The sequence below is a fragment of the Vulpes lagopus genome, chromosome 11 (assembly GCF_018345385.1).
Source record: "Vulpes lagopus strain Blue_001 chromosome 11, ASM1834538v1, whole genome shotgun sequence".
NCBI lineage: Eukaryota > Metazoa > Chordata > Mammalia > Carnivora > Canidae > Vulpes > Vulpes lagopus.
Window position 1 is genome coordinate 89,226,356 of NC_054834.1, and position 246,135 is coordinate 89,472,490.

The 246,135-nt window shown below is 37.4% G+C and overlaps 1 protein-coding gene, 1 long non-coding RNA gene and 1 pseudogene across 14 annotated transcripts; 2 read left to right on the forward strand and 1 right to left on the reverse strand.

Annotated features, from left to right (window-relative positions):
* Positions 1–33,804: 33,804 nt before the first annotated feature.
* COBLL1 (cordon-bleu WH2 repeat protein like 1) lies at positions 33,805–191,621 on the reverse strand. Of its 13 annotated transcripts, none has more exons than XM_041774034.1 (16): positions 191,412–191,621; positions 190,077–190,167; positions 94,119–94,304; positions 81,286–81,487; positions 78,791–79,019; positions 77,967–78,005; positions 72,276–72,373; positions 71,928–72,164; positions 55,083–55,236; positions 54,572–54,646; positions 53,296–53,433; positions 48,218–48,452; positions 47,107–47,201; positions 41,529–43,105; positions 39,289–39,465; positions 33,805–35,102 (listed from the first exon to the last, which is right to left on the reverse strand). In XM_041774034.1, exons 1-16 carry the CDS (start codon positions 191,458–191,460, stop codon positions 35,016–35,018), a joined length of 3,669 nt encoding a protein of 1,222 aa, XP_041629968.1. In that variant the 5' UTR covers positions 191,461–191,621; the 3' UTR covers positions 33,805–35,015. The 13 variants fall into 13 exon arrangements, with proteins under 13 accessions (XP_041629968.1, XP_041629970.1, XP_041629969.1 ...); XM_041774036.1 differs by having other exon boundaries at positions 53,296–53,415; positions 191,412–191,620; XM_041774035.1 differs by having other exon boundaries at positions 41,529–43,102; positions 191,412–191,620.
* LOC121501719 lies at positions 189,396–197,345 on the forward strand. Its single transcript, XR_005990669.1, has 3 exons — positions 189,396–189,748; positions 191,226–191,407; positions 195,932–197,345. It is a non-coding gene; the product is annotated as an uncharacterized LOC121501719 (long non-coding RNA).
* Positions 197,346–202,129: 4,784 nt separating this feature from the next.
* On the forward strand, positions 202,130–204,541 carry LOC121471691 (annotated as a pseudogene).
* Positions 204,542–246,135: the final 41,594 nt, after the last annotated feature.

Here is a 246,135-nt window from a genome sequence, read left to right on the forward strand (position 1 = left end):
CATTTAGTCTTCACATCTGGTGTATGTTCTAGATACTGTTATTACTCCCGATTTTATAGGAAATGAAACTGAGGCACAGACACTGAAAGTACTTTACCAAAGTTGCACAGTTGGGCAGTAATGGAACTGGGCTCCTAAAGGTAATGAGAGGGGACATGATGTAATTTTTGTTTTGTAAAGACCATTCTGGCTCAAGTGTGAAGATAGGATTTGAGAAGATATTTCAGCAATCCAAGTCAGATAAGCTGAAGACTTGAGCTAAGTTGAACCAATGGGGGAAGGAAAGAAATAGATAAGTAGAGGGATGCTTAGGGGCATAGTAGGGCTCGGTGATGGGTCAATAAGATGTAAGACCAAGAATGTGACCAAATGGGCTTCTCCAAATAGAGCACGAGTACCAGATTTTAGGACATATACAATCAAATATGCATTTCCTATGACCATATTTGTAATTAAAATGACTAAAATAAATATCAACTAATGTCCAGCTGATGACACAGAATTTAATTTGAATAGTGGCATAATTTAAATGAAGAAAGTGAAAGACCTAGGTTTCACTTTATTAAAAAATACTATGTCATCTAACCGGGGTGTTATTTCATTCTTTGGTTACTTATAGTACAGCTCTCTCCCTTTCTGTCTTTTGTTTTCCTGCCAATTCTAATCACCTAGCAGGAGAACCTCATCTATGTGTTCTCTTAATGTTGACAGGAACTCAGAATTCAGGGAATTTCGCTGCATCTTTTAGACCCTTCTTGATAACTCAGATTCCAGGTTATGAGTATCTTCTTTGATCCGTTTCTCTGATTATCCTGCTTTGTATACCAATATCTGCACTTGGGTCTTGCTCCCTGTAATTACCTGCCATTCACGAATCTTTATACCCTGGCCTCTCTAGCTCAGGATCCCTATTACTAGATGCCAAACCTATCTATTAGTTCATTAACTTGTTCATATTTAATGGTCTCTTCTCTTCTGCAATTTTTTTTGGGTAATATTGGTAATTTTATGATACAACTAACATCTTTCAAATACTGATGCTTACGACTCTTACCCATAATCTGTATTAAAATGTCAACCAATTAGGATTATTCAGCTGTGTCCAATGGTCTAGTTCATCTTTGAAAAGACATTTTTGAACTTTTTAAACTTTTGTCCCTTATTTTCATGATGCACCTTTCCTTTTTCCTTGGCTGTAGAGCCAAACTTTGAACTCTCTTTCAATCTTATATCCCCATTTCCTTCTCTTTAAAACAACTATCCTGTGTGTTCATATTTCAGGTCTTCACCCAATTTATAGTCCTGCCTGCACTTTTGGTTCCAATCATCCAAATTCTGTTCATTTCCACTAGGGCCAGTGTTCAGGGCCAATGTAATTAAGAGCCATTAATCCCCATTTTATATTAAACTATTATTAGAACAGCCAAAAACATGAGAATACATAGTCATGTTTTAAAGATAATCTATAAGGCAGCCCCGGTTGCCCAGCAGTTTAGCGCCATCTTCAGCCCCGGGTGTGATCCTGGAGACCCAGGATCGAGTCCCATGTCGGGCTCCCTGCAGGGAGCCTGCTTCTCCCTCTGCCTGTGTCTCTGCCTCTCTCTCTGTGTGTGTGTCTATCATGAATAAATACATTAAAAATCTTTTTTAAAAAAAATAAAGATAATCTGTAAGTTAAGGGAAAGGTGAGGGAAAAAACTTTTCTATTGCTGAAAGGACAGAGGAATACAAACTGCATTTATAAAAACCTTAGAAACATAGAAAATGATCAGGGCAAGAATAAAGAAGAAGCTAACCTATTCTTTGTTTTCATTTATCTCCCTGTATAAGTAGTATCTGTTATCATTTATTTCTTTAGTATAAATAACAAAAATATAGCAAATCAAAGCAAGGTTTGAATAATACAGGATTGGGGCAAAATGGCCAGTTGACAATAACAAAAGATACTGGATTTGGAATACATTATAAGTGCAGGAGTAGTAACAAAAGAAATGTGAATTATCTGTTCAAGATAAAAATTCCCAGGAAAGATAAAAAGTAGAAGTAAATTAGAATGATTAAAATGCCCCTATCTAAAAAAAATAAAAAATAAATAAAATGTCCCTATCTTTCTTTGTCATTAACATCGTAGGAAATCATTCCATTGGTAAACTTTTGTTGTTTAATCTACATCTGATTTCACAGTTTACTGCAGGGGTCAGCAAACTATAGCCAGCAGGCCCACCAGCTAAGAATGCTTTTATATTTTTAGATGATTGAAAAAAATCATAAAAATAACATTTCATGTGTACCTGGGTGGCTTAGTCAGTTGGGTGTCTGCCTTTGGCTCAGGTCATGATCCCAGGGTCCTGGGATCGAGCCCCACATTGGGCTCCTTGATCAGTGGGGAGCCTGCTTCTCCCTCTCCCTCTGCCTGCTGCTTGCCGGTGCTTGTGCTGTCTGTCAAATAAATAAAATCTTAAAAAAAAAATAACATTTCATGACATAGAAAAATTAAATGGAATTTAAAATTCAGTGACCACAACGTCTTATGGAAAAATAGCCATGTTATTTGTTAACGTGTTGTCTGTGGCCGCTTTTGTGCTCTAATGGCAGAGCCGAGTAGTTGCCACAGAGACCATATGGCCAGGAAAGACTGAAGTATTTACTATCTGGCCATGTACAGATGAAGTCTGCCAATCCCTAATTTCATGACTCAAATTTAAGTCTCCTCTCATTTGATAAAGACCTTTTAACCAACATATTTTGTAAGTATTCATTCCCAAACCAATGGATGCCTATATAATGACATAATTTGGAAGTGAACAAAACAAGCCATTTCCTATACAGATTATCATGTTACTTAATTACCAGTTGTACAAAAACAGTTATTTTATGGCATATGTAACAGCTGAGCAATCTAAAAAAGTTATCTAAGATATTTTATTGCTGTTTTTGACTCCTATGTACTTCTCTGGAAAATTCTTTTTAAAGAAAACGAGGTTGATTTGGACATACAATGAGAAATCCTTAGAAATCCTAAAAGGAACAGAGAATAGTGACAAATGAATAAAGGGAAGTAAAAAAATGTCATTTTTATAGCACATAAGCATATCCCTTCAGCAATTAATAGGACCCTTAAAAATGACATGTGTTTTTGGAGCAAGTTTACCATACTAGATTGTACTTGACCCCCTATATGTAAAGGCCACTAAAACAGAAAATCTGTTGTATTTTCCTACGTCATCAGTGTACTCAATAACTTCATTTCAAAAAATGTAAGAGTTTTTAAAATAAATAAATAATAAACAAGCAAATAAATAAATAAATAAATAAAACAAGAGCTTTAGTTTTTGTTAACATATTCATAAATTTGGGAATTAAGACAACTACACAGTATATATAGCACAGGTAAACACATATATAAACAATTATCACAAAGCAGGTCATGTCTATATCAACCAACAGATTTTATTAAAGTTTAGGAAGAATGAACTTATATACTGATTCAGTTTGATAAACTGAATTTTAGACACTAATATAATAGATTAATAAAATTATATAGGAATGAAGGAGAGTTTATAAACTAGTATTCCAAGAAGATATTCTATCCTTTATGGGTTTAATATATTTATTTTGTAAAGAATATATACTTATTCAGCCTGCATCCATCCCAGCCAGTACTGTGGTTAAGCACACAGGCTGTGATCTATAAAGACTTGAGTTTAAACCTCAACCTCATCTAACCAGCCAGATGTTCTGAGACAATGTAACTCCCTTGGATTCCTGTGTCTCAGTTTCTCTCCCTCTAAAGTAGCAGTAATATGCATGTCATAAAGTTAACTAATATAAACCTTAGTTCATTGTTACCATTTTATAGGGGGCTTTATATGCTGGGCTCTATGTGAAGAATTTTTACATAATAGGAGTATGAATATTTACTATCTTCTTGATTTTTCCTTCCATCAGTTTATTAAGTAGATCATTATTCCTGGTCTCTTCAGCTATGATTTTTTTCTATTAATCTTAGTGCATTATGAGAAAATGTAACTGTTTCCAACAACTCTATGTTGTTTTTGAAATTTACCCATCATATGTCCATATTAAGTCTTCAACCAGTCCCACTAGGGCCAGTGTTCAGGGCCAATGTAATTAAGAGCCATTAATCCCCATTTTATATTAAATTATTATTAGAACAGCCAAAAACATGAGAGTACACAGCCATGTTTTAAAGATAATCTGTAAGTCTTAAGGGAAAGGGGAGGGAAGAAACTTTTCTATTGCTGAAAGGACAGAGGAACACAAACTGCATTTATAAAAACCTTAGAAACATAGAAAATGATCAGGGCAAGAATAAAGAAGAAGCTAACCTATTCTTTGTTTTCATTTATTTCCCTGTATAAGTAGTATCTATTATTATTTATTTCTTGAGTATAAATAACAAAAATATAGCAAATCAAAGCAAGGTTTGAATAATACAACATTGGGGCAAAATGGTAATCTTTAGTCATATCTATGTGATAAGTAATAAAATACAACCGTCATTGACTGCCATAATATGGGGTTTTAAGGTTGCTCATCAAAAAGCAAATGCCTGCTCTGTGAACTACCCTGTAACCATGGAGGCAGTCCTAGTGTAAGCTTCACTGAATGAGGTCCTGTTTTGGTCTGGTGTTGGCTTGAGGAGATTGGAGCACACCCAGTTGGTCACATCCAGGACCTCATTGGGAATTTCCCTTTAACATGAGCATGACTCAGGTCTGGTAAATAAAACCAAACATTCCTAAGAATGGGAATTTTATGTTTCTGGATGAATAGCCATTTCTGAATGCCTATTCCAATTGTCTGATTTCTCTGTTATACCACTGCTTGGAAACTTGGATCCATTCTATAGTAAACTGCATAGCAAATCATGCAGAATTTTGGCAAATTATCTTTTTGTTCAGAAGGCATACATACCTCTCTGAATTAATAAGACATTGGTCTAGTTGGAAAGTGTCATGCCATTCACGAATAGGAGGACTAGGGGAGCAAGTGAAATCTTTCCTGAAGATTTGGTCTTGGTTTGGTTTGATTTGGGCTGCCAAAAGATGCATCTAGGGGGATTCCTTGTACGTTTAAGAAACTCCTTAATAATAAATACACTGTGAAAGGGGAAGCCAGATAACTCTGGAGCACCATCAAAAATACTTGGGATCTTTCCCAAAGGGGAGAGAGTAGATTCTGTATTGTCTTAAAAAGGTTGGATCATTCTCAGAGGTGACATTGAGGCCACTGAAGGAATGACTCAGATGAGGTGAATTAAATGGAAAGTCCCCAAGTTTCCTCATAAAGAACCTTGGAACCAAATCTTTCATGAAAAGATTTCTGTACCAAGAACCCACACTCTCTTGGGAAGGGTGTTTCCTGAGTTTGCCATTCTCCAGGCTATAGGCTATCTCCAGACAATCAAGCTGTGTTGGAGTTCAGAAAATAAAATGAGACTATGTCTGAAAACTCCCCACATTTCTGCATGCAAAATGGAAAATTTGATGGGTAATCATTCAATTTAACCAACTTCAGTCAATAATCTTTCATATACAACATAAAAATAATCCATTGTAATTTCAAAAGTTAGCTAGTTTGGTTCACTAAGAGTTTCTTTAATGTTATAAAACTAGGGCAATAGGTACTGCCAAGTCCTAGGCATATGGCTCCACCATGTGGATGAGCCTCTGCAAATAACACTCACAATTTTTAAAAAGGAGAAGTTAGTTATAATGAAAATTGGAGATCATAGGTCAAACCCTCACTTTATGTAAGAGAGAGACCTAGAGAGGTCAAATTATTTACCTAGTTATGCACCACTACCAAAACTAGAATTTGGCGGCTCTGTTTATTAAAGTAGTTGCTTGAACTAATTAAACTTTACTGTTAATGCACTCATTCATTTTAATTATTAAATAATCAGATGATCATGTTCAATGGGTATTTGCTTTATTTCTGTCTGCCCATAATCCAAGCTCATTTCTTATTGGGCAGGGACTCTGTTGTGTAAATGTGGTGAGGCGAAGCCCCACTTCCCTCAAAGGAACTGGAAGAGCTTTCATCCCCTCTTCTCATCCCCACCGCTAAGTAAGATGCCAGCTTGTCACTTAGGTGTGCCAGCAGGAAGGTCTGTGTAGGAATATTGGCTATGGAGGAAGTAACCGAATCAACGTAGTTGGGAGTTGTTCTGGAGGCAACAGAGGCAACAGAGCAGTTAAGTCAAGTCTCAGTGGTAGTGGCTGTTCATGTCAGCAGCAACAGCACAGGCCAATGGCAGTACTGCTGGAGGCAACGTTGCTTCCAGGCTGATCATGAGATATAAGCTTAGCTACATTCTGTACTTCCTAGTGCCTAATTCGGACCCACTTTCTGAGCTTGGTTCTTCAGCTACCTAACTGAAGAACTACCTAACCTGCTCCATCTGCTTCCACCAGAGCCCTTTTCTGCTTAGTAGAACCAGAGCCAGTTTTTATTATGAAACCAAGACCCCAATTTTAAAAAAGTTGTTACGGGTAGGGCATTGCAGCACAGAACCTCAGTGAAACTGGCAAAACCCAGCACTTTCATCTGGCCTGGTTGAGGAATTTAAAATCCTAGTCATTTTAGGAATGGAATTTTTATCTGTCTGATCCTAACATGCAAAAGTGAAATATCTAATTAAATTATTTTCTGTGATCACCAGGGAACAAATCCTACTACCCAGTGGCATCATGCTGTTTATTTGCCAAGAGAGCCCACATGTAAGTGCTCCAGTCACCAGTCCCGGTCCCTGAGTTAGCCTAGTCTAGCTCATAGCCCTTGAGTCATCCCCAGGCTTTAAGACTCCTCTCCAAGGCAGCAGACATCACTAGTAGGGAAAAGCCATCTCCTTGGCTCTACTGAGCCCCTTATCTGCAGAATTCATGATCATAATAAAATAATTGTCCTAAGCTACTAAGTTGGGTTAATTTTTTTTTATGCAGCGAAGATAACCAGAACAGGAACCTACACCAATTCAATGACTAACGGACTAGTTGGATGACGAGGAGATTGGAAAAGCAGGACTGGAGGGTTGTGCAGGAGTTTGGAGAAAGGTTATGTTGAATGGATATGACCTCTGAGAATGAGCTGTGAGTGTATTTCTCAGGAAGCTGTATGTCCCCCACGAGGCCTCTAGTATGGATAAGATGACCCACTCAGTAGATATAGGTCAGCCTCCCTTCTCATCAAGGCCAGTGGATTTACAAACCAGGTGTCCATTGTGGAGGGAATGAAGATTATGTATGGCAATGTCCACCTGGCTACAGCTTTGATGACTGCTCTGTTCTCTGTTATTGGTAACTGATCATGAACTCTTGAAAAGCATGATACCTAGTGGAACCAAAGGACTATTTGGTGTTAGTTTGTCTGTGTGGGATACTATCCTATTATCTTTGGGGCAATGCAGAATGGGGAACAGTTTTTTCCTTGTTGCAGTAGATTATTTAGTTTGATTCATTTTGCTGTCCCTGGTCATTTCTCTTTGTCATTACATGATCCATAGATTAATTGGTTGCCTTATACAAGGCCATGATATCCCAAGCAAAATTTCTTCAGTTTAAAGGAGCTAATTTTTAAAAGATGCAAGGCAAAAGGCTAATGTTCAAGGAATTCATTGGTATTATTACATGCTCCATTACTCAGAAGAAACGAATCCTTGCAGATTCAGATGTACTTTATCCAAGAGTCAACACCTCATGAGTCTGATGTGCTGTTCTACAGGGTGTGGTTTATATTCTGCACAAATGACCATCACATGGAGTTCTTTTTCCCATTGGCCAGAATATAGAGGTCTGGGATTCTGGGGTTCAAAATTGTGATGGAGGCTCTTAGGATTATATTTACTGATTCTTTTGCCAATTGTCTGCTTTCTATCCTTTTGATTTGGGATTCTAATAGCACCATGAGTATAGGGGTTCCACTGAATTGGAAGCTAGGTCTGAACCTACTTAATTTGGTTCTTCATGCCCTATGTAAGCAAGCAAAAACAAAAATCAAAAGAGAAAAGATGGTTAGTGTTGTCACTGTATTACTGTGTTTGTTCCCCTTGAGGGAAAGTAGAGCTACTGCTGCTCTTGTGGGTAGGAAGGAAATGTCAGTGTACAGCCTTATTTGAGCAAAGCCACCAGGGGCTTGTATCCTCACCATACTGGGTCAAGAATCGTGACCCACTGAGTTTCAAGCTGAAGGCAAAGGAAAGTGTAGTGGAGGAGGAGAGTCATAAAATTCAGTTAATCTCTCAGCTGCAATACAGAGCAACCCCACTTAGTCCTCATACTCCCTTTTTGCTGAATCATGTTGCTTTGTTTTTGCTCCTGCAAATAAATTTGCTACCAAGAATTCTGACTGGACATGCTCTCCTAATTTGTCATGAACTCATTTTCTGGAAAATGATACAAAAGGCCATGGATGGTTATGAGTTTATATCTATTGGAATAAGATAAATTTGTAACTTTTTAAATTAAATTATATTACTTAAAGGAATTATCGCTGTAAGAAGAAATATTTCAAGTAAATAGACAGAAAAATTTCAAAATAGAGCTTATGACTTAAATGTTTCATCAGGTGGTTATTTAAGGCCAGAGAGTTTCTCATTTCTGGATTTTATAGTTGTGGAGATGGTACTTAGGAAGTTATTGGTTTTTAGATGATTTTTTAATCATAAAAATGTTTATTTCTCAACTTCACATAAAATTTTTCCTGTGCTAATCATAAGGGTGATATTTCAACTAGTCTCTACCATGAAATTGAACAGCTTTCCTAACCTATTCTTGATAATATAGTAATCGAGTCTAGAAACAGAGACTTACTGCTTTAGTATATTGAATTAAGTAGCTTTTTATTGGGAAGAAGAATGTCAAATTTTAACTCTAAGCATTTTTCATATTGGAGAGACTACAGTTCATGATGATATTTAATATATTAAAATATCAAAAATATTTTGGGTTTTAAAAAGTGATTGCCAACTATGGGATGGAAGTAAGCATTTTATAAATGTTTGAATTATTTGCTACCAGATAGTAAAATAAGTTCCTGAAGGATGCAAGTTTTTGCATCATACAAAGGGAATAATGTAATGATTTGACGGTGTTAGAACCTTTCAGAATAAATTGGTAGTTATGTCAGAATATTATTTCAGTATTAAGAGTATTTTATCACAGAAAAATACTCAATTAAGATCCCAAAATGATTTACCACAGACATTTTAAGCATATCCAAACATTTCCACATAAATTAAACATGATGTAATTGAGTGTTACATTAAGCAATACACCACTGTTGATTCATGTGGAAATCACAGAAGTTTCACTGATTATTATCCTTTCAGTGTGTACTAATGGAGATGACATAGGTATTTTCATGAGAATCATGCTGTAAATCAACTCTGATACACCATTTGTAAAGATTGAGGTAGAGTTGTCAAAATGTCATAGTCTATTCATGCAGATTCATATGTTGTTTAGAGCTTAATTTATAAATAAGCACTGTTAGGGTTACTTTAAATAAAACCATATATTTAACCAGCTCTTTGCGTTTACCAACACAAGTTACTGTCTATTAAAAAGTGACTTTTTATGGTTTATTTTCTGTTTTAGCATAAAGAAAATAAAGGCAATAGGCTCTTTCGTCATTCTGGTCTTTTGCATTTCCCAATGATCACAAAAATGATTTGATCCCTATTTACTTACATCCACATGCACCAAAAACAATTTAGGGCAGATTACTGAGATTTGTTTTTCATATAGAAAGATTTAAAGAAAAATTAAAAATAAATAAATAGACTTGGATGAAAAAAATATTTTGAAATTTTAAAAATTAAGTGTTTTAAACATGGTAACGAAAGTTAAGAATGAAAAAGTTAAATGGACCAGGAGTGAGGTTAATATCTAAAAAACATACACTTGCTACTAAAGAGCCACAAATTTGGCTCCAAGCTCTCCAGCAGCCAGATATTCCTTAAATAGCTTGGGGCTGTCTTCCTACAAGAAGCCAACAACCAGTCTGAATGACCTTGAGGCTACTCAGCCTTGCTTAGTGTGGTATAAGAAGATTGCAAGTAGACTGTGCTTTACACAATATATTTGTTACTGAGAAACTGCAGAAATGGAAACTTTGCACATGGATCATTTTATAAATGTACTAGTGAAAGGATTGTAAATAGTCCCTTTTAAAGAAAATCTAAAAAATGACTCCCTGTGTAACATGGTACCAATACACCTACTTCTCTTATGCACTTGGAATGTTCATGATTGATTTTCTGAAATCAATGTATAATATTCTGGGACCATTCTTTTATCTCAGTATCATGGTAGTAGAAATATTCAATAGATGCTCTGAATTTTCCAATGACTTTACCCTACTTGAGAAAACCTCTAATGTCTGCTTTGCTATATTGTGTTGTGTTAGTCATGTTTCATTGCCTTGCTCAAGTTTCTGAGGGCACAAAGCAGCCTCCACATTTAAATTTTTTTGTGCAATACACCAGTATTTGAAAATACAAATACACACATATATAGCTATATTCAGAGATACCCCAACAGTCTCCAGTTAGTATGTACCATGTTACTGTCTACCAAACTCTAAATATTGAACCAGGCATCACTTAAAATATATTTATCTTTTAAAAAAAGTTTTGTTTGTGCAGAAATGTGTCTCCTGTGATTCTTGAAATAAAAACAACTAGATTTAGTAGAGACTTTATATTTAAAAGGGACCTTATAGATGAATTATGTTTCCCATTTTGCAGGTGAAGAGCACAGGATGCAGAGAAGGTAAGATTTGCTTCCTGTTGTCACCCAGGGCCCTGCACTGAGCCTAACACATAGTAGGTTCTTAGTGAGTACTGTAAAATGAAGGCTGAGTGCTTATTATTCCATGATGGCACTGCACCAGCATTCATCTGTGATGGTTCATTAGGCCTCAGAAGTGCACTGACATGTCACCTATGAAAGCAGAGAAATCGCACTGTGGTGTTATATTCCCATTTGAGAAGCATAACTTTCTGTACTAATACCTGGCATTTTCAAGTGCTAAAAGATCTAAGTCAAAAAATAGAGTCAAATTAGAATCCTTGCCCAATTAAGTCATTAAGACTCATGACCAATAAAAAGCCCAATTTATACTTATATTTATTAAGTTGAAAAGTGCTTTAGGGCAATGATCCACTTGGAAAAAAATGTTTCAATGTGGATGACTCAGAAAATAAATCCGTAGCAACATAAAATGAGGGTATAATCACTGCAGACAGACTAAATCTGTAGATGTCTAGCTAGTTTACCTCAGCATGAATGAAAAATAGATATACTAATCAACTATACAACAAACTATATAACCTAAGTGACAGAAACTATTTTAATAATTAGTAAAAAATTAAAAAAGAGCCGTTAATTTCCCCGCACAGCATCTATTTATACTGAATAAATGTAAAGAAATTGAAAGCAGTTCCTCTGTTTGCAACAGAGAATTGAAATAAAAGACAGGAATAATTGGATATTCTTAGTGACATAATGTCACTATCATTTAGTTCTTCTGAGAAATATTTAACTAAATACAGTGCTATTTAAGACCTAAAGCTGTCCACTACCAACAGCTAGTCAGCCAGGGTGTCTTTTAAAAGAGACACAAAACAGGTTAAGAGTGAATAAAAGGGGCAGCCCGGTTGGCCCAGCGGTTTAGCGCCGCCTTCAGCCCAGGGCGTGATCCTGGGGACCTGGAATCGAGTCCCACGTCAGGCTCCCTGCATGGAGCCTGCTTCTCCCTCTGCCTGTGTCTCTGCCTCTCTCTCTGTCTCTCATGAATAAATAAATAAAATCTTTTTAAAAAGAAGAATGAATAAAAGAATATTGGAGAATCAACTATGCATACCAAATAGAAATTAAAGGCAAAATAGTCGTACCAAGATTGAAGGTAAAAAAAAGAAAATGAATAGGCACAAAAAAGGGAGATTTAAAGCCACATTGATGATTATGAGAAGCATTTTTTATTTTGCAAATCTCAAGCAACATTTAAAGAAATTTAAGAAGAAAAACTTGCACAGTTCTTATTTCTATTTTCACTGCCTCCATTATTCACTGCTACCTTCTTGTTTATTTACATCATACGATATAATCAAACTATACACATCACTTAGTGCTCTGCTTTTCTACTTTTTGTTTTTCTGTGTTATTATATAGCCCATGTTTATAATTATTTGAGGGAACAAGATATTCCATGGATGTTTACTTATCTGTTTGTCTATTGTTGAACAATCAGTTTGCTCCTTAGGTTTTATTTATAATTAACACTGCATTTGAATTCTCTCTACTTTTGTTTTTTTTTTTTTTTTTTATTTTTAATTATTGCCTTACGATAAATTCCCAGGAATAGGGGGAACTGCGCCAAATGGGATGAACATTTTACCGTACACTCCATAAGTGTTGCCAAATTGTTTTTTAAAAGAAATATTCTTTTAAAAAAATATTCTAGTTTACACTTTCATCAGCAGTATCTGAATGTATCAATTTTACCCAAAAGTTGACAGCAGTTTTGCTTTATCATTTGACCATACATGTGCTTTGGGATGCTTTTACTTTTCTTTCTTACCCCACTATCCCAAAGGGATGAGTAGATGAGCTTGGAGAGCACGGAATTTTTACTCAGGTTGGATAACCAAGGAACCTTGTTTATATTCAGCAGCCATTGTTACATCTACTCAATAGAATACTATTCAGGAATAAATAAGGATAAACAGAAATGCTAATAGTGGCATAAAAAACACATTCTGGAATTCAATTCAGAGGATAAGGAAGACTTAAAAGGTTTGGCTTGTCCACTTATGTTTCCAAATCCACACCATCTGAGAGACAACTGTGTATACCCTTGTTTTATGCCAAAGACTTTCTTGCAACACAGTCTGTTTCCAAGGGTAATACAAATCTATTTTTCCAAGAACATTGCTTGCTGCCTAACCATTTCTAGCTACCTACAAAGTTCAGAAGAAATGGATCGAATGTGAGGTCCTGCAATTTTGTTGGACAGGCATAAGGGGCCAATTGGGAACGTTGCAAAATATGCTATCTAAAAGAATAGGGCATCTAATTTCTTTTCTTGGTATTTATCTCTCTCGTCCTTTTCTAATTAATTGAAAATCATGTGCTTTTTAGAATGTTTGACTTAAACTGTAATATTTACAAAAATACCTGCTCGATATTAAACTCCTCTATATTTGTTTACAAGAATGGACTCTGGAACTAGATTGATTGCATTCAAATGCCAGCTTTGCCACTCAGCTGTGAGACTTTGCATGTTACTAACCTGTCTGATTCATTTTGCCCACTTGTAAAATGGAGGTAGTAATAATAATAATGATAATACCACCTGTCTCATAGGACTGTTGTGAGGATTAAATGAACTGTGATTATCATCATGTCTGGAACCAGATAGTAAAACGTTCAATGAATTATCTGCTATGTTGATATGTGAAAAATCTGATTTTATGCACTGCACAGACTCCAAAAATCCACATTGCAGTAGCTTATTAGTGACCTTCATTTCTCCTCTCCTTGAATTGTCATTTTTCCATTTAATATATAATACATAACAAAAATCCTAATAACACTAGCTAACAGAACTGAATGCTTACTATGTACCATACATGTTTCATACACATTATTATCTCACTATCATCAATTTTTCTTTGAAACTGATGTTGGTTTTCAGACGCAGTGACAAATGCTTAGAGAAACTAAAAAACTTCACTAAGTCCGACTAGTAAGTGGCAGAACTTGAACTTGAAAACACTCCTGCTCATCAGAATATGTGCAGAAAAAGAGAGAAAATGTATCCAAATATTGCTAATGGTTTTCTCTGGATCATAAAATTAGAAGTGATGTTATAAAATGTCTCTATATTTATCTCTGTTTTATGTAATAAGAACATATTACTTTGATAATGTTATTTAAATCTCTTTCAAACTGTGTAGATATTAGCATTTCTACTTCAAAATGAATAATAGTTGCTTTATTGCTCACTCCTGTGAACTAAAAAGTAGTCTATCTTTGAATCAGTCTTTTTATCCTTTGGACAAAGCAGTTCTATTACAGCTTTCTAAAAATGAATATAGTGTTTTAGAATTTGAATTTCATCTGCTTGTTCTTAGCACAAATGTAACACACACAGATCCTTTAAAAATTCAAGTTAAAATCCAGCGTTAGTCTTAACTTGGCATCATAAAGTTTCCTTGCTCTTACCCTTTATGTCTCTGAGGGAAATGCCCTCATGAGTTCACTTGGGGATCAGCAACTGAGAAGAAGGCCGAATGGAAGCAGAAACAGTCTAGTGACACTCAGAGGAGGCTGGTTTGTCCCTCTGTCACTTCTCAGAACTTATAAGGAATGGAGAAGAGGAAAGTAGGTAGTGTGTGACAGATCAGATCCATGGCCAACTAACATTGGCACATTGGCACATTCTGGTGCCTACTAGATCCGAGATGCTTTTATCTCATTCTGTTTTCCAAGACCAGTGTGAAGTAAGTCTTCTAGTCCGACCTTACACGTCAGGGCAATAAAGCTCAGAGATCAAGCAGCTTAAATACCATGCAGTTGATAAGTAGTAGAAAAGGGATTTGAAACCTGGTCTTAACCCTACTCTTTTCCTCTATATAATGCTGCCAACACATTCATCATTCATAATGCCCAGAAGTTAAAAAAAAAGACAGTAATTTGTTATTTAGCATTATATGTAAAAAAGTATCCATAAATTGGAATACTGTAACACAATAGAATTAGAAAAAGAAGTATGGGTCTGTGTGCACATCAGCTCTGTAGCTCTGTACTTCCTTTGCTTTTTTACAGAAGAACCTATTCTTTGATTACATGCTTCAGCTCAGGATAGTGTTTAGTAGATCTATAGTCCTCGCTATAAAGTACAAGGCAAATTTTCATTTAGTGATTTGTAGTACATAGATCCTACTTATAAAAACAAAGAGTTGGACCCATAATGCTACTGTAACTAGAACCACAATCCACAGACCTGCTAATTATTTTCTCCTCTGAGGTCTCTGGAAAGGTGATGATAACGAATCCTGTGACCCATCTCTAAGGCTTTCATCATCTTTGACGTTTCTGTCAATTTATTATTCTATACATCTGTCAACATGGAGATTAAGCAGAGAAGAGTGTGGGCTTAGATTGCTTTTAGAACTTTATGAGGATAAGGACATTTAGACAATGGAATATGTTACTGAAGCACGTTAGGAAGATTTTCTTTTTCTTTTCTTTTCTTTTCTTTTCTTTTCTTTTCTTTTCTTTTCTTTTCTTTTCTTTCTTTTCTTTTCTTTTCTTTTTTTTCTCTTTCTTTCTTTCTTTTTTTTTTTTCCAAGAGTCTGAGCTGTCATTTGCCTGGAATGGTTCAGGACAGTTCTGCCTGGAGGCAGGACTATGGACTCATTAACCTCCTAGCCCTGCAACTCTGTCAATCTCAATTCTCTCCACGGTTTCAATCAGATACAGCTGCCTCCAGTTTCATTCTGGTTGGTTTCGTGTGGCTGTGAGCTCTTGCAATTTTCTGTATTTCAGGGAAAAAAAAGCATCTTCAATATGTGTCTGTAGCTGCGCATGAGGCGGTGTGTATGGTGTATCTTTCCTCACCGAAAGGCTCAGCATAAAATGTATTAATAGATGAGTGCACTGGTATATAGAAAAGCTCCATGTGCCAAATATAGACGATTCTTATTATTTCTCTTTGCATATAGATGAATACACAGCTGTGGTGCTCTCAGGAGGCCTAGGAGTCGACTTGGTCCAAAGGAATGACTGTGCTATTTTTGCTCTTTCCCTCACATTATTTCTCAAGGCTTAAGGGAATTTAAATGTGACTTACTTGGCAATGACAAGTCTCTGCCCCCTCGGTGCCTCCCGAATGAGATCATTTACACAAGTCACTTCACCATATCCCATTCTGTTTCTTCATACAGAAACAATAGATAGAATCTAGATTTCAACAAAGGACAGGTTCTTCTCCTGTCTGCACCCCCCACCCCACCCCACCCCCGCAACGCCACTGCCCAAATGGCTACTTTAAATCATGTTACTATTATATTCACAGTACTGGTGTGAAAATTCATTAAAACATATGTTTTCTAGAAGAGACAAAGGGTCATTCCATAGAACCTTAGTATTACTAATGGAGAAACTGGGACTCAGAAGTTAAGTGGCTTGGATAGGCTCTCCCAGTGAATTAGTGGCATTACAGAGATTGGGACCCCGCTCTCTGCTGTTCTGGCCCAGCACGCAGACCTCACTGCCTTACTCAAGACCCTTTGCACTCCCGAACAAAACGGACTTTAGCAAAAGCAGTAAAATCTCTCCTGAAATGTTACTTCAATTTTATCATGAAGTAGAATTTTGGAACAAATACATTTATTAACACACCTGTTATTCCTTGTAATTCTTAAAGAATTCTATTATCTGCAAAACAGCGAAATTTGTTCCTTTGTGGAAACCTGTTAAAATGGAGACAAGCTATAGTCAAGTCAAACTTAAAATACACAGTGAACACAAATTTAGAGACGGTGAGCATTCAGTTATTCTACTCTGCAGAAGGAATAATAAAGGCCTTGGGGAAAAGTGGGGAAATGATTAGATGCCATAGCACTTTACAGAGTGGGCACTTAATGAATGTTTTTAAATTCGATAAATGAATTCACTTACAGGAATTTCTGAGTTTGCAAGCCATTATTACAAGTACTTTGAAAGATTCTGTGCCTTCTAATCTGCTTATATGCATTTATGGCAAAATATGTTTAAAAGTGGAAATCATGTCAACTTTGAGCAAATTTAATCTAAATAACCACAATTTCCTTGGTGTCTCTTTTGAATTTGAGGAAATCCTGCAATAGCTGAATCGAGATCGAAGCTTGGCCATTGTCATAGTATTGTACCGACATTACTATTGCCTCCCACTATTTCCTAACAACATTTGTAGGGAGGTGGATCAATATTTCCAATGAGAGAGTAGAAGAAAAAAAAATAAATGATCTATTTCTCAGGCAATCTAAAAAAAAGTAATTTACTGAATTGCTCATTCATTCTTTCAACAAACATTTATATCTCGTGCCTAATGTGACAGACAATCTGGAAGAATGAAGACTCTGGACTCAGCGTACCTAGGCTGTGTTCTGGTTTTCTGTTTGTTAGATATGTGATCTTGGAGAGTTTGTTCCTCAGTTTCCTCATTTGTAAGGTGGAGGTAATAATACCTATTGTTGTTATAGGTTAAGTGATTTAACATCGATAAAGCATTTAGAAGAGCATATGGTAAGAACAAATTGATGCTAGCCTCTAGCAACAAATTGTTGCTAGTATTATGCATTACGGACTACAGACGGAGGATAAACATAATAGATATGGTTCTGTCCTCATGGAGAATAAAGGTTAGTAGGGGGAAAATAGTCATGAAGTAACTAACTGAACAACTTCATCACTTTATACTACATTTACATTAAGTGCTAAGGGCAATATAGTGCGAATAATATAACACAGATGTAACATCTCTCTGAATAAATGTTCATGTGTCATTTCTTCTATTGCAACCAAGTGAAACCACACTTCACTTTGATATTCCACACCCTGGTGACTGAGTTTCAACATCTTTGCTATTTCTAGGGTAAATCTTACCCTTTCAAGTGAGCAGCAAGCAGAATTTCACATCAGGATCATTGTGTTGGACAGATACCCTTGAAATATAGTAGTTTTCCATTTTTCTTCTCATTTCTTTATGACCACTTAGCATTTTTTTTAAAGATTTTATTTATTTATTCATGAGAGACACACAGAGAGGCAGAGACATAGATAGAGGGAGAAGCAGGCTCCTCGCAGAGAGCCTGATGTGGGACCCGATCCCCAGAACCAGGATCAGGCCCTGAGCTGAAGGCAGATGCTCAACCACTGAGCCACCCAGGCATCCCACCACTTGAAGTTTTAAGAAAGCATTCCTAATTTCAGTTTTGCTACATTCCTTAAAGCAAAAATCTCTGTGATGCTCCAGAGACCTTTGTCCTGATAAAGACAAGTACTTCTGGGAAGAAATGAAAAGACCAACTGCCAGTGTTTGTTGAAGGGGAACTCAGTTGTTCCTCACATTATGCAACAGATGGCATTGACAGCCTGATGGCGGAGACGGAGGAAACATACATTCCCGTTCACCCAACCACCGCTAGCTCGCTCCACGACACCGTGGCATACTTACATATTCTTTTCTTCTTCACATCCCACTGTTCAGCCTTCTAGAAGTGAGCTCATTCAGATAACCTGCATGACTATTAGCCATATATCCCTTAAATGCACTTGGCATCTCGGCCCCTACTCAGATATCAAAGATGTTTGAGGCAGATTTTAAATTCATATTTAAATGAATGTCAGCTTGTTCCAGAGACAGCTCATCTAGACAAGGATTTTAAAAAGAAAAGAAAGCTGTCAAAGCATCTTCAAGAAGTCAAGCTTGTTTGTCTGATTTCCTTTTCTTAAGAAATTAAACAACACAATTCTCACATTAGGATTCCCAAAACCAAGACTGGACAAAGAGTGAGCCAAAAGTCCCAGAATTACTAAAAATTGTTCATGTTACCTTCAATACTTGTATTAATGACTTCTCTTATTTTTTAGACAAGGTTTTTGAGGTCTCTTCTAAGATACAGGGGTGGTCAAAATATTTTATTGCCTTTTTCCCCCCTTATAACAACAGGGATATTCCTTATGAGAGGGGAATAGGAAACTTTGGACTCACCCTCTAAAGTGGAAGACACAGATAACAAACGCACGGGCGGCCTGCAGTGTGGGGGGGTGCAGTCCAGGACTGCCCTGGGGTAGAGAGTGAAGTGTTAAAGCCATTCCGCTGTGTGGTGCTTGAGTGCACTAAAAATAGGTAACCCTGAACTATCCTGCAGTTGAAGGACAAGATAAAAATAGGAAATAAACTTGAAAAATAATCGTATAAATAGAGTGCTGGGATTAACAACTCAACCCACAGGATCGAATTCACTAATAAGATTTGTTATTTTTATTGAATGCAAAAGATCGAGCGCCATTTAGATATTTAAGAGAAATGATGCTTATAGAAGAATATTCTGAATTTAAAATGACTGACATTCAGGCAGTGATAACTTACACTATTATTTGGGACAGGGTTTCTTTAACCTTTTTAACTGGGATGTCTCTTTATATCTTTTAGTGATACTCTTCCCGCTTTTATAGAAACAAATAGAAAAAAAAGAAACTTGGATATTGTCCATCAGATAGATAGATAAAACTGATCTTGCAGATGTAGCTAAAACCCAGCAGTGATTTGGAGCGTCACAGCTTTGCTCTTGTATTCAGTTCCCAGTAAACAGTAAGGACTGGGAAGAGCCTAAGACGTGGAAGCATTCAGTACTCATTTAGCTACTACAGAGACAATATCAAATGATTTAAGATTCTTCCTATCTGCCTAAAAGACGATATTTAGGGATCCCTGGGTGGCGCAGTGGTTTGGCGCTTGTCTTTGGCCCAGGGCGCGATCCTGGAGACCCGGGATCGAATCCCACATCAGGCTCCCGGTGCATGGAGCCTGCTTCTCCCTCTGCCTGTGTCTCTGCCTCTCTCTCTCTCTCTCTCTCTGTGACTATCATAAATAAATAAAAATAAAAAAAAAATTAAAAGACGATATTTAAAATTCACAAATTCTGTTTTGGAAGAATCTATCCTGGATTATTAACTCTTGGCCCATGTTTCAGCCCTCTCCTGTTGTTGCCTTCTGTGTTTCCACCAAAAATACTCTCAATTCTTAGCCCCGCCTCTCTTTCCTCCCTGTTCTCTTCCAGTGCCACTGCCATGATTCTAGGGCCAGAACTCTATCAGTCCACACTTGGATTTTAGCAAAAGATACTTAGCTTTTGAATTTCTGCTTTTGTCCACTTCTAGCAGGTTAACTTAAATGTATAATTATGTCCTCTTTCTGCTCAAAAACTTCAGGAGATTATATAGAGAATGAACTTTAAAATCTTAGCCTGGAACTCCAGATTTTCTAAACCTGCTACTCATTTTTAAAAGTAATTAAGTATCCATTTGTTTTTACTTACCACTTTATTAATTTTAACCCCAGAGTCCTCTGTCCCAGTTCATAGCATAGAATAATAAAATGTTACCAGTAATTTACCCTGTGCTCCTTGCTACTCTTAATCCCTTCTACCTTCCTCTTGGAGATAACGAATGTTCTAAACTTGATATTTTTCATGCCTCACTTCTCAAAAGTTTTAGCGCATATATATGTACAAATAAATTATAGATCTTTGGGGTGCCTGGGTGGCTCAGTTGGTTGAGCATCCGACTCTTGATCTCAGCTCAGGTCTTCATCTCAGGGTTGTGAGTTCAAGCCCCATGTTGGGCTCCATCCTGGGTGTGAAGCTGACTTTAAAACAAATAATAAAAATAAATAATCTTTAATTTTATAAAAAAGATTATCATTCTATATAAGTCCTTCTTTGGCTTGCTTCAATTTTTTCCTTAACATTTTGTTATTAGGATTCATTTGTGTTGTTACATGTAGCTATAGTTAATTAATTTTCACTTTTGTATGATGCTTTATTGGGCAAATATATCTCAACTGGCTTTGGGCTCATTACCTTTTTTTTTTTTTTTTTAATTACCAAAGTGTGCAAAGTGTATTGCAGACATTCTTGAACATGTCTCCTGGAAAGCGTTCCTGCTCCAGTTTCTCTTGGGTGTATGCCTGACAGTGAAATTGTTGAGTTTTAGGCTGTACCAGTAAAGATCCTGGCAGGAACAAGATCAAATTGTGTAATTGAGGAAAGTTTAAGAAAGGAGCTATTACAGGATGATGAAGCACCCTAGGACTAGCAAGGGCAGGGAGTCATAACAATCTCTATCCTTGAAGAGGCAAGGGGAGGAAGTGATTATTCAAGCCTAAAGGGGGTAGCTGCAGCTGTAGCAGAGGATTACCCAACAGAGGTCTCTGGTTTTTTTCAGCCAAACAACAGCTTGGCAGAAAGGAAGCTGATCTCACTGAAAACCCTGACCTCACTCTCTACCCTTCTCTCCAAGGTTTTGCCAGGATCTCTCATTGGCTGAACCCAACGAGAAGCCGGAACGCAAGAGAACCCACTGATGAAGTCTACAGAGGTCAGCTTCTAAGAATACAGAGCAGGGTGGAGATAGCTGGACACTGGATCTAGAGAAGTAAAAGAATATATGCAAATGTTAAATATTACAGAATTCCATCCTATTTTCCAAAGTGTTTATACCAATTTACACTCTCAATGGCAGTGTAGAAGCGATTCTGTTGATCTATCCTTTCCAAAACTTAGTATTCTTAAACTTCTGAATTTTTGTCAATAGGTTCAAATGGTATCTCCTTATGGTTCTGAGGTGTATTCCCTCAATTACTTATGAAGCTGACCTATTCTTTTATTTATTAATAATAAATATTAGCTAGACACATCAACTCTTCTATAAAACTCCCATGCATGTATTGTGGAATTTAACACGTTCATTCTAAAATTTAAATAGAAAAGCAAAGACTCAAAAATGGCCAGGATGTTCTTGAAGGAGAAGAAAAGGGAGTGACTTCTCAATATATGAAGGCTTGTTATAAAGCTGTAGTAATGAAGAGAGGTACAGGAGTACACATCCTAAAGCAACTCATTAATTAAGAGAACTTCAGAAATGGTAAAGATGGTATGTCAGGTCTCTGGAGGAAGGCATGCTTATTTAACAAATAGAGTTGAAAATATGAACTCTTCATATAGAAGGCAAAAGAGAAAATAGATTACTTTCTCACACCATACAAAAAATGAACTTCAAATGCATGCAGACTTTAATAACTTCAGTGTTTTCAGAAAAAATTCCAATGAATACTCTTTTCTGAAATTCCTTAAGGTAGGGAAGGATTTCTTAACTATGATACAAAAAAAAAAAAAAAAAAAAAAATCCTAACCATAAAACAAAATACTAATATACTCAATTAACTTTAAAGGATTTTTTTTTCATTAAAAATGCAAAGAATAGGAAACAGGGGTGCCTTGTGGCTCAGCCAGTTAAGTGGCCAACACTTGATTTCAGCTCAGGTTATGATCTCAGGGTCATGAGATTGAGCCTCAAGTCTGGCTCCATTCTGGGTTTGGAGCCTAATGAAGATTCTCTCTTTCTACTTGCCCCTCCACACCCCTCTCTCTCCCTCTCAAAAGGAAACAATAAGCTACAAACGTGAAAAAAGACGTTTGTAGTGCATTTAAGGAACAATGACTAGTCTCAAAAATATATAAAAATTTCTCAAAAATCAAAAAGAAAAGGACAAACGACCTAGTGGAAAAAGAGGCAACATAATTTTCTAGCACCCTTTTTTTATGACCATGTTTCATGAACTCTTCTAGTTTATAATTCTTAGAGGACTGTAATTGTGTCTTGTTATCTTTGTTTCATTATCACTCTGCTCAGTGCCTGGTAGAAAGAAAATGGTCAACAAATGCTCATCGAATCAATGAACAGACTTGCCACTCTAGAATGATGTAAGCTCTACTAACAAGATAGCATATGCACACTGCTTTCAGAGCCTGTGCTCTCATTTGCAGTTTGGACACCTTTGTTCCTGTGTTTACCAAGAGGAACCAAAGGAGCATTGTTTACCAAAGGAACATTACCAACTCCTGTATGTCTTTGGAGTCCAGATCATGAGTCCTCTTTGCATCATAAAGCCTTCACTGCCTCTTCCATCTACCAGATGTCCTTTTGGGACATCTCCTGCACTGTTGAATTGCATTACTCCAGATTTCTACCTCTGTGCCACTTCTCCCTCTTAGATTCGAAACTCTGTGAGGGCAAGGGCCATTCTCTTCTAAAGTACCTCTCACCGTTCTATAGGTACTCAATTAATATTTAGTGAGGGTGTGTCACAAGATCTAGTACAAATTAATAGCCATCTGTCATGTTTCAAAATTGCAGAATAACTGTTCTCAGAGAAATATTGGTCACTCCATTTTGATTTTTCCCAGTTTCACGTACTAGCGATCAGTTTACAAAGGCTAGGGATATACTCTACCAGTGATAGCTTATTGCAAAAAACAAACAAACAAAACCCAAAACTTGGCAGTGATTAATCATTCCAGTGCAAATATGTGACTGGAAAAAAGGCAGAAGCAGGGCATAGTACAAAAAATGAGGGCCATGGAATCAGATATCTGTCTTTAACCTCAGCTGTACCCTAAGTGAGGGCGTTCATAGCTGCTCTAAGCTCATGTATAAAATGGGATGATAAAACTCACCTCAAAGATCACCTAGCATATTGGTGGTGCGTAGATGGTACTTAACACATTTCATTATCCTTAGTTCTATCCTCCCTCTTACAAATGATACTATGTTCAATCAGATCTTGTAGCGTTATGTTTTTTCGTTAACACTTAACTATCAAATCCTTCAATAAACTTTGCTACCAGCAAGTTGCTCTTGTCAAATGAACACTTGCATTATATCAGATCCCCTGACTTGCCTAAAATTCTTAATTGGTGAAAGGGAAACAATGACCAAAAAGTAAATCTCCCCCTCCCCACATGTGTATAGTACACCTGGTTGCTATAATAGGTAAGTACCTCAGTAATTGACTTCCCAACTTTACTATTAATAATTTCATACTTTCAGGAAAAGTGAAAATCACGTATAATTATAATCCATATACCTCCCACCTAGATTTAACAGTTGTTCTAATAATTATCATAATAATAATGCTGAGGTTAATGAGGGCATTAGAAGAATTTCTTATATATATTATTTCTTGGTGATTTGAAGGTATCTAACTCCCGCCAAGAGAAGTCACCTAATGGGTTTCTTCACTGTGAACTCTTCAATGAACCTTTCCCTATTCATTACAGGAGCAATTTCCAGACTGTGAACTACCAAAAAGAACAAAGTTCGGGCTACTCTTCCAAAATTCCACTTCCTGGTTTCTTGACTTAGCTGCACCTGGGCCTGCTCTTTCTCTTTTCCTATGTGGGGAAAAGAGAAAGAGCTTCCATTTACTCCCCCCAAATGTTCATGAAATAGTAGGCTTGCCAGATTTAGCAAAAAAACCAACAACAACATATAAGACACCCAGTTAAATGGGATGCTTGGGTGGTCCAGTTGGTTAAAGCATCCAACTCTTGATTTCAGCTCAGGTCATGATCTTAGGATCCTGGGATGAAGCCCCACATCAGGCTCTGTGCTCATCAGGGAGTCTGTTTGGGATTTTCCCTCTCTGTCTCTTTCTCTCTCTCTCTGACCTTCTCTGCTCTTTAAAATATATAAATAAATCTTTAAAAATTTTTGAATTTCAGATAAGTGATTAATTTTTTTAGCATACATATAATCCAAATATTGCATGGGACATACTTATACTGAAAAGTAATTAGCTGTTATCTGAAATTCAAATTTCACTGGGAAATCTGTATCTTATCTGGCAACCTCATGAAATAAATGAGTCCAAGGAGGTTTGATGGGGCTGTAGATCTCTGATATTTGGGCTCTCATGCTCACAAGTCTGAAGATAAAATGAGACAGAAAGATAAAGGGAGAAAAATTTCTGTACCACAATAATAAGGGAATGATTAAGTTGGAATTGTTTTGATCTAATTGGGAGTTAGAGTGTCTGAGGTATAGTTGTGTTGGACTTAGTAAATAAAATAGTCTGTGGGATTCTGGGGAAAATAGGGTATGTGGACCTGAACAGACTGAATGAATTTATGATTAGGGTTAAAGCCATATGTGTATGAGTTTAAGAGCATGTATTGCATCTACTGCCACATCAATTCTGTATACCCACCAATCATGAAACCTCAGAGGCATAACTAGAGGGTTGCATTTATGGCTCCCACATCGGCGTCAGTGAGGGGGTGGCCATGTGACCCTGCTGGTCTTGGCTGAAGTTGCTCAGGTCAGGGGATCTAACTATTGAAAGCTCTAGGGTAGCCTCAGTTGGGACTCTCTCCATGTATCTCTCATTCTTTTCTGAGGACCATCCAGCTAGCTCAGAGATGTCTTTCGCACAGCAACATTCTGGGCAGGGAGAGCATGCAAATGCATGAAAATTTTTGAGGCCTAGTCTCCCAACTGGTGCAGTCATTTCCACCTCATTCTATTAGTCACAAAACCTACATCTAGGGGTGGGGAAAGGGCTTTGTGTCTTTAGTGAGAGAAAGACAAGAGCAAATGGCAAGAGGTGTGGATACAAGTGAGGTAGAGAATAGGGGCCACCACGATGGTCTACCCCAAGGAACGAGGATGGCTAGGAACATGAGAATAAATTGGAAAGTAAAGAAGTTGCTTGTTTTGAAAACTATAAGTTTGGAATGTAGCACTTTTCTTTCTCCAAGATGAGTAATTTGCAAGACTTCCAAATGAATTTCTCCAGTTTGTGAAGCAGAAATGCCAACAGCTCTACACAAATTACCAGAATGTTTCACAATTCCTCTCGAAATACCTGTCAGGAAAGTTCTTCTGAGGGAGCACATGGTGGCATTTTTCTTGCCATAAACAAAATATATCCATCCATATGAAGAGTCTGAGGTGTTAAAAATGAAAACTTACAAGAAAGTGGTAACACTGAAGAGAAAAGGAAGACCAACTAAAGTTCCAGAATAAGTAGATTACTGTGTTGGTGTCCCTTGAGATATAACACGCTTTAGTTCATTTGCAAAGGTCAGCAATTGGAGAGAGCACACTGAAAAGGAGTTGTGAGAATCTATCACTTGTCTGCTTATGTGACCTTTGTAAAGCAGCAATCTCTGTGTACTTTTTTGCTCCACATGTAGGTCAAATAATATGAAAATCATGTGTAAACTCTAAAGCACCAAATAAATGAGCTATTTTTACATCAAAAATAATCTAAGACAAAAGCATTCTGCCCATGGAAATCTTCATTGTGATCTCTAACTGCAAATTTTTTTTTTCAAATCATTTATCAGAATCAATAGATGGTAAAAATGATGAGTTTGAGTCTTTGATTTTTTTACATTTACTGTTTCTCCTGGTGGTAGGTAGAAAATGAACGGGCACTAGACAAATAATTGTATCAGTTGGGACTCTTGGTTTCAAATACAAGCAACTTCCTGTTTCAGGAAAAAGATTGGTCTCGCTTGAGGAGTTGGATCAGGTGGCAGTAGGGATCCTGCTGGTGGACAAGGCCAGACCAGGCTGTAGAGTGGGAGGGAGCGTCCTTCTTCAGAGGGACGGGGAACATGTTAGGTAAATAATACCTGTTCATTAATAGCAGTGTTAGAAATAGCTTTAGGGGCGCCTGGGTGGCTCAGTCGGCTGAGTGTCTGATTCTTGGTTTCCGTTCAGGTCACGATCTCATGGGTCATGAGAGCAAGTCCCAGCTGGAGCCCCACGTCAGGTCTGTGCTCAGTGGGGACTCTGCCTGCCTGAAGATTCTCTCCCTCTGCTCCTCCCTCCACTCACATGCTGTCTCTCTAAAGTCTTTAAAAAATATTTTTAAAAAATGAATTGTGTGTCAGACTCTCTTAAAATTCATTTAATCCTTACAACCGATCTCATGAGGAAGATGTATTATTTTATTTTTTAAAGATTTATTTATTTTAGAGAGTGAGCACATTTGTGCAAGCATGAAGAGGGGCAGGGGGACAGGGAGAGAGAGACTCTCAAGCAGACTCCTGGCTGGTTGTGGAGCCGGATGCAGGGCTCGATCCCAGGACCCTGAGATCATGACCTGAGCTGAGATCAAGAGCTGGCTGCTTTCACCCACTGAGCCACCCAGGAGCTCCAGGAAGGTGGTATTCTTCAGGCAGTTTTTCAGAGGTTAAAATGAGGCCCAGAGAAAATAAGTCATTTGCCCAGGATCCCATGTCTTGTAAGAGGCTTATCCAGGACTCAAGCCCAGGTATTTTGACTTTAGGTATAACCGTGTACCACGGCAAGAGACAAATAGAAGAACTATGAATGGAAATATGATAGAGTAAGTCTCTATATGCAAAAAGTTTTTCCAGAACATTGCTGGTGTAAAAGGCAACTTCCTAAATGATATTAGGGTTGTTAACATTTTTAATGTTAAAAACAGTAACAACTATAAGAAAAAACAAAATACAAGAACACAATATAAATATATATATTGGGTATAAATATATTGTTTTGGATATAAATATATCTACATAGGGATTTATTTCAAAACATTAACAGTGCTTGGGGCCCCTGGGTGGCTCAGTTGGTTAAGCATCTGACTCTTGGTTTGGCTCAGGTCATGATCTCAGGGTTGTGGGATTGAGCTTGGAGTTGGGCTCTGCTTTCAGCATGGAGTCTGCTGGAGAGTCTCTCTCCGTCTCCCTCTGCTCCTCAGCTCCTCCCACCCCCACACCCCGCCTGCGTGCTCTCATGCACTCTCTCTTGCTCTGAAATAAATAAAATCTTTAAAAACAAAAACAGTGGTTATCTCTGGAGAGGGGAGTGGGATGCTGGAGACAGAGAAGAGTATTTCACTTCATTTCTCATTCCCTATAATTTATATAGAATCTGGATCACTTAAAAATATGTCTTATAAAGAAATAAACTGATTGGGGGGAGAGGAAAAGAAAAATGCCTATATGCAAAAAATTAAATAGGAAAATTGGTTTTAAATAATTTCTGTATCTTCTTTAAAAAAAAAATTTTTTTTTATTTACTTGAGAGAGAGCACGAGTGAGTGGAGAGTGAGGAGCAGAGGTAGAGGGAAAAGCACACTCCACCCTGAGCTGAGTCTGATGTGGGGCTCAATCTCACCACTCTGAGATGGCAACCTGAGCCGGAATCAAGTCAGATGCTTAACCGACTGAACCATCCAAGGGGCCCCCTCTATCTTAATTCTGCTATTATTTGAGAATATGGCTGGTGAAAACCACTTGTCTCAAATTTCTTTCCCAATTGAGTAGGAAGGTTAACACATGTTCTCCTCCTAAAGCAGTGTGGATAAAGTAATCATTTCAGAATGTATGTGTATGTGCTCTTTAAAAAATATTTTAATTAGGGCAGCCCGGGTGGCTCAGTGGTTTAGCGCCGCCTTTGGCCCAAGGCCTGATCCTGGAGACCTGGGATCGAGTCCCACGTTGGGCTCCCTGCATGGAGCCTGCTTCTCCCTCTGCCTGTGTCTCTCAAGAATAAATAAAATCCTAAAAAAATGTATTTTAATTATAAACTACTTCAAGGATGCTAAAATCTGGAGTAATACGAGTACACTTGATCCTTGAACAAATGGGTTTGAACCATTTGGGTCCACCTATATGTGGATTTCCATTGGTATGATAGTGTTAAATGTATTCTCTTCCTTATGATTTTCCTAACATTTTTTCTTTGGCTTTATTGTAAAATTGCAGTATATAATACATGTAACATACAACATGTGTTCATCAGCTAGTCATGTCATCAATAAGGCTTCCAGTCAACAGAAGGCTATTATGGTTTGAGGGAGTCAAAAGTTATATATGGATTTTCGATTGTGCAGGGGATCGGCACGCTGAATCTCCACATTATTGCAGGGTCTAAAGTACTTGTTTTCCAACTGCAGTTTATAAAATAAAATACTACAAACAAAATTGATGACACCTGTAAATTTCCCCAGTCCAGTCTTCATGTCTTGGTACCCACTAGCAAACCTGTGTATTTTTTCTATGGATACAGCCATAATATTTGGTATTGTTTTGCATATCTTATATCACGTGTCATAAAATATGCAGTGTTCCACAACTTGCTTTTCTTGCTCATTTTTGAGCTATATCCATGTTGACATGCATAACCTTGGTTGTTCATTTTGACTGTCGTACAGAAGTCTGTCATATGAATGTACTGCTAATGTTGAGTGCTGGATAGGACTCTTTTCTACTGTTATACACAATGCTGCCGTGACTTTTTTTTTTTTTTTTAAGTCATCTCTACACCCAGCATGGGGCCTAAACTCACAACCAGATCACGGTCGCATGTACGACCCATTGAGCCACCCGGGGCCCCACTTTTTTTTTTTTATTACTTTTTAATTTATTTATGATAGTCAGAGAGGGCGGGGGGGCAGAGACAGGCAGAGGAAGAAGCAGGCTCCATGCACCGGGAGCCCGATGTGGGATTCGATCCCGGGTCTCCAGGATTGCGCCCCGGGCCAAAGGCAGGCGCCAAACCGCTGCGCCACCCAGGGATCCCCCGGGGCCCCACTCTTAATGTCTCCATATGCACAGGCATAAGTACTTTTCTAATAAAGATTTATTAGCATGTTACTAGCAAATTTGATGGTTGTGCCCTATATTTTCCCACCAATAGTGAAAGAGTTCCATTGCTTTGTTTTCCTTGACAACACTTGCTATTTTGAAACTTACATTGTTGCGAATTTGATGGTTGTGATGTATTTTTCTTGTTTTAACCAGCATTTCCTTATTAGTGAACAGAATTCTTCCCATGTCTGCTGACTTTTCAGATTTACTCTTATATTTTTTTTCAGTGTGCACATTTCTATGGGGTAGTCTTTCATGAGTTTCAGGAATTTTATATTTTTACACATATATATTGAAAACATTCTTGTGGCTTACTTTTTCACTTCTATAGTATTTAATGTACATGCCTTAAATTTTAATATATTTAAATTATACCTTTTATGAATGTCCCTTTGTGTCTTAATTTTTCCTATGCTGATACATGAATATATTCGACAATTTTCAGGTAAGTTTTAAAATGTTACTTTAAAAAGTTGTATTTAGGGGCCCCGGGGGCATAGTTGGTTAAGCATGCAACTCTTGGTTTTGGCTCAGGTCGTGATCTCAGGGTCATCAGATCAAGCCTCACATTAGGCTCCGTGCTGAGTACAAAGTCTGCTTGAGTTTCTCTCTGCCCCTACCGCCCCCGCCCCCTGCCACTTTCTCACTCAAATAAATCTTTAAATAAAAGTTGTCTTTAATCCAACTCAGATGTATTTATGGTTTGAAGTAGGGATCGAAATTTACTTTTTTTCCATGTGGATAATCAATCATAATTTTACACAAGTCACTCCTTTCGCTATTGGTTTACGATAACAGAACTTAAGTTTCCATATATGAGGGTCTCTTCAAGTCTGATTTAAGGAAATAGCAACATTTAACAGTGTGCACCTGACATGCATCAGGAACTATGCTAAGCATTTGATATGCTTAGATCACGCACTTTGGAGCTGAATGGGCTACATGTATACCAGAGAGCCCTGATGAATGATGGGCCTTACTATGACTTATTTGTTCACTGGTTCATAGAGATAGATTGATGAAATTCATAAGTATGCTGCTTGACACAAACCAAATATATAACTTGCTTTTATTAAACAGAGGAGGGAAAAATCAACACATTTTCCAAAGAGGCAGATACCCCAAGAGCTTTAGTGAAAACCAACATAACACCAACTTGTTTGACCAAGCTTTTAGAATAAATGAGCTATTAGATTCTTAAAGTAGGACTAGAACATGAATGAGTTCTAGACCCCAGTACAGTTATAAACCAACAAATTAGGCATGGTTTTGCTTAACAGTTTTAGCTTTAATGTAAATATATATTACTTAGAACATTAGCATCTGAACTACATAATGACTTTATCATTTTAATTAAAACCAGAATTTCTGGAACCTCCAAATAGCCTTTGAAGTTTTCCAGTATGGACCTGGACTAACCCCTATTCCTCACTAAATATCAAAAGTGAAATAAATTGTCCCAATAGATCAACATTTTCATAAGGTGATTTCTAAGGCTTCTGGCAGATAAATGTGTAATATCTGTGTGACGACAAATGTCACGATTATATACAAAAAAATATTTAAAATGTTTTGTGTGCAATTTAAGTTCTAAAGATTAAAAAAACAAATGTTCCATGTTAATAAAATATTAAAATACTATGAGCTTCCCATAAATTTGACATTGATTTTGTAATTACATGAAGAACACACAAGATTAGACTTGCACACTAAGTGATTCATCATTTTAATTAACTGTTGAACCGAATATACTTGTTTGATATTAGTTCTCTAGATCATACTTTCAGCCAAGAGACTTTAATATAACTTATAAACATTTCCAATTAAACTGTAACATTGAGGCAGTAAATGTTAGATCTACATTTGCTATGTGTCACACAAATATAAGTCTACGAATCTCCATGTATCCTTTTGTTATCCTTTTGTCGAAGTCACCATTGTAGAGAATGTGTCAGTAAGTGAAATCAACAAAAGGTGACTATTTCTCATTTGAAAAAAAAAATGAAAGTCATTAACACCTTGTCTTAAAGTTCTAAAGCAGCATATTCAGCTTTTAAGGCAAAAAAAAAAAAAAAAAAAAAAGGCCAAAAAATATCATAACTTATAAATTCTGTAATTCTTCTTTTGGCATTAAAAGCCACAGCACAAATTCTTACACTTTGACAATATATTAGTGTACATCTGAATATACATTTGCCAACATTCTCCATTAGTATGAAGTTGTTCTGTGAAGCAGAGGTGAAGTGTGCATTGTAACAGGGCAACATTTAGTGGCCATCCTGGGCATCAGAGGACATGGAATGGCTGAGTTTTGACCTTCCGTTCACGGATATTGTATTTGATGGAACAGTAACCTAAGAGAAAGAAACACATTTTGAACCCATCAATTTAAAATGAGAAAGCAATCTAATTTTCAATTTTCAACAATTACCGCATTTTAACTTCTGCTTAATTGTAAATAATATTTAGCATTTAGTATTCAATAAATCACAAATAATCAAGAATAAATGTTCACTCTACCATAAAATTAAAAACGAGAGTTGTTATTTCCACAACAAACAAGTTAAATAATCCATTAACACATCTTAGTCTTTACAAAATTACCAAATCAACTCAAAGGACAAGAGCACAAACAGACTGCAGGCCAAGCTGTTGAAGAGCATTTTTTGCTAAATTAATTCTGGCTCCCCAAAAGTGCCGTGGAGAATGTAGAAAAATAAAGTGAATTCCACAAAGCAAAGAATTTTACGCTTTTTGTATCGATGTTACATAGTAGCCTGAAGTTCCCCTTCCAGGTACCCCGTATTTATAAGAAAATACAGCTTTGGCTTTTAAAATACTTTCATATAGGGGAACCTGGGTGGCTCAGTTGGTTAAGCGTCTGCCTTGGGCTCAGGTCATGATCTTGGGGTCCTGGGATCGAGCCCCACGCTGGGCTCCCTGCTCAGTGGGGAGCCTGCTTCTCTCCCTCCCCCAGCTTGTGCTAATAAAATCTTTTAAAAAAATAAAAGTTTCCATATAAAGGACTAGGGGATTCCTGGGTTGCTCAGCAGTTTGGTGCCTGCCTTCAGCCCAGGGCATGACCTGGAGTCCCAGGATCGAGTCTCATATCCGGCTTCCTGGGTGGAGCCTGCTTCTCCCTCTGCCTGTGTCTCTGGGGCCTAAACTCACAACCAGATCACGGTCGCATGTACGACCCATTGAGCCACCCGGGGCCCCACTTTTTTTTTTTATTATTTTTTAATTTATTTATGATAGTCAGAGAGAGAGAGAGGGCGGGGGGGCAGAGACAGGCAGAGGAAGAAGCAGGCTCCATGCACCGGGAGCCCGATGTGGGATTCGATCCCGGGTCTCCAGGATTGCGCCCGGGCCAAAGGCAGGCGCCAAACCGCTGCGCCACCCAGGGATCCCCCGGGGCCCCACTCTTAATGTCTCCATATGCACAGGCATAAGTACTTTTCTAATAAAGATTTATTAGCATGTTACTAGCAAATTTGATGGTTGTGCCCTATATTTTCCCACCAATAGTGAAAGAGTTCCATTGCTTTGTTTTCCTTGACAACACTTGCTATTTTGAAACTTACATTGTTGCGAATTTGATGGTTGTGATGTATTTTTCTTGTTTTAACCAGCATTTCCTTATTAGTGAACAGAATTCTTCCCATGTCTGCTGACTTTTCAGATTTACTCTTATATTTTTTTTTCAGTGTGCACATTTCTATGGGGTAGTCTTTCATGAGTTTCAGGAATTTTATATTTTTACACATATATATTGAAAACATTCTTGTGGCTTACTTTTTCACTTCTATAGTATTTAATGTACATGCCTTAAATTTTAATATATTTAAATTATACCTTTTATGAATGTCCCTTTGTGTCTTAATTTTTCCTATGCTGATACATGAATATATTCGACAATTTTCAGGTAAGTTTTAAAATGTTACTTTAAAAAGTTGTATTTAGGGGCCCCGGGGGCATAGTTGGTTAAGCATGCAACTCTTGGTTTTGGCTCAGGTCGTGATCTCAGGGTCATCAGATCAAGCCTCACATTAGGCTCCGTGCTGAGTACAAAGTCTGCTTGAGTTTCTCTCTGCCCCTACCGCCCCCGCCCCCTGCCACTTTCTCACTCAAATAAATCTTTAAATAAAAGTTGTCTTTAATCCAACTCAGATGTATTTATGGTTTGAAGTAGGGATCGAAATTTACTTTTTTTCCATGTGGATAATCAATCATAATTTTACACAAGTCACTCCTTTCGCTATTGGTTTACGATAACAGAACTTAAGTTTCCATATATGAGGGTCTCTTCAAGTCTGATTTAAGGAAATAGCAACATTTAACAGTGTGCACCTGACATGCATCAGGAACTATGCTAAGCATTTGATATGCTTAGATCACGCACTTTGGAGCTGAATGGGCTACATGTATACCAGAGAGCCCTGATGAATGATGGGCCTTACTATGACTTATTTGTTCACTGGTTCATAGAGATAGATTGATGAAATTCATAAGTATGCTGCTTGACACAAACCAAATATATAACTTGCTTTTATTAAACAGAGGAGGGAAAAATCAACACATTTTCCAAAGAGGCAGATACCCCAAGAGCTTTAGTGAAAACCAACATAACACCAACTTGTTTGACCAAGCTTTTAGAATAAATGAGCTATTAGATTCTTAAAGTAGGACTAGAACATGAATGAGTTCTAGACCCCAGTACAGTTATAAACCAACAAATTAGGCATGGTTTTGCTTAACAGTTTTAGCTTTAATGTAAATATATATTACTTAGAACATTAGCATCTGAACTACATAATGACTTTATCATTTTAATTAAAACCAGAATTTCTGGAACCTCCAAATAGCCTTTGAAGTTTTCCAGTATGGACCTGGACTAACCCCTATTCCTCACTAAATATCAAAAGTGAAATAAATTGTCCCAATAGATCAACATTTTCATAAGGTGATTTCTAAGGCTTCTGGCAGATAAATGTGTAATATCTGTGTGACGACAAATGTCACGATTATATACAAAAAAATATTTAAAATGTTTTGTGTGCAATTTAAGTTCTAAAGATTAAAAAAACAAATGTTCCATGTTAATAAAATATTAAAATACTATGAGCTTCCCATAAATTTGACATTGATTTTGTAATTACATGAAGAACACACAAGATTAGACTTGCACACTAAGTGATTCATCATTTTAATTAACTGTTGAACCGAATATACTTGTTTGATATTAGTTCTCTAGATCATACTTTCAGCCAAGAGACTTTAATATAACTTATAAACATTTCCAATTAAACTGTAACATTGAGGCAGTAAATGTTAGATCTACATTTGCTATGTGTCACACAAATATAAGTCTACGAATCTCCATGTATCCTTTTGTTATCCTTTTGTCGAAGTCACCATTGTAGAGAATGTGTCAGTAAGTGAAATCAACAAAAGGTGACTATTTCTCATTTGAAAAAAAAAATGAAAGTCATTAACACCTTGTCTTAAAGTTCTAAAGCAGCATATTCAGCTTTTAAGGCAAAAAAAAAAAAAAAAAAAAAGGCCAAAAAATATCATAACTTATAAATTCTGTAATTCTTCTTTTGGCATTAAAAGCCACAGCACAAATTCTTACACTTTGACAATATATTAGTGTACATCTGAATATACATTTGCCAACATTCTCCATTAGTATGAAGTTGTTCTGTGAAGCAGAGGTGAAGTGTGCATTGTAACAGGGCAACATTTAGTGGCCATCCTGGGCATCAGAGGACATGGAATGGCTGAGTTTTGACCTTCCGTTCACGGATATTGTATTTGATGGAACAGTAACCTAAGAGAAAGAAACACATTTTGAACCCATCAATTTAAAATGAGAAAGCAATCTAATTTTCAATTTTCAACAATTACCGCATTTTAACTTCTGCTTAATTGTAAATAATATTTAGCATTTAGTATTCAATAAATCACAAATAATCAAGAATAAATGTTCACTCTACCATAAAATTAAAAACGAGAGTTGTTATTTCCACAACAAACAAGTTAAATAATCCATTAACACATCTTAGTCTTTACAAAATTACCAAATCAACTCAAAGGACAAGAGCACAAACAGACTGCAGGCCAAGCTGTTGAAGAGCATTTTTTGCTAAATTAATTCTGGCTCCCCAAAAGTGCCGTGGAGAATGTAGAAAAATAAAGTGAATTCCACAAAGCAAAGAATTTTACGCTTTTTGTATCGATGTTACATAGTAGCCTGAAGTTCCCCTTCCAGGTACCCCGTATTTATAAGAAAATACAGCTTTGGCTTTTAAAATACTTTCATATAGGGGAACCTGGGTGGCTCAGTTGGTTAAGCGTCTGCCTTGGGCTCAGGTCATGATCTTGGGGTCCTGGGATCGAGCCCCACGCTGGGCTCCCTGCTCAGTGGGGAGCCTGCTTCTCTCCCTCCCCCAGCTTGTGCTAATAAAATCTTTTAAAAAAATAAAAGTTTCCATATAAAGGACTAGGGGATCCCTGGGTTGCTCAGCAGTTTGGTGCCTGCCTTCGGCCCAGGGCATGACCCTGGAGTCCCAGGATCGAGTCTCATATCCGGCTTCCTGGGTGGAGCCTGCTTCTCCCTCTGCCTGTGTCTCTGCCTCTCCCTCTGGGTCTCTCATGAATAAATAAAATCTTCTTTAAAAAAAAAAAAAAAAAAAAAAAAAGGACTAAAAAAAGTCAAATCTATGACTGCTATGCCAAAACAGCTACAGAATGAAAGGTACTTTTTCTCCCAATAACCTCAATTCCAAAATTCTATGGCAAAGTCTCCTCCTATTTACAAGTGGTAAGTGAATGAAATACACAAAGAATTTCATAAATTCCAAGTTATTTAGAACGATTTTTAAAAGTCATTTGCATTCTGGAGAGTAAATAGGTATAATATTTTGAAATAATCATACATAAAATGACAGTATTCTAAGAAAAATGGTTAATCTCTAGATTACAATTTGACTCATTTAGACTCTTAGATAACCAAATGTTATCATCTTCTCACAGGAAGAGACCTGAAGTACAAATTCCAGTGGTTCTGCCAGCAACAAAGTCAGTGGAAAGGAAAATACAGTGGACAAATTTAGTTTGGATTGGGTTTTTTCATTCATTGCCTTTTACTAAACAAAGACTGCTCATCTACACTAATCAGCTTGTTTGGCTCTCTATGAATCCGGGATACATAGAGTGTTGCCACCATCCACCTGAAATAAAAACACTAAAAGATGCCACCTGGGTGACTCAGGTGGTTAAGCTGCCTTCAGCTCAGGTCACGATCCCAGGATCCCTGGATCCAGCTTGCTTCTCACTCTCTCTCCTCTGTCAAATAAAATCTTAAAAAAATAAAAGCTAAAAGAAATGTTGCCACCAGGAGAAGGAAATTCATCTGCATTTTGTTTAGTATTCCTGTGGGATTCCTTTCCAAGATGGTCAACAGACAGCAGACAGGTAGTGACTTTTCATTATGTAACTTGGGCCCAAAGTTTCAGTGTTAGGGATTATTTTTGTGACTACTACCAAAATTGCAGTTTTCATAATTCTTTGTAAAGTAAAGAAATTTTAAGCATTTATTTATTTTTATTTTATTTTATTTATTTATTTTGTTTTAAGCATTTAAAAAACACACCAATGACTCGAATACAAGTAAGAGATGTTTATTGAGGTACCATTTATGGAATGGAAAAACTAGTATCCAGTTAAATGTCCATCAGTAAGGAACAAATAAACCATGGCTCATTCATAGAGTCAAATACTATGTAGTCTTAAAAGAATTGGTGTGTGTGTGTGTGTGTATACATAAGACAGAAAATTTCAAAGAGATATTTATGAATCTTTATGAATCTCTTTTACAGGATTCTATTTTTGTATGTATTTAAATATGTTTGTATACTACTAAAGTGGTCTGGAAGGTTTCACTGTAATCCATCACGAGCAGTTACTTTGCGGGGAGAATGGTATTTTGTTTGATATTTAAAATTTTGTACACTAAACTTTCAAGCATGAGAAGACATCATTATAGACTAGCCCATAAATTCTGGGAGGCCAGAAGCCTTGTCTAATGTAATGCCACGATATACGCATGTTTATTTTAGTGCCTGGCACAGTGAAGATCAATGAATATTTCTTGAACGGAATATGGTAACTTTTTGTAAGCATTTATAAAGTACTGCTTGAATTTTTTTAATAATGAACATGACACAATAAAGACATGTTTTTAAAGTAAAGAATTTACTGTTGAGAGCATCTGCTAGTTGACTGTGTATCCTTTAAAGAGTTTTCAAGAATATTCAACGTAGCTTTCTCATTCTTGTGAGAAGCATTAACTATGAAACCATCATTTATTTTTAATTTAAAAATATATGGCAAGAACTGCCGGCCTGAAGCCTTTGGACTGTTGAAATTCCAATCGAGGAAATATGAATCAAAAGCAGAGCAATTCAATGAATAAACCAAGCCAGCAAGATTCTGGGTGACTTAGCTAGTTTTTCTTCCTTCTAAGGTTTCGATGTAGCCAAAGATAAATTTTACATTCTGAGGAAATGGTTAATATCATCAACTACCGAATGCCATTCATCAGTTTATTTTCAGACTTTATTTTTACAAATGTATATTCTACTTGTAATAGTGTGATGACTTTTAGTGACTGAAACATCAGTAAGAATCAAGAGCAGCCAAAGTCGTTCTTGCATCAACACAAGTCAATGACAATAGGTTACCTAATCTCTTATTCTCTGAAAGCAATTTGCTGATTCACACATAAATCTTAACACCAACCACATTTTATGAAATATTGAATAAGATTTATTAAAACCTTAGAAGAAGACAGATCTCCGTGACTACACTGGGGTCAAATAGGGGTAAGGTGTGGAAAACAAAAAATCTTAAGAAATATGAAAAAAAAACAGGGCATGTTCATGACCACATTTACACTAGAGCAGTCAACTAGATAATTGTTCTAATGCGAACCAATTATTATAATGAGGGTTAATTACGTGAGTATGAACCAGAGCCATAAGGCAGGTTGGTACCTGGAGTTAAATTGAACATTTGGGTGCCAAAATATAGGCAAACCTGGAGCCAACTTTCTGATGAACAATCTAAACCTACTGTCAAAATCACTGAAGATTTTATTTGGCACCCGAACTGTTGTTCTATAAAAGAAATGTTAGAATTTAAAACAAACCGGGAGGAATGTTCAGTACAGGACAGAAATATGGGGCTTAAGCAAAGATCACAGGGAATTAGAGCCTTGTGTCTATATCTACTGCCTTTTGCAATATAATATTTTTTTGAAATATAACACGTGTACAGAAAAGTGCACTGAACTTACCTAAGCAACCAAATGAAAACAAACACAAACATATATGCATATATAATCCACCACCAGGCCAGGAAAAGAATAGCTCCCCGCTCCACCCGCCCCCGCTTGTCTTCACTTAAAATGTTGACATTTTCTCTGTTATTAGAGGTCTATCATTTACACATTTACAAAATATTGCATAAGATCATTATTTATCTTGATCACTTAAGATTTTGGGGTCCCTCTTCAGTTGTGTGCCTGTCTTGCTCCCACAGGCCCCCAGCAACCCCCTTCCTTTCCCTGTGGAAGTAACCCTAGTGTGATCTGTATAATTACTTCCTCGCTTTTAAAAATAATTGCCACCTACACATCTGCCAGACTTACACATACAGATTTCTACAGGTCTTTACACGGGTGCGTGTGGCTGCATTTTGCCCAGTGTATCCTGTCTGATGGTCCACTCTGAACACGGTGCTTCTCTTCTTTTCGGGTATTAAGGTCCTGTGTACTTGGGGCTATTACAAGCAGGATTTCCCGAGGGTGCTTCGAGCCCAGTCCTGGCCGACCTCAAGGCCCTGCAAGCACCCGGGCTGTCGCAGCTTCTACTTCAGAAGCGACCCCCGCACAGAAGGGGGCACCTGGGCCTCCCTAGCCGCCCCCCACCCCCGGCAGGGGTCAGACGACTCACCCTTTTCAGCCTGGCCGCGGCCTCCCCCGAGCGGATGGCGGTCAGCAAGCTCTGTCGGGCCTGCTCCGGGTCAGGGCCCTGCAAGGTCAAGGAACTTTGCCTCCTAAGAATGAAGGCCGGGCAGTCCGTTGGAGATGGTGTCTGGGAATTCTGCTCATGATGTGCCGAGTTATTCCCCTATAAAAATAAATGCAAAATATTCATGTGAATACCAGACGAAGAACGGGCCATTAAAAAAAAAAAAAGAAAAAAAAGATCCATCACCAGTATTCCTGAAGATGCCCATTTGCCAGGCCACGCCCTCGCCCACGCGGTCCTGGGTCCGGGCTCAGCTGGAAGGCGAGGGCACCCCTTGCCCTCCCTCAACCAGGAGGCTAAGTGAGACAAGGGGCACTGCTCTTCGCTGTATGAAACAGCAGTAATTTTACCGTCCCTGGGTCAGACGGTGCTGATTTTGCCAGTGGAGTTGGCGAGAAGAGCCAAATTAATAATGATAAAAATTCCACAGACTAAAAAAATGCCACATTTTTATAGTTACGACATACTAGGTTGTGAAATTATTGTTTTTGACAGTACAAAATGGACAGATGGACGATTTTATTATTGGTTGAACCTAACGCATTTTCATATAAAGGAGTATTAATGACTATGCTACGTGTAACTGCTGTATTTTGTGGCCCTGGAAGTCACAGGGGCTAAGTGATGACCATGTCTTATTTTTCCTTTTATTTTTTACTTTAATGGACTAAAAGTAGGTATTAGCAATTTCCAAATTTAAGAATCAAAAATTTAATTAGACTTCTTAGGAAAGAATATTTATGATTTAACTGGAAACTATTATCAAATGATCTTAAAAATGTCTTTTGTTAAACCGCCAAACGTCTTCACCAAAGATGAGCTAAACAGAGCCCAGGCAGTGACTCAAAAACTGTATTATCTAAATCAAACTTCTGTTGTTTGGGAATGGCATTCCATCCTAAGAAGAAACACAGGCTTTGTTCCCAAGAAAAGAATTAATCTCTAGATCATACATCTCTTCCTGACATTATATCCAAGCTAAGAAACATAAATGTGAAATATATAAAGAAATATTCCTCGAGATGACTATTGCTTTGAGATTGTGGAAAAATCTTTATTTGGCAATATCGTTAATGTTCTGTTACTCTAGGAATGTTTGATAAAGTCGTATAAAATACCTCTGGAACTGTCACACAGTTCCAGAAAGTAATCTTTAAACACTATCAGAGTAAAGGTACACAAAATATTTTTAAAAAACTGCACGGGGATTATTGTAATGCATACTCTAAATTTCATCCTTTCCTCTGACTATCCTGTTTGAATCTAGCAAATTATACTACTCAGTTGACCAAACACTAAGTCAGCAAATGACCCTTTTGATGTAAGTTACTAAAGTTAGACAGTGGCTAAATGACATTCTAGTCAACATACCAATAACTGGAAAAGTTGACACTGCATTAAGAAAAATGGGAAATTAAGAAAATTACCTATTTAATCTCTGGCTTCGGTTTAAATTATTTATATGTGTCGATGTTTAGGAATTCTGGTTGAGTGTATGTGATGGAAAATGCACAGCTGAGAAATGTTTGGTTATTTTATCTAGTCCTTAAATACTGCTTATGTTTCTATATAATTAAAACTATTTATTTTGCTATTATGTAGAATCGGAGAAGAAAATAAGCCAGAACGTCCAGAGAAGTGGTAAACAAACTGAGATAAGCAAAACAGGAAAGCAGAGAGTCAGAACCAGAAACCAGTACACGGCGCAAATGCACGAGCAAAGAAACTGTAATACCTGCTAATGACCATCCTAGAGCGATGACCTTACAGTAGCGCCCAATCACGTTACATGAATTAGAAGAACTGAGAGTTAACAATCAGATTTTATGCGTTGCTACTCTTTTCTCCCTGTGGTAGCTTGCTACTAGGTTAACAGGAATTCGGGGGGCAGCTCGGGTGGCCCAGCAGGTTAGCGTCGCCTTCAGCCCAGGGCGTGATCCTGGGGTCCCCAGATCGAGTCCCACATGGGGCTCCCTGCGTGGAGCCTGCTTCTCCCTCTGCCTGTGTCTCTGCCTCTCTATGTCTCTCATGAATAAATAAAATCTTTAAAAAAAAATAGGAATTCGGAGCTAAGTAACACACAAACATACCAACATGCCTGTCAAGCCCCACTTAAACCATGTTGTTATGATGAGCCCTTGTTTTTAAAAGGGTGACATTACCTTATCACTCAGGCATAGCTGGGGGATGCCCGCGAGCTGATTTACAGACGGAGCCTGCCCTTCTGTGTCGGGTGGAGGTGGGGTGGCTGCACCGTCCCCGCCCGCCCCCCTGCGCACCTTGCTGAGGGACTGTGACCGTTTCACTACGGCGAGGGCGAAGGGTGAGGGAGCAGAGCTCGCGTAAGGTCTCGGGGCACCGAAGGTTTTCAAAGTCTTCAGGTTCAGCGCTGCTGACTGACTCGCAGGGAGAGGAGCAGGGGAGCTGGGAGGAGGAGAGGCTTCCATAGGCTTCTCCTTGCTGAGGTCACCGAGGTCACCGACGGGGTCTCTAACAGGGGGCTGTGGGAGGGATGGAGCTGCTTGGCTTAAGGGAGAAAGAGTTTGCTCCGGAGGAGGTATCGCATCCCTCTCCTCCTCTTTCTTTACTAGTTCTTTTGGAGCGGGGTTGGGGGCCACTTGGACACTCTTGGCAGCCGCAGATGTCACATAGTGACCTGAAACTCTTTTTTGCATCTGCAGGAAAAAAGAACTTGGTTTGGTCTGGGGATTTGAAACCCGAGATTTAAGTTTTGACTCCAAAATATGGTTTATGTCTTCCAAATTAGGCACGAAAGGAGCTGTGCCAGTGTCTTTTGTCATTCTGGGAGTAGCTTTCACGGGCTTCCCCACGGCGATGTGGGGGACGTGGGGTGAGCTCTCCACGCTGGGCACCTGATGCTCTGTTCCCACGGTAGGTTTCAGTTTAAGGTCCACCTGTGGCTCCTTCGGGCTTTCAGAAATAACAAGTTCGGTTTGCATGGCAGTTTCTTTCACATTTTCGTGAATGTGCTTTTTTCCTAAAGTATGTATCTCCTGATCATCCTTATTACCAGGGGTTTCTGATTCCCAATTTTTCAGTATCTCCAAGGATTTGGGAGGCACTATTTTATAAGTAGTCATTCCAATTTTAGGTATGTACTCTCTTGTGATTTCATTTGAAGGTTTTGGCTTGGGATCGTAGCCTTGTCTATAAAGTGGATAATTCTTTATATGAGAAACAGTTGAATTTTTATCAATCCCATCTAGAGGAGGCAAAAGATCATCATCACCATGTGTATAAATTGGATCTTCTATGGTGAGTTGATTATCTGACTGTACAGTCAGGAGGCCCGGACTCCTTAAATTCCTTGAGGCATCTATAGAATCCTGGGGACTTAAAGATGAGTGTTGAGTTGGTTTATTGTTACTTGAAGTCTGCACGCTTTCATTAACTTTGAAGTTAGACAAGTCATGATCTTGGTGGTTCCCATCAAAACTGTCAACGGAAGGGACTGTCTGAATGGCTGCATCTTGCATTTTTGTCTTTTCCTCACTGAGTTGATTCAGTTTTTGGTGTTGTACTAATGAAGCAGCCAGATGATTTTCCTTATAACTTTCAGCAGTATCAGTTTTATGTGCCTGGTGGTTTGATAGTCTGTCAACTTCCATGTCCACGTTGTTATTTTCGGCAACACCTCCTACATCGATTTCTGTTCTCCTCACTCCATTTTTCATATGGTCTGTGTTCGGTGGAATGACAATTATTTCATTTTGATCTACTGAGAGAAAAAAATATTGTCAAGTTAAATGTGAACAAGTAGAAAAACCTCAAGTTTTCAATGCCTGCCTCCCCCAAACTGAAATAGGTTGGTTTGAAGGCTACAAGACAATTTTCAGCTAATTATACAAAAGCAGGTAGTAGCATTAGGGAAAACAGCACGGGCTTTGGTATCATAGAAACCTGAGTCTAGAACCTGGCTGGGTTTACATGTTACTTAACCCCTTTGAGCCAAACCTAATTTGCTCAGATATAAAAAGGTGAAAATATGGATTATATTTTATATGTCATTTATACAACATGCTAATTAGGATAGGGAATATCCCTAGAACAAGCACTCCATTGAAGATAGCTACATTTCTCCTGATAAGCAGACTTCACATTTCAGTCAATGTTAAGAATGACAAAAGAAATGGAAAAATTCCCAAACAGTACTTTTCTTCTTCTTCTTTTTTTTTTTTTTTCCTATTTTGATCTGGTCTCTTCTATAACTCCTATATTTATATTTCACACCTTACATTAAAAAGGAAATAATCCTAGCAAATGTTATCAGTTTTAATTAAGGCAAATAACGGAAGTATTACCTTTAAGAGGTAAAGTGAAAACAAAAATCTAAGTTGACTATCTTGTTAACTAGGTGTCTTGCTAGAGACTCTTAGAGGATGTCGTTTTTAGTCACGCTATGGGTGATTTCAACTACATAAAAACGATCATGTGGGTTTTCATTTTTCTCTCAGGGAAAAGATACTTTATTTTCCTGTCAGAGTTCCAAGCGGGGAAAACCACCTCTCTTTACCCTGGATTTCTTTTCCTCTTAATTCTAATTCAGATCACCCAAAACCAAAAATCACTCGCCAGTGTCTAGGTTAATAAGCAACAGTTGTCAATCAGCAACATGATGGCAAACAATCGGAATGAGGCATCTAGAAGGAAACACAGGTCTATGAGTGTGCACCATGTGTTTAGTCTACAGCAGTGATTTATACACTGGGTTCCTCTAGCCAAATGCCCAGAATTATTTCTCGTGGATGACCAATTAGCCACATCTTCAAAATCCTTAGTGGCCTCCCCTTCCCAGGAACAGTAGTTTGCACTGTTCAAGTGAAATGTGAGCCTTGGGAGTCAGATCGTGAAAGAATGTCAAGTATTTCTCTATAGTTGTATTGTCACTCATTTTTACTTACGAGATAAAGAACAAATTCAGTGCCTAAAATGTCACGAGCTATTTTAAATAGTTCTTCTGTTAAAAAGAAAAGAAAAGAAAAAATATGTGTGCACGAGAAAAATATCATGTTGCCAGGTAGATTTGTATACAAACAATTTCTTAAAATACCTTCATATTTGTACACTATCTAATTGCATGGGTTCTTTTTGTTTGTTTGTTTTGGTCATGTTGGTATGTTTCCTACTATGTTACAAGATTCTTATATTAAACATCTAATTTTTAAATGGAATTCATTTTTATTCTTCCTAAAAGAAATGCAACTGATTATCAGAATATTTATTGTCTATACAACTGACCTCTTGATGACTGATAATTAACTTTTATGATTAGTGACACATTTGATTAAGAATCATCAAAAAAGCACACTTCTGCACATTTCTTTTACTTGATTCATAAGTATTTTTAATATCTATACGAAAAGTACTATTGTCAACACTGCTATGAGGACAAAAGAATGTAAGAAGAAATGGTCCCTGGCACCAGGAAATGAATGTAAATATATTTCCTTCTCTCTTGCTTATTTCTCATTTTCCAATGAATAGTATAGCTCAGTCACACAAGAGAAATATTTTCCAAAACAAAGTATCAACAATATATTTTCAAGTCAGTTCCCTGTAACAAACCCTAACTAATTGGTTTTAGAACTCCAAATGTCTATTTTTCACTATTCTCTAATTCTGAATCGCTCATCAAAATCTCATAGTTATTCCCAATGATAAGCCTGGAAACCTAGAATCATTGCTGAATTTAGTAGCTAATCCATCCTTACAAAGACCTGACAATGACACTAACCAAATGTCAATGAATGGTTAGTTAGGCCATTTTCCAGTGATAGCCAGTAGAAGGAAGTAGATTTTGTGCTATCCTGTCCTGTCCCTACTCAAAACTGACACCAACAACTACAAAATTAATCATTTGACTTACGGATCATTGAAACAAGTATATGGGATAGCTAAAAAAGAAGGAAGAGAACTAATTAAGATAATAGAAATTATTTACTTAAAAAATCACCTAAAAAAAAAAAAATCACCTAAAAAAAAAAAAATCACCTATGGGGCACCTGGGTGGCTCACAGGTTGAGCGTCTGCCTTCAGCTCAGGTCATGATCCCAGGGTCCTGGGGACTGAGTCCCGGAAGGCTCCCCACAGGGAGCCTGCTTTCCCTCTGCCTATGTCTCTGCCCCTCTCCTCTGTGTCTCTCGTGAATAAGTAAAATCACCTAAATACTTTGATTTTAAAAAGTAGAAAAAACTCACCTAGAGTCAACAAAGGTCATTGCAAATCAAATGTAAATAAAAATATATATATATTATTACAGAACTATACCTGTGGCCCTAGAACAAACTTGTTGCAGGTAAAACAACATATATCCATATCTATCTATCTGATGTGACACTGGGATAATCCACATTTTATCCAAACATGAATATGTATATCCCTATGTTTTCTAAGAATCTTCACCAACTTTCGCATATTAACAGACTGGAGTATGAGAATTCATAAGCCAATTCCTTCACATCTCCTTAAAATACCATTGTACATTCCTTGCATCTTGTATTTGTGCAGTATCAGATTTCTGAAATTCAACCTTAAGTATAGCTCTTTCTCCACTTACGAAGGGGCTACATCCCAATAACCCCATCATAACTTGAAAATATTGATAAGTCAAACGCATTTACTACATCTAAGTTACAAGATATCAATAGCTTAGCCTATACTACTTTAAATGTGCTCAAAACACATTAGCCTATAGTTGGGCAAAACCATCTCTCACAGAGCCTCCTCACAAGAGAATAGTGGTAGATGTACAGGTTGTTTACCCTCATGGGCTGACTGGGACCTGCAACTGCTGCTGCCCAGCATCATGCAAGAGGATGATATTGCTAGCCCAGGAAAATACCAAAATTCAGATTCTGAAGTATAGTTTCTATTGAATGCATATCACTTTCATACCATCATAAAGTCAAAAACTTGAGTCGATGAATGTATGTATTTTAACAATGTTAGTATTCTACTACGTGCTATGAGGAAGTCAAAGTATCGTATATAATTTCTCTAAAAAAAACCTGTCCAATCTGGTTAAGGAGACAAGACCTTTTAGAGAAATACATGGCTTCTAGTAAACAAATAACAAGTGAACTGGCAAGATTTGGAGAGTGGTTGGATGGGTGATGGTAGGTGGAAAATTATATTCCTTGCAAAGAAAAAAAAAATGAGCATAGCCCGAAAGATAGAATGAAGTGAAATAGATCATAGCAAAGAGAAGAAATTGTCTTGATTTGGGGGTGAGGGTGTTGAAGATTCTGGTAAATAACACCACATAATTAGATGATTTTGACTTTAAAAACCAGGCACACAAGTTTCACCCAAGTAAAGCAACTTGAGTATGAAGGAAAACAGGTTTGGACTTGGGAGTCAGTAAAAAAGAAAAAAAGAGAAATCCATCACACGTAGATGCATAGAATACACATCTTTTAGATCCAAGATAGTAGGTTAGACAACTGCTAAGATTTAACAACAAAAATAGTACACATGGTCGTTAATAGCACACTTTAAATAGTAATATTGCCTGAGTTAGTTCAAATCCAAGGTCCACTACCTACGAATTATGGGAACTCTTGCGAATTACATAATATCATTTTGGCTCAATCAACCGCAAAGTAGAAATGAAAATAATAAGACCATAAATGAGTTAATATATAAAATTAAATGAGTTTACATAAGGTGTTAAGTATGGCTCCTTAGAAAATAGTAAGTACTGTGACTACTAGAACTCACCGTTCTCCTGGTTTGTGCCCAATGACTTCAAGTCTTTTACATGGTCAACTACCCTCTCTCCATTGCTTGCATCATATACTATCATATGTGGTCCTCTGCAAAATAGGATATGGTATGTTATATGTTGATACTATTTAAGTGTGTGTGCGCACGCGCGCACACACACACACACCCCAGATGAGAAAACAGGCAATAATTTCCAAAGACAGATGGATTGAAATAATCATTTTCTTTCTGCCAAATACTGGAAATTTAATAGCAAAGAAAAAATACAATAGAGAGGAAATGCGGCTATGAACCATTAGCTTTCAAAGAGTGGTCCTATTACAAAGAAGATCTAAAGAGCTTGGTAAAAGGGACATTTTTCCAAAAAACAGTGTCTTTTTGTTATTATTTGTCTTTTAAAGGAAAAGAAAACTAAACTAGTCTTGGATCTGGCAAAGCCAACTTCTGGAAAATCAGGATGTGGACTGACCTCAACTGGTTTTGTTTTTTTTGTGATAGAAAGGTTTAATTTGGAGACAATCCCATGCAAATTACAGTAAAACTTTGACAAAGATGGTTTATTTTGCCTACTTGATTTCATCTTTATTCACATTGTGGCATTTCTAACACCGTATAAGTGTACTGTAGTATAGATTTCAATTCCCAGGATGAAGGGGAAAGTGCACGCTCTGCATTATAAAATTGACTGCAAAAATATTATTAGTAACATCATAATCTAATATGCATAATTGTTTTATAAAATCAGTGAAAATCCTTGAGAAGCATTTGGTGAAAAATTAAAAATTAAATTTAGATCTAAATTTCATTTAGATCAAACAGAAAATAGGGAAAAGCCATACAATACACACACTTTTATATTTAAGTCATACAAATTAACTACATGCTATAGCTTATCTGACATAGCGATACCAGAACTGTTGAATTTGAGATTTAAAAACAAAACATGCAAATGGATACTTTATTAATAAGCAGTCTTATAATTATGGTGACTAGAATCTAAACTAAAGGGACTACTTACTATATTTAAAATATCAGATCTATAATTCAGAGACTAGTATTAATTAAACAAACCATCACCAACACTTCTGGCACATAGACTACTTACTGTCCATCTGTGTTTCTAGCTTCTTGTTTTTCTTCTTTGGAGTTTTGTGAGGACTCTCCAGTAACATTGCCAAGGGCTGAGTCAGGATCATTTTTCAGTGTATTTATTATATCAGTAGATCCAAAAGGGACGTCTTGTGACTTCAGAGCAGTATTTTCAGCCTCATGTTTAGGCACTTCACTCAGTTCTTCCTTTTCATCTATCTCTTCAAGGCTATGATCAGAGCTTATTCCAGCTACAAAGAAATGAAGATATAATCCTAAATATTAATTTGCCTCATTCATCCTATGCAATCTGAGCAAGAAAAGAATTTTTTAAAGTTAATAATTAGCTGGCTCTTTTAAAAGCTAGTCCAAAACTAATAAAATACTCTTCTAATGGTGAATAATCACATTAACATGCAAGCAAATTATCTCAGGCATATACAACTCTAAAAAACATAGAATATATATTAGAAAACATAGAATATATTCATAAAAATATGCTATCACACTAGGTTTTATTCATGGTAGAGAAAAAAGTTATTGAAACTCATAAGTTAAATCAGATGTCTACCTCTGAAAGACATCTACAGAGCTTTGAATTAAAATGACTTTTACATTCATACAATAGCGCTAAATGTAAATTAAAAGAACATGAGATTTTTATATTGTTTACAAGTACACTTAAAAAATTTGACTCGTAGTTATCACAACAACAATGGAGAATGATCTGAGCCCCTTTTAAAAATGATGTTCACACCCTCCTCCATAGCTGTTAAATCAGAACCTCGGAAGGGTGGGACCAGGAATTTTTAAGGCTCCTAAGGTGATTGTAATACAAAACCAGGGTTTAAATCCACTGATTTAGATGCTTAATACACTTTTTGAAAATACAAACAAGTATTATTCAATGAAAATTATTCCCATTCAGTTTGATTCTTAGAGGCAACTTCCTTTAAGGTTTTTCCTATATATTATCAGAAAGTATAATGAGCATACAAGCGGATTTGCATACTCCTGCTACCTTCTCTCTTTTCTGTTAGTTCATTTAATATAAATGGAAGCATACTATACCTGATGTTTTTCAACTTCTGTTTGTCCACTTAACTGTCTGAAAAATCATCCCATATCCATATGTGCATGTGTGTGTGTGAGAGATTCTTTTCAAAAGCTGCAGTTAATACTTCATCATATAAGAATGTGTTTCATCATTTCTTTAACACCAACAACAAATGGCCAACAGATTAAAAGAGGAGACATCCTAATTGCTGTCCACACTAGCTGTGAAAGTTAATTTAAACCAAAGAATGAGGTTCTGAATTGTTATTTAAATATAAGTTCACACTTCCATTTGCATAATAGCAGCTGAACAAAGTTTAATTTTACACCAATGGGGGAGGAGAGGTGGTATAGCATTGGATCATAGTGATCAGCACATCCACAAAATAAAAACTTCAACCTATTAGAAGAATATTAAAAGTACTTAAAATGTATGTCTTTATCTCTAGGCAGATCAACAGAAAATTGTGCTATTTATGCTATTTAACAAATATGGAGACTTTTAATGACAGTTTCATGGTGAATGAAAAAAAGTAGATTTCTCAACCAAAAAAATATTAAGGCATTTGAATTTAAGTTAATTTTAAAAAAATATATTTTGGCAAGTCTTGTTTTATTATGACGTGTGACAGTGTCATTATGAGAACAATATACGATATTATGCATCTGCAATAGCACATATTTGTGTAGTAAGAGTATATTTATATAATTTGAAAACTGAGAAAATGAATGGCTGTTCCACTTTAGATACAAATGTGTTTTATAAATGGCCCCTTGGCATATATTAAGCTCTTCAGCAAGTTAGATTAACTGAGGAAACACTTAGCAAATTATTGTTATCTCTATTTCTCTCTTACCCAACAAAAGTATTTGACATAAGGCCACCGCGATGGTTCAGTCTGTTAAGCATCTGACTCTTGGTATCAGCTCAGGTCATGATCTCAAGGGTCATGAGATGAGCCCTTTTTCGGCTCCATGCTCAGTAGTGAGTCTGCTTGAGAATCTCTCCTTCTGCCTCTATCCCACCCTCCCCATTCTTCACCCCTCATTTCCCCCCCACCCCCACTCCTGGGCATGGGCATGCACACACGCTCTTGCTCTCTCTCAAATAAATAAATAAATAAATAAATAAATAAATAAATAAATAAATAAAATTATTATTATTTTTTTTTAAGTATTTCACTTTTCTTTAAGTATGGGGTCTCTTACTGAGAAACTGATCTCAGTTAATTAAAGTATAAAGAATGAGTTACATATTTCAAAACTCTTTTCAAATTATTTTTCTGAAATTTTGTAACTTGATAGTTACAAGCATCACACAGGCTTACCTTAAAAAAAAAAAAAAAAAAAAAGCTAGCTTCAAGAGTATTCCTGTTCTTAAAAGTCTCAGGAAAGGCTGGGATTCTTTTTTAAAATTCTAAAAATACAAAAAAAACTTTTAGAGTTGGTTGTCTGACTAGCACAAATTTCCCCAGGCTTCAAAAAATAATAAATCAAGTTTGTTTTGTATTTGTTATATGTATGATGGCCACATTTGAGGACTACAATAAAAAAAGATTGGGTAGGGGCTGTGAACAATGAATAAATTTCACAAGTATCATAGCACAACTATTATATTTCAGCTTCGTAAGTTTTTAGATTTTATAAAATTTATTTAAAAGATTTATTTTTTTAGATTTTAAAGATTTTATTTATTTATTCATGAGAGACAGAGAAAGGCAGAAACACAGGCAGAGGGAGAAGCAGACTCCTTGCAGGGAGCCCAATGTGGGACTCCATTCCGGGATCACGCACTGAGCCAAAGGCAGATGCTCAACCGCTGAGCCACCCAGGTGTTCCATCAGCTTCATAAGTTTTAAGGGAAGAATACTTACTTTCAAAGAACACAGCGTTCAAAATCTTTGTGAAGTTTTAGGATTTAACAACTTCCAAAGTATAAGTGTTAAAAATAATACAGAAGTCATCTTTTAAAAGTTTAATTATTGCAATTTTTACCTTTACTTAGCTTTATATGATTTGAATATTTTTAGATGCTTTTATTTTAAGAGTTTTTTTTTTTTTTTAAATTCATAGAGACACACAGAGAGAGAGAGAGGCAGAGACACAGGCAGAGGGAGAAGCAGGCTCCACACAGGGAGCCCGACATGGGACTCGATCCAGGGTCTCCAGGATCACGCCCTAGGCTGCAGGCAGCTCTAAATCGCTGCGCCACCAGGGGCTGCCCTATGATTTGAATATTTTTATCTTAAGGTTTTTCAGTTCTTCTAGGGAAAGCAACATTGAAACAAAAAATTAAAATTCAAAAATTCTTTAAAATTCACAAAATGTAATATGTAAAAATGAAATTTATATACAAGCTTTTAGAAGACATGTTTGTAAGTTTTGTAGCATTTTACTTTTAAACAATTAAAGCTTTTAATTTCACTGAGACTTTTGGGATACTTTGTATATTTTTCCTGGATATGATTGAAATCCTTCTCTTTCGTAAAATAAAATCATATTAAATTATATCTATTCTATCCCCTTCCCCACATCCCCTTTCCCTAAGCGAGGGTGAGCACTCTCTCTCAAATAAATGAATAAAATCTTTTTTAAAAATGGGGGATGGTGCGTCAGTGGCCCAGTCGGTTGAGTATCCCACTCTTGCTTTCAGCTCAGGTCATGATCTCAGGCTCTTGAAATTGAGCCCCGCTTCAGTGTCTCCACTTAGCATGGAGTCTGCTTTAGATTCTCTCCCTCTTCCTGCCCCTCTCCCTGCTCAAGCTCTCTCTCTCTCTCTTAAACAAAATCTTTTTAAAAAATAACATTTATTTTGGTGAACTATTTCTTTTCATTCATTCAAAAAATGCTCACTCTATTAGACACTATTTTAGTTGCTGCCAGACAGAGCCGTTTTCTCTTTCTTTTTGAACAACTGAGATACAATTCACATTCAGTAAAATTCACTTCTGGAATCCACTTTGGAATACTCCCATTTTCATAGATATACAGCTGAGTGACTACCACTACAATCAAGATAGGGAATAAGTCCATCAATCTCCAAAACCGCCCCAGGTCCGTTGGTGATCATCCCCTGCCCCTAACCCTGGACTCTGCTAACTACTTTCCCCATAGCTTTGCCCTTACAAGAATGAGATCACACAGCATCTAGCCATTAAGACTGGCTCCCCCACTTAACATAATGTGTTTGACATTCACTCATGTCATTGCACGTAGCAGTCATTCCTTTTTATGGTTTTGGTGGTAGTACCCCAAGGTATGGATTAATCATAGTCTACCCATTCCTCAGTTTAGGGACATTGGGTTGTTTCTCATGTTGGGCAATTATGACTAAAAATCCTATAGAAATTTACATGTAAGTTTTTGCATGCACAGAAGTTTTCATTTTTCTTGGAAAATACCTAGGAGCGGGATTGCTGGGTTGTACTGACAATGAATGCTTACGTTTTATTTTTAAAAACTTCTCAAACTATCTTCCAACCTGTCCACACAATTTTGCATTACAATAAGCAGTATGTGATATTAATTCTAAATAATGACTCACTCTGAGCTAATAAAAAACTGAATAAAATTATTTATGATGAAATACAGTTATTACCTAACTATAAATTTTTGCCATCTGGTAACAAAACAATTCCAATAACATAAAAATCTCAGTCAAAAGCAATACTACAGAAAATAAGCCATGCCTAGATAACAAAAGAGTAGTTCAAGAAAGAAAAAAATATAAATATAATCCTTTATATTCATAAAGTTAAACACTGGAAATAATAGAGTTCAAAGAGTTTTGCCCAAAAAAGCAGAGAGCCAAATAGAAGAAAAGCTGAAATCCTCCAAAGCCATGCTTTGCCATATTCATCTATCTGGTTAGGGAAAACATTCCAACTCCAAACCTATAATCGAATTTCAAGTGAAAGGGGGAAACTACTATTTCTTTGAGACATTTTTACACACGGGATGACCAAGTAACCAAATGTTTCCATGGTGATAATCTTAATCTGCATTGAACCACTGGGCAGGAAAGGCCCAGTTACCTACTTGTCAGAGATGCTACAGCTGCCTCGGGTGTTCCTGGGCCCTCGGAGAGAGGGGCTTCATCCAGCAGTTTGGGCACAGTGCACTGCTCGTGACTGGGGAGCCCAGGGCCAAGGGAGGCTTCTGCCAAAGAAGTAAAATCTGTGGAAATGGCACTTAGACAACAGAGTTAAGGCAAGCAGAGAACAAGAAGCATTTTTGAAGAAATCAGATTGGTTAGCTCACAATTATCCGTGCGTTAAACAAGAAGAGGTAACTAGGGGAAAAAAGGAAGAGAAAGAGAAATAGATATCAAGCAAAGTTTGAATAGCATTCACACCTTTTTTCTAATACTTTCAAATCATCTCTGTCACTTATATAGTTTGGTATTATTTAACAAAATTCCTTTGTAGGACAAAACAGTATCATTGGTATTATTCTGGGTAGGACTTAAGAAATAAGAAAAACCATGACTAGTTATATTACGGTAATGTTTTTAATCAAAGAGGACAGGAGATTCCTATATAAGATGTCACAGTCTCAAATACCTAAAAATCACCTAGGGATTAAATATTTAGGAGCATTTGGGTGCACCTGAATTTCTCCTATGTTTATGAATATTAATTAGAAAAATTAGGTAGGGTTATATTGAGCTATTTTCATACCTATAAAATCATCCCTATGCTAAAATACTGTCATACTAATATTCTATTTTTGGTTAGACAGTAGACATATTTATGTCCAAGAATTAAGAAACTATCACATTTATTCCTATAATAGCTACTATTAAAAATATAGGGAAACAGTATTAAATTGAATTATTTTATTTTTACAGGCATTTGGAGAATCCAAATGAGACCATATAATAGAAAATGTTTCATGATAATTTTTTACCACTGAATTAGGACACTATGTATGTTGAATTCATGCCTCGGACAGTTGCATGAAGAACGGGACCTTACACTTTGGTGTAAGTTTTCTAGTGAACACACTAAGGTACATCCCAAACTAAGATGTGTCCTACCTTTTGGGAGGGACATTAAGAAGTGGTAATCTGACGTTGCATACAGAAAAGTCTTAGGTACCATCATGGAACTGAAATTTTGAGTTCTGTCAGTTTCATACTCAACCCAGGGTGGAGATTTTTTTCATTTCACCATATAAAATTTGGGAAATAGAGTCAAAGCATCTGTATCTCTTTCCTACACAGAGTTAAGTTATAACTAGATTCATTCCCTCAACCAACATGAAAACTCTCTTTCAGTAACTACGTGATGTAGTAGGAACAAAGGCGTCCTACCTGGGCTGGCCAGCCCCTCAGGAGAGTTTGCTTCCAAAACACCGTCTGTAGGAACTGTATGTCCTGTCTGCAGGGCTGGAGGACAGAAGCAGCACAACTTAGAAACAAGCCACACTCACGAATGTAGCAATTCCTCAGTAGCTTTATTTTTATAGAATTTGAGAAGAGATAGCCCTAACTTTGTTAGAAGCCATTTCACCATCCAGCTTCAATACAACTAAAATCTCCTTAGGTTCCCCTTCCTCCAGGTAGTCAATCCTGGAGTCAGAGTGTCATAAATGATCTCAAGCTCAATTTTAGGATCAGGGAGCTGTACAATTATTATTTTTTCATTGTGTTGCAGATTTTAAAAAGGTAGTTCAGTGAGAATAATCAGACTATTAATATCACTAAAATTAATTAAAAGCTTAAGTTTGTTTTTTAGTAAAAAGACCTGATTCATAACCTATCTCACTTTCCTGTGTATGTGAAACAGGACACACATAATATCTACTGGGAAAAGTAACATTACCAAGCGCACGACTATGTTCAGCACTTTGATGCAGGGGTATTTTGGAGGGTGGGGAAGGTGCTTTTCGCTTTGTCCTTTTCAAAGATGAACTGCTGACAGAGGTACTACTGAGCTGCAGTGAGCCAGTCCTCACTATGCCTGCTCCACAGGGATTCTGGAAAACAAAATGACCAGACACGATCTCTATTTAGAAATTAACAGTGGAACTTCAGGAAGAGACCGACCTTTATATCAACTGCTTCATATACCAATTTGAGACATAAGAGTCATTCATTCAAAACCACTTACGGAGCATCTGCCATGTGCCAGGAGCTGAACTAGGAGATGGATATGTACAGTAAAATAAATATGGTCCTTCTCAAGAAACTTAGGCTAGGATGGAAGAATGGCATACAAACAACCAATTAAAATGTAGAGGACTCATAAGCATTACAGTCAAAGACTAGCTTTCAAAGAAAATTATGGAGAAAATATTGATGTAAAGTAAGAGGTGAAAATGGAAGAATATCTGTACATTAAAACAGCTGGCTTGATTAATCGTCTTTTTGTACTAATGTATTAGTGACAAACATCTCAAAAATTTCTATGTCTACCCAAGGTAAGGTCATCTGAGGTCACCGACTCTATAGCCGGCTAATGCTCACACTCACAGCATGTGACTGTCAGCAGACCCTAAGACCGTCCTGCCTCAGCTGGCTGCCTGGTGCCTCCTGGCGCGCAGCCATGTCATCTCTTTCTCTTTACAGTTAACCTGCTTAAAGGAGCTGTTCATAGTTTTTTGTCTCCAGTTTCTCATCCCCCACTTGAACCCTTCCAACCACCTATTTCCCAACTTCTGATCCATTAAAACTATTCCTATCAAAGTCATCAATGACGACCACCACACTAAACTAGTGGCTAATTCTTTGAACTCATTTATTTGACCTGTTAGCAGCACTGAACACCCTCTTAAAATTCTTTTTTTCTTACCTCCAGATGACCACATTCCTATTTTGCAGAGATCCCAATGCTCCCTTTTCTTTTAGAGTTGTTTTTCATCTCAGTCCTTGGATACGCTCTCTTTAGTATCTATGTTCACTCTGTTGGTCATCTCTATTCCCTTGGATTTATGTATTATTAATGCTAATTCTAAACTTATGCCTCGATCCTGGACCTCGATCTTCTATTTAATATCTAAGGTGATTAGATGGCATGTCTAAAACTGAGATCCTAATAATCCTTCCTTTCCCCTCTCCCATGAAAAATAATCCTGTTCCCGCAGTCTCTCCTGTTTCAGTAAAGAGCAAGTCATTCCCCTCCATTTGTTCAGGCCAGTAACTCTGGATCATCCTCATCTCCTCTCTCTCTCTCATCCTCATCTCCTTTCATCTCTCTCTCTCTCTCTCTCTCTCTCTCTCTCATCTCCTTTCTTTCTCACAGCCCACAGGAAGTCCATCCTGTTGGCTCACCCAGTTTGACTGAATTATCAAGAACCTCCTAACTGGAATCTGCTTCCACACTGCTTCTCTACAGCCCTTTCTCAAAACGCCAGCAAAAGGATCCTATTAAAATAGAAGTTTGACTAGGTCACTTTGTTCATAACCCACTAACGGTTTCCCAATGGGCACAAGGCCAAAGTCCTTGTGAGGACTCCTAAGGCAGTTGACCACCTAGCCCCTAGATATCTCTGACCACCTCCTCCTCTGAGAATGGAGTAGCAGACTCCGCTCCAGCCACACTGGCCTTCATGCTGCTCAAGTGTGCCAGAGTGTTCCCACCTCAGGTGGTTGTACTTCCTGTTCTCATACCTGGAATGCTCTTCTAATAATTATGATGTCTTTCTCATCTTCTTCAGTTAATTTCTCAAATGTCACCTTTTCAATGAGCTCCTCCCCCTATACTTTTCCCTTTCCCCAGCTTGATCTTTATGATCAGCATCTAATAGCTCTAGAACCTACCATGTTATTGGCTTATTCACCTTCTTTACTATCTTCCACTGGAGTTGAACATAAGAGATTTTTTTTTTCTTCCTACTTTTCTCACGGTTGTATCTCCAGAATAATGTCTAGCTCATAGAAGTCTCTCAATAAATAACTGTTGAGTGAATGAAAGAAGGAATGAAATACTGTCTTCTCCTCTTGTGAATAAAAGGCCTTGATAAATGTGGATTAGGAGAAGATGGAAATCTTGAGTCATTCCAATCTTGAGACAATGCAAGTACACCTAACAGAAGGGAACTAGTTCATACAGTCAGTGTTTGTAATCCTAATGCCTTGCTACACACCAAGAAAAATGTAGCAAACTTTACTTTTTGTAATTTCATATGTCTGTCAGAGAAGAAAGAGGGAAAGTTTGAGTTAGTTGTCATCACTGTGAATTGTGTTTGGTACTAAAAAGGAGGGCAGGTCATGTCACAGGGAGAGAGCACAGTCGGGCGCATGATGGCATGCACCTGATGGAACATGTCTCTCACTGAGGATAACTTCTCTTAACAAGGGGACACACAGCGTGGCACCTGGCTGACCTGACTGGTAGTCAAACCACTAAATATCCTTCATCCCAAAGGAGGAATAGCTGCAGCCACCAACCTCCTCTCCTCTCAATACTATAGAGCTTTCAGACCTAATCCAGTAAGGAAAGAGTAAAACTCATCATCTAAACCCAGATTGATTCAGTCACCAAAGCCAATTCTGATTAAATATAAGGGATATTCCTCACCCCTGCCCCCCTCTGGAGTGGATGTGGGGACAGATCCCTCATTGCAGTTTGGACATTTGAAACAATCAGGAGTACCTTTGGCAATGAAGGGCTGGGAAAGAAATCTACTATATTAAGCAGCTGGATGAGAAGTATTTAAATATTTTGAGTAGAATGTAAAGTTTTTTTCTTATTGATTAATGATATATCTCTGGGTTTGAAAACTTTAATTTGCTATCTTATAAAATTAGCAAATTTAGGAGTTTTTAGGAAAAAGGAAAAAGGCTGAAAATTCTAAAAAAAATGTGACACTTCACTTTTCAAAATAATAATGTAAAAATCAAAAGCAATAGAATAGGTCATTTTATTTCTCAGGTGATTTTACTCTGTAAAGCCCTATTAAAGCATGCCTCCTTCCTCTCACAGACCTAGTTTACCAGTAAGAGCACAGGAAGTGATCAATAAGTCATTGCTGAATGCACAAATTTGGGCAGCATTTGATTTTCCTCCTACTTCCATGCTGAAAACATGTTTCCCATGCTTAGACTGACTGCTTCCATGAGGTCTAGACCTGTGTTCCCCTGTAGGCCAGATTCCCAATCAGTCATTTGTTGGTCTTTTCTATTACCTGATAAAAGCAGTCATGACTTGAATTAGTCATGAATTTCTCATATGACAATATCTGTTTAGGAGTTAGAGCTCTTAAATTTTGGTCATAATAAAATATACAGTAAAGACATTAGAAGGGAGGACTTTGCATATAAGGACTTACAAGTTTACACGAACCTAACCATAACTCAAAGACAAAATAAAAATAGACGCACGTGTTTCATTTACATCCCTACAGGTCTTAAAACAAGCTAACTTCTTTTTTCAGGAGATTCATAATTTGTATGAATAAAGAATTTCAAATTTGTCAAAATATACAGATTTTAGTTTTACTAAAAATTTTCAATAGTATTTATGAAGACAGTTGTGGGAAAAGAAGGGTAAAGACGTGAACATTTTGAAGGAACACATATTTTGTAACTTTATCCTCTAGTACTTAACTCTCTTTACCCTGTCTTGTAGGTGTAACATGAAAGTAAACGGACATACATTATTAGAGCTGCATTTGAATCCAAGAGACTGAGAAGGAAGACATTAAAGAAAACACCAAGACTGTCACGGAGTGGTAACAGGAAGATGTACATGACTTGTCATAACTGGATTCCATGCTATAATTATGGTTAAGACTTATTAAGTTTATGACAAAAATGTAATTTTAACAATTTACATAGGATGGTCCAAGAGCAGAAGTTTTCAAAGAATAAGAATGGTGAGAGTTTAGATAATCAGCAACAGATTAATGATGGAAATATAAGTTTTATTCTGAGGTACAATATTACTGTTAGTGTTCAAGGAAATAGCTTAATATATATTTGTCTTTTAAGACAGAGACAAGTGTTTTTGTTGTTGTTGTTAGAGAGAGAGAGAGAGAGAGAGAGAGGGAGAGAGAGGGAGAGAGAGAGAGAGCATGTGGGTGAGAGGGAGAGAGTCTTAAACAGGCTCCACCCCCAGCACAGAGCCCCACACAGGGCTAGATCTCATAATCTTTGGATCATGACCTGAGCCAAAATCAAGAATCAGACACGTAAATGACTGAGCCACCCAGGTGCCCCTGCTTTCCTTTTTAAAGACTTTTAGAAAATAATTCCAATCAACTAAGAAGGAAAGGTAAGGTAAGGTAATAAAAATCAAATTTTGAGTTATTTTGTGTTAAATAACACTATTAAGACCATAGTAGAGGAACTCCCAAGCCTTGAGAAAGGGATGTTCTATATCTACTGCAAACATCCTTTTCTTGGGTAAAAGCCCAGAGGAAAAGCAGCAGCATTTAAGTTAGAAGATCTAGGTGTTCCTAAATAGACTGCACCAAGAAATGTGGTGAGTACTGAGGAATGTGGGTGGAATATACTTAGCTAGCACACAAGAATAGAGAGACTCCTAACTCAAGAATGACTACTTCTAGAAAGCAGACTCACTAAACCACCACAGCTGCTTAAGTAAACACATCATGAGTTCCCATATAAAAAGCTAGGAAAACAAAAGCAAAAATGAACTACTGGGACTTCATGAAGATAAAAAGCTTCTGCACAGCAGAGGAAACAATCAACAAAACTAAAAGGTAACCTACAGAGTGGGAGAAGACATTTACAAATGATGTAGCTGATAAAGGGCTAGAATCCAAAACCAATAAAGAGCTTATCAAACTCAACACCCCAAAAAAACAATCTAGTCAATAAATGGGCAGAAGACAGGAATAGACATTTTTCCAAAGACATACAGATGACCAACAGATACATGAAAAGATGCTCCACATCACTCATCATCAGGGAAATACAAGACTATAATGAGATATCACCTCATACCTGTCAGAATGCCTAAAACCAACAACACAGGAAACAACAGATGTTGGTGAGGATGCATAGAAAGGGGAGTCATCTTACACTGTTGATGGGAATGCAAACCGGTGCAGCCACTCTTGAAAACAGTATGGAGGTTCCTCAGAAAATTAAAAATAGAGCCACCCTGCAACCCTGCAATTGAACTACTAGGTATTCACCCAAAGAATATAAAAATACCACATTAAAGGGGGACATGCACCCTGATGTCTATAGCAGTGTTATCAACAAATTATGGAAAGAACCAAAGTGTCCACTGACTGCTGAATGGATAAATAAGATGTGCTGTGTGTGTGTGTGTGTGTGTGTGTGTGTGTGTATAATAGAGTATTAGCGTAAAAAAGAATGAAATCTGCCATTTGCAAGGATGTGGATGAAGCTAAAGAGCATTATGCAAAGTGAAATAGGTCCAGTCAGAGAAAGACAAATACCATATGATTTCACTCATATATATAATTTCAGAAACAAAATAGGTGAACATGGGGGGAAAGAAAAAAAAGAGAGGCATATAAAAGAGACTTAAAAAAATACTGTCTTTGTTTAAGAGAAAGAATATGATGGGGGGGTGGGGTGGGTAGGGGCAGAGGGAGAGGGAGTAGTAGGTTCCCCGCTGAGCAGTGAGCCCAACATTGGGCTCAATTCCAGGACCCCAGGATCATGACCTGAGCTGAAGGCAGACGTTTAACCAACTGAGCCACCCAGGTGCCCCAAAAGTGACTCTTAACTATAGAGAACAGTGTTGCTGGAGGGGAGGTGGGTGGGGGATGAGCTCAATGGGTGACAGGGATTAAGAAGGGTACTTGTGTTGAGCACTGAGTGTTATCTAAGTGACGAATCACTAAATTCTACTTCTGATACTAATATCACGTTATATATTAACTGGAATTTAAGTAAAAGCTTGACACATTAAAAATAAATAAAATGCCAAAAGAAAAAAAAAAAAAAAAGGAAGGCCCTCAAGTGTCCAACCACACTGCGTCCTCAAGCCCTAGTCCTGTGTCCTTCAAGAGTATGTGCCTCATAGTCTCTTCACCATTCCACCCTTGCATTAGTCAGGCTGGAGCTATCCGGTATTTTTGAATGTGAGTTGGTGTCTAACTGGAGAGAGGCTTCTAGAGGGTTTACAAGTTGGAAGGAGGCCTAGTGTAATGCTTACCAAATGAGCTTTGGAGACAATGTCAGGGCTTGAGCCCGGGAACACGGCCATCTAGTGTCTCTGCAACCTTCAGCCTCCTCATCTATAAAGTGGGAAAAGTAACAGTCCCTCCACCTCAGAAGGGGCTGGATGCTTATGTGAAATGACATGTGTGAAAACTCAGCTCAGTGCTCTGTATACAGTATCTGTTCCATAAATACTAGCTAATGTCACATGCAGCTCATCTAGTGTAAAGTATGGGAAAGCGATCTGTAAATAAAATAAGCAAATGATAGTTCTAATGTAGAGTTAGAGTGAAAAGAATGGATAAAAGGGGGTAGTTATTCTACTGCTGTACTTCATCTGCAATTAATAGTGGTGGTAAGAGTCCTAGTAGAGTCCATCTCCATTATAATCAGCCTTAATATCCCAACAGTGCCCAGCATTCAGGAACTGGGACTTAGTCCACTGCAGAAGCCAAATTCATCATAATTCATTATGTGTAAAAATTCCACCTTGAAGTCACCTCGGGCACCTCCATCTTACTTTAAAGGAATTTAATAAAACCGCAATACTTAATACTTGCTTCAATCTTGGTGATGGGTATATGACTGTGTATAATATGTAAATCTGAATATTTCTTAACTTTAATGTAAAGAATTAAAGTTGAAAAATTGTTTAGAACCGTCTTTAGCTTTTGGCACTGAGATATGTTTCATCTGGCCAAATCATGACTGAAAAATTTTTAAAGAGGTTGAGATTAAACCATATTTAAATCCAAAGGGTTTACAAAACAAGAACACAGAGGTTTTTTACTTACTAGGGGAAAACACTTTGGTTAATGATTAGAGATGTTCAATTATTTACTTTAGAGTCACTCAGTCTGCCTGCTATTAGGAAAAACTGCACCCCTAACAGGAATGCACATCACTGAATTTTACAGTCTGTGAAAAGGAAAAAGCTGCACAGAGAAAGAGAACACTCTAGGGAAAGTGGCAAGTCAAGCTGAAAACCATGCCAGATACTTAATCCCTCAGAATTCACACCCAGATCAGGATTTACTGGTTCAAAATGGAACTAAATTTAGCTGAAGAAAATAGAATTGAATGGCATTCAGTAGATTTACTGAGTACTAGCTCTGTACAAGTTATTAGATCACTTATTAATCACAGTGGAATTATAAGATGTGGGTCATTGAAATCAATATATTCTGTATAAGAGAGTCAAAGCAAAAAATGCAAACAGAAAAATTAGAAAAAAAACTTGAATCAAAGGAAATACAGTAGCCCAACTTCAAGGACATTTAAATGTTTCTGTTAGAAGCTTTGGGTTTTTCTGTTTATAATTTCCACATGTGGGGAGGGATGGGTTAGAGAGGAGAAAACCTAAGCTACCCCACTGAAATGGTCTTTAAACTCATACTTTTTTTCCTTCTTCTGAAATGACAGATTCACATTATCCTTCTCCAAACTGAATATTCTCTATAAATACTATGACGTACTATTCACTTCCTATGAATTGTATCCCAATGCCTTTTACATAACTAGCTAAAGGTCAAGCTCGAACTCTTAACTCTTGATGGAAGAAGTCTAAGATAATTTTACAACTTACACAACAGATCAGTTTTAAACTCCAAAACATGCAATTATAATAAAGTAAATGTGATATAGAAATATGAGGTACCGTAATGAATTTGTAAAATAAGCAAATTGTAAAGGCAAGGTTTTTTTTTTTTAATCACAGTGAATTCAGTTTTATTACTGATTTGATCATAAAATTAGCACAATCCCGTATTACATGCAAACAACGCATACAATGATAAGGGAGGAAAAGAGAAAAATCACTGTAAACCCCAACAAATATAGGTTACCTCACAGAAGTTTGGTGTCCAACCTTTTATACATATCCTCTATATTTGTACATACACACATTTTTTTTTACTTGTATTGGACGAAGGCATTTATGCCAGTTTCTTTCTTTATAAAGTTTTTAAAAATAAAATGCTATTTCAGTGAGGCGAGGGCATGTTTGTATTGCTGCCCTGAATCTCTTTCCACATCCTTCCAATTCCCTTAAATGGTACTTCCTCTGGACTCCTAAAAAATCTCGGACTTATATATCCTATTTTCATGTTCTCTCAATAAACCAGTTTTAAGATCCTTCATTGATAGCACTGCAAGTCTTAGCCTGTCTAGGTCAACTTAGATTAAGAAAAATCCTATCAGCAAAGGAGTGTAAGAAATGGAGGTGATATGTCAGGTACCAGACTACTGTACTTAGGGCAGTAGTATCAGGGCCCGGAGCTCTTAAATACATACCCTGTAAGCAGTCATCTATTTGCCAATTTTAAGGGTGTTCCTATCAATTTGCTCAAATACATTCTACGACAGCAAGTAATGAGATTAAAGCTGGATTCGCTTAGAAGTGTCTAAATACCACCACTTGTAACTCGTATATCTTTTGGTTACTAAAATTATATATTATATTATATATTAATCCTTTCATGGGATTCTGGGTGGCCAAGCTTGCCACTAGATTTCTCTCAAAATGGTCTAGATTTAAACTCATTAGTCAATAATAACATCTGTATCCTCCAGTTAAACTCATTAACCTGAGCATATCTTCCTCAAACTTTGTATCCTTTGCCCCTTTTTATTGATGCTGAAAGCACTTGGGTTGCCTTTTGCGTTACAGTCATGTGTCCAGGGAGAAAGATGTCAATCAATGTTTTGCTTTTGTTATTGTACTTTAGAGTTTCAAAAATCCTCAGAGAAGTAATATCAGGACTAGGCCTCACTATCTGATAAACTCTGATAAAACCAAAGATCCACATTACAAAGCATTTTTATCTCTTAAAGGCCAATTTTAAAAGACAAGGAAAGAATAAAATAATTTGATCGTACTAGAGCTGGAAGAGGCTTTTTTTACAAATTTAGTTACAAAATGTTATTGTACAGAGAGAAACTCAAGCCACAAAGTAGTTCAATGGCTTATTCTTCAAGGTAGAAGACAAAGAAGACAATGGAAAAAATGACAAGAGACCTATTGGTAGATCCAAGACTATCAAGCCAGAGTAGGGCTTTTTCTGGCACAATATACTTCCTTTCCAACCCTTTTCCATGCATATCAGAAAAATAAAACACAAATTTTACAACCTGGGTTATACTCTTGCAAAGTTTTTAAATCTCTCTCCCTGAGGCAACCTGTGATTTCATTTCATCAACCCTATAATACTTTGAGATATCATATAACCAAGTCTTATTAGTGGTAATCCCTTACTAATGACATTTTTTAAATGCCCAAAGATGAGGGCCTAACTTGGTAATACATCTCAGATGAAAAAAGAGAAGATAAGTCACCAGAAATCAGAGCTCAGGATCAAGTTAAAAAGACAGACACGCTGGGAATCGAGGTTCTCTATGGTCAGTGATCAGAACAAAGTGTCTAGGGGTAGAAGAGTAGTGAACATCTATAGATTGACTTTAGGGCCTCCGGCTGAGTAAAGGGGCAATCAAGGGAAAAAAATGGGGCTCAACTCAGTTCATATCAGAAAAGAAGCCAAGGCTGTATGGCAGTCATCACCCAAGTGACCCCGCAGTCCTGTCACCATGGCTTCAGGAAAGAGGCCTGCTTCTCTCTGCTGTGGTCTCTAGTAACCAGCATTGGTTACCAAAGAAAGGCATTCTCTCCCCCATGGCTCCCAAATGTCATGGTGGCAGAAAGTCTAAGTAAGCTTCATACCATAAGAACTTCTAAAGGAAGATTCCTAACACTGATTATCTTAAATATTAATTCAGTAGGTACTTCGGAGAGGCACAACTTTTATGTACTGGTAGAGAAGGGGGAGAAATCCTAATTCCATTTATGACCTATTGCTCTTTGAATAGTATTACTCTTTAAAAGTTTAACAACTTTATAATGAGCATAGTTCTTTATGTCTGGGTCAGAGGTAAAGCTGGCAGAAACTAAAAGTAACGGCTCAGAGGATTTTCAAGAGCATTAAATGAGTAATGTGCTTAGTACATGGTCTGAAACGTTAGTAAGTGCTACATAAGCATTAGTCATTAATTTTGCTCTTGTGATTAAGACCCCTTGAAAACCTGAATAAAACTACCAAGAGAAAGTATATTTATATATGAGAAAACCTTGAAAGGAGGAAGCAGATTATACTGCACTCGGGCATTTCTCTACTGAATGAAACAAGTCATATTTTTGGAAATACAGACAGCTGTATCCCGTATATCAAACTAAAAATGCCATGGCAACCACTGTTCCTAGGCAATTGTAGAATTATGTGTGTGGTTTTCTTTCTATATGGTAAATGTAAGTGGAAAGTGGCGGGGAAAATCAAATGGTGTGTTATAACCTGGAGAAAAAAACCAAAAAACTAGATTTCTTAAGATTACAAATACATGCTCTCTTTTTACAATCTTAATGACTTCATAAAACATCTAGGATTAAAACTCATTAAGCGAAACTAAAACCAAATATATTCTTGCACATTTTATAAATATATGACAATATATCATCTTACCTGCTTATAAACCATGATAAATATGAAAAGGTAAAATTGAGTCAAAAATGAATAATGTCAAACATTTCTTAAAAACAATTAAATCAGCTGTTAAAAAATGAGCACACTCTATGTATTAAATTTCACTTGCATAATACTGGATGGCAAAGTATTTCCATTTCTCAACATTGAGTGTCTGCACCAGAATGCAAAATAAGACCAAATAAAAAAAAGTTCAATCAAGATAATTCTTTATTGTGTTTCCAGCCAAAAGCCAATATCCTAAAGAAAAGGAGGTACCGTTCTAGCAGCCTGGGAAGAGCTGTTTTACTGCTATGTACACATATAACTCCAAAGAGCAAAACCATACCAAATGTGCAAAAATAAAGAATTCTCCAAAAGTTTCTGTGGATTCTGTGGGTCAAGTTTATCTGCAACTTGTGTCCAAATCTTTTTCCTCTTATTCAATTGGAAAATACTCTTAAAAGGCTGATTTGTCCATAATACTAGGACATCCTTTGGTGACAGATTTTATTGAATGTGCTCCTCACAGAAACTTGGTCAGCAAATATGGTACAGCTACTGGATTTCTGAAATTAGTTCCAATCTCAGAATTCTAAGTCCTTTTCAATTTAAGTCAATGTCATTGCATTTCTGACTTTTGTCATGTGTGAAATAAATGACAATCTACGTAAATAACCACATACATATCATCTTATTCTAAGTAACTGTATGCATTTATATAGTAATACATGCAACATGGTTTAGGTAAACAACAGCAGGAGCCAGCCATTACATATGTTGTTGCATAAATGGCATTTCAAATCTTTAGGCAGAATCATATTCACAAACTGCTCAAAAAGATCTGAGAAAAACTGCCAGAAATTTTCTAATTGGATAGTTCTCTTCTGCAAATGAACATTTCCAGATTTCCATAGAAGACAGTATATTCACCTTTATAAGGAACATGACACAAAGGCTTGAAATGTAAAAAAGTACATAGAAATTTAGGGACATGAACAAAGATGATAGCAATGACAGTAAACTATGGATTCTTTAAAAGACATTCTTTAGGTGGATAAAAGAATTTTATTTGCAAAAAAGTTTAAAAAACAGGTTAGATTCTATTACTAACTTGGATCTTTCTTGAATTCTCTTTGGAAACTACACAATTAGTTACCAAAATTAGCTCAGAAAAAATCAACAGTCTTTTATGTGAAGAGTTTTAGTTTAGGCTCCAGAATCACTATCCAATACTTTAATTTGCCAGTATTAAGAAATGCCTTACATAAATGAGACAAATTATTAAATACTGACACCAAGAAGCATAAAATAGATGTGGTGGACATTTTTTTCCAAGATACAGGTAGACTGATCCATAAGCCTGCGTAAGACAAACAGAATATTGAGGACTACTTAAAAGAACACTACCATGAAGTGAAAGCTCAAAATGAATAAAACTGCGTTAATTGTAAGTCACTTTGTCATGCATTACTGTTATTTATCTCTCTAGCTCTATCTTTTGACACTTCACCCACAAGAGATAAGTGTTTGCCATTTCTAATGTAATGTATTTCCAGTCTTTTCTTTCTGCTTTATTAAAGGATGCTTTGGGGGAAAAGTATAAAAACCAGAACATTGTAGGTCTGTTAAACAGCGCACCCTTGTGGTTTATTCTAAATCCTGAACAATAGAAATCTACAGGATAAGAATATATCCAAAATTCTTCAGAGATTTGAAAATAATTCTTTTCCAGTACTTTTTCCCAGCCTGCTATTACTTTCAACCATCAAAAACAATGCCTTTCTAAAGTTAGAAATTCAGGGGCACCTGGGTGGCCTAGTCAGAACCCTCTGCCTTCGGCCTAGGTCATGATCCTGGGGTCGTGGGATTGAGCCCCACATCAGGCTCCCTGCTCAGAGGGGAGATCTGATTCTCCCTCTCCCTCTGCTCCTACCTCTGCTCGTGCTCTAATAAATAAAATCTTTAAAAAATAAAGTTTCAAATTCAAAACTAAACTGTTTAATAAAATGTCTATAGTAATAATGAGTATTTTTTATTTAAAATTTATTATTTTTAAAGATTTTATTTTTTTATTCATGAGAGATATACACATGGCGGGGGTGGGGCAGAGAGAGAGAGAGAGAGAGAGAGAGAGGCAGAGACACAGGCAGAGGAAGAAGCAGGCTCCATGCAGAGAGCCCAATGTGGGACTCAACCCTGGGTTTCCAGGATCAGGCCCTGGGCTGAAGGCAGGGCTAAACTCCTGAGCCACTCAGGCTGCCCTATTTTAAATTTAAAACAGGCAGTAAAGGGATGCCTGGGTGGCTCGGTTGGTTAAGTGCCGCCTGACACTTGATTTCAGCTCAGGTTGTGATATCAGGGTCATGAGATTGAGCCCCACGTCAGGCTCCAATCTGGGCAGGCTCCAATCTGGGCGTGGAACCTACTTAAGATTCTCTCCCTCACTTTGATCCCTCCCCTCCGCCCCAAGCTTACACTCACATGAGCTTGGATGCTCGCTCTCTCTGAAAAAAAAAAAAAAGATATATATGGAAGGTGATAGATGCGTTAATTAACCAGATGGCAAGAATTCTTTCATAATGTATATGTATTTCAAATCACCACAATGTATACTTTAAACAACTTACAATTTCCTCTGTCAATTATACCTCAACAAAACTAAAAAGAGGAAAAAAAGGCAGAACTGCCCCCTCATTTTGATCGGTTTGTAGAGGGCCTTGAATGCCTAGAAAATAACTACCAGTTATCAAAGTTTCCAAACTGGGAAGACAGGTTAAGTACTGGTCTTCTCCTTATTCTGCACCCTGGATTTCTCTAAAGCCTGACTTCAGCAGAAAGAAAGGAAGGGAGACTAAATGAAGGACTCACTAATGGGTTGCAAAAATAAAAAGAAAACACACTGAAAATGACCCTGAGCTTTTAAATCTCAGAGATCAAAAATAAGTTTGATTTTCAATATGTTGATTTCCACGTAGTGGCGAGTGAACAAGCAACCATGAGTTCAATCTGCAACTGGAATACAATATTGGGAATGGAATTAAAAAGTTGACATATTTGTTTCCCAGCGCTGTTGCAACAACTTAGTATGACTAAGTGGCTTAAAGCAACAGAAACTTGCTCTTTCACAGTTCTGGAAGCCGGAAGTCTGAAATCAGGCTGTTGGCAGGACCATAGGTGTCTGAAAATATAGGGGAGGATCCTTCCTTACACCTCTTCCAACTTCTGGTGGCTCCTGGCATTCCTTGGCTTATGGCAGCGTAACTATAATCTCTGCCTGCATCATCACATGATCTCTCCTTTTTGTCTCTGTGCGTGTGTCTCCCCTCTTACAAGAACACCAGTCATTCGATTTGGGCCCAGCTTAAGTCCACACTGATCTTATTTATTGACCCTTAGCTTGAACATATCTTCTGGGGAGACACTATTCAAACTACTACAGCTGAGAAGTCAACAAAGAATATGTCTTCTCTGAAAGAGTACGGTAAATATAGGCTAAGACCATGGATTCGGGTGCCTCCAAATTCAGAAAATGGGTAAGGGAAGTGGTGACAAGAAAAAAAGAAAAAGAGTTGAAATATAAAAAGAGAATCAGGACCAAGGAAGAGAGAAAAATCAAGACCAAGGGGGTGATTTAGCACATCAATACGATGAAGAAGTTAAGGAAATAAGTGCTGAGATGTCCAGGAAGGCATGAGTTCACATGAGCATGCACACGTGCCCATGTACACTCACGCACGCACACACGAACACAACCAACCATAGCTTAGGAATTTTTGTCATGAATAAATAAAAAATGATACTTCAGCTTCTCTAGGGAGAAACATAATTCTGGGGTCCTACTTAACGATACATCAAAGAACTACCCAGATGTCCAGATCAAAAGAAAAAAATAATTAGAAAATTGTATAAAGATGTCCAGTTTGCCAAAGGCAACATACAAAAAAAAAAAAAAAAGATTACTTAACATGGGAGCATCAACTGGTCATAGAGCAGAGGGTGAGAATCAAAAGAAACAGCTTTTGGTGAGGCCACTGGAAACAGAGCCTAGAGTTTTAAGAGCAGACTATTTCTTTGACGATGTAAACCTCTTCAGGCCCAAAGCACAAAAGAAGTTTACTGAAATAGAATGCATGAGGTCATCTGGAATAAGGATTTGTGACCAGGGGCTAAGATTTATTTCTACATAAGAAAAAAGACAAAAAATAAAAAGAAAAAAGACAGACATTGGTAATTTAAAATTTAAAAACAATCCTAAAACTGCTACCTTTTAAATGCCTTACTATGAAGAAATAAATGTAAAGGAGTTACACCCACAAAATGAAGTCTTTGGGGACCATGACTCGGCCTCTGCTTATCTCACTCAGTTTCAATCTCCACTTCCTGTTCACGCCCAGGCGTGCCATAGGCTTCACAACACGGTTCCTGTTGCCTGACTGAGGCGCTCCCACGTAGATGTTAATACTGAACCCAAGATCACCTCTTCTATAACACTTCACCCAACTACCAAGTAGTTACTTTGGAAAACTTTATAGCAAACGATTCTATCATTTGAAAAAAAAAAATAAATAAGTTTCCTCCTGATTTGCAAGGTGAGATTTTTACACCATGGACATTAGATAAGAAAATCTCAACAAAAGTAAGAAGGCAGCTTAATAGATAACTACTGAGTTTAAGTATCTTTTTTGCTCATTTCTACCTGGTTGCCATTTACTTTTTAAAGATTTTATTTATTTGAGAGAGTGAGCGAGCGAGCGAGATGTAGGGGTGGAGGGCTGAGAGGGAGAAGCAGACTCTCCACTAAGCAGAGACTCCAGGATCATGACCCGAGCCGAAGGCAGATGCTTAACCGACTGAGCCATCCAGGTGCCTTGCTATTTACTTTCTGAAGGCACATGTGATAGTTTAAAAATTACAATTAAAAACTATAGTTACAACTTTTTAAAGTTGAGAAAACACAGAAATGTTTGTTACTTGGTTAGGGGGTTAGTTTACTTAAGCACTTAGTTTACTAAACTTCCAAGGGGAAATAAAACCCTTCAAGCAGATACATGAAAACTTCTCAGTGTCTCAAATATCTCAAAATAAAATCTGCTCTCAAAGTTACTTGAATCATTTGTCTGATTTCAAGCAACAAAACATAAAGTCTCCTGTTTAATCACATTTACTTAAGATTAAGACTTCATTTAGAGTCACATGAGTAAAGCAAGGAACATACAATTTTTTTTTTTTTAATTTATGATAATCAGAGAGAGAGAGAGGCAGAGACACAGTCAGAGGGAGAAGCAGGCTCCATGCACCGGGAGCCCGACGTGGGATTCGATCCCGGGTCTCCAGGATCGCGCCCTGGGCCAAAGGCAGGCGCCAAACCGCTGCACCACCCAGGGATCCCCGGAACATACAAATTTTATAGGCACAAAAAGTAGTTTGCAAGTGGACTTCCACAAAACAGCAAGCTCCAGGGAAATGTGGGAGTAAACAGAAGCAATAGTAAGTCAGTATGGGGAAGAGATATACCCAGAATATAAGAGTATATAAAAGTAACTGGAAAACACTCTATATGAAAAAGACTTTTTTTTTTTTTTTTAAACTACGGAGTATCTATGTACCAACAAGACACCAGGATTCCTGTGAGAACCCCAGAGTCAGTTCAAGAAGATACATCTAGTTAGAAACCCATGAATGCAGCATAAAGACTGGAAAAAAAAGTCCAAAATTAAATATTTGCATTCCCAATATATGCATTAAGCACCTCTGGTTGGGCCGTCGTAAAACACAGCTTTAAGGTGTATGGATGATTTATTTGCTTGAATATAAAAGCTACTTAAAATTGACACATTTGTTCTTCACTGCATCACAGAACTATACATAGGGTAATCTCTTCCCAGTGCCAACGTTATTAATAAGAAGGTTATTACATTAGGTGGTACATAATCATCTTAGTACATATCAGTGATGTTACCAATCTTATTAGCAGTTTATGTGGAAAAGGAAAATAAGAGAAAAAATAGAGAGTCCCCTGCCCCACCTTCAAAACACAAAACAAAATCACATACCTTCTCTGTTTCGTCCACACTCAAGGATTTCACTACACAAGAAGCTGGCCTCTCCTGGATGTGAGCGAGGTCCTGGGGGGCGCTCTGAGACCCTGACATTGGAGGCAGTGGAGCTCGCCTCTTCTTGGGTGCGTCCGATGGCAGTGTGTTTGAAATATATGGCTTGGAAATGGTATTGGACCTTGTAAAGGTTGGGCGATGCTTACTCACTAGAGGAGTTGCAGGGGCACTTGCAGTCTAATAAAGAATGAAAACGCAAAATCTATTGGTCATTTCAAGATAAAAAGCACATGCAATTAAAAACAGATGAGAAGAATCTTATAAAATACTACATAAGAAAAAACTTACCTGCTCCCGCTTTTTCTTACTGCGCTGAAAAAAGCTGAAAAACCCTTTATTTTCCTTCTCCTTCATAATGTCTAGGTTTTGTGATATTTGGCAGGATTCTAAAATAGAAGAAAAGCCTCTTACTTTGGTGCATGGGTTTACCTCCAAGTTTTGCCTCAATTACTTTCCTTTGAAAAATGCATACGATGATAAAAGTTACTAATTACGGTCTACTATGAACCATGCACTCTGCTAGGTATTTTATATCTTATTTCTTTCTTTTTTTTTTTTTTTAAGATTTTAATTTATTTATTCATGAGAGACACACAGAGAGAGAAAGGCAGAGACACAGGCAGAGGGAGAAGCAGGCTCCATGCAGGGAGCCCGATGTGGGACTTGATCCTGTGTTTCCAGGATCAGGACATGGGCTGAAGGCGGCCCTAAACCGCTGAGCCACCCAGGCTGCCCTATCTTATTTAATTTAAAGCAACAAAGAGGGACACCTGGGCAGCTCAGTCCGTTAAGCATCTGCCCGCAGCTCAGGTCATGATCCCAGAGTCCTGGGATTGAGCCCTGCGTTGAACTCCCCGCTCATCAGGGAGTTTGCTTCTCCCTCTCCCTCTGCCTCACCCCATCCACATTCCCCAACACTACCCCTGCTCATGCTCTCTCTCTCTCTTTCAAATAAAATCTTAAAAAAAAAAAAAGAGCAACACGGAAATTTAGTATTTAATTTTATTGTTCCTATTTCACAACAGAGCAATCTGAAGATTAAAGAAATGAACATACATACTTGGAGCCAATAATCAAGAAATGACAGAGCTAGGACATAAACTCCATTCTCTGTGACTCAGAGTCTGTGTTCTATCCACAATTACCAGCATTTCAGAAGTTAAAATGGGCATTTTGAATTAAATGAGATATGAAACTTTCATTAAATTTGTCCTTTTGTTTACTTTGAATTTTTATTTTGTCTCAGAGTTAAGCAATTATGAAATATTTTATTCTCTGGGGCACCTGGGTGGCTCAATTGGTTGAGCGTCTGCCTTCAGCTCAGGTCCTGATCCCAGAGTCCTGGGATCAAGCCCAGCAACAGGCTCCCTGCTCAGTGGAGAGCCTGCTTCTCCCTCTCCTTCTCCATTTGCATGTGCATGCACACTCTCTCACTGCTCTCTCAATCTCAAATAAATAAAATCTTTTTCAAAAATATTTTATCCCCTAAAACATGATATATTATAATTACTGAGTACTTTGAGTGTTTCAAAAACATTATTTCTTTAATATGATGATTCTCAACTAGGGGGCAATCTTGCCCCATCCCCACCCCAGAGAACACTGGACAATGTCTGGGGACAATTTTGATTGGCACACTAGGGGTAGGGCAGGAGAATGTGCTACCAGCATCTACTGAGTAGAGGCCAGTGATGATCCTGAACACAATATAATGCACAAGACAGCTTCCCCAAAACAAAGGATTATCTAGGTCTACATGCCAATAGTGTCAAAATTAAGAAACCACATTTTAATCAGAATGGCAAATGTCAAACCTCATGATTGCATATTAACATTCCCTTTTCCAATCAGTATTTCCTAATGTCACCTACAAAGGCCTACAAACTATGACAAATCCAGTACTGCTGAGTAACCTCGGCCCAGATGGCCTCTAAATACCATTTCCCCCTAAAAAGGGACCACAGCCGCATAAGAATGGTTGATCCTTTGTCAATATCATAGATTGTAAACAGGAGTCTGGCATATCTACTTACAGCAGAGAGAAAGAAATAAGAGTCCCCTGGGGTCATTTTAAAAGGGCACAGGAATCAATCTGATTTTTTTTTTTTTAAGATTTTATTTATTCATTCATGACAGACACAGAGAGAGAGAGAGCCAGAGACACAGGCAGAGGGAGAAGCAGGCTCCATGCACCGGGAGCCCAACGTGGGACTCGATCCCGGGTCTCCAGGATCACGCCCTGGGCTGAAGGCAGCGCTAAACTGCTGGGCCACCGGGGCTGCCCTGATATGGTTTTCACTGGCCAGAGTCAGGACAATCTGGCAGCATATGAATTACTCAATAAATTGAAACATTCTGCATATATTTAATTCCATGAATTTGTAGCGATGCTAAAAAAATAACTGATCCTTACTGTTTATCTCTGTGTACTGCTAAGGAACCAGTCTGTTATTTTAAAAACTGATGAAGGGGAGCACCTGGGTGGTTCAGCCATTTAAGCATCTGACTCCAGATGCTTAAAAAGTTTCTCAGACAGGTCATAACCTCAAGGACCTGAGATCGAGCCCTGCATCAGGCTCTGCACTCAGCAGGGAGTCTGCTTCATATCATCTCCCTCTCCGTTTGTTCCTCCCACACATGCACATTTTCTAAAATAAAACCTTTTTAAAAATTTTTTCCTGTAAATGAATAAATAATGATGAAGGTAAAGAATCACACATTTTTCCTGCCTCTTCTGAATGAATTCTACCTACAGAGACAAGTAGCTGACATGGGGAAATTTGCTGTTACAGAAATAGCTCAATAAGTAAAGGAATATTTGCAGATGATGATTATTTTCCAACTCCTAATCAAGATTTAAGCAATGACTATTGATAGCTAACATCAAAAAAGGGAACTTGAAGGGTGCCTGGATGGCTCAGTCTGTAGAGCATGAGACTCTTGATCTTGCAGTCATGAGTTCGAGCCCCATATTGAGTGCAGAGATTATGTACGTACATACACACATGTGTAAATACATAAATGTAACTTGCTATTGCGGGGGTGCTAATGGAAGTACATAATACCACCTATGAAGTATTCTTGCCAAAAGATCTCACTCACATCTGATCAAGTCTCTAGATTTATCAATCAATTTACAGGAAATAGAGACAATCAAGAAACGTGTTAAGTAGCACCACAGGATACAATCCACAAAATTCTGAATGTGAGAAACTCGGTAAAACAGAAGACCCAGTTTCTTCAACAAATGAATTGTAAATTTAAAAAAGGAGAGAGAGAGAGAGAGAGAGAGAGAGAGAGAGAGAGAGAGAGAGAGAGAAATAAGGAGCAGGCAATCTGTCAGTTTTGAAAACATTTCTATAAGGAGCACACATGTGTTTTATGATAAATCAGAATATAACTTCAGTGATATTAGAAACAAAGTACTATATACGGAAATTTGTGGGATATATCCAAAATAGCACTTAGAGGTAAATGTATAGTCTTAAATACATTTAAATCTTAAATACATACCCTTTTGTAGGACTACATGTGCAGTCTTTTTATTTTAAAACACTGTTTAAAAATTAAATAAATTGGGGCACCTGGGTGGCTCAATTGGTTAATAAGCACCTGCCTTCAGCTCAGGTCATGCACCCAGACTCCCGGGATGGAGCCTCCCATGAGGATCCCTGCTTCTTCCTCTGTCCCTCTACCCCACTTGCTCGTGCTCTCTCTCTATTGCTTTCTTTCTCTCTTGAATAAATAAATAAAATCTTTTTTTAAAAAAAAATGAAATAAATTATGACAAAATAGGGGCTACTCCAGGAAAGCAAAGATAGTTAATGCCAATAAATATATCAGTGCAATATGCCTCAATAACACATTAAAAGAGAATTATATCTCACAAATTAAAACCAGAAATCTGATGCTTTAAATATTAAATAAGCAGTATGCATTCTGAACAATGAGTTTACTGACAATACTAACTTAATAATGAACATGTGGATAGCACTTTATGGTTACAGATTTTTTTTCACATCTCTTATTATCAGAAATTATCACAAATTACCATTCTGATTCCTTTTTCTAAGGTAGGGAATGTAAAGAAATGAAAGCAGATGGTATTGTCCCATTATACATACATGAAGCTTTGGTGACCACAGAGTCTGAATAACTTGCACCAAGACACACAGGCATTAAATGGTAGAACTCAATATGATATCTATTCAAAAAATGATGTATTAATACCCTAACTTTTCCTTTTTTTTAAGAAATGTTATTTCGTTTTAAGATAGAGTCCTCCACTAACTGAATGTAGATATATAATTAAATTCAGTTGGAACAGGAGATAGAAAATTCACATGGTGGACAGCGCAATAACTACAGCCAAAATATTTCATACAGTTATTTTTGGTAAAGCAATTTCCAGGCACCCTATACTATATCATCCTCCATACTACAACCTAAGTCTTCCCTTACAGCTCTAGGACAGAGATCACCACAAGTCAGAGTTAAACACTAAGAAACACAAGCGCTTGAGCTTACTTAGAAAAACAACTGCAATGTATAGTCTCCTGTTTCCAGGAGAGAGGCTGTAAGTAACTGCATACAAAGTTCTAAAACTTCTGATAATATTAAAATGAGGAGGCGAGGCATTTACAGCATTGGAATGATCTTGTAGATCCTAACACCGTAAAAGGAGCTTTCTTAATTTTCCTATTCCAATCTCTTAAGATTATATTCACAACATTTAATACTCTGAATAAAGACATTTTCTTGGCTGGATGGGATATTACAAACCAATACATTCAACACCTTCAAAATCAAGCCAATAAGATTATGGAATTTGCTTTGGGTTATGTATTTAGATAATGGCAAAGGTAGGAGCAAAAGTACCAGGATGTTGCTACTGGAAAAAAAGCAGAGACTGCTTTGTCCAATCTCTTATTATAGAAGTGGTAGGTGAGATCCAGACAGATAAAAAGCTATTTGCTCTATCAGCTTGCTAAACGAAGTTTGACAGCTAATGCAGTTTCAGAATTAAAACATCTATGTTCTGATTATTAGCTAGTATATGCTTTACAAACACAACAATTTTCAGCTCCTTTGATAAACCTAGTCTTTGTGATAGCCACTAATAATAAATAATCACACAATTAATTTGTAGACTTAATTCTTGGGATAGAGAGGCTTATTATGCTATTGGAGAATTGGAAGTGGTAAAGAAAGAAGATTCCAGTAACACAAAATGTGTAGTTTCTTTTTTTTATAGAATGGGAATTATTATAGTAATTATCTGAGCCTATCCTTTTTTTTAATGGAGGAAAAAGGCTTCCAAATTTTATTACTATTGGCTAATTTTTAATAAGGTTTTCTTCTATGAAAGTAATGCTTTCCCATTATAAAGTTCTGTTAATATAAAGAAAAAAAGAAAAACAATCACCCATAGCCCTACCACCCAAAGGTAATCAGTATTACATATTTTATGTACTTCCTTTCAGAAATCTTATGTAAAATTTTTTTTACATACTGTATTAAACATTTAAATGTTTTAAACCCTAATTTTAACAAAAGCATTTTCCATGTTATAAAATATTCACAATTTAATGCTGCAAGAATTTCCTATGATGAATATACCCTGATTACTCTGAGTAACTGTTCAATGTAAATAATCAGAGATCCTTCCACAGTACCACCAAACTATCAGCAACTGTAATGAACCCAGCAAAATCATTTTTTCTTGTCTGAGAGTCAAAAATATGTTTTGCACATTCTTAGGATGATATTAATTTTTAATCAATTATTGAAATGTAATTATTGTATTAATTTCAAAAATCAAGGGGGGGCTTACTTTTTCAGGAGATAAAAGGCAAGGGTTTTCTTATAGAATGTGCATATTAGTAATGTTAAAAGGTAAAATTAGAAGCTTATTTTTAATTTATCCAATAAAATAGAGATTTCATGTTATAATTTTTTCTACCGATTCATATGTCTTACCTTGTAAAGATGATTTATTGAAGGCAGTAACAGAAGTGGCTACAGAAGGAGGGGGTAAAAGAGGGTAAATTGACTGTAAAGATGATGTTTGTTCAAGAATAAAACATCACTGAGTTGAAATAGCTGTCTATGGATTATATAAATCCACAATTTCAGGATAAAGTTTGAAGTGCTCCATGCACAGATGATGTAGTAAGTCATCATCCTTCACTAAACTTTTGTTTCTAGTAAAACAGATTCATGTTGAATAAATAAGCTCGCAGTTGTCTATCAGCATAGAAACCAACATTATCTACGATCTCCAAATTTTAATACATTATTTCTGTAGATTAATGCTGCAAGCTATTTTTATTTAAATATTTTAGGAGTTAGATTTAGGCCAGTTGATTTTGGATGAACCTAGAAAAAAATCTGTCAAATTTACAAATTTGAATGATAATTAAGACTCAAAACCATGGTGAGTCTACAGTAATTCACACTTGATAAAAACAAAAATGAATTTAAATGTAAATCTTTATTTTCTGTTTAAATCTTGATGCCACAAAGAATTAAGCTAAATCCCACCAAAAAAAATACTCATAGATGGAAAAGTGTAACCAAGGTGGATTGCAACTAAGAAAGACAAGTTTTTATTCTAATTTCAGAAACCGAAATCAAGTTCAATTTTATTACATTTCACTTTCTCATCTTCTTAATGACACGTATTGACTTCTACTTATAGGATCCATTAACTCGCCATTATGAACTTCAGAAACCTTATACATAAACACAATACATACACTTATATGCACATCCTGTCAAATGAATAAAACAAAAAATCTTACCTCTGCTGACATCCATGGCATATAATTCTCTTAGTCCCAGGTCGTTAAGAGATTTTGTCAAATCAAGGGGCTCCTGAGATTGATAATCTTTCAACAACAGTGTATGAAGTGGATCAAACTCACATTTGCTGCATATAATGGGGGCAAGTTCTTGGAGTGGTGCATGTGGGCTAACTCTCACTATTGTCTTCTGTGTTTTCTTAAAATTGATCACTACTCTCACAGTTTTCTGAAACACAGATTAAAACCAGTTATTACCATAATTTATCACTAAGACAAACTTTCTACAATGATGTCTACAATAAAGAGATGATTTACAATTATATAGAGTCCTAAAATATATAGTACTTTTCTATTTTGGTGTAAAATTATTATTTTTTTTTACTGAAGCATATTCTTAGAAAAAATTTGATTAAGTAGTCTAGATTAAATCCATAACCCTTGTAAAGGTGTTAGATTTTAACTATAAAAGACAACGTAAAAGACTCATATCTGATACTGATATTTTTGTTTGTTCCCCAAAATATTATAAAATGAGCAAATATCCATAAATAACAGTTATACATGTTCTATTTTATGCTTTGATTGAATATTTATCTAATGGTTTGTCAACTGTCTCCATGGAATAAATAAGTATTTTGGTTAAAATATAAAATTTTTGTGCTTCTCTCTACTGAAAAGAAGATAAATAAATGAGATAACCCGTGTAAAAAGCTTAGCATTGTGTCTAGCACATAGTAAACTATCAATGAATAAATTTTAGCTATTGTAATTACCTATTGTCACTATTATTCGACAATAATATTTTGGCTAATTTTAATATATTAAAAGAATATTAAGATATTCCTTAATATTAGCTACCTAGTACTAATTAAAATTGAGAAGATTTTAAACATATCACTTTAATGTAATTAACTCGTATACAAATGGAACTTAGAAACATGTTACCATGGTAAGTGTAATCTATGGTTTGCAGATCCTCAAAGTTTAACGTGTATTCATTAAACTAAAACACTATGTATAATCCCATGCAATAGAAGAAATACTATTTCCACCTAGATACATAAGATATGTATCTAGACAGGAAATAGCCCAAATCCTAATTCTTAATATCAATATTTTATAGAACATTAATGGTTTAATACTATAAAATTAACTTTAACATGATATGAAGAATATACGAGAATATACACACTCAAGTCATATGTAAATAAACTATTAATTTAATATAATTAGCCTTTATATATTTTCTGAAGTTAAAAAAAGTTGGCATTCCTAATGAAAAAATATTTCTTGAAACCCATAAAATTCTATTCCTATTGCTTATAGCAACAGAACAATTTTATAAAATGAACTAATGATATTAGAATGATTCTGGTTAAAAAAAAAAAGATTGATTCTAGTTAAAATTTTTTGAAAAAATATTTTTTTTTTGCTTAAAATTCATACATTATGGAGCACCCGGATGGCTCAGTTAGTAAAGCGTCTGCTTTCGACTCAGGTCATGTCATCAGGGTCCTGGGATCAAACTCCGCATTGGGCTTCCTGCTCAGCGAGGAGTCTGCTTCTTTAACTCCCCTTTGCCCCTTCCACAACTTGTTCTCTGTCTCTCTCAAATATTTAAAAACTCATATATTACAGAAAACTGAGTCATTGTATAGCTCAAATGAACAATTTAGAATAAGTTATAACCACCACTTACCAAGTACAGCAAAGCCAAAAAATATTTTCAATAAATTCTTAAATAAACTTTCATTAAAAGATTCAAAAACCTTTCTCTAAATATCAGACACTTTTTGGGACACCTGGGTGGCTCAGTCAGTTAAGTGTCTGATTCTTGATTCTGGCTCAGGCTGTAACTCAGGATGAGATTGAGGCTCACACAGGGCTCCGTGTTAGTAGGGAGTCTGCTTCTCTCCCTCTCCCACTGCCACTGCCCTACCTCCACTCATGCACTCATGCTCTAATAAATAAATCAATCTTTAAAAAATGCTTTTTAAAAGAGTAAGTTAAAACACAGATAGATCATTGGGATGTCTGAGTGGCTCAGCGGTTGAGCATCTGCCTTTGGCTCAGGATGTGGTCCCAGAATCCAGGATTGAGTCCCACACTGGGACTCCTGGGGAGCCTGCTTCTCCCTCTGCCTATGTCTCTGCCTCTCTCTGTGTGTCTCTCATGACTAAATAAAATCTTTAAAAAAAAAAAAAAAAAAACAGGTCACTTAGAATTGTCAGATTCTGATATGGTCCTATAGATCACTTTAGAGCATCTAAAAACTAAAGTATTCCCCAAAATCTAGTTAATCCAAAGACTGATAACCAAATGAATCCTAAACAAAGTGGCCTAAGCAAACAAAACAGCCATGTTCACATCAAATTTAACCAGGGAAGTCCATTTTTATTTCATTTGAATTAAATATGAGCTGCAGATAATGGCCAAAAACATCAGTTTAATATTTTTGCCAGAAAAAATCAAAATCACAGTGACAGTCTTACCTCTGGTATTATAGGTGTAGGTTTTTTCTTATCCAAAATTTTTGGCTTTAAAATGACTTTCTCCACCTCCAACATTCCTATTGGTGTGTTTGGCTTAAATTTAATGGGATTATTTTCAGCTGACTGTAGATCAATTGTGTAACTGGATGGATTTAAGTGATACTGTGCACAGAGGAATATCAACAAGTCCATCATAGGTTTACTGTAAAAAAAAAAAAAAAAAAACGTAATACTGATCATAAATCATAAAACAACTTCATTAAGTGTTAAAGTTATTGTTCCTGGCATTTTTCTTAGGGTCATTCTGTTTTCAGTGGATAAAAACAAGGATATAAAATAATATGTGTGAAAGCAACTTAAAAATCTAGCTACAAGATTTTTTTCCCCCCACTACAGGAAGTGGTGTACACATGGGAGCCTGAGCCCTGCATTCCAAGTGTCTCCCTGACTACAAGATATTTAAGTGGACAAAATTATAATAGCTAAAAAGTCTAAATATTGTTCAAGACGGCTTGCATCCTAGTGTTGGTTTAACCATTATCTATATTTTGTATCTGCCAAGTAGTCATCCTATTATAAATTTCAAGAGAAGTTCTCCCTTACCCAAGAGTACTTAGTTCAGCAAATGCTCCTTTCACAATATTATTTTGAGTACCAGCAGTCTCTGGCTTATAAACTGGTTATATTCCCAAGATCTCATAAAAATGAAGCATTAAGAACCACTGCCACTTCAGGGTGCCTGGATGACTCAGTCAGTAGAGTATACAACTCTTGATCTTGAGTCCTGAGATCAAGCCCCACTTTGGGTATAGAGCTTACTTAGAGGAAAAAAAAAAAAAAAAAAGAAACAAACAATGAACCGTCACCACCCTTTGGGCTTCAGAGAGCACAGTTAGTATCAACAGGAGGAAGCCCACAAAATTCTGAAGAGTACAGTTTTCCTAGTTCATTCAAATGACATTTAATATTTTTCTAGGCCCTGGAGACACAATACAAGTGTTACAGCGTATCTACTTCTCATAGATCCACACTACTAGATGGACTAGCCCAAGTGTTGGCAAACTATAATCTGTAGGTCAAAGTGGGACCATAGCCAATTTTTGTAAATAAAGTTTTATTAGGACACAACCATGCTCTTTTTTTTTTTTTTCTTTGCATAGTATCTAGGGCTGCTTGTGTCTTACAATAGCAGATTTGAGTAAATGTGTTGGAAACTGAATGGTCTACAAAGCCTAACATATTTACTATCTGGTCCTTGACAGAAAAAACGTTATGGGCACTTGGGCTCCAACAATTAAAAAGTAACCAAATAACTACATAATCTCAAACAGTTGCTTAAGTGTTAAATATTACTGTTCTATTTATGCCAATAATAGAACAATGTGGTCTCCAGTCCTTAATTGTCAGCCCTTAAGGAAAGAACACTAAAAAAAATCTTCTGTATTCTGTGCTTTCCTTAAATGTCTGGTGATCTTAAGCTATTAGATCTTATTTAAGAATGAGGCACCAAAACACTTTATGAAAGTCCTATTTTCCTGAATTAAGGTATAGGTTGATGGGCTTCATTTGATGGTAATTGGGTGCCAGTTATTTTTTTTCCATGGGGAAATATAAACGTTCGTAAAAAATTCTCCAACTTCTTGACTACATAATATGAACCTAGCTACTAGCTTTCAGAAACTTGACAGGGTGAGGCTAGGAATATCATCATTCGGTCTGACATTTTTAATTTAGTACATCAGTGTTTGTATGCACTTCATCCCCACTCGCCTAAGTTGAGTTCCTTGATCTGTAGCTTTTCTACAGAGGCAGTCTTCTCTTGGAAGAGAGTCAGTTGTCTCACACTGTGTGGCCTTGAGGTTAAACAACACTTTATATGGATTCTCAAACTATCCCGTGTTCACCCACAGACCTCACCCTCATCTTCTGTGGCAGTTACCCATTCCTTCACACCTCTTCTCTTCCCCCACCTACAAGTAGCACCCCACTATATCTATATCAAGAAAAATAATAAAAATTCTAAGTGCCTTAGTTAAAAAAATTTCTCTGGAATGTTTCAGTTCTCAAAATACATTCTCTATGTCTTCATTAGATGCTTCCACAATAACAACTTAGGAGTTTTATGTCCTCTTGAGCTACCTAATATGCTAATACATAAAATTGTTTATAATTGTCTAAATTTTGGCAGTAAGTAGTAGATATTAAATTTCATCCACAGGAAGACTAGCATAATGGGATTATTCAAGTTTATTTTTTGGTAACAAAGTATTCTATGAGACCAATTTGATCTACATACAAATTCTTGACTTGGAAATGATACCTCCCTTATCTGACAGTAAATAAAATTAAAAGGGATTAGGTAATGCCTTGGTAAATACAATTATAAATATAGTAAAGCTGGAAGAGGAGAGAACTTTCACTGACAATCAAAATGGAGTGCTGTCTACTACTGTCTATGAATAAATGATGATATGTTCAGACTGTATTTCTCTCTATACATATAAATGTCCCAAGTAATAAATATAAAAACACTAAAGCTTATACTTTAAACATCTTTCACCTCTTAAATGAACATTCTTCAAAATTGCTGCCCAAAATACACAAATGTTAACAAGATAAGAATAGTGTCATCATTTTTCATCCCCCACGTACAAATATATGAACATTTAAGGGAAAAAAATTTTTCCATTTTTAAAAAGAATTTAACACTCTTTATACACACTTATTTAACCTTTTTTGATATGTCTTAATGAAGTATTACATTTTTATCTGTGACGTTTTTAATTAATAAAAGTACATCATGGGTCAAGAATATTATAATAATGGCCTATTCCCTCAGTCAATTTGGTCACCTTTAATCTTTGCACATGGTATCAGATTTCATGGCAAAAAGGTTGCATGCTGACTAGACCTATATCTTGCCTTCTGAACTCAACACTGCCCAAATATTTTCTAATAAAAATGTCTCTTTAAAAGGCAACTGAAAATCATAGAACTTCTTTATGACTTTATTCTCTCATTCTATAATTGTTTAATTCTTTGTTCAATAATTCCAGAAGCCAGTTTTGTCTTGAAAGTTTTCCTATTTCCTGACAGACAAATGCAACAGATCAGAAAGTTCTATAACAAACACAAACGCAAATGGGAATTTGGTACTGCATATGATAATGGTATTAGACATTCCTAGGGAAAGAATTGAATTTTCAACAAATGGTATGGGAAAACTGAATAGCCATCTAATAGAAAAATAAAATGTATGTATCCATTTTATGTAAATGCCACTGTGGTAAATGCCAAGTGGACCAGATACATAACTATGAAGATATTACTACGGGGAGGTAACAGGATAGAAATCCATTTTTATGTAATTTATGTTCTAGAGCAAGGCTGTCCTATTGTTCTGCAACATGGAAATTTCCTGTGCTGTATAATACATTGGCACTCACCACATGTGGCTATTAGGCACCTGAAATACACTGACATAATGGACTAAATTTTTCATTTAAACTCAATTTAAACATCCACATGTAGTGAGTGCCTACTGTATGGCCAGAGTAGTTCTGGTACATTGGTACTTCAAGTAGGACTCATGGACCAGTAACATCAGTATCTCTAGGACCCTGCTGACATATAAATACTCAAGCCCCAGTCCAGATCACTGAATCAGAAACTCAGAGTGGGGCACAGCAACACGTGCTTTGACAAGCACTCCAGCCAGGTCTCATGCGTGTACTACAGTATGTGATCAAAAGAGGATAAAGAAATAAGAAAATATATAGTACATCAGATAATGAAAAATAAGATAACAAAGGATGTTAGGAAATGTTCTAAACAAACAAACAAAAAATAACAGAACTGAGACCTGAATGGAATGGGTTATCTGGGGAAAGGGCATTCCATGCGGAGTTGACAAGCTGCAAAGGACCTGAGGCAGTAATGTGCTCTACATGTTCAATAAAAAATAGAAAGCAGTCTGCTCGGGTGAAAGTGGTAGACTGAAACAGAGTGACGTGAGATTTTACCAAATGAGAAAGAAAACCACGGTAGGAGGGATGTGGTCTACTTTACATTTAAAAGGATTATATGGGGCAGCCCCAGTGGCGCAGTGATTTAGCGCCACCTGCAGCTCAGGGTGTGATCCTGGAGACCCAGGATAGAGTCCCACGGCAGGCTCCCTGCATGGAGGCTGCTTCTCCCTCTCTATCACTCATGAATAAATAAATTAAAAAATAAATAAAATAAATAAAAGGATTATATGCTGTTTTATTCATTTTTTATTTTGACTTGAGAAAAAGGCATGTTTCATTTTTAAAGTAAAACTAAAAAACAAGTGTAAATAATAGGGGGTATTATACATGATTTAAGAAGCCAATGTCTTATTTACTTATTTAGTGTGTGACTTTATTTTCTTTTGTCGCTATTGTTGTATTCAGAATAGTCTAGGGGAGCAGTTACAAAGCTAGTGAAAAAATTTAGAGGAGATAGTGGCCTAGACTAGTCAGATTTCAGTTTATTTTGTGAGGTGATGATAGGATTAAAGCCAATGCCAAAAGAAAAGGGTAAGGAGACATAAGAAACAGAAAAAGAAACTAAGCAGTAGGAAGAGGGCAGGAGTGCAGGAACACTAGCACATGAAAGAGCTGTTGACAGGAGCCAACAGGAGGCCTAAAGTGCTATTTTAAATAATTTGCTATGTGATACACTTATTCACCTTTCCCTGGTGACCCATAGACCATCACTAAGGTCCTGGTAGCTTCAGGGGTGGGGTGGTGGGGTGGTGGGGTGGTGGGGTGGAGTGGTGGTGGTGGTGTTAAATCGGGAAAAGAAAGGAAATTTGAAAAGGTAGAGACTGAAAAAAGTAAGAGTCCAAAAATAAGATATAAAGTCAGAGTCAGGGGAGGCTGAAAGGACATTAACCCTCAGGAATTTACAATAATATAAAGGGGAATGAATTTTCCACAAGATCTAGAACAAGGGTTCAGGCCAATCTTATCTAGACCTCAGGGAACAAAGTGGCCTCAGAATGTTACTTGGCTTCCATTTCTACTTAGAATTTAACTCCTTTCTTGCAGAACCAGCTCTTAGCAATGTATATTCCCAGGACCTGATACAGTGACAGTACAGTGAGGACAGTTTCACTGAATGAGAATATTATAGGAACCAGTGATTATTTCTCGCTCAGGTAATTCTGGTATCTTACATAGCAGACAATATACACCTGAGTTCTCTGCATGGTATTGGATGTATGAAAAGGCAAAATTGTTGAAAAGAGATTCATATACTTTCAACACACACACAGGCACAAAAGCTGGTTTTTTCTTCCTTAATTAATAAACTTGACTAGTAGCCTTGTTGTATCTCAAGTCAAGACATCTTTACACAGAGGTGAGATTCAAGCATTAAGTTGGGCTAAGACCTTTTCCAAAAATAACCTCAGACCAGTTCAAATGCTTCAAGTATTTCATTGAAGCCTCAGTATTTGGTACTAAAAGTACAGAAGCGAGGATTCTGACCGAGCTGATTTTGAGGGTGGGAATAAATGTCTTTTTTTTTTTTTAAGATGTATTTATTTATTCATTCAGAGAGAGAGAGAGAGAGAGAGAGAGAGAGAGAGATAGGCAGAGACACAGGCAGAGGGAGAAGCAGGCTCCACACAGGGATCCCGACGTGGGACTCAATCCAGGGTCTCCATGATCACACCCTGGGCTGCAGGCGGCGCTAAACCGCTGAGCCACTGGGGCTGCCCGGGAATAAATGTCTTAACTCTATCATATAGAAGCCTTAACACCATAAAAGTAGGGCATTAACCTTTAAGCAGGCTCTATGTGCAATGGGGGCTGCTCTGGGGATTCACTAGTCACGAACTGCATCATAGAAAGCAAAATCATCTTCTGAGTATAGTTTAGAATTACCTAATTCAATTAACCCAGGTTATTTCTAGCAAAAACAATAATTTTGTTTTGAGGATAACTATCTCAAGTTGCTGTACAAACAGCAGTTGGCTAACAAGTTCTGCCCCCAGAATCAGCACAGGAAGGTGATTGTGTTCCTGTTTGCTAATGCAGGAGAGCGCATGCCAACAGTCCACCCAAAACCTGAGCAAAAAAAAAAAAAAAAAAAAAAACCTGAGCCAAATTATTAGAAGTAGAAAAGGACTGGCTGAACTTGGTTATCACTTCCTCAATCAAATAAGAAATAGTATTGTCTTCCTCCATACCACGCCATCACTTTGAATTTTGGTTTATTATATGATTTAAGAGTTCACTGTGCAATATTATTTTCAGATTTTTTTTCTCTTCTTGTAAAATAATTTCCTGGAAGGCAGATCTTTTTTTAAGATTCTATGAACTTCTCTCTTCTTTGAAATGAAGAAATCCCCGGACATTTCCTACTCCCTTTAGAAATAAATGACAATCCCGCATGTGAATTTCATATTATCTCATTTGAAAGCTCACAACCACCACAAAAGCTACGCCTGCTTTATGAATGAAAAAATTGAGATTACAGAAGTTACATGACCAGATTATGAAAAACATATACACAATTACGGTACAGTCAAAATTAAAATTTCCTAAGTCCTAACAGAGCTACATTTTAGCCTCCTAAATCATACATCAGGATTCAGGATGGGGTGGATGGTTTGTAACAGGCTAACTGCTATCTGCTGTAGTTTTACTTAAAAAATGATGACATCACTAAATCACTCTCTAAATCCTACAGTGACACTTCATGCATTCATAACACCTGTTAGGGGTAATCTTGTCCTAGTTTTGCTCTCTGCTAGATAAGACCATCATTTTTGTGTTTCAAAGATCCAACTAGATATAAAAAATGAAGGTCATGGTTCCTCAAAGAGCTTCTGGATCAGCAAGATGTCTAAGAACTGCCTCAGTGAATCTCCAACCCCTGGAAGTGTTTAAACAAAGTCACTTTCCAGCAGGGTGGCTATGTAATTTATCATCCAATCTGGGACACCTGAGAGCAAAAGGGGGCACTATTAGTAATTAATCTGGGACAACAGGTATAAACAGGGACTGTCAAAGGAAAATGAGGATGCATGATGATAAGGACTTACTATAAATAGATACATTTCAAGTATCTGATAGGAGTTGAATTTTATGAATAAGAGTCTTCCTTATAATTCTTTAAATCTGCCCTAGCATCCAGTAAAGCATTATACCATTTTCAGTGCATCCTCAAAATTGAGTTGAGTTGAAATGGTTCTAACTGCCCCTTAGAAATGTATACTAACAACAACAAAAAAAATGTATACGAACAACCCAATTAGACTTACAATGATAATATGGGAACTTTTCAAACACTCCTGTTATCACTGATGTTTATTTACCTTATGTTAATCAACCTAGTTCAGTAATGTGTTCAGGAATGAAATAATGCTAACTATTCCTAGGTGCATGAATGAAGAGGATCACATACATAAAACAAATAAACCTAATCTCAAAATTGAGAATGCTTACTGAATTGTGCTATAGGAAACACTTTAGAGAAAGTAACAGAATTAAGATTTGAAGACAATAACGATCAGATCAGTATTAATTGATGAAAGTTCTTACAGCAAATGCTAAAAACAAGTATTTCGGAAAACTGAAATTCACCACCTTAGGCTAAATCTACTTGGTCATTTATCTCGGATGTTACATTCACAGCTAGTCCTAAATAAGTACCTTCACAAAAACTGTGATTTAATAGCATACCTATTAAACAAACACACACACCCCTTATTAAAAGAAAAGTACTAGAAATATATCTCACTGCAATTGGTACAGTTCAAATATGGACAATGGATAAGACAAAATTTTATTAACACAAAAGTTAGAAATCATTAAAAAAAGACAAGTTAACAAGATGGCATGTGCATTATGATGTTGGTTTTTTAAAAAGTGACTATATATGTATGTGTACACATAAACATCTGTGTGTATCTGTGCATGTGTGTGAATAAAAGGTTATATACCACAATATTAATAGTTGTAATCTGTCTTTTAATAATGGCATGGTGTTTTAAATTTTTTGGCTTATCTGCATTTTTCCACTTTATATAATCTCCAATTATTGTGTTTGTAATTATAAAAAACTAAAAAGAAAATTAGCAAAAAAAAAAAAAAAAATTAGCAAGGGTCACTGATGCCAGGAAAGGAAGAGAGGAGAGTAGTCCACCTAAGAATGACACTCAGAGGACATTTATGAGTATTCTGTTACCTTTTCCCAACCAACCAGGAAAGCAATTAGCCAGCAGAGTCTTATGGGATCCCTGGCTTAGGGTTGTGGAGGGCAGAACTTGAGCCCAGATTACAGGATTCTTCAGTCTCACCAATAAAAACTCAAGCACTGTTATACTGAAGTAATAGTAATAATTCCAACATTTATTTTAAGCAGCTACAATTGAATCAGTACCTAACCAAAATTTAAGCATTTTTAGGGAGTTCAACATGATTTGTGCCAAGGAATGGATTTTCAGCAGTGTGTTTTTGAAATCTATTCACCTATTATATAATGTATTTACTACAATTTATCATTATTTGACACTTTTCAATAAATGTAAGTATGATATAAAATTTTGAAATTCTTGAAATTCATACTGTTTTGTTATTGATTTTTTTTAACAAAATTGACCCACATTGATCCAGTATTGTCATGTTTCATAGTCTACTTCTTCCAACAGATGGCACTGTAGTCCACATAAACCATTTCTGAGCTAGTTATCTGAGCTGCCAGTCAAAACTGGGCTCTCAATTCTGCTATAAACTAGAGCTGTTGGACAGGCAAATTAAGTCACAAACCACGTGTAACAGGTCTCTGGGTCATTTTACAGGCAAAGGCCAGAGAAGTAAGATGACTTGCCTGAGGTCACACAGCAAGTTATGGAATCAACCAACTATAAGACCCAGAATTTCTAACTTCAATTTCTATGCTTTCTTTATTTGTGTTTTCACTCATGGCATTCTCAGATTTGTTCAAATCAAAACAAATTTCTATTTATAGTAGGAGTATAAAAGAAAAATATATCTGTTATAAATGGTGTTGATTTTATTCCTCCTTTTTGTAGGAGAGTATGCTAATAAAGCCATACAATGCTCCCTCCACAGGCTAAAAAAAGAGAATTAATGTCCATCTTTTACCAAACCTCCCAAATGAAAACTATTTTTAAAGTGTCCCAGTGAAAGAGAATAGAGGGGAAAAGGAACACACGCTTATTTAGGGAGAAATAATTACATATTGGGCAGACACCTGTCTATAAGAATCTAGAGTGATACACAAGCACATCCACGTATTTTCTTATTTTCTGTAGTGTTTATAACAGTTTAGCCCATAAGCTCATTTTTCATTAAAATTTAACTTTCCCAAGTACCTGTAGACACCACTACTTATACTGTTGCACAGTGCAGCGTTTTCTGAGGAGGGCAGTCCCTAGGCAACTTATCTCCAACAGCAACATCCTTTAATGCTTACTTTTATTTAGTAAGGCACAGAACTGCTCCATCTGGTGAAAAAGGTTGTTTATTCCGCCACCACATACACACACACACACACACACACTTAGCTGTTTATGTATGTCTGCATACGTGCACATATGAGATATGTTTATATATGCACATATACATACACACTATATATATTACACACACATACAGTAAATATTTTAATTCCATCTCCCTTCAATCTAATCATCCATGATTGGAACACAGAAATACCCAAGGGCTTTTTAGGCTGGCACTGCAGCTCCCCTCAATGTAAGCAAAGTTTGCAACGGCAAGATGGCAGACAAAGGGTGACTTTTGGTCCTTAAAGAGGCATTACCATTAAGCTCTAGTACCAAAAGACTGGTAAGTCAGTGCAAAGTTACCAACCTATTTCAGGACAAGTTTTTAGCTTCCCTCCTGAGCATAAAGTCTATTACCACCTCCGACCTTATTGTGTTCCCTAATCTGAATAAGCTCTTTGGTGAAAAATAAATGTACAAATAAGGGCATTCTTCTGAAGATAATGCTATGCGTTCACATTCCTGCAAATGGAACATTCTGAGCATATCTCTGCATAAGTTGTATATGAAGACAGAGAAACTTTCTAAAACTCTTCCCCAAGAAGACATTTTGAGGAAAAAATATAAATAGATAAATGGATATATCTGAAAAGTTAAATGAAGCATATGTTTCCTAAATCTTTATTCCAGTCTAATATCGATATTATTCTTAAAGGAAATACATCTAAATAATACTACCAAAATAAATAGCATACACAAGGAATATTTAGACAAATTAAGGAAAGATGGTCTCAAAAAATTGAAGATCACTCACAGTGACATATGAACTCTGACTTATCTAAGAAAACATTATGATGTAAACTTATTTAAAATGACTCTTCCTTAATCTCCCACTAAATTCCTGAACTGTTTTGTTGAAACTTTTCATATTTCATTTATAGTAACAAAACCAAGAAGAAATTTAAGTTATACATGTCATGGGTCTTCACTTTAGGTAGCTAACATTTGTATTTGCACATTTTGTTGTTATAGTTAAACACTTTTGTTTCTTAGCCATGGGCCAGCGGTAGCTGTAACATTCAAGATACTTCAAACTATACTCTTAAGATATCCCAATTGCAGCCTAAAATATCTAAAATCATTCCTAAGATAACAGGAATCACACAACCACTCTTAATCATAAACACTTAGTATTAAAAAATTAGTCACTGATCTACAACTGGAGTTATTCCTGAATGATAAAACTATTAGGAACAGTCCCTGAATCAAATCCCCTATTGAAAACACAGATATGAAACAAATTCTGCCCTCAGGAAATTTTTTCAGCCCTAAACAAATTTTAAAAAGCTATCAGAATTTGGGACATAACTCTTTTGTTCTCTACGTGGAGAAATTGTCTTTACTTAGAAGATCCTAGGAAAGTAACCAGGGACCATCCAAACAAATGTCTCTTCAGAACATACCATTTAAGTTGCTACCTCCATCTACATATAAGAATTTAGGGAGGCAATATTCATTTTAATGTATTTATTAAGCATCTACTATATTGCAAGAAATGGCGTTAAGCACTATGAAGTAATGACACCTCTGTGGATCTTGTGGTTTACTCAAGAAGACATGCATATTAATTACAGCAAAGAACGATCTATGATAACCATCAATGGTACAAAATGTCAGGGAAGTTTGAAAGTTGGGGGTAACAATTAATTCTGGGAAAACTAAGGAGCCTTTGTCAATACAAGTGTCACTTGAGCTACATAAATTGGAGAAAATGTGGGTGGTAAAGTACTCCAGATGGAAAAATTTTCAAAAAGGCATGGAGGTGGAAAAGTAGACTCTCTGTAGAACAAAGAGTCATGTGGCTGAAGCTTAAGATACTCAAAGGGGAGTAGGGAAGGAAATCCCTACCTAAGAACAAAGTCTAAGGAGTACTGGTGAAGAAACCATTGTTGCTTGTCAGCATCAGTAAAAAACTAGGAAATATACTGACTAGGAAATATTACTTTGACTTCAGGGAAAATAAGAGGAACTGCCTTCATTACCCCTGAATTAGCCACATCCATTATCATCATTATGTTTAAACCAGGATAATTGAATTCTTTTAAGGATTGAAGATGTTAGCCATAGTCTCTACTCACAAGATGCCTTCCTTACCTAAAAGAAGCACAATCTAGATGATTACCTGCCCCTGAGCTAGAAGCCCACCAAGGACAATCACAGGTTTCACAATCTCCTCAATACAATTCAGCCCTTGATCTCCAAAACCACTTTCCATACAAAATAAATGGCAAAACCAAACTTAAATAAAAATTTAATACACAATACTACATACTGCCTGCTAATGCCAAACTTTTCTATTTTCACATACTTGCAATAATTTGTGAAGTTACACCTAAACTTGATGTAAATCTTAAGATTAAGGTTATCTTTAATGAGTTTCTTCTAGATAAAACCACATTGTAAGAATGCAATACCCAATATGCTACTTATTCTTTTATTTTACCCACACTCACACACACATTCTCTTTCTCTCTATATATATACAAAGGTCAAATCAGCTTAGATTTCTAAAACAGGATTCCTGATAACAAACGAGCAGTTGAAGGTGAAAGGTGGAACAAGACCAAGTATACAACTCATGTAACTTTCCACTTCAAAATGAAATGGAAAATTACACTTGGCTTTATTCCATTTTTCCAATTTTTATACAGGTATTAAAAATATCGGCCTCCTAAATCACCTTTCCACTTCTTGCTAGGTTAAAGTTTAATTTTACATTTCTATTAAATGTATCCACATTATGAGTACTTTAATGAAATGATAAGCATTCAAAGAACTAAAAAAATCCTACTAGTTTTACAGATAAACTTACCTGTTTTGATACAAAAGAGAGTATGACATTTTAAAAGTAGTAACTTCTGCAAAATTAAATTCAGCAAGGCAGCTTAAAATGGAAGGAATAATTTGGAGAGGAAGGAAAGAATTTTCTTATATGCTATTGGCTTGCTTTGTAGGTTGGACTAACAAAATTAATACAACCAAAGACTTTTCTTCTGGATAAGGCTTTTGTTTTTTTTTTTTTTAAGAAAACTTATTAAATAGGTAGTAAAAGGAAAAATAGTTCTAAATTTAAGAGTCACTTGACTGGGGTCATCGAATTCGTAGCATTGATACTAAAATATTAGAAAAAAATTATCACCTTTTAGCATATTTAACAGATAACTAAACTGATGAAGTATTTTGTCAAAGAAAAAAAATTAAAAAGTACATATACAACAGAAGGTATCAATGACAGAAGGGACCTACTGCTCTTTCATTTGCTCCATCATACCTGCCATGAACAGTAGTAGATTTGATAATATCCCCAGGTAGCACCACTGAGAGTTCAATGTCTTTATCTATCGTGTTTTCTTTCTGTTCCATGATGCAAGCAGAGGATTCTACAGTATCATCTGAAGAGGCATCAAGATGCTTGGTCTCAGCTGGAGGAGGTGGTGCCTTGGCTTTTGGTTTTCTCCTTAAATAAAAACAGGACACAGAAAATAAAATACATCTATTTTTAAAGTAACTTTCTAATATGATATAATTTAATAAGAACACTGTGTGTGTGTACATATTTTCCACATCTAGAAAAAAATGCACCAAAATGTATATTGTTTAACATGTTAGAATTAAGGGGTTTTTTCCCCTTTTTTAATTGGCATTTTCTTTTGTTTTTAATAATAGGACTCAATTATTTGGTAATAAAAAGAAACATAAAAGATTTGATACCTCCATTAAGTTCAATTAATGTGTTTTTAAGCAAAAGTGTAATTTTTTTCTTTGATGAGATAAATCATAAAAATCCTTAATGTATCAGGATGGAGATCAGTACCTCATTCCCACACCTCATATTGCTCTTGCCTAATGTGCCGTTTATTCTATTTGTTTCCAGTCTAGTGCATTTGGCCTTTCTATCCAGATAATCCCTACCTACTCTTTAAACGCTTCAACATACAGAGTCTCTCCCTATACAGCAAATACAAAAGATTCCATAGATGTAACTTTTTTTTTCCTTTTTTTTTTTTTTCTGGGTACCAGTTTCATCTCTCTAACTCCTTGCAAGAAGGCAGCATGGTATATTTCCCATTGCACTTAGCAATGAACAATGAACTGTGGTTATTTAATACAATAGATTTCTGCTTCAGTGAAAAAAATCTAATTCTATAAATAATTACTCTAATGCTTCAGTGTCACTAGGGAAACTCTTAACCTATTTATAACAGAAATAGGTAATAGACATCCTGAAAAAATTCACATGGGCCAATTCATTGACTTGGGTTGAAAATTGAAAAAATAAAAAAATATAAACTAACTACTAGTAATGACATACATATTTTTCTAAGTAATGCAAATTAAAGCTTTTGAAAATGTTGCCTATATGAAAAGCTAATTGCTTTTGGAAGAACAACTACTACTGCTTTCCAGAAATATATATATTTTAAATCCTCCCTCTCCCCATTTCCTACACAAAGTAAAAACCAAACAAGATAAAAGAGCTTCCTTGTAAGTAAATATGTAACAGCCACCCATTTAGTATTTTCAAAATTTAAGGTCTCATAAATCCAAGCACCTTTATGCACTTGGCAGCACAAAAAGCAGAAACGTATAAACAACTATATATATATATAACTATATATAGTTATATATAGTTATATATATATATTGTTATATATTATATATGGAGAAAAACATCTAATTTCAAAACGTTTTTAATATGTAGAAATGGACTACTCATGTATTCAACATACAATTATCCTGTAACAGACATTATGTAGCAGATTCAGCTAAACACTGGGGATTTAAAAATGGTAAGACCCAGCTCCTACCCCAAAACAGTTCAAACCCCCAACAGACTGGTAGATATATATGAAATCATGATAAAGTTTGATGACTGCTCTAACGTAGGTACACATGGTACAGATGAAGCTCAAGGAAAGAGAAACTTTCCTAGGAACCCAGAAATGTTTTACAGATGGGAAACATGAGTTGAGTTCAGGAGAATGAATAGAAACTCACAGGGAAAAAAAAAACAAGAAATAATTGATATTTCAGGCACAGGAAACCAAATGGAGTATGAAAGAAACTGGTACTTCATAGAATTGAGCAGTTTGGTAAAAATCCACAGAAAAGTCAAAGGAGGCAAGAAATCAGTGAATCTTTTTTTTTTTTTAAACTTTGATAAATAGGAGAATGCAGAAAAGCAGCTTAGTATATAAACACACTAAAGTCAATGGCCTATACAAACAAATGCAAAATTAGAGAGTATAATGGGGAAAAAAGCCTTTTACAATAGCAGCAAAAATGGATCTTAAAAATTGTTACAATACATAGAACAAGAATTTTGCAAAATCTTTATGAAGGAAATCTTAAACACCAAATATTCACTTGGATCTCTCCCTTCAACTCCAGATTTGTAAATCCAACGCCTACTTGACATCTGGACTCAGATGACTAACTGGAATCTCCAACTCAATTTAACTTCTTTTAAATCCTTTTCTCTCCAAGTCTTCCCATCTCTGTAAATCACAATTCTCCCAGTTGCTTGAGCCAAAAAAAAAAAAAAAAAAATCCCATCACACATAGAGCTGCAATCCACTGACAACTTCTGCTAGCTCCAGGTGATAGACCTGGATTCCACCAACAACCCTGTTCACCGAACACCTCTGTTCAAGCTCCTAGGGGATCCCTGGGTGGCTCAGCGGTTTAGCGCCTGCCTTTGGCCCAGGGTGCGATCCTGGAGTCTCAGGATCGAGTCCCGCATCGGGCTCCCAGCATGGAGCCTGCTTCTCCCTCCACCTGTGTCTCTGCCTCTATGTCTATCATGAATAAATAAATAAATAAATCTTAAAAAAAAAAAAAAAAAGCTGCTAAGCAGGCTGCCTGCTCCCAGCATTGCCACTTTACATTCTATTCTCAACATAGCGGCTGAAGTGATCCTCTTAATTGTTAATCCAATGAGCACACTTCCTCTCATACCGTCCAATGACTTCTGACTTCACCCAGAATAACATCTAGAGTCCTACAATTTGTCCTACCTTACCTCTGGTCTAACTTCCTCTCCCCCTGCATTCATGGCACTCTAATACTGTTGACTTTTGCCCTTTCTTGAACACATTGAGAATAATTCCCCCACACACTTTTTTTTTAAAACTCCTAGAACATTCCTGACTCAAGATGATAGGACCTCTAGTTCTCTGCTTTACTTTTTGCCTTTGGGCTTACCAGCGACTAACCTGTTTATCATGTCTCTTTCCATTAAAGAACAATCACAGGACAATAGGGACTGCCCGGTGGCACACATATATGCAAATGTATTGAATCTCTGGAACAGTGCCTGTCACAGAGCAGGCACTCATATCTACTGAATAAATACAGGGACTATTTCCCACAAAAGTAGAGGTACCTATCCATCTAACGGAAGGAAAAGTCCTCCATACCAAGGAAGAGAATGAATCTTTAGGTCAGAATTACCTGTTGGATTTTTAAAATCCACAGTTGGATTTTAAAAATAATATTATTTTTAAGAAGATGAGTACTGAAAAATAGATACTGGATTTATTAGCAGGAAATAACTGGGAAACTTCAGGCTTTAAGAGTTTCATCAGGAAGGCTGAAGAGAAGCCCAACTGCCACAAGCAGGGGGGTGAAGCAGCAGGAACTCGGTCCAGTGCAGGATTGGCTCTCAACAGTGGCAGTACAGGGGCACCTGGGTAGTTCAATGAAGTGTCTGCCTTCAGCTCAAGTCATGACCCCAGGGTCCTGCGTTCCAGTCCCACATCAATGAGCTCCCTGCTCAGCAAGGAGCCTGCTTTATCTCCTATTGCTCTTCCTCCTGCTTGTGCTCTCTCACTCTCATTCTCTCTCAAGTAATAAATAAAATATTTTTTAAAAACAACAACAAAATACAGTGGCAGTACAGAGGTCTGACAAGCACCTCCTGCTGGGGCCATCTTCCTCTCAGCCCTGACTTCCATCATTCCAGGAACTTTCTCTTCTCCAAATGTGACTCATCTTGGTCTCCATTTGAAAGTGCTCCCCCGCCCCCAAACTCTCTACCTTTACACATATTATTTATCCTTCAACGTCCAGACTGAGTGACAATTCCTTGGGTCGTCTTTCCTCTCTACTGCACACCACAATGAACTCTGATTCAGAGTTTTAATGTTCTGTGTATATGTGACTTTTATTTCTTAAAGTACTTTGAGTCTGTGGATGAAAACTTATCTGAAATTACTAAAGATAAGCCAACTTAAAAACAAAAAGCAGAACAAAGCACTAGTTGAAATATTATTTACACAGAACTTCAAGAACATTGTAGTGTTCCCTATTATTCAAATAATACAGTATTTGTGACCTTTGTTCATGATAATTGGAAACCATATTGGTCATCAGACCAAGATCTTTCTACAGTGAACTAGAAATCAAACTGGATAGATGCAATGTCCAAGTAATTAAATAATGGACACACGGGAAAACATAAGCGTCATATAACAGAGGAGTAACCTTAAAAATTCAGAGCAATGAGAGCATGCGGAAACTAGCTTTGTGGGGGGTGGGAAGGTATACACTTCAAAAAGAAGAGATATAGGACTCAGTTCTTGAAAGAAAAGTAGACTTCAGGCAAGCAGAACTGTAGGATCATTTCTATGTTGGTGGCCTATTGTGATCCATTTACATTAAATTTTAAAATGTGTCAGTTAAAGTTTGCTTACTACACAGTATCGTCTAGTGAGAATACTTGGTAGAGGCCTGGATTTGGTCTGAATCCTAAGAAGATTTTAGACTTTGTTAGCAGCCTTTTACTCAGAAACAAAATTTTTAAAATACCTTTTATACCTACTCACATCTCTTCCAATGTTCTGGGGTTATTTTTGTTTGTTTGTTTTGGTTTTTGGTTTTTTTTCTTCCAATGTTCTTAATTTTTTGACTGAGATGCTTTGGAGCACTAAAATTAAATGTCACCCAAAGCCAAAGGTATAGTTTAAATCAAAATTTATAACCTAATCCAGATGTAGGAAGTTCTGGTAATACCAAATATATATGTTTATATTTACATTATATCTATATATATTTTTAACACATCAACATGCAATAACTGTAATTTACTGCTTAAGAATGCTATTTTTTAAAAAAATACTAGTTTTCATTAGTAGTTTAAAATCACAGTAAAGGTCATTGAAGTCCTTCCACCCCTTTCCTTTTTTTTTTTTTAAAGACTGTATTTGAGAGAAAAAGAAAGAGAGAAAGAGAGAGCTCGAGCGAGCATGGTAGGAATGGATGGGGCGAGGTACAGGGAGAGGAAGGAGGAGACTCCCTACTGAGCAAGTAGCCTGACACAGACAACACTGAGCTCAATGCCAGGACCCTGAGCCTGGGACCATGACCTGAGCCCACGTCAGGCACTGACCCAACTGAGCCACCCAGGCACCCCACCCCACCCCTTTTAAACAGGAAGTTTGAGCCAGTTTTCCAACCCAGGGGATTTTCAAATAAGCTCTTCTTCCCCAGTGGTCTAGTTAGACTATCAATTTTCACTCTATAGAGGCCACCAGCCATAACAGAAAACAACGGCAAACTTCGAGGCTTAAAAGTAACAAGACATAACAACAAAAATGAATATGGTGAACTGAGTAGTATTATATACATCCATACTCTCATTTACAATAGATTTACATATGAATACTTATTTCTGTTTGAAGCACATAATTTCCTTTTTCCCTCCAACTTGAGGTATAATTGGTATGCAAAAAACTGCAATTAATGTATGCAATTTGGTAAGTCTGTACATATGAATACACTTGTGTTGCTATCACAAGGTAATAAACATATATACCACCCCCCCTAAAATAATGTTTTATTCATTAAAATTATCTCAATATTATACTCAATTTTTATAATGAAAATTAAGGTACAATTTCACACAATGTGATAACATTTTTTAAAATATCAAAACATAATTTTAACATAGAATTCAATCGGTATCCTGCTATTACTACTGATTGGTCTTTTTATCACTTGATTTACAAAGCACTTCACAATCATGTGCCTTTTTTTTTTTTTTTTTAAGATTCATTTATTTATTTTAGAGACAAACATGAAGACATGGAGAGCATGAGTAGGGAAGAGGCAGAGAGAAGGAGAAAGAGAATCTTAAGCAGGCCCCACCCCAGTTCGGAGCCCAAGTGGGGCTGGATCTCAGGACCCTGAGATCATGACCTGAGTCAAAACCAAAAATCTGCCGCTCAATCCACCTAGCCACCCACATGCCCCTCATGTGCCCATTGTAAACATTACTCCATCTCTGTCAATATTAATATCCTTAAAATAACTGAAAAGAAGCAATAAATGAGAAGCTCAGCAAAACAACGGAAATCTACTCAAATCCCTCTTAGTTTGAAAGAAAAAGAGCTTTAAATTATATAGGAAATATATGTACATTCCTTAAGAAGCTACTCAAGTCCAGTGGGACCTCATGTGTTTGCTATATTTATACAGTATTCCTATAGATTCACTCAAGGAAGTACTATACAAAAATACAGCTCTAATATTAAAGACAAAAATATAAAAGTGGAATAGTCTTAAAACAATAGGCTTTTTACATATTACATTCTAATGCCCAAAAAGAAACTGAACAGGGACGCTTAGGTGGCTCAGCAGTTGAGCATCTGTCTTTGGCTCAGGGCATGATCCTGGAGACCTGGGATCGAGTCCCACATCGGGCTCCCTATACGGAGCCTGTTTCTCCCTCTGCCTGTGTCTTTGCCTCTCTCTCTCTTTCTGTGTCTCTCATGAACAAATAAATAAAATCTTAAAAAAAAAAAAAAAACTGAACAGCCACCCTCTCTCAGTATAGGGGGCTACCAAACCTAAGATATATTATGGTAAGTACTGGGGAGGCAGCCATTCAAAATAACTAGCAATGTTTGGTGGCCCCTAAACCATGCATTTCAGCTATAAATTACAGACCAATTCCTCAAAGCAATGTCTTAGTGTCTCTCTCCAGGTTTACTGAAATAAAGAATTATTTTATTTATTAAATATAAATCTGTTCCAATGGCGGACATAACATTGTGCTACACGCATGAGGGAATGCAATTAAGAACAACAAAAAGGGGGATCCCTGGGTGGCTCAGCGGTTTAGCGCCTGCCTTCAGCCCAGGGCGTGATCCTGGAGACCCGGGATCAAGTCCCACATCAGGCTCCCTGTATGGGGCCTGTTTCTCCCTCTGCCTGTGTCTCTGCCTCTCTCTCTCTCTGTGCGTCTGTCATGAATAAATAAAATCTTCCAAAAAAAAAAACAACAACAACAACAAAAGGTTCCTTTTCTTGATGAGCTTATATGAAATTAGAGTGACTATTGCAAAGTGGCTTTAAAAGAGAAACAATAAGGAAAAGCAACAAAGGGAGACCCAAAAAATTATACGACTCTTAACAGACATTTCTCTTGTCAAGGTCACCAATCACCTATGTGTGCAAATCTCACAGACAATTACCTGAGTCCTCTCAGTTACATCTGAGTAAGTTCCTAAATTCCAGTAAGGACACATTTCACAGCTGTGTGGCAATCATGCTGGGCATCCTTTTCCCTCAGCTTCTTTGTGCAACAACACAAACTACTGTGGTCTTCCTCCTTCACTGTCACTCCTGGGTCACAAGGCCCTCATCTCCCAGCCCAGGCTCCTTCCCTGCCTTTTCTCTTCTCCTCAGTAGAGGAGTGATCTTTTACATATGTAAATCTGATCACCTCGTATCTTCGATCTCTCACTGGCCTCCCGATCTCTCACTGGCCTCCCAATGCACAGAGAATAAAACCCAAATTCCTGTCCTTGGCTTACAAGGATGAGCCATCCTAGTGGCTGTCAAGGTGCGATTTTAGAGCAGGAGAAGCAGCATCAAGGACCTTGTCAGAAATGCACATTTTCAGGCCCTACCTCAGACCTACACAAACAGAAACACTGGGGGATAGAGCCCTGCAATTTGCATTTGGCAACTCCCAAGTGATTCTGATGCATAGGAGTCTGGGAAAGCATTGACCTAGCCTCTGCAGACCTCTGTGCTCGCCTCAGGTTACTCTGTTTCAACTCCCTGTGTAAATCCACTGGCATCTTTTCCCTTCCTCAAATAGACCAGACCCCTTCATCTCTGAGGACTTACACAGCTGCTCCCTCTATCCAAACTGCTTTTAACCATAGAACTTCAAATTGCCTGCCCCTGACCTCATTCAGACTGCAGATCAAATGTTCCCCCGACAGAGGTATTCTCTGGCCATACAAAAGAGGTGCCCATGCTGATCATCACCCATCTCTCGCTAGTCTTCACATAACTGTTTTGTCCTCATCACATTTAGCACTATCTGATATCATTCTGTTCATTCATGTATTCACTTGTTTATTATTTGATGTTAGCCTCCAGAATGAAAATTCCAGGACAGCTGGGACCTGGCCTGTCTCATTCGCTGAGAGCACATAGAGCGCTAAGTGCCACAAGGCAGGGTGGTCTATAAGCGTCGGCTGATTTAACTGAGGGAAGAAAAGAAGAAAAGAGGGAAGGTTATATCAATTCCATGAGTTCACAGGAGAATAAGAGCTTGATGGGTTGCTGAGAATCAACTATTTTGTGATCAGATATAAAAAGTTCAAAAAGACCAACACAGGTAAAAGTATTCAACCCTCTGGAAGATTCTAAATCATCTGCCTATTGGAGGGGGTGGGCTGGGGGGAACAGGATTAAGGAATAAATTGGCCCAGATTGAATTCTGGAGTGGAAGGAAACCTTCATTTTGCCCAGACGTTTGGTAACTTGCTGTGGGTCAGAACTCAGATGTCCTAACTATAGCTTCCCTTGACCAGTGAGGACCATAACTGATAGGAGGAAAGAATAACCTAATTTCACTTTTTAAGAATGGAACTCATCTTTCGGGTACATGTGGCATAATGTACTAAATAAAGAGACAAGGGTATTCTTCACACCAGAGTAAGCACTTATAGGCTAGTGCCTTCACGTCCCCAAAATGCCTCCAATGAACACAACAGAAAAAGCAAATAGTTTCATCCTATTTTATTACCATATCATCAACAACTCATATTACCACTCAGTGCTGGCTCTGCTGGAAACTGCCCTAAGTGTTTTACATCTACTAACTCATCCTCACAGCACTGTGTAAGGTAAGTGTGCCCATTGTCATGTTCCAGATGAGAAAATTGATGTGCACATGTTTCAAGAACTTAGCTATCAGCGCTGGAGTGAAGATCTAAACCAAAGCTGTTGGATTCCAAAGCAAATGCTCTTAACTGTTATACTATGCCATCCCTTTGGGAGCTGAAACATTCCTATAAAACAAAACAAAACAAAAAAATGAATGAGCAAAAGCCAAGTGATAGAAAAGAAAAAACTGAGCAGTTATTGAATATCTACTGCTAAGAACTGTGTAGGAGCCTTTTTTCTATATTTAATATTATGAGGCAGCTACCATTGCTATTTAATCGGGGTTTGCAGAGGTTAAGAAACTTGCTCCAAAGCACATAGAATATGGTACCAAATCCTCTCGATAACCTTAACAAGAGCCATCTAAATAATCTCTGGTATTTAAGCAGAAATGCAGATGCGAGATGTGCAAGTGCCCACTCACACCAACAGAGACTGCTACTTCCCCAGGTGGAGTTGTGGACACAAAGTACTGGGAATCAAAAAGCATGGGAGTGTCCTAAATGGGCTACTTGTGTCACCTTAAATTAAACATTTCTCTGGTCCTTCATTCCTTCATTAACAAAATACAGGTATTGAACTAGATGATCACAGGTCCCTTTCCATATCTAACATACAGAGATTTGTGCATAATGTTATTAAGAGATCAAAAATGGAAGCTCAGATAAAATATTTTACACCTGAGAACAGAGCACAGTGTCCGAGATAATTTACAAATAACATCTGGTTGAAAGAGTGCCATGGACAGAACCCCCCATGCCCAGGGAACTCCTTCCTATCCTGACAACACTCTGACCCTGGTCAGGAAAGGGTCTCTCTCCTCTGAGCTCATAGGAAATGGTTCCATTTCCAAGTGCCTTCCTCGGTCTTGGCATACACACTAGGAAAAAATGATGAACAGAGTGACAAACTCAAAAAACAGTTTGAAAAGCCTCTGGTTTCAGTCTCCCACACTCAATGCTTTCACATTTCAACACTCAGAATACCAGGTACCTACCACAAGCTGTTCATCACTTAGGGTTTTTGCACCCACTGTACCTCAACTCAAATCTGATCAGAAATCCAAACAACTGAACTATATCCTGGGTTTCCATCACCCTAGATTTCTCTCCTTCTCCTTCTCCCCTTCAGAAAACACACACGAAGTGTACTGATTTCTATTATCTTAATTTCCACTTTCCTGTTCCTTCCAAGTATCATTTTATTTTCCTCCTTCCTTTTGCAGCCAGATTTCTAGAACTATGCTGGAAGTAGCCAAGTGGCTATTGAGCACTTGAAACATGACTAGCGTGGCTGAGAGGTTATACTTTTAGTTTGATTTCATTTATATTTTAAAACTGATACTTGATTCAGTTGTTGGAAAATATTTAAGTATATTTGGAACAACTCCAGTATTTGGATCTATTAACTATAAATGTTATGACAACTAAATACAGATCAAGCTCTTCTAATGAAAATATACCATCTGAGTGGAGATGTACTCTAAGTGTAAAATATACACATTTTAAAGGTTTACTACAAAAATATCAAATATCTATTAGTAATATTTATATATTGGTTACACATTAAATAATATCTCTATATACTATAGTAAATGAAATATATTCCTGTGATACAGAGCCTGTAAGATGGCCCCCAGTAGCCCTGGCTCCTTGTGTAATCCCCTCTCACTGAATGTGGGTTAGATTTAGTGACTCAGGTTCAGTGAATAGAATGTAGCAAAGAATGTCACTTCTGAGATTAGGTTACCAAAAGACTGTGGTGTCAGTTTTAGGCACTCTCACTAGCTCTAAGAAAAGTCCGCTACCATGTTGTCAGCTTCCCTTTGTTCTGGCCAACAGCTAAGGAGGACTTACAGCCTGCCAACAGCCCTGACTGTGAGCTTGAAAGTTGATCCCACCTCAGCAGAGACCAGTCCCAGCTGACATCTTGATTGAAGCCTCACCTCCTACCCAATAATCTAGAGAAGTACTGTTCTGTATAAACCCTATGCCTCAGGGTGCCTGGGTGGCTCAGTGGTTGAGCATCTGCCTTTGGCTCAGGTCGTGATCCCGGGGTCCTGGGATTGAGCCCCATATCAGACTCTCAGGGAGCCTGCTTCTCCCCCTGCCTCTCTCTGTCTCACATGAATAAATAAAACCTTAAAAAAAAAAAAAAAAAAACCTATGCCTCACTTCCAGCATCAGGTAATCCGACATACACACTGTGCTCAAAAGCACCCACTGCTCATGCCATGAACAGAGGACATTTTTTCTTGCAATCAACCAATGAAACTCCTCTCTTTGGATGCCTTGGCTTTCAAGAACCTTTCTTGTTTTACACATGGAAGTCCTTCCCACTTTAAAATCTTTTAGTATCTTGTTTATATTTATAGGACTTATGTATAAATCCTTTTGTTCAATAAGTAGCTCTGATTAGCCATCACACCTAACACACTCTGTAGATGAAGTGGGGTAAATCCAAAGAGGTTTTCCCTTCTAGCACTAACAGTATGGTAGAAAGAATAAAGAGAAAGCCAAATAACTACAGTAGAGGAATAAAGTACCCAGTACCCCAGGCTGCCTTGTGTCTTACAGTGTAGTTCTCAACGTATCTACTTTATCTGCCGGAAAAGTTTTTTGAAGCAGAAACCATGAATATATATTTTTTGTATATTTGATTATCTTTTTCAGAGTACCCTTGATTATTTCTTAAAGGATGAACTATTCAACTCCAGTTTTCATTTGGTTTATTCAGGTTTTTTTTATTATTATTATTATACCCCTCAAGTCTTCCTTTTTTTACCTTTTTAGGAACTTAGCAATTGTGTTAAGGAAGGTACAGGGACATAATAGAATCTCTTTGTCATACAAGGTCTTCCAGGATAAATCGGCATGGGTAAATGAACCTTTTGTGGCTTAGTTGTCAGAAACCCAGAAAGATATAAGGTGTTTCCTTCTGTTTTAACCAAATATCCATTCCAATAGTGGAAATGATAGTTCCAAAAGCTATTTCTAGTGAGGAAACATTTAATATCCACTATGGTAGGCCGCTAATGAAAAGCTAAATAATTTACACTCCCTACTCCCAGTCTACTTCTCACCAGGTGATTTCTGAGAAATTTCTTCAACATTCAGTGATATCCAATAACATTCTCAATACCCAAAGCCTGATTTCTAGTCTTCATTTTGTTTATAAAACCACACTATGTATCACATTCTATAAAAGTTGGTAGGACAATAATTTACTTCTGTTTCTAATCCAAACTCTTATTCAAACACACACACATACACATACTTGCAATCCTTGAGATCATAAATGCATAATCTGGCTTTCACCTTCTTTGGTTGGGGGGGTATCGGTGGTATAGCAGGGGGAAAACAAAAATATCTAGCTCACTAGATACATAAAGTATAATCTCCCTGTGAAAATACTAAGATACTACATGTAGAAAAGCACAAGGTGATGAAAAGAAAGTTAAAAGAAACTACATATGTATAACCAAGAGGTACTGATAGAGTTCAAGATTTTGAAATAAATCAGAGATTTTGGTTTGTGCTTAGGTCTGCACTTATTAGTGAGCTGGTCATTAATCTCTCTGGAACAATTTCTTCAATCACAAAACTGGACAGTTTATCCCACCTCACGGGATTGCTGAGAGGGTTAAATGGATAATGCATATTGCTTAGCCCAGTGGTCCTCAAACTTGGCTTGTGGGGATTTTTTTAAATCTCCCCAAATGATTCTAAAGTGCAGCTAAGTCTGAGAACCGCTAGTCTAGCATAATGGCTGGCTTTTAATAAATATTCAGTTAGAGTTAATGATTATACCTTCATAAGAACTTTGTATATACTGAAACATTGCCTAAAGGTTGCTACTTAGGTCAATACATTTTGTATAAATTTAGGAAGGTCTCAGAATCACTGAATATAACAAATCTTAAAAGGAGTTCAAAAGTTTTGTAATAACTTTTCCAAATCTAAATCTCCATAATATTTTTGCTTCCTTTTACCAAATAAGGAAATTCCTTATAAAAGGAAAATATAAATTTCCCTTGATATTTTCACTCAGGTCTAATTTAATACAGAAAAATGTACAGATACAAGTGAATGCATTCTGATTCATAATACACATTCAAGGAACTACCACACAAAGACATAATTTAGAAAAATGTATCTATAAATTTAAAATTAAATATTTAAATTTCTCATCTGTTCCACAATTGTGGCTGCAACTTCAGTTTGTCTCTGGGCTTTTCTAAATATCTTATGGGGAGGTTTATTTTTTATGCAAAGTTAAGAAAGTCAAACATCAACAAGAGGTAGGATAAGGAAAGCCTCCAGTAGAGACGTGCTTATCAAAGGAAGAGATAAAAAAAATTCATCAAAACAAATGAGCAAAGTTAAAAAACAGACCTAAAAGCAGTATCAACAATGGGTCACAAGATAGTCAACAACATTTATTGGGCACCCACTGTGTGTTCAGTGCTATAGAAAGAAACTAGATAGATTAAAGAAATACCAGGAAGTCCTCAGATACCAGTAACTTAAAAACGAAATAAGTCCAACCAAGCAATTTGAAAGATAACCTAAAAGGACCTCAAACACACACACACACACACACACACAAAAAAAAAAACAAAAACATAAAACAAAAACAAAAACAAAACAAAAAAAACACTAAATTAACTGAATGTCTATCTAGCTCCAGAAACTAAATTTATTTAGCAAATACTTTCTCTCAAAAACAAATTGAAACTCTAAAACCATACCCCAGTGCTCACTTGCTGCTCCATTTACTCTATGCATAGATAGCCCTCTGCCTAGTAAATGATAAATGTTAGGAGCAACTGGGCTCAGCACTGTCTACTAAAGGCTTCCTTTGAACTTTGTAATTGTTGCCTTGCAGGCAATGTATATGGGACACCCAATCCAGTTTATGAAAATTAGTCTGGAAAGGTAAGAAAGTTGCGATTAACAAGAACTGGGGATAGAGAACTAAGCAACACTTCTTGGACCTTCTTTTTATTTCCCACATAAAAGTTTAAAAAGCCCTATATATTTCCACTTTCTCAAAAGAGGTTAAATACTTAAAATTTTTTAAAGAGAGGCTGATTAACGCAAAAAAAGTATCCATAGTTCGTTTTGTCGTATTATATGCTCTAAGACGATAAAATAATAAATTTTCACCCCTAAATGGAATTAAAGAGTCCTTAGTTGCAACCAAAATGTCCTTCAATAGGTGAATGAACAAATAAAATATGGTACATCTGAAATATTATTCATCACTAAAAAGAAATGAAGTCTCAAGCTGTGAAAAAAAAACCTTGGAGGACCCCTTAAATGCTTATTCCAACTGCAAGAAACCAGTCTGAAAAGGCTACATTGTATGACATTCTGGCACAACTACAGAGATAATAAAAAGTTAAGTGTTTGTCAGGAATTACGGGGTGGAGTTGGAGATGAATAGAGGAAGCACAGAGTTTTTTTGGAACAGTGAAAATACTCTATATGATATTATAATGAAGAATACATGTCATTATATATTTGTCCAAACCTATTTGTCCAACCTATAGAATGTATAGCATCAAGAGCGATCCCCAAAATAAATTACGGATTTTAAATAATTATGAGGTCTCAGGGTAGGTTTATCACTTTTGACAAAGGCCCCACTCTGGTGGTGAATGTTAATAACGGTGGGGCGTGGGGAAGGTGCATATAGAAAATCTATGTACCTTCTGCTCAATTGTGCTGTGAACCTAAAACTGCTGTAAAAAAAAAAATTAAGTCTTTTAAAGAAAGTTCTTAGTTGGACTATTTTGGACTATTTTTCCAATTTTCTAAAGCATGCTAGATATAGAACTAAAACATTAAATGTGGATATTATAATTATTAAGATATATGTACTTACATATAATACTTAGTGGGAATGTATATGTTAACCAAGCAAGCACACAAATAATATATTTATCATAAAATGAAATCAAAAGTTGCCTTCAAGTCACAATTTCAATAATCTTCTCTCAAATACAGGAGTAACTCAGAGATATTGTGGGTTTGATTCTAGACCACCACAATAAAGCAGAAAATGCAATAAAGTGAGTTAATGTTTTTCATTTCTCAGTGCACATAAAAGTTTTATTTAAGCTATATGATAGTCAAAGTGTGTAATAAATCACATTGTTTAAAAACCAGTGTATACACATTAATTAAAAGACACTGTATTGCAAGCCTTTCTCAAGAAACAAGAAAAGTCTCAAATACACAACCTAACCTTACACCTAAAGGAGCAGGAGAAAGAACAGCAAATAAAGCCTAGACCAAGCAGGAGGAGAGAAATAATAAAGATTAGAGCAGAAATCAATGAAATAGAAACCAGAAAAACCATAGAACACATCAACAAAACTAGGAGCCGGTTCTTTGAAAAACATAGTAAGACCAATAAACCCCTGGCCAGACTTACCAAAAAGAAAAGAGAAAGGATGCAAATAAAATTATGAATGAAAGCAGAGAGATTATAACCTACACTAAAGAAATACAAACAGAGGCACCTGGGTGGCTCAGTGGTTGAGCATCTGCCTTCAGCCCAGGGCGTGATCCCAGGATCCTGGGATTGAGTCCTGCATTGGGCTCCCTGCAGGGAGCCTGTTTCTCTGCCTCTCTCTGTGTCTCTCATGAATAGATAAATAAAATCTTTAAAAAAATAAAGAAATACAAAAAATTATAAGAACATATTATGAGTAACTATATGCCAACAAATTAGGCAGTGTGAAAGAAGAAATGGAACTCCTAGAAATATATAACCTACCAAAACTGAAACAGAAAACCAGAACGGACCCAAAACCAGTAAGGAAGCTGAAGCAGTAATCAAAAATCTCCCGACTTACAAGGGGAGTTCTACCTAACAAAGAACTAATACCAGGATGCCTGGGGTTGCTCAGCGGTTGAGCGTCTGTCTGCCTTCAGCTCAGGTTATGATCAGGTCAGGACAAATAATGAAAAAGTCTGAAATAATGCAAAATTACCAAAATGTGACACAGAGACACAAAATGAACAAATGCTGTTAGAAAAATGGTTGTCAGGAACACCTGAGTGGCTCAGTGGTTGAGCGTCTGTCTGTCTTTGGCTCTGGGTATGATCCCAGAGTCCTGGGATCAAGTCCCATGTTGGGCTCCCTGTAGGGACCCTCGCTTCTCCCTCTGCCTGTGTCTCTGCCTCTCTGTGCGTCTCTCATGAATAAATAAAAAATAAAATCTTTAAAAAAAAAAAAGAAAAAGAAAAATGGTGGTCAATGCGGGTTGCCACAAACCTTCAATTTTTTTTTTTTAAAGCAGTATCTGTGAAGCATAATAAAGCAAAGTGCAATAAAACAAAGTATGTATGTATATACATACTTTGGTAAATATTAAACAGCATTTAGTTATTAATCTCAGTTAAAGTTTTAAATCTTTGTTGGGGAGTGGTGTGTGTTAGAGTAAACCACATTCAAACAAAACCTTCACTGCATACTGATAAAGAAAAGTCCTTGGAATGATCTTCCTAGTTAGAGGTTTTATCAAATACTGGCTAGAAAATCTACTTGGAAATAGTATCTCAAATTTTGGAAATATGAAAATCTAAAGTAGCACCTTATAAAAAGAATGACCTAATGCTAACCTCAATGTTAACTATAAACTTATAAAGTATTTATTAAAATACAGGAGAAAATATTTTGGACCAACAGGTAAAAGGTTCTTAGACATGACATCAAAGACACAATCCACAAAAGATTTTTTTTTTAAATATTGAGAATTTTTTAAAAATTAAACTTTGGCTCTGTGAAAGACCCTGTTAAGAGGATGAAAAGACAAACCACAGAATAGGAGAAGATATCTGCAAGTCATATACCCAAGTGAGTTATATCCAGAAAATATAGAAAGCCCTCTAAACTCAACAGAAAGAAAAAAATCCAATTATAAAATGGGCAAAAGCCCTTATACCAAAGAGGATATAAGAATGGCAAATATGCACATGAAAAGATGTTCAACATCATTTTCCATTAGGGAAGTGCAAATTAAAGCTGTGATGAGATACCACAATGCACCTAAATCGACAACTACTGACAACATCAAGTGCAGGCAAGAGCATGCAGAAACTGGATTTCTCACATGCGGCTGTATAATGTGAATGCAAAATGGTACAGCCACTTTCCAATGGGAAAGATGGGGCTATAATAGGAGGCTAAACACACACATCATATGACCCTGCAATCTACTCTTGGTATTTGCACGAGAGAAATGAAAACTTATGATCATATAAAACCTGTATATGAATGTTTATGGCAACTGACTTTGTTTATTCATTCTCACACTGGAGCGCACTGGGGTTGTTTCTAGTTTGGGGTTATTAAACGGTGGACATCCAAATAATGGACTCCACAATAAAAAGCAACAAAGTCTTGATATATTCACCATCTCAGATGATCTCAAAGGCATTGTGCAGAGTGAAAAAAGCCAGTCTCATAGGGTTATGTACTGTAAACTTCTATTTATATAAGAGTCCTAAAGTGATAAACTGAAGGTCATAGAATACAGATCACTGACTGCCTGAGTTGGAGGCAAGGTGTGACTATTAAGGGATGACACAAAGGAGCTCCTATGTAGTGATGCAACAGTTCTTTATTCTGATTGTGGGATCACACAAATCTATATTGTGTAGTAAAATGTCATAGAATTATAAATCAAGACAAGTAAATAATAGATAATACTAATAAAGAATCCATGTAAAAGCTAATGAAGTCCAAATAAGGTCTGTACCTGAATTTGACTATATTATACACCAATGTCACTTCCCTGGTTTTAATAATGTATTATAATTATGTAAGATATTATTGGGAGAAGCTTGGAGGAAGGCATAGGGAAACTGCATTGTTTTTGCAACCTTTAGCCAATCAGACTATTTAAAAACAGAAAGTTACAATAAAAATAGATTATCTAAGATAGTGATTCTCAAAATTTTGATAGGCATTAGAATCATCTATGGAACTGGTTTCCAACAGATTTGCTTGAGTGGTCCCCACATTGTACCTACTTAAATAAAATTTGTACATAGGGTCCAGATGATATATACTGGTAGATCTAGCATATTACACTTTGAAAACCACTGGGCTAAAATAAAGGCAAAGGTATTAGAAAAATGATGATCCCCACTAATACGTATTCTTGTGCTGTACTTATTTTTTTATAGTTTTATTTATTTATTCATGAGACACACAGTGAGAGAGAAAGAAAGGGAGAGAGAGAGAGAGAGAGAGAGAGAATGAGAGAGGGAGGCAGAGACACAGGCAGAGGGAGAAGCAGGCTCGATGCAGGGAGCCTGACCTGGGACTTGATCCCTGGACTCCAGGATCACACCCTGGGCTGAAGGCGGGCTAAACCGCTGAGTCACCCGGGCTGCCCCTGTTCTATTGTATTTAATGGCCAATTACTAAACAAGTCCTACCTATACAGACCCCAGACAGTCATAGACTAACTGAACTAAGAGGCTCTCACCTATAGACAGAGTAAAAGACATGCAAATGAAATTAATTCTTGATCTATTTTAAAAGCACAAATACTATTATTCATAACACAAAATGATATATCAATCTGATATATCAATCCAGAGGTGAAAATACTATTATAAGAGAAAAAAAAATACATCTATTAAAACAAAAGCATGTTGGGAAAACAAAGCCACAATATGAAATAAGAGCCACATTTTTAAATGTCCATTAAAGGTCCTTTACCTGCACTTCTATGTAAGAAAAGATTGTTGGCAAATCACACGCACATATAATAAGCATCAAGGCATTTGATTTAAAAGCTTCTTTTGTTAGGGAAAAAAAAACATGAGAAGACCAATCTAGACATTATTCCATATGCAACATAATAAAAATTAAAATCCAATCTGTTAAGACATCATTCAATCATTCCCCTCTAAGAGGCCATTCACAGAGATTGGTAAGAGCAACACATTTCAAACCCCCAGGCCCATGCTTTTGGCATTTGAGTGTCTGTCCTAAACAGCTACTAAGCTTCACCTTACCTCAAGGAGGAATGACATTTTCCCCAATGTCTCCCCCTCCATCTTTTTATCAAAAGAAATGCAGCAATAAAACAGAATAAATCAAGTCTTGGAACACCATTTCTGAAAGCCTGCTAATCTTTGATCTTAAAGAGTTGCTACCAATTCTTAAATACTAGCTCATCTGCTCTCAATTCTGGGGAAAATATTTTTTGGATGAAAAAAATAATGGCATGTTCTAACTTATGCTATTTAGCTGTGCAATATAATAATTAGCAAACATAATAAGAAAAATCTAGAATGTGGATAGCCTACAGCTCGGTTTCCCTACAAATCAACAATGGGGGTGGGGGGAAGGTGGGGAAATAGGATTGGGGCAAGAACTGATGTAGAACAGGAGATTTAAGTGCCATAAGCATCAAAGGAATGTGGAAAATTGAATCCAGTATGGACAAACTGATTGCTAGAGAAATCTGAATTAAAACGGAGTATTAGATGATATGTTAAATTTGCTAGATATAGTATCACAGAAAGTAGGTCTAAAAACAAAAGTCCTTATCACCCATACATATATAATAAAATAAAAATATATAATCATAAGTAAAATGACTTTCTTCAAAAGAGAAGAAGGGGGAAAAGTAGAGGCAGGGAAGGAGATACCTAAAGCAAGATCAAAAGGGGTTTCTGAAACTGGGTGAGGAGGTAATGAATACTCTCTCCTTTTGCGTTTTAGAAGTACTAATATAGAACCCCCCCAAAATCTTATGCCCAATGTACAGGTGAACAAAACAATTGGAAAGAATTGGGAAACAAAGAAGAAATTGCTAAGGCTAATCAAAAATGCACATTTAGAATATATCTAGAAATCTAGAGCAAATATATATTGATATCCTAAATGAAGGTCACTTCTGCCTTTTGTATGCAAAATGAGGAGCTATGCTGGAAAGTGTGAAGTTTCTTCCACTCTAACATTCTCAATAAATGCTTTAAACAAATGAAGATCATCATTTTTCTAATAACTGTGTCTTAGTCCTAACCCATCTGGAGCCCTAGGCTGCCACTAATCTACTATCTCTCTCTATACTTGCCTTTTTGGATATTTCATATAAATGGAATCATAAAATATATGTCCTCTATTCTCTGGCTTCTTTTACTGATCATAATACGTTTGAGGTTTGTCCATGTGGTAGCATGTAACTGTACTTTACTACTTTTTATTACCCAATATCATCCCATTACAGGACTATACTACATTTTATTTATCCGTTCATTAATTGACGGACATTTGGGTTGTTTCTACTTTTTGGTTATTGTAAATAATGCTGCTATAAACATTCACAGGCAAGTCTTTGCACATACCCCTTTCTGGTATATCATTCTTGGTAAGACTTCACACAAAACTAATGTAGCATGTTCCTAGTACTCAGTGTAATTTCTCCCAGATCCCTCCACACACAGGGAAATAATTTAAAGCCATGATTCTCCAGTTTTTTGACATCACTGACATTTAAAAATACAACATCTTTATGAAAGACTAACAGATGTTCAAGAATTATTAGCCATACTTAACACTACACAAAACACAACCTCAGACACAAATTATCCAAGAAACATTTTATGATTCAAGCAATTCAAGAATTGCTTTTCCAGTAAGCCATTCTTCTTTTAACTACAGATCAACGGGTTACTATAAATATTAAATGGGCAATAAATATAATGAATATAATTAAACGTCTTTGTTTGAAGATATAAAGCAGCCATTAATGAGTAAACAAACACATCTAACAAAAAAGAGGTAGTTGGTATAATGAAAAATACAACATAACTGCATTTACTTACTGGTTTCACTACCTAAATCCAGAGAGATGGGATTCCCTCTTAAGTGTTGCTTATACAATAACATAGTTCAAAATTGTACTTTTACACTCAGATGTAGAATTGCAGAAATGTTTTTATATTTTTCTTACATATTTAATAAATTCATTTGGGGACAATTTTCTCTAAAGTTTTTATATGATAGGTATTGACGTTATTATATATAATATATATAAAAATATAATAAGTGTTGACAAAGAAGATGCTTTGAGAATAATGATTTTGGAAAATGATCAAGAAGAAATACAAGTACAGGAAAAAACCCTCTGTATTTAATCAGAAGTTCATTTAAACCGCCATTTAAAGACACCTGGGTGGCTCAGCGGTTGAGCATCTGTCTTTGGCTCAGGGAGTGATCCCATGTCAAGGGATCAAGTCCCACATCAGGCTCCCTGAAAGGAGCCGGCTTCTCCCTCTATGTCTCTGCCGCTCTGTCTCTCATGAATAAATAAATGAATAAATCTTTTTTAAAAAAGCCACTTAAGTGAGAAATCAAAAGTTCAAGTAAACCTTAAGCATTGTGACTTAAAATACACAGATATAAATTCACTGATCTTTGATGTAGAATAAAAGCGTATCTTTGCAAATATACACACTGGTTGGATTTTCACCCCATTGGATCTTGCATAAGTAGCACACAATGGCTTGCCTTCCACTTACAATTTTTTTTTAAGTGAGCTAAGGATTTCAAGACACCTGCAAGCAATTTGAGTGCAAATTCCTTGATTTTTATCATTTTATTTTATTCTTTTCATGGTCTCTTTCACACTTAATTCAACAGTACATTTTTGATAAAATATAATAAGAGGTACCAGCAGGCAATCTAGAAAGTAGCCTACTGGCTCCAGGGGTTCATTGTGCCAAGCACAGCCATTTCAGCATGTTTTACCAAGGAGGTGGAATTCTTATTTGATCCTGTGAGGGTTCACTAAAGTTTAAGAGCTTCTACAATATTACTAGATATAGGATTGCTGGAGAACTTTGATCCATACACTGAGAAATCTAAGAAATTGTGGCCCCAAACTCATTTCTATACTTCATCCAAACACCTACAGTCTAAGCAAAAAACGCATCAACTACCCCTGAATCGTGTAAGAAAGGTAGTAATAATGAGCACACTGTGGATCAGATCACAGGTCAGAAATTATACTAATAATTCTCTCAATTGGGTAATAAGCTGTATTAAGATATAAATATATAAAGTACAACTCTCCAGAAACCATCATTTTTACCCTCTGTAGTAATAATTCCTTTTATCTGGGGAATGAATAATCTGGAACTATCCTTTTAATTAAATGCTTTCATAACTGTTTTCAATTCCAAAGTAAATAAAATAATTTAATAAAAAGTTAAAACCTAGAAATAAAATCTTGCATGTACCATCAGATCTGAAAAATCACAATGTAATTGAAAATCATATTTACTAACAAAAAAAAAAAGGTCTCTATGCCTTCATATCTCATTTTTTGGTGTCTCTTTATTACAAGCACAAAATGGCATATTAAGCAAAGTAATCCCTGATTACATATTTTATACTTTTTTTCTACAGCAAGAATCTTCAAATGATTGACTGTAAATGTTCACAATTCTGACTAGTGATTAGTTCAGAGTAGTAACATCTGATTAATGACTGGAAGCTTGCTGAGTCCAGGCACTTTAATGCTCTAGTGCTATATCCTGAAGAATCTAGAACATTTTTTGGCACAAAGAAGACGCTTAATAAAATATTGTTGAATGAATGAATTCTGTCTCTTTAGATACACACACACACACACACACACACACACACACACACAGGTGCTCAAATGTTTTCCCAATCAAAAAAAAAAAAAAAAATCCCAATTTCTTAGTAACATGCCAAAATAGGATTGTTGATAGATGTTACAAAATCAAAGTTTCACCATTTGACCCTGATTCTCAGAAAGCAAGGAGAACTTGCACAAGGAATAGATTATTTTCAATCACATAAAAATCTGGTTATGTTTAAGCAATGTAGACAACCAACCATTAGGATTCCTAACATCTATATCCTATTAAGAGTTTTCTCTTTCCCCTCCCATCTATCATAGTCTTTTAACTTGCACTGACATTTTCTCACATTTGTTAGTTTGACAACTTCCCCCAAATAAGTTATTTTATATATATATATATATATATATATATTCTCCTCAATATTGGTCAAAAATATATCTTAAATTCCTGTGTGAAAAAGGTCAAATTATAGATTAATTAAAATTAGCCAACTTGATAGAGTAAGCATAGAGTTAAATAAAGATACTGATACTTAGGAAAGAACTCTGAACCAGGAGGTAAAGCAACATGAGTTTTCCCACACACATTACCACACAACAGCATTCATTAAGCTGCCATTACTAGCTTTGGGTCAAAAAAGAAATACAAGGGTGCCTTGGTAGCTCAGCTGGTTAAGAGTCTGCCTTCAGCTCAGGTCATGACCTCCAGATCCTAAGAGGGTCCTGAGATCAAACCCTGCATTGGGCTCCCTGCACAGCAGGGAGTCTGCTTCTCCCTCTGTCCCTCCTCACTGCTTGTTCTCTCTCTCTCTCAAATAAATAAAATCTTAAAAATACAGCATTCCCTGCTCTCAAAAAATTAATAGCTTATTATTTTACCCAATTATACATGAAAAGTCCCGAATGTTACCTTGTTCTTCCTTTCTCTTCAGGTGTCTTCAGTTTTATCCATCAATGAGCACAGATGAAGTACTCGTAACATCAACAGTGCAACTCATTAAGCTACAATAGGTGGGAAACTATGTAGGCATTATACTTAATTCTTAAAACAATCTTGCAGAATTTCGCTGTTTTTTTGTATTTTACAGCCTAAGGAATGAATTCCTGCGAGGAGGACTAACTTGTCCTCAGTCATAGTTGGTAAACTGCAGATCTAGGTTTGAAATCCCGGGTTTCCACACCCACTTCCTTTCTCCCTGCCATTCTGCTGCTGAATCTCCACCATGTGCGTCCAGCACTGGTGAAACAATAATCTGAGGGCTTAAAATCCTATTTGGAATGACAGAAAAAGAAACTGTATGAACTTATTCAATAAATATAATTTATTATTTTTTTCTGGAACAATATGTAAACGAAGCCCTGGCTCACCAGAAGAAAACCATGAGACATGTATGCTAAAGACTAATTCACTGGAACCATGCTTTCATGATCTATATAAAATGATAGTCTCTTCAAGCAAAGGAAATCACCCACATTCTAAAAAGTAAATTATGTGTCATCTATCTGCCTGGTTTAAGCAACCTAAAATACTATTTCCAACCCTCCTAACCACTACATATTTCAGCTTCACAGAAAGGTAGCTAATTTAGGGTAGAAATACTGTAAAATCTATTGCAATTCTTCCTCCCAAGAAACAACAGAAGGAAATGACAAACGTACAGTAGTCTCATTCATTTATACAAACTTTCCCTGAGGAAACAGGCGGATCTGGAAACAAAGGCATATATAACATGCCAAGTACTGGTGGTCAATACAGCACGAAGTCTTAGCAAAGATTTTGTTCAAAAATAGCTCTCAGAATATCAAAGCCCTTAAAACAACTTTAGCACAAGAATTCTGGCATAATAGGTGTGTCCTGTATTATGAATGCCAAGATAAAGGAGCTAAATAACGGACATTCACTTTTTGATCCTAAAATAAAACCAATCAGATATATTGCAACGCTCTCACAAAAAAGTTCATTATGTGCTACTTTTTGTCCTGAAAATTTCATAAGCATTATTCACATGTTATTCTTAGTGTCTTAATATCTTTCTACCACTTTTCTTGAGGAAAAGCTCAAAAGCAAAAAATAAAAATTAGAAAATACAAATACTACTTATATTCTATCACAAAGGCAAAACTAATCCTTTATTTCTTTTTGATGGACTGTGGCTTATTTTCATGAAGTTGATGGGATATCTTAAATCTACACTTCAAGAAATGATAGCTGACTTTGACTAACCTTTTTTCCATCTCTGAAAATTGGAAAATCATGTTTCTGTGATTCCACAAGAGTAATGTAAAACAAAACGGCAAATGTAATCACTCATCAATTAATCTTTAAATATTCTTTATTTACTTAATAGTTTTACATTGTTTTTTAGCATCTCTCTTGTGGGGGGGGGGGGGGGACAGAACTTAGCCAAGCTTTTACAAGAAGTCAAAACTTTTAACAAGTTACCCCAACAAATGCAATCACCAGTGGACTATACATGTGACTTGAGAGTTAACTGACAATAAGAATGTTTAAAAGAACCGGGGAGGGGGTGTCAGTACTAAGCACAGCATTGAAACAGTTGGGGTTTAGAAAAAATGAGTTTCTAGTCGTATAACTCCATATATTCGGCTTTTGGATTAACCATTCCATTTTTTTGTGTGAATAAATACCCTCTTTCCTTTGACAAAGTTAAACAGTGCTATGAAGGCATTTAAACATTCCATTTAAAGTCATGGCTATAGGGATCCCTGGGTGGCGCAGCGGTTTGGCGCCTGCCTTTGGCCCAGGGCGCGATCCTGGAGACCCGGGATCGAATCCCACATCAGGCTCCCGGTGCATGGAGCCTGCTTCTTCCTCCGCCTGTGTCTCTGCCTCTCTCTCTCTCTGTGACTATCATAAATTTAAAAAAAATAATAATAATAAAGTCATGGCTATATAACTCCAAGATTGTGTAGAAAACACCCAAATTTAGTTCCAAAGACTGATGCATAACCATTTCAAACATGAAAATGCAATATAACTATACTCCTAATGTTGAATGTATAATGAGTTTGTGTTAAATAATTCTATTACTCACCTTAGTTTTTTTCCCTTATTCCATCTGGTTCAGTAATTTGCTTTCTACAGAACATATGCTTAGTGGGAGTAAACAACACACCACAGAGGTACAGCCTCCTTTTTCTTACTAATGACATCATTAAATCTGCCTATTTATAGTCTCAACTATCCGACCTCATGGCCTACATGGATAAACGGATTTGTTTCATTTGTAATCCTGAATGTGTGCTTAGCAGCAATTAACCAGGCAGATAGTAACTTGATATATCTTTTTGATCTGTAAAATAAAATATGGTGAGATTGCATTTTCTGTTGTGTTTATATGTGAGTCTTATATAAGGTTTGTGATTAAGATTTGAAAAATAAATCTCGTACTTATTTCTATAGGAAAACTAAATTGAATTATACAAGTCAGATTTCTATAAGGTATTCAGAAACATAGCTCCTGCTTAAAAAAAATATACAAAAAAAACTAACCACTCTGATCCTACTGAACTAATTATTTTTCAGGTTTTAGATATATTTTGTAATAGCAAGTTCATTTACAATTTCAACACTAAGAAACACTAACCTAAGAAAATTTTTCTTAGGTACAAACAACTGTTACTTCTCCATTCTCTAAGGTTTTTGTAATTTTATCATTTTTAGGAAGACTTCTTTAAATACCCAACAGCTGTTAAGAAATACCTTTGCACACTGTTAGTGGGAAGGTAAAACGGTACAGCCACTATGGAAAACACTATAGAGCTACTTCAAAAAATTAAAAATAGAACTACCATATGATCCAGCAATCTCACATCTGGGTACATTACCAAATGAAATGAAAAGAGGTTCTCAGGGAACCCTGGGTGGTTCAGCGGTTGAGCGCCTGCCTTCGGCTCAGGACGTGATCCTGGGGTCCTGGGATCAAATCCTGCATTGGGCTCCCTGCAGGGAGCCTGCTTCTCCCTCTGCCTGTGTCTCTGCCTCTCTCTGTGTGTCTTTCATGAATAAATAAATAAATTCTTAAAAAAAAAAGAAGAAAGAAAAGAGGATCTCAAAGAGATTACTTCAATCCCATGTTCATTATATAGCACTATTTCATAATAGCCAGGACATGGAAACAACTTAAGTGCCAATCAATGGATAAATGAATAAAGCAAATGTGGCATATAAATTCAATGAAATATTACTCAACCATAAAAAAGAAATCCTGCCACTTATGACAACATGGATGAACCTTCAGGGTATTATGCTAAGTGAAATAAATCACACAGAAAGACAAATACTGTATCATATCACTTATATGTGGAATCAAAGTCCTGAACTCAGAAGCAGAGCCTAGAATGGGGGTTTCTGCAGCTAAGGGGTGAGGGGAAAATGAAGAGATCTTGGACAAAGGGTATAAACTTCCAACTACAAGATGAGTATGTTTCTGGGATTGTAATGTACAGAGGGTGATTACAGTCAGTAATGCTGTATTATATTATTAGAAAGGTGCTGAGAGATCTTCATCATAAAAAAGGGGAGGGGGCACCTGAGTGGTATAGTCAGTTAAGTGTCCAACTCTTGGTTTCAGCTCAGGTCATGATCTCAGGGTCCTGGGATTGAGCCTGGCATTGGGATCCATACTCAGTGTGGAATCTGCTTAAGATTCTAGGGGATCCCTGGGTGGTTCAGAGGTTTAGTGCCTGCCTTCAGCTCAGGGTGTGATCCTAGAGTCCTGGGATCGAGTCCCACACCGGGATTCCTGGATGGAGCCTGCTTCTCCCTCTGCCTGTGTCTCTGCCTCTCTCTCTTTCTGTGTCTCTCATGAATTAATAAAATCTAAAAAAAAAAAAAAAAAAAAGATTCTCTTTGCCTCTGCCCCATTTGGTCTCTCAATTTCTTGCTCTAAATAAATAAATCTTAAAAAAAACATGGGGATCCCTGGGTGGCGCAGCGGTTTGGTGCCTGCCTTTGGCCCAGGGCGCGATCCTGGAGACCCGGGATCGAATCCCACGTCGGGCTCCCGGTGCATGGAGCCTGCTTCTCCCTCTGCCTGTGTCTCTGCCTCTCTCTCTCTCTGTGACTATCATAAATAAAAAAAAATAAAAAAATAAAAAGACAATAAGTGGTAATTATATGATGTGAATTTAAAATTTTGGTGGTAATCATTTCATAATATATAAGCGTATCAGATCAACACACTCTACACATTAAACTTACACAATGTTATATGCCAATTACATCTTAATAAAGCTGGGGGAAAATACTTTGTACCACAAGACAATGTGAGTTCACTTTCTTTACCTTGTTATTTAAGTCCCAGACTTTCAGTGGAACCCATTTGGGATTTTAATTAAAAGAAACATATTGATTATCCACAGATACCCCACCCCAAAAATTTGGCATACACAAGAAGACTTGTTTCCACATTTTATCTAAGATCACATCATACCAGGCATCTATTTAAAGGATGAAGTTGGAGTGGTCTAAAAAGAGAATGAAGTTTTAGCACACACATTTTTACAAAGGAAGTACAGTATTATAAGCAAAGTGATGAGTCAGGTTGTGTTCTTTGGTCAGTTAAGCAAAATCATATAATCAAGGAAGAGCCAAGTCATAATTCTACTAGTAACCTTCTTATTCATGGATCATGCTGACAGAGTTAATATTACACTCAGGGCCTGCTCTAAAAGTAATGTATTATGGATAGGTTCTTTACAGGTCTTTAATTTAGATAAATTTGAATGCTATTTTTACTCACTAAAGAGGTGTTAATACAGAGAGAACCCATGCCAGTATGGTATTGAAAGAAGAGCACCAATCTGTAGATCAAAAGGCTAATTATAGTCTGAATTTCTTGTTAAGTAACACACCACCTTTGAGTCTTAGTTTACTTATTTACTGACATTAAATGAAGAAAATATTCAAAGTATGCTTGACAGGGTACTTGTATTACAAGAGACAGTGATTATTAGTACTTGGCAAAAATGAAAGCTCTAAGTATAATTATCATATTATTTATTGAAATGTTCATGATAATTTGAAAGAAATGTCACCATGGCTTAAAGCTTGAAAGTATATCAAATAAAAACATAACAACAATATATATACACAGTTTAATGGATTGTTATATTTAAATTTTTCTTTTCCAAAAAGCACAAACTATACCTTTGCATATATATCTAATGTGTCCAAAATAAATTATATACTCTCCAAAATGTCGATTCACAAAACCATTAAGTTCTTCAGCTTTTTCTGTAAAAATTCTGAGAGTCCTCAAATATATTAAAATATTTAAAAGTAATTAATAGCTCAAAGAAAAACATTAGACCATTTTTAAAAGCAGATGTTGAGAAATTTTAAATTATGTTTACAAATCATATGTACTTACAATTCTTTCATAAAATCTTCACAAAATGGGACCGTTCATTGGGTATTTACTCTTAGAGAATGCTATACCAACTGTCCTGTTCTGTTACTGACTCTACTGTTTATCATGCATGTAAGTGCCAGGCACTTCTTACCTCTGGCAAATATGTAAAAGAAGGAATTTACTGGTCTTTCAAAATCATTCCGGGAATGATCATGTAACATTTTCACAAGTCCTTCTTCTAAAGGGAATGTGTTTAATACAGTAGTTTTAAAAAGTAGCTCCTTATTTAGCAGTTTTAAAATTAGAAAATTCAATGGTTTTGCCTGTTTTTATAAAAATTCTTGCAGATTCTTAACATATACAATTCTTTTAAATTTTTAAGCAACATCTCACTAGATAATTTGTTAGATCTTACTGGTAAGAAACGCATCTGTAGGATATTTAAGAAAAACCTTAAAATTATTTGTAGAATAATTTGAAGAAAGCTAGGTAAATAAAATTTGCAGAAAGTCTCAGGTATTTGATTTTGTAAAAAGGAAAAGGAAACAGTCATATTTCCTGCAGAAGCTTCTAAGACTTCTTGCAGTCTGTTCAAGGAAAACACCCTTTCCCATCACAAAAACCCTAATACAGCCAATAGCAGCTGATACTTGAGTTACATGGTTTTACTCCTCCCAGACCAGAAGACTATGGCCCTGAAGCAAATGGAGTGGCATCTGAAAGGCTAGATTTTATAGTCCTTTTATAAATCAAAAGTCATTTTTGTTAACAATTCAGATTTTTTTTAGAATGTTCAAAATCAAATACAGATTATTCAAATAAGAGCAACAGAAACTGTGGTCCAAAGTTACATGTTCCATTATTTCCATTCACAGAAGCATTATGTCTCTTTCTACATGTGCAGTGTTGACTCTGATGCAAACTAAACCCTAAAATAAACCAAGGACTTCCACTGGAATTCCCTTCTAGTTTTGGTGGACATCAATGGCCTCCAAAAGAACTCTATAGTTATTTTTCACCTACATCTCTTGCCACAACAAAACCTCTTTAAAAGGGTGTCTATACTTTTTATGTGTACTCCCTTACCTCATATCAGCTCATGAGATCTACTTCCTTTGGCTGGTACCTCCTAACTTTACTGATACTGTCCTATAGTTTTATTATCACCAAAAACCTTTATGTTGCTTTGGATTTTAAAGAACAGACCAAATAATAAATAAATAGATAGATAGATAAAGAACAGACCTCGTCACTGCCCTTATCTCACTTGACTTCTTAGCACTACTCTAAACATATGATATTACCAATCCTGAAATCTTTTCCTGGAACTAGATTCCTATACATCATACCTTCTGGTTTGTCGAAAGAGCCCCAATTTGCCTCTGTGGTCCCGGCTTTAGTATAGTAGTTGGGTTTTGGTAAAACCCAAATCCCACCGCACCTCTGCTTTATTTTCAAAGGTGTCCCACATTGCTTAATCAATCACATGGTCATCCTACCTAAAATATTAACTGCCCATTTTCTTTCTACATCTCTTGGCTGACTAATTAGGCATTACAAACTTGGCAATACCAAAAGCAAAATCTTCATTTTTCTTCCCTTAGTCTTCCCATCTCAACAGCCCCAGAAAAGGCAAAAATCTAAGAATTAACTTCCCCAGGAAAGGCAAAAATCTAAGAATTAACTTTAATTCTTGTCTTTCCTTCACTGCTCACATTTAGTTCCAAATCAATGCTGAATCCAATCCCCATTACAACCTGGGGTCAACCTGCCATCCCTTCCACATACATACCACCATGTACCACCTGATTCTGCTCTCATGCCACAATTTGAGCTCTTATTTTTTTTTAAGACGTTATTTGACAGAGAGAGCACGTGCACATGCATGGGGAGTAGCAGGCTCCCCACTGAGCAGGGAGCCTGATGAGAGGCTCTATCCCAGAACCCTAGGATCATGATCTGAGCCAAAGGCAGATGCTTAACCGACTGAGCCACCCAGGTGTCCCTGCAATAAACATTTCTGACAGTGAAATTAATTCTATGCAATCCCTTAAAAAGAAAAAGTATATCAGTTTCAAAAATTTAAATCCATAACTTATTAGTCAATTTACACTTACAGATACAAACACAAACGCAGACACATATACTTTCTTTTAAAGGCCTCTGGGTGAATCACATGGAAAAATTTTTGAGATTTTTCGTGAGAGCTTTTTCTAGATCAACTTTTTTTTTTTTAGTGTGACTTCCTCTTGGAAATTCATAATTAAACATTAATTTTAAAGCTAAATATTATTTTCCTTGATTTACAAAGACAGACATTATCATCACTGCATAGTATGAACAGAAGCTGCAGTACTCCTATTCATTTAGCAACCACTCTACTTTTGTGTATTTGCAGCTTTGTGCCTTATTTAGAAACCAAATGATGTTTGCCCTGGGCGGCACTTCCAGTGTCTCTGCCGGGCTAACTGGAAATCCAAAAGGCAGAGTAAGCAACAGACACAGTGGAGATGCTATGTTTCCATGAAGACGTAAGTCACCTTGGGAGGTCTCTGGGCAAGAAGTAAATATAATTCTCAGTCAATAATTTGCTCTTCCACTTAGTCAAACTCCAGAACAGACATCCTTTAAGAATACCTTGCCTATGATGTGCATATTTTCCCCTGGGCGTTTCCTTTATCTTGGGAGAATTTCAAATACACACATGCCCCCTCCAGAATTTTACCAGCAGTTAGCAGTCTGTTTCCTTCCATAATATTCTCAATTTCATAATGTTGCATTTTAATTATGAAAGTAATTTTCACTACTTTAAAATCAAAAGCAACAAAAATAAGATTCAGCACCTTAATTACAGATTATAATGAGTACCACATAGGGAAAACAGACATTTATCTTCTTTGCTGTGATTTATTTGACTCTTTTTTTTTTTTAATCAAGAAGGCTTTTATTTTTTAGCTGCCCTATATCCATATGACAAAAGTAACACAATAATTGCCTATGTCCCAAAAAAAGTACATATGGACACTACTAGGTAAGGCTGAAACAGTTTTCTAAAAACAAAATTGCTATTAACAAATTGTAGCACTATTGACCTAACATTGTGGGGGGTAGAAGGGCAGGGGGAGAAGGAGAGAGAGAACAACAAGCTGACTCCATGCCCAGCACATGAGCCCAACATGGGGGCTGGATTTTGCAACCCAAAGATCATGACCTGAGCCAAAATCAAGAGTCAGATGCTTAATCTATTGAGCCACTCAGGCACCCCTAACATTTTAGATTAAAGAATGCTTTGATATCATCACTCTCCCACACACTGCAATTACTACAGACCAAAGTGATTCTCAGGCATTCTTTCATCCTTTCTCACAACAACTCAAATATGCACTCTGTTCATTTATAAAATACTTAAAAGATAGGAACTATTTTAAAGAATTTATTTATATACAAGGCACACAGAGGCAGAGACACAGACATTAGGAAAAGCGAGCTCCCTGCATGGAGCCCAATGCAGGACTCAATCCCAGGACCCTGGGATCAGGACCCTGAGTCAAAAGTAGACGCTCAACCACTGAGCCAACCCAGGCATCCCAGATGGTAACTACTTAGAGAGTTAGTCAGTGAGACACCTAGAAGGCAGTATTTGAATACAGAGCCTATAATCTATCCATTAAAGTCATATTTAATTCCAAATATGCTCCAAATTAAAATTTTAAAGATCTGATCTGTGAAATGACTTCTCTATAAGCACTCTGCACTCAAAACATTTTTTTTAAAAGCATGAGGGAACTACATGCCTAGGGAAAAACCAATTAAATTGACTTATTTTCAACAGACATCAAGAGTGTACCAAAGTATTAAAATCTCACTGCTGCTTTTTAGGAAAAAAAAAAGTGAAAATGATTTTGTAAATAATTGATGACATTGATTATCAGTGTATGTAATTTTTTTAACTGAACAAAGCCATGCATTATTTTAATGGTGTTTGCCACAGACTATCTAGTAGGAAAAAAAAATTCTATCCTTATAATTTAGAACATTTTTCATTTAAACAATACTTCGAATTCCCTCATTACTTTGTATTGTCTTTTCTAATTTTAGATTTCCATAGATTACAAAAGTATGAATAACCTTAATGGCTAGTGTGATTATAGCATTTAATTTTCATAGTTATGCTTGAAATGTTATTAATAGTTCAGTAGACTGTCTAGCTTTTCAAGATTTTTTTCTTATGCTATGCAAAGGGAAGATTAAGCCTTCAGTGTATGATTATGTTGACTAAGTACTTGGGGACTTCCAACAGCAACAATGCAACAAGTGACAAAATGCCACAGGTTTTACAGAAAGGCAGAACAAACGCCTCGTGGGTTGCAGGCTCTGGCCCTCAGCAGTGTCAGGAACATGTGTTCTGGCTGGACGGGCCAGAGAAGCAGCAGGTCCAAGGGCCACCTTAACCTTCTCAGTCTTCCTTTCTCTCCTCCGCTCCTGGTGATTTCTCTCCATGCACAGTCCTGACCTCTTAACTTCATTCACACTAATTTTAAATACTGACTATATGCTACATTTTCACTTATGCATGTTTTATATTCTCAAATAAGATCCTTCAAGAAGGGAGTGCTATTACCATAGGCACATAATGTGGAAACCATTCAAACACTCTGCATATAATCCTACAGTATCTTTTAATATTTTATTTATTTATTCATGAGAGACACACACAGAGAGAGGCAGAGACATAGGCAGAAGGAGAAGCAGGCTCCATGCAGGGAGCCCGATGTGGGACTCAATCCCAGGACTCCAGGATCAGGCCCTGGGCTGAAGGCAGACGCTCAACCACTGAGCTATCCAGGCATCCCTATTTTATCTTATAAACCTATTTTTTCATCTGTATTTTCAATCTCTAATTAAATTTTAGTTCCTTTCTTTAAAGAATTCACAGATATTTCTTCAGTCCCCTGAGTTCCATACAGTTCCTGATACACATATTTTGTACAGCTTCTTCTGCAAAATCCTTAGTGAGATGTATGTATCTGTTGTCCAAAATACTGGTTCTCTCAAAAAATGCCAGTTTTACTGTTAATTCCTCTTAGAAGACACCCCTGCTCTCTCCCCCTTCCTCTCACTGAACACCCGAGTTCCCTGTCCTGTGTTCACTAAGCACTGAGAAAAGGACACTCACAGTTACTCAGTGCAAAAGCTCCATATGATATTTATAATGCATCATCTATTTCCCATCCTACAGTATGGATTATTTAAGGAAAACAAATTGCCACTTTCATTTTTTTAATTCCATTGGGACTAGAAGAGTAAGTGATTTTTAAAATAATGAATACAGGGCAGCCCTGGTGGCGCAGCAGTTTGGCGCAGCTTGCAGCCTGGGGTGTGATCCTGGAGACCCGGGATCAAGTCCCACATCGGGCTCCCTGCATGGAGCCTGCTTCTCCCTCTGTCTGTGTCTATGCCTCTCTCTCTGTGTCTATGAATAAATAAATAAAATCTTTAAAAAAATAAAAATAAAATAAAATAATGAATATAAAGACCAAATGGATATCTAAGGGAAAGTCGTCAGATATTCTAGAGAACCCCATGATGAATTGAAGTAGTCTTAAAGAGTTGGGGCTTCTTATTTTGTTTTTAAACCCAAGGCTCTTCATGATTAACCAGGAATGGAGCCACCACTTCCAGCAGGGGTTAATACCAGAAGTCACACCAGTTACATCAAACATCTTTGATGTGAACTAGGAGCTCCAAAAGTGAGAGACAATGTAACCGCTGGTAGTTGCTATGGTAGCAAAAATAAACCTTGTACAGATATTCTAGTCATCCTTTAACTATGCTTTATACTTGCTGGGGGTTTTCAGTGGTGGTTGAGCCCAAGAAAGGAAAAAATAAATCTGAGGCTTATTCTCCAGGAAGAAAATAGGAAGCTGATACAGGAGTTACTGCTGAAGTCTTCTTTGATTAATAAATAGCTAGGGGAAATCCTCACCCCCACCAAAAACGGGCGGGGGGGGGGGGGGATTTTTCCCCTAGACAGGTATAAAACAGGCAGCAGTGACATTAAAAAGATAAATCTAGCTTTTCAGTTGAATAGGTCTTAAGTTTAGAGGTTTTTTTTTTTAAGTATAAAAATAATTCTTGTTAACAAAGTTGATCTTGGGACTCCTGGGTGGCTCAGCGGCTAAGTATCTGCCTTTGGCTCAGGGCGTGATCCTGGAGCCTGGGGATCAAGTCCCACATTGGGCTCCCTGGCAGGGAGCCTGCTTCTCCCTCTGCCTGTGTCTCTGCCTCTGTGTCTCCCATGAATAAATAAATAAATAAAATCTTTTTTTTTTTTAATAAATAAAATCTTAAAAAAAAGTTGACCCTGCTGCATGGGGAAATGAATCAGGAATATTTCAAAATATGGATTAAAACTTGAGGAACCTGGAGAGCTCCTTCCACATCTGGGAGTCCCTTTTGACTGCCCATATTCAACAAGGTATTTTACACACACAAAGGGAATGGATCCATGCTAGGTAGTACAGGAAATGAACTAAAATATGCAATCCTGCAATAAATACACACAAAACATCTCAAAAGTCATGCCAAATAAAACAGAGAATATATATCTCGGTAGAAGCATGAAGAAAACATGAAGAAAACATGAAGAAAACATCCTGGGGGAGGTGAAAATTGACATTGTTTTACAGGAGGCTGATTACAGACATTGAGATGGACTAGGAGAGACCTAGAGAACTGCATATATAAGTAGAGGCAGGCATAAGTAGGGCTCAGAGAATATCAAGTAGCTTAGTTTATGGGTGGTCTAGCAGCAGTGGCTCAAAGAAAAAAGTCTTTTTTACAAAGTTTTTTACAAAGACTTTTTTACAAAAAAGTCTCAAATCACATCACAAAGAGCCTGAATAACTCCATACCTCTCAGCTTCAGATCCATAATTACCGCCACCAACTGGCTTAAGTGTCACTTTTCCAGTTCTTTCTCACTAACCCCTACCCATAGCCCCTTCAATAGGAATTCTGGAATTGCTTTCTGATCCCAAGAAGCCTACGTATACTTCCTTTTCCTCAGTTATGGCATCCCCATTGCAAACTTCTCAAATAGCAGATCAGGAAAAGGGAGGAGAGTCACCATCTCCCTAAATCTCTTCTGCACCTTCCATAGGAGTATATTACTCCAGCTCATTAGCAATACTCCTCTTCCTCCAAGGGTATGGACATCTAGGTATATTGCTCTTTTATCCATGTTAATCACTTCATTCCAGGTCACCTTCTACAAACACTGAGGAACTTGACATCTGGCTCATAGTAAACTTACCCTTTCTTTTGCTCTCACTTAAATTTCAGAGCCCATATTGATGGCCCATTCAACATCCAATCTAGCTCACTGACTTCACAGCTGTTCTCCAACACCACAGGACCTTGTAATTACCTGAAATTTCACATCATATATATCAAACTTTAATATCCTGATTATAACTTCTTCCACCTTTTTGAATCCTGTACCAACCCTCTGCACCCCATGAACTTGACCCCTCAAATAAATACCCTAGCCTTATTTATTTGCCATCTACCATACACTACTTGGCAAATCACTGGAGTTACGCTTTCAACTACAATCTCAATTATTTTGCATCCTTTATCCTCCAGTTTCTATGGTTCATAAAAACCCCAAATAGAACTACTAAAATAATACAATCCCTACTCCCATATAGTCTGAAGAAACTAAACCCTGTAAAATTATTCCATTGATTTCAGACTGTCTTATTATTTTCTAAATTTCTATAAGCAAGCTGGAAATAAACTAGTAGAATTTGAAAATGTTTCGTTTTTATGTTGAATATATTTATACCAGCCACCCTAACAAATGGTTACCAGTTGCTTCCCCAACATCAATTCATACTTCTTACATATCTTACAGTCCTTCTAACTAGTTGGGATTGATTCCCAGTAACTAGCCATATAAATGGGCCCTAATTGCCCAAAAAGCAGCAAATCTCACCATCTTACTTCTGAGATTGACAATAACTCAAGACCAAATCAATTAGAGGCTGGCATTACTATGGAGACTGTCATAGTAGCCATAGGCATTGCTATGGAGACTGTCTCAATGCTGGTCCAGAGTGCAGCCTAGGAATCTTTCCGACAATCACAGTAAGAGACCTCTCCAAAAAAGACTGATGTGACATTTAGAATGGCTGCATCCTTTGTGTGATCATGTATCAGAGGGCCAGGGTTCAAACCCAAATTTCCTTTTCTTCCTCCTCCCCCTATCCCCACTTATTTTAATCTAGGGAAAGGATGATAACGATAGCTTAAGTTATGAAAATCACATAAGATATAGGCAAACACTCCACCACTGGGTTATCTGGGCCCATTTTCTTCCTCTAATAGCTACTCATCAGCTTGAGAACTGAAACAGGAGATTTTACAACTTAGGCTGATTCAGTTTTATGGCTGGTGGCATGTTGAGCAAAAGTCTGTCTAGGGAAAAAAGAAAGCTTGAAATTGAGCCAGCTACTGAAGAAAAGTTAAAATGACTGACCCTGGAGTTTAGACAGAAAGGGAAATAAATGCATGAGAAGCCAGATAACCAGAAAAATAAAATATGTTAAAGAAATGTTAGGAGCAGCAGAATAGGTTAGATAGGAAAGAAAAGAGAATAAGAATTAGTAGAGTGAGTAGTTTCTGAATTTATCATATCAGAGGTAGGCTAATTCCAGTTAGCAGCAAAAGGGATGGTTTGCAGGAGTAGAGGTTTTTAATTAAAAACAAAAACATTAAGATAGGGTATTTGACTCATCCACTACCCTATCTTAATAAAGATCACAATGACAGGTTAGAGGGGACTGAGAAAAAACTGTAGGAGATACGGACAAGTAAGAATGTGGTAGAGAGTATTTGGCCAGATGGTATCAATCTCCAAGGCAGGGAGATTCTTGATTGTTTACACCCTCTTCCAAGAATATAGAATAATATGAAGCAAAAAAAACAGGGCATAAGGAAAAAAACAAAGTTAATATTACCTCTGTGGCCAGGAGAATAAATATCTTCCAAAGGAAATGCAATCTTTTTGAAGAACAAGAATAATGTGAGGAAGTAAAAGGACATGTGAAGTTGAAGCTGTGTTTGTCAGAGAACAGGTTCAGAAGATATAGCTAACCCATTCTCAAAACTATTTCTAGCCTTGTATTATTTCTATTCAAATTTCAGAACAGGTGAAAATATAAGATTAATTTAATTACTACTTAAATATCTACCTGAAAACCTATAATCAGCAAGCCTACTTCTCATATATCAAAACTTAGATTGTAATTGCAGATATTCTCTCCACAATTACCCCTTTTATAGGACATTTTCAAAAATAAGTAATAATTGGGTATGAATGGATAATTCTCTGCTAAGATTATTACTTACTTTCCTACTCTTAAGTTGATGGATGTTTTACACATATTGGGCTGATTACATAACTGTGAATGCTTCCAAAACAGCCAGCTGCAGGTTGTGTGTGTTTAAGCTTACCAGTTTTTTTTTCTCTCCTTATACTCAAATGCTTTGAGAGGAAACAGATGAAAACAAAAATATAAATATCAAGATAAAAATATCAAATATACTCTTTGTAACTAAACACAAAGAGACTCCTTCAATTTTTTTCCTTTATTAAAAGTTATTAAACTGGCATTTTATATTTGCTCACTAAATAAAAAAGCTTTTTAAAAAATGTAGAGACTCCACAAGGAACTCAAGAAAAAAAAATAGTTTACATAATATAGCATCCATCAGTGAGGGGAAAGTGCCTTGGAGAACTCTTCAGTTCTCTCAAGAAACTAGTTAAACTTTATGGGATCCCTGGGTGGCGCAGCAGTTTGGCGCCTGCCTTTGGCCCAGGGCACAATCTTGGAGACCCGGGATCGAATCCCACATCGGGGTCCCGGTGCATGGAGCCTGATTCTCCCTCTGCCTGTATCTCTGCCTCTCTCTCTCTGACTATCACAAATGAATTGAAAAAAAAATGAAAAAAAAATTTAAAATAAGAAACTAGTTAAACTTTTGACAGTTTTAAGCACCTGAATTAAAAACACTGCTAAAAGACAGAACACTAGCCTAGAAATTACTTCCTTTCCACCTCATACAAAACTTGAACTATTACCTTCTAATGTACTCTCCACAGGATAACCCCCTTCAGAAATCTCCAGGAAAATACATATCAAAATTACTTCCCATTCAGAAAAGAATGTGTATAATTACATGTGTATATTTGTATTCTCTACTCACACTTTATTCTCTGCAGCTTATCTCTAAAAAGTCCTCTGAAAGATATCATTCCTGACATATAACAGATTTGGAACATTCTCCCAGAATTATAGCTGATTTTCTGGTATTTTGGAATTAAGAACTAGAGATTAGCTCTAGCATCCCCTGTTGCCCTTGCTATGATTTCTAACTTAAAAAAAAAAAAAAGTTTAGCTGCATTAATCAAATTATTTTAAATATTTATACATATGTTTATTCACTGAGAAAGACTCTAGAGGCATGGGGAAAAAATTCTCGAACCTATATATCTACCCACTTAAAACATCGGAAAAAAAGGGTCAAAAATCTTCCACAGGACACATGACCTTCTGAAAGGCCCAAAGTGGTATTTTTTTAAGATGTTAAAAATATAACAGCTTTATTGAGATATAATTCACATACGGTAAAATTTACTCATTTGAAATATAAAATTCAATGTTTTTTAGTATATTCACAGAGTCGTGCAACTATCAACATAATCAATTTTAGAACATTTTCATCACCCCAAAAAGAACCAAAGGTGATTTTTTTTTTCAATGAGGGCTGGGGATGAGGAAAGTCAGGAAACGCGGACATGGAAAACAAAGTAAGGTCTCATCTATCACTAAGATCAATGTTAAGGAGCTTAATACCTATATTTTCTTTTAGGAATTTTATTTTATTTTAAAGATTTTATTTATTTATTCATGAGAGACACAGAGAGAGGGAGACAGAGACCCAAGCAGAGAGAGAAGCAGACTCCCTTACAAGGAGCCCCATGTGGGACTTGATCCTGGACTCCAGGATCACGTCCTGAGCCCGAGGCAGACACTGAACCACTGAGCCACCCAGGCGTCCCTTCTTTTAGGAATTTTATGATTTCAGGTCTTACATTCAAGTCCTTGGTCCATTTTGGGTTAATTTTTGCATATGTTATAAAATAGCGGTCCAGTTTCATTTTTCTGCATTTGGCTGCTCTGTTTTCCCAACACCATTTACTGAAGAAACTGTCTTTTCCCTGTTGTATATTCTTGTTTCTGACATAGATTAATTAATATATGTATGAGTTTAGTTCTGGGTGCCCTATTCTGGTTCCACTGCCAGAATCATACTGTTTTAATTACAATAGCTTTATAAGGGGCACCCAGGTGGCTCAGCGGTTGAGCATCTGCCTTCAGCTCAGGGCGTGATCCTGGGATCGAGTTCTGCACCAGGTTCCCCACAGGGAGCTTGCTTCTCCCTCTGCCCATGTCTCTGTCTCCCATGAATAAATAAAATCTTTTAAAAAAAAAAATAGCTTTGTAGAACAGTTTGAAATCTGGGAGCATGATAACTGCAGCTTTGTTCTTCTTTCTCAAGATTACTTTAACTATTCTAGGCATTTTGTGGTTCTATACAAATTGTAGGATTACTTGTTCTAGTTCTGTGAAAAATGCTGTTGGTATTTTGATAAGGACTGCATTGAATCTGTACATTGTTTTGGATGATATGGGGATTTTAACAAAATTCTTCTAATCCATGAGCACAATTTATCTCAAGAAACTAGTTTGTGTCTCCAATGTTTTTCATCAGTGTCTTATAGCTTTCAGAGTACAAGTCTTTTACCACCTTGATTAAATTTATTCCTACTTTATTTTTTATGCAATTGTAAATATGATTTTAATTTTTCTTTTTTTTTTTTTTTTGGCTTAAATAACACACATTTATTTCTCACAATTCTGGGGATCCCTGGGTGGCGCAGCGGTTTGGCGCCTGCCTTTGGCCCAGGGCGCGATCCTGGAGACCCGGGATCGAATCCCACGTCGGGCTCCCGGTGCATGGAGCCTGCTTCTCCCTCTGCCTGTGTCTCTGCCTCTCTCTCTCTCTATCATAAATAAATAAAAATTAAAAATTAAAAAAAAAAGATTTTATTTCTCACAATTCTGGAGGTGAGGAAGTCCAAAAATCAAGGCACCAGCAGATCTGGTGTTTCGTGGGGGCACTCTACTCAGTCTGAAGGTGGTTGTGTCCTCCCTCAGGTGGTGGAGACCTGGGATCTTGAGAAAATGCAGCCTCCCTGCCAGGAGCGCCTCCTGCTGGATTCTCTGAATCAGTGGGCCTATGTAGGGCCAGGAATCTGTAACTGTTTGTCCTTCTCCGATTGACTTATTTCACTCAGCATAATACCCTCCAGTTCCATCCACGTTGAAGCAAATGGTGGGTGATTTTAATTTTTCTTTCAGCTAGTTCATTATAAGTGTATAGAAACTCAACAGATGTCTCTACGTTAATTCTGTATCCTGTAATTTACTGAATTTGTTTATTAATTCTAACGATTTTTGGTCAAGTCTTTAAGGTTTCCTGTAGATGATGTTATCTGCAAATAATGGCAGTTTTACTATTTCTTTCTAATTTGGATGCCTTTTATTTTTTCTCTTGCCTAATTGCTTGTCTAGAACTTCCAAAACTATGTAGGGAAAAAAAGTGGTGAGAATACACATCCTTGGGATCCCTGGGTCGCTCAGCGGTTTTGCGCCTGCCTTTGGCCCTGGGCATGATCCTGGAGTCCAGGGATCAAGTCCCACAACAGGCTCCCTGCAAGGAGCCTGCTTCTCCCTCTGCCTGTGTCTACCTGTCTCTCATGAATAAGTAAATAAAATCTTTAAAAAAAAAAAAAAAAAAAAAGAAAGAAAGAATAGACACCCTTCTCTTGCTCCTGATCTTAGGATGCTGAATGTTTTTCCATATTGAGTATGTAAACTACAAGTTTGTCACATACGGCCTTTAATATATTGAGGTACATTTCCTTTACATATACCTTGTTTACAGTTCATCACAAATGTGTTAAATTTTGTCAAATGCTTTTTCTGTATCTACTGGGATGACCAATGTGGTATATCATGGTGACTGATCTGCAAATGTTGAACTATCCTTGCCTCTTTGGAATAAATCCCATGTGACTATGGTAAATAGTCCTTTTAATGTAGTTGAAATTGGTTTGCTAAGATCTTGATTTTTGTTCATCAGAAATACTGGCCTGTGATTTTCTTTTATTGTGTGTCTGTCTAGTTTGGGTAGTAGGGTAAAGCTGGCCTCATAAAATGAGTTTGGAACCATTCTTTCCCCTTCAAGTGTCTGGAATAGTATGAGAAAAACTGGGATTAAATCTTTGAATATTTGATAGAATTCACCAGTGAAGCCATCTAGTCCTAGACTTTGGCTTGTTAAAGTTTTTTTTGATTGCTGACTCAATCTTACTAGTAATCTTGGTCTATTCAAAAATTATTTTTTTTCTTCATGATTCAGTCTTGGAAAACTGTTTCTAGGAATTAATCCACTTCTAGGCTATCCAACTTGTGGGTATATAATTATTCCCAGAAGTCTCTTACAATCTTCTATATTGCTGTGATACCAGTTATAACTTCTCTTTCATTTTTTATTTATTTAGGCCCCCTCTCTCTTTTTCTTGCGGAATCTGGCTAAGTTTGTCAATTATGATTATATTTTCAAAGAAACAGCTCTTATTACCACTGATCTCTTCTTTTTTTGCCTCTATATCATTTATTTTAATTCTGATCTTTATTATTGCCTTTCTTCTACTACTGTTGGGCTTCATCTCTTGTTTTTCTAGTTCCTTCAGATGCAAAGTTAGACTGTTCATTTAAGATTTTTTCTGAGGTAAGGATGTATTAACACAAGCTTCCTTTTGCCACATCCCATAAATTTTGAAATGTTTCCATTTTCATTTGTCTCTGCCTATTTTTTTTTTTAATTTTCCTTTTGATTTTCTTCATCAACTCACTAGTTATTTAGTAACACATTGTTTAGGCTTCATGTATTTGTAGGTTTTTTTTACAGTTTTTTTTCTTATAATTTATTTCTGATATCATAACCACTGTCATTGCAAAACATACTTGAGACGATTTTAATCTTCTTAAATTTACTAAAACTTGTTTTGCGGTCTAACATGTGATCTACCCTGGAGAATGTTCTGTTTGCACTTGAAAAGAATGTGTATTCCGCTGTTTTTGGAAACATTCTGTAGATATCTATGAAGTCCATCTGGGCTAATGCATCATCTAAAACCAATGTTTCTTTTTTATTTTCTGTCTGGATAATCTATCCATCGATGTAAGTGAAGCATTAAAGTCTCCTACGATTATTGCATTGCTGTGAATTTCTCGTTTTGTGTCTGTTAATATTTCATATATTTAGTCACTTCTATGTTGAGGGCATAACTGTTTATAAATGTTACGTTCTCTTGTTAGATTGGACCTTTAATCATTATGTAATGCCCTTCTTTGCCTTTTGTTATGGTCTTTGTTCTATAATCTATTTTGCTTCACAGATGTCTTGCTCCCCCAGCCTTCCTATCATTTCCATTGACATGGATTGTCTTCTGCCCTTCTTTTGCTTACACTGTGTCTTTAGATTAGAAGTAAGCCTGTTATAGGAAATATAGATGGCTTTTTTTTTTTACTTAATTCATTCACCAATCTTATGATTTTGATTTGAGCATTTAGTTCATTTACAACTAAGATAATTTTTGATGTACTTACTTGATAACACTTTTATGTACTTACTTGATATTTTGTTAAACGTTTTTCTGATTATTTTCTTTTCTGTTTCTTTCTTCATCTCGTGAACTCTTCCTACGTGATTTGACAGGTTTCTTTAGTGGCATGTTTAGATTCTTTTTTTTTTTTTTTAAGATTTTATTTATTCATTCATGAGACACAGAGAGAGACAGAGACATAGGCAGAGGGAGAAGTAGGCTCCCTGTGAGGAGCCCGATGTAGGACTCAATCCTGGGACTGGGATTAGGCCCTGAGCCAAAGGCAGACACTCAACCACTGAGCCACCCATGTGTCCTGGTATTTTGTGCATCTACTACAGGTTTTTGCTTATCAAGAGGTTCACATATAATAATCTATATACACAGCAGTCTATTTTAGGTTGATAGTCACTTAAGTTTCACTACATTCTAAAAACACTACATTTTGGGGTTCCTAGGTGGCTCAGTCAGTTGGGCATCTGTCTTGCTTTCTGACTGGGTCATGATCTTGGGGTCATGGGACTGAGTCTCATGCTAGGCTCTGTGCTCAATAGGGAGTCTGCTTGGGATTCTCTTCCTCCGCCCCTTCTCGCCGCTCACACTTTTTTCTATAATAAATCTGTAAAAAATATAAAAAATAAAAACACTACATTCTTACTCTCCCTGGATGTTTTATGCTCTTGACATTATATTTCACATCTTTGTGTTTTGTGTATTCCTTCCTGATAATTTTACTACTTTTGCATTTTAACATTTATACTCACTTTATTAAGTGGTCAATCCACTACCTTTACTATATTTGCCTTTAACAGTGAAACTTTTTTCTTTCATAAGTTTTTATTTCTAGTTATGACCTTTTCTTTTTTAGCTTACACAAGTTCATTTAATAATTCTTATAAGGCTGGTTAAGTGATGAACTCCTTTAGCTTTCTCTTCTCTGAAAAACTCTCCTTCAATTCTGAATGGTAACTTATTCTTGGTTGGTAGTTTTTTCCTTTGAATATATAATGCCACTCCCTTTCTAACCTGTTTCTGCCTCCAAAATAATCAATTTATTTAAAGTCTTATGGGGTTTCCCTTGTATGTAACTAGTTGTTTTTCTCTTGTTGTCTTTAAGGTTTGCTTTTTATTAACTTTTGACATTTTAATTATAACGTGTTTTGTGTGGAACTCTTCAGATTTATCTTCTTTGGACCTCTCTGTGCTTTCTGGACCTGGATGTCTATCTCCTTCCTCAGGTTAGGGAAGCTTTCTGGTCCTTTTTCTCTCAACTCCTTTTGGGATGTCTCTAAATGCAAATGTTAGTATGTTAGTATCGGCCCCACAGATCCTTTTAACTCTCCTCATATATTTTAATTTTTTCTTTTTGCTGTCGTTTGAGTGATTTTCCCTACCCTTTCAAGTCACTGATCTGTTTTTCTGTATCATCTAGTCTGCTGTTGATCCCTATAGTACATTTTTTGGTTCAATTATTCTATCCTTAAGCTCTGTGAATTCTGTTTGGTACTTTTATTTTTCTATCTCTTTATTAAAGTTCTTGGTGCATTCATCCATTCTTCTCCAGAGTTCAATGACCATCTTTATGACCATCACTTTGAACTCTTTAACAGATAAATTGCTAATCTCCATTTCATTAAGGTTTCTTTTCCTAGGGTTTTGCCCTATTCCTTCACTTGGAACATGTTTGTGTTTCCTCATTTTGCTTAACTCTTTGTGTTTGTTTCTCTATATTGTGAAACAGTGATCCTTACCGGTCTTAAAAAAAAGTAGCTCTGTGTAGGACATGAACCCTGTTATTCAATCTAAAATGCTAGTCCTTGGTTGTCTATTAGAGCTGTCTCTCTGGATTGTTTCAGATTCCTCGGGTCCAGAAACAAAATGGCCTGAACCTGGTGCTAAAGGGGGCATCCCCACTGTGGCCTGCACACATTCGCTGGTTCTGGTGGGGTTGTGTCAGTAGCACAGAGGATCAGGGCTGCTGGCCCACTGTCTGATTGAGCTGTGCAAACAGCACAGGGGTCATGGGTAGGGCTACTCACCTACTATAGCTAGTGGTGTTGTACATCCGGTTCAGAAGGCTGTGTCTGGCAGTGCTGCTCCAGGGGCTCATAGAGGAGGGCTTAAGTAGTTAGGCCTTAGTCTGTGAGCTAAGCATTTAATACTTAAGTAGTTAGAGTGATAGTACAAAAATGGCCACCAGCACTGGGGCCAGAAAGGTAGAGGAAGCCTATAAAAATGGCATCTGTCTGCTACCATTCAGATCCTAGAAAGTGTCCCCAGACTTCTGCTCTTCTAAGAGACACCAAGTTTGGCAAGTGAATCTCCTTCACCTCTGGTCTAGGCTGTTTTCAAACTGCTGGTTTTCACAATGGGTCCTGGGACGATTGGGTCATGCACAAGCCCTTTTAAGAAGAGAATCTTCATTGCCTATAACCTTATGTTTCCTCTGAACATAATCCCTGTTGGTTTCAAAAGCCAGGCATTTTGGGTTTTGTCTCTCCAGGGCAGGACCCAAGGATCGGGGTGCATGATATGGGGTATAAACCCTTTGCTTCTTAGGAAGAAACTCCCTTTATATTTTGTTTGATTGCTTCTTTTTGTTTTTTTTGTTTTTGATACCTCCCTCCCACACCCCCATTGAAGTCTACCATACCAGGAGTGGGGTTTTGGCAAAAGGTCTCTGTCTCTCCTACCTATCTCAGTGTGGAACTTTTATCCTTTGTTTGAAGTTGTTCTGCTAGTTCTCAAGTTCTTCTCAGACGGAATTGTTCCATATGTAGTCGTGTATTTGTTGTGTTCATTGGAGGAGGTGAGGTCAGGATCTTCCTATACGGTCATCTTGAATTGATTCTCCAAAATGCCAGTACTTTTATAAGCATCATTGCCCTTTTTTTAAACAGCTAGTCTCTGTTCTAAAACTAAAAACTGATAATACACATTTATATTGATATCAAAAAGGACTGGATAAGTGCTCATTTTATTTTTTAACCCAAATCCACCTTTGATAAGCACATAAAAGATACTATTTTAAGTAGATATATTTCCTGAGCTAATTGCCATGGGATCCTTAAAGAACAGAGTCAGAATCTTGGTTATCTCATAATTGGGAATGGTCAGCTTTTCACATAGGATCATGATTATGAAACATATAACCCAAGTTCAAAAAAATCTAAGACCAAATTCAAACTCCATTACTATGTGACCTTGAGCAAATTATCTAACCTCTGTAAGCCTCAATTTCAACTTTCAAATGGAGCAGTACTAATCACTATAACATGTTTATTAAAACTGCATATGTAAAGTACCTAGACAAACATTAGATGTCATGAGGAAGTTTCCTTCCCTTTTCAAGTCACTTAAAATTTTTTTTCACTCAAAGAGACTTCTAGTAATAAATTTTTGAAATATCAATTTTTTACTAATGGCTTCTATACAGAAAGAACACTTTTGAGCATATACTTTCTCTGTGAGATCTTGCTGCTCAAACACTCCTGCCCTAAAAAAAATAAAAAATAAAAAAATAAAATAAAAAATCAATATTTAGGAGATTAACTGACCTGCTGCTGATCTACCCCCAGATTAATTTCCTTCCAAGGCCGACTAGATCCTGGAATCTCTCCTTGGAGTGGACATTCCATTGGAAGACACACCCTACAGTTCACACCCAGAACCATTCTTACCACAAAACTCCACTAAATTTCCAAACAGAGATCACTACTCAGCTTGGGAGAAAAAAAGAATTACCAAGCTCATTGTCTGCTTCTTACTTCCAAAAAGCAGGACCCCATCCCCACCCTAAGAAGAAACAGAAACTCTTAAATTTTACTCTTATGGGCCAAGCCCAACCTCTAGTAGAATTCAGACCTCTGAAATATTCAATTTATTCCTTCTGGAGTGACTTCTACACCACTTAAATTGTAGAAAAAAATGGGACATCTTTTCCAGATGGGACAAACCTCTGCTACATGACCGTGGTTTATAAACCCTTTAAGGAAAGGTTTTAGCCTTTTCTTTAAAAATAAGAAAGAGGGGATTTCATACCATCTTAGATTTCCAGCACTACCAAAAGTCAACATCTTATAAATATTATATACTTTAGTAAACAAAACTTAATTTGGGGGCGTGTAGGAGGCTCAGATGGTCTGCCTTCGGCTCAGGTCATGATCTCCAGGTCCTGGATTGAGCCCCACATCGGGCTCCCAGCTCAGCAGGAAGTATGTGTCCCTCTCCCTCTGCCTCTCCTCCTGCTTGTGCTTTCTATGTCTCTTTCTCTCTCAAATGAATAAATAAAAAAAAATCTTAAAAAAAATTTCAAGTATCTTTCCATGTAATTGTAAATTTTACTGGAAAATACTAGAGAAAAACGAATTACAACAATTTGCCCTAATTTATCTATGTTCTTGTACAGAGTCTTATGACTAAAATCTAGTGACCTAGAAGCATGTTGTACTTTGAAAGACTTGTTTTTATAGCTTCCATGGTAAGTTCTATGTGAAATTCCTTTCCAGTTTTAATGGATCTACATATAGCAAAGAATAAAGTGTAAAAAAAAAAAAATTAAAATAACCTAGTATGTTATATAATAGGACAGATATTTGTACAAGGAACCATTCAATAATTCAAAATCAAACATAAGTATTTTATAACAAGCTCCGATTAGTAACATTTTGCATATGTGGAATACTAATAAGACCATAAGTTTAAAAAAAAAAAAAAAAAAAAAAACCATAAGTATTTCCCTTTGTAAACTGTCAGGAAATATGAAAATCATTAGGGTCATTTACTGGAAAAGTACTTTTCAATTGTAAAAGGGTGTGTGTGTGTGTCTCTCTCTCTCTTAAAATTCGTATTATAAAAAGTTTGCCAGATGGTGAAAACAATTTTTATATAATTATTTAAACATAATTAGGACCGCCGCCCCCCATTATTTGACTTTCTGTCTGCAAGTACTAGGTCCTACAAATTAAAGGAGGAAGAATGAATTTGAAGAAAGCAACAGCAAAGCTCTCTGTGTTAAGCTAAAGTACTGTCTGCCTTTTTAACGTGCTAATCTCTGAAAAATCCAAATCTCAAATGAAGAAGTGGAAGCTGATCCAGAGCCTTCTCATCTGTATCCTGGTGATAGCAGTCCCTATTCTCACGGCATTATTATAAGGTTTAAATTATGCATACCATAAATCATTCCATAGATAGAAGATAAAAGAAAACTACTTGCCTAAATGCTACTTATAAGAGGTAAAAAGAATGCCCTTGAGTTTGGGAGATATCTTCTACCTGGGGGACGTCCCAATCAGAACTTTCAGAAGTATACAGGCAAAAGTTCATTTCAGGTGTTTTGTGGGAGGATATGAGGTAAGGCAGGCATAGAAAACAAAAATCAGGTGAGGGGAAAATGCAGACATACTGAAGAATTATACAATGCCATATTTAGAAATTCTGACATTTCAGTGACCCTTTACTAGGCACAGTGATGGCCCAGCGAATTTCCGACCATCTGGCAAATTCCATTGCTCAATCAGGTGCTCACTCCTGAAAGACACAGTGATAGCAGAAGAGAACAGAAAAAAGAGGGACTCAGGACACATACAGCACAGGGAGGTGGACTCACCAGGAACCACAAAGAAATTTCATCCCCAAACACAAAGGCTGATGGTTCAAAGACAGGGACAGTCCCCTTCCCACCACACTCCTTTCCCTCCCCTCCCTGCTCTGGGTTGCTCTAGTGTTTTCTCATTAAGTCAACACCATTTATACATAAGAGCAAAAGACATTGTTAAACTCACAAATCCTTTCCCCACCCAACAAGTAGGAGTGTTTAAGACCTCATATTAAGAAAAGCAAAGAATATGAATTTTTAAAGTCTTCTAAATCAATGCCAACAGCAAGAGCCAATACAAACAAAAGTGAATTGTGAGAAATACTTATCACACTTACCAGTCTTCACTAAGCCCACTTCCTTCTAGGACTCTTCTCATCTTCATCTCTAGGGAAAAGTTGCCTCCACATATCAAGTAATCAAATATGTTTATTTTGAAAGGGAAACTACCCTAGATGTTTCTTTTAAAGTTATTCCTTTACAACGACATTCTAAAAGAAGATTCTTTAAAATTTTTTTTTAAGCTACACAGTATTTCGAAGCACTAACAAGACTAAAAGGATACAGAAACAGAAGAGTAATACAATGCATTTGTGTGTGTAGAAGAGACTAAAACAGAAATTGCAAGGGAAAAATGATACCTTTTACTTGTGACAAAACCTGCAATTCCTCAAGGTTTAGAAAATTAAAACAAATTCCACTTAAAATATTTTTCATGGTATTACTACTAATCATTTCAATTTACTCTGTATATTTTACTAAGATTACCATTGCAGTTATCTCCTAAAACTTTCTTGCTTATGGAATAAATAGACTGACCAATGGCCATTCCCTAATTATATTAACTCTCTCCGGGACTGTATGCAATATCTTCATCACAGCCTCTTACAGGGTTAAATGGCCATAGTAGGCCTTTTTAGAAAATCACGCAGAACATATGTCTAAAATATCTCAGATGTTTTCCTATTTTCTGGAGACCAAAGATCTCACATCAAAAAAGTCTAAAATAATGCATGCTTAGAGAAAGCTCTGAAAAGCACGGAAAACCTTAAGATGTACATTTTCTTTAAAAATTATTTCAAAGTTTCACTCAGACATTTCAAAACGCTTTCAAAGAAAGTGTGTGAGGTTTTTGTCAGGCTGAGAAATTAGGATTTTCATATGTAGTAATACCAAATACAAGAACTACAAGCTGGGCAGAGCCAGGAGGAAAGCAGCAGGGACACTGTGGTCTGAAGAACATGGCACATGAATGGTCGTCCTGATGTGACAGGGTATGAAATGTAGGACATTACCTACAATATATTTTAGACAAACACCATTTAATTTTAATCCACGTTGCTTAGATCTAACTTTTTCAAAAAAAGGAATTTAAGAACACACGACGCCAAAAGCAGCAACAGTAAAATCCAGAAAGTGCAGTACTGTGCAGGGCAAATTGCCTGCTCTCTTCAAAAGTCAGGCCATTACTTGAAGAAGTTTACAGGACATAATCAGATGCCTAGCAAAGTCCCTGTTAGCTCCTAATTAGAACAAAGTGCTTGTAAATGTTTTTGAGGCAACTCAGCCAGTATGACAATGGACTGAGATTATTACATAATTATTATATAAGATTATCAACATGGAAGGGTGACAGACATTAAAAGAAAAAGGCAGTTGGGCAGCCCAGGTGGCTCAGCGGTTTAGAGCCGCCTTCAGCCCAGGGTGTGATCCTGGAGTCCCAGGATCGAGTCCCACATCGGGCTCCCTGCATGGAGCCTGCTTCTCCCTCTGTGTCTCTGCCTCTCTCTCTTTCTCTGTGTGTGTGTGTGTGTCTCATGAATAAATAAAATGTTAAAAAAAAAAAAAAAAAAAAAGAAAAAGGCAGTTGATAAAGAGCATGACCAAAACATCATTTCATTTGGGTAAAAACAGGTATATCAAAATAAAAAGATCTTGAATTCTATATATTGAAGTATAACTAGGGATAATTTCTAAGCAAGAGAATGTTACCTTATATTACTTTTGCTTATTAATATCTTCTGAATTTCTACAATGGATATTTATAATAAGGCAATATTAATATGAGATTATAATTAATAAAAGCCTTAAAAAGAAGCTAGGTTTTTCTGTCCAGGCAACCAATCTCTTATTCCATATGCATAATGATAGATGGGGTTTCTGGCCTCCCAAAAAAGAAGGGAAAGAAGTTTAGTTAATAAAACTGTCTGAAGGAAAAAATTGATTGAAATTCTTTCACAATCTAGTACTGCCTGTAGAAATTCAACGCTATTCATGAGGCTAAAAGGAAAATGAAGCATTAGTTCCAGGAATCTTTATGATGTCATGAGTTACAGGTAAAATGTCAATGTAACTGAAAGTCCGTCCCTTCATGTGCAAGCACCACCAAGCTAGGCAATGTTAGGTCCCTGCTGACATTTGCCAAGCAAGGTAGGAGGAGGAGGTGATAAGGTAACAGAGGAAAAAAATCAGACCTATAGCTTCTCCACTTACATTACAACCCAAAACATCCTCTGCCACCAAATGACCGGCAATAACTTAAAACCAGCTGCTGCAAACTTAAACAGCTCCCAGCAGATTAAGGGATGTTATGATCAAAGTTCAGCAAGTCTTTCATGTACCACTGGTATGATTTTAGTTCTCATTAGTTTTATAAATCATTCCTTCAGAAGATAGGAAGTAGTATGTAAGGCAAAATTAGTATCAAGTTAACATGTACATAGTTTATAGATTCGATATACTGGCATATACCCTCACTTTTTCAAAATAAAAGATACTATCTGAGTTACCAACTTACTGCATCTCAGTTTCAAATGTACACTTCATTGCAGGCCCCATGATACGCAACAGAATTCCATTAAGCATTTCTCCTTTAATGTAGACATGAGGTTAAGCTTTCGCATAGGGGGCACTGAGACACTATGAAGGAGGGGCTTCCTGGAATTCCCTGCCTGGGCTGGGGTTTGGGAGTGTGGGGTGTAGACAGAGATCTGGTAAAGCCTTGCCCAGACATGGGGCAGAGAACACGATCCCTCTGGGATCCTGCAGCCTCTCCTCCTGGAAATCGTCTGGGTTCCTCTCCACACAGAAACCAGAGCCCCTACACAGACTTGAATGCTCTGAATGCCTCCTGCCTGTGCAGAGCCTGTTGGCAGGGCCCCTCTCAGCCTGCATTTATGGCCTGGACGGTCACACCCTGACAAGTGGCTCCTTCTACAACACCCATCCCCAACATTTACCATCCCAGCACTCCCCATCAACTCACAATGGAAAAAACTCCTGTTCCCCCCACCACCACCACCAGCAATGAGACTTCCACTGCACGTCTATACCGGCTGGCCATCTGCACTGCAAAGGGTGGCCTATTTGCCTCCTAACACCAGAGCAGCTCCAAACTGGCTCAACTAGCAGGAGCGTCTGCTTTTTCGAGGCTGAACCATATCTTCACCTTTATAAGTCTTCCTTGGTTACTCTTCCACAGCCTAGGGTACTATGTAGTGTTTCTTTATATGTCATGTTACTCTTTTATCATAGTAATTCTTTATATTAAGCTTTATAAGCTTTATATTAAGCTGTCAAACCATCATGCAACTTCTACCTCCTTACTGGACCCATACAGCTATAGATGTCAAATGCTGAATAATATGGTCAGTTTTCTCAGGCACATGCAGTGAGAAATTGGTATCATCACCAGAAGGTCCATTACTCTTTTATTCTGCTGTGGCTTTTTAAAGATTTTTATTTATTTATATTCATGAGAGCCACAGAGAGAGGCAGAGACATAGACAGAGGGCTCCCCACAGGGAGCCTGATGCAGGACTCGATCCCAGGATCATGATCTGAGCTGAAGGTGTGCTCAACCACGGAGCACCCAGGTGCCCCTCTGCTACTGCTTCTTTTAAGAGTCTGACATCACAAGCTCACCTTAAAGACTGAAAAGTCTACACATACCTTCGGTAGGTCTCAAATTACACTATCATGTGAGACAGATGAGATAGGACTAAAATATTTGTCTTTATGAGAACATATGTGTTTATGTACTCAAAAGAGAAGTTAAAGGAAGATAAAAAGATTTAAAAAAAAAAAAAAAAGCCTGCTAACCCACAGATGCAAGGCTACAATCCTGCCCAAACTTTACTCTAAACCCATTACTATTTTATGTCTCAGTCTAAAGGAATGTAAGCAAACCTGGGTACTCAGGCCAAAACCTAGGCACCCTATTAATAAATAAGCTAATCATTTTCTTTGCTATTCATCAAGGTTGAACATTAGCACTGCTCTTTCAGAAAGCTCTCAGCTATTAAACTACTTTCTCTTTTGCTCTAGCTATTGTACAATAAAGGCTCTATTTCTTAATGAATACACCACTATCACAAGGCATAGTTTTGGGTCCCTTTACAACTGTTCCTGTTGAATTAATCAAACAAGTCTACAAATTAAGGAGGTAAATCATCTTTACCCAAGACAAGAAACTCAGAGGCATTAAGCAATATATATATTCACCATTTTAGTGACAGAGCTTAGATTCAAACCCAGATCTTTGGTTTTTTCTTTTTAAAGATTTATTAAAGGAGGGTGGGGAGACAGAGAACTGAGGGAGGGGCAGAGGAAAAGAGCGAATCCTGGAGTAGACTCCCCGCTGAGCACAGAGGCCTACACAGGACTTGATCTCAGCACCCTGAGATCATGACCTGAGCTCAAATCAAGTCGGCCGCTTAACTGACTGAGCCACCCAGACGCCCCTCGAATCCAGATCTTTCTGATCCCAAAGTCTATGCTCTTTCATTTCATAATGACCCACATACCCATTCCTCCCCTCTAACACCTATCCTTCACCAAAATGAAGCATACCTGAAAAATGTTGTCAGCTAGTCTTTTCAAGAATTTGATTACAGTTTTTGGACTATAGCATATTCCAAGAAAACCAAAAGGAAATATAGAGCACTCTTAACCCACTTTCCAAAAAGTGAGTACTTTCTTCCTCTACCACAGAACTGACCTTTATTTTGCTTCCTTTTTCCCAATGCAAAAACATGCCATATTAGATACAAATGTTAGTAAATATTTCCAGTTTCAAGCACAAGTTTGAAACTGAAGCTATATAATTCTAACCCTATGTAATTATGCTAGGCTACAGAATTATTAAAATTTACATTGAAAGCATCAGTTATTCCTGAAGATGAGGTCAGAAATCAATAGTGATATTGACTTGTGTCTGGCATACCTAAAACAAATCTTAAGCATAAAAAGTGGCCAACAAATTTAAAAGAAAATGTATTTGCCATAATTTTAATATGAAAATTTTCAATGCTCTCACTGCAGAATTTCTGGCTATATAAATCACCCTTTTTTTTTTAAGCAGTGAATAGAAAAGAAAATCTGACACTCATGCAAATTTCTGGATTGTATTCCTTCTTTAATGTATCTGCCTCTATGTCTCATCACTTACGTAAAATTTAAGTCTAATATCAATTTGTTTCACACACACAAATTTGTTTTTAAAATATCAATCCTCCAATCCTTTCTGAAGTTTGTGAAGGCTGTGAGCAGAAGCAGTCTGAATTCAAACAATTTTTCAGATAAAACCATAGCTTCTTTGAGGAATGTCATCATGAATGTTACTCTGACATTTCATCTTCAATTATAATTTACTCAAGTCAAAATTTTTCTATTTTCTCTTAATATTATAAGACTATAAATAAAACTATTCCCAAGTATTCAGCTTGGGAAAAGAGTTGTACTATAATTTTCCTAACAGGGAGTAGACAAGGGAGAAACGTTACAAGATCTCAAAACATAGGTGGACTGCCTGCTAAGAGTAAACAAAATTTGAAATGTGATTGTAAAAAACCATTTTTGGTCTCTGCTAGAGAGAGAGCGTGGTCTTGGTTGTTTCAGGAAAGATAAGCACACATTACACCTTCTCTCTCTAAGACAACACAGCTAAGAAACTCAAAATACATGAAGGAACAATTTGAGGTCTCTGAAATTAAACTGAAGTAGGTGGATTGGAGAAGACCAGAATTCAAAAGTACCAATGAACTGGCAGTGAGTTAATTTTTTTCTCTCCACTATACCACAGCCAGGATTCAAGGCAGCCCAAATCTCAGAAGCAGACAATGAATGCAAAGATTACAAGGAAAAGCCCTGTGGTTCAGAGTCAAGGAGCAGAAAAGGGGTTTCAATGCACAGCAAGAAGAAAAATGCCTTTTGTATTTTCTTTTGCAAAAACCAAAAGTATTTCTATATAATAGCAATGAACAATTTTAAAATACCACAAAAATGAACTACTTGGATGAAACTCCATCAAAATGTATACAGGATCTATATTCTGAAACCTACATGACACTGATAAAAGAAATCAAAGACGACTGAAATAAATGGAGAGACATACAATGTTCATAGATTAGAAGACTTTACACAGTATTAAGAGGTCAATTCTCCCCAAATTGATCTATACATTTAACACAATTCCACTCAAAACCCTAGCAGGACTTTTATAGATACAGACAAGCTAATCCTAAAATATATAGTAAAGCAAAGGAATCAGAATAGAAAACAATTTTTATAAAAGAGATCAAGCTGGAAAACTCACACTACTAGATTTCAAGACTATTAAACTACAGTAATCAAGTCAGTGTGGTACTGACAGGCACATAGATCAATAGAACACAACAGAGTCCAGAAATAGAGCTACATAAATGTGAAGAACTTATTTTTGACAAAGGTTTAAATTCAATAAAGAGTCTTTTCAACAAATGATGTTGGAATAATTGGACAACTGAATGCTAACTAAAAAAAAAGAAAACGAGGAACCTAGTCTTAAACTTTATATCTTAAAAAAACTTAGCTCAAAATGAATAACATATCTATCTATATACAAATGAAAAGCTGTAAACTTTTAAAAATAGAATATTTTATGATCTGGTATTATCTAATAAGTTTTTAGATAAGATACACAAAAAGATTCATAAAATAAAAATATGATAAATTAGACCTCATCAAAATTACAAACTTTGCTCTATAAAATACACTGTTAAAAGAATGAAAGCACAAGTCACAGTATGAAGGAAATATCTACAAATCACATTAGACAAAGAATTTACATGTAGAATATATAAGTAACTAAATATGCCACAAGGAGTGTAGGGATCCCTGGGTGGCTCAGCAGTTTAGTGCCTGCCTTTTGCCCAGGGTGTGATCCTGGGGTCCCGGGATTGAGTCCCGCATCAGGCTCCCCCCATGGGGCCTGCTTCTCCCTCTGCCTGTGTCTCTGCCTGTCTCTCATGAATAAATAAAATATAATAAATAAATAAATAAATAAGCAAGCAAGCAAGCAAGAAACCACCAGCCCAGGGCACCTGGGTGGCTCTGTCAGTTAACCACCTGCCTTCAGCTTAAGTCACGATCTTGGGGTTCTGGAATCCAGTCCTGTATCTGTGCTCCCTGCTCTGTGGGGAGCCTGCTTCTCCCTTTGCCTCTGCCTTTCTCTGTCTCATGAATAAATACAATCTTCTTTAAAAACAGAAAGAGAGAAAACAAGTAGGCCAATTTAAAAATCAGCAAAAGCCTACTTAAAGAATAAAAGGAAATAAATATTTAATAGATTGGCCTTTATTACCACACAATTTTCTTTTTGTTCAGCCTCCATTCCATTTTAAAGTAAAAATATCTACAGGAAGAAGTCATTGCACAAGTAAATAACATACTTACTTCCATTATCTAGGAACATGCTGTATATTTCTAACAGAATAATGGGCTGAAGAGAGATAGGATAATACAAACTCCTATTTTAAACTCTGCTAGTTATTGGAGTCTCATAATTCTTGAGCATTCAAAAAGAAAAATTAACAATGTCTTTTCTGATTCTTTGTAGTTACACTTGAAGTAAATGTGAAAATTTATTTAAGCTTAGAACCTAGAAATATAGTTTAGCAACTAAATCAAAGTTTATGCCAAAAATGACATAAAATATTTAACATCTTTTATGTTTGTTATTTACAGTCAACCCAATTATCCAGACAACAGATTAACATTCACAAATGAATGCTAGTAACAAAAAGGAAAGTATGTTTGCAGGGAAATTACAGTTAAAAGTTTGCAATAAATAAAAGATTTGTATTTTTGTAAACCTCGCAGCATAATTCCTGGCATATGGAAGTACTCATTGTAATTCCACATGGTATCATCTAATAGCATCAAAAAGGAATATCCACCATAAGGCCCATAGATCAAACATTCCCCTTTACACTGAAGGTTTAACAATTCATGGATGCAAACGTGTGCACCTGCCAGTAATAAATATGGGAGCAGGGAATTATCTAAATGTGGAAATCTTGGCCTCATACAGTAGGAAAAAGCAAAGGATGGGGGTTAGTAAAGTCAAAAGAAAGTTGTGTGCCCAGTTCCATCGCATCATTCATCAGGCAGTGTTGACTTACTTTCCAAGTAAGGTCCATGGATGATGTGATGAAGGGAGTCAGAGCATAATTATGTTCAGGGACATACACTAAATGAATTTTACAAAAAATTAGAGTAGAACTCTGAGATAGTTTAATACTGAGAGGTTTTATTCTTTGAAATACCAGTATTTTGGCATATAACTATTTTTTAAATTCTATACAATGATCTGATAAACATCCAATTATTTTTACTACCAAGAAGTTTGTAACATTTAAAACTCAAACTCAAAAAAGGGATAAAGGAAGCAAAGGGAGGGAAGTGAGAGGGAAGCAAAAAGAGAAATGAATAATTAAGGGGAGACATGACTAGAAGGTGTCCAAAATCAAACAATCAGGGGACATGGTAAATGGTCTTATCTTTCTGAAGAACAGAAATTGCTACTTCAGTAAGAGGTTAAAGGTTACAGTACAGAGTTTTAATTCAATTTAAATAAATAAATATTTCCTTAAATATAAGAAAATTCCTACTATTTAAAGCCATAAATAAATAAATAAATAAATAAATAAATAAATAAATAAATAAAATCATAGAGATCTTATCATAAATTGTAAAACTGGTCATAGAAAAAGAACCAAAACTTTTGGAGGAAGTTAGAAATTTTTATTTTAACAATTATACATTAAGTTATAGCACATTTCTCTGCTTTTCAATAAATGTATTATTAATAACAATATGTGTTGTCCTTAAAAAGTGATAAACCAGTCAGAAAAGTTAAAAAAAACAGAGGCACCTAGGTGGCTCAGTCACTTGAGTGATCATGATTCTTTGGCTTAGGTCATGACCCTGGGGTCCTGGGACAGAACCCCACATAGGGCTCCCAGCCAGTGGGAAGTCTGTTTCTCCCTCTCTTCCCTGTTCACGCTCTCTCTTGCTATGTGTTTTTCTCTCCCAAATAAATGAAATCTTTTTTTTTTAAGTTTAAAAAAAAGTTTGTCAAAATTAGAATTGCTTATAATCCTTCATCTACTATATTTTGGGATAAAGCTTATAATATCTTCTATCAATTAACACTGTACAGGGTCCTTTTCCCATCTCCCTTACCTTCTCAAACATGGTTTTACTCAATTTAATCATAATACGTATTACACAAGACTAGGCCAATTATGGAGGTCAGTCCTAGAGATTCTTGTTAAAATTTGTCACAATGGAGAAAGCCATTCAGCAAGTCTATGCCAAGCTGACTGGGCGATGGGCTGCATCAGGCACATCTCACCAGGGCTAGAGGCAGAAAGGATCTTTTGGGAGAAGCAATAGTGGGGCATACCTGAATGATGAGAGAAGGATACAGCCTAGGTGAAGGGAGAGAGGGAGAGACACAAGTCCTCTAGGCACAGGTAAGAGAGAGAAAGATCCTTTAGGGACAGGGATAGGAGGTAAGGCTGGAGAGGAAGGCAAGACCCCTACCAGTGTATCTACGAAGATGGGAATTGGCCCTTAGCATTAAACAAAAATAGAAAGGAAGCGTTTTAAGTAAGAAAAAGAAGAAAATGACAATCAGTTGAATTTTAGGTGCATTGCTTGGCTGATATGCAAAATGGATTGGAGGAAAGCTAGACCAGAAGCAGGAAAACCACGAAGATTAATCCAGACCAGCAATCTCCAGCATCAATGAGAGGGAAAAGCTGACTTGGTCTACACTTATCAAATCTGGTTGTGTTTTATATGTCTGACAAAAAGCTTATAACAAAACCATAACTGTCAACTTTGCTATTTCCTCATAGTTCACTCTGCTAGTATTTTTAATCATATTCGCTGTGTGGATTCTTTGCAGACATGCATAACTGACCATCATGAAGATGAGTTTATAAGTAAATGATATGTACAACACTTGCCAGGCACTCATAACTGCAACACACTAAAAGGTAACAATCATGGGAGGCCAGCAGGGTGGCCCCAGCACAGCAGGCTCACCCTCTTCCCACACTGCATCTCCAACATCACACATAGCCTCTTTGACCTGCAACATGAGGGATGTCCTCAGTGCACAGCCCGTGTTAAATACTGACAAAGCTTGGGTGCCTATGTGGCTCAGTTGGTTAAGCATCTACCTTCGGCTCAGGTCATGACCTAGGGTCCTGGGACTGAGCCCCAAATTGGGCTCCCCGCTTAGCAGGGAGTGCTTCTTCCTCTCCTCCTCCTTTTGCCCCTCCGCCAACTTGTGCTCACTCCCTCTCTCAAATAAAATATTTTAAAAATACTGATAAAGCTTGTTTCTTTTATATCACATATTAGAAGTAGTATTTTCTTTTTCATACTAGTGAGTCATATCACCCCCCCTACCCACTTGTAGATCCTACTAGTGTACTATTGTTTTATATACACATTTTAATCAACTTTTCTTCTAAGCAATAACATCAAAGCCATGAATTTATATTGTTTTCTAATGGGGTAGAATAAAAATGTTCACTAAAAGCAAAAAAAAAAAACTATATTCTCTTGAAAACATTTTGAGAAATACTTGATAGACCAGAGTTATTCCAGGCAGGAACCACCTCTTATTGACATTTGTCTCCCCCACACACTAGCAGAGTACCTGGTCCTGAGCAGGCACTCAATAAACATTTCTCAGAATGAATAGACAACCATGAAGTTATAGGCCTAGATTTGCTGAGAAGGTTGTAGGTCCCCAGCCTTGGAGTTATTTAGCATGAGTGAGATGATCATTTGCTAAAACTGGGAGATAGGGTAGGTGACCTGAGAGAAGTCTAGCATAAGTATTATAATTTGTAAAGAGAAATAAGAGAGTGACTTCCCAGGTCTGGATAGTGACTGGCTAACTTGTGTATCACAAGTTAATCACAAACATTGAGTTTGACACCCACTTCGGCCACTTACAAACTCTACGTGTAATCTTGAGCATGATTTTTTTTTAACTTATTAAAGTGATATATGAATAGTTTTCTACAATTCGGCCATATTTTAAATTCCTGCAATAATCCTATTCGGTGACTGAGTAATATACTGATGATCTTAATTTTATTTTGCATTTTAAGTTTTGTGTTTTGCAACCATACTCATAGGATAGCTTCTTTCACTTTGTGCAGTTTCTTCATAAAATGCCAATAGAGATGCACTAATTTTATAAAATAAACTCAAACTTCATAGCTTTTTCTGTGCTCTGTAAAGCTATAAAGAATGTATTCTTTGGAAAACCAAATAATCTTGCCTCCATAACTAATTCCCAAAACCTTCTAGAAGATAGCCCTCTGATAACTTTCTTTCATTTGTTCTACAATCCATTGATTCAACAGCTCTAATTCTTGATTCAAAATTTTAATTTATATATTTTCTAGATGATCCTTCCTTTCATCTGGAATTTTTAACCTATTACCATCAATCATTATCTATTATAACTTAAAAACTTTTGGAATCCATTATAATACTTTTGTTCTCTTTTTCATTAAATTTGCAAGAGTTGTGTGGCTTTTTGAAATCAGTCATATCTGTCAGGGTTAAATGTTAAATAAAAATCTGAAAAGGTTTAAGGAATCTGTTAGTGATCTTTGAGAAAAACGCTTGAACTTTTGACATCTGCGTTAGCTACTCTGACCTTATTTACCTATTTCCTTGCTTTCAGTTCAGTTTTCCAAGGTACAGTATAACTTTAGCATTTAAATATTAATAAAATAAGGTACTTAAGTATTTTAAAAGATTCTTAAAGTACTTAAATTGAAAAAATAGACTAAGGGGATCCCTGGGTGGCGCAGCGGTTTGGCGCCTGCCTTTGGCCCAGGGCGCGATCCTGGAGACCCGGGATCGAATCCCACATCGGGCTCCCGGTGCATGGAGCCTGCTTCTTCCTCCGCCTGTGTCTCTGCCTCTCTCTCTCTCTCTGTGACTATCATAAATAAATAAAAAAATTAAAAAAAAAAAAAAAAGAAAAAATAGACTAAGTTTAAAATTTTGTGTTAAGCATAGTGCACAAAAGTTCACAGTATTTTAAAGTACACTGTTTTCTATATCAATACATTTGGAAAAGACTAAGTGAAATTGTTGCAACCAGACAGAGCCAGTTTGTTGCTCTACTCACAGTCTTAAAGTGTAAGAACAATGTTTCTTTTTATAGCTAAACAATGCAGTACCTTCTACAACATTCTCTAAATAATCTCAATGTACATTTGTCAACAGCATTAGACCACACTTAAATTCTTTAATCATCACCCCATATTATCCTCAAAAAATACCAATACATTAAGTAGCTCAAACATTCTTATTCTTGTCTAAAACAGCGTTAACTTGCTTCTCCCTCTGTCTATGTCTCTGCCTCTCTCTCTCCTCTGTGACTATCATAAGTAAATAAAAATAAAAAAAATTATTAAAAAAAAGAAAAAAAGGGATCCCTGGGTGGCGCAGCGGTTTAGCGCCTGCCTTTGGCCCAGGGCGCGATCCTGGAGACCGGGGATCGAATCCCACGTTGGGCTCCCGGTGCGTGGAGCCTGCTTCTCCCTCTATGTCTCTGCCTCTCTCTCTCTCTCTCTCTCTCTCTCTCTCTCTCTCTCTCTCTCTCCTCTGTGACTATCATAAGTAAATAAAAATAAAAATAAATTATTAAAAAAAAATAAAACAGCGTTAACTTAGAGCAAAATCCTATCATTTCAATCGGATATAAATAAACTCTACACTGACAAATTTTAAGAATTAGCCTTCAGCAAGAATCTTACAGCCACATCTTTTAAGATTTTTTATTTATTCATGCGAGAGAGAGAGAGAGAGGCAGAGACACAGGCAGAGGGAGAAGCAGGCTCCATGCAGGGAGCCCAATGGAGGACTGGATCCCAGGATTCCAGAATGACTCCCTGGGCTGAATGCCAGCGCTAAACCGCTAAGCCACCCAGGGATCCCTTATAGCCACATTTCTATAGAAACCATGATATTGAAAGATAGATGCTGTTATGTGTTTTAGTATTCTGGTAGGTATGCTCAACAATATTCATATAAGCCATTTTGATATAAATAGCACACAGCAAAGGAAATATTCATTATTAGATAACAAATCTGATGATGAATTATTTCTACATTATATAATAAAACTTTCCTAGACAGCAAAATCCTTGTTTCTGGAAGAGGTCATGTTGGGGGCCCTATTTTTCGTCTGCAAGACCAGAAGATTAATATAAACATCATAACATGGTCCTAAATTCTGCAGTATTAGTTGCCTAAGCTAAATGTAAAATAGACCAATTTACAAAATTGATCTTTCAAAAACTAATAGACAAGTTTCAGAGTATTAAGAAACCTAAAGACAACAATGAGAAGACATTTATCCTCTAAGTAACTGACTTTGGAAAAAAAATTACTATGATAAAGAACAAATAGTGACAAAACTAACTTGCAACTCTTGTTCAGAGATCAGTCACTTAACTTTAGAAAGGTATTAATGTACTTATAACAGGATAGAGCATACTCTTCAATTGTTTTTTTTTTTTTAGAACTTCAACATTATAAACAAATACCATGTTGTAAATACCTAAACTATCCAATTACACACTATCATCCTCATTTTCATGAAGCACATGACAAATTTATTACTTTTGAAAAGCTCAGTTACCATCTTCTAGTACTGAGTTGGTAATGGTAAACAATCTCTCAAACATAAGTACCTATACACTCTCCAGCTCAAAATTTTGTGCAATACGTGTATTTGCATGACATTCATATACTTAGAATTTTTATAAAGTCACATCATTCTAGTAATACTGACATTCACCAGTGAACAATTTTAACAAAAAGTAGTCTTTAAAATAAATGTCAAATGTTCAGAAATTTGTACTTATCTCAGAAAAAAATATCAAACTCAGATACATTTCAAAGAGAAAAACATAAGAAAAAATGAATTATTCCCTTTTATAGATCTCACCTTGAATCTATATCATCTTACAATCACAAAATTTTCTAATGAAAATAAACATATCTTTAGATGCTTGCCTATGGAATATTTTCCTTTCCTGGTATTTGAGATAGATTCTATAAATTCAAAATTTTTCCTTAAGATATTTGAAAAATGGATTTGAGGTATTACGTTTGAAAAATGTATGTCTTACATACCATATTTTCAAAACAAATATTTATCAGGAAACTCTGGTTTTTAAAAAGCTTCACTTATAAAAATCCAAGTTATTAGAAAAAGTAAATCAAAATCCAAGCTATTAGATAACAATCTAAATTATATAATGAAATGTGCCACATGAGTTAAATGATATACCAATGCAATTGAATAGGATATAGCTATTAAAATTTTAATAAGGCTGTAGCAATACAAAAATATTTACAATTGTCATAATAAAAACTCAGTAGCTAAAATTTTTAAACAGTTAAAGGAAACATCCTAAAGTCAACATAGTTAATTTTTTTGGATGATAACATTGAATTGTTTGTTATTTATGCCATGAATAGGCTTTTAAAATTTATAATTCCCCAAACCATCAAAGCTCAAGATTCTTACTGTTGAATTTTATTCCATTCTCTAAAGGGAATTCAGACGTCAGAAATGTGGAGCACAACTGCAGCTTTAAAAAAAAAAATCTATCCTAAACAAAAATGTTTAAAAGAAAAAGAAAAATGAATATATGAAAGGCAAGTACTAAATTAACTAAGTTATAAAAGTATTCAATATCATACATTGTTTATACTTATAAAAACTAGATCATAAAGATTTTCATCATTAATGATACTGGTCACTTCTAGAAGGTGAATTGAACAGAAATAGTGCCTAAAGGGAACTTTATTGGGGCACCTGGGTGGCTCGGTGGTTGAGCGTCTGCCTTCGGCTGAAGGCATGATCCAAGGGTAAGGGATCAAGTCCCACATCGGGCTCTCCGCAGGGAGCCTTCTTCTCCGTCTATGTCTCTACTTCTCTCTGCTTGTCTTTCATGAGTAAATAAATAAAACCTTTAAAAAAAATAAAGGGGAATTTATTTCTTAAAGATGATAAAAAGACACAAAAAAATGATTTCTGGATGATAAAAATCTGAACGTGTTTTATAACTTTTTAAATTTATCTGTAACTTTAGAAAACAAAATACAAAGAGGAAAACAACATAAAATCCTTTAAGTATCTGGGCATACTACACTAAAGTCACCAACTGAATTAGGTAGCAACCATGAATTGATGAGGAAGGAACTACCCCGTGTATATTTCATGTCAACAGTCAAACTCATGTTAGACTTTTCTGTCAGAACACTTATCATTACATGTGCATGGACCACAGAGACTCAGAAGACAGGGAAGCTTAAAAGTCTTTTTAAGATTTTATTTATTCATGAGAGACACACAGAGAGGCAGAGACATAGGCAGAGGGAGAAGCAGGCTCCCTGTAGGGGCCTGATGCAGGGTTGATCCCAGGATCATGCCCTGAGCCAAAGGCAGATGTTTAACCACTGAGTCACTCAAGTGTCCTAAGAACCTTAAAAGTCTTAAGAGTTATAAACCATAATTTTGGGGCAACAGATATAATATCATACAAAGGAAGAAAGTATGGAGAAAATAGTATTTTTTCAATACTAAAAAAATTCTATGTGAAAATTTCATGCAAGTACTCAGTTAATCATTTGAACAGTCCTCTGAAGAAGGTACCATCATCATCCCATTTCTCAAATGGGAAAAATGAGATAAGGCAACATAAATAACTTCCAGAACCACTCGTTTGTAAGCAAAAACCAGAATGCAATCAACTAGTCTTTCTGACCACCAACCCAATCCTTTTGCTACCACCCCAGCCTCCTGTGAGATCAGAACATTTCTCCCAAGAGTATTATGAAAACACCTTAAAGCTAGCAGACAGAAAGTCAATGTCTGGCCCCAGCTTTGCTGCCCAAGAGCTCGATGACCCTAAATTGATACCTGTACCCCTCAATCTCCTTGTGCATAAAAATGTGCAACAGTGGACTAATACCTTATTTTATCAATTCTAAACCACACTTTTTATACTTTTTCAACAAATATAAAATCTGGTTGTGTCTTACACTCAATGGCATCTTACAATTGCCATTGTCCAGCTGACACTCATGATACAGTTCTGCTCACATGTGGTCCTAGGTGTCCATCTTGCCATCAACTCCAGGGAATTATTTGCATCATTCCTGTTATGTATATTGGTACTGCCAACCAAGCAAAACAACAGAAGGCAAAGAAATCTTTGAAGATGAAAATATGTGCAAGTAACAGTTGATGAGACCAAAGACTTTATGCATCCAGCAAGACTAAAATTAAGGCTTCAAGCCTCAATTAATCAGAAAGTTTCTACTGACTTTGAACCAACGCTGCTTTAACTTCCAGCGGCATCAAGGAAAATCTAAAAACTACAGTTAGTCAAATAAGAAAATGGCAGTCTAAACTTGCATAATGGACATAATCAACTTGAAAGAAAATCCCAGAAGCAATAGAACATATTTCTAGAAGTGCTCTTGACTAAGAGGACAAGACTGAATGAAGTCATAGACAACTGTAAGTTCAAAGAAGAGTCAGATTCTAAATAAGAAGTTTACCCAAAAAATTTTATTTTGTTTCTATGTTCCTTTTTATGACTGGTAAGAATGATATGGTGAAAATGTGTCAAATCAATTTAAAATCCCTTTCAATTTTATTAAATGTAACTTAAAAACTAAGTGGTAATACAATTGTTCTATATCTGTTTTGCTGATGGTTGTGAAGGTGTGTTATGACTGCATGTTATAACCCACAGAGCTTTGTCAAATCTTTCAAAATTAAACATTAAACTAGGTAAATTTTACCATAGATAAATCATACCTTAATTCAAATTTTTTAGGAACACTGTACCAGTTTAATTGGCAGTTTTCTTCTTTTAGCAGTATATAAAATAATGGGGAGTCAAAAATTTGATGGCATCTTAGATTCAGTGAAATACAAGGTATCTAAAAACTGGGGCACTTGGGTTGCTCAGTAGGTAGAGCAACTGCCTTCAGCTCAGGTCCTTATCTCGGGCGTCTTAGTTAGCATTGAGACCCACATGGGGCTCCCTGCTCAGTGGCAGGGTCTGCTCCTCCCTCTCCCTCTGCCCCTTCCCCTCACTTTACCACTTGTGCTTCTCTGACTCAAATAAATAAAATCTTTAAAAAAAAACAAAAACTTTACCTTTATATTTCTTAATTTAGTACCTCTTTAGTTGACCATGCTGAAATAGTTATCTAATGTTGCATAAAAAACCACCCCCAAACATACTGGGTTACAATATTAACTATTTCTTTAGCTCAGTATTCCGGAGATTGGCAGTTTAGCAAGTAGCCCACTTGTGCACTCTCAAACAAAATCTTAAAATATATTGATTTTTTATATAAACTAACTCTGGTAAACAGCTAAAATCCATCATATGTGACCAGTGCTCTATACTGGGTTAGACTTTCCATACTCAAATGCAAATATATGCACCAGTTTCTCAATTTTCTTGGCTCTATCAAAATTTATTTTTATTATTTTTTTAAAGATTTGTTTATTCATTTGTTGGGGAGAGGAGCAGAGAAGGAAAAAAAAGGGACAAGCTAACTGCACACTGAGTACAGAGCCCAATGTGGGGCTCAATCTCATGACCCTGAAATCGTGACCTGAGCCAAAACCAAGAGTGGAATGCTTAACTGACTGAGCCACCTACAACTGATTTTTAAAATGTATTCTGATTTCTCGAGGGGGGGGGAGGGGCGGCTATGTGGCAGGATCAAAGTTACATTTTAAAAATCCCCATCTAAAAAACATTAAGGATGGAATCAACAAGAGAGAAGTTGAGAAAATGGCACACCCAAAAAGTACATCCAAGTTTCTGTCACCAAGTTAAGACTAAATAAATCAAGAACCTGAAAAACATTCTACAAAAGTTCAAGGGGAGGAAATGTTTCATTTATATTCTCCAAGTCAAATTCTAAATGAATCTACTCACATTAATCTAAATTCATAATTCTCTGTGGTAGCATTTTTGTCAGATATCACAACTAGCTTAGAGGTATTTTGAGATTTATTTTCAACATCCAATAGCACAGAGAACAAAACCATTTTAATTTCTGACACTTATAAAAGAAACTAGACCAGTCAAGAACACTTGAATGTCTTTCAATTGTGAATGTCTAAAAATTATATATGTGTGTGTGTATATATATATATTTATATAAATTGATTTCAGTGTTTAAAAATGAATACACTACCCTACCATGTGCTAGGCATTTATGATCTATATAGGGATTGGGTAAGGTATACATTGTCCCTGTCTTTCTCAGATTTTATAATATATTTAGTCCACATCTATTATTTATTTATATTCTAGAATAAAATATTGAAGATAAATTTTATATACACAGGAAAAATCTTCATAAAAGGTAAACAAACATTTTTGTAATACTAGAGAAGGATAGACTAGTGGTTAATGAATGTGAAAGGTTCTATGCTACTACTCCCATAACCTTTCAAATTTCTAACTTTGGAAAGATCTCACCTTTCTCTGCTTAAATTTCTCTAGTTCTAAAACAAGCATCTTAGCACCCATCTCTAAGTCGCCACAAAAGTAAAATACATATTAAGCTCCTGGTGTAACCCCTGGCTTATAGTAAACACTTGATACTTGTGAACTGATTTTTACGTTAAAAAGTAGGGCCGTTCTTTAACATAGAATGGATCTTATAAAAAGAAAATTGTTTAAGTACTGTTATGTGGTTACAATCCATCGTATACTGAGATAGAAAGTCTTTTTTGTATTTAATGCAGATTTTTTATACAATTTGTATGAATTAGAGTTTGATTATTCACCTCAAAGATTTCATAAGTGGTTCCTTTAAATATCTTTCAGTATATAAGGCCAAACATTAGATTTCCAAATTTTAAAAAAACGATTTTTAGGGGCACCTGGCTGGCTCTGTCTGTAGAGTATGTGACTCTTGATATTGAGGTTCTATGTTCAAGCCCCATGTAGAGTGTAGAGATCACTTAAAAATAATTTTAAAAAAACATTTAAAAATTTTTTTAAACTTTTCCACAATTATATTTCAGAAAGTGACATATACTTCTAATTATGACTTATATAGGTATATCATCAAATGGATTGATGTACATAGAAATGTTAATACAGTACTCACACATCTTCATCAGTCACTACTTTAAATACAGTTTTTCAGCACAGCTAACAGAATATACTAATAAAAACCCACACTGTCGGGGATCCCTGGGTGGTGCAGCAGTTTAGCACCTGTCTTTGGCCCAGGGCGCGATCCTGGAGACCCGGGATCGAATCCCACGTCGGGCTCCCGGTGCATGGAGCCTGCTTCTCCCTCTGCCTATGTCTCTGCCTCTCTATCTCTATCTCTCTATCATAAATAAATAAAAATTTTAAAAATAAAAAAAAATTTAAAAAAAAAAACCCACACTGTCCTATGACATTTGTTTAATCAACAACAAAGATTTCATAGTCATTCATTTACTTTAACCACTGGATAAACAACCATGTACCTTCAAAAGACCTCATGTGGTAACCAAATGTTACAAAATTATAAAGTCAAACTAGACCTTCAAGAAGCTTATCAGTGAGGAATATTTTATCTAGAATCATGACTGTTTAGTTTAGCTAAAGGGACAGAAACATTATTCCCATTATGTAACTGACTCCCATCGCCCAAGTGGAACTTTGAAGGTACTAGTTATTTCTCCTTGTCTGACTGCAGGATTGGAGCCCTTTCAAGTATCAACAAATAATAAAGAATCATGAGCTAATTATTAAATGAAAGTATTTCCATCCCTATTAAAATAAGAAACGGACCGTAAAGTAGCAAACTAAACACAGTTTCAAGTCCAGTGTTTAAGTGTTTACTCCCCAACATCACAACTGACGTTATTGGTCTTCTGGAACTCCTCAAGCTGTTTACAAAAAAATTATTAGTGGTCAAACTGACAAACTCCAAGACATTTATATAATATACACAAGGGAAATTAACCTATCAAGTAAAATTATAAATAAGAGAAAACTTAAAAATGTAAATACTGGCTCCAAGACATTTATATAATATACACTCAACAATGGACAAAACACAAAGCATTAATTGATTTTGGTCTTCTTGGTTGTACTACTGAACCTGTTGAAGAGTGATAGATTTCTGAGAACTCTAAGAATTTCTGTGTTTTTCTAGAGTAGGGAACGGATTTACTTTCCAATGGAGAAGAAATTGAGGCATATAGCTTGAGGTATATTTTGCATGCGTGTCTGCCTAGTTTTCCTTTGTATGATTCATGGAAGGTCTGGATCCCCCACTTCCACCTCTTTCTCTTTAACCAACTAGGACTTCCTAGGGAGGATCTTTTGTCTTTGGGGAACTTTTGATTCAAGGGAAAAAGAAAGATCCCTTGTTGACATCTTAAGCATTACAACCTGATAAGCACTACTAGTTTGATGAAAGGCACACACTGAAATCACTTTTTCTACTATGAACTGATCTTAAAGCTGAACTTGATTTGATTTCTGGAGCAGGAAAGTGGGTACAATTTCCAGTGCTCATGTAAAACAAGAGAGTACAGTGATGAAGAATGTTGGCTTTGGAATCAGCCAGGCCTCACATGAAAACCTTAATTTCCCTTATGTAATCTCAGTTAAGAAAACTGCATAAACCTCAGTGTTTCCTCCTGGATAAAGAGATAAAACATGAACCCCATGTGTTGTTGGGAGGATGGAGTTCACGTATGTGAAAGTGCTGCCACAGTATATGGTGTTAATAATCTCAATAGATAAGGATTATGATTTCCAAGAAATTTTTAAAGAAAATATTACAACTACCCTAAATCATCCGTGTGTTCCTTCCCAAACAATTCCTCTTCACACAGCTCCAAGCATTCACCCAGATTCCTCCATCTGACATATATGAGGGAGAGAAGGAAAAGAAAGGACTAGAAGAAGCAGGCAGTTTCCTCCACTGCACCCCCTATGCATAAACTAAGGTTTCTTACACCACCAAAATCCTAATAGGGACAAAACAATGATTTAAAACCCATTATACAGGACTACATAACTTGAACAAGCACTATTCTACAAAAAGGATGCAATAAAGAAGCAAGCAACTGTGGATAAAAAGATGAATAAATCTTGCTCTTAAGAATCTTACAATTTAATAAGGGAAACAAGCTTATAAACAAAACACAAATAGAAGACAGAAGGGGTTAAAAAAAAAAAAAGACAACAGAAGGTAATACTTGCTCTGACAGCCTTAGAGGTACAGCACCGTGAAAGAAAAAGGGAAGAAGAAATAAATCTAGCTTGAGGATCTGTGAAAGCTTCAAAGAAAAGGTGGAATTTGGAATTGGGCCTTGAAAAATGTGTGGATTCCTCTGGGCAGTGAGTTGGGCCAGTGGAATTCCACACTGAAGAAACTCTAAACAAAAACAAGGAGGCTGAAACGCCCCAGTTCACAGAAGAACCACAGTCCATCTCCCAAGTCTGAAAAGAATTAGGTGGAAAGAGACAGTGGAAGATGAGGTCAGAAAGGAAGTTAGGACAAGGCATCTGTGCCTTCCCAATGCCTACTACAGAGTCTGACCTTTACTAAACTGGCAAAGAGACCTTTATGGGAAGAAAAGGGGCGCCTGAAAGGAAGTGACTCATGGTTTGAAAATATCCCTGTAGTATATGAAATCTTAAAAAATAAAAACTAGGAGCAAGAAGGGGGAATCAAAATAGCCCAGGCCTAAACAGAACATCAAGAAATGGGTATTAAAAAAAAAAAAAGAAAAAAGAAACACTACATTTTAAGAGCCCACAGGTTTAGCGATTCATAATTCTTATACATTTCTTCTACTCAGGGTAAAAAAGTTAATAGTACATAGAGTAGGGATTTAGGGATAAAAAGGGCTCACTAGGATGTTTGGAAGTCAAAATAACTCCCCAAATTTGCTAAGTATAGGTTCGATACTAGTTATAAGGGGCATCTATATTATAATAAAGGGATACCATCTGGGTAGATGAAACACAAGAAACAAGGTCTCAAGGCATTTGCGGTATGTGTAGAAGTTATGCTGGAGACACAGTCCATGTTTCCGAGGTGGGGGGGGCAGGGGTGGTGTCCCTCTAATGAATTCATGGCAGGCTCACAGCTGGTTACTGAGGCCACAGAAATCCAGGCCCCAAAAGGAAAAACTTAGTTACCCAGGGAATTAGGGCCCAGCCAAATCACCTGAAGTTCAGGGCAGGGCCCCAGTGAGGCATAAGAAACGCCTATGGGCTCAGTGGCAAATCCCTGGGTCTCTGAATGCTGAGAATACATTTAACGATGGAGATTAGGGTAACAAGAATAATTCCAGATCGCCACCACCACTGATAGACAACTTTGTCTAGATTAACCAGTTTTTGAACACATAAATTCTTCAATACTGAGGCAAGGCTGAATTAGACCCAAACTAAAATTGTGTTACATGAGCATGAACTTGCATCACGTTTTCTGAACTCATCTAAATTCCTTATCTGATGTGAGTGCAATAGCAGAGATTATTTGAAAACAAAATGACCTAGTACCAACCAACGAAAATAAAACCCTTTTATCCAAAAACTAGACAAACTATTGAACAAAAAGTCTTTCAGTCCACCATAATCTTAGGAGAGCTTGCATAATTGGGCCCAGTTTTACCTATAGCCTCACCTGTCTCTGCCCAGCCTGTCCACTCTATTCACACTGGACTAGTCCATATTCCCTAAAACTCAGGGTGCACTGGTGTGTTTATGCCTCCATTTACAGTATCCATCTTCCTTTTCTGGCTTGGCAAGGCCCATTCATCCTTCAAGTCACCTACACTATAAGACCCCTAGTGCCTTCAAGCAGAACTAATCATTGAATGAGTTCTTACAGTATTTTCTACATACCTCTCCTGTGGTAGTATCTTCAAGATCAGCTCACGAGTTCGCTCTTCCAAGAAGCCTTGGGCTCTCGCAGACATCCATGTCTGCCTTTATTCCCAGCCTTGCCATAAACTGTATATTACATCACTGCTATTTCAACCACCCAATTACGAACAGCTCATGAGCCATAGCTAAGTCTTATATTTGGCATTTTATGGCCTCTACTGAGCCCACACTATGGAATAAGGTAACTTATCGATATGTTGAGTAAATCAACATTCTTCCAGTTTCTCAGTGATTGATAAGGTTTTGTGTATTTACTTTTACATATTAATCTTCACCATTTGAATGAAGATATTTATCCTTATTTCACTTGTGTATTTGAATTATCCCTCAATTTCTTAGAAATTTGCTATGATAGAGATTTTAAAACTAGAGAAATGTCAGAAATTTTATTAAACAGTGGGACTATAATAATTTAATACCACACATATTGCTAAAATGAAATTCAAGGATTTCAATAACAGTACCCTACTGCGTCTGCCACTTATAAGGTGCCAGCCTTGAACAAGACAGGGTATTTATCCTCACCACCCCTTCTGGGCATCACCTGTTATCTAGAATCCATCAAAACCAGCAATGCCCCTTACTTTTCAGACTTTCCCTCCATTCCCTTAGACACTACCACTACTATCTAATCCTCATATTGTAAACTACTACAGCCCATGATTATTAAAAAGCAATCTGGTAACAATAGCTACTCATGGTCTATACCCTTTGTTTATAATACAGATAATTCTCACTGCAGCCTGGGATATCTAGCCTTAAATATACAAGTTACTTACCCCAAATCATACTGGAATAGAGCTAAAGTAAGATTTTAGACTATATGAGGGATGCTTGGGTGGCTCAAAGTAAGATTTTAGACTATATGAGGGATACCTGGGTGGCTCAGCAGTTGGGCGTCTGCCTGCCTTTGGCTCTGGGCGTGATCCCGGGATGGAGTCCCAAATCAGGCTTCCTGAATGGAGCCTGCTTCTCCCTCTGCTATGTCTCTGCCTCCCTCCCTCCCTCCCTCTCCCCCTCTTCTCATGAATAAACAAAATCTTAAAAAAAAAAAAAAAAGATTTTGGAGTATATGACTCCAAAGCTATGCTACTCCAGTGGTTCTCAACCTTTCCCATGCATCAGAATCACTTGGAGGGCTTATTAAAACATTGCTTGGCTCTACCCTTCCACTTCCTGATTAAGCAGGTCAGGAGGAGGTCTGAAAATCTGCAATTGATAGTGATCAGAACCCACTTTGAAAATCACTACACTATACCACAACAAAGTAAATTACATTAACTGAAGATATCTGGATAATTCTGTAGCCCTTAAGATGATTTGCTCTTGACAGAGGGCACCTATGAGCATACTCTCATGGTAAAATCTTATGTTCTGTGACAGAGAAGTGAGACAACACGGGAAAAAAATTGTGCTGGGGAGATGGTCTTGTATGAGAAAATTCAACAAAAGTTAGGTACAATACCAATTCCCTAGAAATGTATATGGCATCTGAATGCAAGTAATCAATTCTCAATTCCAATTCTAACTTCAATGTGGAAAAACAAATGCGTGAGAGCAGGCCAGGAGAATTTCTAAAAAGAACATTATGACTTACTCTACCAGACCATTAAAACAGAGATACTGCAAGCAAAATATTTTTGGGTAGAAAAGAGGAAAAATCAATGGGGTTGAATGAAAGCCCACTAACACGTGAAAAAAAATAAATTTTAATATATAAGGGTGTCATCTCAAATCAGTGGGGAAAAGATCAATGGTTCAATAGAGAATGTTGAGGTAGTTTTTGTTTTTAATTTAGACTATTTCATACCACAAAAGAATAAACTTCAGTTTATATCAAATATTTAATCTATCAAAAATTTAAGATAAGGGAATATTTTATTTTTTTAGATATTTATTCATTCATTCATTCATTCATTCATTCATTCATTCATTCAAGACACAGAAAGAGGCAGAGGGAGAAGCAGGCTCCATGCAGGCAACCTGATATAGGACTCGATCCCGGGACTCCAGGATCATGCCCTGGGCCTAAGGCAGGTGCCAAACTGCTGAGCCACCCAAGGCATCAAATAAGGAAATATTTTAAAGACTTATACATGCATTTCTAAGCAAGGCAAAGGAATACACATGGAATTGCTAATATAAAACTAGAATGCTAAAAATGCTTCTGTAAACAAAACTGCATGATAAATGATAAAACTGGGGGACTATTTAGAACATAGGACACAAAAGGTCAGTAGGTTTTATATATTTAGTACAAAATATATATTAAGAGCTTTTATAAAATAAGAGGAAAACAGAAAAAAAGTATGAAGTGAACTTTTAAGAGAAAACCAAATGAAAATTAAAACATTGGAAGACTCTCAAACTCAATAATGATCTAAGAATTACAAATTTAAAATAATCATAATCATTTTCCCTTTTCAGACTGGAAACCTTCAAGGTTTGACAATGTAGAAACTTTTTTTTTTTAATCAAACTGGAAAAACTGGAAAAATGCAATGAATGCTCAGTGATGTCAGGAAAGGTGCCAAAGTGTCAAACACAAAGTGCATTTTAAGGAGAGAAGGAAACAATTGTTCAGACACTTGATATGTTTCAATTGTGTATAATCCTGAGGACAGGTTTTTCACTGACTCATTTTCCTTGACTTCAAAAGATGGAAGATTTTGAAAGGTTTTTGTTTAGTTATTTCAGAGGTGGTAGGTGGTGGGTGGAAGGTGGAGGGGGGTAGGAACTGCTAGTTTTGCCCTTAGGTTTTTTTTTTTTTTTTATACTATGAACTCTCTCCCTATTTGGAACAGTCTAGTGCAAGAACAAGATACTGTTATTTTCATAAAATATACAAGTACTGTCAGGGAATTCAATGATGCTCAACAAATCTTTAAAATTTTCTATATCTCTGAAATTTCAAAACAGTAATGCATGACAAGTGTTCTTCATACTGTTCAAATAGCAGCCAGTCTTGGTAAGAATGCTTGTATTTATTAGAAAATACCGATTCAAAATATAAATACACTATAGTGGGCCACCTTCTTCTATGATCACAAATTCTTTCTCTATGACCTTGAGGGTTCTTACCATTTTCAATAGTTTATGACCAGTGATAACCTGATTAGAATACCTTAATGAGGAAAAATGCAGCTGTTTGCTTCTTTATGACCAAAGTACTAATCTGCCCTTCTTTGGAAATAGCATTAACTATTTTTAATTGAATGTGTATCCATGTGGAAATGAATCCAGCATGACAAGAATATGGCACCAACAAGCTCAGTGGGAAAGAACACCTTCATGCAGATGTCGCCCCACACTCCTTACCGGAGAGAATGTGTGCTGTCAAGAGAACTTCATCAAGAATTTAGAAAGGAAATGCGTAATTTATTCAAACTGACTCCCTTTGTTTTAAATCACAGATTATCAACAACCAACCCATAAGCAGTTCTCATCCTAGGTACCTTTTTACTTTTTTTTTTTTTTTTTAAGATTTTATTTTTTTGGCAGAGAGCACAAGCAGGGAGGTGGACAGAGGGAGAAGGAAAAGCAGGCTCCCCGCTAAGCAGGGAGCCCCACCAGTAGGGGGCTTGATCTCAGGACCCCGGGACCATGGCCTGAGCTGAAGGCAAATGCTTAACTGACTGAGCCACGCAGGCACTCCCTTAGGTGACTTTTTTAATGTAAAGGGGCTATTTATGGTTTACAGATGTGGAAAGTATGTGACCAATAGTGGAACGTTCTAGGCCTATATTCTGCTACTTCGGCTTCCTGAAAGAGGAATGAAATCTGAGCTGTGGATAGGAGAGGTACAAAATAAAAATCTAGTCTTCTTCTACATGCGGGGACTGTCTTCTAGTCTCAAAGATAAGGTCTTTTCATTAGGAACCACTGCCAATAAAATTCAGTGAAAGAACATCTTTAGTTAGTTGGGTTTTTTTTTTTTTTCCTAAAGGAAAAAAGGGATAAAGGTTTACAATATACACATTGTGTGCTCACTATCTCCAAATCTATCTCCAGGTAGAGCCTTTTCTAATGATTGCAAAGGGCCAGAAATTCTGCTTACAAAGAATCACATTCTATGAACTGATGAGTTACAAAACAGCATTATTTATATTTGGACAACAATGATCCTTCACCAAATATTAACTACTGATTTACTGAATAAAAACTAAAGTGAGCAGCTTAAACCAATCTTATGAACTTGTATGTGCTGATGTTCAAAACTTTTAATAATTTAGTTACAGACATTTAATTGTGAAATTAATACGACAGGGAAGGAGTTGTACTAGTATTTCATGGTTTTAGATATAAATACTTCCAATTAATCCCAGACATGAGTCTACAAGACAGGTATCTTCATTTTCAAATTAAAAAAAAAAAAAAAAGAACAGATATACAGAGGTTAATTTGTCCAAAATTTCCTAACTGTTCAATGGTTGAGCCGGATTGAACACCAGGTCTCCCTGAAATGCCAAGTCTATAGCCCCCAGACTATTCCTAGAATGTCTGATGATCACTTTACACAGATAACTTACAAGTTTAAGGCAACAAAGGTGACTAGAGGCTGGTCAGATGAAGAATAAACTCTTTTGTCGCCTGAAGTCAAACTGGCAGCTCTATTCCTGTGCCTGCTGAGCGCAGGCCCTGGAAGCCTCAGCCACGAAAGGAATAGGCCAGAGCCACCTCTTGCTGCCATAGCAATGATCCTCAGGCCTCCTGGGTTGTTGGATATTCCCTTTAGGAATTTCCCCTTTGGCACCTCACTGGACCTTGCCACAGTGAGAACAGCATTCTCCAGTCTCACATTAATAATCCCAGTCTGAAAAAGACAGTTTTGATACTTGGTTCTGGCTAAGAAAAATCAGTGCTAATGACTTCCCAGAATCCAATGAGAAGAACTAATCTCAGGAGGAAGGCGTTAAGGGGCTGGGGGAAAGGCACATAGATATTTACAACTTCTATATTTGCATAAAGATTCTGAAAAGGTTCATTAAGGCATCTGAGAAACCAGACATGATGTTAACCAAGGGGGAAAAAAAAACTTAAAACTGCATAGTAACTGGCATTTCAGAGATTTGGACTTTCCTTATTTTAAAACAGAGAGAGTATTGTTTACACTGTCTTGGAGGTTGTTCAAAGATGTGTATTTTTAATAAGACTGAACCATGTTTCCAATCCAGCCAAAGTGATTTTATTCCATGAATACATTTTCCACGTACCATATAGTAATATTTTCAATACAAATAAGCTGCCAGTGCCCAGCCTGGTGGGTACCTGACATACAAGTATCAGTTGAATGAAAACAAAACAAAATTAATGAACTATTGATACGTTCAGGAAGATGTCTTATTCTTGTTACAATCGGCTACCTATTAAGAGGCTTCAAACCCAATCCTACCCAACTAATTCAAATTTAAACCCCCCCCCCCTTCTCAAAACCCATACTTGTCCTAAAGCTCACCTTCTTCATCCTTCACTGGAACCTAATATTCCCAGCCCTCCTATCCTCCTTGAGCACAGCAAAGATTAATAACCAGAACCCTCCTTGGGTCCACGCTCCCCCAGGGCTGCTGGGAAAAGACCAAGGCCGGCCCCAGGACTACACAGACTGCATTTGAAAAAACATATACACTACTTCCAAACCAACTAGGTAATTACACAGCAGACACTCAACTTCCCAGCTTACTCTATTAACTGACTACAGATGGTCCTTGACTTACAATGGTTTGACTTATGGACTTTTCAACTTTATCATGGTACAGAAGCAATACACATTTAGTAGAAATCATATTTCGAATTTTGAATTTGCATCTTTTCCCAGTCTAGCAGTATGCAGCACGATACTCTCTCATGATGTGGGAGAGGGGCGATGCCATTCCCAGGCGGCCATGTGATCATGAGTGTAACCAACTGATACACTTAATGACCATTCTGTTGTTCGCTTTCAGTATTCAACACTTTATTATAAAACTGGCTTTGTATTAGAGGATTTTACCCAACTGTAGGCTCATGTAAGTGTTCTGAGCCACCTCTAAGGTAAGCTAGACTAAGCTATCCTATTCGGTAACTAGTTTGGTATATTAAATACCATTTTTTACTTCCTGTATCTTCAATTTATGATGGGCTTATTGGGACATAACCTCATCCTAAGTCTAAGAAAATGTGTATTTCTATTTCCCCCTAAGAATGTCCTGTCTTTGCCATGTCTCTCCCTGATGGCAAGTCACAGGACCTTCCACCCAGATTTCTCTGAAACTTGGGAAGGCTTTCAGTTTCTACTGTTTCAAATTCTGAGACTGGTTTCCTCACTGCTACAGACTTTGCAGTCTTTCAGTTCTGGAATTACCTTCACTCAAATCTAAAACTTATACCCTTATCATGCACAGTAGATAATTTCATTGGAAACAATCCAAGTGTCTAACAATTGAAAGTTAAAAAAAAATTTAAATACACAGGCAAACAAAAGGTTACACAACTATCTCAAAAAGCAATTTTTTAAAAAGATTTTAAAGAGAGAAAGCACAAGCATGCACAGAGTAGGGAGAGGGGTAGAGGAGGGTGAGAGAGAGAGAAAAAAATCTCAAGCAGACTCCCTGCTGAGCACAGAGCTCACCAACCAGGAGATCATGACCTAAGCCAAAATGAAGTCAGATGCTTAATCAAGTGAGCCACTCAGGTGCCCCACAAAAAGCATTTTAAAATGCATTTCAAATAACTGAAATAGCATGCAATCCTGAAGAGTATAAAAATAATACAGTTAAAAATCTAAACATTTAGAAGTCTAGATTGATGCATGCTATGCACAGCATTACCTAAACTATATCTGAGAGAACACTGGTTTTAAGACATAAATCAGGAGCACCTGGGTGGTTCAGTAAGTTAAGCATCTGCCTTCAGCTGGGGTCCAGATCCTGGAGTCCTGGAATGGAGCCCCACATTGGGCCCCTGCTTCTCCCTCTGCCCCTCACTCCACTTGTACGCGCGTGCTCTCTCTCGTTCTCTAATACATAAATAAAATCTTAAAAAAAAAAAGATATAAATCAGTGTTCTATGATAAATTTGGAAAATGTTACTTTCCAAGTTTCCATTTTATTAGTCCATTCTCTATATCATATTAAAATCCCTGAGAACACCATAGGAGAAAAAAAGATTAATTTTGTTTAACTCATAATCTCACAAAATTATTTGAGCATGGAAGTTGTTCTTACAAGAAACAAATTGATATCTTTATTCAGAAGGTACCTTGTGTGGGGCACCTGGGTGGCTCAGTTGTTTAAGCCCTCCACTCTTTTTTTTTTTTTTTTTTAAGATTTTAATTATTTATTCATGACAGACACACACAGAGAGAGAGAGAGAGAGAGAGAGAGAGAGGCAGAGACAGGCAGAGGGAGAAGCAGGCTCCATACAGGGAACCCGACGTGGGACTTGATCCTGGGTCTCAAGGATCACACACTGGGCTCAAGGCAGCGCTAAACCACTGAGCCACCAGGGCTGCCCAAGCCCTCCACTCTTAATTTCAGCTCAGGTCATGACCTCAACCCTCATGGCAGGCTGGTTCCAGAGAGTGGAGCCTGCTTCAAATTCTTTCCCTCTGCCCCTCCCTGCTCTCATGCTCTTGCTTGCTCATTTGCACTCTCTCCCTCAAAAAAAAAAAAAAAAAAAGGAAGGTGGCACCTTGGGAAAATTCAAATCATGTTAACAGTTGTTATCTCCAGGTAGCCTAGATAATAATGATTTTTCTTTACATATTCCTACTGCATTCAAATATTTTATGATAAGCATGTCACAATTTTGTAATCAGGAAAAATAAAACCAGCAAAAAAAAAAAGTTTACTCCCATTTACTTGTCATTTCTACTATTTATTATATTGGCTTTGCCACCCCTGTCAGTTCTCAGGGGACGGTGTGGGGAACAGGAGAGCAGATGCAAAGTGATCAAACCAAATGGATTTCTTTTTTTTTTTTTTTTTAAATTTTTTTTTTTTAATTTTATTTATTTATGATAGTCATACAGAGAGAAAGAGAGAGAGGCAGAGACACAGGCAGAGGGAGAAGCAGGATCCATGCGCCGGGAGCCTGATGTGGGATTCGATCCCGGGTCTCCAGGATCACGCCCTGGGCCAAAGGCAGGCGCCAAACCGCTGCGCCACCCAGGGATCCCACCAAATGGATTTCAAATGACATTTGGGTTCCACTCAGATCTGCCCCTGCCTGGTCATGTGACCCTGGACAAATTATACTGTAAACCTCAGTTCCTCTCCTCCACAATCTGGATAACAACTACATCTACTTTACAGAGTGACTAATGACAAGTAAATGCAGTAGCACCTGTCATGCATTTGACATAGTATCTGGTGACTAGTCAGTGTTTTGTAAATATTCAACGCTTTTAAGACCAGAGTCCTATAAGCCACTGCCCACTGTTCTTAAATTACTATGACCCTGGGATCCCTGGGTGGCGCAGTGGTTTGGCGCCTGCCTTTGGCCCAGGGCGCGATCCTGGAGACCCGGGATCGAATCCCATGTCGGGCTCCCGGTGCATGGAGCCTGCTTCTCCCTCTGCCTGTCTCTCTCTCCCTCTCTCTCTGTGTGTGTGACTATCATAAATAAATAAAAATTAAAAAAAAAAATTACTATGACCCTGATCTTTTTAATTAGTGGAAATCTGAACTTAAAAATATTTGTTTAAACCCTGAAGTAACTGAGGTTCCATATTATATACAGTCTTGTAAAACACATTTATTTAAAAGAAAATTTACTGGGAACACCTTAATGTTCAAGAAACTTTCCAAGTACAGAGTCTATGCATAAGTATAATTCATTCTGCCTCAAAATTTTCATTATATTAAGAAAAAGTAGATCTTAATTAGGTCAAGAAATTCTGAATAGCCTTTTCTATATCCAATCTTACCTGCAAGAATATGGAAAAAAATCCTGTATTAGAAAAAAAAAAAAAGCAAATCTAGAAAAACATTAATACAACTATTTAATTGTATTTGCTCTAATAAAGGCTTTTAGTCACGGGTTATGCAGGGTTAACTTTCGGATCATGCTATCATGCTGCCACCAGAACCTGAAGAGTTACAGCTTTCTACGATCTGGAAGAAATGCTGCCCACTAGCCTCCTATCCTAAATGATAGTATCACTGTAATCACAATGTAAAAAAAAAAAAAAAAAAAAAAACTTCAATATATGAGTCTATGGTTAGAATAGTGTCTCGAATTCCCATTCCCTCTTTTGAATAATGATATTCTTGTCCATGACATTACAATAGAAAATGTTCATTCACTACGTATCGGTCCTAACAAAAGAAATCAAAGAAATGCAGTTAGAGTTACTCTCCTCTCACAGAGAAGAAAAGTGAAATACAAAAATATAAGGCAATTCCCACAATGGTGGAGTGAGGAAACAATCACAACTGCAATCACCTTGGTAGCATACTCCTAATCTCAGAGGGGGGCATTTTTCTCCCCTAAAAGGGAATGAGATTTTCATTAAGATTAGTACCCATTTTGTACTCAGTGTTCCAAGAACAACTTCCCTGCACTTGGCACAGACTTTCATGGAGGACTGATGAAGAAAACCAACCTCATCTTCCTTCCACTTCCCGGGAGAGAAAAATGAGGACAGACACGTTCTCTTTCTCTTTGATTTCCGTTTAGTACGATAACGATGTCAGCATTACAAGAAACTGTTTCCAAAAAAGCAGGTAATATTTATAATTTAACAAGCAAAACCGAAAGCCTGTTATGTGCTGGTGTTACTTCCAGACTTTGGTGCTGTATAATTATCTTCTTCCACCGGACACTGAGGCCTGATGAGGGGAAGAAAGTACCCAGCCAACAAGTAGAACAGAGCCTGGGTTCCAGATCTCCCGTCAACCAAGTCCATTCTGCAACAGCTGCCTGCTGAGTGTTACTCTGACTTCTGGCTGGACCAGTTTTATTTGAAACCAAAAGCAAAGCTGGTAAATGCTCGAGAGCCAAATGCACTGGTTCACCGCATTGGACAACTATATGGTGGATTGTAGAGTTAAATGGAGAGAATTAGCCTCACTTAAAATGCTTTATGGAACGCTGTACACCTGCACATACATTAAACTTTTAATTTTTAAGGGTTTCTTTTTTTTTGATGAATTCTGGCTTAGAATTTCATCTTATTTGAAGACAATGTAAAAAGCCAACTTGCTGCCAAAAACATTCTTAGAAAAACAAAATGAACAAACTTGTGTCCTACTATAATATTTGCAGTTTTGTACACACCTTGAAGTAGACCTTCCAAAAACACTAGGGAGAAAGAACACTTGTACTGATTTTTCTTTCCTAGGTGCCCATTCAACAATTTAATTTCTTCCACTCATGATACACTTAAATTCTCAATTTCTTCTTTCATGAGCTGGAAGAAAATACCCTTTATTATTTGTTCTTATTCTTTAGCTACTATTGTTCACATCAAAGGCTAATTTCTTAGACCAGTAGAATAACCGAATCCAAATAGCAAGGCTCCTGACGATTGACATTCATTCGACACAAATGAACACAATTCTTATATATTAATTAATCATGCAATTAATGACTAATTGCTTCATTTTCAAAACCTATACTCTATAAATCAAATGTTATTCTATCATTATTCAAATAGGAATATTCAGGCTATAAATAATCACATAGTATTTATGTCCTGTTAAGCAACCCCATGATGGCCAAACACTTGGTTTTGTCTAAGTTTGAGACGGAAACCTTACTCAGAATTTTCACTTATACTACTAATGAAATGCATATTCCTCTCATAAACACCACCACAGGGAATAATGCTAAAAGATAATATCAGATCAAGAATGGAATTTTATAATAGAGTGCTAAGAGATTTACAACAGCTCTTTAAATGGTGTAGCATTTGATGGTGGTTTAACAATTCAATGATTAATGGCTGTAAAGCTGAATGTTACTCAGTTTGATGCTTGGTTGTGTAACAGGGCTTTTACCTCTCTAGTGAACAAATAATCCACTAGCCTTCATCCCCAAAATGGACCTCTTGCTCAGGTTCACACAAATTCAAATAATATCTATCCAAAACTCATCATTAGGTGTCTAGTTACGTGAAGGACATTAAATTAAGCCCAGCAGTATCACAAAAGAAGAACATGGCCTCTGCTTTTTAGGATTTCACAATCTAGTTAAGGTAAACATACCAGGAAAAGAGTATTAGCACAGTAAAGAATGCTAAAATGGCCACTTCATAATAGCAAAGTGATTAGGGGAAAGGGAATAAATCCAAGTATCCATCAATAGGGGATTAGTTATGTAAGTCATGGCTCACCCCTACATAGACATAGTACATAGTAGGGGAAAAAATAGAGCCCTTCATGTAGTGAAATGGAGTAATTACCAAGTTATAGGACTAAGTAAAAAATCAAGGTACAAACCACACCAACTGCCTATAAAGACAGAGAAACAATATGCATATACACACTCATTTGCTCCTGAGTGTAAGGAGATGCACTCTCCGATATGGTAGCCAATAGTTATATAAGGCTCTTCTGCACTGGATATGTGGCTAGTGTGACTAAGAATTTAAATTTCAATATTTTGTAATTAAATTTCAAAACTGGGGATTCCTGGGTGGCTCAGCGATTTGGCGCCTGCCTTTGGTCCAGGGTGTGATCCTAGAGTCCTGGGATCGAGTCCCGCATCGGGTTCCCGGCATGGACCCTGCTTCTCCCTCCTCCTGTGTCTCTGCCTCTCCCCCCCACCGTGTCTATCCTAAATAATAAATAAATAAATAAATAAATCTTTAAAAAAATAAAATAAATTTCAAAACTAACTCAATGCAAAATATTTTGTTAAAGATAGCATTCTTGTTTTGTAGAACTAGAATCATGTTAACCTTTGCATTGTGTAATATATCATTTAAACTGAATTTTTGTTTAAGATTTTATTTGAGAGAGATATCAAGAGAGAGCATGGCAGAGGCAGAGAGAGGGAGAACCAGGCTCCCCATGCTGGGCTCAATTCCAGGACCCCAGGATTGTGACCTGTGTGTAAGGCAGACACTTAACTGACTGAGCCACCCAGGTACCCCAAAATTAAGTTTTTTAATGTAGTGCCTAAAAAAATTTAAATTGTAGCTGTGATTTCCATCATATTCCCACTGGACAGCACTGGTAAACAATATCCTACCAGGATTTGAAAGAACTGGTAACATTGATTGCCTCTGGGGAGAAAACCTGGATACCAGGAACCAAGGGACTAAAGAGCAATCTCTCACTGTTTGGTCATTTCTTCTTTTGACTGTTGTGTCATTTGGATATATTGCCTAAAATAAAATAATGAGTAAGTGGTGTGACCTATAAACACCAACATAAAGAATTATGTCATTAGAATACAATAATTATCAATTATGTTTTGGATGGAATCTCTCCCTCCAAAAGTATACATCGTACTTTTGAAGAAGTTATACGTGGTCTTTGACATAAAATGCTTTCTAATAACCTAAGATCACAGAGCTGTTTCACAAACAGTACGAGTATTGCCAACTGAACATAGAGATTAAAGAAATAATAAGAGATTAAAAATAATATTTTATTTATTCATGAGACACACACACACACAGAGAGAGAGAGAGAGAGAGAGAGAGGCGGAGACACAGGCAGAGGGAGAAGCAGGCTCCATGCAGGGAGCCCAATGCGGGACTCGATCCCGGCTCTCCAGGATCACACCTCGGGCCAAAGGCAGGCACCAAACCGCCAAGCCACCCAGGGATCCCCACCACTGTCTTTTCTTTCACCACCAGAGACTGTTCTGGTTTAATTTTTCCACTCATCGAATATATTTTGCCCATTTTATCCCTTCTTCATCTACATCCCCAAATAAAAAATTATCTCTACATTTCCATTTAGCACTGAGTCCATCTACTTGGCTAAGCAAAGGGTGGCAATGGGGGAGGGGGGCTTAGGAAATACTCCCCTTCACAATGCACAAAATTTAATTTTTTTTCCACGAAGCGGTATAAAAACATAAGTAGCTCACAAAAGGCCCGAGTAAATGAGTACTATATACAACTGAGATACGCTTAATGTATTTAAATATAAGATGAAAAATCAAATTGAGTATATACAGGGTATTACTATTTCTTTCACATTTTTCCCATCTTATTTTAAAAACTAATGTGAGAAATTTTTTCTGCTTTGACATAGTTGATTTTAGAGCTTAAAATCATGTAGCCATGAAAACTCATTTTAATTAGCAATGGTAAGTTTAAGGGGGGAAAATGTTGCCATTCTCATTTGCACAGCACACCTCTCCTTTTCTCACTCCTCCAGAATGTTCCACATAGGGCTACGTTGGTAAAGATCATTTTGAGGAAATACTCCTAAGGCCACAGAAACAATGTGTGTAAAGCCATCCACAACTCAGCCCAAATAAGACAGGTTCCTCATCAGTCACACAGATCACATAACCAGGATGAATCATCAGCACAATAACCAGAGATTTTGACTAGGTTTGATTCAGAGAGCAAAGCATTCCATATAGCCTTTAACTATTAAAAACAAAATGGCTAAGTGCCAGAATTTTTAAAAACTGCTTCTTGACAGGAAGTCTTATAAAATTCCCTGTGAAGATCAACAGATGGTAAAAGATAGAATTAAATAGCCATCACCATACTGCTCCAACCTCCCAAACTGCATAGGCCTACAGCTCAGCCCATCATTTCTTGGTATCCGGAGGCTGTTCCTTTAATGCCAATGGTGTCTTTGTGTTCAAAGCATTCCAATTATCTGTGGGGTTCCAGAAACTTGGTCTCTACCTTGCCTAAATTTTATTAACCCAAATCCGTGATATTCAAGTATTTGTTACTGTCAACTTGATGTGCTTAGTATTTGGAAGAATACAAAAAAAAAAAAAAAGAATCAATTTGGTTTACCAAAAATTATAGCAAATATTCATTCAACACCTTCAGATAACTTTTAGAAGTGCCACTAATTTGAACTTGCATGATCTGCTTAACGTCCCAAATCACTGTGATTCACAAAAAAAATGAAAATCTCAAAGTAGTGCATCTCCAACATATATAGGAAATCCTGACCTTGATTAGAAAAACTCTACGGATGCCCATTAGCACAGTCAAGGCTAGACCACATACAACTATCAATTTAAGTTGGAAACATGTTCCTAAGGCTTCACAAGGATACCAGCACAAACTTCAGGACTAAATTTTCTTAGCACCACCTAAGAATGAATTTCCTATGTTTTTCTACATACACATAGGCACACAGATGATTAGACAAAATTTAGACATTGCTCCTTTCAGACAAGATTGTATTTCAAAAGTGATATATGGTAAACTGGAGTAAGCTACAGGTTGGAATAAGTTCTAGATACAAAATTTGTCCCGAAAAAAAGGTGATGGGAAAAACCAGTCTATTTCCCCTTTCAGATCACTCAGGTTTTTCATCCAAACAAAGTCATCCATAACTTTCCTAGAAGGGGAAATGTTCACAAGTAATAAAACTATCATGATAAAACCTGCCCTCTTTCAGAGAAAGAAAAAACTGAAGATAGAAGACCAGTAGCATAGGATCACAACATAAAATTTAAAAATTATTTTCATATGCTAAAATTCTTTTCTACTACCTCCAACCTTGCTCTCCTTGCACAGCAAAAAGGTTTTCACTTGAAATTAAAGCATCTAGCTGCTCGCTGGGAATGGACAACTTACATAAGAGCGAAAGACGGGAAGAAAACACGCCCAGAATCTGATAGGCACTTCACTCAGGAGTTTTGCTGCCAGCAAATGACCAAAACATGAATATCCAAGAATATGGGGGCTGCCTGAGACATGAAGTCCTTTAAGAAAGTCACTCAGTGGGGATCCCTGGGTGGCTCAGCAGTTTAGCACCTGCCTTCGGCCCAGGGCCTGATCCTGGAGTCCCGGGATCGAGTCCCACATCAGGCTCCCTTCACGGAGCCTGCTTCTCCCTCTGCCCCTCTCTCATGAATAAATAAATAAAATCTTTTAAAAAAATTAAAAAGTCACTCAGTCTCAGGCAGCTGGTGGCTCAGTGGTTGAGCGTCTGCCTTCAGCTCAGGTGGTGATCCCCGGGGGTCCTGGGATCGAGTCCCGCATCAGGCTTCCACAGAGAGCCTGCTTCTCCCTCTGCCTATGTCTCTGCCTCTCTCTGTGTCACTCATGAATAAATAAATCTTAAAAAAAAAAAAAAAAGAAAGTCACTCACTCTCTTTCCTCATTCTATTAAAGCACTGATACTTGACTGGCAGGCATAAAAGAACAACAGAGAAACACTTCTGACAACTTCCACTTTAGCACAAAGGAAATAATAAATTCAGCAGCTCTTATAATTATCTTGACCACTGTGGACTTCATTTGGCCTCGAAACTAGAGCACTTCCATTAGACATGGGAATGGTAGGGTGGTAGCCTTGTTCCGATTTAGCAACTTAATTTCCTGTTTTTCCAGCAGATCTGAACTGATACACAACTGTAGCAGCTGTTAAAATTCTGGCTCCTGTCACCACTACTCCCCTTGGGGTCATCTCCTACTTCCTCACTGTCATTTCTCCAGAAATAATACATGTGTGCATGCGCACGCAGGTCAGAGAGAGAAAAACCCTCCGGGACTGGTGACGAACATCCCATCTAGGTTTCAGCATCTTAACTCTACTTTCTCATAAATATATCTTGGTATAACTGCAGAAGCTGTAATGTTAGGCTACAAAGGGAAATGGTATTAATGTTACAAAGCCACCGGGATGCATACACATTACTTGGTGTTAATCCTCCAAATTAATCACACTGAAAAACAAGGAACTTTTCCCAATGACACTACCATTTTAAAAATACATTGACGTCACTGGCGTTCAACCCTGTTTAAAGTCAACCTATACGCTACACAGAAAAGCAGAATCATTATTTTGTAAGCATTGGCCAGATCATGGACTCCACTACTATGATTCAGGTGCTCTTTCTTTCTTTTTTTTTTTTTTTAATGTTTCTTTTTTTTTTTTAATTTTTTATTTATTTATGATAGGCAGGCAGAGGGAGAAGCAGGCTCCATGCACCGGGAGCCCGACGTGGGACTCGATCCCGGGTCTCCAGGATCACGCCCTGGGCCAAAGGCAGGCGCCAAACCGCTGCGCCACCCAGGGATCCCTCAGGTGCTCTTTCAACGCCACCTCATTCGGTTGCCTCTGAACCACTTGGGTTATTTTCAAAAAGGTCATCACCCACCCCCCATCCCGCAAAAAAAAAAAAAAAGAAAGAAAAAGACATGGCATTTCAGTCTCAATTCTGTCCAAAGTAATTTTCTACATGTCTGAGGCAATTATAAAAGAAAATCTCTCTTATTAACCCAGACAGGCGTCCCCCAGTAACTGCGGTCTGCTTTGGGCAGCTTCCCTTGCCAATGATCAAGCAGCCGCGGCCTGGGAGCAGAGGGCCCCCTTCTGGGGCTCGGCACAGGTGGACTGTAGTCTCACCCTGCGTGCAGGGCCTGCGGCGGCCACCTCGCTTCGTCTCACCTCACGTCATCAGTGGAAGGGCGAGTCCAAGTCCAATGTCCTGAGGTGCGGATAGAGAGCACACGTGTGAGTGCACACGGGAGTGAGACACCCCAACCACATACTACGTGTTCTATAATGTGGGGTCTCTCCCCACCGATGGGGGCCCCCAAATGCAGGGCGAGGAACAGGAGGAAGCCAGTGGCCTGGAGCAGTGAGAGAATTCACCTGAGGCAGAACAAGAGAGAGAGAAAGTTCACTAAATATCCAGCAAGGGAGCCTCAGGCAGGACAGCAGAGGAGAGACGCAGGGAGGCAATGGGTGGGGGGCTGCTTTTACTGAGGGGGAGGGAGGCCGTCTGGAGACCATAGAATCTTCCCTTTCCTGTAACTGTCCTGGGTGTAAGTAGCCCATTGGTTAGCTCGGGCCTGTGGCTACCTAGAGACGGGTCCCCATGGACCGGTCTGTACTCAGCCAGCTGGTCTCCACAGGCCCTCCCTGTTGCCCCAAGGCGATCTCTACATACACCTTATTATGACTGTTCCATGTGACTAGGTATGTGTTTACTCTTACGGTGCCTACCTTGTAAGTTCAACTTCTCACAGGTGTGTAGGCATAAGGGGGAAAATGGTACACATAGGGCTGGTACCATTCCAAGTTTCAGGCATCCACTGGGGGATGGAAGAGATTCCCCCCCCCATTGGGGGGGGGGGCACTACGGTACTTTTTACAAATATATCAATTGTTTATGTATACAAAATGGTTTATATTATCTCTGAAGCTCTCGTTTCATTGGACAGAGTGTCTCTAACAGGGAGGGGACAAGAGGATGGAGGGAGAATTAAAATGAGGGACTCTGAGGCAATCCTCCTCCCTGCTTCCCCAGCACCTCCTCTCACTACCTCATAACCAAAACCTGAAAGCCTTAACGGGGCACTATTTTTTCTCTCAAGACTTGGCAGTTAAGAAACTGGCCCGACTCTGTAGTATATGTGTGCTCTCCTGTCTCTGAGCAAATTCCCTGAGCTACATGCGTGAAAAGGCACAGACAGGGCAGCCCGGGTGGCTCAGAGTTTAGCGCCACCTTCGGCCCAGGGCCTGATCCTGGAGACCCGGGATGGAGTCCGAGTCCCACGTCAGGCTCCCTGCATAGAGCCTGCTTCTCCCTCTCTGCCTCTGTCTCTCTCGTGAATAAATAAAATCTTTAAAAAGAAAGGAAGGAAAGAAAGGAAAGAAAGAAAGAAAAGAAAGGCACAATCAGGGCACAACATATATTGGAAACCCAAATACCTTAATTCATCACCAATGAAACCTGGAAATTCTGACCTTTGTAAACTTTTAATACTTTTAAAATCGTGATAAATCAAAATAGTACCAAGTTTTCAGCTTTCTAGGAGTTGAGTTTAATAGACTTTTTCCTCTCACTGTGGCATTCTTTGCTGTCTTAATACGGAGATAACCATCCCAATTAAAGTACTTTCTTCGTCAAATTACTCCACATTTCAACTCTACGGCTTTTTTAGGTCTAAAGCAATTTAATAGCTTTAACTTATTTACATTTATAAACAGCATTATAAATTTAAACTATATGAAAATAATAATAATTACCCAAGCTCATGCTAGCATTTTCCTGGACTAGTCAGTTTTTGAGAAACTTTTCCAAGGGATTCATTCCTCAGATATGAAGTTTGTATGCAAAACTGAAGACATTTGGCCCTTTATAAATAGTCCTGGGAAACTTCTCTCTCCCATACTTTTAGTTTATTTTTACTGTAACAGATGGGGAAAAAATTTAGCAAAGCAGTCATTAAAAAAAAAAAAAAAAAGCCTTACAACAACTACCATACTAATGTTAGAACACTAAAAGCCTACAGATATGAAATATCTGTAACAACAACAAAAACATTTGCTGGAAATTATAAAGGCAGTTTGACTTAACTCATAAAGCAGGTATAGATTTCAAAGACCTAGATGGGAACTCCTTCAGCTTTGTTCCTAAATATCTTGACTATGTATTAGTCATTTTTCACCAGTGTCTCCAGCACATAAGTTTAGAACTTCTCTTTAAAATATATTCCAACATCACGTTAAAATTCTGCAATGCTTGCCAAGGGATCACACCTGTCTTCCCTTAAACAAAAATCACCATTCTGCAAAATCTTACTATATTTTATGAAAACAGAACATTAATCATTTTGTTCCAATTTATATTTAAGTTCAATACTTAGAAGTCCTCCTGCCAGTAAATAGTCCCTACTTCATTTATCAATTTCATGAGTTAGGCCAAGAGGGTTAGCCACCTTTTTCTCTATAAGGCCACAAGGCAAGTATCTTTAGCTTTGCAGACCATATGATCTCAGTCTGGACCATTCAGCTGTGATGTGAAAGCAGCCATAGCCAATATGCAAAGGAGCAAGTATGGCTGTGTGCCAATAAACTCCACAGAAACAGAGGATAAGAAGTTAATATCCAGAATATATACAAAACTCCTAAATTCAACCACCAAAAAAGCAAATCTGACCCAAAAAATAGGCAAAGTAGAGTGGTGGCTGCCAGAGGGTGGAGGGGAAAGGGGAGGGGGAGCTATGTTTAATGGGTATGCAGTTTCAGTTCTGCAAGATAAAAAAGAGTTCTGGAAATGGATAGAGATGCTGGTTTTACAACAGTATGAATGCACCACTGAAGTGTACACTCTAAATTGTTTAAATCTTTTTTAAAAGATTTATTTATTCATGAGAGACACAGTGAGAGAGGCAGAGACACAGAGAGAAGCAGGCCCTAGGATCAAGCCCTGAGCTGAAGGAAGAGGCTCAACCACTGAACCACCCAGGTGCCCCAAGATAAATCTTGTGTGTATGTGTGTGTATATATTACATATAAATTACCACCAAAAAAAATTACGATTAAAATACTGGAAATATGACCACCAAAAAAAAAAAAATTACAATTAAAATACTGGAAGGCTCATTTCAGTCTTCTGGACTTACTTTGCTGGGCCATAGTTTGCTGATCATAGTTAGGCTATTGTACATTATTAAGCTCTAAGCATAATGTTTTAAAGGTAACATGAAAATACCATTTCTATAATAACATCATGTTCCATTTTTTCCTGGGTTAGAGGATTTTTTTTTGGTAAAGCTCATAACATCAGGAGCCAACCCCCTAGTGCCTAGAAAAATGTGTTTTATATAGAGTAAGGGCTCACACGTTTTGAGTAAATTAAAGCAGTTGTCTCAATAACATGAAGCTTGGCATTTATATTATGTAGATACACCTGGCATTTCAATACTGTCATCAGGTCATTATTCAATATCCTCTAACACATTTAGAGGATATTAGACTTTGGACAAAAAGTCTAATATGACCTTAATGTCATTTTTCTTATCTGATAATCAAAAATTCCTATTTTTGAAATTACACTATAACTTTAACAGCTACCTAAAGCCACTCTAAGTAAAAGTACTCTAGCCATTCAGAGTAATCCATAGTGGCAAACACTGGGTGCCAATATGCCTACTGAGGAAGAGAACAGGTTTGGGGATCAGATCTGTTCCTGTTACTCTTTCATCACTTAAATATGTGTGGCTCTGAGTATGTTAGTTTAGCTCTCTGAGCCTCAGCTTCCACAACTGCAAAGTAGAGTTGATATACGTCTTCAGAATGAATTAGCAAATATATATTTTTAAATACCTAAATGGAATCTTTAAAGAAGCAAACTAAAGCTGAAAATGAGTTGCCTAAAAATGATTAATAGCAAACCCCATTCCATTTCTCGCTTTACCTCCATTTCAGATGTTTGACAACTACTTAATCAACGGTTCTCAGATCTGATGGGACATCACAATCACTGGAGCAGCATTTAAAACCTCTCCACAGCTTGTCCCAGCAAGACAAATAAAATCAGAATAGGTAGCAGGTGTGAGAGCATGGGCGTTAATTTTAAAGATCCCTAGGTAATTCTCAGGTTGAAACCTCAGCTAAGGTACTCAACTTCTAAGTAGTTAATAAATGTTAGCTAACAAGAATTCGGTTTATACAATCAGTAATGTTTTTAGAACGAGCAATGCATCCAAATAATAGCTTAAGAAAGTAGCTGCTAAATCATTTAATTTTTTCTATGCCCTCAATGAACTCCATAGCTCCAAAGCTGCAAAATTATAAGTTTGTTTTTTGTTTTTGTTTTTGTTTTTTTACCCTAGACCATTCCTGAAAATTTGTTTCAGAATCAAAACATTAAGGTCCTTCAAAGCAAGGTTAACTACCCTTTTGACATTTAAATTCCAATGAATTAAAAAAAAAAAGGTGGGGGGCAATAGGTCAGGGAAAGTAAATAACAAGCACTAGCAGTTCTAAAGATAACGTACACTGACTCTTTGAAATTTAAATGTATTTTTACAGTGGTCAGAAAAAGAAGATTAAAAAATAAATGCCCTGAACTAGGCAACCAAAGTCCTGGGTTGTCCTTCAGTATTTGCCATTCATTTGTTCTGGAACTTGGGCAAAGTCACTCAGTGTCTCTAGGCTTCAGATTCTCATTTGTAAAATACAGAGTTGCACTAGATTTCTTCAAAATGACTTGTTACAACAATGTAAAATTTGGAAAATTACAGAGGGATTCTTTAGAGCCAGGGATATCCAAGGAGGACTAAACTAGGCCTCATAGGTTATTAGAGTCCTGAGTCACAGTTTAATTAGTTTTATAATAAGGAATTTACTTCCCAAACCCAATAATTTCTTTTAGCATATGGAGATTGCTCCCTGCCACCTCCCATATCTAAGATACTACCCCCCCCCCCAACTAAAATCATTTTTAATGTTCTGGGGTCTTTGAGAGAAAAAAAGCAATACTGAATACGGACTATTCAACAAATAGAAAAGGTACTTGGGATATGCCGAGAGACAAGGCAGAAAAGTAAAAGACGACATAATTTTCTTATTTATACTTTGCAAATATTGATCACTTCTCTAAACAGAATGCAAGGTGAAATGGTGTGGTGGGGGTGTTGCTCTAGATTAGACGTTGAAGCATTTTTGCTGATGTCCATCCTTAAATTTGGAGAGAGGAGTGTCAAATTCCTTAAAAGTATTTTCTTCATAGTTGAATTAGATAAAGCAGTTTTGCACACTATTTTCAAGAATGTATCAGTTTAACTCTTAAATTCTCAAAGGTGAAATCTGAAGTATCTTAATTGTAGTCACGCTTATGAGACAGCTCTTTTCCACTCCTTCATCCCAAAGCCAACTGATCTCACTCACCTATTTTACTCAAAAGCACTGATCTCTGAACACCGGTAAGTCTATTTTCACGTATATGCATACATTGTTTTAATCGTCCCTTAACCTAATCCATTTTCAAATCCCCGGGGTTTAATCCTGTCTTCTTTTGTGGCACCCAACTACATTTCAGTATTCCTGAAAGTTGCCTCAGCTTCAACTTGCAAATCTCTGCAGTTCCACTTAGAGGCCCAAGCTCCGATGATGATTAAGATCTTTCTACCAATAGATTTCTTTGCTCACACATCCTGATGCGAGAATAAATGGAAGAATGTATAATACTGAACAACGAAAACACTGGGAAAATAATAGGAACGGAAGTCAGCAGTAACAGGGCTATTTGCAGAGGGCCGAAGATAATTCAAACAAATGAAAGAATTAATTCATACGCTACATGTTTCCTCTACGTAAGCATTATACTAAATATCTTTTATATTAGTCATGTGGCTTTGAGACTTTTCCATGTTTCCTCTAGACAACTGCCAACGTTCGCAGGGTCTCTGATGAACAAACACGCTGTGACTTGCCTCTAAGGAAACGCCTGTCATGTTCCAGGGAAAAATGACTTCTCTGCGCTTAAAAATTAAAACCAGGAAAAGGGCACAACGCTCATTCATTAGTTACAAAGTCGATTTTTCCTTAAACTTTCTTTCTGGAATGTTTGTGTTCTCTGTAGGGCACTGCTGCCTTCAGATGAACTCAGAAAGGAAACGGGGAGGGGGGGCAGGCGCAGGGAAAGTCCGCCCGCATCAAAGGGCTCCGCGAGCGCCCACCGTGAGCCTGTTTAGCAACACGAGGGTCATTCCCAGGTAGGACTACCTGTGCCCATTCCTGTTTACCCAGACGCGCAGCGCGGGGACTGTCAGCAGACCTGGCAGGAGGCCGTGCCCCGTTCAGCAGTAACCCGCCGTGTGACCCCCCCCCACCCCCGGCTCGCGAGCGTCGCTGTCCACGGGGGCGCGGCCCCGCTCACCTGCCCGCTCACCTGCCCGCCCCCCTCCGCGAGCGCCCCGTCCAGGTGCGGGCCGCCGCTCCTCCAGGGCTCAAACAAGGGGCCCTTTGTTAGTGGGCGCTGAGGACTCCCCGCCCGACCCGGGCATTCCGCTGCCCTTCGGCAACTGCGAGCGGCCCGGAGCCCCGGCGGCCCCCTCCTCGCCCGGGGGTCGGGCAGGTACACGCTCCCCCCAGGTGGCGGGTCGGGCAGGTACACGCGCCCCCCAGGTGGCGGGTCGGGCAGGTACACGCGCCCCCCAGGTGGCGGGTCGGGCAGGTACACGCGCCCCGCAGGTGGTGGGTCGGGCAGGTACACGCTCCCCCCAGGTGGCGGGTCGGGCAGGTACACGCGCCCCCCAGGTGGCGGGTCGGGCAGGTACACGCGCCCCCCAGGTGGCGGGTCGGGCAGGTACACGCGCCCCCCAGGTGGTAGGTCGGGCAGGTACACGCCCCCCCCGTGGTGAGTCAGGCAGGTACCCGCCCCCCCCGACCCCCGGGCAGCTTACCCCGCGGCGGCGTCCTGCGCGCTCCGGGCCGAGCGCTCCATGGCCCCGCGGGGCGCTGCGCGGGCTGCGGCTCCCAGGCGGCGCGTGGCTCCTGCGGGCGGAGAGGCCGCTGCTCAGGGCGGGACGCGCGGCTGCCCGAGGCCTGAGCGGGGCCGGCGGCGGGCGAGAGCCGAGAGCCCCGAGCCCCGACCCCCGAGCCCCGACCCCCGACCCCCGAGCCCGGCCCCCGCCGCGCTGCCACCTGCGGCCCGAGGCTCCGAGCCCGCGGGCGCCCCCACCCCAGGTCGCGGCGGCCGCCCCAGGTCCCGGCGGCGGAAGGCGGCGCTGCAGCCCCCGCCCCGTGGGGCCGAGACCCGAGGGGCCGCCCCGGAGCGGGGGGGGGGAGCGGGGCTCGCGGGCTCCCGGCCGTCCGCGCCCACCGCAGGCCCCGGAGCTCCCGGCGCCGACCCGCCTTCCCGCCTTCCCGCCGCGGGGAGGCCTCCGGAGCGGGCCCGGGCGGAGGCGAGGCGGAGGCGAGGCGGAGGCGAGGCGGAGGCGAGGCGGCGGCCCCCCCCTCCCCGGCCCTCCCCGGCCCTCCCCGGCCCTCCCCGGCCCTCCCCGGCCCTCCCGCGCTCACCCTGCCCCATGCCGCGGCCCGAGCTCCCGGGCTCGCCGCCACCTCCGCCGGGCAGCCCTCCAGAAGTGCCGGCGCGGCTGGGCGGCCTCGGAGCGCGAGGGGCAGCGAGCCGGGACCGCGGGGGGCGGGGGCCGAGGAGGACTCCCCCTCCCCCCCCTCCCTCCCCCCCTCCCTCCCCCCCCCTCCCTCTCCCCCCTCCCCCCCCCCCCCCCCCCGGCTCGGGGCCGCGCGACAGGTGGGGCGGAGGGAGGTACCTGCCCCGGGAGGCCCGCGGGCCCGGCCGCCGCCGAGAGCGCAGCAAACCGCCGAGCGCCGCCCCGGCTCGACCTTCCGCCGCCGGGGCGCCTGGCTCGCCTGCTTGCTTTTTTTTTTTTTTTTTTCCTTCCCTTCCCTTCCCTTCCCCTCCCCAACTTGACCTCTAAGCTCGCTGTTCGGTTAACAGCGCACCTGCGACACCGCGATTTTTCTAATCGGCGGCAGGTTTAAGCTTGCCCTGCCCCGGACGCAGAGTCCTTCGCCTTCTTTTTAAACAGGCAGCAGCTGAGACAGGAGGGCTGGAAGACGCTGAAGACCACCTCTTAACTAAGAACAAACCTTAGATTTTCTGCACCTCTTGGAAACGGTACAGGAATAAAGGGCCCACGGCCGCGGGCTCGTCTGTGCGTTTCCGTCCCCACGTGCACGCTCTAGCTGGTTCCCCGCACCTGACCAACAGGTACCTTTGCGTGTCTTGCCTGGTGTAACTGTCCCTTGTAAAGTGCAAGTCATTTTTGATGGCTCCAAAGGCTTGCTTTCGGAAAAATGACGTGAAATCAAGAAATTAAACTACAGTTTAAGAATAAAGATGTTTCAAAAAAAAACAAAACAAAACAAACTATTGCACAGACTAGGTGAAAGAGCGTCATAAAGGAGGCCTCTGCTGCAAAATAGCATCAAGCTATTGATGTGTTAGCCGCTTCGCCCTAGTGATAGGTTAACCTTTGACAGCTGGCAAAAATTAAACTGCTATGTGGAACCAACGCTTGAGTGAATGCATTGTAGCTAATCAAAAAGATTGCTGAAATTAGCATTCTAAATAAATACCCAGCAATATGCTATTTCTCTATTATGGGCAGTCATTACTATGTATTCCTTTCTGTGCCTAAGACATTCCTTTCAATGTATCTTTCCATATGAAAGGGGGGGGGGAGTGGTTTATTTAGGAAGTGAAACACTATCGGAAAAAGTTGCATTTTAACATTTTACCTAATTTAAATATTAATTCAATTAAATGTATCTGGCTCTTATTCTCTAAACTAAGGTAAAACAATTTCATGAATTAATCATGCCTCTAAAGGACTTACAGTTGCTTGCACAGACAACGCAAGCCTTGAGTAACAGTGAAACTAAAGTCTATTGACTTTCAGTCACAAAACCAACAGTATACTTTAATTAGTCTCAATCTTAATTTATGACATGCTGATAAATATTGACTCCATCAGTCTAACCTGAAACATAAAGCATTTTCATAATGTTTCCTAACTGCTGAAGGCGTTTTCAGTGATCACCAATTTTTCCTGTCCTCCTAGTTTCAGGCGTAGGGGAGGATTACATCCTCCACCCCACTGAAATTAGGTATAGAATATAATTTGTTTTAGTAAATGTGAGCAGACATGAAACATTTCATTTCCTGGTGGAATCACTCAAGGGCCAGCACTTGACTCTATGCCCTCTTTCCTTGCTGTTGCAACCATGGAAGGGAATATTAAGATGGAAGGGCACAGGACTGAAGTATCCTGGATTTCCAAGCATCACTTAGCCTTCTTTAGGTATGATTGTGTTTGACAACTCTCCGAATCATCAATAGGCTAGATCTGATGTGCCTCTCATATGTTCCTAACCTATACCCGCCCCTAGAGTCTGCTAGTTACAGAGTTCATTACCCAAACAGGAATCACAGTTGCTGTAACTACCTCCTCCCAGTCCTCCCCTCTGGTTATGCTGAATTATTGCAAAATTACCCAGGTTTCCAAGATTTGGGTTCATTTCCCTGTGTTTGGAAATCTCCCCTCCTTCATTCCATCCAACCATTTTTAATGCATGTAGTACTTAGGTATTTGCTCTTCTGAAAGACCTTCCTGACTACATGGGTAGAATTAGCCCTTCCCTTTCTTAGCCCCAGTAAATTCTGTTACGTGGGGCCAGGCCCCATGATATTTTCAGTTTTCAGTTACACAGTAACTGGTGTGGGGGGTTGTGAACTTAAGGGTGCTTGTCTTAATGTGTCCTGAAAGGACTGTCCGGAACACCACAGGCTCTTTGCAAATATCTGTGGAATGAATAAAGGAGTGAAGAAATCATTTAAGACTCCATTCCCCCGGGGGAATTTTAAGAGGCAAGTGGGACCTTAAATGAGGATAGGATTTTTCAAAAGGCCTATTCAAAAGAACTGGTAGACCATTTTAAATGAAACAGATAGTGAGTTTGTCCCTTCTGAGAGAGACTTATTCTCCATGTGGTTAGCTACCTGATGGGGTTAGTTTCAAAATCACCAGGTAGAAAGAAGAGCCATTTAGCTATATATCTCTTTGAATAATTTAGGTTTCAGATATTTGCTTGGAGACTATTAAAAGGGAAAAAGACTTAACATACTTAATAAAGCATATATGTGCCTATATAAGAAGCAGACACTATAAAAAGAGCAATGCAAAAATTGTTAGAAAAATAGAATTGGGGAGACCTGGGTGGCTCAGCCGTTGAGCATCTGCCTTCCACCCAGGGTGTGATCCCGGAGTTCTGGGATCGAGTCCCACGTTGGGCTTCCTGCATGGGGCCTGCTTCTCCCTCTGACTGTGTCTCTGCCTCTCTCTCTGTGCCTCTCATGAATAAATAAATAAAATCTTTTTTAAAAAATAGAATTGGAATTTGAATACTTTGTAAGCTATTTGGAACAATGAAAAAATTTTTGATATTTAATTTTTTTAAGATTTTTATTTATTCATGAGAGTCACAGAGAGGGGGAGGCAGAGACAGAGGGAGAAGCAGGCTCCATGCAGGGAGCCCAATGTGGGACTTGATCCTGGAACAGGATCACACCCTGAGCCAGAGGCAGATAGATAGATGCTCAACCGCTAAGCCACCCATGCATCCCTATTTAAGTATGTTTTTAAACAAGTATAAGTGCCACTGAATAGATTTATTTAAAACAAAAAAGAAGGGGATCCCTGGGTGGCGCAGCGGTCTGGCGCCTGCCTTTGGCCCAGGGCACGATCCTGGAGACCCGGGATCGAATCCCACGTCAGGCTCCCGGTGTATGGAGCCTGCTTCTCCCTCTGCCTATGTCTCTGCCTCTCTCTCTCTCTCTGTGTGACTATCATAAATAAATAAAAAATTAAAAAAAATAAAACAAAAAAGAAATCATACATACATAATAGTTTGTTATAATTTTATCTTCTTATAGTGTTCTTATAATTTACAGTATTCCTACATAACTTAAAGCATAAAAGGTGTTGGAGTGCGTGGGTGGCCCAGTTGGTTAAGCATCTGCCTTTGGTTCAGGTCATGACCTCAGGGTTCTGGTATGGAGCCTTGCATGATGTTGTGCTCTCCAATCAGTAGGGAGTCTACTCTCTCACTCTCCCTCTGTGCACTATCTCTCAAATAAATAAAATCTTTTTTATTTTTTTAAAGATTTTTATTTATTTATTCATGAGAGACACAGAGAAGCAGAGACATAGAGGGAGAAGCAGACTTCTCACAGGGAGCCAGATGTGGGACTCGAACCCCCAACTGGGATCATGCCCTGAGCCAAAGGCAGATGCTCAACCACTGAGCCACCCAGGAGTCCCAAATAAAACCATTAAAAAAAAAAAAAAAAATCTTGTTAAAGTCAATGTCTTCCATACAAACATTCTATGAGAGAGCTTTATCCTAAAGTACCCAAATGCTTTTTTCTTTCCAGGAATTTAAGACAGGTTTCTATTTCGTCACTGCTGTCTCAGTCTTTGTGGTTGGCATATCTGCTTTTCCTTCCTCTCTTATTTATCATTTTATTTTATTTTTTAAGATTTTATTTATTTATTTATTCATGAGAGACAGAGAAAGAGGCAGAGGCACAGGCAGAGGGAGAAGCAGGCTCCATGCAGGGAGCCCAATGTGGGACTCAATCCCAGGGTCCTTAGGATCACGCCCTGGGCCAAAGGCTGGCACCAAACCACTGAGCCACCCAGGGATCCCTATCATCTTATTTTATTACCTTCTACTTTCAAACTGCCTGGTAATTGTTTCATAGGTAAAAATAATTTAACAGATATATTTTTGTTGAAATATTGTAGTTTCTTTAATACAAATAGAACTATTTTATGAAAAAAAATTTCTTGATCTTTTTATTTGAGGGAAAACTTTTCTCTCTTTGCATTTAAGACAGAAATCTTTGCAGGAATATGTAAAAAATGATAAAGTTTTGGGACAGCTGGGTGGCTCAGTGGTTGAGTGTCTGCCTTCAGCTCCAGTCATGATCCCAACATACTGGGATCAAGCTCTGAATCGAGTTCCCTGCAAGGAGCCTGCTTCTCCCTCTGCCTGTGTCTCTGCCTGTCCATCTGTGTCTCTCATGAATAAATAAATAAAATCTTTTTTTTTTAAATGATAAAGTTTTTTAAATGATTGCATGTTTATCTAATATCTAATGTATGTAATTATAATAAAACTTAGTAGTTTTGTCCATTGAAATTACTTCCAGAGCAATTGTTTGTTACGTTTATTTAAAAGCAGAACAGGGCAATCCGGGTGGCTCAGCGGTTTGGCGCCGCCTTCAGCCCAGGGCGTGATCCTGGAGCCCCAATATCTAGTCCCACGTCGGGCTCCCTGCATGGAGCCTGCTTCTCCCTCTGCCTGTGTCTCTGCCTCTCTCTCTCTCTCTCTCTCTCTCTCTCTATTGTCTCTCATGAATAAATAAATAACATCTTAAAAAAATAAAAAATAAAATAAAAGCAAAACAGGGGCCATCCATTTCTGTTAGGAAGGACGTTGGGTTTGAGGTAGGTGTTAAGGAGAATAACTACCATGACTTCAAGTACTTTGATGAAACCTCAGATGCGAGGCCTTCTGGCCAAGCATCCGCGATTTCATAATGTTGGGGCCTTCGTGGTATCCCTGGGGGTTGCAATTTTCTATAATTTTGCTGTGGCCCAACCAAGAAAGAAGGAATATGCAGATTTCTTTTTTTATTTTTTAATAAATTTTTATTTATTTATGATAGTCACACAGAGAGAGAGAGAGAGACAGAGACACAGGCAGAGGGAGAAGCAGGCTCCATGCACCGGGAGCCCGACGTGGGATTCGATCCCGGGTCTCCAGGATCGCGCCCTGGGCCAAAGGCAGGCGCCAAACCGCTGCGCGACCCAGGGATCCCGGAATATGCAGATTTCTACAGAAATTATGATTCCATGAAAGATTTTGAGGAAATGAAGAAGGCTGGTATCTTTCAGAGTGCAAAATGAATTTGGAATATAAAGAATTTCTTTGGGTTGCATCTTATTAAAGCTTGTCACTTACTGTCCTGTGTTCCTGAGCTATGAAACACCAACACTGGGCTATGGAATAGTTTCTCTTAATAAACAACAAAAAAAATTAAAATTAAAAAAAATTTTTGTTTAAAAAGCAAAACAGGGGTACCTGGCTGGCTCAGTGAATGGACCATGCAACTCTTGACCTCAGAGTCACGAGTTGAAGCCCCACATTGGGTATAGAGAGCTTACTTAAAACAAAACAAAAAATTAAAAGCAAATACAATAACTAAAGTTTGTATTGTTTATGTAGTTTTTAATAACCATGGTAATCATAGCCATTTTTATGTGTAAAGAATACTCATAAATGTATGCTATGTGAAATAAATAACACTCAAAAAAAGAAATAACACTCAAATGAAATGGTAATATAATGACTATATATGTTAAAGATTTTATTTATTTATTTATTTGAGAATGGGCGAGAGAACAGGAAAGGGGTGACGGGCAGAGGGAGAAGCAGACTCCCCACTGGGAAGGGAGCCCAGTGTGAAACTTAATCCCACAACCCCAAGATCATGACCTGAGCCAAAGCCAGATGCTGACCTGAGTCAACCACCCAGTCTTTAATACATTACTTCCTCCTTAAGTATTGTAGATCACACATAGGATTTTAGAGGGTATTTGAATGTGGAAGATCTTACATTTTTCATAGTTTTATTTATACTGTTAAACAGAAGAAAGAAGTCATATTTGGCTACAATATTTCTAAAATATCAGTAAATCCATTTTTTCTCTATCAAGTTTAACTTTTGCTTATATCAGAGTTTGAAGAAAATAATAGCAGTACTATTTATAGAATAACAATGTAAATTGAGCTTTTCATGGCCTTTTGTTTGGAATTATAACATTATACCATTTATCTTTTGGGGGACTAAAAGTACTAAAATAAATTATTTCTTGTCAAATTTAATGAGTTTTTAACTTATATTTTATATTTTAAAACCTAGAAAATCACTGTATATTTTCTTAGCATAGAATTTCCAAGTAGAGGGATACCTGGATGGCTGAGTGGTTGAGCATCTGCCTTTGGCTCAGGTCGTGATCCCGGAGTCCTGGGATCGAGTCCCACAACAGGCTCCCAGCAAGGAGCCTGCTTCTCCCTCTGCCTATGTCTCTCATGAATAAATAAATAAAAATCTTTTTTAAAAAAGAATTTCCAAGTAGATTATATATTTATGAATTAAATTCTGTATAAAGGAATATTTATTGAATATTTGTAAAACCTAGCATTGGGTTAGAGAAACAAAGATGGCAAAGATACTGCCTCTGCCCTGGAGGGGCTATCAGACAACTGGGTTCATCAATAATATTTTTGTGGGATTCAATCAAGTGAACATCTAGAAAAAATTGGTCAATAATCATTGTAGGATCCCTTATCTCTCTTCCAATAGATAAAATTACACATTATTGCAAACCTAATTATCAAAAGAAGAAATGCCTGAGTTTTGTATGCTATACCTCTTATATAAATGGTACTATATTTCTATATTATCATATACATTTCTAAGTGAAGGCTCTTATTAACATGCACACATTCCAGGATAGAGGTGAGGCCTCTGGAAACATGCATGGGCATGCAGACATGTAAAGTATTTCGTACTATAGCCATGCGGGAGGGCAGAGTTTTCTGTGCCCATCCAAATTCTAAGCTGCAGATTCTGATATATCAACAAGTTGTCTAAAATCTCTTTTCTTATTCCATGATGTCCTTTCATCAAAATTAATTTCTATTTCTGGATTCTATAATTCTGTTATTCGTTGGCAATAATTGCCTTACTCATTGCAAAATGATGAGCCCTTTTATGTCCTTAAAGTATCAGCTCTGTTAAAAGTAACCTTGTGATTTACATTTTAAACACCGTTCTTACATGGATGTTTTCTTTTCTTAAAAACAAAACCAAAAAACAGGCTAACGACCAAAAAGTAAATTCAAATTATATCTATTTGATATAATTAAATCTTTGTATTTAGCATCTAAATATTGCCTGTTGAATTGTTACTATAGATGGGAGCTACTTTTCTTCCTTAAGGAGCTTGGGAAGCCCTTAACTGCTTGTCAGTTTTCATACATCTCAAAGTGTAAAACTTTTACTGAAGCAGCCTCTGACTTTGGCTTTACAGACATAAGACCTAACAAGTCTCAGCATATTTCATTTTGCCAGGGCTCCTCATTCAACTCCTCTGCCTTTTCTCTTGGGAGGCTGAGCATGTGTGTGGTTAACTAAGTACCACAGCAGTTAAGAGCTCAGGCTCTGGAGCCAGACAGATTTGGGTTCACATCCCTGGCGTGGTCACTCACTATCTGGGTAACATTAGGAGACTTACTGTTTCTGAGAAAGAATAAGCATCCAGTGAAGGCAAAATAAACATCCAGTAAGGGTGATGGAAACTTTTTCTTAAAGAATGGGAACCACCTGCATCTTGGTTAAGGCTGGTCTGTAGAACAGAAGTCTTCCTGCTTCAATCTGAGGACTTCTAGCTTCTTGTACCTGTGATGACCTTGGTCAAGTCATTCAACTATTGAATCTTCAATTACCTTATCTCTGTAATGAGTCTGAGTTCTTTTTCTCTCCATCTGCATTGAGTAATCAAGCTCATTGCATTACAAACTATTGAATTGGGACACTTGGGTGGCTCACAGGTTAAACATCTGCCTTTGGCTGAGGGCGTGGTCCAGGATCGAGTCCCACATTGGGCACCCTGTCTCTGCCTCTCTCTCTCTCTCTCTCTCTCTCTCTCTCATGAATAAATAAATAAATAAAATCTTTAAAAATAAATAAAAAATAAAAACTGTTGAATTTATTTATACAGACTATTACTAACAAAACTTCATGTTATAACACCTTGCAAAGTGCTTTCATTCACTGAGTCTAGTTTGAGCCCTTTAAGAGTTTGCACAGATAAACCCTCATGTCTGTATTTTACAGTTCCAGGAATTGAAGCAAATGACTTGCCTGAGGACTCAATGCTAGTGAAGTGGCAAAACCAGGAACAAAAGCTATTTTTTTGTTTTATTATTTTTAGTAACATTATAGTTACTTTGCTGCAAGGATAAAAGATTAGTGCACAGAAAACTAATGTTACTATATAAATATCATGCTGAATATCCTTTCCCATCTCTGAATCCTAGGCCAAAGGTACTGGCTACCTAAGCCTGCCTTGCCTTGTCCCAAAAGACCTACTTTAGTTTGGGGAGACTTTGAAATTGTGGATGTTTCCATTCTCATCCAAGAAATATGAAGGTCAGAAAGAAACACAAAAATTTAAAGATGATTAGAAATTCAGATGCATTCTGGCATGAGCTACCCTTGACCTAACTTAATTACACTACATATCACCCCCCCCCCCCACTTATAAGGAAAAACAAACTATCTGAGAATATAAAAGGCAGCCAGTCAAGGAAAATAACTCACAAACTATATATTTGGAATATGGATGGTATGATGGAAAAAGCACACCACCAAAAGTCCAGCTAAAGTAATAGACTTGGTTGGATGAGCACTGGGTGTTATAATGTATGTTGGCAAGTCGAATTTCAATGAAAGCAAATTTTTAAAAAATAAATAAAAAATAAAGTAATAGAAATTACTGTATCTAGCACATATCAGGCATAGTGTTTCTGATTTTTTGGTCATTAATTAGTGGCTATTTTAATTATTTTGCCCTGGTGACTGTGGTAGAAATGGAAAAATGTGATAGAAAAGCAGAAAAGGGTGGAACTATAAACTAATTGTGTATATGTGAGGGTGTCAACTTTGAGTCCTTTTATATGTAAATGGAAAAAATAATACCTGTTTTGTTCACAGACTGAATAGAATGTCTAGCACATCAAGGGTACTCAAGCATCATTCAGACCATACAAGTCTAAGTCTGAATTAAAAAGGTACTGGAAGGGGCACCTGAGTGGCTGAGTGTTTGAGCAGATATCTCACAGCTCAGGGTGTGACACTGGGGGTTCTGGGATCGGATCCCAGGTCCTGGCATCGGGCTCCCCCCCTCCCCAGGGAGGCTACTCTGCCTCTCTCTGTGTCTCTTATGAATAAATAAATAAAATCTTAAAAAAAAAAAAAAAAGATACTTGAAAAAAGTACTAGAAGGAGCTATGCAGATTACTGTTGAGGAAAATATTTCCTTCTGGGTACATAGCATTTATCAGACATCAGAAGATACTTAGGTAGAAGATTATTTGTGTGAGGTGATTTTCTTTGGTATGTTTTTATATGATTTTATATTTATAGGAACTACTGTATAAATTTCATTTGGTATATATTTTCTAGATCTTTACAGTTTTTTTGTTGTAATGAATAAGGTGGATAACTTTGGTCACCTAGAGCAAATATTCTCATACAGAGATCTGAGGATGTACTAAGTGTATAGTTATCTTTGGAATAAAAACATGAAAGTGGAATTAAGATGGTCTTTGTGAGGGCGCAAAAGGAGTGTATACAACTGTCAGTTTTAACCTCTGAATTCCCTGACTGCATGGAAACTACTTATGACAATCCATGACCTTTTATTTGGAATGTTACTAAAACAGTGTTTTACACCAGGCAAACGTGAGGCTACTTTTTATATATTTTGATTTGGATTAAGTATTGCCTCATAGCTCCAGGCATGATTCTTGTGCATGTTATAAATTTTGCAATCTGTCAATGCTATAGAACAAGCTGAGCTATTGCTAAGACTATTTCAACACCCAAGAACTTCCTTCTAATTCTTTCTGAAATATCTCATATATATATATATATATATACACACTATTGGGGATGTTTAAAGTGGGAGTGATCTTTTCTCCAGCAAATTTCTTCTGCAGTAATTTAGCTTATGTCCCATTCACTTCCAGCTCCCAACCTCCAGACATCTTGGGAAGGGATTTATGCTTCCGTATCTTTTTTTCCTCCTTAACTTCATCATTTAGGAATTCAAAATTTTGTCCTCCTAGATGTGCAGGAAGTTAAAGGAAGTTGAAGAATTTAAAAAGTAAGTTAGGGGCAGCCCGGGTGGCTCAGTGGTTTAGCGCCGCCTTTAGCCCAGGTCCTGATCCTGGAGACCCAGGATTGAGTCCCATGTCGGGCTTCCTGCGTGGAGCCAGCTTCTCTCTCTCTCTCTCTCTCTCTCTCTCTCTCTTTCTCATGAATGGATAAATAAAATCTTTTTAAAAAGTAAGTTACTAGAACATGCTAATGGTAGTTTTGGAATACAATCCTTTCATTTATTAGTTCTGTGCTTCAAATGACAATAGCTGTAGAATTCTAACAGGAAAAAAACAATAAATTACCTATTATTTCACCATTAGCATGTCTTTAAATTTCAAAGTTAAGGCAGTTCAATGAAGCTAGTCATTTTACAATTATAGTTTTGTTAGTGGGAATTCATAAGCCCTTTATCTAAAGGAAAGTTTGGAAAATAATTTCACATATTTTAGTTTTTTTTATCAGTAAGAAAGTGATAGGGATGCCTGGGTGGCTCAGCGATTGAGTGTCTGCCTTTGGCTCAGGGGGTGATCTCAGTGTCCCAGAATCAAATCCCACATCAGGCTTCCCACCGGGAGCCTGCTCCTCCCTCTGCCAATGTCTCTGTCTCTCTCATGAATAAATAAATAAAATTAAAAAAAATAAAAATAAGACAGTGATAAATTGGTATGATATTCTATGTTGCAAGATTTGAATAGTGAATAAAAAACAATCGTACTCTACTAAAAAATCTGTCACAGATAGGAATAATACAATGTTAAATCTGAGAAAGAGCCATCATTACATTTATTAGAAAACTGTCAGATTTAGTAAATAAAAACATGGAATGCCCAGGATCGACACTTTTGGAGGCTCACGGATCGGATCCTTGAGCCTGGGTGGCCCTTCACGCCTGCACTTGTCAGCTGCTGTGCTATGTGTCCCACATGCTGGGCTTGGCCATGCCTGGACTCTGTGCCACACCCACTCCACTGCTCCGGCCATGCATGTGGCCCTTTGGCCTGCTCGGTGTGCACATGGGCCGGGTGCGGCTGTGGCAGCCTGCACATCTAGGAGGACAAAATTTTGAATTCCTAAATGATGAAGTTAAGGAGGAAAAAAAGATACGGAAGTATAAGTCCCTTCCCAAGATGTCTGGAGGTTGGGAGCTGGAAGTGAATGGGACATAAGCTAAATTACTGCAGAAGAAATTTGCTGGAGAAAAGATCACTCCCACTTTAAACATCCCCAATAGCATCCTGCCAACATTTGATGGGAAGGAGGAGCCCAAAGTTGGGGAACCAGAGCCTGAATTGACCTCCACTCCTAATTTTGTGGTTGAAGTTATAAAGAAGGGTGGCAAGAAGACCCTGGTACTGACTGGACTGTCACTAACCAGAAGATGAGGTTAGGCAAGAAGAGGAGGAGAATTTTCTCCATCAGGGAAATGAGCATTCAGTCCATTGGTCAGTCTGTGTGAAAGAATGCTCAACACCAATTCCATGGACCCAGCCTTCTATGACCACCTGATGGATTTCCTGGCCGGCTGAGGGGTGGCTAACACTATTGCAGAAGAGTTGGTGATGCTCAGCACAGCCCTGAAGCACCAAGAATACATTAATTTTCTCAAAGATCCCAAAAGTTTTGTCAAGAGCCAGTAGAGCAGACAAGACATTGAACATCTTAAATGTATGGCAGGCTTTGGCCTGGGAACAGACCTACCCCGAAATCAGTTACACATGTGCTTGGAGATGGCTTTCAGCCTGATATCCCGGAAAGTAATCCAAACTTAAACTATTTCCTTTGCCCTCTTATTTACTATTCATTTATTTCCTCTCTACAAATCTGTTATTCCTAGATGTTTGTATAACATAATGATGGACAATAAAATTGGTTTATCTCCTCCAAAAAGAGAAAAAAAAAAAAACAGGATGCCAAGTTAAATTTGAATTTCAGATAACAGTGATTAATTTTTGGCATGAGTATGCCCCCATGCAATATTTCGTTATGCAAAATAATTATTTGTTGTTTATCTGAAAGTCAAATTTAATTGGCATCCAGTCTTTTATCTGGCAATTCTACCCTAAAGGTATCCTAATTCTTTTTAAAAGGCACATAGCTAACTAAATGCTGACACAGGAATAGGATCTGAACAGTTAAGGAGTTTACAGATGCTGCTGCAAAGGATTGTTATATAGTAGCATGTTTTAGAAAATAACTATATTTCATAACCATAATTTCATAAGAAACTGGAAACAAGGTAGCTGTTTACAATGGAAAACTTTGAATCTATTGATTCTAGTTACCAAGCTCTGGAAGCAGGCCACCAACATTAGGACAGTTGGGAGCTTCCTGGAAAAACACTATATGCTGCTTGCCTCGAGTATTTGCCAATGGGTTGCAAGTTATAAAGACATTCAATTTTATCTACATTTCCTTCTTCCTTGATTTCTGATATCGATTGTGTCACTTTTTTTTTTCATTCCAAACATGTTTATTTATGTCTTCCATCTTTTATTCTTGCTAATTTTCCCAGAGACATGTTGATTTTATAAGACTTCAATAACCAACTTTTGGCTTTGTGGTTCTCCACTGCATGTTTATTTCCAAATTTTGAAAATGCAATCCAACCCATTGCTTTGTGAAATGGCCCCTGGGTAAAGGTAAAATTGGGGTTAGATATCAATTTATTAGGCATGTTATAGAGATGATACAGCCCTGAGTGAAGGCACCAATGTTTTCGGTGCCTCCTAAATCTAAGAAGCTTTGTTTTTGAGAGCTGTGTTATTTAGCGAGAATAGTAGTTGTAGCCAGATCCAAATTACAACCTTCTTTTTTTAATAAAAATATTCCTTAGAAATATGAAGCAAGAAAACATGATGAAAAATAAAAGATCTTAAAATTCTATAAAAGAGATTTTATTAACAATGCAAACTACAGCACATGGTACCTCCCGGCAAACCATAAAAAGAAAATCTCTTAGTAATGTTGTGGTGATAATACATTTGATAGTTGTTATATTTATTGTAAGTTGTAAAGAGCTCTATATATTTTGAAGATATAATTAATTCTTGTGACATGCTTATAAGGCAAAGAGAAGACATAATTATTCTTATTTTAAAGATGAATAAAAGACAGCCCAAATTTATTAGAGGATTTCCCAAGGACACAAATAGTGGATGAGTAGTGCTTAAGGGTGCACATTTTTAGTAGGGAACACAGTACATTGGCTTACTTTAGTCTCAGGAACTATTTTTAAATTATTTAAGGAAAATAACATTATTTTCAGTTATTTTAATATTAGATTAAAGTTATTCTAATTACTGGGGTGCCTGGATGGCTCATTGGGTTAAGCATCTGCCTTCAGCTCAGGTCCTGATCTCAGGATCCTGGGATCCAGCCCGGAGACAGGCTCCCTGCTCATCAGGGAATGTATTTCTCCCTCTACCTTTCCCTCTCCCTCTGCCCCTTCCCCTACCTGTGCACTCTCTCTCTCTCAAATAAACAAAATCTTTTTTAAAAAAAGTTATTCTAATTACTCATAATGTATTAATGTTATTAGAATAACTATAAAAATAAAAGTAAAAATTTGTTAAATCAAAATATTTTTCAAATTTCTCTTGTAAAAACAATCAGCCATGCTAGATGGCATATCCAAAGGTACTATTGTATAGGAAAAGACAATATACAGATAAAGTCTTTAACACCTTAAACTAGATGTCAAAATATTTTTCAAATTTCTCTTGTAAAAACAATCAAACATGCTAGATGGCATATCCAAAGGTACTATTTTATAGGAAAAGACAATATACAGATAAAGTCTTTAACACCTTAAACTAGATGTCAAAGTCAGTAACTGTGATGTAGTTTTTGCAGTACTGTTGTTGGGGTCCAGAGTCGAGAGCCAAGAAAGAATTCTTTTTTTTTTTTTAATTTATTTTTATTTATTTATTTTTTTTTTAATTTATGATAGTCACAGAGAGAGAGAGAGAGGCAGAGACACAGGCAGAGGGCTCCATTCACCGGGAGCCTGATGTGGGATTCCATCCCGGGTCTCCAGGATCACGCCCTGGGCCAAAGGCAGGCGCCAAACCGCTGCGCCACCCAGGGATCCCCCCAAGAAAGAATTCTTGAGACATCTTCAGTGCAAGAAGGTGGCTTTATTAAACCATGAGGACAGGACACAAGGACAGAATGAGCTGCTGCCCCAGGACTGTGAGAGACAACCCATTATATGCTTTGGGGTTGGGGGAAGTAAAAAAGATGAGGGGAATTCCAAAAGAATTTTCATATGCTAAAGAAGACTCACAGGATACTGGAGGCCTTGCTATTGTCAAATTAAAGTGTTTTTTTTTCCCTCTAGCAAGGCATTAACATTAAGACTGTTGGAAGTTTCCTGGAGGACCATTATGTTCAGCCTGCTTCAAGTATTTGTCAATGGCTGCAGGTTAGAAGGTCAATTAATTTTATCTACATTTCCTTCTGCTTTTGTTTCCCACATCAACTATGTATATTGAGATCCCTAAAGAAAAGATGAATGGATAAATCACTTTTTAAAAGAATAAATCAAACTGTCATTTATTTTTATCATATTATTTAAGCTTGCTAAAGCTAACTTTATTGTGTAAAAGTTCACAGGAGATGATATTAAGTACTTAGTACTTTTGAGTTTTGGTGACTAAATGGGGAGAAATTGAGGAGCTATTAAAAGAACAGCTGATGGCGCCTGGGTGGCTTCCTCATTTAAAGTGTAGGACTCTTGATTGCTGCACAGGATGTGATCTCAGGGTCCTGAGATCCAGCCCCATGTGGGGCTCTACACTGGACGTGGACCTGCTTAAGATTCTCTCTCTCTCTCCCTCTCCCTCTGTCCCTCCTTCTGCTCAAGTGCTCTCTCTGTCTCCCTCTCTCAAATAAATAAATAAATAAATATCCTTGAAAACAACAGCTGGGTGATGAGTGGGAATATTTGTAGGGTCTAGTAAGTATTTCTGCACTATTAATAGTATATATTTACTATTTAGTATTATCCGTTTAGTTTTATTCATTTAATTTTACGTATACGTGTTAGTGTTTTTGTTTTTGTTATAAGATTTCATTTATTCACGAAAGACAGAGAGAGAGAGGTAGAGACACAGGCAGAGGGAGAAGCAGGCTCCATGCAGGGAGCCCGATGTGGGACTTGATCCTGGCACTCTGGGATCATGCCCTGAGACAAAGGCAGGCTCATAACCACTGAGCAACCCAGGTGTCCCATGTGTTAGTCTTAAAATAGTATTATACATTTACTATTATACATTTGCTATTTACTTTTATTTATTCATTTACATTTACTATTTAGATATTTAATAAAGATATATTAATGAAAGATATATCCTGACCTAAAAAAACAAAATACACTTTTTGTTATAAAGGCTTTTTGTAATGATTTGCACCAACAAATAATGTCAGGATTCAAATATAATCTTGACAAAAATCTTGAAGTGATCCTATTCTAATGCCCATTTTGTCTCTCAGAGAGGCAAGATTTCATGCCCAAACTCCCAGATTAGGGGGCAGAGGCAATATTTAAAATGTAAATTCAAAATGTTTAATTTACCATTGGTCACTAATTATGTTAACAAAATCTTGCTTAAAGCAGAGATTAAAGGATAAATATCTTATAGATGAGGCTGTATTTATGGAATTTAATAATTCTGTGACATTTCTAAGATTTGATCTTTATCAGCCATGCAGAATTTCAAACCTGGCTGAGCAGCAGTCACTTGTACATTTTAAAAATATCGATTCTAGGGACACCTTGGTGACTCAGTGGTTGAGCATCTGCCTTTGGCCCAGAGCATGATCCTGGAGTCCGGGGATCAAGTCCTACATCGGGCTCCCTGCACGGAGCTTGCTTCTCCCTCTGCCTGTGTCTCTGCCTCTTTCTCTGTGTGTCTCATGAATGAATGAATGAAGGAAGGAAGGAATGATTGAATAAATAATAATAAATAAATAAATAAATAAATCTTTTAAAAATATATAGATTCTTACTGTTCCCATCTTCTCTCACCCTGCTCCTCCATGGGTACAGCCCAAGTGTAAAGTACTCTCATTTCAAAATATGAGAACGTCTTAGTTAAGCCATAGTAAAACAAAAACAAAAACAAAAACAAAACTGTCCCTCTTTTGTCTCTCCTGAGACAGAAATTGGGGAATATACCAAATAACTCTGAGATTCCTTACTGTAATCAGAACTTCTTAAGGATGTCAAAATCCCCAGGGCTTAGCACAGAGTTTAGTGGGCATAAGGGTCACCATATGTTTACTGAATTGACAAAATAAAAAAAAATAATCAAGGTTCCTATCTTCTAGCAGCTTGCTCCTTTTCCTGGGTATGGTGAGACATACACACAGAAAAGGACAGCAGTGCAACAGGTGTTCAGAAAGCAAGAGCTCCAGAAGTTCTGAGTAGGAGGAAATCTGTGGAAGACTTTGTCAAACAAAGAGCCCTCAGTAGGTGTAAATTTGAGTAGATAAAATGCAGATGCAAAACCATTTCTGACTGTGGAAGCGGCTTGACCTAATGTGTAGTCACTGAAACGAGTTCTCAGTCTGAGAGAGAACATGGACCCAGTCCAAAGGGGGCATTTGTGATAATAAAACTGAAGAATGAAATGTCAAAACTCAGGGAGAACTTTGAATTTAAAGGCGGGATGTGTATATCATATAAAAGGCCAACTTTATTTTATAAATGATAATTTAAAACTGCAAAATGGAGCAAATACTCGGCACACAGCCTTAGGAGTTTCCCATATACCCCACAGCGAGCAAAGGGAAATTGCTAGCTTTCTGAAGCAGGTTTTTGGGGAGAGAGTAAAATGATGCTGTCCTTTTTACCTGCTTTAGACGTGGTTAGACCAAGTTCAGGTGTATGTCATTTCTGATCAATTTTCATTGCTATATATTTCTTCGCTGGATTTCTTTTTAGCACTTCAACCTGGTTGGCAGGCAGATAAAAAATTACGTCTAAATGAATGAAAATATCTTTACTGACTTTATTTTTCCCATTATCAGTTCAGTCCCAATACTAGACCCATATTTTTCAGTTTCATATAAACTTTTTGAGGGAACTCATCCACTTTTATGACTTCACTTAGCATCTGTTTTTAAAAACTCCCAAATCTTGGGATCCTTGGGTGGCGCAGCGGTTTGGCGCCTGCCTTTGGCCCAGGCGCGATCCTGGAGACCCGGGATCGAATCCCAGGTCGGGCTCCCGGTGCATGGAGCCTGCTTCTCCCTCTGCCTGTGTCTCTGCCTCTCTCTCTCTCTGTATGACTATCACAAATAAATTTAAAAATAAAATAAAATAAAAAAATAAAATAAAAACTCCCAAATCTAAAAAAAATAAAAACTCCCAAATCTACACCAATAGTTATCCCAATTTTACATCCCCTTCTACAGTAATTTAAGTTACTTAATATGTTGGATATTTAAATTGTAAAAATTCACAAGTTGAACTCTGAGTTTATCACTCTTTTCCTATTTTTCTCATTACTAATAAGTCATTATCTTTTGAATAACATAGACACCTAGCTTTTTTTTTTTTTTTTTTTTTTTTTAAATTTTTTTTTTTTTTTTTTTATTTATGATAGTCACAGAGAGATAGAAAGAGAGGCAGAGACACAGGCAGAGGGAGAAGCAGGCTCCATGCACCGGGAGCCCGACGTGGGATTCGATCCCGGGTCTCCAGGATCGCGCCCTGGGCCAAAGGCAGGCGCCAAACCACTGCGCCACCCAGGGATCCCCGACACCTAGCTTTTGAAACCTATGTCATTGGGATCCCTGGGTGGCGCAGCGGTTTGGCGCCTGCCTTTGGCCCAGGGCACGATCCTGGAGACCCAGGATCGAATCCCACATCAGGCTCCCGGTGCATGGAGCCTGTTTCTCCCTCTGCCTGTGTCTCTGCCTCTCTCTCTCTCTCTATCATAAATAAAAATTAAAAAAAAAAAAAAATGAAACCTATGTCATTATTTTTCCTTCCAATCTTACCAACTTTTACTGACTTCCCAATTCTCAGTAATACTTTAAGGTTTCAAACCTTCTATCTGTTACTATTTGGTTCACATCACTTTGCATGTAATGTCATTGCACAAATAATCAAAGCTAGTATTTAGCAAGCACTTATTATTATAGTAGTAGGGATGCTTCATCAAAATTAATGTAAAAACCCTTAGATGTGCCAGCCTTTTCACCTGGAGGCAGGAAATGACTTTATAATCATTACAGTGGTCAGGAAAAACATTATATCATCTTCATTCCCACTAAGATAAAAGATCAACAAATATTTTTTTAAGATTTTATTTATTTATTCATGAGACACACAGAGAGAGAGAGAGAGAGAGAGAGAGAGAGAGATGCAGAGACACAGGCAAGAGGGAGAAGCAGGCTCCATGCAGGGCAAGGAGCCTGATGTGGGACTCAATCCTGGGACTCTAGGATCACGCCCTGAGCCCAAGGCAGGCGCTAAACCACTGAGAGACCCAGGGATACCCTCAACAAATATTTTTTAATAGCAATTTAACTCCACTATAAGGATCAGAGTGTTACCTATAAGGCAATATAATTATGTTGCCTTGAAAATCATCTCTACGCATTCCCATAGTAATGAAGTTCTGAGGATATCATATTTTTTGCCAATATACTGTTAGTGTACATTTCCATGGATTACAAGATCTCCTAAAGGGTGAAGGTGCTAATTGCTTTTTATATTGCTCTCTCCCCAGCACTTTGAACAATACCTGGAGAGAACCTGTGGGCCTGTCTCCTTGCTTATACCAAGGAACCACTATCCCCTAGAACAGAAAAAGCCTAAGCAGAAAGAAGCTACAGGAACACCAAGCAAACCAAGCATAGGTCTTCCTTTAAGTTTTTTAGTTTGCTTAAGTCCATGTGTTCTGCTCTGACTAGTGGGAGACGGCATGGGGTAACCCACTAGTTGGCTGGCGAGAAGTTTCCTTTCACATAAAAAATTAAAGAAATGTAAATTTTCTTGCAAATCATAGGTTTTGAATATTTGCTAAAAATGAATAAATGGGAATGAGTATGATTTTCTATTATATATGATTTTTTAAGGATTTTCTATATGTAGTAACATGTCATCTGCAATTAGTGAATGTACTTCTTTCTTAGAAATTTGGATGCCTTTTATTTCTTTTTCTTGTCTGACTGCTATGGCTAGGACTCTCAGTTTCTACATTGAGTAAAAGTGGTGAGAGTGGATATCCCTGTCTTATTCCTGGTTGTAGAGGAAAAACTCAGTTTTTTACCTTGGAGAATGGTATTAGAGGTGGGTTTTCATATACGGCTTTTATAATGTTGAGGTATATTGCCTCTAAGTCTACTTTGTTGAGAATTTTATCATGAATGGATCTTGTACTTTTCAAATACTTTATCTGTGTCTATTGAGATGATCATAATATAATCTTGTTAAAGTAATATAGCATGTTGATTGATTTGTGAATATTGAACTGTCCTTGCATCCCAGTAATAAATCCCATTTGATTGTGATGAATGATTTTTTTGGATGTATTTTGGATTCAGTTTGCTAGGGAGATTTTTGCATCTATCTTCATCAGTAATATTAGCCTACAATTTTCTTTTTTGGTAGTGTCTTTATCTGGTTTTGGTATCAGGGTAATGCTGGCCTCATAAAATGGGTTTGGAATCTTTCCATCCTCTTCTTTTTTGGAATAGTTTGAGAATAAGTATTAACTCTTCTTTAAATGTTTGATAGGATTCACCTGTGAAGTCATTTGGTCCTAGACTTTTGTTTGTTGTGCATTTTTTTTCTTACTGATTCAACTTAATTGCTAGTAATCAATCTGTTCAAATTTTCTATTTCTTCCAATTCAGTTTTGGGCGATTATATTTCTAGGAATTTTTCCATTTCTTCTAGGTTGTCCAATTTGTTGGCATATAATTTTTTCATAGGATCCTCATGATTATTTATATTTCTGTGGTGTTGACTGTTACTTCTCCTTCATTTCTGATTTTATTTGAGTCCTCTTTCCTTTTTCATTATGAGTATGATTATAAGTTTATCAATTTTATCAATCTTTTCAAAGAATCAGCTTTTATTTCATTGATCTGTTCTCGTTTTTTTGTTGTTGTCTCTATTTCATTTATTTCTGCCCTAATTTATTATTTCCTTCTTTCTTCTGGCTTTCAGCTTTGTTTTTCTTTTTCTAGCTCCTTTACATGTAAAGTTAGATTATTTGAGGGTATTTTTTCTTTGCTTCTTGAAGTATATTGTATTGCTGTAATTTTCCCTCTTAGATAAGACACCTTTCGATGCATTCAAAAGATTTTAGACCATTGTGTTTTAATTTTCATTTGTCTCTATGTATTTTTTATTTCCTTTTTGATTTCTTGGTTGGCCAATTTATTGTTTAGTAGCATGTTATTAACCTCCATGTATTTGTGTTTTTTATATTTTCTTACAATTGATTTCTAGTTTTATACCATTGTGGTCAGAAAGATGCATATGATTTCAGTGTTTTTGAATTTATTGACACTTGAGTTATGCCCTAACATGAGATCTATTTTGGAGATTATTCCATGTGCCCTTGAAAAGAATATGTATTTTACTATTTTGGGATGGAATTTTCTGAATGTATTTGTTAGACCCAATGGTCCAATGTGTCATACAAAGCCACTGTTTTCTTTATGATCTTCTGTCTGAATGATCTACCCATTAATGTAAGTGGGGGTGTATAATGTCCCCTACTATTATTGTATTACTATCAATTTCTTCCTTTTTGTCTGTTAATAATTGCTTTATGTATTTGGGTGCTCCCAGGTTGGATGCATAAATGTTTACAATTGTTATATCCTCTTGTTGGATTACTCTCTTTATGATTACATAAGAGAGTATCTTTGTATCTTGTTATAGTTTTTATTTCAAATCCTGTTTGTCTAAGTATTGCTGTGTAACTGGAGAGGTATTGAGGTCTATATCTATTGATATATATGTGTATATATATATATATATTTACAAAAATAATTCTCACATATAATCCATATTCATGATTTAGGAGGAAAAGAATCAACTGTATGGTCTCCTCAAAAATATTTTCACCGTTCTTTAAAAAGCAAGTAAGTTCCCAGATGCTGGAAACTTTTAGACCTCTGTAATAGAAATACTGTATTTGACATAATGCACCAATGCATTCTTATACTTAGTCATCTTCAGATGCTGGTGATGCTGCAGCTTGCGTTTTGAACACATGCCTAATATGGCCAGATCTTATGGTTTATTCCACTGAGTAGAGAAACACAGCAAGTGCCATTAAGGCTAAGCCAACAGGCTAAGTGTTCCTTGAAGAAATAGGCTGTGACTAAATTGAAGTGTTAGCAGAGAGGAAAGGAAGTAGAAAACAGCTTTTCAGCCTAGGGGAGTGAGTAAAGTAAGCTGATAGTGGCAGGGGAAGAAGGTCAGATCTGCATGTCCTCATCTCCCCACTTCAAAGGTGGAAATTCCAGGAAGTAGAATGTATTAGAAACACTCAGATAAGTACAAGATAACCTGAGAACACTAAAGAAGTGCCCTGCATCCCAACACCTCTAGTAAGAGCCAGCTTGGTGACATACCAGTGTGGTGCAATGGTGAAAAGGATTGGAGAGATGAGTGAGCTCAACACAGTGCTCCTGTCCTCATGCGTATTCTTTAGACAGAAGCTATTAGAAAGTGTTAATGGAACTAGGGACCTAATATAGGCTGGCCTGGAGCCAGGAAAAAGAGAGTACTAGTGTATGAGGATGACTCAAACGTAGTAAGCATCAGTTGCATCACAGTGGTAACAAGTACAGGGATCCTCCAGGCCCAGCAAGATCCAGAAGACAGCACATGTAGATCTCTGGCACCATTATCCCTTTCCTCCATGAATTGACATAAGCCCCATAATGCCCAGAAGCCACATTATAGAGATAGGAATCTGAAAAACTGAACATGTACTTAAAAGACACTGAATCATTTAAAAGGGATACATGGGGCAGCAAGATAACTTCCTCAACCCCCTGCCATGTCACTCACAGGGGTAGCTCATGAGGATGAGGATGAGGATGAGGATGAGGATGAGGATGAGGATGATTCCACTGAATCTTCTTTAAGCACACAGAGGCTTATTCTTGACAGGGCGGAAAGAGGGATGATCAACCACTGCCTGCTTCAGTCTTGAGAGAGAAAAAAGAGTGAGGAAGTTGGTGCCCGATCGCTGATTCTGTGCAACTATTTCCATCTTCACCCTCTTTTTTAAAATTGTCCTCTTTCAACGTGACAGTTTGGCTGACTGTAGACAGGGAGTGTTGTGGCTGAGAACACAAAGATGGCTATCTTTGATGTCTTTGATCATAGAAGATTTTTAGTTAAGAAACACTCCAGCAGCTGCCTCCTCTTTACCAAAAAAACCAAACCACAAAACTAAAATGCCACTTTTCATCAAGTGTATGAATCATTCCTTTTTTTCCTTTTTATTCTAAATTCCTTCTAAAAAACGAAATAAAAAAATAAACTGCTAAAGTTAGTTATTGCTCTCTTGTATTGCTTTTCTTTCTTTATTTTTTTTTAACATGGTGCCTATAAGAACTTGCCTAGGCCAAAAAAAGTGGGGGGAAGGGAGAGATGCATTATAGTTAATTCTAATTAACTAGGCAAAAAAAAAAAAAAAATAGGTGATCAAGGATGCCTGGGTGGCTCAGTCGGTTAAGTGTCTGCCTTCAGCTCAGGTCATAATCCTGGAGACCCGGGATCAGTCCCACGTTGGGCTCCCTGCTGGGTGGGGAGCCTGCTTCTTCCTCTCTCTGCCTGCAGCTCCCCTGCTCTTGCTCTCCTTTTGATAAATAAATAAATAAATAAATAAATAAATAAATAAATAAATATCTTTAAAGAGAGAGAGAGATAGGTGATCTGCACAACATGGTAAAACATTCAAACCTAGTTGACATTTACAGCCCACTATACCCGAGAACTGTATGTTCACCTGTATAGACCACACATGGAGCTGTGTAATAATCTCAGTACATTTAAGAGAACTAAATTCATACAGAGTTTGTTTTATTTTTTTAAAGATTTTATTTATTTATTCATGAGAGACACAGAGAGAGAGAGAGAGGCAGAGACACAGGCAGAGGGAAAAGCAGGCCGCAGGCAGGGAGCCCGACGTGGGACTCTATCCCGGGTCTCCAGGATCAGGCCCTGGGCTAAAGGCGGTTCTAAACCACTGAGCCACCCAGGCTGCCCCATACAGAGTTTATTCTCTGACTGTAATGGAATAAAACTAGAACTTAGTAAGATATTTAGAGAAAATCTTAAATACCTTGAGAATTTCTAAATAGTTCATGGGTGAAAAAAGAAATCACAAGGGCAATTAGAAAATTTTTCAAACGTTATGTTAATGAAAGTACATCGTATGAGAAATCGTTTGCAGCTAATGCAGTGCTCACAGGAAATTAACATTGTAACCAACATCCACATAACTGATGGTGACTGGTTTTGATCAGATTTTTTTTTCAAAGGTTAGCTGGCTTCTCTAATTTAGAGAAAAATGTAGGTAGAAATCTAAGCAAATCTTGAGAATATGTGTGGAGACAAATTTTTAAAGTAAATGCTAGGATTCTATTTTTTTTAAGGTTTTATTTATTTATTCATGATAGAGAGAGAGAGAGAGAGAGAGAGAGAGAGAGAGGCAGAGACACAGGCAGAGGGAGAAGCAGGCTCCATGCCCGGGAGCCCGATGTGGGATTCGATCCCGAGGCTCCAGGATCACGCCCTGGGCCAAAGGCAGGCGCTAAACCGCTGCGCCACCCAGGGATCCCTATTTTTTTTCTTTTAAAGATTTTATTTATTTATTCATGAGAGACAAAAGGAGAGAAAGAACGGCAGAGGGAGAGGGAAAATCAGTTCTCCTTGGAGCAAGGAGCCTGACTCGGGACTCAATCCCAGGACCCTGAGATCATGACCTGAGCCGAAGGTGGACGCTTAGCCAACTGAACTACCCAGGTGCCCACTAAGTACTAGGGTTTTACAGTAAATATGTTGTAACAACCATTTGAGATCTTTGAAATGCTCCTGTAAGTCAGTGAAAATATACATGTGATATCATACTCCGTTGTTTGTTTTTTTGTGAGCATTTAATGGAATAACATCTAATGCATAAAGCAACATCAAATATACAATATACAAAAGAGAAAATCATATCTAATTATACGGCACCTACCTTATTGTTGTTGCTTGGTACAAGCATCTCCATATAGCTAGTACTACTTAAAGACTAAATTCACAGCATAAATCTAAACATGGTATTATGCAGTATTATACGGATAGACACAAAAATGGAGATTCATTGGTTTAGATGCTGGATTGAGTTGAATGGAGAGGCAGATGGATTTTTCTGGGTTTAATAATTAGTAAAGACTGGTGGTTTTAGTAAATACACAAAGCCTTCATGGCTTTTAGTGTGCCTAAAGTATTTCTTTGTGCTTTCTAATATTTGAGTTCATAGATTATTAGTGGCTAAATATCACTTGTTAAGAAAAGAGGTGATTTGGACTTCTGCACAGGGCCTTTTATGTACCTTCATTAGCTCAATTATAATTAGAATGTTCTTTTTCAGTATTTAATATTGATATTGTACCTCTCATATAAGCCCAGATCAAAATTATACCACCATCAGATAGCCTTCCTTAAAGATCCATTCCCCATCCCTCAGTATATGAGCTTTTGCCTTCCTGTTAGCTGCATGGTCTCTTAGTTTATTATGTCTGGAACTGTCTTTATTTGTTCTTCCCTTGATATCAGGCACCCCAAATCCTTATCAGAGTAATTTGTACGTAGTAGGTGTTAACAACAATTGGGAATGAGTGACAAATATAATTACAGCAATTACTAACATATGCCACTGTTTCCTGTAAGAAAAGGGTCCAAGAAATGGAAGTGACAAACTTCCTATAGTTTATTCTTATCAACCCCCTAAGAAGAGGTTGAGTTTTGTGGCTGCAGTGTTCCATGATAGCAGCTGTCCCCAAGACTTCTAGATACTAGCTAGAGTTTGCTTAATGTATGATATAATGCCAGGCTCACCAACTGCCAGCTAAGGATGGTTTGTACATTTTGTAATGGTTGGAAAATGGCAAAAGAAAAGTAATGTGAGACATGTGAAAATTATATGAATTTAAAAATTTAGTGTTCATAAAGGAAGATTTTTTTTTAAGAAGATGGCTTCACTCATTTGTTTGCATATTTTCAATGGCTATGTTTATGCGACAACAGAGTCAAGTAGCTGCTGCAGTGGAAACTGTGTGACTCGTGGAGCCTAAAAAATGTTCAATATTTGTCCCTTTACACTAAAGTTTGTCAGTCCCTGACATAGTGAATTATTATGTCCATATGGAATATCAAATTTTCTCTTTTAACATTTATATTGTACAAATCTGGAAAAAATCTCATAGGCATGATTGGTTAGAATACACTTTTATGTGAGAGACAATGATCAAATCTAATGCCACACATTCTTTTACTAGCTACCAATTCTACATCACACGGATCATTTTGTTTCATGATCTCTAACTTGATGGTGGATTCTTTTTTTTTTTTTTTTTTTAATTTTTTATTTATTTATGATAGTCACAGAGAGAGAGAGAGAGGCAGAGACACAGGCGGAGGGAGAAGCAGGCTCCATGCCCCGGGAGCCTGATGTGGGATTCGATCCTGGGTCTCCAGGATCGCGCCCTGGGCCAAAGGCAGGCGCCAAACCGCTGCGCCACCCAGGGATCCCTGATGGTGGATTCTTAACAGTGGTCATAACAATTTAAAGTATTAATCTATAGGTAGATTTGTAGAATTTCCTTGGCATTGTTTGAATAATAATTTAGTATTGATTGCCCTCTGAGAATAATAAAAAGCATCATGTTTGAAAACAAAGATGGGGGGATAAAAGTAAAACCTCTTGCTTTGTGGGTTATCAATAAATATGGGCATTTCAAACATTTTAAAAGGCCTAAAAAAATAAATAAAAATAAAAAAATAAAAGGCCTAAAAAATAATGCAACAGTATTTGTTATATTCTAATATAGGGCATGTAATGTCTTGTGGATGATGTGGAAGGATAATACAATTGCGAATTAAAAAATGAGAGACACAGGGGCGCCTGGATGACTCAGTCAATTAAGCATCTACCTCCGGCTCAGCTCATGATCTGAGCCCTCCAGGACTTTTGATCTACAGAACTGTACGATAATAAGTGGAAGTTGTTTTAAGCTACTATACTTAGGGTAATTCATTGTATAATAGTAGAAAAGAAATTCAAACCGTACCATATACCTTTAGCTATTAATATTTCTTTTACATACATACACATATTTTAAATTTTATGTATTTATTTCTAGAGAGAGAGAGATGGAGTGGGCAGAGGAGTAGAGGCAGAAAGAGAGAGAAAATCTCAAACGGACTCCACACTGAGAGAGTAGCCTGACATGGGGCTTGAGCTCATGGCTCTGAGATCATGACCTAAGGCAAAATCAAGAGCTGGCCCCTTACTGACTGAGCCACCCAGGGGCCCCTTGACTATTGATATTTCAAGATACACACTTATGGGTATAAGATATGGATCTTAAAATGTCATTATTTAGACAACTGTCAGATCCTAAAAGACCGAGTCAAGATTATCAATACTTTTTTTAGTTCTGAAGAGGACACCTCACGAAAGCAGGACGTTGAACTAATTTCTAATATTCAAATAGGAGAGAAATCAAATTTTGAGAATATTTTTAGTGTTTCTTTTTTTTTCTGATTGGGTAGATGAGAAAACCTTTTTTTCTTTTTTCTTGATCTCCCCCGAGCTCTCAATTTAGTAGACTCTGCTTTTGCAAATTGAAATAAAACATTTTCTAAATGGTAATTTATTCTCCCTGAGGCTTCAGAATTCAGGAACCAATACTTTCCTGAGTCTTTTAGCTTTTTTTTATGGCAATGATAATTAGCTGTGCCAGTTCAGTAAGAATGTGTCCTTCTTTTTACCAGGACGCAATTAGATAAATTGATTATGCAATCAAGACCATACCAGGAAGTTTCATACTGTAAGAGAATAAATCTCACTTCATCAGTTCTGACAAGTTGTACTTCAAAGGTGAAGCCAATGCCCATAAAACAGTCCCAGAAAATTGGTCTGATATGGTTCCAGAGCTTATAGGCTGTAAATAACGTCACTCCTTGGCAGCCCAGAAATCTTATTATATGTTAGGGACCTTGAGGAGAGAAGAATCTACCCAAATTTATAGATTCTACTGTTGAGATAAATTTCTGAGATTCAGTTTCTTGGTCTCAGAATAAAACAGCCAATAAGAACAATTCAAAAACTATCTGTAAAATAATAGAAGTTATTGAAAATAAATCTGAGATTCTTTATGAAATTTACAGAGAAGTTAATTTCCTGGCTGGGTAGTTGTTCGCACTATATGGTTCTAAATGAGCTGACCTCAGCAAGGAAGCTTTTGTGGTTAATTAACACCTCAAGCTACACCCACATGCCAAGATAAAATGAGACCAGCCTTCTCTTGTCTTCAAGAATAATCTTGGGGATTATTTGTTTGGTGTGTGTTTGTAGTTTGTGAGTTCAAGTGAATTGGAAAATAGTTTATGCCCACTGGAGAGAACACATTTTTTGGTCGGTACTAGTAATTTTGGTTATTTCTGACACCAGAACCAGATTTAACATCTTGTTTCCCTAATTAATTAATAAGCTAAATAAAATTTTAGCACATTTTGACTCAACATTTGTATTAATGTTTTCAGCCTTTTCAAAATGACACATTGTCAAAAATATAACTAAATCCACTTTAGGTTTTACACCTAACTTTTCATAATTTTATTGTGATTAATAGTTTTTAGCTATGGGATTCTACTCTGACATAAAGATTGCTTAACTTTTCTTTTTAAACCATTAGCTTTTAAAATCTTAAAGGAGGACAGCTTGGGTGGCTCAATGGTTTAGCGCCGCCTTCAGCCCAGGGTGTGATTCTAGAGACCTGGGATCGAGGCCCATGTCGGGCTCCCTGCATGGAGCCTGCTTCTCCCTCTGCCTGTGTCTCTGCCATTCTCTCTCTCTCTCTCATGAATAAATAAACAAAATCTTTTTAAAAAATAAAATAAACTCTTATGTTATACTGTTGTAACGTAATAGTTGCCTTGTTCTTGGTCCTGGAAATTTCTGTGATGTTAAAAATGAGAGTAAAAGATTTTATTTCTCTAAATCAATTGGTTAATTTAGATTATCACTCTATTTGAACTTAAAAGCATCATATCTGTTTCTTGGTAATTTATTGTTTCTTTGCTTAGGTTTGCAACAGTATTTTCCAATTAGTAAATTCATTGCTAACTTTGATATTTACATTCACGTATAGTCATTCTTACATTAAAAAAACCTGATAGATCATACTTTTTGAAGTATGATGTGATACTATCTAGGAGCAATTATAATTGGGTAAATGATAGCTAGCACTAGAGAAAGAGGAGTAAATATCAATGGTTGAGTATAGAATGTGATCATTAGGAGCACTAGACAGACAGGGATAATTAAATAATTAATTTTTCATGTTATTTTTGGTAAACTGAATATGGGAAAAAACAAATATTTATATATCTTGCTTTATTTTTAGTTTTCTTATAGACTGTCTTTCATTTTGATGTACATAATAAAACCAGTAACAATATTTTAAATAAGTTAAATATTTAGCTTAAATTGTATTTTGTCAAATGATATGTCATTTGTTCTTACCTGTCTTATTCTAGGGAGAGACTTTATAAGATGGATAGAAGAGTCGGTCCTGATTAGCCAATAAGTCTTCATGACCATCAATTTTCCCCAGAATCTTAGACACCAAACTATAATTTAAGTAATTACTATGGCATTAGGTTAATTGCTTAGCCAAGAAACTCTTCTAGTCAGTTACTAACAAGCAAAAACAACAGGATATAACTCCTTATTTTTAATTTCAAAAATAGCAATTAAATTCAGCAAATGATAGGTTAAATTCTTTTCTTACACGATCAACGCAAAAGCTGAGACCCTATTACAGATGACATTTTACTAGTATTTCCCAGGTAAACGTAGAGTGAAAGTTAGAAATTGCCAGTAAATAAATCCAATATTTTACATCATTTTCAAAGAAAATATATTCATTCAGAAGTGTTACAGTTAGGGCACCTGAGTGGCTCAGTGGTTGAGCATCTGCCTTTGGCTTGGGTTGTGATCTTGGGGTCCTGGGATCAAGTCTCTGATCAGGTTCCCAACAGAGGTCCTACTTCTGTCTCTGCCTATGTCTCTGCCTCTCTCTGTGTGTCTGTCATGAATAAATAAATAAAATCTTGGGACGCCTGGGTGGCTCAGTGGTTGAATGTCTGCCTTCGGCTTGGGTCGTGATCCCAGAGTCCCAGGATCGAGTCCTGCATTAGGCTCCCTGCATGGAGCCTGCTTCTCCCTCTGCCTTGTCTCTGCCCCTCTCTGTGTGTGTCTCTCAAATAAATAAATAAATAAATAAATAAATAAATAAATAAATAGTCTTAAAAAATAAAACAAAATCTTAAAAAGAGGAATATTACATTTCTTAAGGGATATACTGAATCATACTTTTTACCTGAAGTCACATTACTGTATATTTGGTTGGTGTTCCATTTGGAAAGACTTCAGGATGTCAGTTTCTACTTTGGATATTGGTTGACTGCATGATGAATATGGAAGAAAGTGTGTCCTAAATGTCCTTGGAACCATGGGAGATAATTATGTTGAGAGAGCTAACATTTCCATTGTTATAAAAGCTTATATTTTCTGTCTATATAATTTTATCAGAAGCATAGAATAAAGAGCCTGGACAGGGTTGAAATTCTATCATGTCCTATAATGGTCAGTGTGAAGTAACAAGTGAAAAATTGATTAGGTTGGCTTCCGACTGGCCATAGTATTTTAAATCAGAACTGCTTAGGGAGGTAAGGGATAATGTATTGGCTGTGGTTGTAGGGTGGAAAATTCATTATGGTACAGACGTGCAAATAATGCGTGGGGCTTTTTATTTATCTATAACTGATAAAATTTTTCTGAGCCTTCAGTTCATTCAGCAGGAGTAATTATAGTAGGGATCAAAACTTCAGTTTGCCAGTTCAATGTATATCATTTTCTTTCACTTTACACAGTCTTTTTCTAGTTAAAAACAATTTGATTATGTAAACCTTTAGTCAAATAAAAACCAACTCTTTATCGAGACTATTTGTCCTGTGCCTGCCCTCTTTATAAGAGGTTAATCTAGATGAGGGGAAAGTTTAGGATCTTCATTGGAGAGGTGGAGTGCCTCATGATGGTCTTTGTGTTGGTCTGGCTCTTGGATTTACAATGGTTGATGATTGATATCCACTGACTTGTGCTCATGGTCCGGTCCATGAGTGTCTTGCTAGTGTTCATCATTGAAATCTATGGCTAAAAAATTATGGTTTGTTTATCTTGATTAAGTCAGAACTTAATTTTTTTTCCCTGTAATTATGTACTGTCTTGATCCTAGATGGCACTACAGATCTCCTATTTCTTCTGGGTGTGTCATCCACACCCATGTGTGTGTCTCCCACGTGCTTTCTGGTTGGTCTGGTCTGCCTGCATTGAAGTTTTTTTTCTAGGAGTGCTTTGATTTCCTCATTGTAACCACTTTTTTAACCACTTCCCTCCAGTGCCTCGGCATTATTACAGTTTTCCTCTTCCTGTCCCAGTGTCAGTGTAAAGATGGTCTGTGGGTACTCAGTGGGAGATGGGCCAAAACTCCTGCTTCTGGCTTTCCTTTCAACCTAATTAATATCCCACCTCCCGTGATGTTAACTCTGAAAGAGGTAGGCAGATAGCACACATCCAACGGGTTATTTTCTCTGCTTCTTTTTCTTCTCAATATCACCTTTCCTGGAAGAGAAAGGCTTTCTGCTCCTTCCTTTCTGAAAGAAACTTGCTGATGCCAGATCACAGATTTCCTTTTCCTTATGACCTATAATAAAATTTGGCCAACCAGTTTGCTCAACCTTGTTCTTAATATATTAATAGGAGGGAAAGATATTTGGAAAATATTTTGTTTCTTAATAAATTTTGATACTCAAGCCTATTGGCTAGCTGAGAAATTACACTTTGGTTTTCAAAAGCTGAAGATTTTCTTTCTTTCTTTTTTTTTTAAGATTTTATTTATTCATGAGAGACACACAGAGAGAGGCAGAGACATAGGCAGAGGGAGAAGCAGGATCCTTGCAGGGAGCCCAATGTAGGACTCGATCCCAGGACCCTGGGATCATGACCTGAGCTCAAGACAGATGCTCAACCACTGAGCCACCCAGGCACCCCAAAAGCTGAATGTTTTCTTGTTTTTTGGATTTCTGCTGTAATCTTCATAACTATCCTGAAGGCAAATGGATACCTCCAAAACCATTTCTTTATTCTTTCATATAGCAAAAAGTTATTGAGCATATGTTATGTGTTCAGTTCAGTTTCAGGTGTTTGTATGCTAGCAGAAAAGGTGAACAATACATGAGAGAGATAAGGAAGGTATTACAAAGTGATAAATTCTATGAAGAAGACTGAAGCAGAAAAGGACAAGTAGAAGTGTTGGGTGGAAAAGTTGTGCTATTCTCCATAGTGGGGGAAAGGCTTCATTGAGAAAGTGACTCCTGAGAAAAATGTGAAGGAATTGAAGGAATTAGTCATCTGATATCTGGGGAAGAATAGTAAATTCAAAGGCTAAAGGGTAGATAGTGTGTCTGCTTGGAACAAGAAAGTGGTAGGAGATGCAGTCAGAGAGGTAATGGGTAGTTAGAAAATATAGGGCCTTGTAAGTTAGAGTTGGACTTTGATTTTTACGTAGGGTGGGTCAGGAACCCCTTGGAGGCTTTTTTTTTTTTTTTTTTAAGATTTTATTTATTTATTCATGACAGACACAGAGAGAGAGGCAGACACAGGCAGAAAGAGAAGCAGGCTCCATGCAGGGAGCCCGATGTGGGACTCAATCCCAGGACTCCAGGATCAAACCCTGAGTCAAAGGCAGATGCTCAACCACTGAGCCACCCAGGTGCCCCACCACTGGAGGCATTTACGTGAGGCATGACATGATCTGATGCAAGTTTTTAAGTCTGTAGGAAGGTAAGCAAGAAAATGAGGAGGCCATTGGAAGTTATTGAAGTAATACAGATGAGGGATGATGGTGGCTTAAACCAAGCCTCTGGCTGTGAAGAAGTGGCTAAATTCTGGCTATATTTTGAAATTAGAAACATCAAAATTTGACTATAAACCAGATATAGAAAGTTAAAGAAAGAAAAGAATCAAGAATGGCACTGAGAATTTGGCACTGAAAACTTGAAAAATGGAATTGTATTCAACTAAAAAGTAAAATGAGCACATTTGATGTATGGGGGGAGGGGATATCAGGAGTCCAATTTGGACATGATAAATTTAAAATGTCTGTTAGACATCCATGTGAGGATGTTAGGTCATCAACAGTTAGATCTATAGGTCAACATCCAGGGGAGAAGTTGGGTTGGAGATGTACATTCTTTACATTATTACCATATAGTCTTTCTTTTTTTTTTTTTCATATAGTCTTTCTTACCTAAGAGTAATAAAAGCTTGCCCTACTTGAGAGGAAAAGGAAAAAACAAACAAACAAACAAACAAAAACAGTAAATTTAAAAAAGTTAATGGAATGCCTGAAAACCAAACCAAAAGTTCTAACTAATTGTAGATTTTAACGAACACTTTAAAGCCCTCTCCAACTAGAGATGTAGAAGTAAAAAAGATCAGAGAAGGAACTTGCTCAACAGTTCTTCATAATTAACAGTATTCAGATTGTTCTTAAGTTTCAGTTATCTGCTTGACTTGTTCCTTCACCTTCTTCAAGTCATTGCTCAATTATTTCTCTCTTAATGAGGCAAGGTTGACCACTGTATTTAGACTTCAGCCTAATTGTTTTACTGTTGTCATTCCAAATCTCCTTAAACTGCTTTATTTTTTTTTTATCAATAGCATTTGTCACTTTCTTAAATATGATGTGATTTTCTTATGTTTGTTCATTTTTACGTTGTTTAGCTTGTATATAGCTTTCAAGCCTACTGGCCTCGCCTATAATTCTGGCTTTGGCAGTGGTCACTGGTTCCCTGAGGGCTTTGACCAGCTTCATGTGGTTGCAGCCTGATTCAGGCACGCAGTGCCTTTCCTCAGACTCACATCTTAAATTCCTGTCTTAGGGCTTCTCTGACAGTGCAGACTGCCTTTGTGAACCTGCTGGGTACAAAATTAGTGTAACCTGAAGGTGGGGGGGACTGGATCCTGTAGAAGGTGGGCATTTTATTCCCTCAGGCAGATGTTCCTGGACACTTTTACAAAGTATCTCATGCGTTGTAGAACAAGAGAGTGGCGGCCAACTTATTGCATCCAATAATTGATACTTCCACCATCCTTTTATTCACCCTGTCCCTAAATTTTGTTCACTGAGATCATACTAATAAATTATTCACTTATACTTACATAAGTCTTGGTCACAGGCTCTACTTTATGGAGAATTCAGGCACTTATTTTTTTTTCCTTCTACCACTTCAGCTGCCCAAAGATACCTGACACACCCTAAGCATCCAGAAGATTGTCTGGCATCTGACAGGCTCTCAACAAATATGTACTGAATTGAATTGAAAGTAATTTGGTTCTCTAATTACTAAATCAGGTAAGGTTTAGGAATTTGTGATTTCAATGCCAAAGTGAAACTATAAAAATGATATATTACCTAATAGTCATTGAGTTAGACCATAGTGGGGATGCCTGGGTGGCTCAGTGGTTGAGCATCTGCCTTTGGCTCAGGTCATGATCCCAGGGTCCTGGGATTGAATCCCACATCAGGCTCCCCAGAGGGAGCCTGCTTCTCTCTCTACCTATGTCTCTGCCTTTCTATCTGTGTCTCTCATGAATAAATAAATATAATCTTAAAAAAAAAAAAAAAAGAATTAGACCATAGGGGAATTCAAACAGAATTCTCTATGGCAATAGAGAGTAGGTATTGGGATGCCTGGGTGGCTCAATGGTTGAGCACCTGCCTTATGCCCAGGGTGTGATCCTGGGGTCCTGGGATTGAGTCCCACGTTGGGCTCCCTGCAAGGAGCCTGCTTCTCCCTCTGCCTGTGTCTCTGCCTCTCTTTCTCTGTGTGTCTTTCATGAATAAATAAATAAAATCTTTAAAAAAGAGAGTAGGTGTTAAAGGACTTGTATTTAGGAGGCATATTGCTTAGGATGTGTGTGTTACTTGCTATATGTGTAAATTTGGAAAATTTTTTAACCTCTCTGTGTTATAATTGCCTCATCTCTAGAATAGGTATAATAATTATCTCTAGTTCAAAAGGTTGTGAAGATTAAGTGCATTTATATATGTGTATATATACATATATATATATACACACCTGAGTGGCTTAGTCAGTTGAGTGGCTGACTCTTGATTTCAGTTCAGGCCACCATTTCAGGGTTCTGGAATTGAGCCCTGCTTTGGGCTCCATGTTCAGTGGGAAGACTGCTTGAGGTTCTTACTTACTCTCCCTCTCTCTCTCTGCTCCTCTCCCCACTTGCACACACATTCTCTTTCTAAAATCAATCATATATACATATATGTACATATATATGTAGGATTTGGCATGTATAATATCCATGCCTTACAGTAACATGTTTGAATATATACAGCATACATAACTACAATTATTATTATTGTTGCTGTTGTTATTGATTTCCACCACACATATTATGGAGACTCAGCATCAAAATAAGTGGACATCCCCACCCTTCAAGTAAGTCTAACCAAAGTTTTCTCACCATTTTCTTGTATTTGCTTGTTTTCAGTTACAATTAGCATTTACTCTAATAAACGTTTAAACAATATAGAAATATATAAAGTTCCACAATATGTTCCATTGCCATAGCTCTACTGAAGGTTCATTTTATTTGAGTATAACTTTGTTTGCTGATACTATCAGCCCAACTTATAGATGAATTAATCAATTCATGACAAATACTATTATTACGATGAATATTATATACTAATCTACCCTTCGGCCCCAATGCACGGTTCAGACAACTTATTTTGCCACTGTTAAGCTTATGGACAGATATCAAACTAAATCTCAGAATCCTAGAATTTTATCATTTGTGAGATACAGATTGCCTACCCCATCAATTTTGAGGGAGAATTAAATGTCATAATATTCATAGAGAGGCCTGGCACAGGCTCCTCTGGCATGTAGTTGAAGATCAATAGCACTGATTGAAATCAATGCTAATTGGAAGAAGCAGACTCCCCTTTGAACAGGAAGCCCAATGTCAGCTCCATCCCAGGACCCCGAGAGCATGACTTGAGCTGTCCAGGTGCCCCCTGAGTGTGATTTTTTAAGGTAATAAAGATAAGGTAATGAATGGAAAACTAGACTTGGTGTTAAAAAATTAATCTCTAACTGGATTACCTTGACTTAATCTTCACTTTGGAAGCCTATAAAATATGTGGTTATGGGGATGTAAAAGGAGATTATAAACAGATATCTTCTATTTTCTTGACTGGTGTTTTTGCCAAAAAACTCTACAAGGAAGGTCTTACCTACAGTCAAGACATTATTACTTTAGGAGTTGGGAACTTCAAGTGAGATTCAAAATAGCAGAGTACTTCCATGAATATGAAGGAGGAAAGAGGACTGCTTAGTTTCATTGCAGACAGCTGCCAACTTGAAGATGTGCTACAGTCTTTTTCTATTATAAGGTGATTTATGAATATTATTATAAATCCAGCTTAGCACTTTTACTGCTTTAAGTGCCATAAACTCATGGGATCTGTAACCTCACATGTAATAAAATTCAAAAAAGATGAGAAAAACATGATTTCCAATCATTCAGCCCTCTAATATGAATTTATTTACAATCACTTTGACTCCTGAAACTAGCTAGTCTTAATCACAAGTGAGATAATTTAGCATAATCAAATTGTACCTTTTTACATCAGTGCTCATTACGTGCCTGAGGCAAAGCAGGTATCAAATTAAACACTAGTAAATTCCAGTGACTTCATTTAGGGAAAATGATTATCTCTAAAGTAAACCAAAATACTGGAAGAAAACACATAACGTTTTTCAAAGAGGTTTCTGAAATTTGAAACAAACTAGCAATTTGCTTGAAATAATACTGAATAATTACTGAAAACATTTGTGTCAGTATAAAAACTCACTAAAAGCATTTTCAGAATAATTCTTCAAAAATATGATCCTAGAATCTAAATTATCCTTTTCGGCAAACTTAACGTATTTCGATGATCTAAAGCTACAATGTTAAAATTTAAAAAAAAAAACCCAAATCCCAGAAAAGGAGATGAGAGTACTGTATGAAGTCTAAACTGTTTGGGATTATCATTTTTCAAAGGTGTTTCCTGCCCAGTTTTAAATGTCAGGTGCCAAAAATGATAAGCAAACAATTCTGTCAATAGACCACTTATGTCCCTTACTCTGTTCTTCTCGAAGTGACAAAGTGCCTTGATTCCCGCAGCGATTCCCCAGTCTGCTTTCGCCTTGGGTTTCCGCTGTGACCATTAACTGCTGAAACTGAGCCCAGAGTCCACGATCACAAGATCTGAATGTTGCAAGGGATCCTGGAGAGGTGAATTAACTCATCCCTCTGCCTCTAGGAAGGGAAAACTGGCCCCAGATACTTCCAGAGGAATAATTTTGCATCCTAATGAGAGGGAAAGACTAAGTAGTGGGAATTTCCTTCCGAAACTCGGTTGCATACTTTTGGACTATTTCTATGCTAATGCTGTTGCAACAGCAAGTAAATGTTCTGAAGTGTACATGGGCGGTGCCTCCCCACACAGCCAGATTAGCACATGACTCGGCTTAGGCATGTAGCTGTTACAGATTCATTAATTTGCCTGAGAAAATTCCTTTTATGGATTAAACAACCCCTTGGAATAGAACCATTTTTATACATCTTATTTTACATGGCTCTCAGTATTTTTCCACCTCTCCCTTCCCTTCAACTTCCTTCTCCATTCTTCCACTTTTCTTTCCTGTGGTCCTCTTTCTCCCTGGCCTGCTCTCTACCCTCCACCCTGCGTAACCACACCACTAAGCTTGACGGTTAGCTCATTACCTTGGCACCATCTTTCCCCTGACCTTTTATATTCTGTTGGATGCCAGATTCTGGAATTAATGCTTTAAAAATAACTCCCAAATCAGTACCTCTTTTCCATTCTGTTGCTGCTGTCTCACTTCAGGCTCTTATGTTCGGCTTGGATATAATTTCCCTACTCGTCTCCTTGCTTTGGTTTCTTTCCAGCTCCCAAGTATGTTGTGTGCACGGCTGTCAGAATGGTCAGCATGAAGCACAGCTCGGACTTAATCCTGCATTGAAACCTTCACTGCTGCCACGTTACCTGCCCAGGCATCCAAACCCCTTGACCTGGCTCTTATACCCATCTTCCCTCCCCCACTGCCAACACTCATCTTATGACCCGGTTCCAACCTAACTTTATAGAGTTACCATTTGCTTTTTGCTTTTGACGTGGGTGACAGTCTGCCCGAACCATATTAAATTTGCTGAACACACTACACTTTAAACTTTCTTACATATTTTTCTCTAATTCTATGTTTTTGCAATCTTGCAATCTTGTTTCCTTCATCTAAGATTTTCTTCTTCCAATATTTACCTATTGAAACCTGACTCCTCCTTCAGTTCCTAACCAATCAACCAATTAACCAAACAATAACAGCAGCTATACTTTATTAGACTCTCCTCCTAACTTATCAAGACATTCTGAATACTTAGCCCCTGATCCCCACCCAAACACGTACTGGGAAGATATTATTATAACCATTTCACAGGTAAAGAAACCGCAATACGGAAATGTTAGTGGTTTTTATCCTAGGCTGCATAGTTAATAAGTGGGATGTTAACACATCCTGGTAGTTATCAACCTAATATTCTTTCTTCCTTTAGCAGAACTCTGATTTTTATTTTTTGGAAGGGGTATTAACAGTGTGACCAGCTAAAACAAGAAGACATCAAAAACTACATATCTCAATTTCCCTGATAACAGGGACTGAGTATTTTTCTTTCTTTCTTTCTTTCTTTCTTTCTTTCTTTCTTTCTTTCTTTCTTTCTTTCTTTCTTTCTTTCTTTCTTCCTTTCTTCTTTCTTTCTTCTTTCTTTCTTCTTTCTTTTCTTTCTTTCTTTCTTCTTTCTTTCTTTCTTTCTTTCTTTCTTTCTTTCTTTCTTCTTTCTTTCCTTTTTTCTTTTCTTTTCTTTTCTTTTCTTTTTTCAGAGAGAAAGAGAGAGAGGAGGGGGGAGAGGAAGTGGAAGAGACAGAGAGACCTCTTAAGCAGGCTTTGCCCCCAGCACAGAGCCCAACTTGGGGCTTAAATTCATGACCCTGAGATCATGACCTGAGCTGAAATCAACAGTCAGATGCCTAACCAACAGAACCATCCAGGCACCCCTTGGACTCTTTCAACATACTTCTAGCCAAGGAGACCTAAATGGTAGTCTGCTGAGAGTTTTGGCAACATTTTCTTGTCTCTTCCATGGCTTGTTATTTTTCCTTATCCTTTAGAAAGCAGGGCTGAGATGCCTGGGAGGCAAAAATCATCTGGGAACTATCAGGGTGACAGAGCACTAAGGAAGGGAGAACAAGAAGATGAAAGAGTCTGAGAGGTTGACGGCTCTGAGAGTTGCTGCACTGATGCCTGTCCAGAAATTCTTGTTGGGTAGAAAGATGAAAGTTTAGTTTGATTAATTTGTGCATTGGGTTTTCATTTGCTGATACATGAGCACAATTTCCAACTGGTGCATGATGGAAATGGGTTTCACACCTATGCTCTGTCTCCTGGATTATTCTTTGGATTCCATCATCACTGGCCCTGTCATGATGTACATTAAGCCTTACCTGAATCCCCAGCTCAGAAATAAAATTTTGGGGGCACTTGGGTGGCTCAGTGGTTGAGCGTCTGCCTTCAGCTCAGGTCATGGTCCCAGGGTCCTGGGACTGAGTCCCACATCCCCGTGGGGAGCCTGCTTCTCCCTCTGCCTGTGTTTCCGCTTCTCTCTCTCTCTCTGTGTCTCTCATGAATAAATAGATACAATCTTTTTAAAAAATTATTTTGAGGTATACCTTAGTGGTTTAGTTGGTTAAGCAGCTGCCTTTGGCTCAGGTCATGATTCCAGGGTCCTGGGATCGAGCCCTGTATCAGGCTCCCTGATGGATGGGAAACCTGCTTCTCCCTCTCCACTACTTGTGCTTTCTCATTCTCTCTCTCTCTCTCTCTCTCAAATAAATAAATAAAATCTTAAAAATAAAATAAAATATTTTTGAAAGCTTATAGTAAAATATTTTCCCCAAATTCCCTGCCTTCAAAAGTTTATGGAATTCTGTGAATAGTGGGATCTGATCTTTGCCATCTTTGGTTCTACAGAAGCCACCCTCAATCTTTCAAAGAGAGGGAATTAATACAGAGACTTCATCCAGATGATGGAAAACAGAGAAACTAAACAAGGGGTGGTGGTTAAGGTAACCCAGAGAAGCTCTAATCATTCTTAGTCCAAAAGGACAACAGATGAGGATGTGGTTACCAGAAGCTGTACTCAGGGTGGAGCTGATGCAATGACTAGCAGTGATTGCTGGGGACAAAGGCTAGGGGGTTGTTATTAGTAAGAGCTAGAGCCACAGAGGAGACATGGGCACTGTTATTTCTTAGGACACAAGGACAATGTCCTCACTTCTCCTTGTAAGGAAAGCTGTTAGGATAATGAAATCTTACTTGTGTCTTTGAAAGTTTTCTTCTGTGTTTTGATCCTGTGAACAGGAAATAGCCATGAGCTAAACTGAATTTTGTTCAATAATGATAGTCTGCAAGGTCCAAGTCAGTAAATGAAAGACTGGTTGATAAGATATCAGATATTTATCGATGTGTAAGCGAGGTTGTCTTTTTATCCTTTTTTTATGTTATAATATAAAATAATAATTTTGTGCAAATTTTGCAAGACTTTTATTTATGCCCTCCCACTTGTCACTCTGTAGTATAGAGAATAGAAAGTTAATAACAGCTGTATTTTTTATACTTTCCATGTGCAAAACTCTGTTCTAAGAGCTTTATATGTATTAATGCTCTTAATTCTCAAAGCAATCTTCTTATGAGGTAAGTAGTATGATTAACCCTTTTATGGAAGAGGAAGCTGAAGTACAGAGAGGTTTGCTAAGGGCACAGTATCATATATAGATGACATGGTCATGTTTCAGGGTACGAAAAATGGCCTTTGTGATCAGCTATGCTATGTGATTACTGCCACAAAAAAAAGGTCCTCAGATAAATGGACACTGATTTGGAACAATAAAATGGAACACTGATTTCTTGTAGATGCTGCCCACATGCCAGCACCTTCAACCAAGCCACCATCCTCTCTTACCTATACCACGACGGTGGACTCTGGACTCGTCTTGTCCCTCCCGTCCTTATCCTCTTCAGTCTGTATTCTGCAGGGCAGCTAGAAGAACCTTTTAAAAGCACAATTCCTCTTCTCAAAGGCTTCCACTGGTTGTCCATTGTTAGTTGTTAGCAACATTACTTAAAAATACTGTATGATGGTTTCATTGGGCAGGCATCACCCAGGGAGTTGGAAGGGCCATTGCTTTCCTGCTGTGACCGGGCAGCCATTTACCTACCTATCTTCACCTGAAAAGGACATTGTCTTTACTTTTCTTATACTCAGGCCATAAGCAAGCTCTGTAAATGAGTCAGGAAATCCTGAAAGTATCCTCACCGTCTACCTATGAGTAGGGCATTGATCCCTGGGCAGCAGTTTCAGAAAGTCTGCAGACTTGAATGTTCGACTCGACTCATCCCTAGAGACCCCCTGAGGGCTTGTGAGTCTGCTGAAGCTTCTGGCAAAGTGACAGCCATTTTGTAACGTCTCTCAATGGTGCTATTTGTTTTGGCCTTTCCTGGGTAAATTTGGTGTACAGCCAGGGCAATAAAGGGCACTCTTCAGACTAGAGTTGGAAAAGGCAGCTAGGATGAATCTCTAAGTAGCAGAGAGGGATATAGGGCAAAGGAAACTGGCTAAGGACGCAGATGAGCTAAAATTCACAACTTACGCACTTATATTTGACCAAACAGCAAAAGCCAAAAGAATGCTACAATGGGCCTTCACATGCTGGGAGAAATGCTTAGTCCCTGTGGTGCTCTACATTTCATCCCTGTGGCAATGAACCATGCCAGGATTTCAACCTAAGTGCTGCTCTTAACTGGCAAAATATCTTAGGCGTTTTGTATGTATGATTAATGAAAAAGAGACAGTCAGTATGATAAGCTTGACACCATCTTTGGCCTGTCCAGTTGCATTCATATTTCTGAGAAGAAAGAAGAATAACTGGTATTTAAATAAAAGGAATATTTAACTGGATGATAAACAAAGGGCATGACAAAATATCTTTGGCAAAATTATGCTCCCATAGACCACTTGCAGCTGTTCAAAGTTACTAGAATAACTCAGAAAAAGTTTTTGTTTTTCATTGCTTCATGAAGTTGGCAAAGATGAGCTATGCATGATGACTGCAACTAGAATAATGTTATTGCTAGTTGTCATATTTTAATCTAAAGAAGTAGCCATAACTCTTCCCAAGTTTTTACTGCTTATGACATATGAAGTCCTATGGGTTCTATAAAAGAACTTTGAAACTCTCTCATTGCTTCAGACTTTATGCAGCCAAAATGATTACTGAGGACATTTGAGCCTGCATTTTTTAAAATTCAGAGGTTATTCACACTGACTTCTCATGCTGTGACTTCATGCAAGGCATCATTAATCACATGTATTATTAATATGTTAACTCTCCCTTCAAATACTTCACTGATGTACATATGTACCTAAGTATATTTTTAAATCTGAAATTAATGAAAACTACCTTTTGGGTGAAGAAAAAACACATTTGTTTTATTGCACCTTGCATTGTAAGACGTCACAATCTAGTACCTCGTAAATATTTTCCCCTCTTAAATCATTGCCTGGAAAATAAGTTTGTCTCACTTTTTCCATAAAGCTAAAGTTGTAGAGGTTAAATTTTGTAAATGTTACAAAAGAGTTTCCTCCATGAATAACCACGAGCTCAGGCAACTGGTAGGGTCTTCAAGAAATGACACAGTTCTGCATGAAGCCAGATATGTCTACTACATACTGACAGTTATTCTATTATTCAGATGCGCTGAGATAGATTATCTAGACCTTCTTGCTATGGTAGCCTGTCTCATAGTAAATCATCCTTTTTCATTGTTGTTTGTTCTATGAAGCTTTATGTGATGCTGAATTTTTTTTAAAGATTTTATTTATTTATTCATGATAGACATAGGAGGAGAGAGAGGCAGAGACACAAGCAGAGGGAGAAGCAGGCTCCATGCAGGGAGCCTGATGTGGGACTTGATCCAGGGACTCCAGGATCACACCCTGGGCCAAAGGCAGGTGCTAAACCGCTGAGCCACCCAGGGATCCCCCATGCTGAATTTTTCGAAGTTATTTTTCATTCCAGTTAGTTAACCTACAGGGTTATATTAGTTTTCAGGTACATAATATCTTATATTTCAGGCGTAAAATATATAGTTTTGGTTCCATATACCACCTAGTGCTCATCACAAGTGCACTCCTCAATTCCCATCACTTACTTAACCCATCCCCCACCCACCTCCCCTCTGGTAACCATTAGATTGAGAATCTGTTTCTTGCTTCGTCTCTCTCTCTCTCATTTTTTTGCCTTTGTTTCTTAAATTCCACATATGAGTGAAGTCATATAGTATTTGTCTTACTGAGACTGACTTATTTTGCTTAGCATTATATTTTCTAGCTGCATCCGTGTTGTTGCAAATGGCAAAATTCCATTCTTTTTTATGGCTGAATAGTATTCCATAGTATAAGTACATATACTACACACACACACACACACACACACACACACACACACTCCCAGAGTGTGAAGACCACACCCTGAGCCCAAGGCAGGCGCTGAACCGCTGAGCCCCCAGGCATCCCTCAACACCATTTTTTGGAGAGATTGTCTTTTTCCTATTGCATATTCTTTACTGCTATGTTGAAGATTAATTGACCATATAATCGTGGGTTTATTTCTGGATTTTCTGTTCTGTTCCATTGATCTATATGTCCATTTTTGTGTCAGTACCATACTTTTTCTGTTAATAGAGCTTTGTAATAAGGCTGGAAGTCTGGAATTGTGATTCCTCCAGCTTTGCTTTTCTTTTTTAAGATTGCTTTGGCTATTCAGGCTCTTTGGTAGTTCCATATAAATTTTGTTATTGTTTATTCTAGTTCTGTGAAAAACTGCTGTTGGTATTTTTATAGAGATTGCATTCAATGTGCAGGTTGCTTTGGGTAGTATAGACATGTTCTTCCAATCCATGAGCATGGAATGTGTCTCCATTCCTTTGTGTCATCTTTAATTTCTTTTATTAGTGTTTTATAGTTTTCAGAGTAGAAGTCTTGAATCTCTTTGGTTAGGTTTATTCTAATGTATCTTATTATTTTGGGTGCAGTTGCAAATGGGATTGTTTTCTTAATTTCTCTGTCAGCTGCTTCATTATTGGTCTATACAAATGCAGTAGATTTCTGCACATTGATTTTGTTTCCTGCAATTTTACTGAGTTTATCAGTTCCAGTGTTTTTTCTTCATGGAGTCTTTAGGGTTTCCCAGTATAGTATCATGTCATCTGCAAATAGTGAAAGTTTTACTTCTTCCTTACATATTTGGATGCTTTCTTATTTCTTTTTGTTGTCTGACTACTATGGCTAGGATTTCTGGTACTTTGTTGAGTAAAAGTGGTTGGAGTGAATATCCTTGTTTTGTTCTTGACCTTAGGGGAAAAGCCCTCAGGTTTTTTTCTTATTAAGGATGATGTTAGCTGTGGGTTTTTCATAGACGGCCTCTATTATGTTGAGGTATGTTCCCTCTAAACCTATTTTGTTGAGGGATTTTATCATGATGGATATTGTACTTTGTCAAATGCTTTTCTGCATCTATTGAATCATATGGTTCTATCCTTTCTCCTATTGATGTGATGTATCACACTGATTGATATGCAAATTTTGAACCACGTTTGCAACCCAGGAATAAATCCCACTTGATTGTGGTGAATGATTTTTTTAAATGTTGAATTTGGTTTCCTGGTATTTTGCTGAGATTTTTGGCATCTATGTTCATCAGGGATGACTGTAGTTCTCTTTCCTTGTAGTGTCTTTGTCTGGCTTTAGTATCTGGGTAATGCTGGCCTCATAGAATGAATTTGGAAACTTTCCTTTCTTTTCTATTTTTTTTCTGAATAGTTTAAGAGGAATAGGTATTAACTCTTCTTTAAATGTTTGATAGAATTCACCTGTGAAGTCATCTGGTCCTGGACTTCTGTTTGTTGGGATTTACTGACTCCATTTCTTTGCTGGTTATCAGTCTATTCAAATTTTCTATTTCTTCCTGTTTCAGTTTTGGTAGTTTACATGTTTCTAGGAATTTACTCCTTTCTTTTAGGTTGTCCAATTTGTTGACATATAGTTTTTCATAATATTCTCTTATGATTGTGTTTCTGAGGTGTTGGTGGTTATTTCTCCTCTTTTATAAGTGATTTCATTTGAGTCCTTTCTCTTTTTTTCTTGATAAGGTTGGCTAGAAGTTTATCAAGTGTATTGATTTTTTTCCAAAGGACTAGCTCCTGGTTTCATTGATCTGTTCTATTGTGTCGTTTATTTGTTTAGTTTATATATTATTTATTTCTACTCTAATCTTTATTGTTTCCTTCCTTCTGCTAGTTTTAGGCTTTGTTTGCTGTTTTTTTCTGTCTTAGGTGCAAGGTTTGATTACTTATTTGAGATTTTTCTTGGGACCTGATCCCAGGACCCCGGGATCATGACCTGGCCAAAAGCTGACACTCAACCACTGAGCCACACAGGTGCCCCTACTGAGTGAAAATTGAAGGGAAGCTAATCTTTGGTGATATTTTGCTATTATAGATGTTTTAGTGCTTTTCAAGTGTTGACATAAAAATGTCATTTATTTAATTTATTTGAAAAAAATTGAAGAGAAAAATAATTGTGGAACTTCTCCTGCAAATGACTGAAATTCTTACATCAAACTAAGCCATTTTTTATCTAGTGTTGATATGGGAACACAATTATTTTCCAGTGAAACTATTCAGTTTCTTAAATTAGCTCCATACATCTCTACATTGTTTCCAGTGGATTAAGGCAAGTTCACATTTAAAGTATGAGGGTCCTGAAATTGAAGTCAAATGTGCTCAACAGTCAATAAAGCACTTTCTAACTGCTTTCCTTAGAATTGTGATATTAAAAGCAGTGACTAAACATGTGAAATGATAGCAAGATAATGACGATAAATGTAAACTTCAAACACAAATTATTACCACATTAATGTTTGCATTTAGGGGATACAAATCTGAAATTCTTGTATTTCTTTTTTTTTTTTTTTTAAGATTTTATTCATCCATTCATGAGAGACAGAGAGAGAGAGAGGCAGAGACATAGGTAGAGGAAGAAGCAGGCTCCTCATAGGGAGTTCAGTGTGGGACTTAATCTCAGAACCCCGGGATCACATCCTGAGCCAAAGACAGATACTCAACTGCTGAGCCACCCAGGCATCCAATTCTTGTATTTCTATGTAATGTTCAATATGCTTGTGTGAGTAGATGCTTCTTTTTAAATTAGGGGTTTTTACATGTGAATATGAATTTTGAATTTCTATATGTAATATAAGCACCAAAAAGCTTGCCTTACCTGGTGTTAGTCATTGTGAAATATCTTGCCCAATCAGTTAATGAACACAAACCTAAACATAAGCTATTTTTAATCATAAAACATCATTTATTTAGCAAATATGAACTATGTCCCAGTATCAGGCCATCTACTAGGTGAAGGAAGCATAGCTTGTGATTTTCAATATAAACAACCATCCTCTAAAATGTTTGTTATGGGTTAGAATAGGTGTACTAGGAAATCAATAAAACTTATGTAAGCTTACGTACTTTAAGAAATTTTGCTATTTTCTTTAGATATATTGTCTATATTATATTTAAAATTTATCATTATAAAAATAGAATATTCTTATGACAATAATGTCAAAAATATAGACAAGTTAAAAAAAAGAAAGACACTCCAACATATATATAATATTTTGGTGTATTTACTTCCATATTTTTAAATACATATTTTTAAAAATGTTTATAACGTATTATAATCATAACTGAGAAAAATTGGAAAAAATAAAATTAAAAGATGAATTTATTCACCATAAAAATGTATCATTAATATGACTTTGATGTATTTGAAAATATGTTTGTAACATGAAAAAAACTTTAAGGATATGTAATAGGAAAAACTTTAAGAATATTTAAGTGCAAATGTTCAAAATATAAAGTTTTATATACCCATTTATATTTAAAAGTTGTATCATAATCTTGGAAACATGTTATTTTGACCTATAAACCAAAACCAAATGTTTGCAATGGCCTTTGGAACTGACCATATTTCTGCAACATATAAAATGTATAAAAGAAAATAATCCCAAGTATTTGGGAGCAAAGATACAGGTCAAGAGATTGTATTCAGGGGTACTTGGGTGGCTCATTCAGTTAAGTGTCTGCCTTCATCTCAGGTCATGATCCCAAGGTTGAGCCCCACATTGGGCTCCCTGCTTAGTGAGGAGTCTGCTTCTCCCTCTCCCTCTACATGCCACTCCCCTGCTGTTCTCTCTCTCTCTTAAATAAATAAATAAAACCTTTTAAAAACTAAAGATTGTATTAAGGCTACAATTTAGATAAATTAAATCTTTCCTTTTTCCTGCAATTTAAACACACACACATATCTCTAAGTTTCTATTCTTAGAAAATAAAAACTGGGCACAGTTTTTTTTTTTAATCTATCACCTTAGAAAATATACAATATAAAAAATTACCAGGGGGTAATTTTATTTCTGAATTTTTTGACTAGAACTGAGGTACAAATTTTGTTTAATCTGGAACTAAAAGTTTTGGGGGGTGTCTGGGTAGATCAGTTGGTCAAACATCCAACTCCTGATTTTGGCTCAGGTTATGATCTCAGAGTCATGTGATCAAGCCCCATGTGGGGCTCCATGCTCAGCAGAGCATATATTTGAGGATTCTTTCTCTCCCTCTGCTCTCTCTCCCCATTCACGTGCACATGTGTGCACTCTCCCTCTCTCAAATAAAATAAATAGATCTTTTTAAAAAATGTTTTTAAGGCACGGTTCATTCAACCACGAACCATGGTGAATTCTCCAGTTGACCCTGAGATAAAGATTCATATATAGTATTTAATAATATATAAATTTAATACATTAAATATAATTAAATATAAATATATACACATATTAAGGATTTATTGAGGAAGTGCTCCCAGAAGGAGCAGGTAAGAGAGTGGAGGAAGCAGGACTGAAAAGGGGGAAGGAAATGATCAAGAGAGAAATTTCAAGTTATTTTTCAGCCTCAGACTGATTCTACTGGGTTCCCTGGAACATAAATTACCCCTGAGATGTCTCCCACTTTGAGGCAAAGTCTGGTCTGTCAAACTCCCACACAAGTCAGTACTTGGCTATAGGTTTTCCCAGGAATGTAGTGCCTCTCAGGCACTTCCATTTTTCTGCTCAAAGAACAAGGGCAGAAGGCGGTCCACCCATTCAGGGATCAGTCCTCTGAAGAAAGGATCCAAGGGGCTGTGTGATTCCCGGGGGTATTCGCTACACATGATTGTTACAAATCTTCATTTAAGTTGGGAAATGTGATTCTCTGTTTTGCTGGGCGAAAGTGTCTGTGATAGGGGTTCAACTACGAGGGAGAGTTTTATAAGTCCAAAGATATATTTAGAACTTGGACATTTTCATGGAAACTGTGATTGGAAGTTGGAGTAGAGAGTAGTGGTAGGGATCCCTTAGGTGTATGTGATAAGGAGCAGAAAGAAGAGGATCTTTGAAAGTGTGAAGCATAGGCAGGAGAGGAAAAAAGTAAAATAATTACAAGCTATGCAGATCATATTCCTTAAGGGAGGATGTGTAGCTCAGATAAACCGTCATTGCCCAGACTCCAGGCGAAGGTTGGTCAGAAAATTCTCAGCTCATATCTGAAGCGGCCAGAACAGTTTCCATGTGAGTGCAGAGAACTTGACTTGGGCTCCAGGCTGGCAAGTAGCCTGGGTCTCTGGAGACCTAGGAAATCTGAAGAAGTAAAATTTAGAGGAGGCCTGGGGTGATGGTTTGCCTAGCAAGAAACGACAGTGACCCTGAGTCAAGGCCAAAGGCCGGGCCAGCTGCCTTCAAGGGGAATGCAAGTGAAGCCATCCAGGAACAGACTGTCTAAGGCTCTAAACCTGTGCCAAGTCAATTGAGGAATGTGAGACTGTGTACTTGCAAATTACCTCAACACTACATAATTTGTATTCTGAAATTTTCTCACACTTTAACAGAGATTCAGAGCCTTTTCAGATGTTTTGGTGTGTGTATGCTAATGAATCCTGAGGGTGCTGCATTGCTGGAGACAGCACAAGGTTGGATATTACTGGGAAGAAAAGTGAGAAAAGGAAGACAGTGATCTCCTCTGTGTGGTCTTCAGCGGAGCTATCCTGCCTTGTGGTTACCTGGAAACTTATTCAAAGCAAGTGTTAGAGGGAACCCATTGAGGGGAGACTTCTATTCATGCCTTAATTTTGAGTACACCATTTGGAAGCTATATATCATTTAATTGATTAGCATACTGGCAAACTATTTACCAAAAAAAAAAAAAAATTCACAGCAGATCATAATTTTAAGTCTTCAACATAGAGGATAAACTTGGTTAGTATGTATTCTAGAAAACTACTTTTTAACATTAAAAAATAATAGAGAGCTAAGAGAGTATTTTATGACCATAATTTTTACTTCTACTTCATTTCTGTACCCAAGAACATAAGTGTCAATAGGTATCATTTGAGTTCCTGAGATCTATCTCCATTGTCTTATACTATCATTCAAGCTGGGCGCACATGTTGACTAAAGGGTATTTCTCTCACAAAAACCAGAAGAGCTCGTACTTTTTTTTTTTAAATGCTCAGATGATAGTTCAAGAAGGTTCAGACTACTCAATTTCTTCTCTGTGCACCAGAGAGGATATTTATGATTAGATTCACTCCTCATGGGGAATACTCCAAGAGAGTTTTGTTCTTTTTAAGATCTTTTTATTGTGGAAAATTTCAAATACGTAGAAAAGGAGAGATTAGTATAATAAAAGCCCATGTCACTGTCACTCAGTTATGCAAAAATTATCACCTTTGGACAATTTTGTTTCATTTATACCCTCATCTACTTCCATTTTACCTGATGGACTGTTTTGAAAGCAAATCTCACGTATCATTTCACCCATAAATAGTTCAGTAAAAAAATTAGGTATTTTACATGTCTCTTTAGTTTCCAATAAATAAGAGGCTCTTTTCTGTTCTCTCTCCTCTCCTTGTACCCTGTTCTTCTCTCCTTTTCTCCCTATGTTTCTTATTTTTACAATTTGTTGAAGAAACTGAGTTATTTGCTCTGTAGAATTTTCCATAGTCTGAGTTTTGCCAATTGCATTCCCGTGATATCACTTAATAAGTTCTTCTGTCTTTTTCTTTCCTAAAAATTAGAAGTACAGTTTTGATAATCCAGGTTCAATTATTTTATTTTATTTTATTTTTTTGACTACTCGATAAATGTTTTAATTTTTTTATTACAGCTACTAGTTGTGGTTTTACATTGGTGATAAACAATATCAGGTTATTTCTTTTTGTGATATTACCACTATTTATGATCACTGCTTGCACTTACTCATTTACTAGAGGTCACAAAATAGTGATATTTTAATTCTATCATTCCATTTTCATTTATTATTTAGAATACTTTAATAAAGAGAAATTTTCTCCTACTCATTCTTTGGTTACCCAATGATACAGCTTGTAAAGGAAAGACTATAAAATGTTTGATTTCATCCTTGCTTATAGTTTTCAAGTAATACATTCTTTCCAGTTATCCAAAGATGATAAATGGTTTTGTTTTGTTTTGTTTTTTAAACATATAGGATTTATTTTAACCACTGCTATCATGGGCTTCCTTCAGGGAGCCTGCTTCTTCCTCTACCTGTGTCTCTGCCTCTCTGTCTCTGTGTCTCCCATGAATAAATAAATAAAATCCTAAAAAAAAAAAAAAATACTTACACTATCTACTGGGAGATAGCATCAGCTCCCACAATTTAAGAGCTCAGTCCCCATGTGACTGCCCCTACTTCAGATGCCAGTGACCAGTCCAGACCTCTGATATTGCTGCCTGGCGTGCCCATAATCCTCTCCTCAGATTAGATAACTTGCTAGAACAGCTCACAGATCTCAGAAAAAGTTTACTCACTATGACTGGTTTATAATAAATGGACCAAATTTTAAAAATTATTTCATACATTACTCATAAAGACATGATATCATTTCATCCAAAAAAGCAAAAAGCCACAATGAGAGAAAATAAGTAAATGTAATATAGTATATAGTAATTCACATTATCAATAAACATAAGACAAAACTTTTGTAGAAATCTAGTAAATAATGACTTTATTTTACATAAGAAAAGAGTGAGGATCAAAAAGGTTAAATCACTTGCTTACATGATTAAGAACAAAGTTGAGATTTACTCTTCTAACTTTGGAATTCAGACCTCATGCTCTCTCATACCAATGACTGAGGAAATCTGGGTGTTTGTCAGCTAGATAGAGACTTTTTTGTGGCTCCCCTCATTGTCCAGAATTCTTGAATTTAGAATGAGGAATATTCTCCATTTCTGAATACCAGAGACCCTAACTAAATTTACATTACATTATATTATTCAGTTATTTTTTGCTTCAAAATAGAGCATACTTTTTCCATTAAGCTTATTTTTTTAAAGATTTTATTTATTTATTCGTGAGAGACACAGAGAGGCAGAGACACAGACAGAGGGAGAAGCAGGCTCCATGCAGGGAGCCAGATGTGGGATTCGATCCTGGAGAATCTGGGATCATGCCCTGAGCCAAAGGCAGGCGCTCAACCGCTGAGCCACCCAGGCGTCCCTCCATTAGGCTTTAAATGTTAGCAAAGTAATTACATGTTCATCTTGATTAAAGAAAAATATATTTTAAGCTGTCTTCGATTGAAGAACACATCTTACGATAATGAATATTTTGTTTAATCAACCTCTTAATCTAAAAGTAACATAAAAAGTATTTTTGGTGACTTTCATATATTTATCTATTAAGTTATCCTCTCTATGCATTCAAATACAAATGATATGTTCAAGCTTTAAATACTTAATGCAGTGTTAATCCTCTCTACTCCCTAGATGTGATCATAATTTCAAAGCACATTCCCATGTTAAAAACTTTCTGACTTATTCATTAGAGCTTTTTACAAACAAACTAGAAGTCAACAGGATGTCTTAAAAATTTTCATTTGTAACAGTGTTAAAAAAATTGCCATTTTGATCTAAAGAAAAGGTATGACTAGTTTGTTTCAATTTTAGACAATGCTGGAAAAAAAAAACTCTCATTTTTGATTGCATGATTGTCCTGGAAAAAACACAATAAACAGAAATGGACTTCAGTGTTATAGCCACAGATCAATGATTTACAATCGTTTCCCCTCCCCAAATCCCCAGAAATATGTTATCACAATTCTATCAGTAACAAAGCACTAGTGTAGGCATAATAGACTCTCCAGGAGGTGGTTTTTTTTTCTTTTTCTTTTTAAGATTTTATTTATTTATTCATGAGAGACACAGAGAGAGGCAGAGACACAGGCAGAGGGAGAAGCAAGCTCCATGCAGGGAACCTGTTGTGGGACTCGATCCCAGGACCCCAGGATCACGCCCTGGGCCCAAGGCAGGCGCTCAACGGCTGAGCCACCCAGGCATCTCAGAGGTGTTTTTTTCTTCAGCCAATTTTCCTAGCTGGTTCTGAAAAGTCCTCCCCGCAGAAAACAAGTCCCTGTACTTTTCAAACTTGGAAATGAACAACCTTGGGCTGTTATGGTGCAGTTTTGTTCACTAAGCGTGAAGTAGAGTCTGAGATTCTGCATTTCTAAAGAGCTCCCAGGCAGTGCCAATGCTGGTTATCTACAAACCATTCTTTTCAGGGCAAGGCGGTATAACTACCTCCCAGTTCTTAATCACCAGTACATGCTGCACATCTGTGAACTTAACAATGGACATGATGCATTTGTCTTTATCTGGTTGTGATTGGGTTCTATTCTGCTTTTGTGGAATTTCCTCCAATCAAAGGGTGACAATTAAAGAATTTATAAATATATTTGCCATAATTCTTAAACAATTTGTTTAGGGTTTCTTGAAAATACCTTTCTCATATGTAGAGAATCAGGAATGATGACAAGAAGGAAGAGAATGAGAACTGGTTTTGCATGCTGATGGGCAGTGGCAGCAATAATTTCCGCATGGACCTAATGATAGAATAATTGAAGTTGATGAAGGATTGCTCCAATGTCCTGTGAGCTCCCATCCTTCAGTGGGACCTGATCCCTAGAAATTCCATGCTGTGGTGCTACTCCACATCTGCTTTATTGTCTCCAGGTTGCCCTCCCTTCCGTTTCTTAACCTGCCTTCAAAATCAGCCCCGGTGGTTCAGTGGTTTAGCACTGCCTTTGACCCAGGGTGTGATCCTGGGGACCCGGGATTGAGTCCCACATTGGGCTCCCTGCATGGAGCCTGCTTTTCCCTCTGCCTGTGTCTCTGCCTCTCTGTGTCTCCCATGAATAAATAAATAAAATCTTAAAAGAAAATCAGCTCTTAAAAAAAAGAAAAAAAGAAAATCAGCTCTTGTGGTTCAGTTCGTAGTTTTTTTTGTACAATTATTTTGCACAAGGTGGTCTAAGCACTGAAAAGGAATGAAAAGATTGCTGCTCTTAACCTGTTTCATATTTATTTAGAAAAGAAGACATATGAAAATAAATAATGAAGCAGTTCCAGAATAGCTGTCTATTTTATTTCATCAGAAGACTCAAGGCAGTAACTAGAAGGTCAGCATTGGGGGAGACCTTGGAGATCATCAAGTTCAGTTTTTATTCAGCAATAAATTGCTCCCACCACATTGTGGACAATTGTTTTTTCATCCTCTAAGTTCTAGGTACAAAAGGCTACGTTCCTGGGATGCCTGGGTGGCTCAGTGGTTGAGCATCTGCCTTTGGCTCAGGGCATGATCCTGCATCGGGCTCCCTGCATGGGGCCTGCTTCCCCTCCCTCTGCCTATGTCTCTGCCTCTCTCTCTCTGTGTGTCTCTTGTGAATAAATAAATAAAATCTGTAAAACAAAAACCAAAAACCAAAAGGCTAAGCCCCAAAGTAGCCCATGCCAACATTTTTAATTGTTAGGAAGTTCTTATTTATACTGGATTGTTCCTTCTATTAACCATCAGATATAAAACCATAGTCTTGCAGAAGAAGAAAAGCTCTGCTCTGCTGGAGAAGACTGGGAAGGCCTTTGAGAGGAGCAGGCATTTGGGCACAATGTGAAGTTCTGCTTGGAATTTAGGGAGGTGGAAAGAAGTGGGGAGGGCAGCATTCTCATGAGCCACCCTTAGAGCCTAGGATTTAGAGCTACTCTTCCTAATTGTTAATCCGGATCCTCTAATTTATGCCCCACTGTTAAGGGATGTCTCTGTTCTAAATGCTGAAAAGCAATCAACAATATGTCAGATACCTTGGTATCATTCATTCCATAGAAGATATTTGAGAAAATGAGTAGAGAAGCTTTTCAGATTTTCCTTACTTATAAAGCAGAGGATTATCCACCCACTAATGCCGGGCCTGCTCTAATGTAATTCTGAAAGGCCAGATTTATCCAGAGTGAAAGGAAGTGGGCAGACACACAGCTGTTGTTTGGAGAATAGTACTGGTGTTGAAGTGAAAAATTACAATGGCTAAGGACACAAAGTAGAGGCCTCAGGGGGAGCAGCTTTAAACAATGTGGGTTAGCTGTCTTGGGAAACCACAGTGGTCAACCTTCTGTTACCCCTTCGGATAGAACAGCTCCTAGTTAAAGCCAAGAGCCCACATTTTAATTTTATGCAAGGCAGATGTCTTCTGGGCTTCTCTTTTTATGGAGAGCAAAGTCACCACAATTGCAATTCAGAATATAAATCACAGGGTACATATATGTAAGGAAATGGAAAAATGTGAATGTGTTGACAGTTTCCATCTGGATTCTTCTTAGGAAGAGAATGGCAGTTTCGTTGGAAAAATATAATCGCAAGGTGTGGGATAAAGTAGGAAAGAGGTTTTCTAGAGGCCTGAAGATGCTGGAACCTCGGTGAGGAAGTCTGAGTTCTCTTAGTTGCTTGTTTATCTGGAGAAGGTAATGGAAAACAAGAAGAGTAAAGGAGGTGCTTAGATGGTGAGCTTTAAAGATTAGTCAAAGGCCTTGCTCCAGGATGTGACCCTTCCTTGTAAACCACTCTAAATCTTCAAAAGATGCAACAATAAAAACTTTACTCAATGCATGTGAGTGGATTTTTACAGAAACTGATGAAAGCACTGTGTTTTGCATCTACAGTATCCAGACAAAGAGCAAAAGAACCCTGGTTTATGGTGGCATAGAGAAGCATGAAAGAGTAAGCCTGAAGAATTTGCTGAAATGATGGGAGCAGGCTCCTGACTACAGAATGGGGTTTAAGATCAGTTTTAACTAGATCACCTGGAGGCAAGGAGTTCTCTTTTAGGTTACACATAGAAAACCATTTATTCCAAGGAAATTTTCCAAACTGAAGCCAATATTTTTAGTTT

What these genes read in the sequence shown, in the direction of transcription:
- COBLL1 (XM_041774034.1), bottom strand. Translation starts at nt 191,460, where the DNA reads ATGACTTGCACTTTACAAGGGACAGTTACACCAGGCAAGACACGCAAA. An exon ending in ACCAGGCAAGACACGCAAAG is followed by an intron (nt 190,168 to 191,411) that starts GTACCTGTTGGT and finishes CTCCGCCCGCAG; the next exon opens with GAGCCACGCGCCGCCTGGGA. An exon ending in GTGTGGACGAAACAGAGAAG is followed by an intron (nt 55,237 to 71,927) that starts GTATGTGATTTT and finishes TTTGTTTTCCAG; the next exon opens with AATCCCTGTGGAGCAGGCAT.